The following is a 258,932-nucleotide window of genomic DNA, read 5'->3' as shown; positions in this document are numbered from 1 at the left end:
GACAGGGTATTTGTTTGTTTGTTTCCCTTCTTTTTCCACAGCAAAGTGGGACAGCCAGCCGGGCGCTGCCTGCGTCTGTCCATTTCTCATTCTTGGGAACATCAGTCCTCACCGGAAACCCAGAAAGCAGCTGTGGGAGGCGGAAAGGTTTCTGTAGGAGCTTTAATTACCTTCATCTCACTCTCTTCTTTCGGTCCACACTTTCAAAAAAGCCAATTTGACAAGAAAGGGACATGTAGAAAACAATGGTGCCTCACGTCGTGGGTTGGCACATACCACACACCTCACTCTCTCCTCCTGCCGCACGTAGAACTAGCAGGATGACTTTGGGTACCTATTAACTCCATTGAACATTTCTTTTCCAATTAAATCCTGTAAATGTTACATGGGTGGTAACGCAGGCGCGTTTTTGATCCCAAGGACTCCAGAGGCTGAAGCAAGAGGACCACATGGCCAGCCTGGACAATTTAGCAAGGCCCTCAACAATTTAGGTAGACTCTGTCTTAAAAAATAAAAAGGGCTGGGGATGTAGCTGGGTGGTTAAGTGCACCTGGGCTCAATCCCCAGTACAAGTCCCCTGCCCCCAAATCTAGTAAATATTTACTGAGCTTCCACTGAATGTGTCAGCCTCTGTCTTTGGCGCTGGGCCTCCGTTTTCTCAGCTGTAATGTGGAATGGCACACTGCTTTCTCAGAAGACTCTGGTGAAAATATAGTGAAATGTGTGACTTGAAGCCACTTCTTTAAATCTGAATTAATGAAATATTCAGATCTCCAAAAAGGGGAAACTTTGAGGAAATTCAAAACAGCAGAGTTCCCTGCACCAGCAGCGTTTTTCTGAATAGTGTGTAGGCTGCGATATCTGTTAAGCATTAGTTTCTGCATCGAGCATTGGTAACAGTGAATCATTGCTATTTGTATAGAATATAAGTCTCCCAGTTCCCTAGATCTAAAATTAACTACCTTCTGCCACTGCACCTTTGTTTCTACTTCACCCTCTCCTGCCCTGTTTCTTGGGTCCTAGCCAAGAGTATTCTTTTTCCTTTCCCCCAATGATCTCAGACTCTCAGGAAATCAGCTAGGGATTTTTCTTAGTAGGGAGATCTTAGTCTCACTCTGCCAGTCTGCTTACTCATTCAACAGAAAGATGAGGAGGTGAGGGAGCTAGCCAAGCAGACACCTGGGGGAAGAGTATTACACATAGAAGGGAAAACCAGTGAAAAGTTGCTGAGGCAGGAGAGTGCCTGTGTCCCTAAGGCAAGGATTCTGGTAAAGGAAATTGGCAGAAGTAAGAGGAGGAATTTTTCCCCCTTGGTACTAACTATTGAACCCAGAGGTGCTTTACCACTGAGCCACGTCCTCATCCCTTTTTATTTATTTATTTATTCTAAATTATTTTTTAGTTTAGGTGGACACAGTATCTTTATTATTATTTTTTTAATGTGGTGCTGAGAATCGAACCCATGTGCCTCACGCATGCTAGGCGAGCACGCTACCACTTGAGCCACATCCCCAGCCCCCCTTTTATTTTTTGAGAAGGGGTCTTGATAAATTGCCCAGGCTGGTTTGGAATTAGCAATCCTCCTGCCTCAGCCCCCTGAGTAGCTGAGATTATAGGTGAACACTACCATGGTAAAAGAAGGATTTTTTCCTACTGTAAGAAGTTGGTTTTTTTTTTTTTTTTCCCTGTACCAGGAATTGAACCTAGGGGTATTTAACTACTGGGCCACATCTCCAGCCTTTTTGTTTGTTTGTTTTTTATTTTGAGAGAGAGTCTTGGTAAACTTCTTTAGGGCCTTGCTAAGCTGCTAAAGCTGGTCTGGCACTTACCATCCTTCTGCCTCAGCCTCTGGAGTCCCTGCACTACAGACTGCACCACCATGCCTGGTAGGATTGTGGCCTTCAGTCTAGTAAAATGAGGAGGCAGTGCAGGATTTTTACTAGAGGACTAACATAATCTGAGCTTTGTTCTTGTGGTCCTGGGCATTGACCCCAGGAGTACCCTCCCACTGAACTACATTCCCAGCCCATTTTATTTTTTATTTTGAATCAGGGCTGACTAAAGTTGCCCAGATTGGTCTTGAACTTTCAATTCTCCTGCCTCAGCTTTCCAGTTGCTGGAATTCCAGGCACAAATCACTGTTCCTGGCGTATAACCTTTTTTTTTTTTTTTGGTAACAGCTTTATTGAAATAAAATTCACATCATACCATTTTCCCATTTAAAGGATTTATTTGGTTCAGAGTTGTGCAACAAGCACTACAATCATTCCTCCCCACCAAAAGAAGTCCCTGCCCTTTACCAGTGGGCCTCACTTTCCCTTTTCCATCCCCCTTCCCCAGGCCTAGGTCACCACTAATCAACTTTCTGTCTCTAAAACATTGCCTATTCCTGGTGTTTCATACAAACAGACCATGCAATATGTGGCCTTTTGTGCCTTGCTTCTTTCACTTAGAATAATGTTTTCAAGGTTCATCTATGTTATAGCACCATCAGTACTTCTTTCCTTTCTATCGCCAAATAATATTCCATGGCATGATTTTAGCACATTCTATTTTCCATTTATTTGCTGATAGGCATTTAGCCATTTTAATTAATTAATTTATTTATTTATTGGTACCAGGGTTTGAACCCAGAGATGCTCAACCACTGACCCACATCCCCAGCTCCCCCCCTTTTAAAAATATTTATTTTTTAGTTGTAGTTGGACACAATACCTTTATTTTGTTTTTATGTGGTGCTGAGAATTGAACCCAGGGCTGTGCTAGGTGAGCGATCTACTGCTGAGCCACAACCCCAGCCCGCCCAGGCCTTTTTAAAATATTTTAGACACAGGGTCTTGCTGAGTTGCTTAGGGCCTCGCTAAGTTGCTGAGGCGGACATTGAACTCCCAGTCCTCTTGCCTCCACCTCCCCATCTGCTGGGATCACAGGCATGTGCCACTGCATCCAGCTAGCCACTTATTTTTAAAATCAAACAATTTATTGTTATTTTTGTGGTGCTGGGGCCTTGAACATGCTAAGCAAATGCTCTACCACTGAGCAATATCCCCAATCCTAAAAGAAATATTTTTAGAGCTGGGGTTGTGGCTTAGTGGTAGAGTGCTCACCTAGCATGCATGAGGCACTGGGTTCAATCCTCAGCACCACATAAAAATGAAATAAATATATTATGTGCCCACCTACAATTAAAAAATAAATATTTAAAAAATATTTTTAATTGTGGTTAAATACACTTCACATAAATTTAATACTTTAACCTTTTTATTGGCACTGGGGATTAAACCGAGGGGCACTCTGCCACTGAGCCACATCCCCAGTCCTTTTTATTTTTTATATTATGACAGGGTTTCACTAAAATGCTGAGGGTCTGGCTAAGTTGCTGAGAATGGCCTCAAACTTACAATCCTCCTACCTCAGTCTCCCCAGTCACTGGGATTACAGGTGTGGGCTACTGCACCTGGCTCACTTTACCATTTTTAAGTGTATAGTTCAGTAGTATGTTCACATTGTTTCAGCCAATCTCCAGAACTCAGTTCATTTTTGCAGAACTGAAACTCATTACACAACACCCCATTTCTTTCCCTCCCCAGACACACAAAAAAAACCCATTATCCTACTGTGTCTAAGAATTTTCCTATTCTAGGTACCTCTGATAAATGGGATTCTTTTGTGACAGGCTAACTTAGTATACTATTCTTAAGGTTCATCTATATTGTAGCATATATCAGAATTTTACTCCTTTTTAAGATTGAGTAATATTCCATTGTATGGATACACCACATGTTATCCTTCAAAGGATAATGGATTGTTTCCATCTTGTGTCTACTGTGAATAGTGCTGCTATGAACGTGAATGTATAAATATCTCATCTGGAACCTGCTATCAATCCTTTGGAATGTATACCCAGAGTGGACTTGCCAGAGCATATGGCAATTCTACTTTTAACTCGTGCAGAGCCTCCACACTGTATTTCACAGTGGCTGTACCATTCTATTAGTTTTTATCATTATTGTTGGTGCTGGGGATTGAACCAAGGGGTGTTTTAGCACTGAGCTCCATCCTCAGACCTTTTTATTTTTTATTTTATTATGGTTAAATACACAATTTAGGGTCTCACTAAATTGCCTAAATTGGCCTTAAATTTCCTATCCTTCTGCCTCAGCCTCCCCCAGTTTCTGGGATTACAGGTGTGCACCAGTGCACATGGCAGAGAAGAGGCTTACTTTGAAAAGTCAATTTAACTTATTTATTTATTTAGGGATGCTGGGGATTGAACCCTCTGGGGCTTTACCACTGAGCTACATTCTTTTTTGAGACAGGGTCTCGCTGAGTTGCTGAGGCTGGTCTCGAACTTGCAATCCTCCTGTCTCAGCCTCCAAAGTTGCTAGGATTACAGGCGTATGCCACCACATCCAGTGTCAATTTTATTTATTTATTTATTTATTTGAGACAGGGTCTCACTTTACTACCCAAGCTGGCCTCTAACTTCTGAGCTCAAGCAACACACCTGCCTCAGCCTCCGAATTAACTGGGGCTACCAGCAGGCACCACCGCATCTGGCCATTTTAATTTTTAAAACATCCGTTTTAATGGATTATCCTCCTTTCATCAATTTAGAGGGAGATTAAATCACTTGCCTAATATTTCCCAAGCAGAAATGATGCAGCAGGGATGGGAGTCTTCAGATTTAGACTCCAGAAACTGCAGTGCCCTACTGTAGAGCAGATTCTTATCCTCCCACGTCTCAACACTCTCGGTCCCTGGATTCATCGCCCCACAATCCAGAGAATGCCACAGGTCCAAGCCGCCTGAGAAAGTCCCCACCGGGGCACAGACTGCTGAGTGCGCGACCTTCCTCCAGCCATTGCTCTCACCGTTCGCCCAGGAGAAAAGCCCAGAAGCGGTCCCTTACTATCGGGTTGCTTCGGAACAAGGAACCCCTATCTCCTAAATTCCCATTTAGGCAGAGCGCTCGGAATCAAAAATTCTTAGTCCCGCGCTTTCTGATGTGCGGGACGTGGAGTCCGATCCCCCTTGCAGAAATGCAGGAAGTGGTCATCCATCGACGTTCTTCCCATCCCTGGTGGACCAGAGGTGGGACTGCCCTGGAAAAAACCTCAGCTGCCAGGGTGCCGCAGAGGTTGCGAACCTCCAACCTCTCCCGCCACGACTCAGGAGCCCGGGAAAGCCCAACCACGCGCAGGCGCGCCCCAACAAGCGCACGAAGGGGCGTCCGCGGCGGAGTCCGCCCAAATCCCATCAGCCCGACCGGCCAGGTGCCGCTCTCTCCCGCTGGGTCGTCTCGCCTCCCCTATCCCGTCCTGCTCTGCGGCGCAGGGGCAAGATGGCGGCTGAGAAGCAAGTCCCGGGTGGCGGCAGCGGCGGCGGTGGTAGCACCGGTAGCAGCGGTGGACGCGGAGGAGAGGAAAATAAAGAAAACGAACGCCCTTCAGCTGGATCGAAGGCAAACAAGGAGTTCGGGGATAGCCTGAGTTTGGAGAGTATCCTAGAATAATGGCCTAACTCGTAATGACTACGTGTCGATCTGTTGGGCTGGGGGCGGGAGAGGCAGCAGGTCCTGGCACGTCTTGGGCCCGAGAGGCTGGGGGTTGTGATTTCGGTTGCTCCTACTTTTTGACCCTTAAAGGTTCAGGGTCTTTTTCTCGACCAGTCTTTCTTCGCATCCCCTTTGCCTTCCAGGTCGGGGGATATCCTTTCCTTCCAGGTGGCACATAGATATTGGGCAGGTTTCTCTTGCTGGCCCGCAGTTGTCCATTTGGAGGGCAAGTCCCAGGTTTGATGCTTCTGGCCACGCTGCTGTGCTCTTGCCTTCTTACCTTGAGCCACTGAACTGGGCAGAGGAAACTGACGTTTGAACTTAATGCTCTTGTCTGACAGCTGTCACAAACTGCTGATTTCCAAGCTTGATGCTTTGGAAGTGGAGGTAAAGATTGACAGCTGAGGAAAAGCTTCTGGCCCGTTTTGAATGTAAATTATCATAGCTTGTTAATCATTTGTGTAGTTTTCTCATAAGTCCATAGGCATTTTAATCTTGTTGGGAGTCTTCAGAAGAGCTGGATTTGTAGTTTTCATTATTGTATATGTCAATGTGTGGTGCTGGAGTTTGAACTCAGGTCCTCACACAATCTAGGCAAGCACTCCACTACTGAGCTACATCCCCCAGTTGACATTTTGAAATGAATAGCAAAGAAAATGTGGGCAAATTTCTGAAATAACACATTCAGCTTAATATCTTAATGTGGTTGTTTTCAGGAGTTTGGATTTGGTGGTATTGTTCCAGATGGATGTTAGAATGCTCTGATCATACTATGGGCTCCATATGTCATTATCACCTTTTCTCCCTACTGGGAACTGGATCCAGGGTCTAGGTGTGCTAGGCAAGCAATCTATTATTGAGCTACATCTCCAGCCCTTCTTTCTTTTAAATTTTATTTCAAATTGGTAAGTTGTCCAGACTAGTCTCCAACTTACCATTCTCCTGCCTCCTGAGTTGCTGGGATTATAGGTGTGTACCACCTTGTCTGACTCATTGACCCTTGTTAATTATTGAAAGAATCACCACTTAAAAATAATAACTAAAAAACAATTAATTATTTTATTATTATTTAATGAATGAATAATGGAGAGGGGTTGAGGGAAAGTTAAAAGAAAACTAAAATTGTACATAAAGATCTTTGGGCTTCCTAAAGTTTGGTACATCTTAAATATTTAAAGATTTCCAGTTGGACTTGCTGGTACATGCCTTTAATCCCAACAACCCAGGAGTCTGAGGTAGGAGGATTACAAATTCAAGGGCATCTTAGCAGACCCTGACTTAAAAATAAAAAGAGCTGGGGATATAGTTCAGTGGTAGAGCACTCTTGGTTAAGTCCCCCGTACTGCAAGACAAACAAAACTTAAAAAGGAGAGTTTGGTTAGGGATTCTTCTTTTACAAGAAAAACTTTAATGTTTTTATGGACTCTATGGTCTAGCTTTGTTAACGAGCTAAACATAGGCTCTGGAAGCATCTCAGCTGTTAAGGAAAGTTATATTTGGTAGATGTTGAGGCAAATAGAAGTACATGTCATTTACAACCTAGATATGTTTGAATGAATAAAATGTGGTGTTTAGGTATAAATCAGTGGGAACCACCTCAGTTATAGTTAGCATTTAGAATCCAGCAATTTATTTAAGCTATTGGGTTTTGGCAATCTCCAGTGGCTAGTAATGCCTTCCTTTTTTAGTTTGAAAATTGTAACAGTTCAGACAATCAACTTTTCTGCAAACTTAACCCTATTCTGTGACAAGTCAGTTGTTTAAAATTTGTTACAGAATATTTCACTAGTTAATGTACCAAGAATTTCACAAATACTTAATGTGCTGTTGTTTGACACACAGAGTGGTATGGGCTTTGATTTATTTGGATTCTTGCCATTATAAGCTTTTCCTTAATCTTGACTCTAGTTCTTCAGATTATTAAGGAATCCCAGCAGCAGCATGGTTTACGACATGGAGATTTTCAGAGGTACAGGTTAGTATCGTGTATAAGATATGGGGAGATCATTGTGGGATTTTTAAACTTGGTTTGCTTTTGTTAATATCAGTATATTACATGCCACTAAATCTGCTATATCAGAAAGTATACCTACAAAATTTAAAATTTTATAATAAGCTGAGCACTGTGGTGCATGCCTGTAATCCCAGCGGCTCAGAGGCTGAGGCAGGAGGATTGCAAGTTCAAAGCCAGCCTCAGCAACTTAGTGAGGCCCTAAGTAACTCAATGAGACCTTGTCTCTAAATAAAATATGAAAAAGGGCTGGGAATGTGACTTAGGGTTAAATGCTCCTGGATTCAATCCCCAGTACCAAAAAAAAAAAAAAAAAAGATTTTATAATGAATAAAAGGAGCCAACATCATTTTTATTCATTTTGCCTCACAATTTTTCAGATACATTTGAAGGCTTCTGAAAAATAACAGGTAGTTATAGTAATCATTTTTTATCTTAACCATATATCTCTATCTAATTTTGGGTAAATTCAGTGTTTAGCTGTACTTTTTATTTTTTAAAATTTTTAATTTTTTAAAAATATTTGTTTTGTAGTTGTAGTTGGCCACAATATCTTTAATTAATTAATTTATTTTTATGTGGTGCTGAGGATCAAAACCCAGGGCCTTGCCTATGTTTGCGAGCACTCTACCACTGAGCCACAACCCCAGCCCTAGCAGTACTTTTTAATATAAGGAAGTCAAACCTCATAATACCTGCAATCTAGAAATAGGTATCTCTGCTTTCAAATAATGAATATTACACAGTCATTTTTTTAAGTCAAATTAAATTCAACTTGAAGTTTGTTATAGCATAGAAATTCCCCTTAATGTTTAAAATGAAAACACTCAATATCTCATTTTCTTTTTCTTTCTTGGTTCTGGTGATTGAATACATCTTAGATTCTTGTTCATCTACTCATTCATTCAAAAACATTTAGTGAGCACCTATCAAAAGCACAACACTGTTCTAGGCACCAGAGAGTACTAAATAACAGAGGCAAAGTTCTTCCTCTTGGGAAATTTATAAGCAAAACAAATTACACAAACACAATTGTCAGACTATGGTGAAAATTAAAGAAAGGAACTCTTATGAAGGGGTATTAGACTGGGGGTGAGTCAGGAAAGGCCTGACCAGGGACGTGTTATCACAAGCCACATCCCCCCAGGGTTTTGCTAAGTTGCTTAGGGCCTTGCTTTTTGCTGAGGCTGGCTTTGAACTTGTCCACCTGCCTTAGCCTCCTGAGTTGCTAGGATTACCAGCTTGTGTCATTGTGCCTGGGTCAGACAAAAGGCCTTTCTGAGATGAAGCATTTAACAGGAACCTGAAGGCTGAGGAGTCAGCCATTTGGTGATGGGTGAACAGGACTGGGCAGAGTGAGCAAGATGGTGTGAGATGAAGTGGGAGAAATTGACAGGGCTGGAATAATGAGTTCAAATATTAATGTAGGTGTCGCAGGAAGCCATTAGAGAGTCTTAAGCAGGGAACTATTTATTTATTTATTTTTTATTATTAAGGAAATTTCCAAACACATGTAGAGCTAATAGTCCTTTGAACCCTATGAATCTGTCTCTTCATCGCAATGATCAACTTTCTGTCCTGTTTCATCTACTTTTGAAGGATCTTTAAATTTTATTTAAGTATAATTTTTTGGGGTGGATACCAGGGATCGAACTCAGGGGCACTTGACCACTGAGCCACATCCCAGCTTTGTTTATATTTTATTTAGAGACAGGGTCCCACTGAGTTGCTTAGCACCTTGCTGTTGCTGGGATGGCTTTGAACTTTCAATCCTCGTATCTGAGCCTCCTTAGCCACTAGGATTATAGATGTGAACCACCATGCCAGTTATTTAGTATAATTTATAAACAGAAAAGTATATAGATCCTGCATCTAAAAGTATATAACCAGCATCCAGGTTATCAGATAAAACATTATCAATATCCCAGAAATCCTCATTTGTCCCTTCAAATCACAAACTCTTTCCATGGGTCACCACTATCATGACCTTAGATTAGGTTTGCTTTTTTTAAAAAATATGTGTGCATAGCATCACATAGTACCATACTCCTTCTTTTAGTACTGGGGATTGATCTCAGGTAATGAATGCCACTGGTAAAGCTATACCCCCAGCCCTTTTTATTTGTTATTTTGAGACAGGGACTCACTAAATTTCCCAGGCTAACCTTGAACTTGCAATCCTCTTGCCTCAGCCTCCGGAGCTTCTGGGTTTATAGGTGTGCACCATTACACCTGGCCCCAGCCCTTTTTAAGATTTTTTTTTTTTTTTTGTATGTATGTTTTATATGGTACTGGGAATTAAATCCAGGGGTGCTCTACCACACAGCTACATCTTTTGCCCTTTTTTATTTTTTGAGACAGAGTCTGTCTTGCTAAATAGCTTAGGCTGTCCTTGAACTTGTGATCCTTCTGCCTCAGCCTCCTGAGTTGTTGGGATTACAGGCTACATTGCACCTGGCTTCTTTTTTAAAAATCTAATTTGAGGCAGGATCTTACAAGGTTGCCTCAAACTTGCCTCAAACTTTCAGTCTTTCTGCCTTAGCTTCCTGAGTAGCTTGGATTACAGGCATTTGCCACCATAACCAGCCAAATAAAGCTTTTGAAAAAAATAACCAAAAATACAGTTATCCCACCTAACTGAATTAACCTTAATTTCTTACTATCATCTCATACAGTATTGAGAATAATGTAAAAATAGTCTTTATTGTTTATCCTAATTTCTTTAAAATGTATTTTTTTAAACACTGAGACTTGTAGAAAAGTTGTAATTACCCTGCAAATAACAGGCCTTTTCAGAATCACTGAAAGTAAATTGCATTTGTGTTGTCAGTTACCTCTGAATACTGTACATTTTTAGCAAAGAAGGACATTTTACCATATAACGGCTGCAGAGCAATCAAAATCAGGGAACTGATGATAAATTACTATCTTTTTTTTTTTTTTAAAGAGAGAGAGAGAGAGAGAATTTTAATATTTATTTTTTAGTTATTGGCGGACACAACATCTTTGTTTTGTATGTGGTGCTGAGGATTGAACCCGGGCCGCATGCATGCCAGGCAAGCGCGCTACCGCTTGAGCCACATCCCCAGCTCCTAAATTACTATCTTCTCATCTTCAAATCCCATTCAAGATTCCCTAGTTGTTCTAGTAGTTTCCTTTATAGCTAAAGGATCCAATTCAGAATTGTGCATTGTATATAGTGGTCATGTTCTCTTTAATCTTAACTCTAGCTCAGATCCTCAGTCTTTTCATGGTCTTGACTCTTTTTTTTTGTTGTTGTTGTTACCCAGTATCAAACCCAGGGGTACTTAGCCACTGATCTACATCCCCAATCCTTTTATTATTATTTTATTATTATTATTTATTTTGCTGAGTTTCTTAGGGTCTTGCTGAGTTGCTGAGGCTGGCCTTGAACTTGCAATCCTACTGCCTCAGCCTCCTGAATTACTGGGATTGCAGGCATGCACCAGTGCACCTGGCAAGATCTTGACTTTGAACAAGATGACAGGCCAGTTATTTTGTGGAACATTACTCAGCTGGGTTTATTTGATGTCTCTTTATGATGAGATTTACCTTATATGTCTTTGGCAAGAATATCACAGAAGTGATGTTGAGTTCCTATCCTGCCCATCCAGAGGCACATGATTTCAGTTTGTCCAGTTTCATTTGATAAGGGTGGGTTGGGGCAGGCTTCTCCACTGGAAAGTTACCCATTTTCCTTTTGTAATTAGGAAGTATTTTATGAGGAGATATTTTGAAACTGTGTAAATATTGTATTCTTTTTAAAAATATTTATTTTTTTGTTGTAGATGGACACAATATCTTTATTTTATTTATTTACTTTGATGTGGTGCTGAGGATGGAACCCAGGGCCTCTCAGGAGCTAGGCGAGTGCTCTACCACTGAGCCACAACCCCAGCCCTAAATATCCTATTCTTTGGGTTATGTTTTTGGTTCTAGGGATTGAACTCAGGGCACTCAACCACTGACCCACATCCCTGCCCTGTTTTGTATTTTATTAGAGACAGGGTCTCACTGAATTGATTCACTCAGCGCCTTCCTTTTGTTTGCTGAGGCTGGTTTTGAACTCAAGAACCTCCTGCTTCAGCCTTCTGAGCTGCTGGATTACAGAGCCTCTGGGATTATAGGCCTGCTGTGGAGGGTTCTAAATATACTATTCTTAAGGTTACAATGTATTAATTTGTATCTGTATGTACTCATAATATCCTATTTTATTTTGACATGTAATCTGTTTAATTTTGATGCTTAAATTGACCCATAGTATAACCTTTCTGGTGGCTACTGTGACCTTTGACACATCCTTATTTATTTTTTTTATAAAGTCAGTTTTATTTAACTATTGTTTATATATAGTAGGTATACAGTTTGAGTTTTGACAGGTGTATGTAGTTAGGTGGTCACTACAAATTGAGATATATAGAGTGATTTCATCATCTCAAAAAGTTCCCCTGTGCACCAGAGTTTGCTTTTATTTTTTATTTTTTATTTTTTTGAGAATTTTTTAATATTTATTTTTCAGTTCTTGGCGGACACAACATCTTTGTTTGTATGTGGTGCTGAGGATCGAACCCGGGCCGCACGCATGCCAGGCGAGCGCGCTACCGCTTGAGCCACATCCCCAGCCCCAGAGTTTGCTTTTAAATTATTTTCTTTTTCATATCTCTGGCTTCTTGATAGCTCTGTTGACCTCATAGCCTTTTTTTTTTTTTTTTTTTGACCTCATAGTCTTTTAAATATTTTTTTAGTTGTTGATAGACCTTTATCTTATTTATTTATATGCAGTGCTGAGAATCGAATCCAGTGTCTCACACATGCCAGGCAAGTGTGCTACTGTTGCGCCCCATCCCCAGCCCCACATAGTCTTTGAGGCTGAGCTGGCTTCCCAGCCTCAGGTCTGCATGTGTGTTATCTTAATTCCATAACTTTGAAGTCTGGCCCACTTCTTAATTCCCATTATTCTGGCATGTCTGCCAACCCTATAAGAGGGAAAGCTAGCTTGGCTGTCTAGATAGGAATGGCACTAAAGATGCATATCAATTTGGGTATAATTGACATTTTTTACTATGTTGAATCTTTTAATCCATGAACACCCATGTTTTTTCATTTAGTTGGATCTTTAATTTTTTTTTTTTAAATACTTTTATTTGTTTACTTTTACGTGGTGCTGAGGATCAAATCCAGGGCCTCACACATGCTAGACGAGCGCTCTACCGCTGAGCCACAACTCCAGCCCCTAGATTTTTAACTTTTTCTATTACCATTTTGTGGTTTTTCAGCATGCAAGTCCTGTATATTTCATTACATTTGTAACGTAACATTTCTTTCTTTTTCTGATTGTGAGTGGTGCCATGTTTTAAAGTTTAGCATCATTGGTGACATTTGAGAAGGTTTAGAGAAGTAATAGAGATGGAAGCCTGAGTTACTCTATTGGAGAATATGAGGTGAGGAAGTAGAGAACAACTATAGATGATGAGTTAAAGAAGTTTTACCCTCAGGGAAACAGCAAAGTGGGAAGATTTTACCTGAGTCTGTGCATGGTGCACACATGTGTCTATGTGTTTAAAGAAAGTGGCTCCACTATACAGACTCCTTGGTAACTTGAGCTTTCTTTTTCTTCATCTTATTATAAAGTTTGTGATGATGGGGATGGGACCCATGGCCTTGCTCAAGCTACATCAGTACTGTGCTTAAGTCAAATTATTTGGGGATAGTTTTTATTATTTATTTATTTAAATAGAAATGGGCTATTAATCTGTTGATTGTTGAGGGAGCAATTCTATTTCAGGTTTCTTTTTAAAATATTTTTCTAGTTGTAGATGGACACAATACCTTTACTTTATTTTTATGTGGTGCTGAGGATTGAACCCAGTGCCTCACATGTGCTAGGCAGGTGGTCTACCACTGAGCTATAACCCCAGCCCACTTTTTTTTTTTTTTTTTTGGTCAGTGGACCTTTATTTTATTTATTTATTTATATGTGATGCTGAGACTTGAACCCAGTATCTCTCACATACCAGGCAAGTGCTCTACCACTGAGCCACAACTCCTGCCCCCAGGTTTTTCCTTTACACAACAGATTCTTCATGGAAAATGGCACTCTCTAGGCCGACAGTTGCTTGTAGACATATACTTATTTATTGCTACCTTATTTAAGTAGTCCTGAACTTGTCTAGCATAGCAGCTGCTGCAGCTAGCTCAGCAGTTGTGTGTTGTTATTATTTTTAATATTTTTTTTAGATGTCAATGGACCTTTTTTTAAAATTCATTTATTTATATGCAGTGCTGAGAATCGAACCCAGTGCTTCATACCTACTAGGAAAGCTCTCTTCCACTGAGCCACAACTCTAGCTCAGCAGTTGTGTTCAATCTAGATGATGCTCCCCTCTGAGATGCTGGGTCAGATAGGACTTGATACTATCTTCTTAGCTTTCCATCTACTGGAAATCTCTTAAGTAACTCTTTGGGTAAATATTATTATAACAGAGAATTGGAAGTTGTTTTTGCTAAGAGATCTAAATCTTCATTTGGGCCTACAGATTCCCAGTGAATGAATAAATTTCTGCTCTCATTTTATCTGTTTTCAGATTTCTGCTCAGCTCTATAGGTAATACAGGTTTATTAGCCCTAAATTTACCTAACCTATTTCATCTGCCTTCAAGACTGAGAACACCAAGAATCATTAAGGCATTTTCAAGATTTACAGGGACATTCAACTTCCAGCTTGTATAAAGTTGCTCCAGGACCCCGGAATAGAGCCCAGAATTCTTCAGTCATTGCCCTACACCTTCCTGGAAGAGCAGAGCCATGCACAAAGATCACCCCACGATGAGACTGCCCCCTTAAGCAGAAACAGGTCCTGGAAATCATGGGAACTGAATTGCTCCCTTCCCAGTACAGGCCTGATAGTTAAACACCCTGAGTAGCAAGTGGAGATTGCCCCTCAAATGATAAGGACTTCTCCTGAGCACCTTGCAGAATAGGACAGAAGGATCAACCAGGCCACAGTTTGACCAAAACTGTTGTGCAGACCTCTTGCCCCCTGCCCAGAATTCTTCCTCTATTTAAACCTAAATCTCTTGTTAGTATCCCAAAGATAGGTTTGAGACACTTGATCTCACTTTGCCTTCCCAATATGGCCACATTGATTGAAGTTCCTTTCTTGCTTTTCATAGTTTTTTGTTTGTTTGTTTGTGTTTATGATCAAGTAGCTGGAACTGATTTGTTGGGACCCAGAGTCAAGCCTCAGTAACATTATTAGTTATATATTCCTCATTTGATCTCCTCCTATCAAGGTTGGGGAACTGCTTTTTTCTTTTTCTTTTTTAGTTTCTTACAACTGTAAGAAGTTCAGAAATTGTTGCAAACAACAAAATTACAGAAAAGAATCCACTTGTTATTTCAGACCTTCAGAGATTATCAAGCATCATTAGCATTTCTGATTTTTGTTTTATTTTTTGTACTGATATTGAACCATGGGGTGCTTTACCACTGAGTTACATCCATGGTCCTATTTTTTCCTCCCTCAGAAGGGGTCACATTAAGTTGTTGAGGTTGCCCTGGAACTTTCACTTCTCACCTCAACCTCCCAATTGGGTGTAGGTGTGGGCCACTGTATCTGGCTGCATCTTCAGCATTTCAACCTCCTAAGTGACTCTTTTTTCCTTCCTGTCTCTACTAGAGATTGAATCCAAGGTTGCTCTACCACTGAGCTACATTCCCAGCTCTTTTTGTTGTTGTTTAAATATTTTTTGTAGTTGTAGATGGATACAATACCTTTATTTTATTTATTTGTCTTTATGTGGTGCTGAGGATTGAACACAGGGCCTCATACATATGTGCTAGGCAAGCACTCTACCACTGAGCTACAATCCAAGCCCCTCTTTTTTTTTAATATTTATTTTTTAGTTGTAGTTGAACACAATACCTTTATTTTATTTATTTATATATCGTGCTGTGAATTGAACCCAGGGCCTCGCACGTGCTAGCCGAACGCTCTACTGCTGAGCCACAACCCCAGCCTCTCTCTTTTTGTTTTTATTTTGAGACAGAATCTTACTAAGTTGCCCAGGTTGGCCTTGAATTTGTGATTCTCTTGCCTCAGCCTCCTGAGTAGCTGGGATTTCAGGTGTGTACCACTGTATCTAGCTAGACTTTATTTTTTAAAAAGTTAGATTTTTGAATCCAGGCGTGGTGGCACATGCCCGTAATTCCAGTGGCTAGATTTTGTGTGCGTGTGTGGTACTAAGGATTAGATTCAGGGTTTTATGCATGCTGGACTTTAAATGGTTTTTATTGCTTTAAAAGGTTTTTATTTGCATTTATTTCATCATGAATGCAGTTGTTCATTGTGTGCTTAAAAGCCACGTATGTTTCTGGGTTGTGGATGTAGCTCTCTGGTAGAATGTTTGCCTAACTTGCTTGAGGTCCTGTGATTGCCCAGCACTGGGAGGAAAAAGTAATTTATTTAGTTTTTTAAAAATTTATTTTTAGGGGCTGGGGATGTGGCTCAAGCGGTAGCGCGCTCGCCTGGCATGCGTGCGGCCCGGGTTCGATCCTCAGCACCACATACAAACAATGTTGTGTCTGCCGAAAACTAAAAAATAAATATTAAAAAATTCTCTCTCTCTCTCACTTTCTCTTTAAAAAAAATTATTTTTAGTTGTAGATGGGTACATACCTCTACCATTTATTTATTTATTTATTTTAATATGGTGCTGGGGATTGAACCCAATGCCTCACTTTTGAGGCAAGCGCCCTACCCCTGAGCCAAAGCCCCAGCCTCCCTCATGTATTTCTTTTTCTTTTTTTAATATTTATTTTTTAGTTGTAGTTGGACACAATATCTTTATTTCACTTATTTATTTTTTATGTGGTGCTGAGGATCGAACTCAGGATCTCGCACATGCAAGGTGGTGAGCTCTCTATCACTGAGCCGCAACCCCAGCCCCTGTATTTCTTTGCTGTATATTAGAAATAGAAATACAGAGAAGTATTGGGCTGGGGACGTGGCTCAAGCGGTAGCGTGCTCGCCTGGCATGCATGAGGCACTGGGTTTGATCCTCAGCACCACATAAAAATAAAATAAAGATGTTGTGTCCACCGAAAACTAAAAAATAAATATTAAAAATAAATCTCTCTCTCTCTCTCAAAAAATTTTTTTTGTTCCCATGAATTTCTGTTCATAGCTCTTTGTTTTGTGTTTTCATTATTTCTTTTTTAAAAAAATATTTCAGTTATAAATGAACACAATACCTTTATTTTATTTATTTTTATGTGGTGTTGGGGATCAACCCCAGTCCCTCACACATCCTAAGCAAGTGCTTTACCACTGAGCCACAGCCCCAGCCTCTTGATTATTTCTTAAGTGTAGCACGGTATAGAAGCAGACTGGAGGTTCAGAGTATGACATTTTTAAGGATCTTGAAAATGCATTCATATTGCCAAAAATATTTACCAATATATATTTCCACCCATAACGTGTAAGTGTTCAATTTGATGTTTGTGTAAATGAGTAAATAATTAAACTGATATTAGGAATTGAGTGGGAAAGTCCAGTTCATAGATTTAACTCAGATTATCATCATCATCATCATCATCATCATCATTTTGTGTGTGTGGTGCTGGGGCTCAAAACCAGGGGCTTATGCTTCCTAGGCAAGCACTTTACCACTGAGCCACATCCCCAACCCTATTTCTTTCTTTTTTTTTTTTTTTTTTTTAATAATCTGTGTTCTAGTAAGATTTTTTTGTTCTTTTTTGTTTTTGTTTTGGGTATTGGCAATTGAATCCAGGGTCACTTTACTGCTGTGCTAATCCCTAGCCCTTTAATTTTTTTAATTTTGTGATAGGACTTTTTTTTTTTTTAAAGAGAGAGAATTTCTTTTTTAATATTTATTTTTCAGTTTTCGGCGGACACAACATCTTTGTTTTTTGTATGTGGTGCTGAGGATCGAACCCAGGCCACCCGCATGCCAGGCAAGCTCTCTACCGCTTGAGCCACAACCCCAGCCCTGATAGGACTTTTTTATTTTACTTAAGGCCTTGCTAAATTGCTGAGGCTGGCCTCAAACTTGTGATCCTCCCAGGTTGTTGGGATTATAGGTGTATGCCACCATGCCCTGGCTGCTGCTTTTTTTTGGCGGGGGGGGGGTACTGGAATTGAACTCAGGGGTGCTCTACCACTGAGCTACATCCCCAGTCCTCAGTCCTTTTATTTTTTATTTTGAGACAGGGTCTCATAAAGTTGCTTGGGGCCTCACTTAGTTGCTGAGTGAGGCTGGCCTTGAACTTGAAATCCTCCTGCTTAGCCTCCTAAGTCACTGGGATTACAGGCATACACCACCTTCCAGCTTGCCTTCTTATTGTTATTCATGATTGCAGTTCTTTTTCCATGTTCTTTCTTTCTTCATTCTCTTTCTGATGCCTCTTCTCCTCCTTTACAGCCATCAAAATCCTACTGATTCTTTCAAGGCCCACCATTCATCCATTCTAGCCAAGAGTTTTAATAAGAACAGAATGATTACACATGTTCATTGAATTTGACAGTTACTTAGTTTTCCTGGTTGCCTTTTTAGCTGCATGATCCTCTTATACTGGAGGGTGGGTTCCTGAGAATGGGCATTGTGTCCTCTCTCTTTTGTGTTTTTACAGTTCCAGTCATACTGCCTTACTTGTTTTTAAGTTTTTCAGTAATTGCCAGCTGATTGTCACATCTGTAGTCGCTTTAAGTGGAATATCCTAAACCTCCAACCTTAATATAGAATATCTTATCCAAAGCACCACCAGCTTGGCTGAAAGAGTTTTGCTTATATTTTCTTACAGGGGCTACTGTTCCCGCAGACAAAGACGTCTCCGGAAAACACTCAATTTTAAGATGGGCAACAGACACAAATTCACAGGGAAAAAAGTAACTGAAGATCTTCTGACTGATAATAGGTATTGACTGCTGAGTGCAAGGCACTCAGTACATCTTGCTAATAGATCTATTGAATAGTTACAGTGTGCCAGACATTATCTCAAACCTTTTAATTATCTCATGTGACTCAGCAGCTCTGTGGGATGTGCATTTTATACTATTCCTGTATTCTAAAGTGAAGAAACTGAGGCTCAGAGATTCAGTAGCTTGTTCAGGAACTGTGTTAGGATGGTAAATGTTAAAGTTAGTCATTAGAATCCAGTCAGTTATTTTCGGGCTGAGGGTGCGGCTTAGTGGTAGAGTGCATGCTTAGTATGTGTAAGGACCTGGGTCAATCCCCATTGTTTCAGGGGAAAAAAAGGAATCAATTATTAGATAAGATTGTAGAATGCATATTTCAATGTCTAACACTTAAATCAATATATCTTAAATTTAGCTGTGTGTAAATTATCACAGAATCACTTCAGTAATGTCTGTTTCCACACTGAGTACACTGATACTTCACATTTGGTGAAAAATCGGTCTGTCAAGCAACGTGTATTGAATGTCTCCACGTCAGTTCCTCAAACTTCAGTTAGGGCTATATCATTTTCTTGCTACTTGTTTGTGTAAATAAAGTTTTACTGGAACACAGGCATACCAAATCATTTTATTGTTTATAGCTTACTTTTGTGTTACAACAGCAGAGTAGTAGTGACAGGGATCATGGCCTGCAAATCCTAAAGTATGTACTGTGGGGGCATTTACAAAAAAACCCATGTGCTCGCCAGTGGTCTGGTATAAGCTAGATGCCTTGTTGTGTATAGAAGAGGGAAAGGAGGGAAAGCTCAGACAGATGTTAGTTCCTACTCTAACAGTGCAGAGTCTAGGAGTCTTGTGTAGAGGGCATAGTCAGAAAGTTGGAGTGTAGAGAGAGTGATGGGTTGTGCAGGACTGAATGATTAGATCTCATGAGGTCCATTTAGAGTCAGAAATTAGGTAATGAAATATGACTCTCTTAGGATAGCAGGATTCTTTATTTTGGAGAGACTTAGTTTTTCTAAGTTTAAAGAAGATTAAGACAGTAATTTGAAGAAAGATTCACCCAGGATAGTAATAAAGGAGTTAGCTTATTGAGCACTTAAGAAGTGCTCTCTGGTCTAAGGGTCTTGTGTATATGACTACATGGGAAAGTGAGACACAGAATAATTAGTACTTTACTCAAGTCACACAGCTAGTGAAGGCACTGGGATTCCAATCTGTTCTCAGGAGCCTTCATTCATCACCACTTCAGTACTGCCTCTTGAGGACTTAGTTTCTAACTGGACTGGGATGAAGGAGGTATTGATTCAAAGATGAAGCCAGATCAGATGCCTGGACTACCACTGTTTGACAGAATTTAGGAGGGAGAGGTCAGGAGTTCCAATTAGATGTGCCTAGCAGGTGATTAGAAATCTGAGGTGGAGCCTGAGTTGAGGTAAATCCTGATTTGGGAGTCAAGGCTGATATTGTGAGAGGAGGAAGGAAATGAGATTCTGAGTAGAGAAGAACCCCGAAGTGGGAAGCTGTGCCCCAGGGACTGTACTAAGTCTAAATGTCCTGGCCTTCGTTATTCAGCTTTCTCACCTCTCTCTGGTCTAGATATTTGCTTCTGGTTCTGATGGATGCTGAAAGAGCCTGGAGCTATGCCATGCAGCTCAAACAGGAAGCCAACACTGAACCTCGAAAACGGTTTCACTTGCTATCTCGCCTTCGCAAAGCCGTGAAACATGCAGAGGAATTGGAACGCCTGTGCGAGAGCAATCGTGTGGATGCCAAGACCAAGTTAGAGGCTCAGGTTAATGTCTTAACAATCCAGTGTTGTTTTACTGTGGAGATTAGAGATGTGGCCTTAAAAAAATAATCTGTAGCTAAACAGAAGAGAGTTTGTTACCTTATGAATTGATAGAAGAGGAAAAATCCTTTCTGAAACTTGGCCTGGAGTTAGGACATGCTTAGCATGTGTAAGGTCTTGGGTTCAGTCTCCAGTATCAAGAAAAATAATAGTAAATAATAAAAAATGAAATTATACCTCTGTTTTCAAGCTCTTGGGTTTTTATAATTAGCTTTAACTTTAGAAGAAAGGTCATGGTGCTTTTGGTGTGTAGATGGAAAGCTCACATCTTCTACCTGGGAAAGTTCACAAAATAAGTTGTTTTGGTAATGAAAATTTTTTAAAAACATGACAGAAATTGTAAGGTTATATTTAACGTGTTGTTTTGTTTTGTTTTACTGGGGATAAAACCCAGAGCCTCAGGCTTGTTAGGCAAACACTCTACTGAGCAATATCCCCAGCCCTTTTTATTTTGAGACAGGATCTTGATAAATTGCCAAGGCTGGACTTGGATTTGTGATCCTCCTGCCTCTGCCTCCTGAGTTGCTGGGACTACAGGCATGAGTCACCACTCTCACCTTGGCCTCCCCACAATTTTCTTTTTTGGTACTGGGGATTGAACCCAGGGGCTCTTAATCACTAAGCCACGTCCCTAGCCCTTTTTATTTTTTATTTTGAGCAGGGCCTCGCTAAGTTGCTTAGGGCCTCGCTAAGTTGCTGAGGTTAACCTTGAACTTGAGATCCTCCTGCCTTAACTTCCCAAGTTGCTGGGTGTATAGGCATGAACCACTGCACTCAACATTGACCTCCACACTCTTGATATCAGAGTTAGGCTAAAGTGCCAGTTCTTTGGTATTGAAGCAGTTCATCTTTCTCCATTCGTCTGCAGGCTTACACGGCTTACCTTTCAGGAATGTTGCGCTTTGAACATCAGGAATGGAAAGCCGCCATTGAGGCTTTTAACAAATGCAAGTGAGTCTTCTGGTCCAAAGACTGTTGAAGTTTTGATTAAAGGTCAAATTCAAGCTGTGTGGAAATGTTGATTATTTTCTTTTATCCTTAGAACACACTAGTTCTGGCAGTTGGAAAAAGAGTTTCTAAGGACCATTTTTTTGGTCTTAGACACCTTTTTCTTTATTTTCTTAAAATAATGCTGCTGTAAATCTGGCCTTTTTTTTTTTTTTTTGCTTGCAGAACTATCTATGAGAAGCTCGCCAGCGCTTTCACAGAGGAGCAGGCTGTGCTGTATAACCAACGTGTGGAAGAGATCTCCCCCAACATCCGCTACTGTGCATACAATATTGGTGAGCAGGGAATGAGGCAGTGCATCTAACATTGGTAGGGGACTTGCTGGGAGTTCTTTTGAGAGCCTGGAGTGTTTATTTAACTTTTTACCCCTTCCCTTGCTTCCATGCTTGGCCTGAGCTTTGATCCATGACAAAAGTTGAGATGTCAAAATCGGCCCTGCTCAGCATTACAGAAGGCAGTTCCTTGGCTTCTCTTACCATCCTGCCACCTTCTTTAACTCCCTAAGAGCAAGCTTAATTCTCTAGCCAAGGTTTTTTTTTTTTTTTAAACATTTTTAGAGCAATTTTAGGTTCATAGCAATATTGAGAGAAAGGTACAGAAATTTTCATTTATCCCCTCACCCCATACTTGCATGACCTCCCCTCTTATCATTGTCCCCCACCAGAGTGGTATATTTGTTACAATTGATGAACCTACATTGATACATCATAATCTCTGATAATCCATAGTTTACATTAAGGTTCATTTGTGATATTGTACACTGTGGATTTGGATAGATTTTTAAAGTTAAGGTACATGGATCTGCCAGAGTGTTTTCGCTGCTCCAGTTAAGTTCATTCTTTGCAAAAGGCCTTATCTTCAGAAAATAGATCATACTGTGGACTTGCTACCATGTGCTTGTGGAGTGGAAAGAGCTCTGTAAATGTGAGCTGCACTGAGTGGTTCTTAAGAAAACAGACCAGACCCTTAAGGATTTTCTCCTTTCTCTGATTCTCTCTCAGGGGACCAGTCAGCCATCAATGAACTCATGCAGATGAGATTGAGGTCTGGGGGCACTGAGGGTCTCCTGGCTGAAAAACTGGAGGTAATCTAGTATGTACATTTTTTTTGAAAAACTTTGGTTTGAAAGAAATTCATAATTCCATCCCCCAGGGATAGTTGCTATTAATATATGCATGTTTATATCTATTTTTTTTTTTTAATTTTGTTTTTTGTGGTACTGGGTAGGGAACCCAGTGGTGCTGCACAACTGAGCTATATCCGCAGCCCTTTTTTTATTTTGAGACAGGATCTCACTGAGTTTCTGGACTGGCCTTAAACTTGTGATCCTCCGGGGCTGGGGTTATGGCTCAGTGGCAGAGCACTTGCCTAGCATGTGTGAGGCACTTAGTTTGATCCTTAGCACCATATATAAATAAATAAATAATAAAGGTACATCAACAACTAACAAATATTAAACAAAAACAAAAACTTGTGATCCTCCTGCTTCATCCTCTGGAGTAGTCAGGATTACAGGTTGATGCTGCTACCACACCTAAATTGTATCTGTCTGTCTATCTATCTATCTATTTTTTTGGTTCTGGGGATTGAACCCAGGGCTTTGTACATGTGAAGTAAGCACTCTACCAACTGAGCTATATCCCCAGCCCCCTATATATTTAAAAAAAAATTTTTTTTGGTTAGAGATGGACATGACTTTATTTTATTTATTTTTATGTGGTTCTCAGGATTGAACCCAGTGCCTCACATGTTCTAGGCAAGTGTCCTACCACTGAGCGACAACCCCAGCCCTGTCTACATTTTTTTTTTTAATATTTATTTTTTAGGTGTAGATGGACACAACACAAATGCCTTTATTTTTATGTGGTGCTGAGGATCGAACCTGGGTCCCGCCTGTGCTAAGCAAGCACTCTACCGCTAAGCCACAATCCCAGCCCCTGTCTACATTTTTAACAAAAAAGTTCTTTACTTAAATACTGTATTTCATTTTATTTATTTTCTAAGCAAGCAATGTAGATTCATAGAAAAAGTAAGAAATGTCAAAGATTAGAAAAAATATATTTGACTTTTTATAAGCTAATTATATATGATATTAGAAAGGAATCTAAGCAAAAATTTTATGTACTCTACTATATAAGGAGTATGATATGTTGATTATAGAAAGAGACAGTAGATTTCTTTTTTTCGCTGTCAAAGCTTTTAACTATTTACTGTTTTCCAGGCATTGATCACGCAGACTCGAGCCAAGCAGGCAGCTACCATGAGTGAAGTGGAATGGAGAGGGAGGACGGTTCCCGTGAAGATCGACAAAGTGAGGATCTTTTTGTTGGGATTGGCAGATAATGAAGCAGCCATTGCCCAGGTAAGGAGGGAGTCCTTACTCAGTTATGCTTTCTTCTGTGCATGTGGGAGGTTGTCCTCAAGTGTTCAAGACATGGTGGTTTGTTGGTGCTCATTTCTCACAAAACAAAAATTTACCTTAATGCCTTTGGGTATTTAATGTCTTTGGGTATTTAATGCCTTTGGGTATTTAATGCCTTTGGGTATTTGGTAAGACAGGAGATGCACCCTCTTGAATAAAATTATTTTGAAAACACAACTTTATAGGGCCGTTATGGTTAGAAAGCAAAGAGATTGCGATGACAGTCATCCACATAAAAATGGGAGTTTTAGAAGGCTGCTTGAAGAAAGGGGCCTAGCAGGTGGTGCAGCAGTGTAAGACTGAATCCCTGCCTTCCCTCTGACCTGTTGATCTCGACTCCCTGCCCCAAGGTTCATCTCTCATTCTGGGGCTTTTTCAGGAGCACCTTATTAAATCTGAATGTCCTGTCTCGTGTGGGGAATACATGTAAGATTCATGCAGAACTGTGCTTAAGCTGCATGCCTGACGTATTTGCATGTGTGTGGCTGTGAGCAACCAGATGCGTCCTACAGATAAAGAGACTCTGGTGGTCCTGGTGACAGGAGGTGGACAGTGACTGAGGCACATTTTAGAGTTCCTTCTCCATGTGAGGTGAAGGACATCCTTAAAAACAATAGCTGCTGACTGGCCTTTCCAGGGACCAGTGGCATTTCTAAGACTTCTCAGTTCCACTGGGTGTAGGGTATAGAGGGGTGTTTTGCTAATTGTGTTGACAAGTTGTGTTATACATTCAAACTTTTTGACTTACTCCAAAATGGCTACTTTGGGTTGGAACAACATTGAGCAGTTGAAGAATTTGTACTGGTCATTGCCTCTCCCATTTCCCTTTCATTTGCTTAAAGGACACTAGAACGTTACTAGAAAGTTAATTTTTTCTTAAACTAAAAGATTAAGGAGGGCTTGGGATATAGTTCAGTCGGAAGAGTGCTTGCCTCGTATGCATAAGGCCCTGGGTTCCATCCCCAGCACTACACATACACGTATACAAAAAGACTAAAGAGGGTCTGGGGTTGTAGCTCAGTGGTAGAGTGCTTGCTTAACACTTGTAAGGCACTGGGTTGGATCCTCAGAACCATATAAAAGTAAATAAAATAAAGATATTTTATTTTTACTTATTTTTTTTTTAGAGAGAGAGAGAATTCCAATATTTATTTTTTAGTTTTTGGCGGACACAACATCCCCGTTAGTATGTGGTGCTGAGGGTCGAACCCGGGCCGCATGCATGCCAGGCAAGCGCGCCACCGCCCGAGCCACATCCCCAGCCCAAAATAAAGATATTTTAAAAAGAAGGGGGGCTGGGTTGTGGCTCAGCGGTAGAGCACTCACCTAGCACGTGCAAGGCCCTGGGTTTGATCCTCAGCACCACATAAATAAAATAAAGATATTGTGTCCAACTACTACTGAAAAATAAATATTAAAAAAAAAAAAAGACTAAGGGACTTTTTTTGAGAGCATTTTATGGGCATTTTACCTGCTCTGGTGGTGGTGGTACCTGCTCTGGACTAGGGCTCTGGTAGCAATAGTTTTAATTGTGTAAATGAATTAATTAGGTACAGTTTCAAATGCTGGGAGAAGACAGACAGTTCTGTACCAGGCAACAGGGCACTCAGGAATTCTGGCTGGGAGTTTGAGGTAGAGGTCCATAGAGGCACATTATATGGAGGCAGAACCTTAGAAATGTATTGAATAAAGGATAAGAAAAACTAACATTTAAGTAATTTTCTTTCTTTTATTTTTGTAGTACTGGGGGTTGAACCCAGGGACACTTTATCACTGAACTCATCCCAATCCTTTATTTTATTTTTGAGACAGGGTCTCGCTAAGTTGCTGAGGCTGTCCTTGAACTTGAAATCTTCCTGCCATAGCCTCCTGGGTAGCTGGGATCACAGGTGTGCACCATCTCACCCAGCTCTGTTTTATGTTTTATCTATATGGAAGAGTTTTATTTAAAAAAGAAAAGGGAATTTATTAATTTAATGGAAATAGTTAAATTTGTTGGCGTAAAGATTTTTTTATGCCTTTTTTTTTAGTTGTAGGTGGATACAATACCTACTTTTATTTTATTTATTTATTTTTATGTGGTGCTGAGGATTGATCCCAGTGCCTCACAAGTGCTAGGCAATGCTTGGCAAGTGCTCTACCATTGACCACTGAGCCACAGCCCCAGCCCTGGCATAAAGTTCATAATATAGTATTCTCTTGTCATTTAAATGTGTTTAGTGACAGAATGGTTGTCTCCTATTAGGTGCCTGGTTGATGTGCTAGTTATGGTGTATAAAATTATCTCTGGTTTTTAAGGATTTTACAAAAGCTTAGAGTCACTTCTAAGTATTGGAGACCTTTAAATAGTGTAGATCTAAAAAACATAGATGAAGAAAAGTGTGTACTAACTCCAGGGCATTCTAGTAAGATTCTAACATTAAAAACAGTTAAATACCTAATGCCCTGTATTACACATATGCCAAATCAAGCCAGTAAGTAAAATAATTTAAGTAAAAATAAAATAAAATAAAGTCCTGCTAAATCTTTACATGTCCAGCTCCTTGGCTGGTTGACTGTTGAATGATCTGTGGGTTATTAATATGGGAAAGCCCTCTTTGGGCAATCGAGGGTAATCTCAGGAAGAACTATTTGCCCTCTTGGTGCCGCTGTCAGATTATTTGGCTGAATGTAACGGGTGCCTGGCCAGTTCTCAATTTTGTGTTGAGTTTTTCTCTATACTGGGAACCAAGAGCTACCCCTTAGGGATACATGTTGTTTAACTTCAATGTCTCTTATCCCAGCTCATATTGATATATGTCTGCCACTTACTAGGAATTGGAATGCAAGAGTTTAGAAGCCCTAAATTGAATACTGTAACTACCAATTTATTGAAAAGCATGGAAGGAAAAAATAATTCAGATAGGTAAAATATTAGACTGAAAAGACTTGGGCAGAGAGTTAACCAGAAGCGCTCAGTGGTAGAGCACTTGCCGAGAGTTAAGTTAGCTGTCAGAATCCAGTTTCAAATCCTTAATCTCTTTAGCCGAGCATTAAGTCTTCATCCTTAATATTGTCAAACTTTGTACTTATTTCTATATTGCACTTATTTCTTAATACTTGGTCTCTCCTGAATGGTCACTGGTGGTTACATTGTGAGGTTATTCTTAGTCAACTCTTTTGGGGGAGAGAGCAGTTTTAAGTACTGGTATGTTTAATAATTCTTTAAGTTCTGGCTAATTTTTGATGTTTTAGTGGAAGGGAGACTATTTGTCCTTTTCTTTAAAAAAGAAAATCCATTCTCTGGTGAGATTTGTCCCCTTCTTTAATAGATTTCCAGATTTTTTATTTCCTCCCTGGGCTGGATGAAGCCTGGTTCCTGTCCCCACAGTTCTCCTAGGGGTGTGGTGGGAATGTGGCCAGACTTGCCCTGAATGCCTTAGTCACACCATCATCTTCCAGCAATTTCTATAGACAAGTGAAAACAATCTGGAAAGCTGTCGTTAATAGCAGGGCACATAGCAGCAGTTTGCTCCATGCCTATCAGCCTGAAGACACTGCCTTAGACGTGAACCTGAGGCTGTAGACAGCTCATCCTGGATGTTTCACACTTTATAAAAATGGAGCTAGAGTGTTTTAATTTTTTGAACTAGTAAGTAACACATTACTTCTGGACTTAAGATGTCTCCATTTCATAGGCGCCCCCTGGGGAAAAGGTCCAGCCTTTTCCCAAATTCTAATGCAGGGAGTTTGCCACTTGTGTTTAAGAACATGTCCTTGTTGGTTGGGCTTACCACATGACAAGCTGGTGTGTAGGTGGGGCATCCTGCCCCTGCATGTTGAGAGGTGTGTCTTGTTTCATTGTCCTTTCAGGAGTGATCTTGGCCTCAAGTATAAATTCTATAATAAAGTGTAAGCAGCTAGATAGATATATTAAAGACTTCCTTTTGGAGACATTTTACTCTGGCCAGGAAGAATCATGACAAGTTCTACTCAGAGATTAGTGGTCTCTGAGTCACTGAGCTGTGGGTGTCAAAAGGAAAACGTAACTTAGATATTCCCCTTTATTTTTTTAAATGTTTATTTTTTAGCTATAGGTGGACACAATATCTTTATTTTATTTTTATGTGGTGCTAAGGATTGAACGCAGTGCCTCATGCATGCCAGGCAAAAGCTCTACCTCTAAGCCACAACCCCAGCCCCATTAGTCTTCCCCTGTAGATGTGCTTTATTATTATTATTATTTTCATTATAGACGAATGTGATATCTTTATTTTGTTTATTCATTTTTATGTGGTGCTGAGGATTGAACCCAGTGCCTCACAAGTGTGAGGCAAGCGCTCTGCCACTGAGCCACAACCCCAGCCCCATGTAGATGTGCTTTATCCTTCATTATTGTTAAGACTTTTGTAAAATTTCTAGTGGGGCTTCGAATTTTGTGAAGTGTTGGGGAGGTTCGTGTTCAACTCCTTGCTACATAGATTTACTGTCCTAGCAAATAAGGGCAATACATGGCAGTGAAGAGGTTTAACATCCTAGCTTTTTCTTTTGTACTGGGGATTGAACTCAGGGGCACTTTACCACTGAGCCATCTCCCCTCCCATTTTTTTAGACAGGATCTCCCTAAGTTGTTCAGAACCTCACAGAATTGCTGAGGCTGGCCTTAAACTTGTGATCCTTTTATTTCAGTCTCCTGTGTTGCTGGGTTTATAGGCATGTGCCACAGTGCCTAGCTTTTATTTTCAAGCTTAAGCTGTACCCTACCAGAGGGATTGGAGACAGATCTTATGTAGCTGGAAAAATGAAATTTGTTCTTTTGCCTATGCACCCATTGCCTGAATTGCTGATCTATACCCATCTGAAAATGAGTGTTGGTGGCATATTTGTTAGAGTGCATTTTATTCAAACTAGTGCAGAGGTTCATTCTCCCTGCTGATAATGTGGCTCTGGCTCCTGTGTGGTTGGCTGTTTGGATTCTGACGCCCATCAAGGTGCTCACAATATCTTATCCTATTTGTTAAGTACTAGACAGCACCACTATTCCATAGGATTTGTACTTTTACAAGTTTTGGCCAGCAAATTAAAGAATCTTGCCAACTTGTTGGATAAAGTGTATTTCTCTAGAGCAGCACCATCTAGTACAGTGGCCACTCAACATATATGGCTAGTTCCACTTGTTTATTTATTTATACTGGGGTTGAACCCAGTGGCGCTTTACCACTAGACTTTTTTATTTTGTTTTTAAATCTGAGAAAGGGTCTCACTAAGATGCTGAGACTGGCCTCGAACTTGTGATCCTCCTGCCTCAGCCTCCCAAGTCATTGGGAGATATACACCACCACACCCGGCATCTAGTTCCATTCAAACTAATAAAAATCTCAAGTGCTCAGAAGCAACATGTAAGGATGCCACTGCATTGGATGGTTCAGAGAAAGCACTTCATTGTTGCTGAGAGTCCTGTTGTAGTGAACATGGACCCATGTCTGCTTAGAGTTACAGGCCTGTGCCCCTAGTTTGTTCCCCTTAGTGAAGAGTGGGAAACCCAAGTAACCCATAGGTGGAAAAGAATGTTTGCTTTAGATTGGGTAATTTACAGGGGAGACTTTTTTTTTTTCACACTGGAAACTAGGAAAATCATAAGAGTTCTTAAGAGAAGAAAAGAAAATTTTCTTTAAGTTCCTTCCAACCAGCCTTTCTTTGTGCTTCCTTAGAGGTCACTTAAATGTTAAGACATTTTTTCAGATGGAAAGTCAAGTACAATAATGGAATGTTGATGTTTTAATTTCACAGCAGGTCTGCCAGTAACACAAGTTCAGCTCCTTTCTGCCTTCCGTCCATTCCCACCCGCTCAGTCAGATTCTTTAGGACGATAATGTGGTTTGGCAGATGTTCAGTTAGTGAATCATTTTTTTCACTTCTCCCAGCTGTGAAGCAGAAGGTGACACCCAGTACTTGTTAAAGACTGTCATCTCATTCTTTTCCACCTTGTCTGCTCAAAAAGTTGTTCTCAAAATAGACCACATGCAATATCAGAGTACAGAATGTCTGTGGGAAAGAGAACTCATTATGATATTTAGGAGAAATGCTTTTGATTAGATATTGATTAGTAATGTTTATCACTTGCTTGGATCTAAAAGAAAGTCAGAATTTACACATTGGATTACTTTTGTAAAGGGTAGTTCTATTGTCGTCCAATAGAGCTTGCCATTTTTTTCTGGAAGGAGATTTCTGGTGTGCTGTGCCTTGGTGTGAGTAAGCCATAGCTTCTCTAGAGGTTCCAGGTGCCGATCCTGAACAAGGTAGAAGCATTGGAGGACAGCAGAGGAAAGTTCTGTGACTGAGGAAATGTGTAGACCTGCTGCTTGGCAGATCCAGATCAGCCATACAGATGGCTTTCTCATTACCTTCACTTTGAAAATATGATTCCCATTTCTATGTGAATAATGGACAAGGCTGGGATGAAACCCTGGGAGAGGGACAATTAACAGCATCTCTGATTTGGACAGATGTGTGGGGGGGGGGGTGCAGGGTCAAAGCACCGTGATGCCCTCCTCCCCATGGAATACTGAAGTTCATTCAGAACAGTCTCTCGATCCTCTCTGCCTCTGTTCAGGCTGAAAGCGAAGGAACCAAGGAACGGCTGTTTGAATCCATGCTCAGCGAGTGTCGTGACGCCATCCAGGCCGTGAGGGAAGAGCTCAAGCCAGATCAGGTAGGACCATCAGCTGACCTGCCGCTGGGGTCCTCTCAATCTGTCTTGTCCTTAGGGGGTTCCCAGAGATCTCAGCGTATACTGCCTCAGCCACTGGGCTTTTTTAGGCAAAGTGGTCAGCTGACAAACATCAAGGGCCTCTGGGCTCTATCAGGTTGAAAAAATTCATTTCTTTTTATAATTTTCTTCCTAATGGTTTCATCCTGTGATCTCAATTTTTTTTTCCATTTTAATTCTAGGTTTATTCAATGAATTTTCTTCATTCTACAGAACAAAGTACAAACACAACTTTATCTATAATGCTACAAAATTACAAAACCAGGGGCTGGGGTTGTAGCTCAGTGGTGGAGAATTTGCCTAGCATGTGTGAGGTCCTGGGTTCGATCCCCAGCACCACATAAAACTAAATAAACAAAATAAAGGTATTGTGTCCATCTACAAATAAAATTATTTAAAAAAAAGTTAACAAAACCAAAGCAAATTTTATAATACTGACAGTACAATAAACCCCCACCCCCCAAAAAAAAAGCAATGTACATGTGTACATGTTGCCAAGGTTGATCTCAAAATTCTTACCTCCAGGCATACTTCTCTGTGTTCCCTTTTCCTAATAATGTCACTGTGATGCATTCAGCTTTCTGGGTAGAAACCTCCCTGTCACCAAGCCCACTTGCTATCCCTATGTAGTGCCTCTCACCTGTTGTTGCTTCCACCTGTTTTTGTTTTGGTCTTGCAGTGCTGGGGATCGAACCTTGGGCTTTAAGTATGCTATGTGAGTACCTTACCACTGAGCTACATCTTCAGCCTTTTGATTTTTTATTTTAAGACAGGGTCTCACTAAGTTGCTAAGGCTGGCCCCAAACTTCTGATCCTCTTGCCTCAGCTTCTCAGGTAGCAGGGATTACTAGCATGGGCCACTGTACCCAGCTTTTAATTATAGCCTTTCATTGTATACCTATACTATAAAGATCTCTTAATTGCTTGAATCTTTCTAAAGCTCATTCCACTGTCTAATTATAAAATAGTCCGATGATTTTTCCCTAGGTCTTTTTTGTTTTTTTAAGAGAGAAGAGAGAGAGAGAGAGAATTTTTTAATATTTATTTTTCAGTTTTCAGTGGACACAACATTTTTTATTTTATCTTTATGTGGTGCTGAGGATCGAACCCTGTGTCCCGAGCATGCCAGGCGACTGCATTACCGCTTGAGCCACATCCCCAGCCCTTCCCTAGGTCTTGATCAGTGGTCTCCAAACTTATTTTTATGATAATGTGCCCTGTAATTGAACATGTACCTCTGATGTGTTTATTTATAAATTATATACCTTTTTATTCTTCTGATTTGTAATATACAAAATTCATTAAAGTAACATTTCAAAACAGAGATAAACGTAACTAGAAGTTCTTATTTCCTCTGTACCTACGCTTCTTGGTCTTGAGTACCCACCCACTTTCAAGACTACCGTGTGGCACACCTAGGGCAGGTTCCTTAAGCTGCTCCCCCAGCCTGCTTCTGTCTTGCGCTCTGCTGTCTCCAGCTGCTGCACTTGGTCTTATTGTGCCACTCCCAGCTGAGTGCTTTCCATACTCTTGAGTCTCCTTTTACTTCTCACTCCTGGATGCTCTTACCTCTCCCTTTCTACCTATCCAAATGCCACCTATTTCTTGAGGTTCACCTCATAGCCTACCGTCTCAGAAGTATGCCTCTACCATTCTAACCCACAAAAATCTCTGCATTTTCTATATTTCTTTTATTTTTTTAGATGTTGGTGGACCTTTATTGTATTCATTTCTTTATATTCGGTGCTGAGAATCAAACCCAGTGCCTCACATATGCTAGGCAAGTATTCTACCACTGAGCCACAACTTTAGCCCACATTTTCTATATTTGTAATTATTCCAGCTGTAATTTCTCTATGGTAGTCAATCAAATATTGCCTATTTCGTTTTTATTATTTTATTTACTTATTTATTTTGGTGGTAGGTATTGAACCCAGGGCCTTATGCATGCTCAGCACATGTTCTACCACTGAGCTACACCCCCACCCCTTTATTTTTACTTTTTTTTTTTTTTTTAATATTTATTTTTTCTTAGGTGTAGATGGACACAACACAATGCCTTTTATTTTTATGTAGTTCTGAGGATCAAACCCAGGTCCCGCCCATGCTAGGCAAGCGCTCTACCACTGAGCCACAATCCCAGCCCCTATTTTTACTTTTTTTATTTTTCTGTGGTACTGGGGATTGAGCCCAGGATCTTACACATACCAGGCAAGCACTGAGCTACATCCCCAGCTCATTTTATTTTATTTTGAGATGGGGTCTTACTAGGTTGCCTAAACTGACCTTGAACTTGCAGCCTCCCTTCCTCAGTCTCCCAAGTAGCTGGGATTATGGGTGTGTACCCCACACCTAGCTAACATTACCTCTTTCTCAAAATGTATTGGATTTCTATTGTGGGAAAAGATAACAAATTTGCCATCCTTTTTTTTGGTTCTGGGGATGGTTCTGGAGCTGTGGCTCAGCGGTGGGGTGCTTGCCTTGCGTGTGAGGCACTGGGTTCAATCCTCAGCACCACATAAAAATTGTGTTCATCTACCATTAAATAAATATTTTAAAAAATGGTTTTTGAGTTGCTTGGTTTGCTCAATTAAATCACTGCTTACTCCAAGTAGTCATTTGCTTCCTTCTGCCATTAAGCTGTCATTACAGTACGTTTCCCTTCACCCTCAAGTAGTCCTCAGGTAGGCTGGACTCCATAGGACCTCAACAGAGGGTCCTATGGAGTCCAGCCTACCTCACTCACAGGGGTTGAATGCACAGGGGTTGGGGGGATACCTCATAGAATGGAACAAATGTGGCAAAACAAAGCTGCATTTGTGGTAATATTACCACATTCAGTGGCTTAAAATAACGTATTTATTATCTTACACTTTGGGAGGTAAGAATCTGAAGTGGCTTTTCAGTGCTGCTTTCCTGTTGGAAACTATAGAGGAATCTGGGGAGAATCCATTCCCAGTATTCCAGAGAATGCATTTCCTGGCTTCTAGAAGCCATCTGCATTCCTCCATCTTCAAAGCTATCAGCTGAACATCTTCTTTCCTCTTCCCTCTTCTTCAGTTCCTATACCTTCTCTAACTCTGACCCTTCTGGAGCTGCTTCTTCTAAGGATTCTGTGGTTAGGTTGGGCTTATTTGAATGATCCAGGATAAGCCCAGAAGCCCTTAATTTAATCACATCCGCAGTGTCTCTTCTACTTTATGAGGTGACATCGTCACAAATTCTGGAGGTTAGGATACAGGTCTTAAGGGGGCCATTATTCAGCCATCCAGAAAATGCAAGCTCTAAAGAGCACACAGCACAGGATTAAAGCTTGGGTATGAGGCACAAACCCTAAAGGGAAATCGCAGACTGTCTTTTTTTAATACTTGGGGTAAGATTCTGGGAGAATGGGGCAGGGAGCCTCAACTGGTCAGTATTCTGAATTCTGTTAGTCAAGGCCCAGTTTTAGATGACAGTGGTATGCTATAATATGTTACCAAATCTTTTAATAGTTGAGGACCCCCCAAACACTAGTCTGTGTATTCAGGGGATTTTGAGAACCACACCTCTGAAGGAGGTGTTCAGACCCACAGATAGGAGTTTTACTTTTTTACCTTTTTCACCTTCTGCAGAAACAGAGAGATTACACCCTTGATGGGGAGTCAGGAAAGGTATCTAACCTCCAGTACCTGCACAGGTAAGGGTTATTTTACTTTTTCTAATTTTCAAATATGTGTGTGAGTTTATTTTTTGCAGTGGATATGATCAAACTCTGGGCCTTGTTCATGTGAAGCAAGCACTCTATAAGCATTGAACTATACTGTGAATTTTTCTACTATTATTGTTGTAAAATATATCTATTCGAACAAAAGAGTATAAATGTTTGTGCACATTTTATTTTATTTTGTTTTTGTTTTTGCAATACTGGAGATTAAACCTAGGTGTGCTTTAACACTGAGCTACATCCCTGGTGCTTTTTATTTTGAGACAGGGTCTTGCTTAGTTACTCAGGCTGGCCTCAAACTTGTGATCTTCCTGCCTCAACCTCTCAAATTGCTGGGATTACAGGCATGCGCCACTCTGCCCAGCATACATTTTAATTTTTAATTTCTTGGTAGCATGATGGCACACATTTGTAATCCCAGCTACTTGAGAGGCTTAGACAAGTTGCAAGTTTGGGCAACTTAGACCCTATCTTAAAATAAAAATTGAAAAGGGGAAGAAGTTGGGCACAGTGGTGCACATCTGTAATTGCAGTGGCTCAAGAGGCTGAAGCAGAGGGATCAAGAGTTCAAAACCAGCCTCAGCAACTTAGCAAGGCCCTAAGCAACTCAGTGCGACCCTGTCTCTAAATAAAATATTAAAAGGCCTGCTGGTGTGACTCAGTGGTTGAATCTCTAGTGATGCAAAAAAAAAAAAAGTTGTGTGTGTGTGTGTGTGTGTGTGTAAAATGTATATGTATATATAATTTATTAATATGTAACAAGTAACATTACTGCATATAAGTACATTTTATCATATAATAGTATACGTACTGCAGTTGGGTACAGTGACACACACCTATAATCCCAGTGACTTGGGAGGCTGAGGCAGGAGGATCACAAATTCAAGTTCAGCCTCAGCAACTCTAAGCATGACCCTGTCTCTAAATAAAAACTTTTTTTTAAAAAAAAAGGTCTTGGCATGGGCTAGGGTTGTGACAAAGCATGTGTGAGGCATTGGGTTTGGTTCTCAGCACCATATAAATAAAAATAAGTAAGTAAACAAATAAAGGTCTATCAACAACTAAAAAAAAAAAAAAATTCTGAGCATATCACTCAGTGGTAGAGTACCCCCTGGGTTCAGTCCCCAGAACTAAAAAAAAAAAAAAAATGGTTTGTATTCTGCTTTGTATTATATAATGTAAGCTTAGAAGGTAGAGCACGATTCATAATTTCAAAGCTCCCTGTGTCCCCCCCAGCTTATTCCTCCCCTTCTTCTAGAGCTAACCACTCTCCTTCCTAGTGCCAAGCTCTGATTTTTATTCACCTTTGTGTTCTGAATATTTTGAAGTTGTCCCTTTCATGTTTAATTTCTCCTCAAGTTTTATTCCATCTGTAGTTATTTTTGTGTAAGGTAGGAGTCTGCTTCACTTTTTTGCATCAGGATAATGGGTTATTCTAGTACAGCTTACTGAGCACTCCACCCTTTCTTCATGCTCTGCGGTACATTTTCCTCTTGTGGACACCCTCCACTGCCTTCCGCTTCATTGACCTACTGGTCTTTACTTCATTGGTGCAGTGAATTACTGTAACTTCACATTAAGTCCTGAAAGCTAGTAGAGGAAGTTCCCATCACCAGGTATTTCCCTGGGCGTGTCTTGACCATTTTCTTTGTGATTTTAAAATCACTTTTGTCAGTTTGGTGTGTGTGTGTGTGGGGGGGTGTGGTATAGGGGATGAACCTAGGGCTCCACCCACATTAGGCAAGTGCTTTACCTGGGAGCTACACCTCCATTCCTGGTTTTCATTTTTTTTTAAATATGGGGTAGGGCTGCAGGTATAGCTCAGTGGCAGAGCACATGAGGTCATTCAAAAAGAATAAACATAGGTTATAGGTTATTTTGTTTTACAGAGGAAAGAAGAGTGACCTTTTTTTTTTTTCCGCTAACATTCTGGGGAGAAATATTAACCTCTGAAAACTACTTCTCATCAGACTTTTCCATTTGACCTTGAAAGTTTATTTCTTAGCCACTGCTTATAACTTAGATGATAAACCTACCATTTCCCTTGCCCATCTTCTTCTTTTTTTAATCCTTGTGTTTGTTGCTGTAACCCTGGGCCTCGCACACACTAGGCAGGCACTCTGTTACTGAGCCACATACCTAGTCCCTTGTGATTTTGTTTTTATTTTAAAAGAAAAAAAAAAGGGCTGTGGATGTAGCACAGCAATAGAGCACTTGGCTAGCACACACAGGACCCTGAAGTCCATCCTCAGTGCTGCAAAAAAAAAAAAAACAGAAAACAAAAATCAGTATACTTTACACTCGGTATCCATTTTTAGGTATTTGGTATTATGTGAATGTCATATTGACTGCCAGATGACTCAGATACATAGAATACTAAGTGAGAGAGGCCCTGAGATGTTATCTGTTTCAACAGCCTGAGGAGAAAGATGTGGCTCCTTGAGTCTTGGTGACCACTTATAGTCACTGAAGAGGCATCCAGAGTTGCTCTGACCTTCTGACCTTGAAAAGACTCTCCAAAACCTTTACCAGTGCTGAGGAAGTTTGGAAACCTTGGGTCCATTCTTTCACCTTCAGATTAGCTAGTTTCAGTGTCATGGATTTCCATGATGGGAAGGCCAGATTTGAGGAAAAACAGATGAACCAGAAATCAGGTGGCTTGTATCATTTTGTGTATAATAGTGTTTGGCAGTCTGAGTTTTCTGCAAAGCTTTTTAGGAAATTTATCTCATGACCTTCTCAACCATTTCTTGGAAGCAGCTGTTCTTAATTTTGTTCATGAAATAAAGTCTTTTGGTATTCACCTCCTTATCTCTCTAAATGACATGTGTACTTGCTACTTCTTGATGAGTCATTTTTCAACCTTCCAGTGTAGCCCTAGTCTTGCCTGCTTTGTGTGCACACCACCACTAACTACATCCCCAGCATGGCTTTCCCAGTTTTTATGCCATCTAAAAGCTTATTTGTATTCTTTTATCTTTGTTGTTGTTGAATAGTTTATGAGATTTTTGTTCCCAGCAAAATCTGGTTCTTCCAGGTTGCTTGATTTCCCTTTGGAGTTTGGCCTCCTCTTTCTTATTAGAGGTTTTTCTTAATGTCTACTGATCTTGCTCCCCACTCCAGTGGAAGGAGGGGGCTTCTCAGGTGGGGTTGCTGTGTGTGTGCACGGGGCTGCTTGGGCATGGTCCTTACTTAGGTGTTTGGCTCTTCTTTTCTATGGAAAAAACCCCCTAAGAATCTTACAGGGTTTTCTCTTGGGCTGGTCTGATCCCTGGAATATATCTGGCCGTTCTTGTTCCGGAAGCTGAGTAGAGAGGGCCTGGGATTCACACTTGTACTTTATAGTCTCTTAGTCCTCATGGACATTATGAAGTTCTTGACCTCCACTGGCCTATGTCCCTGACCTCAGGCCTCTTTTGCATCCTCTCAAGAAATGGCCTCTAGCCGAGTAAGGTAAGGTTTGAGAGTGCTGAATTCTTAAACACTCACCATGTTTTTACTCCAACCTAAAATAAGTATTACATGTCTTCTTATATCCACGTGGCTAGTGAGCACAACCATCTAGAGAGACTGTCTCGAAGAAGGTCATTGAGGAATGGGGGCAGTTGTGCATGCACACACCTGCATAGGCAAGTCTTTGTTCCAGAAACTGGCTTCCACCCATGGACCTTCTTAGAGATTAGTAACAGCCTCTGAAGCCAAGAGCTGTGTGACTCAAAAAATATACAGAGGACCTAATTTAATCTGAAATAAAATTTTGTGATAAGATCTCATTCAGGTTCCCTACAAATTTGCCACTGAATAGCTGCTCAATTAAGAGGCCCTGTGAGCCTGAAGCCCAGATCAGATAGCCCTGATGTGTGACACACCCTTACTTCACATGTCCCCTAGGTCAGTCCTAACTTATAGTCCCAACTCATAGAGCTTCTCTAAGTATGACCTGAGCTGACACATGGTCCATTCCAGCTACCTAACTTACATCAAGCTGTCGACGGCAATCAGGCGTAATGAGAACATGGCCAAAGGCCTGCAGAAGGCTCTGTTGCAGCAGCAGCCAGAAGACGACAGCAAGCGCTCTCCCCGGCCCCAAGACCTGATCCGGCTCTACGACATCATTCTCCAGGTGACCCTTGGGGACCAGGAAGGCAAGGACTGCCTTCTGCCTGTGTTGGACACCAGTGACTTAAGTTTGCATACAGAAGGGCCATGGCACCAAGGAACATTTAGTAAATGGATGAAAGACAAAGATCTTGGCTCATTTTAGTGGTCTGTGAGCCCCCATACTTCAGTGTGTTGAAGTGGAGAGACTCATAAGCCCACAGGTATTAACTTCCCTATGTAAGATATTCTCTCTGCAGCAGTGGTACACCTGTAGTCCCAGCTGCTTGGGAGGCTGAGGCTGGAGGATCACTTGAGCCCATGGGTTTGAGACCAGCCTGGACAGCATAGTGAGACTGTCTCAAAAAATAAGTAAATAAAAAGATATTCTACCAGACGCTCTGGAGACCTGAGTTCCTACTGTCTCAGCCCACTGGGAGTTTGTTAGCTAGTAAGATTGCTATACATGCATACACACACACAAGGTATCTGTATAGCTGCCAAATGCGTGGGTCACTCCGAAATAAAAGTTCAGAGCTGGAAGATCCCTTCCAGTCCAAGAAGTCTCTGAAGGTGGGTGAGATATGAATTGATTGGTAAACTTGGTGTCTTAGAGGGGGCCAGGGGACACCAGATGCAACTATTGCCCTCACAGACTTTGCTCATCATTTTGATCACAGACTTTTTTTCTGCCCTTATCTCTTCTTATAAGGTCTCTGACAAGAACTTGTTCTGAGGTCTTCTCATTTTCTTCTTTCATCTGTTATACAGAATCTGGTGGAATTATTACAGCTTCCTGGCTTGGAGGAAGACAGAGCCTTCCAGAAAGAGATAGGCCTGAAGACCCTGGTGTTCAAGGCATATAGGTAACATCCTGAGAAGGACAGCAGGGCTGTCTTATGCCTCACAGTGGTTCTATAAGTTTTTGGCCATGGCCTACCCCATAGTAGATGGGGTTGTTACCTACTAGGGTTTTTGAAAAAAAAAAAAACAGATGAAACAGGTGGCACACACCTCTAATCCCAGCAACTCGAGGGACTGGGAGGCAGGTGAATGGCAAATTTGAGGCTAGCCTCAGCAATTTAGCAAGTCCGTGTCTTAGAATACAACTTTTTTTTTTTTTTTTTAGATGTTGGGTGGGCCTTTATTTTGTTCACTTATTTATATGTGGTGCTGAGAATCCAACCCAGTGCCTCGCACAAGCCAGGCAAGTGCTCTATTACTGAGCCACAACCCCAGCTCCCATGAATACACTTTTTAAAAAGACTGCAGATGTAGCTCAGTGTTAGAGTACCTCTGGATTCAATCTCCAGAATCACAAAAAAAGGAAAATATGAACAGAGATGAGTCATTGCAGAGAGTGGCAAGTGCGATTTTTGGGGGGAGATGGGGTACCAGGGATTGAACTAGGGGGCACTCACCTGCTGAGCTGCATCCCCAGCCCTATTTTGTAATTTATTTAGAGACAGTGTCTCACTGAGTTGCTTAGCACCTCTCTGAGGCTGCTTTGAACTCACAATCCTCCTATCTCAGCCTTCCAAGCTGCTGGGATTACAGGTGTGTGCCACGGGGCCCAGCTGGCCAGTGGGATTTATATTTCTGCCAGACAAGTGTTTCCTCCTGCCTATCCGAGGCTGCCACCATCCTCTTTTGGGGAGCTGTCCTGTGTTTGCAGAGTGCACTAGTAAGCGAAAGACGGGCTATGTATTGAACCTAGGTGGTCATCTCTGATTGCTGGGAAGGACCTGTACCTTAGCCAAGCAAACCTGACCATTGTTGTGGGGGGTTCCAAGGTGGTGATCCTGAATTCTGTTTCCAAGTTTGAAGTAAGCCTAAACTGCATGGAAAGCTTTGCTCTTGGGCAACTATTGCTTTAGAATACTGTGGCTCTTTTCCCCTCCCCAACAGGTGTTTTTTCATTGCTCAGTCCTACGTGTTGGTGAAGAAGTGGAGCGAAGCCCTTGTTCTATACGATAGAGTCCTGAAATATGCAAATGAAGTGAATTCAGATGCTGGAACCTTCAGGAACAGCTTAAAGGTGAGCTATCAACTGCTCCTTGTCTCCCAAGTCCAGGAGGTCAGGTGGTGAGATGGTGCAGGGGCCCCTCTGGGGGCATGCCTGCAGGGTGCTTCCCAGGCTGGATTCCTGGTCCCCCTTGAGCTGTAGGCTGAGTAAAAGATGGGTGTCTGGGTCCCTGTCCTTGACCACCAGAGAGTGAACATGTGCTTTCGAAAGCCTCTCAGTGATTCTAATGTGCAGTGAAGTTGAGAACCACTGGCAAGGCCTTCTTGTACAGAGTATGTCCAAGCCCAGTAGCATGGGGAGCTGGTTAGAATTACAGACTCATGGGCCCCAGCCCTGACCTTAAGAGTCAAGAGTCTGTGTTTTAACTGGACCCTAGGCAATGTGGGTGTCCAGTCATGCTTAGAAAGTACCCATCTGAAATACAGCCTGAAAGACTCCACAGCTTGCTTGATCTCACTGATTGGCGAGTACCACCTAGCTATGTAATCTTGTAGACTGCTGTGAGGAGACATAGCTTTTTAAACATTGGCTGGGCCAAGGAATCTATGTGTGTTTTAGAGTAGAGACTGTTGAAAAGAAAATTAGTTTTACTGTCATTCATGGAGTCACAGTCAGCATTTGAGAGCTGCTGCTTTGTGCCTGGGACACCAGGCCCCAGGAGGAAAAATGTCCTCCTGGTTTTGGCCTTTAGAGAGCATGTGGCTTTATAGTAGCCTGAAGACCCATATGTGGGAATCTTGCAAAGACAGAGGGTTGGGACTAGGACTCAAGGGCAGAGCACATGTTGAGCATGTATGAGACCCTGGCTTTGATCCCCAGCACCACAAAAGAGAGGCATGGTGTACAGACAAGGGAATAGGAAGGAGGGATGGAGGTGGGGCAGAAGAGGGGTATGGATAGTGGCAGCATCACTACAGTGGGATGTCATTTGGGGACAAAGCCACAAAGCAGTATGGATCATTCATCTCTGGAGAAAAGAATGAGCTGTTGTATAAATATCCACCTGACCTTATATGCTGAATGGTTTGGGGGAAGTGTCAGAGAATGGAGGCAGGAAGGATTATGTAGTGGCCAGACCTTGTCAGATCATTACCACTATGCCAAGTAATTCTGAGGCCAAGAGCAAGGTATCACTGTCCTAAAAGTGGGGAGATGTAGTGGCTTTGATTCTGAGCACCTGCTCTGCTCCCCAGGCTGCGGCTGCCACAGTCTTCGACATCTCCACACTGCAGGATTTTCACCTGCCAAGTGGAGGTACAAATGATCCTAATTGATCCAGAACATTGAATCAACACCTAGGTGGACGGTTTAGAACAGTGCTGGCACATGGGACATTTTATGCATGGTCACTTTATTAATATTACCATTACTATTTCAGGCATCATTACTGAAGCAATGGCATAGCTTTTCCCTCTTGAAACAGGCCAGTTTTGTTTTTGTTTTTGTTTTAAATAGAACCATTTTAAAAGCCCCAATCCTATGAGAATCCCAGTGGGATCGCATAACCCAGGTTAGTGTGGTGTGCCGCTCCGGCCCGGCCCACTCCTGAGCGCGCCTTCTCGGAATCATTGCAGGACCTGCCTGACGTGCAAGAGCTCATCACCCAAGTGCGGTCAGAGAAGTGCTCCCTGCAGGCTGCAGCCATCCTGGGTGAGCCACTTGCCTTGTCTGGGCTACTCTGTCCCCAGAGTTCCCTTTCCTGTCCCTCCTCTTCTCCCCCACACCCTCCCTGCACTAGCCACTATTTTAAGCCTAATGTGGAAAAGGGTTGTTGCATTAGTTCGTTTAAGCATTTATTTTTCCCAGGCTTTCCTTCCTTTTTTGTTTGTGGTACTGGAGATTGAACCCAGGGGCATGCTATACCCTTGCCCCTTTGTATACTTGAGACAGGTCTTACTACATTGCTCAGGCTGTCCTTGAATTTGGGGTAAATCTTCTGCCTCAGCCTCATAATTAGCTGGGATTATGGATGTGTACCACCCTGCCTGACTGGGGTCTTTTCTTTTGCCACATTAGGCACTGAACTATACAAAGGGACTTAGAGGAACACTGTCATACTGTCCTTTCTCCCCCTCACCATCTTGCATCCAGCTGTGGCAAGGCCAACCACAATAGATCTAGGAATAATCATTCCTTTATATCAATTCTTGGCAGAATTTGGACCCAGAAGGGAGATGGCTAACTCCCTACATGCTGTCTACCCTTGCTCTTGGATTTAGAAGTCCCGCTTGAAAAGACTTCTCTTTTCTTATTGAATCTCTGTGATACTTTCAGATGCAAATGACTCCCATCAAACAGAGACTTCCTCCCAAGTCAGGGACAATAAGGTAAGCTGGCTGTGGTTCCTGAGGAACTGGAGGATTAATAACTCCCTTGGAATGAGTAAATGTATAGCAGAAGGCCCTTCCTTTCTAGAGAAATCCTCTATTTATTCTCCCCCACCCCACCCCACCATTCTCTTGTTCTGAGGCCTGTGAGTTGCCTGGGTAGTTGGGTGTCTGAATTGCCCTAGGGGAGAACACAGAGGAAGTTGTTGCTGTGCAGCTTTGGAGAGCTTTGACCTGAACTTCAGTAGACCTGTAACCCGTTGGTGTCATTGACTGACCTAGAGTATAGGGCTGTGGTAATGCTCCATCCGGAGATTGTGGGAATGGAAAGAGAGAATGACCATGGGAATGGAAAGTAGTGAACTGGGTGCCCAGAGCATAGTGAAGTCCCGCAGGGGGCTCTTCTGTGATTAACACCTTTGATTTGACCTCCAGCCTCTGGTTGAACGGTTTGAGACCTTCTGCCTGGACCCTTCCCTCGTCACCAAGCAAGCCAACCTTGTGCACTTTCCACCGGGATTCCAGCCCATTCCTTGCAAGCCTTTGTTCTTTGACCTGGCCCTCAACCACGTGGCCTTCCCACCCCTTGAGGACAAGTTGGAGCAGAAGACCAAGAGTGGCCTCACTGGATACATCAAGGGCATCTTTGGATTCAGGAGCTAACCAGGCTCTTCTTTGGAGGCAGGGGAGATTCTGACTCTAAATCTGTTGTGAGAAAGTCCCAGCAAGTTCCATGGTATTAAATCCAGGTCTATATTGGCCCAGGGTGGAGCTCAGCATGCTCAGCCCTGCCTTCCTATGTCTTGTGTGTTTGTGCACTTACGTTCTTAACCCATGTTGCAAGGGCACCCTTCCCTCTTTGGCCATGTGTCAGGGTTGCTCTGTCTCTGTACCTCCTAGGGGACCTCTGTTGTCTGGTCCCCTGTGAGCCATGATTGGTTACCTTTGGTCAGTAATACAGTCAGGGTTCCACACAAGGATGGGTGGGGCCTTGAAATGTTAGGTCATGTTTCTTCAGTACCATGGATCTGAAATGAACTCATCCTTGCTGTGAGCATCCAGAATCCTTGAGGTTTGTTGATGACTGTGAAGCATTGGCAGTGTCACCCCAGAGTTATGGTCAGCCTTATCCCCTTCACCTCCAAGTAAACATAAAGTTTCAGAACAAGCAGAGAGCTCTATTTTTAGAAGAAATACGTTACATTCAGAAATGACGAAACCAAATCTTATATTAAAAGGCAAATATGATGGCGACTGTGCCCATTTTTTACATGCCCTCCCTCACATCCAGCCCAGCTCTCCTCGGGGCCCTGGTTGAATGAGCCTGTGAGGTTGAGTGCGTCCTGGCTTCTGGCAGCTGGGTATATAGTCCATGCCAGATTCGGACCTGTTAGAAGCACCATTTTTAAGAAGAGTTCCCAGTCTGTAATTTCAAATGCCATCACATTTTAAATCAGTCTCCTTCTTTACCCTTTTACTTCTCTCCTTAGTCATCCTTTTTTATTTTTACTGTGGCATCAATAATAGACACCAAAAAAGCAATGTAAGAAAGAAGGAATAAAAGTGATTTAAACATGAGCTATATCTGACACCTCTGAGTCCCTTTGGAAGTCGAATCTCACTTGTCTCACAGCAAAGAAAACCCACCCAAGAAATAGCAGCTCATGTGTGGTGCAGACATTGAGCAGACAGGGCTGCTTGAAGGGAAGGCTGGAGACAGAGGGTCTGAGACTGTTACTTCAAGGTGGATCCCTGCAGTAGGCACAGCCAGGCTCCCTGTTTCCCAGCCATGGTAGGAAGGGGTAACCTGGAGCTGGACAAGGTAGGAGACCTATGAGGCTTCTCCTTAGAACTACATGTTGTCGAGGGCTCTGGAGATGCTGGGGGAGAGGGGTCTGTTTTCCCCTAAGACTTGTTTGGGGTCAGAGAACCTCAAAAAGCTGTTTTGTTCATTCATGTGTTCAGTTTTATTCTGGTGCTAGGGGTCAAACCCAGGCCCTTGTGCCTGCCAGGCAGATATCCTGCCAGTAAACTGGGCCTCCAGCCTCTTGGGTTTTTTTTTCATTTGAAAGTTTTACCATCTACTTCACACAATTTAGGCATATTTTTTCTTCCTGCATCCCTTTGAAGGTACAACCCAGTCCCTGCCCGACTCTCTGAGTAGCATTGACTGCTGTTAGCCCCTCACTGACGTAGACCATCGTGTTTAGTATTAAAATTGTGTTTACCGAAGAAGACAGACTTGGCAGGGCCCAGGTCTCTTTTTAGCCCACGCAACCTCACATGGGGTCCCGGGACACTAAGCAGTCGGTGTCGTGCGGAACAGAGTGCCAAAAGCAGGGCTTGTCCTGTCCTCGGCTCCCCAGATAGCTCTGCCTCTGATAGGACCAGGTCCTGAGTCAGGCCTTGCTGCCCCTCAGCTGGCACAATTTGCTAGAGGGTGTCCCTGAATGAGGTGGGTCCTGTTCATTTCCCTCCTTCCAGATGGACTCTGGTACCAGCAGAGGTTCTGATGCTGTCCATCTCTTCCTCTTTATCAAGACAGGAGGAGCTCCACAGAGAAGCTACTCAGTCTATTTTAAACCCACCCCCCCACTCCCCACCCCCCGGTCTGCTGCAGTAACAGTTTCTGTTTTCCTTTCTGCGATTGCGATGGTCTCCATCTGAAGGGACATTGGAGGCCAGCCCAGGGTTCTGTTTGGAGCAGTAAAAGGAGGCGCGAGAAACCCTGAGCATCTCTGGGTTTTTCCACTCTCCATGCACTGGTTTGATGTACTGTCTCCTCTCTGGTTTTACAGTAAGTCAGTATAAATTATTGGACACATTGATGAAGTGAAACACTGCTGGGCTTGGTTCCCAACTCCTTCCTCTGGGGCCACCTGAGCATCTCACCATGGCTGCACGGTGATAGCCTGTGATGACAGCATGCCCCTTGTCCCACAATGGCCCTGCACCACAGCTGGATTTTTCCTGGTGGCCTCTGCTCCTCCAGGAGAGGAAGGCTGATGCCTGGGGTTTGGAGTATGAGGAGTGTGCTCTGTTCTCTGTCATCACTGTTGCAATGTGAATTTCTCACATGCAAGGCATCATTAATTACACACACATAAAATCAGTCACGGTTCCGGACAGCACATTGCTGTCTGCAGCCTTGAAACACTTGGAACATTCAGAGGTCTAGGAAAATATCCAAAGATAGCAAAAATATGTGTGTGTTCTATTTTTTTTTTAAAGACACTTGTTGCTACAAAGGAGATGGAAAGCAGATTTAGCTGTAAAATTTATTGATGTTCAAGCAAAAAGAATAGATTGGAAGCAGCCTGCACCCTGACACCACCAGCGAGTCTGTTGATGTTAAAGACGCTTATGCAGCGGGTGCTGCTGGGCTGCCAGGTGTGGGAAGGGGCAGTGGTTGGGGCCCTCTCTGGGGCAGGCTGGCAGGCAGTCCTTTTCAAACTGTTAAAGAGACTGGTCTCAACTTGTAGCCTGGTGTTTTGTGTGGGCCTGGCTTTGCAGGCAGGATTCTCATTTCTGCTTAACAGCCCTATCTGAGACCATCTGTGTGCTGAGCAGCTGAGACCTGTAGAGATCTTCAAGGAACTCAGGACCACTTTATTTTCTCAGCCATCCCTTTGCAAGCCAATGTTCACTGTTGGAAGAGTTTCTGCAAGGTGCCTGTTTGCAGCGGGTGATTGTGTTCAACCCCATTTACTGTGACGATGTTCTCATGCTCGTCTATACTTGAATGAATGCTCGCTGCTTGGCAGAGAACCACAGCCTTGCCAGTAGGCTGAACTGTTCCCAGGCATCTTGTGACAAGAAGCAATCTAGTGACAATAGATTCCATGAGAGTCGAGCACTGGTAGCTCTATCCATTTGGGAATGGAAAATGGTTGCTTGGCCACCAGCAACTTCTCCAAAGCCCCCAGAAGAGCAATAGCAGAGAGAGCAGAATCCCACTGGGCACCACCATCCCAGGCCTGTTGGCCCTACCCAACTTGCTCAGCTTCTGAGCAGACTCCTCGCACCTACAGGGCAGGGGCATCTGTTTCTTACTCTGGGAGGAAGATGCATAGACATTTCCTCACTGTAAACTGATAGCAAGGACAGGCCCCCAGATGGTCCAGGCCCAGGATCCAAAGTGAGTTGGTGAGCAATGCACTAAGAGGCCCTCGAACTCGGACCCACCCTTCCCCCTCTGCCACCTTTTCTTTTCCTGTTTTGGTTTTTTTTTTTTTTTTTTTAAGTACTAGGGCTTAAACCCAGAGAGCTCTACCACTGAGCTACATTCCTCGCCCATCTTTTGAAACAGGGTCTCACTAATTTGCTGAGACTAGTCTCAAATTTGCAATCCTCCTGCCTCAGCCTTCTGAGTGGCTGGGATTGCAGGTGTGTGCTACCACACCCGGCTCCCCTTCTGGCTTCTGAGCAGAGTCCTGCTAAGTCTAAACAAAGCTGTTAGGACAACAGGTAGATAGACTTAGGCCTTTCCAATTTCCTGGTGATGAAGACAGGTTAAGCAAACCTCCCCTCAGCCATGAAGACTGATGTTGGGTTTGAATGTCTGTTTTATGAACACTTTCTCGCAGAGCAGTGCACCCAGCAGGTGTGCCAGCACCCTGCTACTGTGGCTCAGCTGGCAGGGCTATCAGCTTCGGAGCCCACAGGCCCCAGACCTATTGATTAAGATCTGCCATAAAGGTACCAGAGGCCCTGAGCCCAAGGGTAACTTGAGGAGGCCCAGAGATCCAGCAGTTCCTGAGCAAGCCTGGGAGGGCCATGCCCCTGGGGTGGGCAGTGGGGTGTGTTACACATTGTGGGAGGGAGATGTGTGCTGTACCTGCACTGGTCCTACAGGTGATCGCAGGCTGGCCTCTAGGGCTCAAGGCCTGTGAAGGGGATCATTCATGGGGAGCAACAGATATGCCAGGCAGCTTTGGATTTGGGGACTTTCAGTGTTCCCGTTGTGTTCTCTGGCCATTAGTATGAGTCCTATTCTCAACACAGGCAGGTTTGTGTTTGGGGGTTTGGTTTTTAGATGCTGCTTCTAGGTCCTCCCTGTAAAAGTTTCCAAAGGAACAGCCAGCACTTTCCCTCCTGGCTGCTCTGGTTAGGAGAGCCACATAGCCTTTGCTTCTCTCCAGCGGACCTTCAGCATTTCTTTTTATCAGACTGTTGGTCAAATTCACATCCAGAAGAGCCTCCTCCAGACAACCCTGCAGATTCCTGGGGCCTCGGCCTCTACCCCAGCCTTGAGACTGTGCAAGTGGAAGGTGGCCCAGCCCTCATATTTCCCTGCCACTTGCCTGTCCTCTCTAGGCCCAGCTGGTGCAGGCACTCTGCTCCTCAGAGGGTCAAGGGGCATAAGGAAGGGAAGGCTATTTAGCCTGGGTCCAAGGGTCTGTTGGCAGAGTACAAATAGCAATTTCCTGAAAAAGCAGAGCCTGTCCTCATCAGGGAGCAGCCTAATGATCCCAGGACAAGAGAACTGCCACCATCTGCTTCATCAGGGCCCCCTGAACTGGAGGAGAAAGTGGACAGCTAAGGACTTAAGCCCAGGCACGCTCACCAAGTGCCACCCTGTGGCCTGGCTGTGTGGCCTAGCTGCCTGTGTGCCTAGCTGCCTGTGTGCCTAGCTGTGCGTGGCAGCCTCAGGTGCTGGGAGCTATGCTGCTTTCAGTCTGCTCAGACCGCAGGCCCATGAGCTGTGTGGAGCTCCAGGCTAGCGATGTAAGCCAGCTGCAACTAAAAGTAGGGAATCCTGATCTCAAATCTCAGTCCATGGAAGAGAAAGCCATGAAAAAGCAAGGGCAGGACAAGAAGCCAGATGAGAGGAGATGCGCCAGGGCCAAGACCTGAGGAAGCTGGAAGGAGTCACCCTGTCTAGCTGCCAGGTCAGAGTCTCAGAATTCTATCATGAACGACAAAGGCAGGTCTTCCCTGTATTTCTTTAATTTCCTAATAGCCATATTTATTTATTTATTCTTGTGGTACTGGGATTGAATCCAGGGTTTCTACCACTGAGCCCCAGCCCTTTAGTTTTTATATTTTGAGCCAGAGTCTTGCTAAGTTTCTAAGGCCAACCTCAAGCTTACAATCCTCCTGCCTCAGGCTTTGGAGTGGCTAGGATTAAAGGTCTGTGCCACCACGCCTGGCAAGTGGCTACATCCCCCCACCCCACCCCATGGTGCTAGGGATTGAACCCAGGGCCTCATGCACAACAGGCAAGTGCTCTACCCCCGAGCCACATTCACCAGACCAAGAAACCACATTTTAAAAAGAAAAAACAACAGGTCAAATTAAGAATGCATTTCATTTAACTGAATATACCCAAAATATTACAACATGTAATCAGTATAAAAATTAATAATGAGGGGCTGGGGTTGTGGTTCAGAGGAAGAGCACTTGCCTAGTATGCATGAGGCACTGGATTTGACCCTCAGCATCGTGTAAAAATAAATGTATTGTGTACACTGATAACTAAAAAATAAATATTTAAAAACAGTGAGACATTTATGTTCTTTTCTCATAGTAAGTTTGAAATTCTGTGTGAATTTTACATGTATATTACATATCAGTTTGGGCCAGGCACCTTCAGATGCCCAACAGACACACAACAGGGCTTGTGGTGACTGTGGGACATTAAGAATCTTGGTGAAGGCAATTCCATGCTGGCCTTCTAAATGTAACGAGGGTGATAGGCCAGAGATGAAGCATAAATACAGCTATGCCTCTGTGTGTGTGTGTGTGTGTGTGTGTCCATATTCTTTCTCCTGTGATTTATTCTTGGGGTCAGGGTCACTGCCATTTGAGCAGGAGAATCCCATAGTGATGAGTCACCTCAGTGTCCGGGTGTTCCTGCCCCGAAGCCCTCATCTGGGGAGCCAGTCTGATTTGATCTGCCAGGAGACAGTCATGCCAGGAAGTCAGCTCTTGTTTTTCCAGCAGTGAATCAGTTAGTGCTTGATCCCTGGGCAGGTGAGGGCCCCTGTAGTGCTCATTTATCACCAGGAGAGCTTCTGCAGAGAGTGGCGAAGCTCAGACAGTCCTGACTTCGGCTGAAGTCTAGACATCCCCCCACAGAACCCCTATAGCCACCACCTCCCAGGAAGGGCCTAATGTCAAGGGTGGAACGGGTTGGCCTCTGCACCCTGCTGTCATTTAGACGAATGAATGGCCCCTTCTGAGAAAGTGGATTGCAGGTATGCCACTAATGGTTATAAGGAAGATGCTCAGGCTGGGGATACAGCTCAGTTGGTAGAGTGTTGCCTCTCATGCACAAGGCCCTGGGGGTTCAATCCCCAGCAACACACACACACACACACACAGGAAGATGCTCTCCAAGACTAAAGAAAGTGGGGCTGGGGTGGGGGCTAGGGTGCAAGCTGAGTGACGTGCCATCTCTGGCACTATCTCGCTAATCACACTTTGCCAGGAGCATAAGCCACCTTGGTTCCTGTTGCTACTTGTTCTGGCAGGCCTCCTAGGCCCTCCCATCCTGCTCACTGCCAACCCTCTCCTCAGGAACTGGGGACTCCTTGGTTCCCTCTCCAGGGCCAAGTTCAGTGGCTTGTCCATGAGACACTGAGCTAAATGAGACAAGCTGAGGATGTAGCTCAGTTGTAGAGCACTTTCCTAGGATGGGCCAGGCCCTGACTTCATTCTCCAGTACCAAAAAATCAGTAAGTTGGACCTCATCAAAAGAGACTCAGGCCTCTTCTGTCCCACTGGAGCATCTAACCTGGATCAGCTTTCATCCCTGGTCTCCTCAGTCTGCCCTTCCTCTCCTGACAGGATGTCCCAGCTCCCAAACCAGCATGACTGTGTACCTGACCCTTGCTCTTCCTCCAGCCCTCCTTCCAAACCCAAACTCTGTGGTTCTTAGAATGAAAATGACCAGGGCTGGGGCTGTAGCTCAGTGACAGAGCACTTGCCTATCATGCCTGCGGCACTTAGCACCACATATAAACAAACAAAATAAAGGCATGTTGTTCATCTACAACTACAAAAGATTAAAAAAATAAAAAGAAAGAAAGAAAGAAAAGAAAATGACCACGTCTGTAGGAGGGTCTTGGAGCTGGGCCAGTAACAAGAGTGCCTGACCAGCGGTGTGGGGGAGGAATGGGATGGGAGACTACAAAGCAGCCTCACTGTTGGCCACTCAGCTGACATGGTAGAAGACACCAGGACCACTTCCAGGGAGGGGACAAGGAAGGAGGTCCAGGAGGAAGCCCAAGCCTAGTGGGTCAGCTTGTCTTGGGGTTGGGCCTAGCACCACAGCTGGCCAACTGTGGTGGCGCTTGGGAGAGTGTCCAGAGGCCTCAGGGCCTTTCTGGAGCTAACTTGAGACTCTTATGTGGGGTCAGCCATGCCTATGACTCTGCAGCCATGGACAGATGGGCCCCAACCCAGCCACAACAATGGGGCAGCAGGACTCAAGGGCGTGTCCTGGTGATAAGAACTTTAAAAAAATGTTCCTTGTGCCATTTTGTGGGGCGGATGATACCCCTCTGCCCCATTCGAGGACAGAGCGCCAAGCCCTGGGCTGGCGGGCGGCGCGGTGCCTGGGGCCCGGGTGATAGCGGGGCCTCTGCGCTGGCGGGGGAGTTGGTTCACCCAGCTCTGGGGCCGGGGCTCGCCGCTGGGCCCGCGCCTGCATGAGTGCCGTCTCTGCGCCGCGCCGCCCGCCCGGCTGTTTCCCCATCTGGGTGTGTCGCCGCGCACTCCCCCGGGGCGCGTGGGTGTAACAGGTCCCGGCCTCCGTGGGAGTCGGCTCTGGCCGCCCCGCCCCGCCCCCTGGGCCTCGCCCTTTCCTCCCGGACTGGTCGTGCGGGAGCGCAGCGGCCGCGGCGGGGCATGCGCGGCGGCAGGGCAGGGCAGGGCGCTCCTGCTCACCTGCGGGGCGGGGCCTCCCAGAAACTGCCTGCCCCGGCGGGCCCGCCTCGCCACAGCCCGGCCAGAAGCCAGCCAGGACGCGCGCCGCCGCCCGCTCTCCTCCCGCGTCGGCGAGCCCAGCCCGAGCCGGCACCTGCCTTTACGACCATGTTCAAGGGACTGAGCAAAGGCTCCCATGGAAAGTGGTCCCCCAAGGGGTCCCCAGCCAAGGGGTCCCCCAAAGGATCGCCAGCCAAGGGATCGCCCAAGGGATCCCCCAGCAAGCACAGCCGGTGAGCAGGGCGCGGGTTGATGTGGGGTTGGGCGGTGCGAACCCCAGGTGTTCCCAGCCACCTGGCGAGCAGCTTGGAGTGCAGAAGCCCAGCGCTGGTATTTGGCGTCCGGAGGCCTGGGGGCTTTTCCTGCCTCAGGAGCTTCTGGCCAACTGCAGCCCTCGCAGGAAGCAGCGGGTGGCCTGGGGCTCCCCACCATCTCCAGGGAGGCCTGAGGGAGAGTGCTGGACAGGGGCCGGACAAGCCGCTTTCTTCTGCTGGGAGGCATGAGAGCCTGGCTTCAGCCCAGGGCTCGGACCCCAGGGTTCCATTTGGCTGGGATGACCCTTGGGACCTGGGTGCTGGTGGACAGAGGGCATCTCTCCCTCTTAGGTGAGAGGGCAGGATATCTGCACCTAAGCTGCACCTCGCTGGGGCCTTGAAAGCAGATAAAGAGTTGGGGGTTCCCTTCCATGTGGATGTGGGGAGGGGGTGCTGTGCCTCCCTCAGGTCACCCAGCTCTCTTCAGACAGGCTTGGCTGTGTTTTTCCTGCTTTCTGGCCTCAGCCCCTCTGCAGATGGAGGTGGCACCCTCCCACACATTCCAGGTGTCAGGGTGCCATGGCATCAAGATAAGAGCAGAGATGAAAGACTGGGGTGAGGATGCCCATTACCCTGATTGGGATCATGGAGCTGACATGGAGGCCGGGCGTCTGGGTGGACCAGGAAAGACAGCCGTTAAGGCTCTTACTGGAGTGACCTGTCCTCCCTGGGGCACCTGAGTCCAGCCCAGGGTGGAGTGAGCAACTTCTTGTGGGAACAGCCCTCCCATGAGACTAGACCTGAGGACAGGACTCTCTTGGACAGTGTGTTGCTGCCCTGGGCAGCTCCATCCACAGGGTCCTACTGGCTCTGGCTGCAGACCCGAAAGTGGGCTCCTCATTCCACTCATGTGCAGTCTGTTAATGCAGCACCCACGATGTGCCAGGACACTTGTAGGGTCTTGGAGTGCTGCTATAAACAGAGCTGAGGGTCCCTGCCTTCAAAGTGCTTACATTCTTGTGCAATAAAATTAACATGTACTGGGTGCTGACTGCACTAGGCTCTGTACTGGTGTTTCTGTTGGGTTGATTCTTTTAACACAGTAACCCTGTGTGAAAGATATTATTAAAATCTCACTTTCCAAGTAAGAATCTCAGGCAGAGAGCTTGAATAACTTTTTTTTTTTTTTTGATGGTACTGGGGATCAAAAACCCAGACCTTCTTGCTTGATCATAGATTTCTTTCTTTCTTTCTTTCCTTTCTTTTTTGGTGGTGCTAGGGATCGAACCCAGGGCCTTATGCATGTGAGGCAAGCACTCTACTTCCTGAGCTATATATCCCGGGCTTCCTTGACCCTAGATTTCTTTTGAACTGCTTTGTCTTCACTGGCACTGCCCTTCTGTCTGAAGCCCCCTTTCCTTTGGCCTTTGATTCAAGTCCCAGCTCAGTGAAGACTACAGGACACCACGTTCATAAAGCTTGGACCACTTGGCCTTTTCTTAGGTCTATTTGACTCTCTGACCCTCTGACCCTCAGAGTGAGTGAAGCATACACTAAGAGCTCTATAGAGTCTTCTGAATAAATGTATGCAGCGGGAGCTCTGTAGAGACTGCTAAATTAAAGCATGGAAAAGAACCCTGGGACCTAAGCAGCAGAGTTACCGTCTGTTTCTGACTTTGTGACCCACAGCAAGTCAGGTCCCAATTCTGACTTGGAACTTCTGAGTCTGGAGAGTATTGGGGTGCCTCAGCCATGTCTTGGCCTCCTGCCTCAGCATTGTGTGGCTCCTCCAGGTGGTTACTAAAACCTTGACCCTGGCAAAGCCCCTTGAAGGGCAGGATGGGGTGGAGGGAGACAGGTGGAGTGGAGGGGTTGGGGTGGAGGGTGTGCACTGCTCCTTTACCCCAGCCAGCCCACTGCTCCTCCATGGGCCCAGCCAAGCCATCTCAGGTATTAACGGGCCACCCACCCAGCAACCTGGCAGGCAGCTGGGCGTGGTGGGAACCTCACTGCCAGGCCAGCTGGAAGAAGCTGGTCCAACCTCTCCACAGCACCACACACCCCTGGGACTGTCACTTTCTGAATCCTCATGGGGAACAGTGTCCTTACCCTGTCCCCAGATCTATCTCAGAGTCCCCCAGGCAAAGACTCCTCCATTCAGGCCACACAGCCTGACTGTGGAAGGGTAGGGACTGTACCTGGTGAGGCACACAGGAACCTTCCCCCCATGCTACGCTCTGTCCCCCCATCCACCAGGGCTGCCACCCAGGAACTGGCTATGCTCATCTCCCGCATGCAAGCCAATGCTGACCAGGTGGAAAGGGACATCCTAGAGACCCAGAAGAAGCTGCAGCAGGTGAGGCGCATGCAGCAGCCAGCAGATCGGGTGGCATGGGGAGCCCAATGTCTTGCCTGGCAGTCCCTTGGGTGCCCTCTGTGATGGTGAAGGTGGGACAGACACCCTAGTCTTCACTGCCTGCTCCCCAACACTGCTGGAAACAGGACTCAACCTTCTTCTCTTCTGTGTTCCCTACTTTGGGGACAAAGGGAGGCGACGAACCTCCCCTGCCCCACATCCCTGGCCTGCTGCGCCAGTGTAGGTTGGGTCCCAGAGCTGAGGCTCAAGCTGGCAATGAGGTCAGCAGGGACAAGTGGGGAGGACGTGGTGAGCCTGTTTGCTGTTCCCAGGACCGGCTGAGGAGTGAGCAGAACCAGGCCCTGCAGCACCAGCAGGAGACTGGCTGCAACCTGAAGGAAGCAGAGGTGCTGCTTAAAGACCTCTTCCTGGACGTGGACAAGGCCTGGCGGCTCAAGCACCCACAGGCCGAGGAAATGGAGCAGGAGTGAGTGGGGCTCATGGACGGAGGTGGGAGCACTGGGGAAGGCCAGCCCAGCCTGACCTGCCGGCCGATTCTTGGCAGCATCAAGCAACTGCATGAGCGTGTGACCCAGGAGTGTGCCGAGTACCGCGCCCTGTACGAGAAGATAGTGCTGCCCACCGATGTGGGGCCCAGGGTCGACTGGGCACGGGTGCTGGAGGAGAAACAGGTCAGGGGGTCCCCAATGTTTGAGATGTCCTTGAAGAGCTCAAAATCACACCTTGGCTCAGTCAGAGAGCAAGACAGAATGACATTTGTCCTGGGCCTGACTTTGGACTTAGAGATGGCTCAGGATCTAGGAGGAGCCAGCAGAGCAGACAGTGCAGTCAGGGTTGTCTTCCTGCAGAACAGGGCGCAAGAGCTGTGAGAGAATTAGCTGGGTCAGTGGTGAGGATATTCCAGAAGGAAGGAAAAAAGGCTCCTGCTAGGAGGTGCCCTGGATGTAATGGAAAGTGGGCTTTTCTGGGCAGATGGGCACCACCAGGTCATAGGACACCCTGATCTCCAATCTCCAGGTGAGGAGTTGTGCTTTGAGGCTGTAGCAGGGGTGTCATGATGACAATGAAGGGACGCGAGGAAAGCACCTGGGTGATCAGGGTGTGCTGAGGGTCCCAGAGTTTGGCTGGGGGTATCTAAGCAGTAGGCATTGAGACTGGGACTACAGAAGAGGCAGGGCAGAGTAGGGAGACTTCAGAGGCTGAGCCTGGAACCAGGGGGATTCAGGGACTGTGGTCATGGTGGCACTAGAGAATGGCATGTCCCCTTGCCCATTTATCCAGGCTGCTCACCTGGCTGTCCACCTTCTGCCCAAATGTTCCACACCATATCTCCCAATAAGGATTCAGGGAGGGTGGGAGGTGCTGTGTGTGAGGGTTCTTTGGACTCCCCCTCCAACAGGGCCCTGCTGGCAGTACTATGCCACCAGCACTGAGTGGCTGTCTCTTCTGCAGAAGCAGGTCTGCGAGGGCCAGTACGGGCCAGGCATGGGGGAGCTGGAGCAGCAGGTTGCAGAGCACAACATTCTGCAGAGGGAGATCGAGGCTTATGGGCAGCAGCTACGGACACTGGTGGGGCCGGTGGGTGAGCTGCGCCAGGCGGGAATCCCAGTCCAGCCCCAGCTCCAGCCCTGCTTTCTCCTGTCAGAGCAGGGCTAGATCTGCTGGCCCTCTGGGGGGGTGGCAGAGGGGGCAGGGATGGCTGGCCCAGATGTAGGGTACTACCTTTTGCACCTGCCTCTTATTGGCCCTGTATTTCTCTTTCTGGTTGAGTCAGGACGCAGCCAACATCAGGAACCAATACCAAGACCTACTGGTGAGCAGGAGGAAGGGCCAGGGGCAGGGTGCAGGGGTGAGCAGGGTCTGGTCCCCTGAACCCTTGAAAGGGTCAGTGTTTCTGGGCACCTGATGGCTTCCGTTGCCACCCCTTTCTCTCCCTTCTCGCGGCTGCTGGTCCTGAGCACAGAAGGCGGCCTCGTGGCGCGGGCAGAGCCTGGGCAGCCTGTACACGCACCTGCAGGGCTGCACGAGGCAGCTGAGCGCCCTGGCGGAGCAGCAGCGCCACATCCTGCAGCAGGACTGGAGCGACCTCATGGCTGACCCAGCGGGCGTGCGACGGGAGTACGAGGTCGGCAGGGAGAGGCCAGGGCGGTGGGGGTGGCCAGGGCCGACCTGGTGCTCACCGCCTGCGACCCCGCCTGCCCCCAGCACTTCAAGCAACACAAGCTGCTAGAGCAGGAGATGAGCGTGAACCAGCTGGAGGACGACGGCGAACGCATGGTGGAGCTCGGGCACCCGGCGGTGGGGCCCATCCAGGTAAGGAGGCCCCGCCCACGGCCCGGTGCTCCCCCCATCAGCGGGATGGAGGGCTGGGGTGGGGCGTGGTCGAGCACTTGGTGGTGCGGTCTTGTAGGTCCACCAGGAGGCCCTGAAGGTGGAGTGGCAGAACTTCTTGAACCTGTGCATCTGCCAGGAGAGTCAGCTGCAGCACGTGGAAGACTACCGCAAGGTGAGTCTGCAGCCAGGGCATCAGGAGCTGCAGGCCCCAGGTGCCTGGAGGGCACCAAGATCACCTGCCTCCGGAGAGGCCGGGCACCGCCAAAAAGAACCGTGTCATTGTGCCTAGGTCCCAGAGGCGAAATAATGTCCTTCCTGACAGGGTAATATTGCCTTGGGACAGGGGTTGGGGGTGGGTAGGGGAGTGTCAAAATTGATTCTTAAAGGTGAAAAATATTTGAACTCTCTCAATGCCAATGCAAAAAGCACAGATCCTACATACAGCAGTGCACAGACGGGCAGCGAATCCGAAATATTAAAAGTTCAGGGAATGTGGGGGAATTTTAAAAAATGACTAAAAAAGCCCTTTACTGGGATAATAATGAAAAAGGACTGAGACACTGATAATAGACAACTGAGATTTTCTTTGTTATTATAATTTCCACCCAAAATATTTCATACACTTTGTGTGTGTGTGGTGCTGGGGCTGGAACCCAGAGCCTCAAGCTTACTAGGCAAGCACTCTACCTCTGAGCTACTTCCCCAACCCTTTCATGCATTTTTTTTTTTTTACCATAAAAGAATAGGATTTGGGGCTGGGGTTGTGGCTCAGTGGTAGAGTGCTTGCCTACCATGTGTGAGGCACTGGGTTCAATCTTCAGCACCACATAAAAGTAAAATAAAGATATTGTGTCCACCTATAACTACCAAAAATAAATATTAAAAAAAAAACAGGATTTATTCAAGTGAGAAGAAAAAAGACACAGCTCCTTCAGGGTGAGAGGGGACCCAGTATGGGTTGCCCCCTTTCATGGACTTTTGACAGAGACAAACCCCAGGAGTTTTCTTGTTTCCTTTGTGTTGAAAGACATTTTCCTATGTAACTACAATACCAGTATGACAATACCCATTGACAGTAATTCCCTGGTGTCATCTGACCATGGGTGTTTTTTTAAATACACTCCAGCTTATTGGGATAAGCCCAATCCAAATACCCCATTCCAGCCATAAGGACCACAGGTATCAGAGGATGGCAGGTGAGGAGGCCCTCACCTGTGCAGGAAACACAAAACCAAGTGTTTAATGACATGCTTTAAAAAATTAAATTCAGTGAACAAAAAGTGCCCATTTGCACACTCTCCAGGTCCTGCTGCTGGGTGTAGTAGTGCATGTCTGTAATTCCAACAGTTTGGGAGGCTGAGGCAGGAGGATAGAAACTTCGAGGCCAGCCTGGGCCACATAGTATGACACTGTCTCAAAATAAAAAGGACTGGGGCTGTAGCTCAGTAGTAGAGTATCCATGGGTTCAATCCCCAGTACCAATGATAATTAATAATAATGATAAAATAAAAATAAGTAAAAAGGTTCCATTGCCTGGGTAGATGGAGTGGTTTTTTGGGGGGCCAGTTGGGAGTTAGTCTGGTTTGTTTAGCTGGTTTGAGAGAAGCTGGTCTGGGTTTAGCCTGGTTTTCTTTTAGCTCTGTTACACTGAGATGGCTTGCAGGGTCACTGGGCAGCCAGTTGCTCCTGGCTCTGCCCTTGACAACTCAATGACCTCAGTTCCAGGAAGAGGCCGACTCTGTCAGCCAGACCCTGGTGAAGCTCAACTCCAACTTGGACACAAAGTACAGCCCTGCCTCTGGCCCCTCTGGGTCCCCCATAGAGCTGGTGCGACAGCTGGAGGTGAGACAGCCCACCAGGCCATAGTACCCTACTCTGCAAATTGTCCTGCTTGTCTTTTTGGGCCCCACTTCTCTCCACCCAGGTTCCTAGTCATGCCCCAAACCCTGAGAAAGCTCTCTAGCCTCCACTCTGAAGGCCTGGGTAGCCTAGCACTTCCCGCACCCGCAACCAACAGATCCCACACCGGAGCCCCTGGTGGGGCTCCTTTTACTCCAGTATGATAGGACCCTATGATGATGAAGGCCAGGCCCCGATCCTCTTGGGGGGCAGCTATGGGGTAGGTGGTCTCTAGTTCAATCTGGCTTGAGCCCCCACTGCCTGGTCCCCTGGCAGGCAGAAGAGAAGCAGCTGGCCATGGCCGAGAGGGCCATTGGGAACCTGCAGCAGAAGAGCCAAGAGGTCGCCCCTCTGCCAAAACGCAGGACCCCATCCAAGCAGCCCCTGCACGTGGACAGCATCTGCGACTGGGACTCAGGAGAAGTACGAGCTCTGCCTACCCTGGCTGGACTGACTTCTGCCTCTGCCACTACCCACCCCACCCTGCACGGCCCTCTGCCTCCCAACTCCCCAGGCCAAGGCCCACCTCCGATCTGTCCCTGTCCCACCCCGCATCGCATCTCCTTCTCCTGTTCCAGCTGCTCTCCCTGTCCTTTGCCCCTGTCTATTTTGACTTTGGTCACTCGACAGCCCTTGCCTCTGAGCTTGCATGAGCCCCTCCCAACCTGTCCCCCCAGGTGCAGCTTCTGCGAGGAGACAGGTACATGCTGATGGACAACACTGACCCACACACCTGGGTTGTGCAGGGCCCTGGTGGGGACACCAAGAGCGCCCCAGCCGCCTGCTTCTACATCCCGGCACCAGACCCTGAAGCTGTGGCCAGGGCCTCCAGGTGGGTCTGCCCAGGGATACTTGGGAGAAGGAGTCCCAGACCAGGCCCTGTGTTCCCAAGGTCACTGCCCACAGACCCCTGCCCAAGTGTGCCTTTCCCTGAAGCACTGAATGCCAGGTGGGGAAGGCAAGAGCCATGACGGTCGTCGTTTTCTGATCTCCTCTTCCTTCCAGCCTGGCTTTGGAGCTGCAGGCCCTGAAGCAGAAGCTTGCCACATTGCAGAGCAGCCTGAAGGCCAGTGCTGAGGAGCCGTCAGGGCCCGGCCAACAGGGTACTAGGGGCCGGCCAGGGGGTGGGGTTGTTGGGAAAGTAATTCCTATTTTGGTCTGTGATGGGTGGTGGGTGGCCCTGGGTTCAGAACATCTGCTCTAGGGACTCCATCTCCTCTCTGTCACATCTTTGGGGCTGTCCTTCCCTTAATTAGGCTGTTCCTAGACACTCCATGGACATCCAGGGAGGGCCTCTCACAGGGAGACATGAGGTAGGCCCCAGACCCTTACCAGCACCTCTGCCCACAGCTCCAGAGGCCCAGAAGCTCCTGACCCAGATGACCCAGCTAGATAAGAACCTGGGGCAGATAGAGAAGCAGGTGCTGGTCTGGGCCCGAACCCCGCTGAAGCGTACTGCTCCGCTGGAGGACCTAGGGGGCCGTATCCACAGCCACAAGGTGGGTGAGCAGCCAGCAGGGCTGCTGGGATCTGAAGTAGCCCTGCCCTGGGGTGCACACACTTTAGGGTGAAAAGGCAAGTACAGAACAGCTACTGGGGTCCAAGGTGGGAGAGGAAAGTACAAAGGCCAGAGCTCAGACAAGAGGGTTCCATCCTGGCTCCTCCACCAGTGTGCGCTGTCACCTTGAGCAAGTCACTTAACCTCTTTGGGCCTTCATTTCCTCATCCCTGGGATAAGCACAGTACTGCCCATTTCATCTGGTTGTCCTAGGATGAAGGGTAGTAATGCCCAGGAAGTTTCTAGCAGGGGCCAGAACAGAGGCCCTGCCCCCAGGAGGTCCTCAGGTTAAGGTCCCGAGAGCAGCAAGACAGCCTGGGCATCTCAGGGGGCGGTTTCTCCTGGAGAGGCAGCAGCGTTGGGTAAACATCATTACCAGAGAAGACCGTGTTCTCTACCGGTGAACTCAACATCCCCAAAGTACCTCGAGTAGAAGCTGCCCCTCCCCATGCCCAAGGGCCATGGTCTGGTTATCCTTCCAAACCGGTTTCTGTTCAAATATATTGTATCATTTGTATTTGGTTTTAAAAAATGTGAACCATGCTGTTCACGTTGTTGTGCAACCTGTTGTTTCCCTTCGATGACACAGCGTGGGTGTTTGAAGGCTGCAGTTCAGCAGGGGGTGGAGGGGTGGGCAGGAGGGGCTTCCCGAGGGGGCAGGCATGGGGCTCAGTGCTGCAGGTTGGGCTAGGAGACCACTCTGGATGGAGAAATGAGTTGGTGTCCACTGGGATCTTCTGGGTAAGGCACCTGTGAAGAGGGGAAGGACACAGGATGGCAGGGGGCTCACTGGATGCCTCCTGGGCATGGCTGTCCTCAATGTTTCTGATAGCTGAAGCTGTCACCAAAATAGGTCATTGGGTTTTGAAGTCCTTGCACCTGCCACTTCAACAGTGTTGGGGGTGAAAAGAAGTTTTGTTGGATTAAACTGTCAAGTTGGCGCTGAGTCACGATTTATGGAACTAGTTGAGTGACTAACTGGTGACCCCAAGTGGAGAGAGCCAGGGCTTTGGTGGCCTGATCCTGGAGCAACAGGGTGAGGACCTGCATGTTCTGGGAGCAGGACAGAGACATGAAGATGGCAAGAGGCAACTGTGTCCTTGCTGTTGCTGTGGAGTGCCCATTTCATTCTCCCGTCAGTCATTCCATAGATAAAGAAACCGAGTGTCAGAGAGGTTGGCCTGCAATCAGCCATCCCCAAGGGGCCTAGTGGGGCCCGCCTGAGCCCAGGCTTGTACCCACCACATTCTCCTGCCCCCATGGGCGCAGAGATCACTGAGCCTGCCCTCCCCTCCAGGACATGGTACAGCGCCTGCAGAGCCTGGGAGCCGAGAAGGAGGCCGCCCAGCAGGAGTGTGAGGCGCTTCTGTCTGCACAACCTGTGGGCTCAGCTGCCCTGCAGCTGCCTGTGGTCCTCAACAACGTCAAGAACAAGTACAGGGATGTGCAGGCTCTGTGCACCCTCTACGGGGAGAAGTGAGTGCGCAGGGAAAGATGCTTGGTGGGCAGCAGGGCGTGGCCAAGAAGGCATCTGACCCTCCCCTCTCCTGTGGCAGAGCCGAGGCCGCCCAGGGTCTGGAGCAGCAGATCCAAGATGCAGACAGGATTATCAGAGGGTTTGAGTCCACCCTGGTTCAGGAGGGCCCCATCCCCGATGGGCCCCGGGCTCTGCAGGAGAGGATCAGCGAGCTGCAGGTAGGGACTGATGGGCAGCATCCTGACTGGAGAGGGGGCACAGCCTGACCAAGCATTTGGAAGTCAGTGAAGGTGGACACGCGGCTCACTAATCTTGAGGGTGTGTGGTGCCATGACCCCCCTACAGCGCCAGAGGAGGGAGCTGCTGGAGCAGCAGGCCTGCGTGCTGGGGTTGCACCGCCAGCTGAAGGCCGCCACGCACACGTGCAGCGCGCTGCAGAACCACTTCCAGGAGTTCTGCCAAGACCTGCCCCACCAGCAGCGCCAGGTGCGGGCACTCACCGACCGCTACTACGCTGTGGGGGACCAGGTGGACCTGCGGTGAGTGGCTGGGTCCTCAGGGCACAGGCGTGACACGTTCCCATGATACACAGGCTGTTGCAGAACCCAGGCACAAGGCGTTTCCCCATCTTTAACTTGGGATAATAATAGCACTTAACACCCTGAGAGGTGCCAGCAGAGACCATCCATTTCATCTCAATTCCCAGCCCCAGCACAGGGGACAGAGAGTAGGGGATCTTGCTGGCAGCTCACACACACAGCTGACCTGTCCCAGGGAGGAACACCAACAGCCTCCCCAGAGGACAACTCTCACCTCTGCCCTGGGCCTTGTCCTGCAGGGAGAAGACGTTGCAGGATGCCAGCCTTACCTACCAGCAGTTCAAGAACTGCAGGGACAACCTGAGCTCCTGGCTGGAGCACCTGCCCCACAACCAGGTGTCGCCCAATGATGGGCCCAGCCAGATCACCTACAAGCTTCAAGCACAGAAGGTGGGGCTGGGGCTGGGGCCGGGGCCAGGGCAGTGGGTGGCCTGCCCAGAGCTATTGAATGTCTCAAGCCACCTCCACCTCCCTGGCCACCACTGCCGGTGCATGTGTTGCCCCCTAGTGGCCAACGGTCAAAAGCACACCAAGGCCTCAAAGCTGAGCAAAGGCCTTGGCCCTCCCCCAACCCCAGCTGGTGCAGCCCAAGTCAGAGTGCTATGGGAGCCCCCTGGCGGACATTCATGGGGGTGTGAACAAGCAGTGCAGAAGGAACCAGTTCCTGAGACCTGAGGAATAAGTAGGGGAGAACTGTCCCTCACAGAGGTCACAGCATGCGGGCGAAAGGAGGGGGCTCATGGGCAGAGGAAGAGCAGACTATCCAGGCCTTTCCAGGCTTGGGAAGGAGGCTGGATTCTGCTCTGTAGCATCTGGGGGCCCTAGGAGGGGCGCCCTTGGATGGGCATTTGTGAGTTGTCTGTGGCTCCAAGTGAAGAATGGCAAAGAGGGAATGGGAACAGCGACAGAGAGGCCCTGAGGGGCCAGGGCAGAAGTGCAGTTGAGAGTGAGTGGGACCAGGACAATTTAGTTGAATTGTTGGGGCCAGAGATTCAGTATCTTTGTTTTTAAGTTCCCAGGTGAATAAAGGGGGCAGCCAGGGTTAAGAGTGATTGTGGCAGAGCAGGGCTCTCAAAGGGAGGTCCCCAGCCTGTAGCAGCAGTGTCACCCAAAAGCTTGTCAGGTACACCTTCTCAGGTACACCCAGAGCTGCTGAGTAACTGGGCACGCAGGCAGGTTAGTTCTGCCGCACGCTGTGGCCACGCTACTAGAGCCACTGAGCCACGACAGAATTCTGAGGGATGCTAGGCAGGAAAAAGAAATACTGCCCAGGAGAGGAAGGGAGGAAGGTCAGAGAGAAGAATGTCAAGGGAAGGAGCAACTTCTCAGGTCTCCCAGCCGCTCTCCCTGTCCCCTTTTCCCTGGCTGCACTGGCTACCTGTGGCCCTGGAGGCCTGGACTGGTGGAAAAGCAAGGTGAGAGAGTTTTCTAGCCTCCCTGACTCTCACCTCCTCCCTGGCAGAGGCTGATGCAAGAGATCCAGGGCCGCGAGCGGGACAGGGCCACAGTAGCCCGCCTTTCCCAGGACTTGCAGGCGGCTCTCCAGGTAAGCACGTTAGCTCGTCCCTTATTCCCCCCTGCCTCCCTCCCACTTCCCATCCTGCTCCCCCATGCCCGGCCTCCCTACTGACTTTCCTCCCTGCTCAGGACTATGAGCTGCAGGCAGACACCTACCATTGCTCCCTGGAGCCCACCCTGGCAGTGTCTGCCCCCAAGAGACCCAGAGTGACCCCCCTGCAGAAAAGCATCGAGGCCCAGGTGAGATTGGACTTGGTGGGTTCCCTAGCACCAGCTGTGCAGCCTCTGAGGCAGGAGCTAACTCCTGCCTTCCCTCTCTCTTTTTGCTCTGTCCAGGAGAAGAGCCTGGCCAAGGCCTATACTGAGGTCACAGCTGCACACCAGCAGCAGCTGCACCAGCTGGAGTTTGCCAGAAAGATGCTAGAGAAGGTACAGAGATGAAGGCCCCTCTATCCTCACAACAGAGAGAGACAGTGACCCCGCTGTCTTCCCTTCCTCTTTCCCTGCAGCCTGTAGCCCCTGGCAGGCTCAGCAGCCAGCTTCCCTCGAGCGGCTCTAACAGGCTAGTATCCTTTCGGTTTAGGTTCTGCAGATGTCCTTCGATGCAGTCACAACTTAGCCACCGGGCAGTTCTCTGATAGGGACAGGACCTCTAACCCCAGAGAGCAGAGAAAATCCTCACAGACTCTTTATCGTGGGACCCAGACACAATGGCAGCAGGCCACCTAGGTCTCCATCCCTGGTAAAGCAGGAGCCAGGCACTCTCTGTGGCTCCTGGTGGCCTGCTAGTCTTCTGCTCCCTGATCTGTACACCAGTGGGAGCTAGAGGAGGAAGGGCCCCTTCTGGGAGCCTGATGGAAGAGGCAGGGGAAAGGTTCAGAAGGGAGTACCAGTCACACTTGGCCTGACCCTGCTTGCTTCCTAACATCATGGCATTGACTAGGTCTCAAAATCTTGCACCAAGCATCTCAGGACTTCAGTCCCACCTCAGGAGCTAACGGAAGTCTCAGGAAGTGTGTGGGGGGGACTGTGTGTCTCTGATCTCGAGGACGGGGTGTAGAAAAATGGGATGCCTATTTCTTTCTCCCAGTATTCTCCCTTCTTCTTCTCCCTCTGCAGAAGGAGCTCAGTGAGGATATCCAGGTGGCAGGTGATGCGCAGCAGGGGTCTGAGTGCTCAGCCCAAGCAGGGAGGGAGTCAGAGGCCCTGAAGTCCCAGCTGGAGGAGGAGAGGAAGCGGGTGGCTCAGTTGCAGCATGAGTTGGAGCGGCAGAGGCAGCAGCTGCTGCAGCTGAAGACCCAGAGGCCCGTGGAGAGGCTGGAGGAGAAGGAACTGGTGGAGTTCTACCGGGACCCCCAGATGGAGAGCAGCCTGTCCAGGGTGAAGGCCCAGGTGGAGGAGGAGAGCAAGAGGAGGGCTGGGCTGCAGGCAAACCTGGAGGCAGTGGCCCAGAAAGTGGTCCAGCTAGAGAGCAAAAGGAGGACCATACAGCCTCCTCACCTGCTGACCAAGGAGGTCACCCAAATTGAGAGAGACCCCAGCCTGGACAGCCAGGCGGTTCAACTGGGCAGAGAGATCCAGCATCTGCGGGGGGAGAACACTGTCATCTCAGCCCAGCTGGAGGAGCTTCAGAAGGAGCTGCTGGCCCTTGAGCAGAAGGAGGTGAGTGTGAAAGAGAAGGTGGTGGTGAAAGAAGTGGTCAAGGTGGAGAAGGATCTGGACATGGTCAAGGCAGCCGAGGCTCTGAGGCTGCAGACTGAGGATGCCGCTGCACAGAGGAAGCTGGCACAGGAGGCCACGGCCAAGCTACAGGCTCGCATAGCAGACCTGGAGCGGATGATCAGCTCGGCGGAGCCCAAGGTCATCGTGAAGGAGGTGAAGAAGGTGGAGCCGGATCCAGCCCTTCTCAAAGAGTCCACCAGGCTGAGAAGCCTCCTGGAGGAGGAGAGGAACAAGAATGCCATGTTGGCCGGGGAACTGAGGGACCTGCGGGGCAAGTACAGTGTGGTAGAGAAGCAGAAGCCCAAGGTGCAGCTCCAGGAACGGGTCAGTGAGATCTTCCAGGTGGACCCAGACACGGAGCAGCAGATCACACGGCTCAGAGCCGAGCTGCAGGAGGTGGCCGGCAAGAGGAGCAGCGTGGAGAAGGAGGTGGAGAGGCTGCTGCCTGACCTGGAGGTCCTGCGGGCCCAGAAGCCCATGGTAGAGTACAAGGAGGTGACCCAGGAGGTGGTGAGGCACGAGAGGAGCCCGGAAGTGCTGCGTGAGATCGACCGCCTCAAGGCTCAGCTCAACGAGCTGGTCAATGCCAGTGGGCGCTGCCAGGAGCAGCTCATCCGGCTGCGGGGGGAGCGGGACGAGTGGAAGCGGGAGCGGTCCAAGGTGGAGACCAAGATGGTGAACAAGGAGGTGGTGCGCCACGAGAAGGACCCAGTGCTGGAGAAGGAGGCCCAGAGACTCCGCCAGGAGGTGCGGGAAGCAGCCCAGAAGAGACGGGCCACGGAGGCCGTGGTCTATGAGCTGCAGAACAAGTACCTGCTGCTGGAGAGGAGGCGGCCCGAGGAGAAGGTGGTGGTGCAGGAGGTGGTGGTCACCCAGAAGGACCCGAAGCTGCATGAGGACCACAGCCGGCTGAGCCGCAGCCTGGATGAGGAGGTGGGCCGCCGGCGGCAGCTGGAGCGGGAGGTGCAGCAGCTGCGTGCCAGCGTGGAGGAGAAGGAGGGTCTGCTCAGCTTCCAGGAGGAGCGCAGCAAGAAGCTGGCTGCCGAGAAGGAGCTGCGGCAGCTGACCCTGAGGACCCAGGAGCTGGAGAAGCGGCCTCCTGCAGTGCAGGAGAAGATCGTCATGGAGGAAGTGGTCAAGCTGGAGAAGGACCCAGATCTGGAGAGGTCCACAGAAGCCCTGCGGCGGGACCTGGACCAGGAGAAGATGCGGGCGACAGAGCTGAATCGGGAGTGCAAGAGCCTGCAGGTCCAGATCGATGTCCTTCAGCAGACAAAGTCACAGGAGAAGACCATTTATAAGGAAGTGATCAGGGTGGAGAAGGACCGGGTGCTGGAGGGTGAGCGGGCCCTGGTGTGGGAGAAGCTCAACCGAGAGCGTGCAGCCCGCCAGGGCCGGGAGGACGAGGTACGGCGCTTGCGCGAGCGGATTGACAAGGCTGAGGCCCTGAGGAGGACCTGGTCCCAGGAGGAGGCCCAGCTGCAGAAGGCCCGGGACCAGGCTGGCCAGGAATGTGGGCGGTTGCAGCAGCAGCTGCGGGAGCTGGAGCGACAGAAGCAGCAGAAGGTGCTGCAACTGCAGGAGGAGGCCCAGCTGCTCAGCCAGAAGACAGAGGGCGAGCGGCAGAAGGCAGCCCAGAGAGGCCAGGCACTGGCGCAGCTGGAGGCAGCCATCCTCCAGGAGAAGGACCAGATCTATGAGAAGGAGAGGGCCCTCCGGGACCTGCACGCCAAGGTCACTCGGGAGGAGCTCAGCCAGGAGACCCAGACGCGAGAGACCAACCTTTCCACCAAGATCTGCATCTTGGAACCTGAGACAGGAAATGACATGTCCCCGTACGAGGCCTACAAGAGGGGCATCATTGACCGGGGCCAGTACCTCCAGCTGCAGGAGCTGGAGTGTGACTGGGAGGAGGTCACCACCGTGGGCCCCTGTGGGGAGGAGTCTGTGCTCCTGGACCAAAAGAGCGGGAAGCAGTACTCCATCGAGGCCGCCCTGCGCTGTCGCCGCATCTCCAAGGAGGAGTACCATCTGTACAAGGACGGCCGCCTCCCCATTTCCGAGTTCGCCCTGCTCGTGGCAGGGGAGACCAAGCCCTGCTACTCACTCTCCATTGGCTCCATCATCTCCAAGTCCCCACTCGGCTCCCCAGCTCCCCAAAGCTCTGGTTTCTTCTCCCCCAGTTTCTCTTTTGGGCTCACGGATGACAGCTTTCCCATCGCTGGGGTCTACGACACAACCACAGATAACAAATGCAGCATCAAGACAGCTGTGGCCAAGAACATGCTGGACCCCATCACTGGGCAGAAGCTGCTGGAGGCCCAGGCGGCCACAGGGGGCATCGTGGATCTCCTTAGCCGCGAGCGCTACTCTGTGCACAAGGCCTTGGAGAGGGGGCTGATTGAGAACACCTCCACACAGCGGCTGCTCAATGCCCAGAAGGCCTTCACCGGCATTGAAGATCCTGTCACCAAGAAGAGGCTGTCGGTGGGTGAGGCCATCCAGAAGGGCTGGATGCCCCAGGAGAGTGTGCTTCTGCACCTGCGGGTACAACACCTGACTGGGGGGCTCATTGACCCCAAGAGGACGGGCCGCATCCCTGTCCCACAGGCTGTGGTCTGTGGAATGATCACTGGAGACCTGGCCCAACTCCTACAGGACGAGTCCAGCTATGAGAAGGATTTGACAGACCCCATCTCTAAGGAGCGGCTGAGCTACAAGGAGGCCATGGGGCGCTGCCGTAAAGATCCACTGAGTGGCCTGCTGCTGCTCCCAGCTATGCTGGAGGGGTACCGCTGCTACCGCACGCCCTCCCCCAGCCTGCCACACTCCTGCGTGCGCTGATGGCCTCCCAGCAGCCAGGGGCGGGTGCCTGCCCCTTCCCCACAGCAGCCTAATCCCAGGCAGCAGCTCTTCCCCGCCCACAGACGGCTTATTACTCAAAGGTTCCTGGTATTCAGTCCCCCCCAACCTCGGTGTCCATCCATCCTCCCCCAGACCAGATTAGCAGCTCAGCTCTTCCCTCCTCCTCCCCTGCCTGGTGCTTCCAATAAATGAACTCTCCCAGGGCCCTGTGTGCTCACATTTGGGGATGTAAATCGACGTGTCTGGGTTTGCATGCAGGGCAGACTTTGCTTAGGTCCTTCCCTGGGTCAGGGCATGGACGTGCCCAGCTTGCTTGCCTGCTGGTCAACAGGATGTTCATGGAGTGGGGTGGCTCCTTGGATTCTGGGCAGGGGTGCAGTGGGAGACCATAGAAAGAGATTGCAGGAGAACACTCTCCCCTTGCCAGCAAGCCCAGGTGTCCCCAGAGCAGAACAGTGCCAGAAAACTTAGGAATGTGTCACATTTATTTCACATTTGTCAAATAAAAGAAAACCAACTTCAGTATCTTCAGTGGCATGACAGCTACTTAGAACAGCCACAAGTGTCCAGACCTCTTTGGGGGTCAGGAAACTGTCCCTCTCCCCTACTCACCCCTCCTGTTTAACTTGGGATTCCCAAATGGAACTTTAACTCCTCCTGCAAACACTTTAAATCCAAAAACACCAGCAGGGGGCTCCCTTTCATCCATTTGGGGTGGGGGGTTCTGGTTCTGCCGCTGCAGCTAGGTCAGGTGAAGGGCCTGGGGACCCCTGGAGCTCACTGCCTGCAGCTCCGGGCAGGCTTCCTGCGCTCCACTTGGCACTTGTTGTTCCAGTGCCAGGGGCACCATGCATGGAACATCTGCTCTTCTATTTTGAAAAGGACCGTCGAACCCAACAAACAACACAGACTTGCTAACCTGCTAGCAGGACTAACCCAAACTCAGCCCTCTGATGGCTGATCAAAATTCCTTAGAGCTTTACCCTCTCCCCAGGTTTGTTCTCTTGGGAGGTGGGTGGGAGGCAGACAGATTGAGGTGGTGGGCCTCAATGTTCTCAGCGGCAGAAACCCTCCGGCACACACTGGGAGGCCGGGGAGGGCTCGGGGGATGAGAAGTATGGGTGGGCAAGAGCGGCCTTGGCCGAGATCCTCCGGCTGGGGTCATACTGCAGGAGTTGCTGGGAGGAGAGAAGAGGCGTAAAGGGGTTGAGTCTGGGTGCGGCCAGACCGGGGAGAGAAATTCCCCTCCCAGGCCCCAGCTAGAGGGCCCAGGCCCAGAACCACATGAAGCCACTTGCCTCCTAGCTCTGGAGCCAGTTCTGGATACTCCCAGAATCTAGGGACAAAGGGTTAGTTCTGCTCCAGCCTTATGAGTCAACAGTCTCCTTCAGGCAACTGAATCCCAGTCATGCCCCTTCCTTGCTGAGAGTTCCAGGTCCCAGCCTGCTTCTGGCTGAGAACACTGGCGTGTCCCGTGTGTGGGTAAGCAGGCCCCAAACCTCAGGTTTGGGCATACTTGAGGTGGAGCAGGAATACAAAGAGCAGAAGGAGAGGGAAGGAGGAGGCAACAAGACAAGGGACCGTGGAGTCATGTGGAAGCCAGGGTGGAGGAAGCCAGTGCTGTCCTGGTTGGATAATATGCACAGACTTCTGGAGAGCTGGACACGCAGCCTGAAGATGAACTGCCTTCCTCTAGACTCCACCAGAGTAGACAGAAAAGCAGCTCGAGGCTGGGACCAGTGGTGTGTGCCTATAGCGGCTTTGGGGGCTGAGGCAGGATTCAAGTCCAAGGTTATTCTGGGCAACTTAGTAAGACTCTGTCTCAAAATAAATAAGAAAGGGCTGGGGATGTAACGTGGTGGTAGAATGTTGGCCTAGCATGTATGAGGCCCTGGTTTGACCCCAGCACCGAAAAACAACAACAAAAAAAGTGGCTCAGAGGCTTTGTGGTCAAGCAGGGATGGCTTTGGCTGAGGAGGCCTCTGGGCACTCTGGCCAGTCCAAGGGTCAAGGTGGTGCTATAAGAAGGATAAGCGAGGACAGTGGCAGGGTCCCAGGCAGCAGGGAACAGTCTGTTCCGAACAACCTGTGTGAGGGCACTGGGGGAATACCACGGCAGGAGGAGGGGTGGCCCCTACCTGAGGTAGCAGGCAACTGACATTAGCAGTGAGGTCCGCAGGGGGAGTGATCCAAAACGCCAGGCAGGGCTGGGATGTGGCTCAGTGTAGAGTGCTCGCCTAGCCTGAGCAGGCTCTGGGCTCAATCCCCAGGACCCCCAGAACAAAAAAACACACAAGCCAACTAGGGGAAGCAACAAGTGCTGTGGCCTAAGAAAAAAGCTCAACTAGAGGAGAGAAGGTTTAAACGGGAAGGTGAACCTTGGACTTATCACAAAGAGGCCTCTAGATGGGACAATCAATACGGCCTGGGACAAGCCAGGTGAGTACAAGGGCCAGGAAGGAGACCAGCCTGGACTCAGAAAGAGTGAGGGTTGCTGGGCACAGTAGCACACACTTAAAATCCGAGCTGAGGCAGGAGGACCGGAAGTTTGAGACAAGCCTAGGCAACTTCTCAAAAAAATGGAAAGAGGGCTAGGACTGTAGCTCAAGGGCTGAGCGCTTGCCTAGCATGTGTAAGATACTGGGTTTGATTGTCAGCACCACATAAAAATAAACAAAATAAAGGCATGCTGTCCATCTACAAAAAATTTTAAAAATTTAAAAAAAAATAGAAAGGGGGCTGGGGTTGTGGCTCAGTGGTAGAGTGCTTGCCTAGCATGCGTGAGGCCCTGGGTTCAATCCCCGGAACCACATAAAAATAAACAAATAAAATAAAGGTATTGTGTCCACCCACAACTAAAAATAAATAAATAAAATAGAAAGGACTGGGAATATAGCTCAATGGTAAAATGCCCCTGGGTTCAGTCCTCCATACTGCCACCACCTCACCCCAAAAAAGGAAGAATGAGGGTTATCCCAGCTACTTGGAAGGCTGGCAGGAGGACTACAAGTTTGAGGCCAGCCTCTTAGTGAGGCCCTGTCTCAAAAAAAGGGCTAGGAATACATTTCAGTGGCAGAGCGCTTGCCTAGCATGTATGCAAGGTCCTGGGTTCAATTCCCAGTAACACACACACACCCCATAAAAGAAGAGGGTTACATAAGAGGCTGGTTACCAAAAGGGACAGTCTGGTTGGAGAGATGCTGGGGCTAGGAGGCGTTTCTTGCCCACCAGGACCTACCATGAGCAGATCCTTGCCCTTGGGCTCCAGATTAGGCACAATTTCCTCCAACCCCTTCCTGGTCCACTTGGGGAAGCTGCCCTTATAGTCAGGCAGCTGGGTGACCCCTGGCCATGTGGCTTCACTGGGTGTCCCCAGGGTGCGAAAGATACGAAATAGTTGGTCAATTTCAGAGTCACCGGGAAACAGTGCTTTATGAGTCATCTGGAAAAGGGAAGAAGAGAAGGCGTGTGTTTGACAAAGTGTCACAATGAATCCAACGCCAGAGAAGTGGCCAGAACCAGGGAGCTACCTTTAGGAGGTCATTCCCAGGGCTGTGCTAACCGTTCCAGCCTTTTCTGAATAAAGCTGGGTTCCTGGTCCTGTAGCCAGTCCTAGCCACCCCTCAATCCACCTCTAACAGAGGTATCAGTGAGCCCCACCACCACCCCATAGGACACTGCCTATGCCTCCTTGGGACCAGGCTCATCTCTCTCTCTCTCTACCATCTCTGCAAAGATGCAACCAATGCTCCAGATATCCACAGCTGTGGAATAAAACTTGCTGCCCAAGAGGATCTCCGGGGCTCGATACCACAGTGTCACCACCTGTGGAGTCAAGAAAGAAATAGCATAATTCAGGGTGGCTGAGACCACAGGTGCCATCCTGTCGTTCCCTCCCCCTTGTCCCTCACTCTACCTCATGGGTGTAGGTGCGCAGGGGCACCCCGAAGGCTCGAGCCAGGCCAAAGTCGGCCAGCTTGAGGGCTCCAAACTCATTGATGAGCAGATTCTGGGGCTTCAGGTCTCTGTGGATGACCCGATGAGAGTGGCAGAAATTCACTCCCTGCAGTAGCTGGAAGAGGTAGCTCTGCAGAAAGGAGTAGGAGGAGCCCCTTGAGCCTAGGTGGCTGGTGCGGGGCCGGGGCGGGGTGTGTGTGTGTGTGTGTGTGTGTGTGTATGTGTGGCCGCCTTGCCCTTCTGTCTGTTCCTTGGCACCTTAACTAAGTGCAGGGGGAGCTCTGAGACTGGCATGGAGTCCATGTACTTCTTCAGGTCCTGGCTGAGGAACTCGAACACCAGGTACAGCTTCTTCTCGCTGTGCATCACATCCAGCAGCCTGGCAGGGAGATGGAAGTCAGGACGCCATCTTCTTGGTACCACCTTCCCTGGCTCCTTCCCCAGCTCACCTGACAATGTTGGGGTGCTTCAGTTCTTTGAGCAGGGAGATCTCCCTGATGGCAGTGCTGGGGACCCCCTCCGTTTCCCTGCCGGAAAGGAGGGCACAGCCAATGGGTAAGAGCAGGAGTCACTTCTAGCCAGAGGGATCCACTTCTGTGGTCCTCACTCCCATAAGGATGACCTGTCCTGAGATGGGCACCCTGAACACCTCAAGCTTCACACAGCAGTGCCAGGGCAAAGACTGACCAGGGGACAGGGAGTAGGGACGAGGACAAGGGCTGCACCATGGTGGCAGTATGACTGGACAACACCTGGAAAAGGGGTTGAGCCTGAACCCTTGAATTGAGGACATGGAAGGGGAGCTCCCAGGCGGTGGGTTGCTGGGGCACGGGGCAGGGGTTCCCATCATCCCAGCACTCACAAATCCAGCCTGATCTTCTTGAGTGCCACAAGCTGCCCAGTCTCCTTGTTCTTGGCCTTATAAACCACCCCATAGGTGCCCTCTCCAATCTTCTCTACCTTCTGGAACACATCCATGTCCGCAAAGCTGTCCAGGAAGAGAGACGATACCCCGGCATTCACACCCTGTGCACGGCACCCCCGCTGCCCGCCTCCCGCCTCCATGTAACACCCTGCCCAGCCCCAGCCTGTGTCCCTGCCCCCCCTGCACACTGCCCATTCTGCTTGGGAACCTGTCCTAGGGATGGCGCTGCCCCTCGCTGGGACGCTGCGCAGCCCCAGACCTTTTGCCCAGTGCCTGGCTACGGAATGCAGGAGGGCCCAAACTTCTTCTGCCTAAGCCCCTGTGTCAGCCCAGCCAAGCCCAGGTTCTGGGAGCACAAGACTGCCCAGAAGGGCTGCCAGGGATGAAGGACAGTGGGAGGCAGAGGTCACAGGTTAGGGAGGGCTTCTGAAGCCATAGTCCTACTCTAGGCCACATGGTCAAGGGCCAGGGCCTAGGCTGGGCCTGTTTGGCCATGTTTAGCCTCCTTTGAGGGCAGAACCTTGGCAGGGGCAATCCCTGTGAGTTCTGGGCCCCCCACCTGGCTCCTGGTCCCCCAAACCCTTCCCTCAGACACCCAGCCCAGAATTCACCAGAAGCCTGAGCGGCTGCAGCCTCACTACCAAGTGGGTTGCCTGCTCCACAGCTCCCCCTCCTGGTCCCTTCCAGCACAACACCACATGCACACACGGAGAGGTCATGCCCACTGGGCCTTTATTCAGGAGGATCTTCTGGAACCTTCTGTGACCCCACAGGAGGCATAGCCCCAGGGCCTTGGAGCTCCACTGTCTGGAGCCTCCTAGAGGGTAGGGGTGTCAGACCTTGACACCTGCTCCTAGGCTCTCATTTCTGGAACAATCCCAACATAGAGGAAGAGGCTGGATTGGCCACCCTGCCCCTCTACTCTCTGGCTCCAGTCAGACGCTGTCATTCAGGGAAGCGTCTACACTTCTGCAGTGGCTCTAGCAGCTCAAAGGTTTGGCCTCAGGAGTAGGTGAGGGGCTGCTGGCGTCCTCACTTCCTATTGGCTGCTGCCTCTCTCTTGCTGGTACAGCCGCTGCTCCAGGATGGCTTGTTCTAAGGAAGGCAGATTTATCCCTTCCACACAGGTCAGCAGCCGGGCCTTCACCACGTAACCGCCATCTGAAAGAAACACCAGGGCACTGGCAGTGACTAGGATACACCCAACCTATGCTTCTGGGGATTTCCACTTGCTGGGTCCTGAGTTTTGACAGCTAGAGGTGGAGGCAAGACAGATGGCATGTGCAACGCTGGCAATTTGTCCTCTTGGGCCTCGGAACTGTGGGCCCACATGCACACAGCACATGCCTGGAACTTAGCCAGCATCCTGAACGTTCCATATTTGGGGAGGTGGGTTCTGGAAGATGGACCCTCGACTTCCCACCTTTGCCACATAATTCCTTGGCCTCCTTTGTTCCCAAGTGCCCAGGGTCAAGGAGGGGTCCCATCACCATCCTAGCTCTCCATGTGTCCCAAGGAAAAGGCCTCCTTGGTACCTGGCAACTGGAGACCAGGCAAAGAGAAACTCATGTTTAGTAAATACAAGGGACTGAGTTCAAGGCAAGTTGGTCCTGAGAGGGGCAAGTCACCCAACCCAGAATGAGACTTGGAGCTACTAACACATGCAGTGGTGATCTGATACTTACTATCAATGTTCAGGTGACAGCACACAGGAAGGGCATTGGGGTTTACACTAACAGATGCCCATCTATTTTCAGGTGGACCAGTAGCTTACACCTGTAATCCCAGAGACTTGGGAGGCTAAGACAGAAGGATCCCAAGTTCAAGGCCAGCCTCAGCAATTTAGAGAGGGCCTCCGCATTTTAGTGAAATCATCTCAAAATAAAAAATAAAAAGGGTTGGGGATATACCTCAGCGGTAAAGTACCCCTGCATTCAACCCCTTAATACCAAAAAAAAAAAAAAAACAACACTTGTGTTCTCTCTGCTCTTTGGACACTTTAATAAATATGTTCAATGTTCCGGGACATTATCCTGTCTTCTTTTGATGCACAGAAACTCTCTGATTATTAGATAAAGACAAGCCTACTCTTCTTTCCAGTTCAGGCCACTTATCCACTTAACACTGCCTGGGGGAGAATTCAGTGTCCACTGTCTAAGAGGGGCTTGTGAGGTTGCCTGTGTCAGCTTCCATCACCCCAGCGCTGGGCTGCAGACACAGCACAGTCAAGGAAGGCATGGGTGCAGAGTTTGGGGATGTATCTCAGGGTAGAGCAATCACCTGAGGCCCTGGTTTCTATCCCCAGCATGCACATGCGCGCGCGCACACACACACCACACAGGAGTGGGTGCGTTACAAAATCTGGGTCTACTGATGGGTGTAGGTCGTTGATTCTCACCACGCAGGCCTCTTCAGTCTGGTATCTACCCTGATCAATCAAACAGTATTATTTTCCTATTTCCTCTGTTTTTTGTTTTGTTTTGTTTTGTTTTGTTTTTTTGGTGGAACTGGGGGTTGAACTCAGGGGCACTCTACCACTGGGCTACATCCCCAGCTCTTTTTATTTTGTTTATGTATTTATTTAAATTTTGGGGGCTGGGGATGTGGCTCAACCGGTAGCGCGCTCGCCTGGCATGCGTGCGGCCCGGGTTCGATCCTCAGCACCACATACAAACAAAGATATTGTGTCTGCCGAGAACTAAAATAAATATTTTTTTAAAATAAATAAATAAATAAATAAATTTTGGGTCAGGGTCTCACTAAGTTGCTGAGCCTGGTTTCAAGCTTGTGATCCTCCTGCCTCAGCCTCCAAAGTTGCTGAAATTACAGGTCAGTGTCTAGCCTGCCTAATCTTTACTAGACAATGAGAGCCTGGCCCTCTTAGGACACACACAGCCCATAAGGCAGCTGCAGGTGTTTAGGACAACCGGGCAGAACAAGAACAAAATCAGAGCACTTTAATTCACAGTTGGCATTGTTAAAATTTTCAAAATAAGGGCGAGGGGTATATTCAGTGGCAGAGTGCTTGACTGGTGTGCGTTCAGGCCCTGGATTCTATCTCATCACTGAAAAACAAAACTCAAAATAGGATCCTATATCAAATATTTTCATACTTCCTGTATGAAGATTTTCTTAGGAATCTGCCTAAATTTCACAGAATTTTCCATAGCGTATGCCTAGCAGCTATTTCCTCCTTGGGAAACCCAGACTTCTGTATCTATATTGCAAAATATGTTGCTTCTCCTATGAATGAGAAAAGGTATTAACTTGTGGGGGTGTAGGGGTCACACCTGTAATCCCAGCAACCCACGAGGCTAAGGCAAGAGGAGCCAGCCTCTGCAATTGAGTAAGACCCTGTCTCAAAATTAAGAAATAAAAAATGAGCTGTTTGCATAGCTCCGTGGTAAAGCACCTCTGGTTTCAATCCTCAATACCATTAAAAAAAAAAGCATTAACTAAGGAAGTGAGCTTTATGATAGTCACAGGGACAAACTGGGCAAAATGTTATCCATCTGCAAAAGCCCAGAGTAAACAGAATGAAAAGAAGGGTGCTTGCAGAAGCCTGTGATGTGGGAGAAGGGAAGAGCTCATGACTCACATAGCTGAAGAAATGGTCACTCAGGGGAATTTCTCCTTGCAAAGATAAAGAACTGAGAACAAAGAAGGTTGCAAAATACAGAAGGCAGTGGGCTGGGATGTGGGAGGGGGACAGGGAAATAGGTGTCACTGAGGAAGTGAATCTGAAGGGAAGGAAGGTGGCTAGGCTAGGAGATGCCTCTTTGTTTTAAGTTTGATGATCTTTGTCCCTGGGTTCAATCTCCAGTACCAAAAAAAAAAAAAAAAAGTTTAATGATCTTAACTGACTTTAGGGTAGGTCCCGGAGCCCAGCCCAATGGCGCCCTGGTAAGGAGGAACCCCTCTTCTGCTCAGCCTGGAGGGAAGGGGCTACGGAGGGGTGTGTATAATTTGAGGAGGGGGCTGCTGCTGTGGCCTCCATCAGCTGGGGTGTCAAAGGAGAGGTAACTGGAGAGATGGGAAGGGAGGGGTAGCTGGGGAGGAGGCGGACCAGGAGACCTGGAGGGACTTCCAGGCAGTGTGGAGGGGGCCCAGAGAGAGAATGGGTGCTGAAAGCAGGGCGCTCTCGTCCACGGGGGCCTTGATCTGCGCTCATCATCAGGGAGGGTGGGTGTCATCGGGCTGGAATGGCAGAAGGCAAGGGCTGAAACCTCTGCAGAAAAGTGGGGAGAAAGGCGGGAGCACACCCCAGAGTCCCGGGTCCATGGGTCCTGGCCGGCCAAAGAGCAAAGCTGTGGAAGGGAGTGAAGGGCAGGAAGGCACGGAGAGCAAAGTTTCGGTGGCAGAGGTGGAGCCACCCGCGAAGACCAGGTCCAAGGTGCAGGAGGGGGTGGGCGTGCCAGGCGGATCTGGAGCAGAGGTGAAGGGTGGCGCAACTGGCTGGCAGCAGGAGAGGGACAGGGGTGGTTCCACGGACCTGCCGAGCCTGCAGGATCTGGCCTCACCTCTGGGTTCTGTGGGGTGTGTGTCCTGGGAGCCTGAACAGGCCCCAGAGCAAGGGCTGTGGGCCTGGGGAAAAGCCAGGTTTCAGCAAAGGCAAGAGCATAATAAGTGGTCGGAAAAGGAAGGCTTCGGAGGGCACAATAGGAAGTTTCCCAGTGCAGGGAGGAGGGCCAAGGGAAGAACAAGAACAGTGGGATTCAAATAAGTAAGCACGTGTGGGGTCCAGGCTGAGAGCTCCCGGTGCACCTGGCTCAGAGGGACAGCTCCTAGAGCTTCATGGCGTCACTATGGCTGATGACATCTGTATGTTTCAGCATAGGTGGCAGAGAGGATTTTGAATATCCCACATCAAAGAAAGGTTAAACGCTTGAGGTGAGGAGTATGTCAACTACCCTGGTCTGACCATTACACATTGATACCTATACTGAAATGTGTCAGTGCACCTCATAAATTCATATAATTACCATGCGTCAATTAAAAATACTTAAAACAAAAACACGGGTGTGGTGGCACACACCTGTGATTCCAGCTTCTCTGGAGGCGGGAGGATCACAAGTTCAAGGCCAGACCCATCAAGTTAGCAAACCCTTGTCTAATTTAAAAAGTAAAAAGGGGGGCTGGGGATGTGGCTCAAGCGGTAGCGCGCTCGCCTGGCATGCATGCGGCCCGGGTTCGATCCTCAACACCACATGCAAACAAAGATGTTGTGTCCGCCGAAAAACTAAAAAACAAATATTAAAAAAAATTAAAAAAAAAAAAAAGTAAAAAGGACTAGGATGTAGCCCAGTGGTAAAGCACTCCTGGATTCAATCGCCAGTATTGAAAAAAACAATAATAATTAAAAACAAAATAAACCTGGATTTTGAGCACAGTGGCAATATAATCCCAATGACTCAGGAGGCTGAGGCACAAGTTTAAGGCCAGCCTGGGCAGTTTACCAAGACCCTGTCTCAAATAAAAAATAAAAAGGGCTGGGGTGTGGTGGTGTATGCCTATAATCCCAGCAGCTTGGGAGGCTGAGGCAGGAGGATGGCCAATTCAAAGCCAGCCTCAGCAACTTAAGCAAGGTCCTAAGCAACTCAGTGAGACCCCGCCTCTAAATAAAATATAAAAAAGGGCTGAGCATGTGGTTCAGTGGTTGAGTGCCCCTGGATTCAATGACCAGTGCTGCAATAAAATAAAAAACAAAGTAAAAATAAATTTTAAAAGAGGGCTGGGGGTGAAGCTCAGTGGGACAGAGTATACTTAGCATGTGGGAGGGCCTTGGTTTGATCCCCAGCAGTGCACGCAAATAATAATAAATAAATAAACATAGTTGGCTTTATTTGTTAAAGGTCCCACCCCATTTGACATCCACAAAAAATCCCAACTCTGCTCCAAACTCTGCCCGCCTCCTGGCCTACTGTCTCATCTTGTTTCAACCCCCACCTATATTTGCAATTGGGTTTTAGGTTTCCAGACATGGACCCCGGGGTCCAGAGAGCTCTCAGGATTAACAGCAGGGGTGGAGATCTTTTATGCAAAGCCTCTTTGTGCTCACCCCTGCTCCTCCCATAACTCTCCTCAATCAATTATGAGGGCAGGAACCCTGTGAGCTCAAAGGCTTAAGTCTAATAATGATTAACTTTTATTAAGTCAAATATAATTAAATTAAGTACCATTTGATTACTTTTTTCTCTGATGTATTTAATCCAGAGTTAAAACACTATTGTGACTTTCAGGAAGTATAAATCAAGAAAATATTTGTATCTTTTAAACTATAAGTTCTACTTGAGGAAACTGCACTGAAGAAAAAGTCAGAAAAGAGACAAAGATTAGTTGGTTGTGGTGACATAGGATACATCCTGTACTCTCAGTTACTCAGGAGGCTGAGGCAGGAGGATTGCCGAGTTCAAGGCCAGCCTGGAAATTTACCCAGATGCTGTCTCAAAGTAAAACGAAAAGGGCTGAGGATGTGGCTCAGTGGTCAAGTGCCCCTGGGTTCAATCCTCAGTACTACTACAGCAACAAAACCCTTAAAGATAGTGCAGGAGAATGTTATCTGCAGCATTCTTTCTTACTCTTTTTTCTTTTGTTCTCTCTGTTACACTGACGTCCTAGCCGATTATTACATCCCTATTATTTCCAAGCCTTGGTTTCTTGTTTATGAAATAGCAATAAGACTCAAATTAGGGGCTGGTGGGCAGAGTCAAAAAGACAGAATCCACCTCAAACTAGGCCTGGGCACGTTGTAGCCTTCAGAAATTTGTGGCTTCTCCTATAATCCCAGTGGTTCCAGAGGCTGAGGCAGGAGGATCACAAGTTTAAAGCCAGCCTCAACAACTTAGCGAGGCCCTAAGAAACTCAGTGAGACCCTGACTCTAATAAAATACAAAAAAGGGGCTGGGGATGTAGCTCAGTTGTTAAGCGCCCCTGGGTTTAATCCCTGGTACCAAAAAATAATAATAATAATAATAAATAATAATAATAATAATAGTGGCTTCTCTCTCCTCTTTCTCACTTCTCCACAGTCCCTCTCTTTGACTTGGCACCACATGGCAGGTCCACTCTGAGTCTCCTATTCTGTCTGTCTCCCAAGAGTCCTTGACTTTGTGGAATGATTTGGAAGGAATGCTGACCCTAATGAGGCACCCCATCACAAGCCTACCTCCTACTTCCTGACTCACCCCAAAGTGCCCCAACTCAGAACCCAGAGCAGAATGCAGTGTGAGGCGGAAGCTCACCGTCCTCTTGCTCGAGCTCCCCAAGGACCACGTACAAGGAGCCCACCTGGGCCTGGAACGGCTCCACCAACTTGGTACAGACAAGAACCTGGTGCTGATCAGATCCGTGCTGAGCCCTCAGGGTCACCCTGGACTGGGTCACGTCATAGAGGCACAACCTGGAGAAGGGAGGAAGCGAGATCATTTCTATCCATAGAGCCACCACAGAACTCAAAAGGTTTTAGGAGGCCAATAAACCTGGGGAAATCCACAGCCACCTTCAATGCACCCAAGAAAAAACTAGAAACAACAAGTGTTTCAGTCTACGTTATAGACCAGGGGATGACTTTCATTTAAGTTCCTTCCCCTTGTCTTAACTTTTCTTAATGGTATTTTGTAATTTAATCTTGTTGCTATCCAATGTAGTTGTTTTTTTTTTTTTTTCTTGTATGTTTTTCACTTTCTGTGTCTTAGCTGAGATTTCTGCTGATCACAAGGACATTGTGAAGATGTGTTCTTGATTATTTCTGGACATTTCATGATTTCAGCTTGTATTTCTGTGATACAGTGCAAATTATTATTCTTTTGTATGTTGTGAGGTAGGGATCAAATTGTTTTTCTGAGAAGTGAGTTGCTGGGCAATTTTATCACTATGCAATCAGCATAGGGCACACTCATACAAACCCAGGTGGCTGCCTACCACACTATTTTGAACAGATTATTGCTCCTGGGCTACAAACCTGTACCACATATTACTGTGTGGAACATGTAGGCAATTGTAACCCAAGAGTAAGTATTTGTGGACCTAAACATATCTAGACATAGAAAAGGTACAGTAAAAATATGAGGTGAGAGGCTGGGGTACTGGCTCAGTGGCAGAGCGCTTGCCTAGCATGCGTGAGGCCCTGGGTTCAATCCCCAGCACCACATAAAAATAAACAAATAAAATAAAGATATTATGTTCATCTGCAACTAAAAATATTTTTAAAAATATGAGGTAATCATAATTTTTTGGCTCCATTACTCCAATATAATCTTTTTTTTTTTTTTTTTTTTTGAATGTGTATGTGTGTATGTGGTTCTGGGGACTGAGCCCAGGGGTGCTTTACCATTGGGCTACATCCTTAATCCTTTTTTTGTTTTATTTTGTTTTTAGAATCAGGGTCTTGCTAAATTATTGTAGCTGGCCTTGGATTTCTGATCCTCCTGCCTCAGCCTCCCAAGTAGCTGGGATTACAGGCATGTGCCACTCACTATACCCAGCTCCATTTTAATCTTATGGGACCATTGTCATATAAAATCTCTTGTTGACCTGTATGTTATGCCATGCGTGATGGTATATTTAGATGAGGTAGATTTATACACGTGACATGAAAGCACGTCTAGCACATGCAGCTGTGTAAGTGCATAAACGGTACAATATAGAAACACCACAGAACCTCATCTAGGCTAAAATATGTCCTCAGATGTGTACACACATATCCCGGGATGGGCCCCATTGAATTGCATTTCCTGGGACCCACGTCCTCATGCAGTGCCCTGCCATGCTGAATAGGGCTGATCTGGGTAACCAGCGGATTCTGCAGGAATGAGGGAGAGTGACTTCTGACTCTGTCATAAATACATGGTGGCCTCCACCTTGCTTTGTCTCTTGGATCGCTCATTCTGGGAGAGACAGCTGTTAGAGAGAGCCTCACACAGCCCTACGGAGAAAGCCACATTGTCCTGGGCTGAGTGTTCCTGCCAGGAGCCAGCAATAATTTGCCAGCCAAGTGAATGAGTCACCTTGGAAGTGGATCCTCTAGTCCATCAAGGGACAAATGGCACCCATGGCCATTATCTGGGCTGCAATCTCATGAGAGACCTGAGCCAGACCCACCCAGTTAAGCCACCCTTGAATTTCTGACCCACACTAACTGTGAGATAATAAACATCTGTGGTTTTTTGGCGTGGGGGTTACTGGAGATTTAACCCAGGGGTGCTTTACCACCGAGCTACAACCACGAGCCTTTAATTTTTTTTTTTTTTTTTTAATTTTGAAACAGGATCTCATTAAGTTGTCTAGGGCCTTGCTAAATTGCTGAGGCTGGCCTTGAACTTGGGATCCTCCTGCTTCAGCCTCCCGAGCTGCTGGGATGACAGCATGCACCACTGTGCCCAGCTAAGGCACTATATTTGAGAGTGATTTATTATACAGAATATGCAACCAACAGAGTATACATGTACATACATATATTGGCCACCCAGATGTATGTATATACATACATATGAACATGAAAAAGTGTAGAAAGATGATCACAAAATGTTAGCAGTAGTTATCTGGACAATGGGATTGTAAGTGATTTTGCTTTCTTTACTGGACTCCCTATATTTTTACAACGAATACATATTCATTTTTAGCATTTTTCATAATTAGACAAAACTATATAAAACTACTCTAATTGCTTTATTTTTCAGGGGGGAACCATTTAAACATTCCCCCTCCCACCATGTGACAAGACCACCTTTCTCACCTGCCAAATGTTCTCAGGGTGCCCCCATCAGGAACCTGGCCAGCACTGACCTCCCAGGGGAAGTAATAGATCCCAGGTTTGGGCAGCATTGTTGGTTCCTGAAACCAAATAGGATGGATTTTTGAAGTTTCCTGATAAACCAAGCAAAACACAAAACAGATCCAGAGATGCACAAGACCGACAATAACACCTGGAAGACTAGTTCTAGTCGGGAGAGAGATACAATTGAAAACAGTTTTGAGCTCGGCATGGTGGTGCACACCAGTAATCCCAGCAACTTGAGAGGAGGAGCAGGAGGACCACAAGTTCAAAGTCAGCATCAGCAACTTAGCAAGACCCTGTTTCAAAATAAAAAAGGCTGGGGAAGCTAGGCGTGGTGGCGCACATCCGTAATCCCAGTGGCTCTGGAGGTTGAGGCAGGAGGATTGCAAGTTCAAAGCCAGCCTCAGCAAAAGCAAGGCACTGAACAACTCTGTGAGACCCTGACTCTAAATAAAATACAAGATAGGGCTGGGGATGTGGCTCAGTGGTTGATTGGTGCTGAGTTCAATCCCCGTGTATCCCCCAAAATAAATAAATATCAATTTCATTAAAAGGGAGGGGGCTGGGGATGTGGTTCAGTGATTAAGCACCCCTGGATTCATTCCCTGTCACTAAAAACAAAAATTCTTTTGATAGGTTATTAATGCACATAAAACACACACCCACCCACAGACCATATGGAGAAGTACTGCTTCTTACTCCAATCTCAATGCAACCCATTCCCAGCAATACCCAAAAGCATGGGTCTGTAAAGGAACAGACAGCACTTCCAGCTTCACGGGCTAGACGATGTCTGTTGTAGCTATAACAATTTTCCTTATACTAGGTTTCCTCTCAAATATTCAAGAACGGGCTGGGCCTGGTGGCACATGCCTGTAATCCCAGCAACTTGGGAGGCTGAGGCAGGAGGATCGAAAGTCCAAGGCCAGCTTCAGCAATTTAGCAAGATCTTGTCTCAAAATTAAAAAAAAAAAAAAAAAATAGAGAGCTGGGGATGGGCTCAGTGATAGAGCGCCCCTGGGTTCAATCCCCAGTACCATAAAATAAAATGTTAGAGAACTAGGGATTCAGGGATAATTAATTGTTCAATGACAAAAGAGTCCTGAAAGCAAGAGGTTTCAACTGTTCCTTGTCAGGACAAGCACATAGAGATGGAAATGAAGATAGATGATAATGAAATAACCCTAAAAGCCCCGTAGAAAACAGATGACACAGCCTCAGTCCAGAAGTTAAATATAACCTAGAATCTTGCACAGTTGGTATTGTTACAAGGAGGTCATTGGGCAGTGCTGCAAGTCAATGTGCAACGGACATTTTGAGAAGCTGCCAAGAGCAGGCTTGGTTTGTACAGATCAGGAGCGACGGGCTGAGTCTCAGCTGGCCCCATCCCCTTAAATGTGCATGTCGTGAATTGCCGTGGCCAGTGAGCGGAACTGTCGGTCACTAGACATGAAACAGCCCCCTAATCACCTCTGGCATGACCAAGAAGCAAAAATCGAAAGAAAACAAAAAAATAACCAAGGAGAGAAAAAAACAGAGTAGTGGTCCGTTAGGGGTCATGGGGGACAATCCCCTTCAGTCCAGCAAAAAGATGACACATGGTGGCTGTGGTGGCACATACCTATAATTCCATCCACTTGGGAGAACAGGCGGGAGAGTCTTAGCCTGGCAGCTTACTGAGAGCCTGGATCAAAAGAAAAACTAAAAAATAAAATAAAATTTAAAAAGGGCTGGGTATATAGCTCAGTGATAGAGACCCTCTGGGTTCAGTCCCCAGTCCTGGGGGAAAAAAAAAAGTGGAATAGGTTATAGCTCAGGGGTAAAATCTCCTGGGTTCAAACCCCAGTACTGTTAAATTTTTTTTTTTTTTTGTAGATAGACATAATATCTTTATTTTATTTATTTATTTTTATGTTGTGCTGAAGTTTGAACCCAAGGCGTCACACATGCTCTATCACTGAGCCCCAGCCCCAGCACACACAGAGTTTGATTTAGGAAAGTAGATACATATTCAAAGAATTGGGGCAATCTTGAGAGACACCTTTGGGATAAAGTATAAAGAATACACATTCAAGGGAGAATGTGGACTATCTGCAGAAGGAGAGAGTGCCCTGTGTCTGCATTTATTTGTTTGTTTGTTTATATTTTTGGCACTGGGATCTTTTTTTGTTTTCTTTTCTTTTCTGTTTTGGAACTGGGGATCAAATCTAGGGCTTCGAGTATGCGAGGCAAGCACTTTGACATCCCAGCCCTGTTTTTGGTACTGGGATTGATCCCAGGTGCTTTACCACTGAGTTACATCCCCAGTCTTTCTTGATTTTTTTAAAAAAATATTAATTCTTTTAGTTTTAGGTGGACACTATATTTTATTTTTATGTGGTGCTGAGGATCGAACCCAGTGCCGCATGCGTGCTAGGCAAGCACTCTACCATTGAGCCACAACCCAGACCCCTTAATTTTTATTTCGAGACAGGGTCTCACTAAGTTGCCCAGCCTGGCCTCAAACCTATAATCCCCGTACCTCAGCCTCCCAAGTAGCTGGGATTATACATGTGCACCATCATGCCCAGCTTTTAAAAATTTTGTAATGGGCTGGGGTTGTGGCTCAGAAGTAGAGCGCTCTCCTAGAATGCATGAGATTCTGCGTTTGATCCTCAGCACCATATAAAAATAAAATAAAGACACTGTGTCTATTTATAACTAAAAAATAAATATTAAAAAAATTTGTAATCACTACAGTAAAGACAGATTTGGGACAAATTGTCAATAGATGCTAAAAATACTACAAAAGTCTGATAAGAAATAGGTCTCGATATGTCTCCCTGCAGACTCCTTATTAATTACAAAGGGAAAAGGGATGCACTTCACAGTGGAGAACCTTAGCAAATACAGCTGTTATGGACCTCCTGATAAATACTGAGAAGGCATGGCACTTCTGTTGTATTCCTGCCTATGTGTCACCTGACTGTAAGGAATAACAGCCATGACTGAATTGAGGACACTGTGGGAAACAAGCTTATTGTAATTCTGAAGCGCAACAGTCACAGCAGACAGAGCGCTCAGGTAAGAGATGACAACAACATGACGACCATTGTGGACTGCACTGTGTCCTCCCAAAAAGACCCAGTGGAGAACTCTCAGGACCTCCGAATGTGCCCTTCATGTGAGACAGGTCTTTGCTGAGGTCCTCAGGATGGTCCTAACCCAACATGAGTGGTGTCATAAAAAAGGGAAAATCTGGATATAGAAACAGACACAATTTAAGGAGAAGGTCAATTGAAAATCAAGGCAGAGAGGGTGATGCGAATACAGGCCAAGGGATGCCAAGGATTGCCCACAAATCACCAGACACTGGGGCTGAGGATGTAGCGCAGTTGTAAAGTGATTGCCTGGCCTGCCTTAGGCCCTGGGTTCAAATCCTAGCCCCCCACACATACACACACACACACACACACACAAAATCACATCATTGGAAGCCTTTTAAAGGTGAGGCCTGGAACAGATTCTCCCTCACAGCCTCAGGGGAACCCACTCTGGACAGCTGGATTCCAGACTCCTGGCCTCTAGAACTGAGACAGTGACTTCTGCTGTTTAATCCCCCCAGTCTGTAGCACTTTGTTACAATATCCCTAGGAAATGAAGACCACTGAATATCATTTATGATGCTGCATTGGACCTTAGGCTGGAGAAAAAAAATCGTGGTAAAGATCATTACTGGACAATTGTAAAACCATTTCTAAGATTGCAGATTAGGTAACAGTATTGTATTAATGTTAAATTATCTTGGCAACTGTTCTGTGGGTGACCTTGCCCTTAGGAAATAAACATGGGTTCTTACAAGTAAGGATCAGGATTTCCATCTTGTTTTCTCAGATGGTTCAGAAAACAAAAAGCAAGTCAACAAGAGGTGACCTAGCAGCTGTGGCAAAAAGTTAACTAGTAGATCTGGGTGAAAGGTATGTTGATTAACTTTATTCTCCAATTCTCGTATAAGTTCAAAAATATTTCGCAATAAAAAGACAAAGCTCACCAGGATCCAGCTCTCCAACGAAGCTACTCTACTAAATGCTGTGTAACTGTCATCGTTACATCCAGAGTGGCGAAGGGCAAAACTAGTACAGTGTGAAGATGTCAACCGGCTTTATTTTCCATTCTAGAACCAGGCAATGCTGCATTCCATGGCACAGAATAAGTGTTCCAAGGGGCTGGGCAGCAGAGGTGGGCAGTAGAGGTGGGCTGCAGAGAGAGAGAAGCAGAGAAGGGCTGGCAAAAGAGACGAAGAGCAGAAAGGACTGGTCATTCCAAAGTCGCCTTCCTCCTAAGGCAGGGACAGGGAGACAGAACAAAATAGCTGACAGGTCAACTTCAAGGTTATTTTTTTGTAAGGATTAAATGATTAAGGGACCTAAGGATTAAGGCAGAGGGAATCTCAGTGTCATGCTATTGGCCTGTTTCGGAAATTTGGCTGTTGACTTTATTCTCCTGATTTCAGATGGTCAAGTAACATGGGTGACCCTATCTTAATATTTGGTCTGGCCTGCTGGGTCCCAGTGCAAGAGTCAGAATTGTGGCCTCCTGTAATTTTTATTTAACAAGAACAATTGGCTTTCTAGAATATTAGGACTGGAAGTCTTTTGTTGAGCACCTTCTGTAGGATGGGGGCCTTTGCACTCACTCATTTTCTTTTTGTTTTAATTTTGATGTTGTTTTCTTTGTTTTATTTTATTGTACACTGACCATTTATTTTCTTCCTTCTTCTTCATTTTTTTTTTCCTTTGCAATACCAGGATTGAACCCAGGGGTGCTCTGCCACTGAACTACATCTTTGCACCTTTTTGTTTTGAGGCAGGGTCTTGCAGAGTTGCCCATTCTGGCCTCAAATCTGTGATCCTCCTGCCTTAGCCTCCCAAGTCACTGGGATCACACTGACCCGTTTTCTTAACATGAACAGTCATGGATCACCAGACATCTGGGGAAAATTGCAATGTGAAAGAAAAACACTGATGAAATGAATAGCAAAACTGATCTAGGAGGAAACCCAAACAGCACAGGGAATAGAAAAAAAAATCATTTTTAAATTTTTTTGTGGTACTGGGGATTGAACCCAGAGGTATTCTACCACAGGGCTACATCCCTGGTCTTTTATTTTTCAGTTTAAGACAGGGTCTCATTAAGTTGTAGAGGCCAGCTTCAAACTGAGGCTCCCCTGGAGTCTCAGGAGTATGCCTCCAGAGCCACAGGGATCATAAGTACCACCTCCAAGTTTGTCCCTCACAGTCCCTGAAATTGTCACCTATCCCTCACAGTCCCTGAAAAATGTCACCACACTCCATCGGCTTAAACTTAGGATCATTCTAGATGCGTCCTTTCCTCTCAAGGCCTCATCCAATCCCCACCCTGTCAGCTCTATCCAAGCTGGAGGGTGAGGGTCTCCCTGTCTCCATGGTCATCACCCCGTCCACCCCTTTACCAGGCCTCTAACTGGCCTCTTTCTACTTTTTCCTGCTACAGTTCATTCTCTTCACGGCAACCACGCGATGTTTTCAACGGGGAAAAAATGCTGCAGGGAGTATTTTTGGCCAAGACCTCAAGTCTGAGTCTAGCAGAGCCTCCAGATGTTAACCAACAAAGTACAGAAAGCTCAAAAACAGAGGAATATGTCAAAGATGCCACAGAGAAGGGAAAAATACGGATTGTGGGAAATTCCACAGGAAAAAAGATCCAGTTTCTTAAATAGAAACAAATTGAAGGGAAAAAAACATACAGGAGAAAATCATATATTGTCAAGATTTATACCCACCCACGGCAACTTGTGGACCTTGTGTGGACCCAGATTTGAACAAAGCAACCGTCTTTTGATGGAGGAAACTTGATTATATTTCGGGTCTGTGACATTAAGGAACTTGAGTTAAGATTTCCAAATGTGGGCTGGGGATGTGGCTCAAGCGGTAGCGCGCTCGCCTAGCATGCATGTGGCCGGGGTTCGATCCTCAGCACCACATACAAAGATGTTGTGTCCGCCGAAAACTAAAAATAAACATACTAAATCTATTCATGGACAACATGTAGAACTTGCTTAAAATTAATGTGGTAGCAACTGGTTGGAGGTGTAGTTGATCGCGGTGGAACCCGGGTACAGAAGTACATATGGAGTTCTCTATAGGACTCCCCCTACCTCTGTACCAGTTTTCAAATATCAATCAGACCACATGACTCCTTGTTGAAAATCTATGAAAGGTGCCCGATGACAACCACTAGAATTGAGAGCCTTTACTTGGCTGTAATAGCATGTGGGGTCCACTCCTGCCCCACCTTTCTGCCCTTCCCCTTCCTCGGCTCACATCTCAGGACCTGGACCTGCACATTCCCTTGGTTGGTTTCCTTTCTTTCAGGTCCCAGTTCAAATGCCTCTTCCTCTGTGAGGCCTTCCTGGTCCACCCATCTAAACTAGTATTCTCCCCATACCCAATTCTATCCATAACCTGATTCATTTTCATTATTTTGTTTACTAAACAATCAGATGTCAGATGGCACGGTCTTTTTATTTGTTTAAAGCCTGGATCTAGACTGCAGAGGAGAATTTGAAAGCCTTATTCCCTGCTGTGTCCCCTGGGTCTGGGACATTATTAAATATTCATGGAATGGGTGAAGAGATTCATCAAGAGAAAAGCGAAAACCAAAACCACCTGTCTCCACACACAGTCTGGACACTGAGAACCAAAGCTACACTACAGGACTCTGCCAGAACTCTATATTCCTTGGCATTTCTTTACTTTTCTGAACTGTCTACCCAGCAAATGGCTGGAGCTCAACAGCCATTCTGTGCACTGAGATTCATTCAATTTCCTTGACTTGCTGTTTCCAATCATTTTAGACTATGGTTATTTTTTTTTTTTTGGATCAGAGATTGAACTCAGGGGTACTCAACTACTGAGCCATATCCCCAGCTTTGTTTTGTATTTTATTTAGAGGCAGGATCTCACTAAGTTGCTTAGCACCTCACTTTTGCTAAGGCTGGCTTTGAACTTGCAATCCTCCTGCCTCAGCCTCCTGAGCCACTGGGATTACAGGTGTGCACCACTTTCCCCAGCTTAGACTATGGTTCTTGCCTACTCATAATCAAGACCCAAAATTGAAATTCTCAATAAATTTTGACCTTACCATCCCCTCTGAGACACTGCCAAAGTCTTGCCAGATAGTGATTCCCTTTTACCCAGTAAGCAATAAACTCAGCTTTATCTTATCAACAGCTTGTTTTAGTTATATTTGTAGTGCCAGCTTTTTCTTTTCTTTTTTTATTTTTTTGTACTGGGGATTGATCCCATGGATACTCTACCACTGAGCTACAGCCCCAGCCCCCTTTTTTTGTTTTTTATTTTGAGACAGGGTCTCACGAAGCTACTCGGGGGGTTCAGTAAAATGGCTGAGGTTGGCCTCTAAGCTGTGATCTTCCTGCTTCAGCCTTCCGAGTTGCCACCATAACCAGTAACAGAGTACCAACTTTTGGCAGGAGTAATAAAATCCGCAGTAACTTGGCGAAATAATGTTTAGTGGAGAAAGAGGTGCATTACACCCGTTAACCTCAGTTAACAGTGCCTTGCCCAGGTATACTGGGCCCGGAGAAAAAGAAACCATCAGCAACAATTATCTTATCTTCATTCAGCATTTTGATATTTTGTTCATGGTGGGGGTTTTCTTCATTTTGATTGTGGGGCTGGGAATATAGCTGGGAATATATGGTAGAGCACTTGCTTAGTATGCTGGAGGCCCTGGGTTCCATATTGCCGGCAAACACATAAACAAACTGCATTAAAATATTATTCATCTTTAGTATTGGCTCTAGAGCCTCCTTATAATTTGTATCCAAGGTGAATGCCAGTACTGTACTGCAAAAACTTAAGTATGTCGAAATTTACAAAAACAAATTAGGGAGAGGTAAAGGATTTGTGTAGTGTGCTACATCTTATCATGGCACGACCTCAAAAGGTAACTAAAATAAATGCAGAAATAATTTTTTTTTGGTTGGGGTACCAGGGATTGAACTCAGAGGCACTTGACCACTGACCCACATCCCCAGCCCTATTTTGTATTTTACTTGAAGACAGGGTCTCACTGAGTTGCTTAGTGCTTCACTAAGTTGCTGGGGTTGGCTTTGAACTTGCAATCCTCCTGCCTCAGCCTCCCAAGCTGCGCCTGGCCAGAAATAATTTAAGTATTTAATTTAGCAATCTTTTGAGCAATATTAACTAAAAGTGAAAAGTGGTTGCTTCTGAGGATGGGGAAGTCTTGCTTTTTATTATGAATCCTATGATTTTTTGCGCGCGCGGGGGGGGGGGGGGGCGGTTTGCGGGGTATTGAACCCAGGGCTTTGTGCATTCAAGGCAAGCACTCTACCAACTGAGCTATATCCCCAGCCTGAATCCTGTGATTTTTAGGCACATGTGCAGTTACCACTTTTTGACGATGATAACACAAATAAAAAAGTCTGGATGCCAAGATCTCTAAGAACCGCCCTTCAGTTTAGGGAAACAACAACAAAAACTCTGGCCTGACGGGTGATGCAGACATGTAATCCCAGAGACTGGGGAGGCTGAGGCAGGAGGGTCACAAGTACAAGACCAGCCTCTGAAAGACCCGGTCTCAAAATAAATAAAGGCTGGGGATGTAGCTCAGTTGTAAGAGCGCTCCTGGGTTCACTCTCCAGTGCGACACAGGCGCACACATACACGTAAAATCTATCCTCAAAGGCAGGTCTCAAGAGAAGCATGCCTATCTCATAGGGAACCTCTGTAAATCTGCACCCAGACCTCTACAGCCCACGCTGGCCCAAGCACACCTTTATTTTAATAGAACTTTGTCCCCAATCCTTTTTCTCCAGTCTGGGAAGATTCTGGGAAAACCTAGGTCTTCCCCCTACAATTACGCAAAGACCTCCCACACTCTCTCCGCCCATAGGCCCCTGAGTCCCATCCTTCCACTGTTTCCGGGGACGGTTTAGCAAAAGGATCCGGAAGTGCGGGGCAGACGAGTGCCAGAGCGCAGGCGCAGACCTCTGTCGTGTTGTCCCGCCCTCTCCCAAATCCCCAGCCAACCTGTTCACGGTGTCCCCGGGCCTCAGGTCCCTATTTCCGCTCCGCGCGATCACGAGACGCGAGAGAGGCGCGATACCGAAAGCACCTGGCTCCCCCTTCACGCCCCGGGCAATCTGCTGACCTTCCACCTGGGTCCTCTTGGCCAGGGGTCGGGAGCAGGGGATTCGTCCGCTTTGCGGGCGGTCCCGGCGCGGGTGCCCGGGGTCACGCGCAGAGGGCGGTGAGGAAGAAGGGGCGGGCCGGGGCCAGCGGGGCGGGGACTCGCGACGTCCTGGGACTGCTCTTAGGGCCCAGCCGGCGCTAGAGCTGCGGACACTGTCGCTTCTGCCAGCACTGCCGCTGCCTCGTCTCCGACACCGGCCGATACCATGAACCCGGACCTGCGCAGGGAGCGGGCCGCCGCCACCTTCAACCCCGAGCTGATCACACACATCCTGGACGGCAGCCCCGAGAAAACCCGGCGCCGTCGAGAGATCGGTGAGGGCGGCGGGCCGGCCTCCGTTCTCTCGCAAGCAAGGCTGAGACCCCCCTCGAAGAGGAGTCGGTGGCGCTGTGGGGCTTCGGGAGAGCTGAGACTCCCACTTGGAGGGACGGCCCATGACAGGGGTTGGGGGTCTCGCCCTTCCGGAGCTGTGCTCGCGATTCAGACCTGCAGTCAATAAAGGAGGGTCGATTTCGCTGGGGGCGCGGTGGCGCACGTCTGTAATCCCAGCTACCCGGGAGGCTCAGGCAGGAGGATCGCAAGTTCGAGGGCAGCCTCAGCAATTTAGCAAGACCCGGTCTCAATTTTTTCTTTAAAAAGGGCCGTGGTGCTGCTCAGTGTCAGACCGACCTTGGGTTCAATCCCCTGTACCGGGGGCGGGGCTTGGGGAATGTCTATCTTCCTCTTGATGTCCTTTAACTCCCTTGTAGAGAACCTGATTATGAACGACCCAGACTTCCAGCATGAAGACTATAACTTCCTCACTCGCAGCCAGCGTTACGAGGTGGCTGTCAAGAAGAGTGCTAGCATGGTGAAGAAGCTGAGGGAGTTTGGCATCGCAGATCCTGACGAAATCATGTGGTTTAAAAAGTAGGTATACCTTACCACAGGGCAAGTATTGTTAGCCCAGACTTCACAGCTGCGGACTCTTTAAGCCTTTTATCATCATTCTTGGCATGTGAAGGCCCACACAAGCATAGTTTCGTGCCTATTGAAAGTTGTACCTGTGGAAAATAATGTGGTTACTTTTGTATCTAAGCTTTTTAGTGAGATGACATGTTTGTAGAATGCTGGTAATAAAAAGAGAGTTTTCATTCTCAAGAATTCAATCTCAGGAATCTTTTATTTTTCAAATTCTTTCACTAGCATCTGAATTTGGAGTGATTTTAAATGCAGGAAGAGGTTGCTCTTTCTAAGAAGGAGACCTACTAAATTTCTGAGTTTGGAAAGGTTTTCAGTTGTGAAACCAAATGTTGAAGTATTTTGTAGTAATAGCATTTTATTTTTATAAGATAGTGTAGTTCTTGAGTTTAAAATAATGGGAACTATGAGGATGGAAGAAGAACATTAGTCTAACCTCAGAATGAATTTGAAGTATTCTAAGAACCTAGCATTGTTGAATCTAGTGACAGGTTTAAATGGTTGTCTTGTGCAGGAAATCTGCCTTGGTCCTAGTGCTGGAAGAGAGTCTATCTTTTTCTCAGACCACCTGTTTTCATTGCACTTGCTTTGGTTTTTTAATTAGATAAAAAAATATGGGGCTGGGGTTGTAGCTCAGTGGTAGAGCACTTGCTTTGCATGTATGAGGGTCTGGGTTCCATCCTCAGCACCACATAAAAATAAATAAATTAAAATAAAGATTGTGTCCATCTACAACTAAAAAATATATTAAAAAAAAAAAAAGAAATATGGAGTTTCTGGCTTAACCTAAATTAACACTCCAGTATCAGATTGTTTTGGTCTATAGCATCTCTTACAAGTCTCATTTATTTCTGGGCATCTCCTTTTTTTAAGTTTCTGTGTTTTAGAGGAACTCCAATATTTTCATCAGTAAAGATTAAATTTGGGACTGGGAGTGTAGCTCATGGTAGAGACTTGCCTAGCATATGCACAAGACCCTGGGTTCAATCCACAGCACTGCATAAAAATAAGTGAAAAAGCTGAGTGCAGTGGTGCATACCTGTAATCCCAGTGACTTGGGAGACTGAGGCAGGAGGATTGCAAGTTCAAAGCCAGCCTCCATAATTTGGAGAGGTCATAAGTAGTTTAGTGAAACCTTGTCTCAAAAAAATAACTAGGGGTGCAGCTTAGTAGTTAAGTACCCCTCGGATCAGTCCCTGGTACCAAAAAATAAATAAGTAAGTTAAATTTTGTGAATGTTGTATTTTCAAGAATGAAGATATACCATCCCCCGAAACCAAAATCCTAACATTTTCTCTGATAAGCAGATGCTGATTCATAATGGAGTGGGGGTAAGGAAGAATACAATTACTTTAGATTTCATAATGGGGTGAGGGAAGAGGAGGGGTTATGGGGGATGAATTATAGTAGAATGAATCAAGACATAATTATCCTATGTACATATATAACTATATGATCAGTGGGATTCTACATCATGTATAACCAGAAGAATGAGAAGTTATACCCTGCTATATATGATGTATCAAAGTGCATTCTGTCATGAATAACTAATTAAAACAAAAAAATGATTATATATAAAAACATGAAGATATATGAAACATGTTACAAATTCTACCTTTGTGTAGTAATGCTCCCCTATACTACTTTCTCTAAGGCATTTAGCATCGATTTTCAACTTGGCTTAGTTATTATGAAGACGAAATGACCTACTCTGGCCCTTAACACTTTGCCCAGAACTCCATTCAATTTGTTTTTCAAAATTTTTTATTTTTGGTAACACAAATTGGAGTATTCTCCAATTGCCAATTATTCATTTTTGTTTCTGAGGTTTGTGACTCATGGCTGTGAGGATATTGAGGGAGAGTAAATTCTAAATTGTTACCAAATGACCTGAGTTGAGTTTGTAAACTTTTAAAAATTAGTTAAGATTGTGCACCTCTGTAATCCCAGCTCATGCCTATAATCCCAGAGGCTCAAGAGACTGAGGCAGGAGGACTGCTAGTTTGAGGCCACCCTCAGACTCTGTCTCAAAATAAAAAGGGCAGGAAATGGAGTTCAGTGGTAAAATGCTCCTGGGTTCAATCCCCAGAACCAAAAAAAGAATAGAAATTTGGGGTAGTTTTAGTTTTTTAAGTGGTTGATGCAGCCACTTTCAGAATTGGTGTACATTATAACTTGGTAGTTTGTGGTGTGTAACCAAACATAAGTGAAGTCACAGGAACTAGAATAAAGTTTTTGTGTTGGCTAAAGAGCCTGTGGACTCCAGTCAGCTTTTTTTTGTGTATCACTTTTCACCTGAAATATTAAAGTATCAACTTTAACAACCCTTTGGTATCCTCCCAGTGTCCCTAGGCTATGACAGGGAGATCATAAATTAGATTGGAAATTAGTTTTGGCAGTTACTGCCTGAGATCAGATAAGCCAGAGCATATAATCCCATCAATATGATAAACTCATCAGTTGTGACCAATGTTTTGGTTTGCCACTAAAAAAAAATGTGAGTGGGGGCTGTGTAGCTCAGTGGCAAAGTGCTTGCCTAGTATGTGTGAAACACTGGGTTTGATCCTTAACACCACATAAAAACAAAATAAGGGCGTTCTGTCCATGTTGCCAGTTAACTATGACATACCATTAGTTGTGAGATATATTGGATTTCTTAAATGCTAAAATGAGGGGGAGGGCACTAGAATTAATGAAATACAGTAATATTTCTGGGGAGGACTTGGGGCACTTATTTGTCTCTTTTACATCCATTTCTCCTATCACAAAATAAAACTTAAAGAGCCTGTTTTGAAGCTGACTTAATATTGGTAAAATACTTTTTTAAGATTTTCCAATTTCAACAAAGAACTGTTTCTTCTAGGCTTTGCTGCTTGGAGAAATGTTTTACTAATCTTTCCTGTAACTTTGTCTTTATGCTGTTTGCTATGAAAAGAAAACTGTAAAATATTCTTTTTTTTTTTTTGGTTTTCTGATTTTGTAATGAGACTCATATCTCATTCCTCATTCTTTTCTCCTCTTTAAACAACATCAAAATGTAAAATATTCTTAAGAGTTATTTGAAATTCTAATGAGGATCAGTCGAGTTTTTTGTTAACCTTCCTAGGTTTTCAAAGCTGGTTTCCAGTGGCTATGGGTGCAGCCCAGGGGTAGAGTACGTGCTCAGCATCTGTGAAGGCCTGAGTTCACCCTAGCACCCCAGAAATAAAAATAAAAAATTAATTAAAGCTGGCTCCTTAAAAACCATTGTCAGATGGAATTAAACATCATTTAACACACTCAGTTTTTAAGTTGTTTTTCAGTACTGAGAATTGAACTCAGGGGTGCTCTAATATTCCCTAGCCCCACCCCCTTTTTTTTTTCTATTGTGCTGGGGATGCGACTCAGGGCCTTGTGCACGCTGGGCAGGTGCTCTACCACTATGCTATATCCCCAGCCCCACATTTTGTTCTTGAGTTGAATTTTAAATGCCTAGAAACAAAAACATATTTATTAAGAATGAAAATATTTCATAGTTTTATTTTGTATCCCATATTTTCTATTATTTTCTCAAATTATTTTGCATTAATGTCATTTTAAAATTTTTTAATATTTATTTTTTAGTTGTGTCTTTATTTTATTTATCTTTATTAATTTATTTACCTTTATTTATCTTTATTAAATAATATCTTTATTTATTTATTTTAATGTGGTGCTGAGGATCGAACCCAGGACCTCACATGTGCTAGGCAAGCACTCTACTGCTGAGCCACCACCCCAGCCCCCATTAGTATCATTTTCAGAGTACTTTACTAAATTATTTGGCCTTTTAGGTTCTCTCATGGAATGTGAGTGCCTTAATAGTTTTACCCAAATAACCATGCCACTTTTTTGTCTTCTCTTTCCTTTGTTTTTTTTTTTTGGAACTGAGGATTCAATTCAGGGACATTTTACCATTGAGCCACATCCCCAATCTTTTTATTTGATTTTTTTGGGGGGAGGGGGTGGTGCTGGGGATCTAGCCCAGGGCCTTGTGCATGCAAGGCAAGCACTCTACCAACTGAGCTATAGCCCCAGCCCTATTTTTTTAAATTTTGAGACAAGGTCTTGCTAAGTGCTGAGGCTGGCTTCCCTAGTTGCTGGGATTACAGATGTGTGCTATGGGTGCCTGGCTCTTCTCTCTTTTTTTCTTATGGTACTGGGATGGAACCCAGGGCCTTTCAAGTGCTAAGCATGCATTCTACCATTAAGCTACATCCCCTGCACTTTTTAAATTTTATTTTAAGCTGGGCTTAGTAGATTGTTCAGGCTGACTTTGAATTTGTTGTAATCCTGTATTGGCTTCCTAAGTAGGTAGAATCTCAGGCATGTACCACCATGTCCAGCTACTGCTTTTATTTCTCAGACATTCTATATGTTTGTTTCTTTATATATTTATGAAAGGAAATGGGAAGGGTATAACTACTGGTTGGTTTAGTGAGAGGTAGAATGCTTGAGATGTGGTATATTTTCCGAATTATGGAACTTGCATAATAAAGGAGTAAACTGCTGCTTAACTAGAGTACTTAGAAATAAACTTCCCTGTTCTGCATATTCTTAATCCTCCTATTTTCCTCCAATGTTTGGGCTAAAAGGCATTTTACTATTTTGGGGCTTTGTTGTTGTTTATTTCTCTATTTGCTTATTAAGACGTTGGCTAGCCAGTCATTTCTTGGATATTTGGCAGTGTTTTATCCCTAGCATTCCTGAAATGTGATTTTCTACCCTAAGCTTATGACTGAAACCATTGGCACAGAGAAAACATTTTTTACTGATGCTAACCAGCAACCTCTATTCACTTTTACACAACTTTGGGTACATTCCTTCTAGTGGGATCTGTAAGAATTATAACAAATCACTGGTTAAATAGAAGTATTAGTATCTAGTCAGGTGAGGTAGCACATTTTTGTAATCCCAGTGACTTGGGAGGCTGAGGCAGGAAAATTGCAGCCTCAGCAACTTAGCAAGGCCCTAGCATCTTAGTGAGACCCTGCCTCAAAATATAAAAAGGAATGGGTATGTGACTCAGCAGCAGAGCACTCTAGGGTTTAATTGCCAGTACCTAAAAGTAATAATAATAATAATATCTAAGAGCATCTATCCAGAGAGTGGTTGATTTCTAATTGGTTTATGATTTGAATAAGATAGAAAACAATGAGATAGTTTGAACAGTATTTACTTAGAAAATAGAAAAATAAGAGGGTGCCTTGTATTTGCGGTTGCTTCTGTTAAGGAAGTAGGATGGCTTCAGGGCTTCCCTAGAGTGGACCGGCAGCTTACTCTTCCATGCCTTGTTCATACTCTGTTCCTGGACAGGCTGAGATATACTGCCTTCCTAGTCATTCATTGAGAACACATGAAGATCAGTAAGATAATATGTATTTTGTATTTTAAGCTCTTAGGATGTGTCAAAGTACAAAATACACCCCTAGAAAATCTACAAGACATCATAACCAAAACATACTAGTATGTGTAATTTGTATTTTGACTATTTCATGGATTTGTATTATGAGAAGATAGATGAGGGCTGAATTCAGTGTGATGTAGAGTTCCCTTAATCTGGGGTAATATTCATTGGCCTTTGGGTAAGTTTTTAACCTGTACACATGACCTATTGCCCATCTATGAACCCTGGGGACTTTTAGACATCTTTAATTCTGTTCTGGAATACACATTTACTCTTTGGTATATTTGCTTAGATCATTTTGGGAAAGATAGTTTAAATTATTCTTAAGAACTTTTGTTAACAGTTCTGCAAATCAGTGTTCTATGGAGTTTCTTTTGATGTTCAAAACAAACTAGTAAAACCTGAAAGTAATGCAAAAACAAATAAAACTTAAAAAAAAATTCAACCCACCAAACCAGCAAATAACACCAACAAAACCAATTGTTTGAGATTGAGAGTAGAATTTAAAAAGGAATTCTGGGGTCTGGGGGTGTGCGTGGCTCTGGTTAAGTCTTTGCTTAGCATAGTGAGGCCCTAGTTTCAATCCCTACCACCAGAATTATGACCCTGAAATTACCAGAGGGAGAGAGAGATACCACCAGATCCTTATGTTGACTTTTTAGGTAATAAAATAGTAAAATTGACATTTAATTTAATAAGAAAGGGATTTCAGTTTTCCTGACCTTCATCCTAAGGGATAAGGTTGTTAGGATTGGGTGATAGGGATGCAGTTTCTAGAGTAAGGCTGAGATCCTTTTCTTTTCTCTCCTGTAGACTACAATTGGTCAATTTTGTGGAACCTGTGGGCCTCAATTACTCCATGTTTATTCCTACCTTGCTGAATCAGGGCACCACTGCTCAGCAAGAGAAATGGCTGCACTCATCTAAAGGACTCCAGATAATTGGCACCTACGCCCAGACGGAAATGGGTCACGGTTAGTCCACATCTGAGGGTCCGCGGGTAATCCACCTCAGGACTTCACTTAAAAGTGACTCCTGCCATTTTATTTTTATTTTTTTCTGCTGCTAGATGTTTTGGATTTTATTTTTAAATTGTTACTTAAAAATTTGGCTTCTCTTTTTCTCCTAGGTTATTTATTTTCCCCTAAATTGGCCCAAAACTCTGGCCTGTTTACATCCTTCAGTGTTATTTCTTAAAACCTTTTATCATTGTCCTGTGAACAAGTGCTAAGCAGTTTGGAAAGCTGTGGTTTAAAGATATCAAAGCACACTGTTATGTTGGTGCATTTATTAAAAACTTTGGAAATTCTTCAGAGGGTTAGTAATATTTGGAATATGTCTCTGCTTTAAGAAAATTAGATGTGGATTTTAATGGATACAGGGTGATGGCAGGTAAACGTCTTACTCTTCCGTTGATCAGTAGCAACCCTGAAGTTAGGAGAAAAATTGCATGGTTCTCTTCATCTGACTCCAACAGTCTTTACATATATTTTTCCATACATATCTGTGGACCCTGTGTTGCCAGTAATTCTTAAATTGTTCCTAAATGCCTGACTACTTTCAGTAATCTGAAAAGTAGTCATCTTAATGTGAAATAGGTTCATTTCATAGATAAAGCCATTGGCAGGTTTGAGTGTTTTGAATTTGAGCCTGCTCAGTCTCATCTCACTGTGAAAATGGAAGGGAAGGTGGAAGGGCTGAAAGAATCAGGAAAACTTAATTTTTAATTGGCTATTCTTTGATTTATGAATTGGTTTAAGGAAAGTGTTAGTTATCAAAATACCTCCATGGGGACTGCAGATTCTGTTCATATTACAAGCTCCTTACTAAAAACTCAAGACGTTGGTGTCAGGATACCAATCCTGAAATTAGAATCAAAGATTTCCTGAGGAAAGAAAGATAACATTCTTTATACAGTCTTCCTCTCTCTGAGAGAGTGTGTGTGTGTGTGTGTGTGTGAGTGTGAGTGTGTCCGTGCATGCATGAATGCTTGTAATCTTGAAGTAGCTTTGTGGTACAAACCCTTTTTTTTTTTTTTGATGTTTTCATATATATCACTTTAGCATTTAATTGACTTAATAGCATCCTTCATAAGTGACAAAAGATGTGAAATATCCTGAGGCTAATGGGTCTCTCTTTCTCTAATTGGTTTACTACTTCTGCCTCTACAAAGTACATTGCAAATGTGTATTTGCCCTAAATTTCAAAGAGAGGGAGAAAGAAATGAAGACTTGAACTTCACTGATTTGAGAACAGAAATTGGGCTAAGATTCTACGTTGTTCTATTTACATTTACTAAATTTTCTTTCCTATATTGCTTCCAAATAAGTATTTTCTTATGTTTAAACAGATTTTGTATTAATCTCTGTAGTTTACTTTAGAATAGTGTTGTGAGATTAAGTTTTGTTTCTTGCTGGGATGTTATTAATTTATATTGATGTTTTATGTTGACTTCTATTCTTTTCTAAGTAAACCAGTTACTTTGTTGGTTAATTTGTATCACAGGACAGTATTACCTCATATAGAATAGGTAAGCCTAGCATGGTGATTCACACCCGTGTCTTGGAGGTTGAGCTCAATCCCCACTATCAAAAAACAAGCAAGCAATAAAAAGTTTGTCAGCATCAGACAAACAGTCTAGGTGGCAGTCTAGTTACCTGCAGAAAGAGTTCATTACCACTTTCTCTCTCCTCCCACAGCATGTCCTCCCTCTTCTAAAAACATGCCAGAAAACTCACTTGCTCTGTGGGATTGTGAGTCTTAATTAAAGGCTGAGGCCAGAACCAAGGGGGCTGTCTTACCTGGGGTTCTGGGATTGAAGGGACAGCCTGTGGAAGCTGGTCCAGCATTACCATCCTGACCACACATATATCTTTAGACCACAAGTGGGTAGTATGTTCAACATGGCTGTAGGATGCATTTTGACATAAATGGAATATAACTTATCATTCTTCTGGTTGTGCATGGTATAGAATTACGCCTCGTGTCATATATGCATGTAGGGTAATAATGTCTGATTCATTCTACTAGTATATTAGTTCTTCATTGATCTCTTCATGGGGATTCTTTTTGCCTTGTTTTCTTTTCTTTTTTTTTTTAAAGAGAGAGAATTTTAATATTTATTCTTTAGTTTACGGCAGACACAACATCTTTGTTTGTATGTGGTGCTGAGGATTGAACCCAGGCCGCACGCATGCCAGGCGAGCGCACTACCGCTTGAGCCACATCCCCAGCCCTGTTAATGCTTTTTTCATGACTTTTTTTTTTCCTATAGTATTGGGGGGATTGAATTCAGGGCCTTGTACATGGTAGGCAAGCACTGCCACTGAGGTACATCCCCAGCTCTTTTAATTTCATTTGGGGATAGGGTCTTGCTAGGTTGCCTAAGTTGTCTTGCTAAATTGGCCTCTAGCTTGCAATCCTTCTTAATCCTCCTGAGTAGCTGAGATTACAGGTGCATGTCATCATGCCTGGCTTATTGATACTTAAATATTAAATAAAGCACCTTTTTTCCTTTGAAAGTAAAGACCAGTAGTGAACTTGATTTTTGTAAGTCACTACTCTTTCCTTGCCTTTTCACTACTTTCTCTCCACATGCTAGATAGTCTTCTGTTCTCTTTTTCCCAAATGATTCTCTTTTTGTTGATTCTCCTATGAGATTTTTTCTCTGGATATTTAGGTCATTCCAATTTCCCCACCATTATTGATAATAATATAAACTTTATAAAGATCTATATTCTATGCTGGGGATATAATTCAGTGGTAGAGTGCCTGCCCAACATTTGTGAGGTCCTGGGTTTGATTGCCAGCACCACACATGCAAAACAGTATTCTTTGGGGTTTTATCTTTGGAATATCTTTTTCAGAAATGAATTACTGCTTTGAAGGGAATGAACATTTTCTAGTTTTTATTGCATGCATAGTTTGAGACTTTTCCTAAAACAACAGAACAATGTACAATGTATATTTTTTTAAATATTTGTTTTTTAGTTGTAGGTGGACACAATGTCTTTATTTTACTTATGTGATGCTGAGGATCAAACCCAGTGCCTCATGCGTGGTAGGCAAGTGCCCTACCTCTGAGCCACAACCCCAGCCCGATTTACCATATCTTTAGCAACTTCTTTTTAAAAATTTTTTAGTTATAGATGGACACAATATCTTTATTTTATTTATTTTTATGTGGTGCTGAGGATTGAACCCAGGTCCCACCCGTGTGAGGCAAGTGCTCTACCACTGAGCCACAATCCCAGCCCTCATTGCTGTTTTTTAATATAGTTTTAAATCTGATAGGATAAGGCTCCTATTTTTACCTCAAAATACATGTTTGAGTAAAAAAGAAATAACATTTATTTGGTGTTTTGTTATTGTTGTTGTTGTTGTTTGGTACTGGAGATTGAACACAGGTGCACTTAATCACTGAGCCATATCTCCAGCCCTTTTTATTTTTTATTTTGAGACAGATTCTCACTAAATTTGTTAGGGCCTTGTTAAATTGCTGAGACTGGCTTTGAACTTTCGATCTCCTGCCTCAGTCTTCCAAGCCACTGGGACTACAGGTGTGTGCTACTGCACCTGGCAAGTATTGTTTTTTTCTTAAATATAAATCTTATAATATCCTGAGTTAAGTTGCTTAACAAATTTTCCTTATTTTGTTATTTTAAAAAAAAAAATTTATTAGTTGTAGTTGGACACACTACCTTTATTTTATTTATTTATTTATTTATTTTTATGGGAGTGCTGAGGATTGAACCCAGTGCCACATACATGCCAGGCACTCTACTGCTGAGCCACAACCTGTATTTTGTTATTTTTTATAAATTGTCTTTCTCTTTTCTGGGGTTTCCATATGAATGAACCTAATGAATAAGAATTCAGTAGATTTTTTTTTTCCCACTCTGTTTGTAGCCTTAAAGATTTTCTTAGTGGATTATTTGCTGTATTTTGTTGTTTTTGTTGATTTCAGAATTATAATCATGCTATCCATAGAGATGCTATTTTTATTTATCTATTTATTTATTTATTTGTGTGTGTGTGTGTATTAAGCTATTTTCCTCTTAGTATTGGTTTCCATCCTGGTAGCTTGTAGGAGAGACCTGGAAAGGCCGTTTGGTGTATGGTGTAAAAAGAACTGACTCTAGTGCTTCTTTCAGTATAATCTTGGTACTTTGTTGTTTTTTGTTTTCTCATTTCTTGTATTATTGGAGATTGAATCCAGGCCTCATGCATGAGCACTGTACCACTGAGCTATACTTCCTTCGAACTCTTTTAAAATTTTGTTTTGAGACAGTGTCTCGCTAATAAGTTGCCCACACTGGCCTTGGACTTGTTATCCTCCTGCTTTAGCTTCTTGAATAGCTGGGATTACAGCGGTGTTCCACCAACCTCAGCTGGTGTTTTTTAATTTTATGATAAATTAGTTAAAAGAAATATGTAATCATACCAAATCAACTTTTTACAACAAATCTTGGTTTGAGTCAAAAAAAAAATCACTTTCTCCTTGTAGCATTTCTAAATTTTATCTACTTCTGAATCATATTTTAATGAGAAACATTTTTTAACCAAAAGTGTTCTTCAGTTTCTGATTGTAGTAGTTGTACCCGCTGCCTTACATGTATTCCATGGTGCCTCTCGGTGCTCAGTGTTACTCCATAGCACACCACACAGGTGCACCCCTTGAGTCTGATGAGGGCTCCCTTGTGGCCTTGCCTTCAACCAAGAATCACTGATTTCTAGTAACACAAAATAGCCTCCCATGACAATACTGAAAGGCTGCTCCCAGGTTTCAGTGCCAGTGGAAGGAGCTAAGTTGCTTAATAAAATTTCAGTATTTTGTTACTTTTGTACAAAATAGTTTTCTCTTTTTTGGGGTTTCATATGAATGATCCTAATAGATAAGAATTCAATTGATTGTCCCCTCACCCCACTTATAGCCCTTCTCCCATACTGGGGATTGAACCCAGGGATGCTTTAGCATTGAGCTATATCCAGGCTTTTTTTATTTTTTGAGACAGGGTCTCACCTAAGTTGCTGAGGCTTGCCTCAAACTTACAGTCTTCCTGCCTCACCCTCCCAAGTCTCTGGGATATTTATTGGTGTGTGCCACACATTCTTTGATTTTTATGTGGTTGGTTAGCTAAAAGCCCACCTACTTGATTGCAAGTCATTGATCAGCCTTTGTCTGAGCAATAGGACCTCATTATTTTCCTACTTACCTTAGAACAAACTGAGAAATTTGAAACCTGAAACATTGTGTAAGCTCATTTCTAAGATAATTAAGTAGAATAATAGCTACAATATATAGTTGATTAATTGGGAGCTGGAGGTGAAACAGAATGCTAGTGACTTGAAGCACACAGAGGCATATAGAACTGTTCCTATTCTTAGAAAGAAATCTGAGACACAAACTTTTAAGTGGAACAAAATGACCACAGAAGTAACTATCTGTTGGTACAGCGAATTGTGGTAGTGCTGGAGTATTTTTGCTGATGGTGTCACCGGTGGTACAATTTTTCAAAGGAGCCCTCAATTGGCTTAATGTCATGGCATTTTGCATCCTCCTCTACTAGTGATGGTCTAAAATTTGGGGGCCAACAGAGGTGAGGCAAAGAACCTCACCCCCCCACAGGTGCAAAGGCCTATCCACAAGTATGGCTGTATGCTGGACCGGTAGTCAGTGACGGGTATGATCCAATTGCAGTGGTACCAACCTAAGACAGGAGGCTGACGCCTAGAGGTCAGTTCATCCGATGACGGGTAAGGACCATATGTTGAATTGGACTGCCTAACAGGCACGGTCCCTAAGCCACATGCTTGTTGTTTAAACAGAGAGGGGGAGATGTTGAGAGCCACAGCCAAAGGGGCCCCAGCAAACTTCCAGCTGCCAGCAAACTTCCAGCTGCTGGCTGATGATTGGCTCACAGCGGCCCCAGCAACATCTAGCTGATTGGCTCCTCGGCCCCAGCAACATCTAGCTGATTGGCTCCTCTGCGGTGATGCTCATTGGGCTGTTTCCCTGCCCTTTCAGACCACGGAGCTGCTCATTGGGGGACTTTTTTGGCTCCGCCCACGTGACCCAGCCAATCGGCCTCAAGAGCAGGAGGATTGTGGGAGGTGGGGAGAAGCTTGTGTGGGAGAGAGAGGCTTGTGGAAAGCCGGTGGTGGCAGTTCAGGCTCTGAGGGTTTTTCCTGAGAGGCTGTTTTGTTTGGTGTGTGTGGTTCTAAAAATAAAGTTAGTTTCTTTTGACAAGTGGCTCCTGATTGTGCCCAGCCAGACTGTGGCAATTTAAGACTAAAACCAAGATATTTATAATCATTGGTGATAATTCCTGAATAATCATAATGGAATGCTTGTTATGCATGGATCTGTAATTTGGGATTATTGTAGTCTGCACTAGAAATTGCATGTCTTTTTGATTATTTAAATTATTGGGATGAAGAGCACTGTCAATTTTTGTATTAATTTGTTTCAGCGGAGCATGGCCAAAATATCCCAACCTAGAAGCATTATTGAAATTGCATCTAGGAAAAACTTGAGTGGGGAGGTATCATATTGTTACTCTGAGGGAATTGCAGTTTTCTCCTGTTTCTCTTCCATCAGAGTAGTCTCATTCTACTTAAATTCTCCATTCCATACAGCCTTTTCAAATTTTTTGTTAATTTTGATTTAATTGCTGGACTGGAGTGGTACCTTGTACATGTGGCTTTGTGCTGCATGGACTTGGGGATTGGCAGCTGTCCCTACTATACTCCTTGCCAACTTAAGAAAGGTGGTGATTGCGAAGTAATACAGAAAGCAGCAGTGCTCCCATCCTTGTGAAGTGCACATGACTAATTCATACTTACCCAAGGTTTTTTTTTTTTTTTCCCCCCCTCTTTCCCTCACTCTATCTGTTCAAATTGATGGTTCTTTCACACCTGATGATGCTTCTTTCAAATGCCCGTCCTTGTTATTTCTCCGAAGCTTTGTGCACCGAGGGCGACCTGAGCCTTTGGATCTTCACTTGGGCATGTTCCTACCCACCTTGCTTCACCAGGCCACTGCGGAACAGCAGGAGCGTTTCTTCATGCCCGCCTGGAATTTGGAGATCACTGGCACTTATGCCCAGACAGAGATGGGTCATGGTACAGTGTGTTCAGTCTACCTTCTGGGTGGGGTGTGCTCCTGCCAGCTGGGCAGGTATGGAGTGCCCATCTCCTGTTAGGAATGGCACATCAGCCAACTACGAGCTATTTAAAAGAGCTTCTTCTGCAGAGTCCAGGTTTGGACATAGATAATGATTTGGTCATGGAAATTAAGTTATCATAGTGATTTTTCTGATTAATTTTTTATGGTTCCCATTTAAAAGGTCAAGAATGACAAATTAAGCCTTATTTACCAAATGATTTTTCAAGTTCATTCATGTTGTATAGAATCTACACATAGAATTTGAACCCATATATTTTCTTTGCTACTGTCTGATTACTGCTGATACCCTAATGCACCTTTGCAGATCCCAGAAGTACATATTTAATTGTATGTATGTTCTTTGGCTTGCTTGAGGGAAATGAGTAGCTTAGTATAATGAAAATTTGCAACATTTTATGCCTTGAAGTTATTTATATTTTGATTCAGTAAATTCAGAAAAGTTCTGAAGGTGGCTTGACCAGAAAAATTAAAAGATAAGCTGTACTTTCAGGCTGTTGGCTTCAGACTTGGTATACAGCACCTTTCTTTATTTTCCACCCTCATCTGCCCTGCTTCATGAACCTAAATGGGGTTGAAGGTAGTAGCTGTTCCTCTTATTTGTTCTGAATTGGTGTCTCTTTTGCCATTTACTTAGTTCTTCCTACTTTTTTCCTGCTCTGAGATTTCAGGAAACCTACTATATTGCCTCTTAATTCCTTAATTCTGTAGAGTTGCCTTTTACTACTCAGTGCTGAATAGTAGTTTACAGGATTTTATAAGAGGCACAGCAAAATAATTCAGTTCCTTGTGCATTTGAAAACATTTTGTCTTTATCTGTTCTGTTTAGTATATTTTTGTTTTTTTCTGTTAAAGTTTCTTTGGTGAATGGAATATAAGTGCCTGGGTTCTTGACTCCCCTACAGGGGAAGAATGAATTGCACGTAAACTAGCCATTTCTCTTACTCGTCTTGAAAATTTTGAAATATTTTATAGTTTAAGCATTCAGTGAGATCTGGCATTATCCAAGTAGTTTGGTAGAAGGTCCTCAGTATTTGCTTAGTAGAGTTTAATTAGAGTGTCACCAGGGACATTTTTCTATGGTTCTTTTCAAAGAATTTTAGCTTTTTTTTTTTTTTTTTTTTGTGGTGCTGGGGATCGAACCCAGGGTCTTGTGCATGTGAAGCAAGCACTCTATCAACTAAGCTATATCCACAGTCCACAATTTTAGCATATTTGTATTAGACTTTAAAACACAAGTCCCCATCATATCTTTAGTAAAACATGAAACTAAGAACCCTTCCCCTGTCGTACTTGTGGCCCAGCTAGGATTTTAAAAGTCCCTCTTTAAGGCCTTTTTCTTCAATGAATATACCTTTTTAAGTTCTTATTTTCCATCCTAGCAATCATTCTGAAATAAATTATCAATTTACAAAAAAAAAAAAAAACAACTTTAGCTGAAGTCTGTTCCTGTCACTTATTATCTCATTTTCAGTAATAAGTAGCTCCAGAATGTTGAAGTGGTGTGGTAAACACAGTACACATCATGGAAATTTTCACAATTGAAATTCAGAGATGAGTTTAAAAGGACAGTAAACTTCCCTGGTAGGATCATACATTACAATCTTAGGAAAATACGGTTCCAAGCTTCCTTTGCATTTTCTTTTGGTAGGTCTAAAGAAATGTTACAAATTAACTAAATCAGATGTAAAAATGGAACATGCGTGGAAAACTGTCTGATAGAATGGGAAATTAATTATCTTGCTTATCAACCATTTGTACTCATCTACAAATGTAGTGTTGTTAGGTTTTGCTTTTCTCTGAGATACTAGAGCTATGAACTGGGCAGGAAGTTTTACCCTGCACCACTATTTTTACACATGTTTATCCAAAGGAAATGTAATTTATTTCCATAGGAACTCATCTTCGAGGCTTGGAAACCACTGCCACGTATGACCCCAAAACCCAAGAGTTCATTCTCAACAGTCCTACGGTGACCTCCATTAAGTGGTGGCCTGGTGGGCGTAAGTGAATTTTTTAGCATTTATTGGATATTTTGAAGATTTGTAATGAGATTATATGTGCAATGTAGACCTTACGTGAGAATATCATTTTGAAATGCAGAAAAAAAACTTTTAAGTCTTTAAACTATTCATAACTTCCTTTCGTGTTACATATTATATATATTTATACATCTTAGCACAGAAATGACTATTATGCTATTTTTCTTAGTTTTTCATCAAATGTTCCCACATATTACCATACTTTGCATCATCATCATTTAAAGTAACTTAATATTGGGCTGGGGTTGTAGCTCAGCGGTAGAGTGCTCACCTAGCTCATGTCAGGCCCTGGGTTCAATCCTCAGCACCACATAAAAATAAATAAATATATATATCGTATCTTTATGTAAAACATGAAACTAATGTCCAGCTACAACTAAAAAATATATATATTAAAAAAATAAATAAAGTAACTTAACATTATCTTACCAAACAGTTGAGTATTTTTAAAATTTTGATTATACATATATTTTTTTTATTTTTTATTTTTTTTAAGTACTGGAAGTTGAACCCAGGGATGCTTCATGAAGCCACATCCCCAGTTCTTTTTATTTCTTTAAATTTTGAAACAGGGTCTTGCTAAGTTGCTGAGGTTGGCTTTAAACTTGGGATCCTCCTGCTTCAGCCCCTTAAACGCTGTTTTTAGTATTTTTCATTCTGAATTATTGTCTTGGGATGTATAGGTCAGATGGCATCAATGGTTGAAGGATTTTACTATCACATTATTTTTGCTGTGTGACATTATATTTTGATATGAAGAAAACTAGAATGCAAAAGAATGAATATTATCTCTGGAAGTGCTAGCCAGAGGCCGCCCTGCCCCACAGGAGATTGTACAGTGGTGGGAGGGTTTTTTTAAAATCTCTGCTTCTCAGTGTGGTAGCCACCTACCACATATGGTTCTTGGGCAGTTGAAATAAGGGTAACTAGGGAACTGAAACTTTTATTTAATTAGAATTAGTTAATTAATTAATTTTACATTTGTAGTTGTAAATGGACACAATACCCTTACTTTATCATGTGGTACTGAGGATTGAACCCAGCAGCTCACATGTGCTAAGCAAGCCCTCTACCACTGAGCTACAAACCCAGAAAAGAAGTAATTTAAATTAACATTATGATGGTTATCCTAAAATTTTCTTTATGTAAATACGTGAGAAATAAGTAAAATAAAGCTATTTTTATTTATTTTTTTTTTTTTGGAGAGAATTTTTTAATATTTATTTTTTCGGTGGACACAACATCTTTATTTTTACGTGGTGCTGAGGATCAAACCCAGTGCCCTACGCATGCCAGGTGAGCGCGCTACCGCTTGAGCCACGTCCCCAGCCCCATAAAGCTGTTTTTAAATGAAGAATTGCTTTGCCAAAATTTAATAAATTTTAAAAACTGAACTTAAGTGACTTCTTTCTGAAAACTAGGTGGAAGACTGTCTTAAAAAAGGCTGTCTAGGGCTGGGGCTAGGGCTCAGTGGTAGAGCAATTGCTTAGCATGTGTGAGGCACTGAGTTTGATCCTCAGCAGCACATACAAATAAATAAAATAAAGGTCCATCAACAACTAAAAAATATTTTTAAAAATGGGGTCTGTCTAGACAACTTGCTCTGGCTTATGTTAATTTAACACACTGTTGTCCACTCTTCTGTTTGCACCTTTTAAAAATATAAGAGCATCTGCCTGCTCACTGTCTCCTGTTCTCTTTGATATTGCAGTCGGGAAGACTTCAAATCATGCTATAGTTCTTGCCCAACTCTTCACTCAGGGGAAGTGCTATGGATTACATGCCTTCATCGTACCTATTCGTGAAATTGGGACCCACAAGCCCTTGCCAGGTAAGGAATGTTCATTGGATATCAAGGTGAAAATTAAACTGAGCACTTGCCTTGCAAAAAGTGTAAGGCACAACTAAACAGGAGGCAGGAAGTTGCATTAGGGATTCAAGAATCTCATGTCTTTCTGTCATCTGCTGTAGGTATTACTGTTGGAGACATTGGCCCCAAATTTGGTTATGAAGAGATGGACAATGGCTACCTAAAGATGGACAACTATCGTATTCCCAGAGAAAATATGCTGATGAAATATGCCCAGGTATATTTAGCTAGAAAACAGGGCCCAGGATGCCCAGCATGGGGGTGTAGTGGCTACTGATAACCATTGGTAACCATGGGCTAGAATAATATGTTTTTATAAGGTGATGATGTTTTTATTTTTGATGCTTCATTTATTGTGGCGGTGAAATCAGGAGCAGTTGACAGGGGTGAAGCAGTTGACCTAGTTTTTAAACTCTGGTTCTCAAACTTTTACATGCTTTAGAATGATTCAGAGGACTGGTTAAAACGCAGGCCTTGCCCCCAGAATTTCTGGTTTAGTGAGTCGGTGTAGGCACTGAGGTGTACTATTTCAGACAAGTTTCCTGGTCATTGCTGATGCTGCTGTTCCAGGAACGTCACTTGGAGAACCACTGAACTACCACTGGGCTCACAGAAGGAAGCATCAGTTCTATATTGTTCTTCCAGGTGAAACCTGATGGCACATATGTGAAACCTCTGAGTGACAAGCTGACCTATGGGACCATGGTGTTCGTCAGGTCCTTCCTTGTGGGAGAAGCAGCTCGGTCTCTGTCCAAGGCCTGCACCATTGCCATCCGCTACAGCGCTGTGAGGCATCAGTCTGAAATCAAGCCAGGGTGAGGATAGCATCTGAGATGGTGTAGTACTGATATTGAGATATCAGAATTAAATATGAGTAGAGAAGATTCATTAGTTGTGAAAAATTAGCTAGGGTGGCTGGGCACAATGGCCCATAGCTATATTCGCAATTACTCAGGAGGATTGCAAGTTTAAGGCCAGCCTGGGCAACTTAGTGTCTTACTGCATGAGACCTTGGACTCAGTCCCCAGTACAAACAAACAACAACAAAAATATAGAGTGGCAGTGTACTAGGCCTTTTACTTAGTATCTAGACTTCCTTGTTTTGAGAGGAAAGATGAGAATAACCATCTTAACTGCTGCCCCCCACCTTAGGGCTGGGTATCTGACCCAAGGTGTCAAGCGTTTTAAACCAGAACTATATCTTGAGCCCGCCTTATTATTTTTTAGCCTTCCAAGTAAATAGAAATGATGTTATTTGAAGTATTATAAAGGATATGTTCAAAACACTGAAATCGGTATGAAAGTTAAAATTACTGATAATGGTTACAAGTTGTATATAATGGAAGTAGCATTAAACTTGATTCCCTTAAGAATAAAGAAACTGAAGCTGGAGAGTATAGCTCAGTGGTAGAGCACTTGCCCAGCATGTATGAGACCCTGGGTTTGAACCCCAGGGCTACAGAAAGAGTCCAATGAGAGCTGGGCGTGGTGGCACACGCCAATAATCTCAGCAGCTCAGGATGCTAAGGCAGGAGGATCATGAATTCAAAATCAGCCTCAGCAACTTAGTGAGACCCTAAGCAACTCAGTGGGACCCTGTCTCTAAATAAAATACTAAAAAGGGCTGGGGATGTGGCTCAGTGGTCGACTGCCCCTGAGTTGGTTCTTCAGTACAAAAAAAAAAAAAAAAGGCCAATAAGAGCAGACCTTGGGGCTGGGGTTGTGGCTCAGTGGTAGAGCGCTTGCCTTGCACATGTGAGGCCCTGGGTTCAATCCTCAGCACCACATAAAAATAAATAACGAAAGATATCAGAAAATTTAAAAAAAAGAGAGCAGACTTTTATTAATTCTTAACACTTCAGAATATTTATCTCTATGTATTTGGTCTTCTCCAAGATTGTGGTCAAAATAGCTGATTCACCATATGGAATGCTGGACCTTGTTGGCATCCCGTTCCTTTTATGAGGTTATCTAGCTTTGGTTTTGTGTGTTGCCCAAGAAGCGTGGTTTCCTTAGTCATACTAGAAAGACTAGGATGGATGGGGCTTTTGCACCTAAAAGATTTTGTCCATCTGTGGTGGTACAGAAAAGAAGCTAAGGGCATGGTCTTACAGAACCAAAGAAACTAGATTTAAGTTGAGGATCTGCCACTCATTAGCTGTGTGACTTCTGATTCTTAACCTGTTTCTTATGTGTAAAATGAAGATAATGACAGCTATTTTGCAGGGTCTTTATGAGGATAAATAAGTGATTCAAGAGTGCTTAGACCAGAACCTGGCACATGGCAATTTCTGATTAAGCATTTATTTATTACTTTTTTTCTTTGTCTATGTAATTTAGTGAACCAGAACCACAGATTTTGGATTTTCAAACCCAGCAGTATAAACTCTTTCCACTTCTGGCCACTGCCTATGCCTTCCAGTTTGTAGGCGCATACATGAAGGAAACCTACCATCGGATTAACGAGGGCATCGGCCAGGGAGATCTGAGTGAGCTGCCTGAGGTACATGTTGAGTCTCATTTACTAGTGGGTGCCCTTCTGTTTCACATTTTTTTTTTAAAACAACTGTGTTTATTTGTTTGTTTGTTTGTTTGTTTCGTGGTGCTGGAGATTGAACCCAGGGCCTTGTACATGCAAGGCAAGCACTCTACCAACTGAGCTATATCCCCAGCCCCTGTTTCACATTTGCCTGTTGGGAAATGTCCAGAAGAAACTACACGGGGTGATTTCCTGAAAAGAATGACGTATTCTTGGTACTTTAACTGATTGAAAGTGGGTCAGATACAAAGACATGATTTTAACTTTGTGGGTTTTGTTTTTAAGTATCATAAGTGTTGAACCACAGTGGTCATTTGTCAGTCAAGGGAACATGAAAAGGGCTGACTTTTGCTAAGTCAAAAGTTCAGAAGTGAGGGCTGGGGATGTGGCTCAAGCGGTAGCGCGCTCGCCTGGCATGCGTGCGGCCCGGGTTCGATTCTCAGCACCACATACAAACAAAGATGTTGTGTCCACCAAAAACTAAAAAATAAATATTAAAATTCTAAAAAAAAAAAAAAGTTCAGAAGTGAGTGTGAGAGTATTATTAATTCAGGCCGGTCAACTGATTGCTGCTTCACTTAATTTGAAGAGCAACTGACGGGTTAGAGAAAGGTGTGTGTTTTCTCATTGGAACACAGACACTGAGCACCATAGGTGTTCTTACGGACTGTGCTTGTCCCCCAGCTTCATGCCCTCACAGCTGGGCTTAAAGCTTTCACCACCTGGACGGCAAACGCTGCTATTGAAGAGTGTCGGATGGCTTGTGGTGGTCATGGCTATTCTCATAGCAGTGGTATTCCAAATATTTATGTCACTTTCACCCCAGCCTGTACCTTCGAAGGAGAAAACACTGTCATGATGCTACAGACAGCCAGGTGAGAACTGAATTCACGATGTCTCCTATTAGTTTGAGTCCTTTCCATGGGTTCCTGTTGCCATGCTTTCTCACGCATGTGCATGTATATTTGTTTGCAAAAGACATAGTTTGGCACCTGTCTTGACTCACTGTTTTTATCTGTGGTCAGTCTAGCAGGTCTGAAACACCTGTCACGTGGTGCAGTCTGTTTCAGGAGTGGGGTTACTAAAAGTACGTGTACTGGTGATTGTAGGTTCTTGATGAAAAGCTATGACCACGTGCACTCAGGAGAGCTGGTGTGTGGCATGGTGTCCTACTTGAATGACCTGCCCAGTCAGCGTATCCAGCCACAGCATGTGGCAGTCCGGCCAACTGTGGTGGATATCAGCAGTCCAGACAGCCTGACAGAAGCATATAAGCTTCGTGCAGCCAGGTGAGCTCACCCTTGGAAGCTCAAAGACCCAGCTGTGGGGGCTTCTGGGCAGGGTAGATTAGAGAAGGCATGAGTACTGTGGATCATTTCCTCAGCTCTCCACTTTTCCTTCATTTCCTTAATAGACTAGTGGACATTGCTGCGAAAAATCTTCGAAATGAAATGAGTCACAGGAAAAGCAAGGAGGTAGCATGGAACCTAACTTCTGTTGACCTTGTTCGAGCAAGTGAGGTCAGTAGTAGTTCTCTACCCTCCCTCTGCCCACCCCACTTTTCTTTATTGGCCTGGTTGCTGTGTATTGGGGTCTTCCCCAAGGTCCCCACACACTGTTTTCTTTTTTATCTAGGCACATTGCCACTATGTGGTAGTTAAGCTCTTTTCTGAAAAACTCCTCAAAATTCAAGATAAATCCATCCAAGCTGTTTTAAGGAACTTGTGTCTTTTGTATTGTCTGTATGGAATAAGTCAGAAGGCAGGGGATTTCCTTCAGGTAAGAATTCTTTAAGTAGAAAAATAATTATTATCTATTATAGTTTTGTGTATATAAACCTCTGTCCACATACATATTTTTATGTATTTATTTTGGTTTACTTTAGGGGAACATCATGACAGGGTCTCAGATTACCCAAGTGAATCAGCGTATAATGGAGTTGCTCACTATAATTCGCCCCAATGCTGTTGCTTTGGTTGATGCATTTGATTTTAAGGATGTGACGCTGGGCTCTGTTCTTGGCCGTTACGATGGGAATGTGTATGAAAACTTGTTTGAGTGGGCCAAGAAATCCCCACTGAACCAAACAGAGGTAAGAAACACATTCTTTCTGCCTTCTGAAGTTCTTCATTTATTTTTTTGTAGGGCTAGAGATGGAACCCAGGGTCTCATGCATGCTAGCAAGGCAAGCACTAGGTCACTGAGACACACTCCCAGCCCACTGAAGTTCTTTTTTTCAGTATGAGGTAGAAAAGGCCTCTGGAAAGCCCAAAGGCACTGTGGCCACTTTATTTGAGCAACAGATTCAGAAAGGAACTGGTTTATTCCCACAATAAGCAGGGTTTTAATTTCTTTGAATATTTAATAACTAATTGAACACTTTATTTTGAGACAGAATCTTGCTAAATTGCCAAGAACTTGCAATCCTTCTGTCTTGGCCTTCTGAGTCCATATCTGCTCAATTTGACTCAGGGTTTTTTTTTTTTTTTTTTTTCCTTCCTAATTTGAATCTGAATCCAAATGAAGCCCAGATAACTTCTCATTAAAAGTAGGCTATTTACATGGCAATATGGCAAGGTTGTAACAGTATTTCTGCCCTCTCCTTTCTCTACAGGTCCATGAATCTTATCACAAGCACCTGAAGCCGCTGCAGTCCAAGCTCTGACGTGTGAGAAGGACAAGTTACGGTGGCTCCAGAAAGCAGCTGTGTGCATCTCTCTCTCCTACCCAAGGCACACATCTTTGCAGAATCTTTATTACATTCATATAGCTGTAGAACAAATGATAAATTGGCCCTTTTTCTCTTTTTATAAATGAAGAAAAAAATGAACAGATTTCAGAGATTAAATTGAAAAAAGGATACGTTCTAAGTGCAATTAACACTGAAAGAGACTTCTCAAGCATTCAGAAAAAAACTAAAGAAATGGCAGTGTGACTTCCATTTGTAATGCTGCTGATCCCCGTTAGGTCATGACTTTTGATAATTAGCAGAATTTATCTACTAAGTACTTAATTATTTTTTGAATTTTAATTGCTAATCACTGGAATCATGGGCTATTTAAGTGTGTTTAAGCAAAAGTACTTTTTAAGTGGGGCAAAACCCTTCCAAGCTTTCCTGCTAGATGACCTGTTGCTCCTACTAGGACTGGCTAAAAAGTAGGACTGAAGAAGTGGGATGGAGAAAGAAAGGAAAGTAATAAGAAACCTAATGTGAGTGAATGTGTGCTTGGCACATTTCCTGTGTGCTTCTTTCCTTTGCTGATGTGTTGCTCCCTTCTGACCCACATTAGCATTTCCAAGAGGCCTCTTTGAGAGAGGTCCTCTGCAGGCCCTTTGTCTTACTAGTTAGAGATTCATCACCACTGTAGGGATTTCTAATTGTCATTCTAGGATTATGACTCTTTTTGTCCTCAGCTTCTGGGAAGGAATAGATAGTAAAGTTATCTCTCTATATGACATTTGGGCATTGCTGGGGCCTCAGTGTGTTCATCTTCTCCCTCCCTCCCTCTTGCATTCCTCTGAAAGAGGTACTGAAGAAGGGAGGAAAACATTCCTTAGTAGAGTACATGTAGGCAGAATCTGCATGCAGCTGTGGCACTGCTGTAGTTTTGGTGACCTTATCAACTAGATTTCCTGGGACAATCCAGATTTTGTGTTCTGTCATTTAGGCATAAGCCATTAAAATACTTGGAGGCTACTAAGTGTTTGGCATTAGAAAAATAAATGAAAATTTCACTTAGGTCACCACTTATACCCAGAAAAACCCTTTGATACAAACCATGTGTTCTGATTTTTGTTTAGAAAATATAATTGAAAGGACTAAAGGGTAAATGGAAATTCCATAGATTGTTTCCTATTATCTGGTTTTGTTGTATGTATCAAGGAGCTTTATATGAGTTGCTAAATTGTTCTTCCAGTTGAAATCTAATTTGCACAATCATTCTGTATTTAAAGGTTAAACATATACCTTTTAATGAATTTTTTTTTAATCAATGTTAAAAAATATCACTTGATTTTTTTTTTTTTTTCTTTTCTTTTTTCAATACTGGGTATTGAACACAGGGGCTCTCTACACTGAGCTACATTCCCAGCTCTTTTCATTTTTTATTTTATTTTTAGGCAGTATCTTGCTAAATTGCTGAGGTTGGCCTCACTTGAAACCTCCAACCTCAGCCTCCCAAGTAACTGGAATTATAGGCATGGGCACTATGCCAACCACTTAATCTTTTTTTTTTTTTTTTTTAAGCCTTTTTGTGATCCCTTACTCATGAAAAAGTTTCTAGGACAGTTTCTGAGAATAAATTCGATGGAAACAATTTCCTTGTATGAACCTGACATAAAATTTGTCCCATGGGAGCTGGTAATATGAGTGAGACTTTTAGGTTACAACAGAAATACTGTCTGTTGACACAGCCTTAATTTTTTCTCTCTGAGAACTGATAATTGTGTTATTATTGAAGAGTTGCACTGTCACTCATTGGCTGTATATTGACAATTCAGATTCTGGAAAATTAAGAAATGAATTATATGACTCCATATTGACCTGTTAAATGTAGAATTGCCAGGCATGTTGCATGCCTGTAATCCCAGCTTTTGGGAAGGCTGAGGCAGGAAAATTGCAAGTTCATTTGCCTGAGAAACTTAGCAAGTTCCTGTCTTGCTAAGTTTTTAAAAAATATTTTAAAAAATAATAAAATGAAAAGGGCTGGGGATATAGCTCAGTGGAAGCACTTGCTTAGCGTGTGCAAGGCCCTAGGTTCAGTTCCTAGCAAACACAAAAAAGGAGTTAATTTCAAAATTAGTGTTACAATGCTGTATTCACAGATGAACATTTATAGGCAGCAATATATGGTGTCTGAACTGACCCACCTAATCCAGCTACATAGAGCTGGGATCAGTCTTAGCAGATTTCAGAGATTGTGGGCCCACAAAGTCATCTTCATTCAGCACCTTGAGTTTTATTTTAAAACTAAATATGACATTTGATACTAGTATTTTTCTTAATATTGGAATGTTTTTGTCTTGAACTTTGTGCAATGTAATCAAAGATTAAAAATGTAGTAAAATTTCTGATTTGTACTATTGAGGAAAAGCATGCCACACAAATATGTTTAACTTATGAAGAAATTTTAAATGTAGGTTTGTAAGGTCTTGGTAACGCTAAGAATGAGCAAGAAAGGAACAATGACTGAACAAGTAGCAGATGTAAATGAATATTATTAATGAGATTTTTCTACTAGATAATACTGAACCTTTTTTAAAAATGAAATTTTGACGCTAACTAGATATTTGTTATTTTAAATGGATAGAAATTGAACTTCTTCCTCATTTATTGCCCCAATAGATGAATGCCAAGGTATTTCAATGTTTGGACATTAGTGACCTCCAAGCACAGTTGAGTCCTTGCTTTGGCAGCACATATACTAAAATTGTAACTGTATAAGTTAGTATGGCCCCTATGCAAGGACGACACAAACTTGTGAAGTGTTCCATATTAAAAAAAAAAAAAAGTTGGTCCCAAGCCTTTGTGGCCTTTAATCTTAAGGATATTTGCTTAAATATGATATTAATTATGTTCACATGCTTTCTTATGATTTCAGATTCCACATATCTGCAGGCATTTTATAGTTCCTAAAGCTAACATGTTAGGTCTTAATTCTTCATTATAATGCTTTGGAGAAATACAACTCTCCATCATCCTGGAATTCTCTGGGATCAGTAAGTCTTTGGACAATTGCTGCTCAGTTTCTCCCCCCCCCCCCTTTTTCTGAGTTCTTCCCATCCATCTTATTAGGAAGGAAGTGAATTAGTTGCACATGGTCTGTAACACCAGTCAACTTTTATATATGTGGAGGGTACACCTGGAATTACAGATTGTCTTCAAGCAGTAACTATGCTTGGAAATTGAGCCCGAGACCAAGACTTGTTGATTCTTTTTAGATAAGTTTTGATGGTTTTCATGAAATGATGCAGTTGTAAATCAGCTAGCATTCAGTACTGTGTTCTTATATGATTAAAACAAATGAATTTAATGAAGTAATTGTAATTAAATTACTTCATTAAATTAAAATAGTGGTGGTAGGGTTCTGCTTACAATTGTCCACACAAAATTTTTCAGTGCCTAGTCATGTGATCTATGATAGATAGTATGAATATATAATGAGTTTTGCTTTAGGGTTACAAACCACTTACTGGTTGCAAATCCTAAGATTCAGGATGTTTTGTCTAATTTTTTTCTAGTGCTAGGGACGGAACCCAGGACCTCACACATGTTGAACAAGTGCTCCACCACTGAGCTACTGCATCATCCCTTGTTTTGCCTTAAATTTAAGTGAGCCATTGATTGTCTTGGGACTGTAAGGACAATTAGGAGTAATTTCAAGAATTCTCAGTTAAAAAAAATGTTTTGGTACAATAGTGTTGACTGTTTCATAAGATGATTTCTAGGTAGCACATGTGTGATCTTTAACATAATATTCCGACTGCTGACTCGTTGGTAAACATCTAATTTCCAGTAGCTATGGATTCAACTAAATGACTGGTTTAAGCTTGGTTCCTACTTAATCTGCATTTAGCTGGAATTCGTACTCAACCCTGGCTTGACCATCCTGTGGGGGTGGGAGTGGGAATCATGGGATAGCAATGACCCTCCAGTATTGCTTGATCTGGGAGTAAGCCAAACCACTACTCCTATTTTGCTTTGTGAAACTGAATAACCCTTAATAAAAAGCACAGACAAGAAAAAGTTTTTGTCTTTTTTGTTGGGTAATGGTGTTGGGTTTCACCCTGGCTGCGCAACTTTGATCAATGAACAGGAAAGTCACAGTCACTTCCCTTCAAGCTTTGGGCGTGGGATAAGTACAAAATTTACTTAAGGATTCACCCGCCAACACGTTTCTCAGGTCCCTACCCCGCCATTAGTGAGTCCTCCGCCGAGCGCAGGACAAAGAATGCTCTGCCTCCCAGCGCCGAGAGCGGGCGTGTCCCTCCCCCAAGTGGCGGCCTGGCAGCGCCTGGCAGCGCCTAGCAACGCGCGGAGTCCCGGAGGGCTCGCCGCGGTGCACGCTGGGAAGCGTGACTGTGGGCGCCTCCGTCCTCGGGTGAACGGGCGAGGACTACAACTCCCAGGATGCCTCGCGCTGCCTGAAGCCCCTTGGCGACGGCGCGGCCGGGAGCGGGAGGCCAGGCTGCGTCGGTCGGGCTGAGTGAGACCGTAATCAGCGGCTCTGGCCCAACCAGGTCCCCACGGCCGGGCCTGCGAGCGGACGGCGTGTAACAGGGACCTTAGGGGCTTGGGGGTTGCAGGCTGTGCTCGGGTCGGGACGGGCTGGGCGCGCCGTGGCGACGCTTTGAGCACGCAGTGTCACGGACGAGGGACCCTGAGAAGAGCTCTGGCTTGGGTGGGCTCGGGGCTTAAAAAAATGCCTGACGTGGACCTGGCCGAGTAAACGCGTTGACGCGACGCTGCTCTGGAGCCCTTGGGCCTTTACAAACCTCTCCTAGAAAATTCCCGCCGCCTGGGAAGCTGGGACAGAAGTCTCCCTCTGCCCCTGTTATGAGCAAAACGCGTTTGGACCTGTGGGTCGCTGAAGTTGCCACTGCAAAGGAACAAAAACACAAGCATTCCAAGTGGCCTTTGTCCCAAACCCCTATATATAAACGTGACATTCTAAAACCAGGACAGGCCAACACCCTGGAAACAGACATGACCGCCTCTGACTCCTTTCTAACCTGGCGTGGCGAAGGTGGGTTTCCGTAAAGAGGAGCTGGAGGGAGACAGGTAATTCTGAGGAAGACTTCCAGGTACAGCTAAGGTGAGGGGAAATCTTCCACCATCAGTGAAAATCGAGTCAAGGGGTAACCAGAGAACACAGCCTGCGCTTTGTGCCCAATGCTGTCTAGAAAGTAATCTTGAATGTTGTCTGGGAAGGGAGTTGGCCACCTTTCCAGACACCCACCTTTCTGAAGTGGGTCCCTGTCATTTTCCACATCCTTTTTTAGTGTAAGGACACTGACCACTGCACTTTGTTCAATTATTCAGAACACGTATTATCCAGAATACTTTGCTTCTCATCTGAATCACTTTCCCATAAGGAAATTTTTTTGGGGGGTTGGGGGGGTTACTGGGTATTGAACCCAGAGGCACTTTACCACTGAACCACATCCCTGGCCCTATTTATTTATTTAATTTTGATGCAGGTTCTCACCAAGTTGCTTAAGCCCTCTCTAAATTGCAGAGGCTGGCCTCAAACTTGGAATCCTCTTGCCTCAGTCTCCCAAATTGCTGGGATTACAGGCACCATTCCCAGCCTCCCATAAGAATCTTTTAATGTATGGAAGTAGATTTTGTCCCCTTGAATGAATAAAGTGGAAGAAACCTTGATAACCCTAGGAGTCAAGCTCTGTTAAAGCTACGTTGTTTTTAAGCAACCACTTCAATTTTGTTCATCAGGGAGGATGAACCTGATGTGGGCAGAATTCAGATGAGCTGGACAGTGCTGTGAAGGACCTTCAAGCAGCCCCCAAGATCCCTGATATGGTAAGCAAAAGGCATAGGAAGATGTGTAGGAATGCGAACGCCATCCCTTCACCCCACTCTGGGCCCCCCAAATCTTGACTGTATAGAATGCTTTGGGAGATGCATGGCAAGGACCAGGATGTGATCCCCAGAGAAGAGTGATAAGAAAAAGCATTGATATCAAGTTCTCAGACTTAAACTATAGCAGGTTTTCTCCTGAGCTTCTGAATGTACAGCTGGAAGCATTTTTGGTTTTGTGATACTAGGAATTGAATCCAGGACCTCACATACCCAAGATTAGAGCTCTAGCACTGAGCTACATCCCTAGCCCAACTGGGAGCTCTTTTTTTTTTTTTTTTTTGGTCCTGGGGATTTAGCCCAGGTGCACTTTACCACTGACAACATCCCCTGTCTTATCTATGTATCTATTTATTTATTTTGAGACAAGGTTTTGCCAAGTTGCTTAGGGCCTCACTAAATTGCTGAGGCTGGAGTCAAACTTGTGATCCTCCTATCTCAGTTTCTCAGGTCTCTGGGATTATAGGCATGCACCACCACACTCAGCAGCTGGGAGCATTTTTTAAGTAACCATCAGTAGTACTGAGGATTCAGGCTCATGGAATAGAAAGAAACATTTTCAGTCATATTGTATCCCAGCTGTGAGGGTTTGCATGTGGTATTTGGAAATCAGGGAAAAGAAGAAATTTCTGCTGCTTATGGGTGCCACTGCTGCTTAGTGGCGGGTCTTGCTATGTTCTGAATAAGTCCATTGTCAGACACAAGAAAACATAAAGGAAATTCTGTCTGAAAATGCCATTGGTGTTTCTTCCTAAAGCAAAACTATTCTTCTTTTCTAGCTTCAACACAAGTTCACCATTTGATTTTTGTATTTGTTTGTTTGTTTGTTTGTTTTTCCCATTTTTAGGCATCCAAAACCAAGAAGGGACTGAAAGGTCAGTAGAGATGGAACATTACCCTTAAGCCAGTGTGTCTCTTTTTTTCCCTTTGGTACCAACACAACGTAGACATGTCTGTTTAAATGTTCTTGGCGAGAGTCTTGTTTCTCCCTTAAGACCTCAGGCAGCCTGTGTGCTCCTAGGGACTCAGTATTCTGCCTCTTGGGCTCTTAAGAGAAATTCAGAAATAAATAAGAAATGAGGTTTTGGGGGCTGGGGGTTAGCTTGGTGGTAAAGCACTTGCCTTGTGTGTTGGTTCCATCTCCCACACCACCAAAAAAAAAAAGAAGAAGAAGAAGAAGAAGAAGAAAAGAAATGAGATTTTGGAAGAAATTCTTCTCATTGGCTCCTGTATTCAGGCGACCTGATTGGGGTTAAGTGTGGTAAAGGCACTTTCGCCAAGTGGGAGAACTGATTCAGTGTTCTGACCTGGGTTTCCCCAACATGCTCACTCAGGAAGTGGCCAGGGAAGGTGTGTCCAGACCACTGAGGGGGGTGTGTCAAGGAAGCTGTTGGCATGAAAGAAGCTTGCATGTGCCTAGAAATTTGGATGCTTTTCCCAAAGACTCATACTGGACTTTTCAGAGTCCAGAACACTGAATGTTGGCCAGTGTGTTGTGGGGGAGGCAAGTTGAAAGGAGGTTCTACTGAAAAGCTTCACCAGCATCCTTTGAGAAAGTTATTTTAATTGAAGTTTTTTTTCTTATTTTATGTGTTTGTTTATATGCGGTGCTGAGGATCAAATCCAATGCCTCACACATGCCAGGCAAGTGTGCTACCACTAAGCCCCAGCGCCAGCCCGAGAAAGTTATTTTAAATTTATATTTGAGGTATTTCAACAAAGTGTGGTGACTTTGCCAGAGGGTTAGAAAATACCCCAAGGCCAGTGAAGGCAGAGCCACACATGACCCAGCATTGAGAGACCAGGGTCTTGGGGGAGTCCCAAGACTCGAGGTTTGTAAACACTATCCTTCTTTCCTTCCTAAGTCATGCTAGCCCTTTTCTGTTCCAGGCTCCATTGATGAAGTCCTTGGTGACCTCCTGGGAGATGATAGTAAGTGCCCTTTAATTCACAGGCCAGACCATAAAATTTACTTTTTTTTTTTTTTTTAATCTGGTATGGGATTGAACCCAGGGGCACTTTACCACTGAGCCATATCCTCAGCCACCCTCTGCCTTTTTTTCAAGACAGAGTCTCACAGAGTTGCCAAGGCTGGTCTCAGACTTTCAATCCTCAGCCTCCAAAGTTGCTGGAATTACAAGCATGCACCACTGCACCTAGCTTCAAATTTACTCTTTAAAAGTGTACAGTTCAGTGGCATTTAAAATATTAGAACATCACCACTATCTAATTCCAGAACATTTCATCACCCTATAAATAAATTCTATGCCCATTAGTAGTCAGTCCTCACTCTCCTTACCCAATCTTAGGCCACCATTTATTTCTTCTGTCTCTATAGATTTTCCTGTTCTGAACGTTTGTATAAAATGGAACCATACAGAATCTGGCCTTTGCGTCAGACTTCTTTCACTTAGCATGATGTTATGAAAGTTCATTCACATTTCAGCATGTATCAGTACCTCATTCTTATTTACTTATTCATTTATTTTTTGAGGTACTGGGATTGAATCTGGGACCTCCAGTTTGCTAAGGATGCTCTACCTCTGAGCTACATCTCCAGTTTTTTTTGTTGTTGTTGTTTGTTTGTTTTAAGTACCAGGAATTGAACTTAAGGGCACTCAACCACTGAGCCACATCCCCAGCCCTATTTTGTATTTTATTTCGAGACAGGGTCTCACTGAGTTGCTTAGTGCCTCACTTTTGCTGAGGCTGGCTTTAAACTCAAGATCCTCCTGTCTCAGCATCTAGAGCCACTGGGATTACAGGTGTGCACCATCACACCTGGATGAATGTTCTTCTTCTTCTTTTTTTTTAGTTATAAATGGACACAATACTTTTATTTTGTTTATTTTTATATGATGCTAAGGATCAAACCCAGTGCCTCACACATGCCAGGCAAGTGCTCTACCACTGAGCTACAACCCCAGCCCACGTTCTCAACTTTTTTTTTTAAATATATTTTTTAGTTGTAGTTGGACACAATATCTTTATTTTGTTTTTATGTGGTGCTGAGGATTTAACTCAGGGCCTTGCACATGCTAGGTGAGCACTCTACCACTGAGCCACATCCCTAGCCCAACATCCTCAGCTTTTTAAGTTTTTATTTTTATTTTTTTTTAATATTTATTTTTTAGTTTTAGGTGGACATAATATCTTTATTTTATCTTTATGTGGTGTTGAGTTTTGAACCCAGTGCCTTGCGCATGCCAGGCAAGTGCACTACCACTTGAGCCACATCCCCAGCCCTTTAAGTTTTTATTTTAAGACAGGTTCTCCCTATGTTACCCAGGCTGGCAATTAAATTTGGAATCCTCCTACCTCAGCCTCCCACCAAGCCTCCTTCTCGTTTCTTTTTTTGGCTAGAGAATAGTCCATAGGGCAGGTATACCACATTCATCAGGTGAAAGACATTTGGTTATTCTATTTCTGGCTACTATGAATAATGCTGCTGTGCACAGCTGTGGATAGGTTTTTGTGTGTACTTACAGTTCTTTCAAGTATAACCTGGGAGTGGACTTGCTGGGCCTTATGGTAACTCTGTGTTTTGCTCTTTGAGAAACCACCAGTTGCTTTCCGTTGCAGCTGTCTTTGTGTCTTCCCCGCAGCAGCGTGAGGGGGTTCTGGTTTCCCCATGTCCTTGCCAGTGCTTCCCACCCTTTTGCTCATAACATCCTTGGGAGTGTAGAGTGTGTATCTCACTGTGGCCTTGACGTGCATGTCACCAGTGACTCATGATGGCAAGCATCTTTTCAGGTGTTTATTGGCTATTTGTTTACCTTTTCTGGAGAAGTGTCTGTTCAGATCTTTGCCCATTTTTAGCTGGGTTCTTTGGCTTTTCCTTGTTGAGTTGTAGCAGTTCCTGATATATTCTGAAGACTGGCCCCTTACCCTTTGTGTCTGTGTTGCTGTGCTGAGGAGCAGGGCTTTGGGTTGGGCAAAGTTCACTGGGGACAGTGAGGCTTAGCCTCCCCCACTTGGCAAGGAGAACTCACAAAGTCAGGTGCCCTCTGCCAACCTGGGGGTGCAGTTGGCTTGGCTTGGGTTGAGCTCTTCATGTGACACACACTGATGTCTAGGGTTGACTTCTTCCTTGGAAATGTACCACTCCTTTCCCCAAGGTAAGCACTGAGACCTGCCTCTGGCACCAGTTTCCTTCCTCCAAACTGCCCTTCTTTCCTTGGGAAGGTCATGGAGACAGCTGGATGCAGGCACTTGACATCCTTTTCATCTCAACTCGGTTCTCTGTAACCGAACAACTTCTTTTCCGTCATCCCTTGTTCCAGTGGCACTACCTGAGAAGCCTGTTGAACTAGCTTCACATGCCAGAGGCTCCACACGTGCACCTCAGGGGCTCCCTTCTTCAAAGACCAGAGCAAGGTGAGCACTGGGGCGGCCTAGGGATCGTGGCCCATCCAGCCCACTTCCCACTGGTGCATGCCTGCTGCTGAGGTCGGGAACTTCTACTCTCTTTCCTTAACTTCCAGTTATTGAAGGGCCCTAGAGGAGTGAAGGAGAACTGACTTGGAAGTCAGAAGCCAAGCCTTCTGGTCCCTTATCTGTTAATTGAGCAGTTCCTGAACCTGTCTGAGCTTAAATTTTCTTAATAAGGGGATTGGCCCAGATCAGTGATTTTCAAGTTGTGTTCACTCTTCTGACAGATGAGCAATAAGGGAGGAACCTTGTTGTGCTCCACCCTCTACCTTCATTTTAGCTACAGCAGTTGTCTTCCTCTTTCCTTTTTTTTTTTTTTAATATTTTAGTTATAGGTGTTGATGGTCTTTTATTCATTTTGATGTGGTGCTGAGGATTAAATCCAGTGCCTCACACATGCTAGGCAAGTGCTCTATCTCCGAGCTACATCCCCAGCCTCCTTTTGTTTCTAACAGTTTGGTTTTAAAAGGTCTCTATCACTTAAAAAAAAGAAAGAAAGAAAATCACTGCACTAGGTGCTCATGAATTCCTTTTTGCATATTTGTCCTCTTGGAGAAATCTCTCCAAGTTCTCTAAGCCCCTCTTTTTTTTTTTTTTTTTTTTTTTTTGGTGGTGCTGGGATTGAACTGAGGGCCTCATATGTGCCAACCATATGCTCTACCACTAAGCTCTCCCCTCTCCATTTTTTAGAATAACCTGACCAGGTAGAGGGGTTAGTGCTGATTGCAGCAATCTCTTTGCAGGTCCCTCCTGGATGACAATATTTTTGATACCCTGGTAGAAGCTGATGCTGAGGTGAGCCTGGCCCAGTCCCCAGTCCTTAGCCTCTCTGCTTATCCCTGAGAACAGTGAGATTGGTATGGTGGCCAAGGAGCCTCTCACAGAAGTGTGTAGAAGTCCTGGCAAAGTCACTTTGTTCTTAAAGCAAAACAATGCCCAAGGGCTGCCACATGGACCAACCAGAACCATGAGCTAGAAGGTAGGCCTCTTGCAACTGTGGGAGCTGGATGTTGCCCTTCCTGTAAGAAGCTCCACATGGTCTGGTCACATGATTGGGAAGCAGTAAAGCTCGGGTCCTGTGATGGAAGTGACTTCTCCACTGGGAGGAACAGAAAGTGGCAGCACTTTACGGGGCTCCACAGCTGGGCAAGTTTAACTTCACTACAGCTGAGCCCCAAGGGTAGAGGGCAAGGGACCCTTCTGTTTATGCCTATTGTCCAAGCTGTACCGCTGCTAAGCCACCTACTCCCAAAGAAGCAAGGTAACAGGGGCTAGATCCCTTAGTGCTACTGGGCCTTGACTAATGTGCCTCTCATCTGCATCCTTGCCTCCTGTGGCCTTAGATTTCCGATGTGTCAGAGGCAGACCCGCAGGCCTTGCTGCAGACCATGAAGGTAGGGAAGCAGTTCCCAGGCCCCAGGGGTGGGCTGGGATAGGGCACTGATGCCTTATACCATGGCTGTGTTCTCCCTCTAATGTCTCCTTTGGTACCGGGGATTGAACCCAGGTGCACTTAACCACTGAACCACATCCCCAGCCCTATTTTGTATTTTACTTAGAGACAGGGTCTCACTGAAATGCTTAGGGTCTCACTAAGTTGCTGAGGCTGGCTTTGAACTCATGATCCTCCTGCCTCGGCCTCCTGAGCAGCTGGGATTACAGGCGTGCACCACTGCATTTGGCTCCACCTATATTTCTGACCCTCTCCTAGTGCAAGAACAGAGGAACCCCTGAGCTATTACCCTTCTTTTAAATTAATTTTTATTGATGCATTATACATATAATATACATATAATAGTATGATTCTTTGTTACAGGTTCATACATGTATGTAACACACTTTGGTCAATTCTATTCCCAGTACCTTCTCCTCCGAACTGTTGCCCTTTTGCTCCCCTGCGTATAATGAGTTTTCTTGCTATCTGGAGACTGGAAAGTCTATACCACAGGCCTCTGATTAAATGGGGCTGGCCTCCACCTGGAGACTCACCTGGAGATCACGTCCCCTCTAAAGCCTATTCTTGACCTGTCCTTAACTTTTTCTCTTAACCTTTTCTGTCCACGTCCCTGCTAACTAGTATCCCCTTTTCATCACATCCAGCCCAGAGCTGATCTTTTTACACTGGAATCTTAAGACATAAATTCTGAACCATGTGTAAGAATATGATCACACAGTGCTCAGGGGCTTGGTTGTCCCTCACCTACAGCCAGCAGCAGCCTGCCCTCTGACTCCAGGCTTCATGGCCCAGCCATTTACCCCATTTTGTCACAGTCTCTGGGTGAAGGCTGAGCTCTTGGCTCCATCCCTGTAGAGCTCGAAAGAATTGGCATCCATTCCCTTCTTGGCTCTAGATTCAGCTTCTTTAACCTCAGTCTGAAATCTTTCTCCCCCAGGCCAGCTGGCCATAGTCCCAGGCATGACCCTCAGGTTCTCTGATTCTGTTTTTGGTGGAGATTTTGAATCTCGTATTCCCAGACCATGAGCCTGGCCCCTGACTCCACTCTGCTCACCTTCAGTTCCGTTTTCTTTCCTAACTCACTATTTTTCTCAACAGGGTTTTATTTTCCTCTGTTCTCTCATAGTTCGTCCCCAGGTGCCTGCCCCCTCCTTAGCTAGAACCCCTCCTCCCATTCTGACTACCAACTTTACATTACTGCAACAAAGTACCCAAGACGGCTCACTTATAAAGAGAGGAGGATTATTTAGCTCACAGTTTTGGAAGCTCAGCGTCCAATATGAGGTGGAGGCGGGGATTGGTTTGGTTTCACCTCACCAATGAGGTGAGGTGAGGGTGCCAGATGGTGACACATCATGGCAGGAACATGTGTGGGAGCAAATGGTCACATTTGGAACTGGAGCAAAGAAAGAGAATGGCGGTCCCACAGTCCCTTTCAAGGTCCGCAGTTACTTATGGACTTTGCACAAGGCCCCACCTTCTAAGACCACCACTCTGGGGCCAAGCCTTTCACACAGACTTAGGGGGACACTGAGCACACACCACAGCATCTCCCTAGGCATTGTGCCCCACCGTCCTATTGTCTAGGATCTAGATGACATGGACGCCGATATCCTGGGTTTGAAGAAGTCTCATCCAGCCTCTGGCAAAACAGCTACCAAGGGTTCTGGGAAAGAGGAGCTGCCTAGCAATCCCAGACCTGCCAGCAGGCTCGCAGCTGGTGAGAAGGGTGAGTGGAGGACAGTACCTCAGAGGTGCTTAGAAGGACGCACATGTCCTGTGGGTTTTTTCAGCTTGGGACAGAGAGGCCAAGGCTAATTGTGCCTCTGTGTGTGTGTGTTAGGTGGGTAGGGGGTGGTTCCATTTCCTCTAAGTTCAACATGTGCAGCTCCTCAAGGAGCTTTTCCAGTTAAAATGGAAAGTGGGGTCTGGGTGTAGCTTAATGGTAGAGCACTTGCCTGACCACATGAGGTCCTAGGTTTGATTCCCAGCACCTTTGAGAATAATAATTTCTTTTTAAAAAGGAAAGTTGCACGGTAGCTTCTGCCTCTCCCTGCTCCCCCATCCCTGCTCCCTGTTTGGAGTGATGCATGACAAGGGGCTGACAGCAGGCCTCTTACCACATTTCCCTGCCAGAAGCCTGGGTGAAAATGGGTATGGACGCTTCCATGGCTGTGCCTGTGCCCACGGGCTCAGGCTTCCTAGGATGAAGTATCCCCCACCCAGGTCGCTAGTCCAAGGTGTGGAGGAGGACCTCAGCCAGGAAAGACCTAGTCCCACAATTTCTCTCTCTCTCTCTTCTTCCTTTAGGGGACACAGTTGCCACCAAGCAGCCAACCACCTCTCCCAGCAGCTTTGGGCATCAGTACAGGAAGCTTTCCTTTGGAGGTACCAGAGACCCTAGCTCTGCTCCTAGACACTCGGTTTTGGGAGTAGCCAGGGTAATGCTTGCTGCTTGCCTGAGGTCAAGTCTGTGTATCAGAGGAGGAGCAGAGAGCTGGTATCCTGATGTCAGTCCTAGAGGAGGGGTGAGCTGGGTTGTATTGGCCAGGGCATCTGGGGAACTTACTTGCAAGGACTTGGAAACCAGGTATCAAAGTGCAGACTTTCTGAAGTGTAGGAAAATCTACACAGTGCTCTACTTCTCTTCTGATCCCTTTGGGACATTTCCAGGAGCCCCTGCAGCTAGCTAGTAGAGTCAGAGTTGCCCACCGCCCCCTGTGCGAGCTTTGTCTCTGTGTCATAGCCTCCTGCAGTGGGCTGTTCCCTGCAGTGCTAAAGAGCTTGTTCGTGTTCTGGGGGTAGCTGCCCCAGCCCCAGGTCTGTTTTTCTTGGACAAAGTGCTACAGTCTAACTTCTGCTTTCCCTTTTGGCTCTGAGACTTGGAAGACCCATTGGCAGGACTTCTCTCTGATGAGGAAGAAGACATTGCCAAGAAGCCACCTGTGACAGAGAGTAAAACAGCTTCCAACAGAAGTCCCATCCCAGTCAGAGAGCAAGGTGATTTGGAGGAGCTTGTTCCTCATCCTGGGGGCAGAGTCTGTTGAAAACAGACCATTTTACTGGACTTTCTGGTGTGGAATCTCAGCAGGGTGGGACCACAGGTCTCAAGTCCAGAAAAGGTTATCAGTCTCCAGAAGCAGGGAGCGGGAAGCATGGGCCTAGGAGTGTGGGGGAGTCAGGTCCTATAGGCCAACCAGACAGGTAAACCTGTTACCTGCCTCCTGGCCCATCAGTCATGATAGAGAGCAAGAAGTCTATGAGGCCTGGATCCTGGTTCTGTCTCCTAGGTCCCTGTATTCCTCTAACTCCTGGGGACACTCCCATCCGAAAGAAGGAGTTGCTGTTTGATGATGGGGACGACATCATGGCCACCCTGGGGTTCGGAGACAGCCCCAAGGGAGAGAAGAGACAGATGGGTAACCAGTAAGGATGATTATGAGTGGAGGATCCTGGCTGTGGTGCCACCTCAAGAAAAGCTCAAGAGAGGGGACAGTGTGGTCCCCCTGGGAGCCTCCTTGCCATAAATTCCTTCCCCACATCCCATCCTGCAGGGAAGGGCCCCGCCCTGCTCGCTCCAAGCTGGATGAACTGCTGGGTCGAAGCACAGCCTCAAAACTCCTAGCTCATCCGAGTCCCGGACAACACAGAGAGTTCAAACTAGACAAAAAATATCAGAAACCACAGGGTGAGGAAGCCAAGGGGCAGGATGGGACAGGAGGGAAGGGGAAGGCACCTCTAAACCTGGTCTCTACCACACTGGCACCATGACATGTCGTCATGACACATACACATGATCAACACGTCTGTAACGGAGACAGAAGTGTCAAGAGATAACTCTTACCCTTGTCCCGTTGCTTTATATACACGCTATCTGATTATGAATTACTGTTTAAGTTGGTTTCTCTACCCTCTTTTTTCTTTCTTTCTTTTTTTTTTTTAGGGTACTGGGGATTGAACTCAAGGGGCACTCAACCACTGAGCCACATTCCAGCCCTATTTTTTATATTATTTGGAGACAGGGTCTCACCAAGTTGCTTAGCACCTCGATTTTGCTGAGGTTGGCCTTGTACTCTCAATCCTCCTGCCTCAGCCTCCTGAGCCACTGGGATTACAGGCGTGTGCCACCATACTTGGCTCCGCCTTCTTGATAGGCAGCAGCTCATGTCTTAAAAATTTCTCAGGACCAGTGTTTCTCAAAGCATCATCCCACCAGCCATCTGTTGAGATTTGTTCTTGTGAAACACAGCATTCTGGGCCTGACCTTAAGGGAGGTGGGCAGGGCTTGGCCATGTGTCTCCACAGTCCCCGGATGTTCTCATGCGTCCGAAGGGCTTCCTCTCGAGCAACCCCACTCTGCTTCTCTTATATGTAGGGCTGCCATTTCCCCTGCTCTAGATCATGGTCACAAGCCCCTTATTTTACAGACAAAGAAGAAGATAGCTGGGACAATGAGGACCTCATCTTTGGGGCCTACCAGCCCACTGTGGGCTCCTCCGAGGGTCCACAGTCTCGGCGACAGTCTGTCAGGTAAGCAGGGCCTGGGGAGGCCAGCCTCTGGAAAGGCAGGTCCCTGCAGCTCTCCCCATCCTACCTGACAGCCCTGTGGGGGGCGGCAGGGTGTAAGGCTCTGTGGGTGCTGAAGGGAGAGAAGGCTGCCTGGTCCCAGCAGTTCAAGCAGAAGGGTGGAGACAAGCTCGATCCTGGATTTGGCCCTGACCATCAGCCTCCTGATTTTTAACAGAAGATTAAATCAGTGATGGAATTGTCTGAATTTGTTTTCTGTCAGTATATATGTTAAACTGTATTTTGAAGTAATTCCACACTTCTAGAAAAGTTGTAAGAACAGTACAGAGAATTTCGTCCTGCCCTTCACCAGGCTCAACACGATCAGCTCTGCTGCCCTGGCCTTGTGGCCTCTCTTTCCAGCTACATAACTACTCCACGTGGATTTTTCTTCCCAATCCCAGAATGTTTTTTCCCCCGCTTGGTGCTGGGAATGGAATTCAGGGCCTCACGTATGCTATGCGCATGCTCTACTACTGAGCTTCATTGTCCCCAGCCCCTCAGTCCCAGAATATTTATTTTTATTTTTATTTTTTTGCCACTCTAGGATTCAAACCTAGAGTTTCATGAATGCTAGGCAAGCACGTCACCCAGAGCCACATCCTTAAATAGCATAGAGCATGCCACTGCCCTGCCCCTGGAGCTCATTGGGCCTCATGTTGGTTGTGCAGAGTTGCTGAGCATCTCTGACTCCTTGCTGTGGACCTCATAGTCCACCCTCCCACCTCCCCTACTCCCGACAACAGAGGGAAAGACTGGCAAGGGGCTGTTGGGACAGGGTGCCTCCCCTGCCTGATGCTGTCCTTTCTGTCTTGCAACAGGGTCTTAGAAGGTGGCCCAGACCCCAAGGGAGAACCAGGCACCAAACAAAGTCCTCCAGCAGCTTCCAGCCCAATCTCCCCCAGGAAGGGAGGAGCTGACTGGTTGGGCCTCAAGGATGACGACTTGGACCTGCTTCCTCCCTCTCCCACCCGAGAGTCCTGTCGGGGAGGCTTGGCAATCTCCACACCTTCTGTACCTGGTCCTGTGAGCCAGCACTCAGCCCTAGACCCAAACTCTGCCCCATTTGGGCTGCCCTCCTCAGGGTCAAAGCCACCAGCAGAGAATACAGGGCCATCTGCCCAAGCCAGCCAGTCCTCCAAGCTGCGAGAGTCTGAGGCGGGAGAGGAGGAGGATTGGCTGAGCCATGTCTTGTCTCGGAAGAAGTCCCAGGGTGTGGCCAGAGAGGAGCATGCTGAGGCTTATAAGGGTCCGAACTCAGTGGGGACAGCCAGGTATGGGCCTGGGCTGCTGTATCTGTGAGAAGGCCCAGGCAGGGTCTCCAGGGCCAGCTTTCCCATCTCGCCTGCCACATTCTCTGTGGGAGATGTCAGCAGTATGCCATGGGCCACTCTCAGCTCTGCTTCTCTTCCTGTTGGGCACAGCAGAGAGGGCTGCTCATCTACCCAGGCATGGATGCTAGAGGGCTCAGGGCTGTGGACAGGCACGCCCTGCCTTGGCAGCAGGGACTTACTGGATCAGGCAGGAGAAGACCTGCCCTGAGGTGGCAGGTTCTGCCGTCCTCTGCTCCTGAGCAAGGGCCCTGTCCACAGCATTCTCGGCTGGGAAGGGAAGCCCAGTGTGTGACTGTCAGTGTTTCTGTCAGCCCAGCTGAAGTGACTGAAGTGCATGTGGGTAGAGATGGTCGCGGCTCTGGGGCATGTCTGAGAAGACGTGGTGGCCAAGACACAGATCCTAGGGAGCCACAGAGTAGCCAGCTGGTGGGGCAGGGTATGAGTGACCTCTGAGGGCAGGAAGGTGAAAGGGCCTGGCAGGGCTGAGTCCAGAAGAAGCAGGGAGATGCTCTGGAGAGCCGTGTGAGAGCACAGGGACATCACCACACCCTGGGCTGAATGTGATGATGGCAACAACTTTGACTTTGACCTGAAGCCAAGGGCAGAGCTGTGACCCAAACAGGAAAGACCCTTGCTGCCCTGCAAGCCCAGGGAGGGGTGCAAATAACATGAAAGTAGCTGACGGCAGCTGTCCTAGGGGTGACTGGGCAGAGCTGTGGTTTAAGGCTGAATGGAGCTAGTGGACTGAGACAGGCTTGAACTTGAACTTAACTGTGGTGTGTGTGACGTGCCATTGTCAGTCCATGGACAGTCACTGCCTTAATGGCCACCAAGGTGGGGAGGTGGTTCTGGAAGGGAAGGGCAGCCCACACATTCCCGGAGCTCAGTCTTGGGAGAATCCCCAAGATGAGGGTGGGAACAGAAGGCCAAGGAGAAGCAGGAAGAGGAGAGGGGTGCCACAAGTGTCACACTGGGAGCTCATCCACGGCCATGGTCATCCAGTCTAACCTGGGCCTTCTGTCACCTTCACCTTTAACATGCGCTGTCCTCAGCCAACCTGTCACCAGCACTCAGGGGCTTGATCAGGCAGCTGTGGGAAGGACCTCAGGAGCAACAGAACAAGAAATACCAGCTGCCAGGCCCCTCCTCACAGGGTATGTCCACAGCCAGGGCTGGGAAGGAGTGAGGCAGTAGGGCCTGCCCAGGCCTCCTTCCCCATAGACAGACGGCAGGTGGCCGTGCTGGGACTCCAGGTGGCCACTGGCTGTAGTGTTCAGTGTCTCTGTCAGGCCCACCCATGGCAGATCTGCTGCAGGCTGTGTCCTCATCTCCTTTACCTGCCACCAGCACAGCCAGGTCCTGCTCTCCTAATAAAAAGTTACTTACCTGAAGTTCGCCTTGACTCCTGCTGCCACCCTTTCCCTTCTCTCCCTGTTTCCTGCACAGAGTTCTATTTACCTTGCCTTGTCCCTGTGTCTGCAGGTCCCCCGAGAGTTGGAGCCACTCTCCCTTGGCCCTCCCTGCAGGTGACCCAAAGAGAAGAACAGCCTCTGGAGACCCCTATGGCACCGGTTTGTTTCTGCTTTACTTGGGCTTTAGTCCTGGGTGAGGAAGAGGAGCCTCCTTTGAGGCCCCTGGAAGCCAAGTAACAAGGGACTCTCAGAACAGAGCAAGGCAGAAACCCCTGGGCTCCTCTGGGCCTCCTGATAATTTCTCTGTGGTTTATTTTTCAGAGCCTGCGGTTTGTTTCCCCAAATCTCAGGAACCCACAGGGCTCTCTGCACCTGTCAAGGTAGGGAGCATGGACAAACAGGTACAGGTCTTAGGCCTGGGGAGTTCATCCACGTTCAAAGGCAACTCCAGGAGTTGGCTGTGACAACCTTCTGGGAAAGCAGTGTCAGATATGCCCAGCGTGGTACCAGCCAGAACACTCTGGCACACCTCACCAGTGCTCTCTTGAACTTTTAGCCTCAGGACGCCCAGGTGGTGTTGGGGGTGAATCTGCCAGCATCGATAGGGAATTTCAGGTGGCAGCCAGGCTGGGACAGCCAGGAATGCTGCATTCAGAAAGCAGGGCCGCATCCATCTAGAAAGCCTCCTCTATCCCTGCCATCCTCCCACCACACCTCCAGCTCTGTTCCCCAGGTGTGGCAGTCACCTCTGACACCTGGGCCTGGGAGGTGTGGCACCCAGGATAGTGCTCCTGGAAGACAGTGGGTGAGGGGCGGTTTATAGAAAGCAGATTAGTGGCTGGTCCAACAGTAAGGGCCAGTGTCATAGGTGGGCCACCTGGGTTTCTGGCCCAACAGAGAGGGCCACTGTCATAGCTAAGACTGATTCTTGTCTCAGAAGCTAGAGACGCCAAGGGGAGAATGTCATTTGGGGGGACAGAGGGACACTTACTTGCCTGACCAGAGCTGGATGGGGAGATGCTGCTGAAAGCTCAGTGGCAGGGCCTGGGGCTCTCCAAGACCTTGTCCTGGTCTTGTCCCTGTCTGCAGCCACCCATGAGGGGAAAGCCAGGAAGTCCAGTGAGCAGAGGGCCGGGAGGTAGCCAAGCTCAGCTCCTGACGTGGGACAGCTCTCATCCTCCCCTGCAGTCCCTGTTCCCAGAGTCCCTGGAGCAGAGCCTGCTGCCAGATGTGGGATACCAGAAGCAGCTCCTGGCAGCCCAGGCGCAGCTTCAGAGTGGCACTGCCCAGCTCCAAGCAGAGCTGCTGCAGAGCCACGCACGGCTGGCAGAGCTGGAGGTTCAGGTAAGGGACATTGGGCATCTGTGGGGGGAGTCCAGGGCTAATGGGCTAGAGGCTTTGCCAGAGGGGAAGAGGACTGCAGGCACAAAGTGGTATGGGGCATAGACGCCTGGCAGTATGCTGGCTTACCACTGTCTCCTAGGTTCGGAAGCTGGAACTAGAGCGGACCCAGCACCAGCTGCTGCTGGAAAGTTTACAGCAGCGGCACCAGGCAGACCTGGAGCTCATTGAGAATGCACACAGGTACCTAGCAGCTCCTTCCTGTGGTCTGCCTCGGTCTTCCCAGGCTGATGTCCTGCCCCAGCGCTACTTGCATCTCTTCACTGAACCCCAAGACCATGCTGATATGCTCAGAAAGGCCCTTTGGTGGGTATTCTCTTGGCAGAAGCCGCATTAAGATGCTAGAGACATCATACCAGCAACGGGAAGAGCGGCTCCGCAGAGAGAATGAGGAGCTGTCAGCTCAGTATCTCTCTCATTGCCACGAGGCTGAGCAGGCCCGAGCCGAGCTCACAGCCCAGCACCAGCGGCGCTTGGCAGCAGCGGCACAAGAAAAAGACCAGGAGATGGAGCGGCTTCGGGAGCTACAGCGGTGAGGGCAAGACACAAGGGCAGAGAAGAGCAATAATCGAGAGACCCCAGGCTGTGGCTCTGCAGCCTTTGCATGGGGTTTGAGTCCTTCCCTTTGGCCCACTGAGGTGAAGACCAATGCTAAGCACACCAGCCTATTGGCCCACCTGAGTGGGGTGCCACTTCTTCTGCTGAGGCAAGGAGGGGCAAAAGCCAAAGGAGTGTAGCCTTCCAGGAGGCAGGGCAGAGCAGCAGCAAGCACCAGAGGACCCAGCCAAGCTAGGTTACTCCACTCACCTCTCCCATGGAGACTAGTGACTAGCTCCACCGTGGGAAAGCTGTGCTTATCATTGCTGGTGTGTTCATCTGGTTGCCTTTCTGGATGAGAATGAACCAAGAAAAGGTGCCTGAGCAGGCTTGTTAAGACTGGCCCTTGGGGCTGGGGATGTGGCTCAAGCGGTAGCGCGCTCGCCTGGCATGCGTGCGGCCCGGGTTCGATCCTCAGCACCACATACAAACAAAGATGTATCCACTGAAAACTACAAAATAAATATTAAAAAATTAAAAAAAAAAAAAAAAAAAAAAAAGACTGGCCCTATGGACCAGACACAGGGGTTAGGCACACAGCTTTTACTCTGTGAAAAGTGGACTTTGCTTAATAATAGGAGGAATCTTTTGGTGCACATGGCCTTGAGGCACCAGGACAGATGAGATAGAAGAGTCAGGAAGCTGGGTGCAGTGGCTCAGGAGGCTGAGGCAGGAGAATTGTAAGTTCAAAGCCAGCCTTGGTAACTTAGCAAGGCCCTGTCTCTAAATAAAATATAAGTTAAATTAAAAGGGGCTTGGGGATGTGGCTCATCTGAACCTAGGTTAAAAATGCCTAGGTTCAGTCCCTGGTATGAAAAGGAAAAAGGAAAGTCATGGAGACTGAGTGTCTGGGGGAGGAGGAGGCAGAGGGACTGCGCAGAGGCGGCTGCTTCCATGAAGAGCTGCCAGGGTGTTCTCCCCACATCCCGTCTGTGTGGTTCTGCTAGAGTGGCCCTGGGCCAACCGCCTCTGCCACCCTCTCCTCAGGGCATCTATCCTGGAAATGCGCAAGGACCATGAGGAGCAGCTGCAGCGACTGAAGTTGCTGAAGGACCGAGAGATCGATGCAGTTACCAGTGCCACCTCCCACACACGGTGTGTGTCCCACCCAGCACTGCCCACCCAAGGGGCCGGGCCTGGGCCTCCACAGGCTGAGGTTCCCTGATGGATCACCCTCCAGGTCCCTGAATGGCATCATCGAGCAGATGGAAAAGTTCTCCAGCAGCCTGAATGAGCTGTCCTCCCGCGTGGAGGCCTCACACCTCACCACCTCGCAGGAGCGGGAGCTGGGAATCCGGCATCAGGACGAGCAGCTGCGAGGTACCCTACCCCCACCTCAGTAGCCCAGGCTCCCCTCAGGAGGAAGGAGGGCAGGTAGTGAGCGCCCTGTGGGCCACCCAGCACTGCAGGAGCGGCTGGGCCGGCAGCAGCAGGACATGGAGGAGGAGCGTGCTCGGCTGCAAGAGGTCATCGGGAAGATGGAGGCCCGGCTAAGTGAGCAGAGCCGGCTGCTGGAGAAGGTGAGCCTCCTCCTACCAGAGCCCTGGGAGGTCGGCCCTCTGATCTGCTTCCTGAGTCCTGCAATCGCCCAGGCCCAGAGCTCCTCTCAGTGTCCCTCCTGCCCTTCCTGCCTGTGTCTTCCAGCTCTGCCCTACCCTGAGCACTGCCCACCTGAGCACACACGATCTCCCTGGCTGGGCCACCTATCACTTAATTCCTTGGCCACTGGCCCTGGGGCCTCTCCACGTCTTCCCCCACCAACTGTGCTTCTTTCCTCCTGTCACCCAGATCTGTCATGTCACATGACGCCTGTGGCACTGGGACAGATGCTCTTGCCCACTCAATGTCACTAAATGTCATTTAACCTCTTTAGCTGTGACAGATTCATTTGCACACCTAATGTACGTTCAAATACAAGAGCAAGCTCTGTTCTTTAAAAAGGACCGACATTTTCTATCTTTGTGCTGGATCATAACAGGAACGCTGGCGTGTGAATGCCGAGCAGTCCAAGGCAGAGTCCACGCAGCGTGCTCTGGAGGAGCAGAGGAAGGTCTTGGCCCAGCAGATCGCCATAGAGAGGGAAGAGCTGGAGAGGGCCAAGGTGAGTCCAGCACCAGGCTCAGCTGCTGACCCACCATTACACCCAGACAAGACGCTCACCACGCCCCCACCCCCAAATCTAGAGCGCCTTGCTGGAGGAGCAGAAGTCGGTCATGCAGAAGTGTGGGGAGGAGAGGCGGCGCCTGGCAGCCGAGTGGGCTGAGTTCTTCACGCAGCAGAAGCTGAGTAAGGAGCGGGCTGAGCGCGAGGCCGAGCGAGCACTGCAGGTGGACACCCGCCGGGAGGGCACCCTCATCAGCCTGGCCAAGGTAGGGTGGCTGGAGAAGGTGAGCCTCCTCCTAACAGACCCCTGGGAGGTCGGCCCTCTGGGCAAGAGCATCTGTCCCAGTGCCACAGGCGTGAGTGAGGCAGCCTCCAGAGCAGCCGTGGCCTTCCTCCTAGGTGCGTCAGCTTCGGGCTTACGAAATAAGAGCACAGTGATGACATACTTAGAGTGCAGTGGTTAAACAAGTATTGTCACCACAGTAACTCCCTTGCGTCCCCAGAGGCATTTTATACACTTTTTTCCTCATTTAATTCTCATTAGAACCTGGCATGGTCGTGTAGGACTGTGATCCCAGCTACTCAGGAGGCTGAGGTGGAAGGATTTCAAGTTCAAGGCCAGCCTGGGCAACTTCCTGAGACCCTCTCAAAATAAAAAGGGCTAAGGCCACACATGGTGTGCATGCCTGTAATACCCATGATTCTGGATGCTAAGGCAGGAAGATCACAAATTCAGGGGCAGCCTCAGCAAGTTAGTGAGGTTCTAACCAACTTAGACCATGTCTTAAAAAACAAAAAGGAGCAGGGTGGGCTGGTGCACACCTGTAATCCCAGTAACTCAGGAGGCTGAGACAGGAGGATCCGGAATTCAGAGCTAGCCTCAGCTAAAGTGAGGTACCAAGAAACTTGGTGAGACCCTGTCACTAAATAAAATACAAAATAGGGCTGGGGATATGGCTCAGTGGCCCAGTGTCCATAAGTTCAATCCCTGATACTACCCCCAAAAAACAAACAAGAAGCAAACAAAAGGAGCTGGCTATGTGGCTCAGTGATACAGTGACAAAGTACCTCTTTTCAATCCCCAGTACCAAAAAATAATAAATAAAAATAAATAAAAAGGGCTGAGGATGTGTAGTGGTGCTTGCCTAGCAGGCAGAAGGACTTGGGTTTGATTCTCATTAGCTCCTATGACTTCAGTAGTCTAGAAATGAGGAAACTAAGGTTCAGAGGTGAACCTGCTGCAGTTATACAGCTTGTTGGGGAGCACCCCAGCTTGGTCTCATGCCTCTCTGGTCCATCCTGGAAGCTCCAGAAGCAGGGTAGGCAGAGGGGACCCTCGGGTGCTGCACAGCTTGCTATAGCTCCTAAGAGGTGGATGCAGAGAAGATTCTGCCTTCTCCAGGAACAGGGAGAGCTAAGGGTCAGGGCCAGCGAGCTCCGGGCCAAGGAGGAGCAGCTGGCAACTGAGAGGGAGGCTGTGGAGCGGGAGCGGCAGGAGCTACAGCAGGAGAAGGAGAGGGTCAGAGCCGCCAGCCTGCGTCTCCAGCGCCGTGCTGAGGAGGTGGAGCACATGAGCCAGGTGAGGCTGGAAGGTGTGTGGGTTTGGGACATCTTCTGACCCTGGCCTTGACCCTGAAACCTCCTTGCAGGTGGCCTCTAAGAAGTACCAGGAGGGTGAGCAAGCGCTGCAGGAGGCCCGGCAGTTGCAGTCTGAGCAACAGGCCCGGCTGCAGGCTGTTAGGCAGCAGCAGGAGCGGCTGCAGCAGCAGGAGCAGCATGTACATCAGGCAAGGCTCCCCCTTTCCCCTCCTCCTGTCTGCATGCCCAGCCGCCTGCTCGCCCCACTGAGTTCTCCTGTCTCGGGCTGGGGCAGGAACACCTGAGCTTGGCACAGCAGAGGCTACAGCTGGACCGTGCTCGACAAGACCTGCCCTCCAGCCTCCCAGGGCTGTTCTCAACAGGCCAGGGCCCAGCAGCCTCCAACCTGGGTGGTAAGTGGCTCCACAAGGAAGGGATGGGGCTCCGCCAGCCCAGAGCAGGGGCAGAGGAGAAGCTGGCTAACCTCCAGCTGCTCAAGTGAGGGAGCAATGGGTTGTTTTTTTTTTTTTTTTTTTTTTGTACTGGGGATTGAACCCAGGGTTGCTTAACCACTGAGCCACATTTCCAGCCCTTTTTATTTTTTATTTTAAGATAAGGTCTTGTGGGGCTGGGGATGTGGCTCAAGCGGTAGCGCGCTTGCCTGGCATGCGTGCAGCCCGGGTTCGATCCTCAGCACCACATACAAACAAAGATGTTGTGTCCGCCGAGAACTAAAAAAAATAAATATTAAAAAAAAAAAAATTCTCTCTCTCTCTCTCTCCCTCTCTCTCTCTCTCTCTCTCTAAAAAAAAAAAAAAAAAAAAAAAAAAAAAAAAAAAATAAGGTCTTGTGGGCTGGGGTTATGGCTCAGCGGTAGAATGCTCACGTAGCATGTGCGAAGCCCTGGGTTTGATCCTCAGCAGCACATAAAAATACATAAATAAAGGTATTGTGTCCAGCTATAACTGAAAAATACATATTAAAAAAAAATAAGAAGGTCTAACTAAGTTGCTGAGGCTGGCCTCAAACCTGTAATCCTCCTACCTCAGCCTCCAGAGTTACTGGGATTACAGGCATGCACCACCATGCTGAGGGTCTTGCTGACTTGCTGAGGCTGACCTCAAACTTCGAATCCTCCTGCTTCAGCCTCTCAAATCACTGGGATTATGGGTGTACACCACTGTGCCTAGTACTAGTTTTTTTCTGGGGTTTTGTTTGTTTTGATTTGAGACAGAGTTTTACTAAGTTGCTGAGGCTGGCCTCGAACTTGCAATCCTCCTGCCTCAGTCTCCCAAGATGCTAGGATTACAAATGTGTGCCAGCGTGCTGCCTGAGTCTTAAAGTCATCTTGTTATTTATTTTTTTAAACAATTAATGCATGTTAACTTTAGAGAAATAAGTCAGAAATAGAGGGGGAAACTTTTTACAATATCACACTCAATCTAAGTCTCCAGTCCAGGGGAACCACTTGAACATTTTGGTGCCTGACGTTCCAGACTGATGGATGTTTTCAAACAAAATTGGGAATATGTTTTATAAGCTGGCTTTTACACTCAGCAATACACGTCTGGAATGTGTCTTCCTGTCGGTGATTTAACATTCTTGATCAGTGTCACTTTCCACTCTGAGGCTGTTCCACACTGAAGGTTTTTGTCACTAGGATGAGCAGTGCCTCCCTGGAAACCTCTCTGTACATCTTAGCTCCTTTGTCTGACTGATTCCCTTGAATAAATTCTTAGAAGCAGATTTGTCAGACAGGAGCACATGAGTGTTTTTCAGAGGCTTTTGAGAGTTGGAGCCATGTGAACATCAGTCCAGTCCCACTAGTGGGCAGCACGTGAGCAAGCCTTGCGGTACAGCCGTGTGGTCCTGTTTTCCTTCCAACACTTTGGCCCTGACTTCCTCCTCAGCCTTCTCAGCTCTCGTGACTCCCGCTCCCACCACCCTTCAGGGCAGCCAGCTGCTGGCCAGCCCGGGCCCCGCGAAGCTCCTTGCCAAGTTGGTGCTGCTGAAGCACACAGCCGAGCAGGTGAGTGTCCACTGGGCCTGGGTCCTCTTGTTCACTGTGGTGACATGCAGAGTCCCTCCAGCTCGGGGCAGAGGCATCAGGGAGCATGTCACAGCTCTGGGGAGCGCTGACCCCAGCTCCTGGAGGAGACTCAGAAGGCAGACTACTCGGCATGCAACTTGGAGGCTTCTGCTCTAGGCCAGGTTCTGTACGCAACAGCTGGCAAATGTCATCTCAGTTAAACCTCCCGACAGCCTGTGAATGCAGTGGCCACTCAGGGAGCATGTCCTGTGTGCTGGGCTTAACACTCAGGCTTTATGTAGATCAGCAACTTCACCCACACTCAGCTCTACATGGGAGAGATTCTTATCTCCAGATTAGAACAGGAAAGTGAGGCTCAGAGACAAGAGGTCATGTGCTGGAAATCAGTTCCACTGCTAACAAGTGGCCTTCCAGGACTGAGACCAAAGTCTGCCTCACTCTACGCCTGGGCTCTTTCATGCCCCCACCCTGCCTCCCAGAGCTGACCGATAACTGGGAGAGGGAGCCCCCAAGTGAGGGCTGTTTGGCCCCCCTCTCAGTGCATGGAAGTGTGAGCTCTTTTCCGAATCTGCCTGGCAGGACCGGGACTTCTTGGAGAATGAGCAGTTCTTCTTGAACGCCCTGAAGAATGCGTCCTACAACATGACGTCCCATTCCACTTAACATGGACAGCTGCCCCTCGGCGAGCACCTGGACCCTGGACTCTCCCTTGCCATGCTGCCGGGCCCTACCAGAGCCCTCCATCCGGACAGCCTGCCTGTATGCTCTTGCCAGGCCCTGCACCTTTGGCGCTCTGACGTGCAACAGCCCCCAGGAGCTGAGGGTGTCTCATCACAGACTTCTGGCTCCAGTCTGACGGTCTGAGGAGGCAGCAAACTCCACCAGCTTCAACCATAGGCAGCCGGTTCGGGTCTATGTGCCTGGGCCTTTTCAGAGGCAGGGGTTTTCTTGGGGGGGGGGGGGGGTACCATGAACAGCCTTCTACCTTCTTTGCCTGAGAGGTCCCCTCCCTAATGGGGACATGGACAAAGGCCTCCTGGGCAAGTGAGTGGGAGGTCTGGTGCGGGCAGGGAGGGCACCATGCCAGATTCTTCTCACGGTTCCATGAGCTCCTGGGATTCAGCCAGCCACTCCACCCCCACTCATTCTCAGCTCTGCCCAAGTGGCTGACCAGCTCAACATGAACTTTGGCCTCCAGCTTCTTCCTCCTCAATTAGGCCCTCACCAGAAGCAGGAGTAGGGAACTGTGGGTGATGTTGGGGGTGTGGAAATGGACAGGGAAGGAAGACAGCCAGAGCCTCTGTCCCTGGAGGGGAGAAAGGTGACCTATGGGTCCCCATGCACTGCTACTGCCACCTGCGCCTTTGCTGGCCTCCACGTACGTACAGGCCGTGTGCCAAGGTCAGCTGGAGGGATGCCAGGATGGGGCTGGAGGGGTACTCATTGTACCCAGCAGACCCAGGACAAATCAACTCGACTAATAAAATTGCAGTTGCTGCTAAAACTGCTTCTGTGCAGGAGCGATTCCTCACCTTGCATCCCAGAGGAAGCCATCCCAGTAAGCAGGAGGGCAGAGGAGGAGAACACGAGGGAGAAGTGGCACCATCTGTAGCTCTCTGCTCTTTGGAACAGCTTTCAGAGGGACCTAATTTATTTGCCAACAGTTTGTAGCTTTGGTCTTGAACACATTAAACTATGCTCTGCTTACTTACTCACTTACTTATGGTACTGGGGATTAAATTCAGGGGTGCTCTGCCACTGAGCTATATCCCCAGCCCTTTTATTTATTTTATTTTGAGACAGAGTCTTACTAAGTTACCAAAGCTGAACTTGAATTTGTAATCCTCCTGCTTCAGCCTCCCAAGTAATTGTATTTTTCATTTTTAATTTGGGGGGAGGGCTGAGATAAACCCAGGGCCTCTTAAATGCTAGGCAGGTGCTCTATCACCGAGCTTCACCCCAGCCTATAAACTGTCATATTCTTAATGATTAAATTCTTTTTTTTTTTTAATGTTTATTTTTTAATTATCGGCAGACACAACATCTTTCTTTGTACGTGGTGCTGAGGGTCGAACCCGGGCCGCACGCATGCCAGGCGAGCGCGCTACCGCTTAAGCCACATCCCCAGCCCCTTAATGATTAAATTCTTAGAATTTGCTGAGGCCCGTCAGGATTTGTACTTACTTTTTAGAACATTTTTGTTCTGTATCCCTTGTCTTTGTTGGAAAACAAGCCTCACAGAGCAGTCAAACATTCCTATAAAAAGCCAATTTGTCATGCTCCTCTGGCCAAGTCCTTCCCCTCCAGGTGCAGTCTGTCAGGACAGAGAGCTCAAGTGGGTAGTATTACCATCCCTGCTTCAAAATGAGGAAACTGGAACTGAGGTTGTAGCTCAGTAATAGAGAGCCTGCCTAGCATGTGTGAGGCACTGGGTTCGATTCTACCATATATAAACAAATAAAATAAAGGTCCATCAACAAAAAATATATATATTTTTTTTTAAAAATGAAACTACCTGGGTGCAATGGCACACACATATAATTCCAGCAACTTGGGAAATTGAGGTGGAGGATCACAAGATCAGTTCAGCCTCAGAAACTTAGCAAAACACTGTTTCAAAAGAAAAAGAAAAAAGATGAAGAACCTGAGACTCAGGGAGACAACATACCTTGTCCAAAGTAACAGCAAATAGTAATAGAGCCTGGATTTGAGTTCTGCTCAGGCAGATTCCCAAACCCCAGACTCTCAGCCACATCCTTCCTGCCACCCCCTAGAGAAGCATACCACACAGTGCACTGTAAGGACAAGATGTTTATTTACCTCCACTTATCGAGTTGGTGTCCGCCTGAGGAGGGAAGCATCATGTGCCCGCCAATCGCTTGTAAAAGCCTAGGATTCAGTTCTCACAACACTCCTAACCAGGTCTGAGCCAGATGTGGCAAAGAGACAGGAGTCAAGGTTGGGTATATCCATGGGCAGTTATGGGGACAGCTGTTGCTTCTGTTTTGGTTTGTTTTGTTTTTTTGGTACTGGGGATTGAATTCAGGGGCACTTGACCACTGAGCCACATCCCTAGCCCTATTTTGTATTTTATTTAGAGACAGGGTCTCACTGAGTTGCTTAGCACCTGCCTTGCCGTTGCTGAGGCTGGCTTTGAACTCGAAATTCTCCTGTCTCAGCCTCCTGAGCAGATAGGAGTACAGGAGTGCACCTGGCAGCTGGTGCTCTGTAGTCAACTGGAAGATTTCTCCCAGACCACAGACATTGTAGCACACAGGGTGTGTGGTGCAGGGCAACCCAGGACCCTGGCCTTCAGGACACAGTAACAAGAGTTAGGGAGCAGGTAGAGGTAATGGCTTTTTATCTTGTTTTGGTAATATGGTTGAATCCAGAGTCACTTAACCACTAAGCCACTCCCCCCTTTTTTTTTTTTTTTTTTTGAGACAGGGTCTCTAAGTTGCTTAGGGCCTTGCTTGATTGCTTGTCTTAAATTTACAATTCCCCTGCTTCAGCCTCTGGAGTTGCTGGTATTATAGGCATGTGCCACCACACCCAGCAGCTTTATATATCTTGTTAAAGTATTTGAACTTTTATCTTCAGGGAAATGAGTATTCACTGAAGAGCTTTATTTGCATTTTAGAGAACCCATTGTGGCTGTGGGGTGGACACTAGGGCAAAGTGGGGACAGAGAAAGTGTTAGAATACTGCAAGGATGTGGGGGAGGGAAAAGAGGGCAAGATCACCCTGTATGTCCATGAGGAGTCACAGAAGTGCCCCTCTGGAATATAGTGCCTGGGTATGGGTCACGTGTCAAGGAGAACCTGAGATCCCTGACTTGGGTGACCGTAGTGTCACTCATGATGAGAGAGTGCTCTTGTGATGGCCAAATAGAGACATCCCACAGGCACTTGACTAACACTTTCCTTGGTGCTGGGAACTGCTCAGTGTTGCTGTAAACACCATTTAGCTGTTTGCTATGTAAGTAGCCTAACTAATACATTTCTTTCTCCCAGGCCACAGACATTGTAGAGGGCTGCATACAGGAGTGAGTATTCAGTATCTATTGATCAGTCTTACCCTATTAACAACTATAGCAATTCCTTTTGGGTACAGTGGTACATACCTGTAATCTCAGCTACTTGGGAGGCTAAGGCAGAAGGTCACAAGTTTGAAGCCAGCCTGGGCAATTTAGCAAGACCCTGTCTCATAATTTTTAAAAATGGCTGGGGTGTAGCTCAGTAGTAGAATGCCCCTGGGTTCAATCCCCAGCACCAGAGGAAAATATTGTAACATTTCCTTCAAGGTCATAATCCAAATGCTTAATTCCTGTTAGAGAAATATTGGTGGACCCATTGCTTCGAGTTTCAAGAGTTGTTCACATGTATTATATGCTTCAAATTGTCATGTGATAATCCATGCTAGTCCCCTCAAATAATTGGATTCTAAGTAAGTCCCATTCTTTAGGGCCTTCCATGCTGGAAGAGAATAAGAAAGGAAGTACAAGCCACCTGGTTGAGCAGCAAGCCTCAGTGCTGCTGGAGACCCTGCATAGGACCCGGGTGGCTTTACAGGCACATAGAAGAGGATTCAGAAACAAAAGGAAAAGGTAAAACAGCCAAGGAGGCCACAATGACCATGCACAATCCAGTTGGGCCAACACTGTTTGGTTCCACTGTGTATTAGTGGGAATTTCACAGCAGCCACTCCTTAACAGCAGGTCTGGGTGTTACTGGCCTATGAATCGCCCTCACAGCTTAGCAGACAGCAGGTACAGGCTGTTATGAAGTAGAAGTGATGGTGACAGGTTTAGCTGTTTGCTATGTATGGAAATGAGAGACCCCAGCCCAATAACTTTAGGCCCAGTTACAAAATCATCAGGGCATGCTACAAACCTGCGCAGGCACCAGATGTGTTTTTCAGATAACCAGTTAACAGGCACCAGATGTGTTTTTCATATAACCAGTTAAATGTAACCGATTAGGAAAGAACAGGATGGTTGGGAAAGAACCGGGTAATTGTGTCCCAGGACACGATCGGGAAAACCGGAACAGATAAGCAGGAACAGAAAGAATGGAATGTAAAACCGTGGGTTTTCCAGGAACATACAGTGAAAAACGACCTTGCTCTTTAGGTGACCTATATGCTAGGTTCAAAATGACCAATAAGAAACCTGTTGCTTGCTGTGCGCACGAAACCTGCTCCTTTACCCCATAAAAGATCTGTGCCCCAAAGCCCGGTGTGCCAGTTCACCGAAGCTCCGGCTGAGGTTCTGCTGCGCACCCGCAGGCGCCTGTGTACCAATAAACTGCCTCTTGCTTTTGCAGCCAGTGTCTCGTGCGTTCTTCCTTGGACAGGGAGTCGGAGGGTCTTTCATTTGGAGGTTCCACCGAGATCCCCCTGCGCCCCCGTCCGGATCCCTGCCCAAGGAACACCCGGCAACCACTGGGAGGTAAGCTGGCCAGCTCGTGTCATTTTGTGTCTCTTTTTTGTTCTATGTTTGCAGTCTTCAGTCGTTATCTGTCTGTGCGCGGCGTCTGTACGATTACGCATAGTCACTCTGTTTTCTGGGCAGCTTGAGAAGGAGTTGACGAACTCGGACTTCTCCCCTGCCACCCTGGGAGACGTCCCAGGGATTCAGGAGGCCCATTTTTTGGGGGCCTCTAGTGTTTCCGAAGAGTACACTGTTCTTGTGGGTGACGGAGTCCCTCCTCCCCCTAATCCATCAGATACTTTCAGTTTGTGCCGAGGCCGTGCAGCGTTCTTTGTGTCCAGCCTGATTTTTGTATCTGTCTCCTTGTCTCTGTACTTTCTCATACCATCTAAGGCTAACATGGGACAATCTATAACAACTCCCTTGAGTCTTACTCTTGATCACTGGCAGGACGTCCGGAACCGGGCTAACAACCGGTCAGTAGAAATCAAAAAGAAAAGATGGATAACACTCTGCACCACGGAGTGGCCAACATTCGATGTTGGCTGGCCAAAAGAAGGGACATTTAACCTTGATCTTATTTCACAGATGAAGTCTCGGGTTTTCACCCAAGGTCCTCAAGGACACCCCGATCAAGTGCCCTACATTGTTACCTGGGAAGATCTGGCCTCCGACCCGCCTCCTTGGGTCGCCCCTTTCTCTCCACCTAAGCTTCCTCCCCATTCTCCCCTTGAAGCCCCACCCCCACCTTCTGCTCCACTTATCCTGATACCCGCACCCCCTCCTCAAACCTCTAGGCTTTACCCTGTTCTAGATAAACCCGAAAACGTGACCCTAGCAGGGACAAAACCCAAGAAGGTCTTACCACCAGAGGATTCAACTCTTATAGACCTAATGACTGAAGAACCCCCACCTTACCATCCCCAACCTTTACCAGTTCCAGATCCCATCCAGGTTTCTTCAGGAGAAGAAGAACAAGAGGGTCCAACTACCAATGCCCCTCCGGGCCCATCCCCCATGGTGGGAAGACTTCGTGGGCGCTGAGAACCTGCCGCCCCAGGGGATACTTCAAGGGCCTTCCCCTTGCGGCAGACGGGAGGTCCTAACGGCCAATATCAGTATTGGCCTTTCTCCGCCTCTGATCTTTATAACTGGAAAACCCACAATCCCTCCTTTACCAATGACCCTGTAGCCCTAACTTCCCTGATTGAATCTATTCTAGTGACTCATCAACCAACATGGGACGACTGTCAGCAGCTTTTGCAGACTCTTCTCACTTCAGAGGAGAGACAAAAAGTTCTCTTAGAGGCCCGTAAAAATGTGCCGGGAGATGATGGGCGCCCTACCCAACTCCCAAATTTGATCAATGAAGCTTTTCCCTTAATTCGACCGGATTGGGATTATAATACTGATGCAGGTAGGAACCACCTACGTCTCTGTCGCCAGTTACTCATAGCGGGTCTCCATGGAGCAGGGTGACGGCCCACCAATTTGGCTCAGGTAAGACAAACCACCCAGGGCTCAGAGGAAACTCCGACCGCATTCCTAGAGAGACTAAAAGAAGCCTATCGGAGATACACTCCTTTCGACCCCGATAGTGAGGATCAGAAGGGAAACGTATCCATGGCTTTCATTTGGCAATCCGCTCCAGACATTAGGACCAAGTTGCAAAGATTAGATAACCTACAAGATTTCACTTTAACGGACTTATTGAAGGAAGCAGAAAAGATTTTTAATAAGAGAGAAACCCCAGAGGAAAAGGAAGAAAGGATCAGAAAAATGCAGGAAGAAAGAGATCTTAAATTTAGAGAAGAGTTAGATAAGAGAGAAAGAGAAAAAGATCGAAAGCGTAATAAAGAATTAAGTAAGATATTGGCCACTGTAACTCAGGCAGGGCAACGAGGAGATAGAACAGGTAGGGAAAGGGAACGAGGCAGACCCCGTATAGACCGAGACCAATGTGCCTACTGCAAGGAGAAAGGACATTGGGTTAAGGACTGTCCAAAGAAACCCCCCAATACCCGAAGAGGTACTAACCGGACCCCTCAATTACTAGCCCTGGATGAAGATTAGGGGAGTCAGGGCCAGGAGCTCCCCCCTGAGCCCCGGGTAACTTTGCAAGTAGGGGGGCAACCTGTAACCTTCCTAGTAGATACTGGAGCCCAACATTCGGTGTTAACACGAACGCCAGGACCCATGAGCCACAAAACGACGTGGGTCCAAGGCGCCACTGGAAGCAAGCCGTACCGATGGACCACCAAGAGGGAAGTACACCTTGCTACAGGTAAAGTTTCCCATTCGTTTCTGCATGTGCCTGATTGTCCGTATCCACTACTAGGAAGAGACTTATTAACCAAGTTGAGAGCTCAAATCTATTTTAAAAATGGGAGTGCCTCCGTTACGGGGCCAGATCAGGCCCCCTTACATGTACTAACTTTCAAATTAGAAGATGAATATAAACTTTTTGATAAACCTCCTGTATCTGATAAGGACATAAATTATTGGCTTGAATCCTACCCGGAGGCCTGGGCTGAAACCGGTGGAATGGGAATGGCTAAACAACAACCTCCAATAGTCATTCACCTAAAAACCACTGCTACTCCCGTGAATAACAGTATCCCATGTCAAGAGAAGCTTACCAAGGCATCAGGCCACATATCAAACGCCTCCTAGACCAAGGCATTCTAACCCCTTGCCGATTGCCCTGGAACACCCCATTGCTACCAGTTAAGAAGCCGGGGACAAATGATTATAGGCCTGTCCAGGACTTAAGAGAGGTAAACAAAAGGGTAGAGGACATCCACCCCACGGTGCCTAACCCCTACAATCTCCTCAGCACCTTGCCTCCCACCCATACTTGGTACACCGTTCTAGACGTAAAAGATGCCTTTTTCTGTTTGAGACTGTGCCCTCAAAGCCAGGCTCTCTTTGCATTTGAATGGAAAGATCCCGACAAAGGGGTCTCCGGTCAATTGACCTGGACCAGACTGCCACAAGGGTTCAAGAATAGCCCGACGCTCTTCGATGAAGCCTTACATCAGGACCTGGCCGATTTCCGCGTAAGACACCCCTCCTTAATTATGCTCCAATATGTAGATGACATCCTGTTGGCTGCTACTACCGAGGAGGATTGCCTTACAGGTACGGAGGCATTATTGCGAACTTTGGGACAGTTGGGGTACAGGGCATCGGCTAAAAAGGCACAAATCTGTCAGACAAAAGTTACTTACCTTGGCTATGAACTTCATAATGGCCAACGATGGCTAACCACAGCCAGGAAAGAAACTATCTCGAGCATACCAACTCCCCAGAACCCTAAACAACTACGGCAATTTCTGGGCACAGCAGGTTTCTGCAGACTTTGGATTCCTGGGTTTGCCGAGATAGCGGCCCCCTTATACCTGCTAACCAAACAAAGCAACCCCTTTACCTGGACTGAGGAGCACCAATTGGCATTTGATCGTATCAAATTGGCCCTTCTGTCAGCCCCCGCCTTAGGCCTACCAGACGTTACCAAGCCTTTTGACTTGTTTGTGGATGAAAAACAGGGCTATGCTAAAGGAGTCCTAACCCCAAAACTGGGACCCTGGAGGCGTCCTATAGCCTATCTGTCCAAGAAATTGGATCCAGTGGCGTCAGGATGGCCACCATGTCTTCGAATGATAGCAGCAGTGGCTATCCTAATTAAGGATGCCACTAAGCTGACTCTGGGACAGCCATTAACTTTGTTAACCCCTCATGCCATCGAGGCAATAATTCGCCAACCACCTGACCGCTGGGTGTCCAACGCCCGACTCACCCATTACCAGTCCTTGCTGCTGGACACGGACCGGATTCAGTTCGGCCCCATGGTCACACTGAACCCAGCAACCCTCCTGCCGCTTCCTGGAAAAGCAAATCCCCACAACTGCCAGCAGATTCTTGCAGAAACACAAGGAACCCGACCAGACCTCACGGACCAACCTATGAAAGATGCAGAACTGGTCTGGTACACCGACGGGAGCAGTTATTTGCTCAATGGGGAACGGCGAGCAGGAGCAGCCATCACCACCGAATCTGAGGTAATCTGGACGAGTGCATTGCCGGGTGGAACCTCAGCTCAGCGGGCAGAACTAATAGCTCTGACACAAGCCTAAAGTTGGCTGAGGGAAAGAAGCTAAATGTGTATACGGACAGTAGATATGCCTTTGCCACTGCTCATATACACGGGGAAATTTACAGACGGCGAGGGCTACTAACTTCAGATGGGAAAGAAATCAAAAATAAGACTGAAATATTGGCCTTACTTAAAGCTCTATTTCTGCCTAAAAAGTTAAGTATCATGCTTTGCCCTGGCCATCAAAGAGGAGATACTCCGGAGGCCAGGGGAAACAGATTGGCGGATGAGACAGCCAGAAAAGCAGCCCAGGGGCCTCAACTCTTGGTAATGACTTTGTTGCCCCAACGGGCTAACCCACAACATGATGACTATGAGGATAAATGGGTCTATGAGGACCAAGATCTGGATATCATACAGAAGCTAGACGCCTCTTACAACCCAGAGGACCATACCTGGGAATATCAGGGAAAAACCATAATGCCCCTTAAAAATGTTAAAGAATTAGTAAAATCATTACACAAACTGACACATCTTGGGGCTAAAAAGATGAAAGAACTCTTAGACCGTGGAGAGGGTACTCTATATCTTCCAAATAGGGATCGACTCCTCCAGCGGGTTGCAGAAAATTGTCAGGCATGTGCCCAGGTAAATGCTGGTAAAGTTAAACTTGGAACAGGAGTCCGGGTTCGAGGACATAAACCCGGGACACATTGGGAAATAGACTTCACTGAAGTCAAACCTGGTATGTATGGATATAAATATCTTCTAGTCTTTGTTGATACTTTTTCCGGATGGGTAGAGGCATTCCCCACCCGGCATGAAACTGCCAAAACCGTTGCTAAGAAGCTATTGGAAGAAATTTTCCCAAGGTATGGGGTACCCGGAACAATTGGGTCGGATAACGGGCCTGCCTTCGTCTCCCAGGTAAGTCAGGCGGTGGCCAATTCGCTGGGGATTAATTGGAAGTTACATTGTGCATATAGACCCCAAAGCTCAGGGCAAGTAGAAAGAATGAATAGAACAATCAAGGAGACTTTAACTAAATTAACGTTTGAAACTGGCACTAGAGACTGGGTACAACTCCTACCCTCAGCTTTATATCGGGCCAGAAATACTCCTAGCCCTCAGGGACTAACCCCATTTGAAATCCTATATGGTGCCCCACCACCTGCTGTTAATTTCTATGAAACTGAAATTTCTGCCTCCCTCACCCCATCTGTGCAGACTCATTTACGCGCACTACAATTGGTCCAGAACGAGGTCTGGAAGCCATTAGCAGCGGCATATAAAGAAGAACTCAAAACCCCTTCGGTGCCACATCCCTTCAAAATCGGGGACACCGTCTGGGTACGCAGACATCAGAGCAAGAACCTCGAACCTCGGTGGAAAGGACCCTACACTGTCCTGCTGACCACCCCCACCGCCATCAAGGTGGACGGCATTGCTGCTTGAATCCACGCTTCCCACGTGAAGACTGCTCAGCCGTTAGAATCAGCCGACACCCATCAAGATTCGGGATGGAAGTTACAACGTACTCAAAACCCGCTAAAGATAAGACTTACGCGCTGTTAACTGTCTTTGCTCTTTGTTTTGCTCCCCTTGTCTTAGGTAATAACCCCCATGTTCCCATGAAGTTGATTTGGCAGGTATACTCTCAAACGGGGGAAATAATTTGGTCAATTACAGCAACCCATACCCCTGGCACCTGGTGGCCCACCCTGACCCTTCCTGACTCTTGTAAGCTGATAGAGCCCTACCAACAAGGCCACCACAAGCTCCAGGATGGCTGCTCTGCTGGGTGCCAGCTAGCTCAAACTGATTTTTATGTCTGCCCCCGGGACGGACGAGACAGATCCCGAGTATTCAAATGTGGGGGCACTGAAGCATACTACTGCTCCTCCTGGGGCTGCGAAACCACCGGAGATGCATACTGGAACCCCACCTCGAGTTGGGACCTGATACAGGTGTCCAAAAATTACACCGGGCCCCCTTCCTCCTGCCAATTGCCCCTTAAGATACAATTCACGGACAAAGGCAAGGAGACTATCGATCCCTGGCTTACTGGTAGAACATGGGGACTCAGATGGTATATGACTGGGTACGATCCAGGTGTAATTTTCACCATCAGACTGTCCCAAACCCCAGCTATAATTAGCTCGATAGGACCTAATTCCGTACTCGGAGACCAAAAGATCCCCTCACTACCAAGCAGCCGAAGGTTCCCTCCAGTAAGCCACCCATGCCTCAAACTGTAACTATGGATTATCAAACCTCTAGTTATTCCCCTGAGCCCATTCACCCTGGGACTGGAGACCGATTGTTAAATTTGATTCAAGGAGCATTTTATGCCCTCAACGCCACCAGCCCAAATCGCACCCAAGATTGTTGGCTGTGTCTCACCTCTGGCCCACCTTACTATGAAGGGATAGCAATTATGTCTGACTGGAACAGTAGCACAAACCCTGACCCTAAGTGTGTTTCCCTACCAAGCTATAAACTTACCATCACTGAAGTAACAGGACAAGGGGTCTGTATGGGGAACGTACCCCTATCACACCAACATCTCTGTAATACTACCCTCCCAGTGACAGGCTCACAAAATAACTATTTGTGGGGTCCCCACGGAACTTACTGGGCCTGCAATACCGGACTGACCCCTTGTATTTCTACGGCAGTCCTCAATGCAACCACTGATTTTTGCGTATTAATACAATTATGGCCTAAGATATCATATCTAGGGTCAGACTATGTCCTAGAACACCTTGAGGGACGGAAGAGGTACCCTAGAGAGCCCATAAGCATGACCATAGCTCTACTACTGGGAATTGGAGGAATAGCAGCCGGAATAGGAACAGGAACTGTTGCGCTAGTGCAAGGTAACCAATTATTGCAACTACAGGCAGCAATGAACGAGGATTTAACTGCAATGGCCAAGTCTATCACAGCCCTAGAAAAATCTCTCTCCTCCCTCTCGGAAGTAGTGCTGCAGAATAGGAGAGGATTAGATCTGTTGTTCCTCAGAGAAGGTGGTCTTTGTGTAGCCCTTCAAGAACAGTGCTGTTTCTATGCTGACCATACTGGAGTAGTCAGAGAAACTATGGAAAAGGTCACTGAAAGGTTGGCCAAGAGACAAAAAGAATTTGAGTCTCAACAAGGATGGTTTGAACACTGGTTTAGTAAATCCCCATGGTTAACTACTCTGCTATCTACCATAGCAGGACCTTTGGTTATTTTGCTGTTACTCCTGACATTTGGACCTTGTATACTTAATAGACTAGTGCAGTTCATGAAAGAAAGACTTTCCATAATCCAGACTATGGTTCTAACTCAACAATACCAGTTGCTTAAGCAACAAACAGGGTCGCAGACGAGCCTGGTTCAAGACCCCGAACAAGCAGACAGATGGATATAAGATTCTATCCATGTTCAAGAAAAAGGGGGGAATGAGAGACCCCAGCCCAATAACTTTAGGCCCAGGTACAAAATCATCAGGGCATGCTACAAACCTGCGCAGGCACCAGATGTGTTTTTCAGATAACCAGTTAACAGGCACCAGATGTGTTTTTCATATAACCAGTTAAATGTAACCGATTAGAAAAGAACAGGATGGTTGGGAAAGAACCGGGTAATTGTGTCCCAGGACACGATCGGGCAAACCGGAACAGATAAGCAGGAACAGAACCGGGTAATTGTGTCCCAGGACACGATTGGGAAAACCGGAACAGATAAGCAGGAACAGAAAGAATGGAATGTAAAACCGTGGGTTTTCCAGGAACATACAGTGAAAAACGACCTTGCTCTTTAGGTGACCTATATGCTAGGTTCAAAATGACCAATAAGAAACCTGTTCCTTGCCGCGCGCACGAAACCTGCTCCTTTACCCCATAAAAGATCTGTGCCCCAAAGCCCGGTGTGCCAGTTCACCGAAGCTCCGGCTGAGGTTCTGCTGCGCACCCGCAGGTGCCTGTGTACCAATAAACTGCCTCTTGCTTTTGCAGCCAGTGTCTCGTGCGTTCTTCCTTGGACAGGGAGTCGGAGGGTCTTTCAGAAACAGGTATGGCCACTTCCTACTGGATGGAGAGACCCCGGCGTCCACTTCAGTCTGAGTGTGAGGGTCAAGCTTCTGCTGGTGTCAGAGCAACTGACCCTGCCACCAGCCCTCATTTGAGATGTCAGGGTAGACTTCCCAGAGGGACCATTCTACTGGTGCTGCAAGGCAGTCAGGCCACAGAGGGAAACGTGAGGAGGTAAAAACAGAAGTGATAGCCTGTGGAAAAGCTTTGTGGCCTGCAGAGCAAACTGTGGAAGAACAGAAGGTGTGCTGTGCTGGAAACCTGTGTTGTTCTAGGACAGAGGGACTGGGGCAGGGGCAGACAAGGGTCCATATCACCTGGGCTACCAAGTTTTACCTTGTTAGAACTGGATCCCAGAGCAATGCTGAGCCCTGATCACGTGTGTGGGTGAACAGGTCCCTCATGCTGCTGCGTGGATAATGGCAAGCTGGAGATGATCCAGGGCACGTATTCTGTTAGATGTTAATTCATTTCCTCCCCCTAGCAGCTCTATGAGGTGAGCACTATTATAACCTGCTTCTTGGCACAAGTGAGGGAACTACAAGGGCGACGCGAAGGTTTCCATCGGGAACTTCAGCCCGAGCGCTCTGCGGAAGCCATGCGCGCACTGTCCCCGCGCCCGCCAGCGCCCCACAGCGCAAGACGCGCTGCAGAGGCTGGCTGAGCGCCCGGTTCGCGGTTCAAGGCCAGGCTGCGTCGCCCCCTGGTGGCCGCTCCCGCTCCACCGCAGGCCGGTCCCGGACACTTCCGGAGGCGGCCCCGGAGGGGGAGGAGTCGGGCGCCGGGGCGGGGCCTCAGGGGCGGGCGCTGGGCGGGTTCCGAAGGGCCGTGTCGGCCTGCGGGAAGATGGCGGCGCCCTGGTGGCGAGCCGCGCTGTGCGGGAGGCGGGCCTGGCGAGGCTTCAGCACCTCGGGTAAGGGTCCTGGGGCCGGGAGCTCTTGACGACTTGGGGCTTGGCCTGGCTGGAGTCCCCGTGACGCCCCGCTCTCCGCCCGCAGCCGCCCTGAGCCGCCGGACGCCCCCGCTGGGGCCGATGCCCAACGCGGACATCGACGTGAGCAACCTGGAGCGGCTGGAGAAGTACCGGAGCTTCGACCGCTACCGACGCCGGGCGGAGCAGGAGGCGCGGGCCCCGCACTGGTGGCGGACCTATTGGGAGTACTTCGGGGACCAGACAGGTGCGGTCCCTGGCCCTCCGGGGAGGAGCCGCCGGCGTGCTCCGGGCCATCCTGGACTGGCCTTTCAGCCCCCTGATGGGCACCCCAACAAGGGTCAGAGTTCCAGCTTCTAGAATAGCCACTCCTAAAATCCTTTCCTGATCGTTCCTGATCGTTCCGGGTTGGGACTCCTCTCCGTGCTCCTAAAGTGCTCCACGTAGCCCTGACAACTGGGTGCTCTCCGCAGTTAGCAAGCGCGCTGCAGATCATGCCTGACTTGCCCACCTTTGGATCCTTGCACCCGCACGGTTCCTAGCACGAGGTGTGCGGTGCCTTGCTAAATTAAAGCCCCGGACCGGATAACAGGAATCCAGCCTTTAAAGAACTCATTCTTACTGAGCACATCCTTTTTTGGAAGCATTTATAGAGGCAGTTTTTATGATGCTTACAGGCATACTAGATAGCCTGATTTAAACCGCAGCCCAACTTCTTTCCGATGATGTCCCTAAGCTTCCAGTAAAATGAAATAATTGTGGCTTTGTCACCAAATTTCTATGAGGATTAAAGGATGCAGAAATTTTTACACTAATACCATTCCGAATGAGGGCTCAATAAATACATGGTTGCCTCTCATGTAAATAGATAATGGTGATAGATTGAAAGTTCTCCAGGGCTTTACTACTTAAACTGTGTTCTGGGACCAGAACCGCAGGCAAAGTGTGCTGGTGTGGTGGTTCAGGCCTGTAATACCAGCTACTTGGAAGGTTGGGGCAGGAAGATGGGAAGTTGGAGACCAGCCTCCATAATTTAATGAGACCCTGTCTCAAAATTGAAGGAAAAAAATATTAAAGGATCAGGATGTGTTAGACTACTTAGGTTCAATACCCAGTCCTCCACCCCCACCCAGAAAAAGAAAGAAATGCAGGGCCTGAATCAAAATCTGAATTTTAACAAAATTCTGAGGCTGTTCGATTTATCTCCCCATTAAAGGTGAGAAGTGCTTCTTTGATCCTTCTGACTTCAGCTGTTCATTCCACTAAGGACACAGGTGCATGTCCATAGCCCACTGTGAATCCTAACTGTAATTATGACATCTGCCTTAATTTTCCATGACCCATATGATTCAGTGAGACCTAGTTTAGACATCAGAAAACACAACCTCACCTTATATCTTATTTGTTTAGCGGGGCCCTGTTCAGATCTGGGAAGCAGACCGCACAATGTGTTTTAGTTTTGTGAACCAAAGAGAAGGACAACAGCAGAGGCTGGAACTACAGAGCAATAGAACTAGGTAGGGGCAGCAGCTTAGCCTAGAGATGTAATCCTGCTTCCTCCAACACACTCCTCCCCAGATCCCAAAGACAAAGTTGACATTGGACTGCCTCCACCCAAGGTCTGCCGTACCCAACAGTTACACCAACGGAAGCAGGTTCTAAGGGAGCTTCGGGCCAATGTGGAAGAAGAGCGGGCTGCTCGCCTCCGCACAGGTAATCCCTGACGGGAAGGGTCCTAGGTGGGTCCCTGTCCCCACCTTGCATCCAACTGGCCTCACTCCTTCCCAGCCAGCATCCCCCTGGAGGCTGTGCGAGCTGAGTGGGAGAGGACCTGCGGCCCCTACCACAAGCAGCGCCTGGCTGAGTATTACGGCCTCTACCGAGACCTGTTCCACAGTGCCACTTTCGTGCCCTGGGTTCCCCTGCATGTGGCCTATGCTGTGGGCGAGGAGGACCTGATGCCTGTGTACCATGGCAATGAAGTGACTCCAACTGAGGTACCACGCAGCGTGCCCTTCTCCCTGTCCTGTGTGCACACAGACACATCCCATTGCACCATCACAGCTCCCAGGTGTGGGGTTCTGTGGTTCTCTCTGTCTTTTTGATTTTCTGGGAAACACAAGACAGTTACAAAGACAATAATACAAAACAGGAAAAAGAAGCTCCATCTTTGCACATTCCTGGGACTAGCTACTGTCTGGAGTTTAGTCCCAGGCCTTGTCTCTTGGCACATGGTCCCTTTTGCATTTAGATCTCACGACAGGCAACTCTTCAGGGCTCCTTCTGTAAGCATCTCTGTCTACATGCCTCTGAGCAGATGTCAAGAGGCCTGATTTAGGCCAGAATGGACACTGCCTTCTGCAAGACCCCCCTCAGGCTACAGCCCTCCAGAAAGAAATTGTTTGTAACAGCTTATCCTTGGTTGGAGTGGCAGCTCTCCTGTTCTCTCCCTGCCAGGCTGCCCAGTCCCCAGAGGTGACCTATGAAGCAGACGAGGGTTCCATGTGGACACTGCTGCTTACCAATCTGGGTAGGTGTCCGCGGTTTACTGAGCCTCCTTCCTCCCCTTTCTTCCTCCCCTTTCTTCCTCCCCTGGGTCAGGGCACTGGGCCAGGACCAGATGGAGAGCTCCAGTATCACCTCCTTCCAGGGGAGGAGAATCAGGACCCTGGTTAGTGAGGTGTGTTTCTATGCAGATGGACACCTGCTGGAGCCAGATGCAGAATACGTCCACTGGCTGCTGTGAGTATCTGGTCGGGAGTGGGAGCGGGTCAGGGGATTGCAGAGAGGCCCTGGGAGCCTGGAAAGAACAGCCCCTGGATTTCAGAATTGGCTTCACCATAGGTTAACCATAGGATTTTGAATTAACCTCCCACCTCTCACCAGTGCCTCCTGAAAGCACAGGGGCCCTTGAAGATGAGTAAGGAAGGAAACAGCAGTGGCCCTCGGCTGGCTCCCACGGCCTCTTCATCTCAGAACCCACAGCCTTTCCTGTAAAACTGGGATGTTGCCACCATGTTTCTTACCTACTCTGAGGGGCACTGTGACTAAGGGGGAAAGAACTGGGAGAGGCCTCTGGCAGTTGTGACATCTCCAAACAGTCTTGAGCCGCTGGGCATTCCTTCCCCAGGCAATTCAGACTGGGGTGCCCTTCGTTTTCTTGGTGGGTCTTGGCTCTGAACACTAGGCCAGGGGGAGGTCAGGCAGACGACCCCAGCTTTGAGACTTCTGGGTAATTAAAGCCAGTTAAGTGGGAGGCTGGTTTGTCATTTTCATTCAACTGTAGTTACCAGCCTGTGGAGCAGGACCCTCTGGAGAGTTGTACCTGGGCAGGTAAAGTTGCCACCCCAGTGCCAGGCCAGGCCAGCTCTTCCGTGACCAGACCCTCAGGCCTCAGAGAGTCAGCCCAAAGGTGGTGGAGCTTTCCAGCCCGAATGACTAGGGCAGACCCCCTGGCTCCCAGGTCCTGGTAAATGGGCTGCTCGGCCTTGCTGTCATCCATGTGGTCTCTGGAAGCCTTGTCCTCAACCTCTGGGCCCCTCTTGCTCCCTCTACCTATTTGCATTATGTTTGAGGGGGTCACAGAGCTCTGCTAGAGATTGGTCAGGGTCTGTACCCACAGGGAATGACATCAGCCTCTAAGGTTTACATTCTAAGGGTGTTCTTGCCATCTCCTAGTGGCAGTTAATTACTACTTCCCTCCAACCAGAACCAACATCCCGGGCAACAGAGTGACTGAAGGACAGGAGACTTGTCCTTATCTCCCCCCCTTCCCTGCCCAAGGCACCGGCTTCCACCGCTTCGCCTTTCTGCTCTTCAAGCAGGACAAGCCAATCGACTTCTCTGAGGACACCCGCCCTTCACCCTGGTAATTTGTACCCCACACACGTCTGTCCCAGACCTCAGAGCAGCTTCCCCAAGATGGTGGTTCTTGCTTTGGCTCATTTGACCTACACCTTGAGACTGGTAGAACTGTATACCAGGCCAACCCTAGGAAGCCTGCCAGATTGCCTGTGAGGGGGCAGGGCTCTGGTGCCCCCTCCCACTCTCAGATGTTCCCCATCTTACAGCTACCAGCTGGCCCAGAGGACCTTCCACACTTTTGATTTCTACAAGAAACACCAGGAAGCCATGACTCCAGCTGGCTTGGCCTTCTTTCAGTGCCGCTGGGATGACTCAGTCACCCAAACCTTCCACCAGCTTCTGGGTAAGGGGGAGTGGGATGGGCCTGAGCACATGAACCTTTCCTGTGTGCCTTGGTTGGAGATGGCTCCTGGCAGGCCTGCTGCCCCTCAGGTGGGCAGTCCCTGGCAGGAGTCCACCCCTGGGTCCTTCACTTTTCTTGCAGACATGCGGGAGCCCGTGTTTGAGTTTGTGAGGCCGCCCCCTTACCACCCCAAGCAGAAACGCTTCCCGCACCGACAGCCCCTGCGCTACCTGGACCGGTATAGGGACAGTCATGAGCCTACCTATGGCATCTACTGAGGGGTCATAGTGTACCCACTTTGGAGGGTCTGCTGGACTGTCAGGAACAGGAAAGACAGCTCCTGTGGTCTGAGCTCTGGGGTTCTGGTCCCTGCCTGAGGCAGCCCCTCTATAGGCCTGTCCCATCAGGCCCAAGGCTGGGAGCAAAGGAGGTTGTCAGGTGGGAATGGAAGGGTGTGAATAAAGATGACTTCTGCTCTTGCTGGTCTGGGTCTGTATTCTAGGAGAAGCCAGAGCCCCCTGGTGGAGCTGTACTGCTTCATGGGTGGAAGAGGGTTTCTTCTCACCTCCACCTTCAGATAGGGCCAGAGCACTATGATCCAGTGGCTTCAGAAGACACAGAAGAAGATATGGGCAGTGGGCCTTGGTTAGTCCCATAAGCTCTTCCCCACCACCCCGACTTTTTTTTTTTTTTTCAATGCTGGGGATTGAACCTAGGGCTTTGTGCATGCAAGGCAAGCTCTCTACTAACTGAGCTATATATCCCCAGCCCCTATTTATTTTATTTTATTTTTTTACTTTTTTAAATTCTTTTTAGTTATGGAGTATGACTTCCCCTTCTTATGGTTGTACATGATATAGAGTTACACTGGTCATGTATTCATATACCCATAAGCTCTTGAGCTACGCCAGCCCTGAGCATCGCTGCCTCTGCATGGTGGCAAACTCCTGCCCCCATACCTGGGATGTAATACCTGGCCAGGCAAGGCAGCAACTCATTGCAGAGACCTCTGACCCAATCTCCACTCCAGACCAAGACCCTGGATGGCTCACTGGATGGCTAGGTGTTTCCCCCTCCCTAAAGGTCTTCTTGCAGAAGGTCAAGGGGGGAATCTATCACCTTTTCCAGAAAGATAACAGTATCACTGTAGAGGGCATGGTGCTGCATCTCAGGCATGTCAGGCTTGCTTGGTAAAAGGAAGTGTGGCTGCCCCCTTACCACCCTATTGACTTGACCACACAATTGCCCAGGGTGGCCATGGGCAAGTACTCAGGCCCCTTCTACTCTGCTCAGCCACAGGGGAAATGTTTGGGTTACCCAATAAAAATGGGGTTCAGGGGCTGGGGTTGTGGCTCGGTGGTAGAGTGCTTGCCTAGCATGTGTGTGAGGCACTGGGTTCAATTCTCAGCATCACATAAAAATAAATAAGTTAAAGGTCCACTGACAACTAAAAAAGGGGGGAGGGTGGCGTCCAGGAACAGCTTGAAGTTCCAGACCAGGAACTCACCCTAACAGGAGGTCATATGAAGCCCAGCAGCTAGAGGGTGACTGGGTGTCCTCTAAAGGGGCCCTTGGAGAAGAAAACAACAACAACAACTTTACTGGTTTCTTGGTTATCAGAAATTTCCATCTGTTTACTTAAAAAAAAAAAAAATTACTCATAACCCAGAGAAGGGAGACGCCCCAGTCTGGCAAGTGCCTGGGAACACAGTTCCAGGAAAAAGTGCAACAGCGTCTCCGCTCTGGAGGGAGCATTTATTGAGCTGTAGCTGTGCCCTGGGGTTCTTATCAGGTCCCACAGGTCTAATTTATTTAACTGCCCAAACTTGCCGGGGGTGAAGGAGGGTCTACTCAGATGAGGTTCCTTGATGGCCCCTGGCCCAGAACCTCCAACCCTGGCTACGCCTAGGGAAGCGGGAGGCTGTCGGTCGGAGAAGGACCACGCAAGAGTCCGACCCGCGGTGCCCAGCACCTGCCCTAGTGGGTGCGTTGTCTTCCTGGGCAGGGTGCTGGCTCCTCCCGCGGTAGCCACGCCTGCAGCAGTCTCGGTCCCTTTAAGAGACGCCGGCCGGCCTTCCTGCTGCCTCCGCCATGGCCGCGCTGCAGCTGGAGGACAAGCTGACCTGCGCCATCTGCCTGGGGCTCTACCGGGACCCGGCGACTCTGCCCTGCGGCCACAACTTCTGTAGGGCCTGCATCCAGGACTGTTGGCGCCGCTGTCAGAAAGAGTGCCCCGAGTGCCGCCAGCCCTTCCCCGATGGCGCGGAGCTGTGCCGCAACGTGGCGCTCAGCGACCTGCTGGAGTTGCTGCGCCCCGGCGCCGGCGCGGACCCCCGTGCGGACCCCGGCGCTAGGGCGCGCTGCCCGCGCCACGGGCGTCCGCTCGAGCTCTTCTGCCGCACTGAGGGCCGCTGCGTGTGCAGCGCCTGCACCGTGCTGGACTGTGACCTCCACGAGCGGGCGCTGCTGGACGCTGAGCGCCGCGAGCGCGAGGTGACGCCGCGGCGACCGGGCGGGAGGGGCAGGGCCTCGAAACCTCGCAGACGCTTGGCGCTGCGCTCGCGGGCTGAAGCAGAAGGCTGCAGGCCCAGACTTAGTTATGGGGTAACCAGCCCCCGCCAGGGCTCACCAGGTCTGCGGAGCTGCTCAGTGCAGCCCTCCGGTTGGTTGAATGCAAAGCCAGGGGCTTTGGAGTGGACCCCTACTCCATTCTCGGTCCCTGGTTAAATGTTGTGTGCAGCAGTAAATGCGCAGAACCCCTGCAGTATGAGGGGAGGGGGAGCATACTGATCAATAAGTCATCTGTGGTCTGTGCCCTGGAGAGGCTTAGGATCCACTAAAGGGGTCAAGGTCCCATTAAAACCTAAATATATTGTCGAACACCAGGGCTCACACCTGTAATTCCAGCAACTTAGGAGACTTATGCAGGAGGATCGCAAGTTCTGCAACTTTGTGAGACCCTCCACAATTTAGTGAGACCCTTTCTCAGAAATAAAAAGGATAGGGATGTAGCTTAGTGCTAAAGTGCCTCTGCTTCCATCCCTCCATACAAAAACAAAACAAAAACCCAGTGACACCCTGAACAGCAAGCTGTGTTACAGAGAGCGTGTCCTTGCAATAGACAACAAGGCAACCCTGCTTAAGGGGGCCATAAGGAGAGAGGGGAAGTGGCCTTTAGGTGACCCTTGAGGGCTGAAGGAGTGCCAGCCAGGAGGAGAAGGATCTGGAGAAGAGCATCCAGGTGACCAGGCAGCCTGGGCCACAGTCAGAGGGTGGGAAAGAACCGGCACTCCTGGAGGCCTTCCAGGTCAGCAGGGGCCAGACCATGAGAGGCAGTGGGGCCTGGTGAGGAGCCCACTCTCTGTAGAAACCCAGGGGTGGGGAACCCTTGCAGGCTTGGAACAGGATATCAATGAGATCCCACTTCAGCTTTGTGAAGATTGATCCCTATTGAGGTGTGGAGCGGGCAGGAGGTGAGACCCAAGTAGGTAGGTCCACAACAGGAATTTAGGGACAAGGAGAAGCTGAAGTCAGGGGAGGAAAATCCATGAGTAAAAGTCATAGTCCCTTGTGGAGGTCGGCCGCTAGGGACTTGGTTTCTGTCTTGAGCAAGTGCTGGGGCTAAAGTGTGCTGAGAAGTGTGAGTAGAGAGCAGAGTTTGGGACTGGGGACACCAGTGGGACAAACCAGGAGAGGGATCATAGGCATCTGTTGCGATCTCAAGGACAGCTGAACAAGAAGGAGAAAGATGGTCCCGGAAAGGAGTGGGGTCTTCTGCTGAGCCCAGGATAGAGGAAGCCCTGCCTGCGATCAAACCAAGTAGGAGCTACCTGGGAGAGTGCTTGGCATGGTGGCAGGGGACAGTAGATTGCAGGAAGGAGAATGTGATCTGGGGTGCTCCATGCTGCTAGGAGGTAAGATGAAAATGGCTTTCGGATTGACACCATTAGTGTCTGGTGCCCTTGCCCGTAGCCATTTCAGCAGGGAGGATGTTGGAATGAATTCTCTGGGGATGGGGCAGACAGGGTGTTCTAAGGAGCGGCAGGGTGCTGGTGCATGGTAGCCAGGAGACCCATTGGACAGGGAGGCAGAGGGTTGCCTACTTGGGGCATGCCAAGGTGGGAAGATGGGGGGACAAATGGGCTGGAACAAGTAAGGGACAGGAGGTGGTGGTCAGAAAATGAATGCCTGGAATAGAGAGTTTGGATCTGGGGCTAGGGTTATCATGAGGTCACAGGAGTGAGTGGCTAAGATGGAAAGAAGGCTGTTGGAGGGTGATCCCTGTGGCTGCTGAAGCCACCGAGAATGAGGTTGAGATGTTTCTGCTCATGGCAGCCGCAGGAGACTGAGCTAGGCCCCCGAGTCTGCAGCAGAGACCATGAGACCACTGCTACAAGGAGCAGGGCCAGGGCAGGAGATTCTGCCAAATGGCACATGGTCCAGAGGAGCAGAGTTTTACTGGAAAGGGGAGTGCCATGGGGTGGCTGGAGAGAATACCCAAGGGGTAAGGGGACAGAGGCTTGTCCTTCAGGGAGGGTTGAGTGAGCCAAGAGGGGCTGTCCCCTCACTTTGGACATCCCCAGCGGGTTGTAATGCTGGAGGCAGAAGGTCTGGGCAGAAGCCACAAGTATTAGACTTAGAAAGCTCTGAGAACTGACCAAATTGTCAGCCTCTCTCAGCCCGTTTCCTATCAGTGGATACTGGTCCCACCTCAGAACAGTACTGGGAGGAGCAGAATCGAGTAGTAAGGTTCTTGACCAGGTACAAGGAACCAGTCCTAGCAGTGGCCGGGGAACAGGGACTCCTGGCATCAGCATGGTCTCCTGTTCCCATGAGAACACATTTTGTTCCTCAAGGGAATCAGCGCAACCAAATAGAGGTCCCCGTCCCACTTGGGCCCATATGCACCAGAGCACCCACTTGTCAGACAGCTCTGGTACGTTGTCAGATGGCCTTTCCCCACAGTTTTCCTGCACCAGCATGATTGCTCCCATCTGTTGCTTGCGGGTGGAGAAGAGGCTATTGCCCACAGAGGTAGAGGCTCTGCCCCAGTTTGCTCACACTTCAAGAGGCATAAGTGAAGCAGGAACTGGAAGTTGGGTCTTTAACCCAAGGCTTCTGTGCTGCCCATGCACCATCTGCAACAGTGGAAGCTGAGGCCTTGTCCAGGCCTCCCTGGAGTTTGACCTTGCTCTCCTAGGCTTATGCTGAGGCTGCTGCTGTGTGCTAACCCTCTGGTCACCCCAGATTTGGGCAGCATGCAGAGGGTGCCCAGCTTCTGCTAGTGGTGGTGGTGGTAGTCTCAGGGAGATTTCACAGCCAATTCTGGCCCTCTCTTGTTCGTCCCCTGGATGGGCACCACAGGTCCAGCTGAGAGCCAAGCTGGAGATCACCCAGCAGCAGGCCACTCAGGCCAAGACCCAGCTCCAGGAGCTGCAGCAACAAAGCAGCCAGATCCAGGTAGGAGGCCTGCCAGTGGTCATCCCACTACATCCTCACACTGTCCTGTGGACAGCCACCAGATGGTCCCTGGATATGTGAGCCATCTTGAAAACACCTACTGGCAGCAGGGAGTGAGGGCCTAGGCAGGATTCTGCCCCAGGGGGAAGAGGTTCTCCGCATCCTACACCTGAACCCAGGTCTGCCTTGGCGTGGCTCAGGCCCTGGCCACCCTGATGCTCCTCCTGTGCCCACACAGAACTCAGCCTGCAATCTGATCTCAGTGGTCTCTGGCAAGTTCAGCTGCCTGCTGCAGGCCCTGGAGATACGGAGGGCCGTGGCGCTGAAAGGCATCGAGACTGCCAAGACACAGGCACTAACACAGGCCCAGGATGAGGAGCGGCGGCTGCACAGCCACCTGGAGGCCCTGGCTCAATATAGCCGCAGGGTACAGGCTCTCCTGGAGCAAGTGGATGACCACACCTTCTTGCAGGTACCAGCCTGAGGGCAGTGGACCGGGGCCAGGCTTCCCTGCCCTTGTACCTGGGTTCACTGTGGTTTTCGCTGGGGCTCTCAGGAGTCACAGCAGCTCTTTGAGCCCCCAGAACCCCTTGGGCCGCTGACCCCTCCACAGTGGGATGAAGACCAGCAGCTGGGTGACCTAAAGGAGTTGCTGAGCCTGCTTTGTGGCCTTCTCCTGGAAGAGGGGCACCCCTCCAGAGTGCCAGCCAAGACTGCTGACTCGGGCCCTCTGGGTAAGGCTGACCCCAGACCTCCCCCTACCTGTCTGGGCCCAGCTGTTCCTCCCACTAAGAGGCAGAAAAGGTCAGGGGTCTGCCTTGCTGGCCTCCACATCCATTCCCCTAATACTGCTTTGTTCCCTAGAGGCCCCGCGTTCCCTGGCACAGGTCCCAAGCACACGCATGCTGTGTCCGCTGAGGAGGGAACTCTGGCAGAGTAAGGAGGCCCAAGGCCTGTCTGTGTGTACTGTGCATGCATGTCTGTGCATACGTGTGAGCGTGTCAGCAGGCGCCTGCTGTGACTGTCCTGTGTAGGTCATCTGTCCTCCGGTCCTTCCCGTGCGTACCTATTGCAGGATACACACCGCGTCCACATCCACCCTGCACCAGGTGCAACCAGCATAGTGTTAAAGGACAGATTCTGATCACATAGACATTAATCTATCATGATTCGTCTCTCACTTGATACCCAGTTAGCTTATCTGTGAGCCGTGAGCCTCAGTTTTCTCACTTATGAAATGGAGCTCATAGACGATTCCACCTCTGAAGAAGCAGTAAGGATTAAATGCTGCAAAGACACCCAGTGCTCAGCCTGGCAGACATTTGGTGGTTGCTCACCCCCCGCCCCTGGGGATAGGATGGCACCTTTACCTACTTCTGTCCATCTCTCCCCAACAGATTATCGCAATCTCACCTTTGACCCAGATAGTGCCAATCGCCACTTCCTCCTGTCCCACCAGAACCAGCAGGTGAAGCACCATCGCCAGCCCCAGGGCCCAGCCCAGCCAGGGAACTTTGAGCTCTGGCAGGTGCAGTGTTCCCAGAGCTTCCAGGCTGGACGGCACTACTGGGAGGTGCGTACTTCTGGCCACTCAGTGACCCTGGGTGTCGCCTACCCAGAACTGATGCGACGCAAGCAGGGAACCCACACAGACAACATCGGCCGTGGACCCTCGTCCTGGGGCCTTTGCGTACAGGAAGACAGCGTCCAGGCCTGGCACAAGGGAGAGGTCCAGCGCCTCCCCAGCTTGTCTGGGCGGCTGGTGGGCATGGATTTGGACCTGACCTCAGGCTGCCTTGCTTTCTACAGCCTGGAGCCGCAGACTAAGCTCCTGCACACCTTCCATGCCCTCTTCAACCGGCCCCTTTGCCCCGTTTTCTGGCTCCTGGAGGGGAGGACCCTCACCCTGTGCCATCAGCCTGGAGCCGAGCTCCCTCCAGGGTCCCAGGAAAAGAGCTCAGGTCTCAGCTGAGGAAGGCACAGGGTGGAACTCTTGGCTATGGACAGGTACCACTGTGCCTCGTATGCCTAGGTGCAGGCCAGCCTCTGACCTGGGGACCTGAGGCCAGAGTCTAAAACAACAAGGTATTGGCCTCTGTTGAGTCAGAGGGAGGCAATGGGGAGCCCCAACCGAGTTTCCTTTCTAGCTACTTTGAAGGGAACAGGGGCCAGAAGGGGATGAAATAGGAGACCCTATCCCCGAGCAGAACCTAGTTCTTAGCATTACCTGGGCCTGGCACACTAGAGCAGCGCGCGTGTAGCCTTCCAGGAGAGCATGTGGGACCAAATAAGATCTATCAGCCCTAGTTTACCTGCCAGGAGACCATGCAGATGGAAGGATCGGTCAGCACGTGGGCAAGTGAGCCACAAACGACTCCAAGAAACATTCTAATGACTCAAATTTATTTTCCCATTATTGAACATTTAAATTGTTTTATTTTTGGCTATAAAAGTATTGCTGATGAATACTTTTAGCAGGAATTTTTGGCCATATTTATGGTTAGGCTAAATTCCTAAAGTAAACTTATTTGTCATTAACACAATGAGTATTTATTTATTTATTTATTTATTTATTGTTCCCAGGGTCACTTTAACCACTGGGTCATATCCCCAGCCCTTTTTATTTTGAGAGTCCCACTAAATTGCTTAGGGACTCACTAAGTTGCTGAGACTGGCTCTGAAACTTGTGTTCCTCCTGCCTCAGCCTCCTGAACTGCTGGGATTACAGGTGTGTACCACTGCGCCCAGCTCAGGTAATGAGCATTTGAATTTTTTTTATAGGTAAGGCTGCAGTGAAGCAGCCTTGAGCCACATGACTGCCCCCCACCGTCACTGACCAGCCAGGTGACTTAGGCAAGTTGGCATGACAGGTACTCCAACTCTCATTAACCCAACCTGTGGGTTATGGGAATCAGATGTATGGTGGGTGTAGGTGTTGGCAAGTGTGAACTCCTTTTGTTTCAGTGTGGATTTTGCTATTCCAGAACATGTTTCCATGAAGATGTTTGTTATTTGTGCTCATTTCCAAAAAGGGGATGCTAGACTGTTGGCAGTTTTTGCTTTGTTTCTCTGGGCTGGGGATGGATGGAACCCCAGACCTTGTGCATGCTAGGCAAATGCTCTACCACTGAGCCACATACTCAGCCCAATGTAATTTTTTTTTTTTTTACTTGAAATGTTCTACTTTCATGGTCTGGGTGGTGTTTACAAGGGTGTTTGCTTTTTTAATTTTTTTAAACCCTTTGCTGTGTTTTATATACTCATAAATAAACATTTCACAATAAATGTTTTAGGTTTTTTGGGGGGTGCATAATGGGGATTGAACCCAGGGACACTTTACCACTGACAGCCACATCCCCAGTCCTTTAATTTTTTTTTTTTTTAATTTTGAGACAGGGTCTTGTTAAGTTGCTAAGGCTGGCCTTGAATTTATAATTCTCCTGCTTCAGCCTCCTGAGTTGCTGAGATTACATGAGATTACAGGTGTATGCCTGGCACAATAAAGATTTATTTTGGGTACTGAGGATGAAACCTAGAGGCACTTAACCACTGAGCCACACAAGCCACCTTTCGTATGCAAGGTGGACCTGAAACAGAATTGAATTTCAAATAAGCCAGTCCCAAGAAACCAAAGGCCAAATGTTCTGATATGTGGATGCTAACACATAATAAGAGGTCTTATGGTTTTGATATTAGGTGTCCACCAAAAGCTCGTGTGTGAGACAATGTAAGAAGGTTTAGAGGAGAAATGATTGGATTGTGGGAGTTTTAACTCAGTCAGTTAATTAATCTGGATGGGACTAGCCGAGTGGCAACTGAAGGTGAGTAGGGTGCGGACAGAAGAGGTGGATCCCTGGGAGAGTCCCTTTGAGAGTCTCTCTCTGCTCCTGATCACCAAGTGAGTGGCTTCCCTCTACCAGACCTTGAGCCCCAAGGAATGGCACCTGCTGTCTATGGATTGAGACCTCTGAAACCTTGAGCCCTCTAATGAACTTTTTCTCTACAATTGTGCCAGTTGGGTCTTTTAGTCACAGCCGTGGAAGAGCTGACTGAAATAGCAGGGGAGGAAGACGAAGTGGATTAGACGAAAGGGAATGAAGGGAAGGGAAGGGAGGGGAATGGTTCAGTCAGGAGAAGGAATCAGACGTCACTTTCCCATGTTCATGTATGAATCAATACACGACCAGTGAAACTCCACGTCACGTACGGCCACAAGAACGGGAAGCTCTACTCCATGAATGTGAGGTATGTCAAATACCCCTACTGTCACGTGTAACTAGGAAGAACAACAACAAAAAAAGAAATGAATTTCATATTTACACTTGGGCCCTCTTCCCAAAATATCTCGTATACATGAGAATATTCTAAAATCTGAAACACTTTATTTGCATCTCTTTCAAATAAGAGATACTCAACTTGTGTTTGGAAAAAAAAAGAAAAGAAAAAGGTCTGGGGTTGTGGCTCAGTGGTAGAGCGCTTACCCAGCATGTGTGAGGCACTGGGTTTGATGCTCAGCGCCGCACATAAATAAATAAAATAAAGGTCTATGGACAACTAAAAATATATATATTAAAAAAAGAAAGAAAGAAAAGAAAATCTTCCTCCCGCATCATGACCATTCCCTAGCGACTGCAAACTCCACCCTGGTATCCCTGCTCCCCACCTTGTGGCCGGCTAGATGTCCAAGAGCAGGGCTGGGCCTCTGATGACTGCCACCTGCGAAGGACCTTCCAACAAGAATCATAAGGTGGGGAGCTCTCAAACATGGGGAGGGGGTCCTGACACCAAGCAGCCAGCAGAAGACCCAGCAGGCCCTTGCTTAACAGCTATGGACTCCTGCAGGAATGAAAGGCCCAGGGAGGTGCAAGCAGGGTCAGTGAGGCCAGTGGGTCATCAAAAGCTGCAGCAGAAATGGCCAGTTTGCTAAGCCCACTGAGGGGACAGAGGAAGGAAGAATGGCCCCCTTTCTGCTTCCAAAATGGGAGATATTTTCGGTCACCTATTCTTCTATGGATGTCCCTTCTGATCATCTTGTTAGTCCTTTCTGGTCAGTCCTGTGGGCATGACTATGTTGCAAATATTAACCTATTTTTCTGAGCGTGGTGGCACACGCCTGTAATCCCAGTAGCTCGGGAGACTGAGGCAGGAGGTTCTGTAGTTCAAAGCCAGCCTCAGCAAAAGCAAGGCACTAAGCAACTCAGTGAGACCCTGTCTCTAAATAAAATGCAAAATAGAGCTGGGGATGTGGCTCAGTGGTTGAGTGCCCCTGAGTTCAATCCCTGGTACCATATATATTAACCTCTTTCTTTATTTGCATATGACAAGATTTTTATGCCACTTTAATAAAGGGTCATATATAGCAGTGCTTCACCCCCGTCCCCTGCTAGCCTGGTAGTGGGAATTGATCAAGGGCCACACACTCTAGCCCTTTTTTACTTTTATTCTGAGTCAGGGTATAGTTAAGCTGCTGAGTCTGGCCTTGAATTTGGGAGACTCCTACCTCAGCCTCCTGTTGTAGCTAGGATTATAAGTAAGTGCCACCACACCTGGTTTAGAACAGAGCTTCTTAACTAGGTGTAGGGGTGAGCCCTTAATTTCCCAGAAAACTTCCAACCAAATTCACTCCACCTTCTGATTCCAATGGAACCTTCCAACTCCTCTGGGCCGAATGCCCTGTTGCAGGTGAAAAAGCAGGACAGACTTTGGAGTATATTTTTTGCACTAGGGATACATTTGACGATTTCTGGTTCCTGGTTTCCCTGCCCCATCCACAAGAGCCCCATCCTGGGCTTCTGGGAGGCAGAATTAGGGTGATGGACACCTGAGGCAGGACAAGAGCAGGAGAGGCTCTGAAAACCTCACGGGGTTGGCGGGAGTTGGACCCGAGACCAGAGAGGCAAAGGGTAAAAGAGGATAAGGGCTGCTCTTTTCTGGGCAGGATGGGCACCGAGTGGCAACTGGGCAATGTGGCTTCTAGTGGCTCAGACAGGCAGTAAGGAGACAGTGGAGCTGCCCTTGAGATTCTGAGGGGAAAGGATCCCACCCTGGAACCCCAGGCGGGGCCCAACTGGCAACCAGGCAGGAAGCCTGAACAGAGACACTGGCAGGTCTTCTGAGGAAGCTCCATTAGACAGACTTCAAAAATGCACAAGTAAGGGGCTGGGCTGGGGCTGGGGCTGGGGCTGGGGCTCAGCAGTAGAGAGCTCGCCTCGCACGTGCGGGACCCTGGGTTTGATCCTCAGCACCACATAAAAATAAATAAGTGAAATAAAGGTATTGTGTCCAACTACAACTAAAAAATAAATATTTTTTAAAAATGAACAAGTGAATTAACAAATGGAAGGAAGAGTTGGGTGCCAGGAAATGGGGAATTTTTTTAAAAAAATTTATTTGTTTTAATTAGTTACACATGACAGTACAATGACCTTGACATTTCATACATTTGAATCAGATGAGGTATAATTTCTCATTTTTCTGAGTGTACAGGTTGCAGAATCACATTGGTCATGCAGTCACATATATACCCACAGCAATAATAAAGTCTATTTCATTCTGCTGTCCTTCCCTTCCCCCCTTCCCCTCCCCTCCCCTCCCATCACTTCTATCTACCCAATCTAATGTGACCCATTTCTTTTTTTTTTCCCCCTCACATCGTCATACCTGTATTCTGTATAAGGATGAGGGTCTCCTTCCCTCTTCCATGCAATTCCCCTTCTCCCTCCCTTTCCCTCCCACCCCTCTTCCCTATCTAGAGGTAGTCTTCTTCCCATGCTCTTCCTCCCTACCCCATTTTGAGTCACCCCCCCCTTATATCAGAGAAGACATTTGGCATTTGTGTTTTTTGGGACTGGCTAACTTCAGTTAGCATAATCTGCTCTAATGCCATCCAGGAATGGGGAATTTGACACCAAAGAGAAGTGACGACACATCTAAAACAGGAGCACCAACAACTACGTGGGAGAAGAACGTTACAAGGAGAAGCTGTCCGTGCCAAGCAGGGCCCTGCAGCAGGTCAGCCAGGTCTGCTGATTTCTGTCATGGCTTCAGCAAACTGTTTACTCTTTGAATAACCTAAGATACCGAATAAATATGTGTATAAGTCAAAAGAAATTTTTTTTCTGACATTGGGGATGGAACCCAGAGCTTCAATATTAGGTTCCAAATTTCTTCAGGGGCACTTTACCCTAAGCTATATAGTCAGTCCTTTTATTTTATTTTATTTTTTAATATACTTTTTTAGATGTTCATGAACCTTTACTTTATTCATCTGTTTTTATGTGGTGCTGAGAATCGGACCCAGGGCTTCACATATTCCAGGCAAGTGCTCTACCACTGAGCCACCACCCCAGACCAGTCCTTTTATTTTTAATTTGAGACAGTCTCTGCCGCAGTCTGGCTGGGCACAAACTAACCGAGCCGCCACAAAGCCTTGAAGGTTCAAACAGCAACTCTTTATTCCTGAACTCTCACCGGCACTCTACACACACTCCCTCCACCAGGCTCCCCGCGCCAATTCTCCTAGAACGACCCCCCCCCAGAACTCAACGGGAACTCCAAAGTAGCGGGGCGCCTGAGGCAGCAGGATCTGCCCTAATCCCAGCAGGATCCCCCTAATCCTGGAGCAGGGTCACCCTTCAACCATTCCCTCTAGCAAAATGCCAGGCGTCATTCCGACTAAACTGTGGCTCTCAACAAGTCTCACTAAGTTGCTGAGGATCTCTGTAAGTGGCAGAGGCTGGGCTGGAAGTTGCCATTCTCCTATGTCAGCCTCCCAAATCACAGGGATTAAGGTGTGCCAATTTTTTTTTTTAAAGAGAGAGAGAGAGAGAGAGAGAGAATTTTAATATTTATTTTTTAGTTTTCGGCGGACACAACATCTTTGTTTGTATGTGGTACTGAGGATGGAACCCAGGCCGCACGCATGCCAGGTGAGCACGCTACCGCTTGAGCCACATCCCCAGCCCGGTCAGGTGTGCCAAAATTTTAAAGTGTATGAAAAGCATAAAGGAGGGCTGGGGCTGAAGGTCAGCGGTAACACACTTGCCCAGCATGCATGGGGCCTGGGATGGATCCTTAGGATTGAAAAAAAAAATCAGAAAGAAAACCAGGTACAGTGCCACTCTCAGGTGGTCCCAGCTACTCAGGGAGGCTGAAGCAGAGGATCTCAAGTTCAAGGCTTACCTCTGCAACTTGGTGAGACCTTGTCTCAAAATAAAATATTTTTTAAGAAGGAGTTGGGGGGGGGGCTGGGGTTGTGGCTCAGAGGTAGAGCACTTGCCTGGCATGCGTGAGGCACTGGGTTCAATCCTCAGCACCAATACAAATAAAAAAATAAAGGTATTATGTCCACTTACAACTAAAAAATAAATATTTTTAAAAAAGGGGGGGGGTTTGGGGGCCAGGATCGGTGGCACATACGTAATCCCAGTGGCTTGGAAGGCTGAGGCAGGAGGATCATGAGTTCAAAGCCAAACTTAGCAAGGCACTAAGCACTCATTGAGACTCTGTCTGAACATAAAATACAAAAGAGGGTTGGAGATGTGGCTCAGTGGCTGAGTGTCCCTGAGTTCAATCCCTGGTACCAAAAGAAAATAGTGGTTGGGGGTGTGTCTCAGTGGTAGAACACCCCTGGGTTCATCCCCAGCATAGGGAGAAAAAAGAAAAAGCATAGAAGTGGGGCAGTCTGGATCCCCTTCAAAGGAGGTGCAGTAAAGCCGGGAATGGCTTTCTAATTATTCTCATCGGCTGAATTGTTTCTGGCTTGTTATTGTTTCTCTTTGTGGGTTTGTTTTTGAGCAATACTGCAGCCAGACTGTCCTGCACAGTTTAGAGTTATTCAGGACCAGCTGTGGCAGGAGGTGTAACCTGTCAGACTTTCATTTGCCACCCTTTAGGATAGAGTCCGCATAAGGATGGTGCCAGAGGCATGTGTGAACAAGTTCCTGCTGAGCCCAAAAGTGTCAGTTACTCTTGCCCCTAATAGCCAACTATTTCAAAAAGATGCCAGACACTGGCCAACAACTTTGAAACTCAGATAATGGAAATGTGCTATTGTGATGCCACCACTGTTCCAGAAGCGTGGCACAGCCTGTAGTCCCAGCTACTCCAGAGGTTTAGGTCAAGGATGGCATGAGCCCACAAGTTCAAAACCAGCCTGGGTAGTTCTTTAAAAAAAAGAAAGCCATCATCCTGGAAAAGCAGATCTTCTCAAGTGGCAGCCCCTTCCCTTCCAGAACTACACAGGTCTGTGGTCTCAGCAAGTCCAAAATCCACACAGCCAAGTTCTGATCAGGGTAGTGCTGATGCCTGGGCCTCCCAGCCACCCCTGGGTCTTGGCAAACAAGGGACAGCCAGGATCCAGTGCTCCTGGTCTAAACCAACAACCAACGTATGGAACTCATTATCGGCCTTCCTGCCAAGCTGGGCACACCCAGGCTTCCCCCATCCACTACAAATTCTATCCAGAAGATCTTTTCCCAGCACCCTCCCGCCTGCCTGAGCCATAGCAACCAGTGGCAGCCCAGTTCAAAGGCCATTTCCACCATCCCCCAGCCTCCACCATGAATCCCAGGCATGGACTGTACCTCTTTTGGCATTTGTTCTCTACCTGAAAGGGGTTCGCAATCATCGGAAAGTATCTGTCCCCCCAGAGTTCACCTGTTGAAATCCTAACCCCCAAGGAGGAGGACCTTTGCCAGGTGATTAGTTCTTGAGAAGGGAGTCCCTGTGGGGGAAGCTAGTGTCTCTGTCAAAGCAGCCCCAGCTCTCTGTCCCTCTTCCTCACCATGTGGGGACTAAACAAGATGCCAGCAATCTGCAACCTGGGAGAGAGCCCTCACCAGAGCCTGACCCTGCTGGTTCCCTTCCAGGCTCCTCAAACAAATGTCTCTTGTTTACAAGCCACTTGTCCCTGTCCTCTGTTAGTCCTAACTAAGGCAGGGCTCTTTGCACACAGGACTCCTTTCCACAGTAGACTGCCCCCCCCCCCCCCCGCATTTCTTCACTCCTACAGACCGTCCCCACCCCATACCCTCCACAAAGCCTTGGATGACAGCCCAGGGGAGGCGCCCATGAAGAGCTTGACGGACAAAGCCTTGATGGCTACACAGGGAGGTGGGGGTCAGGAGACAATCCCTGCCTTTCTGTGGGACCAGAGAAATAACAGCTTCCTGCTCAGTGGGAGGGAAGCCTGAACACTTTGGATAAAACAGGAGGCCCCCCGCTGAGAGTTTGGTCCCTTCAGAGACACTGGGCAATATCTGGAGACAAATTTGATTGTCAAGACTAAGGTAGTGCTCCTGGTACCTGTGGTTGGAGGCCGGATATGCTGCTCACCTTCCTGCATTGCCAAGACAGCCCACAACAAAGATTCTGTGAACACCAGAAAAAACCAATGCATTGCACACTTAAAATGCTCAGATTGTACAGTTTGTGAATTAACTTTAATAAAGCTGCTTTTAAAAAGAACAAAACTTCAGGCCTGTGGGTGCAGTTCAATGGTACAGTGCTTGCCTGTCATGCATGAAGCCCTGGGTTCGCCCCCAGCAACAAAAGCAAAACAAAACAAAAATGGGTGCAGGTCAAAAGGGCCTGCTCAGAGGGTCAGATGGGGACATCTGCATGACGAACTTCTACTCTGACACAGATGTAGTCAAGCCAGCTCCTTGACTAGATCATTTGGAAGACGGGAGGTCTGGAGGGGCAGCCTATACTGGCAGGGAGAAGAGGAAGGGGAGTAGTTGTGGAGGGTGGCACTCAGCACCATTTGTATGACAAGAATGGACTTCCTGGGGGCCCAGAGAATGCTACAGAGACAGATGGGCTTGGGTGTTATTCATTCAAGAAGAATGGCCTGTTGGCAGATTTGTACTCTTCTACTTCAGTTTTCTGTTTGGTTCTTAATTCGTTAAATGCCTTCTAAAAATTTCCAACCTAGTCCTAGTGCAACGGTACACACTTATGAACCCAGCAACTTGGGAGGCTGAGGAAGGAGGATTCCAAGTACAAGACCAGTCCCGATAATTTAGCAAGATCTTGTCTTGAGAAAATTAAATGCAGCTGGGGACCTAACTAAGGGTAGAGGATCCCTTAAAATTAAAATACACAGAGATTCCATCTCGCTTGAATCAGAATGGCAATTATAACTGCAGCCCCTGGTTCAATCCCCAGTTTCAAGCAAATGAAAACAAAAAAACTTGGTCTCAGGGATTTAAGATTATCCCACTTCTAAACCTGGAGAGCCAGAGGCAGCCATGAATGCCCGGCAGGAGGGATTGCGGTGGTGGCAGCAGTGTGTGCTGAAGCATGAGGAAGGGCCAGGGTCCTAAAGTACAGAGAGAGATAGGAACTTAAGGACATTCATGACCCCTGGCACTGCTGATCTGGGTGTTCCCTAAGTTCCTCCTGACTTGTGCACTGTTCTGGGTTGAATTGTGTGCTCCCTTCAAAGTATTCAGGTCTTAACCCCCATACCCATGACTCTGACTTTATTTGAAAATAGGGTATTGCAGAACATAGACAAGTTAAAATGAGGACAACTGGAGCCAGGTGTAGTGGCGTGGCTTGGGAGCCTGAAGCAGAAGGATCACAAGTTCAAAGCCAGCCTCAGAAACTTAGCAAGGCCCTAAGCAACTTAGCAAGACCCTGTCTCTCAATAAACTGTAAAAAGGGCTGGATGCCGATTGGTGGTTAAGTGCTCCTGGGTTCAATTCCTGGTACAAAAAAAAGGGGGGGGGCACGTCACATAGAAACCAATATCAGAGTGATACACAGACAAGCAAGAACACCAAGGATGGCCAGCTAAACAAAAAGCTGGAGACAGGGGCTGGGGCTGTGGCTCAGTGGTAGAGCGCTTGTGTAGCAAGTGTGAGGCACTGGGTTCGATCCCCAGCACCACATAAAAAATAAATGAATAAAAAATAAAATAAAGATATTGTGTCCATCTACAACTAAAACAAACAAACAAAAAGCTGCAGACAGGAGTGGGACAGGTTTGTCCTTGGATTCTCTGAAAAGAAATGGCCTGTTGGCATCTTGGTTTCCGATTCTGGCTTACTGAATAGTGAGAGGAACAACTGAGGGCGCATGCACGTGCACGCATGTGTGTGTGTGGGGGGGCAGTACTGGGGACTAAACCAGAGCCTCGTGCATGAGGGACAAGTGCTCCAACACTGAGCAACGCCTCTGCTGTTTTTAAACTATCCAGCTTCCAGACACTCTGACCCTAGACCTTTCTTGTGGCAGGTCCTGAGGTTAACAGGCCCTGGCCCCTCCTGGGGATGTAGTATCAGTGGGAGAGCACTTGCCTAGAATGTTGGGGGCCAGGGGGAGAGTGCAGGGGTGCGGGGGTGCGGGGGGGGGAATTCTTTTTTTTTTTCTGCTGGTATCGAGATTGAAGGGGCACTCTACCACTGAACTGCAGCCCCCAAGCCTTTTTTTGTTTGAGACAGGATCTCACTAAGTTGCCCTGGCTGGTCTTGAATTTGTTACGTTCCTGCCTCGGCCTCCTGAGTAAATGGGATTACAGACCTGGGCCACCACGCCCAGCAACATAGCATCTTTCTAAAGTAGGCACTCTGCCAGGCCCGTTGGAGCACACCTGTAATCCCAATGACTCAAGAAACTGAGGAAGGAGGATTGCAAGTTCAAAGTCAGCCTCAGCAATTTAGTGAGACCCTAAGCAACTCAGCAAGACTCTGTCACAAAAAAGGTGAAGGGGTGCTGGGGATGATGTTATCTCCGTGGTAGAGCACTTGCCTAGAATGTTGAAGGGTCTGATTTCAATTCCCAGTCCTGGAGGGACTAAAACGGGAGAAAGTGTCAGTCCATGCTAATTTTTTTTAATATATATTTTTAGTTGTAGTTGAACACAATACCTTTATTTTATTTATTTTATTTTTATGTGGTGCTGAGGATAGAACCCAGGGCCTCGCACATGCTGCGCAAGCGCTCTACCGCTGAGCCACAACCCCAGCCCCTCCATGCTAACTTTTGATGTTGACCTTGATCACCTGGTTAAAATGGGGTTCAGCAGGATTCTCCACTGTGCAACTACTCTTTTGCTTCTTTTACAAGAAAGTCTCTCTTCACAATCACACATAAGAAGTGGGAAACTATGCTCCACCTTGGAGAACCTACAAAGATTATTTGGAAGTCTCCTGAATGAGGAATGTGCCTACTCTTCCCCATTATTCATTTACCCAGTTACTCATTAGTATTAACATGAACTCATGGATTTGTTTTTTATACTTTGGGTTCATGTGAATCTTAACCCATGCCTCCTCTTGGGGAATTCCCAATCCTGGCCCTGACGCACCATAGGTGCCTGCAAGAGTCTATTGACCAGACTAAATTCCTTAGACCAGGGACTTTGGGGGTGACGTCAACTTCCCATTCCAAGTCTAGAAAAGTCCAACTTCCCTACTGGGGGTAAATAAAGTCGCTAAGGGGCAAAAACATACCCACATCAGCAGTTACTTTCTCTGCAGTCAGCAGCTCACCACCTTTGCTAACAGTGCCAAGGAGGTCTGGAGTTGAGAGTAAAGGTGCGGGTGTGCCAGATCTGGGCCCGCCCACTCCCCATGCGTCCCGGGCTGGGCAAGGGTGGGTGGGAACTCTTTCCCAGACTCCTTCCTATGTCCCCCCTCAATTCCCTGCCCTCGTTTCTTTGACACTCTTTCAGCAGCGCTTCCCTCAAAGCGCGCGGGGTGGAGGACCCAGGCAGGGTGGGCGCGCAGAAGCCTCTTCAAGTCAGGCGGGCCCGATGTCAGAGGACCCACGAGCGGGCTGCGCTGAGGCGGGCCGAGCCTAGGGAGGGACGTGGGGGGCGGGACCCTTGGCCTTTGTCCCAAAGGGCGGAGCCAGGGCGCGAACGGTCCGAGTCCCTCCCAGGCGGGAGCAGAACAGGCGGCGCCAGGCGGCCGCGGAGCCATGGACGGCAGCGGGCCCTTCAGCTGCCCCATCTGCCTCGAGCCGCTTCGGGAGCCGGTGACGCTGCCCTGCGGCCACAACTTCTGCCTCGCCTGCCTGGGCGCTCTCTGGCCGCACCGCAGCGCAGGAGGCACGGGAGGTTCCGGAGGCGCAGCCCGCTGCCCTCTGTGCCAGGAACCTTTCCCCGACGGCCTGCAGCTCCGCAAGAACCACACACTGTCCGAGCTGCTGCAGCTACGCCAGGGCTCGGGCCCAGCCATGCCCTCCCCGGCCCCAGCCCCTGCACGGCGCCCGACGCCGGAGCCCTCAGCGCCCAGCGCTCCGCCAAGCGCTCCGGAACCGTCTGCTCCGTGCGAACAGGAGCCCTGGCCCGCCGGGGAAGAGCCCGTGCGCTGTGACGCGTGCCCCGAGGGCGCGGCCCTGCCTGCGGCGCTCTCCTGCCTCTCCTGCCTTGCCTCCTTCTGCCCCGCGCACCTGGGCCCGCACGAGCGCAGCCCCGCACTGCGCGGGCACCGCCTTGTGCCACCTCTGCGCCGGCTGGAGGAGAGCCTGTGTCCGCGCCACCTGCGGCCGCTGGAGCGCTACTGCCGCGTCGAGCGCGCGTGCCTGTGCGAGGCCTGCGCCGCCCAGGAGCACCGCGGCCACGAGCTCGTGACGCTGGAGCAAGAGCGCGCGCTCCAGGAGGTGAGGTGTGGGCACCTTAGGTGGCCGGCGGGGGGTGACTGCCTGTGCGCGAGCAGGCCGAGGGCCGTGGACCCTACACTCTTCTTGGGTTGTGTCTTAATCTCCTCTGAGGGTCTTTACACTCCCGGCTTGACAATGTTTGTCGCTCGCGGTGGTGGAGATGGGAAGGTGGGAAGGAGGGACTAGTGAGATTGCTAAAAAGGACGCGAAGGGCGAGCAGGCGCAGGAGATCTGAAGGCAGGTTAGTGTCCTGGGGATGTGAGGCGGCTGGAAGCCGGGTTAGCCCCCAGAGCCTGGTAGGGGCGGGAGCTGCTGGTTCCTGCAAAGGCAGCAGAGCTGATGACGCTTGTCTCGAGCCAGTCCCAGCTCAGATTGCCCTAGGATGAGGCAGCCACTTTGAATGGGTGTGGCAGGCGACAGGAGTGCGACAGAGGGTGGGCTGGACACACAGATCCTCTGTCTAGCTGTTCTGGGCCGGGCAGTGGTGGGAACATGTGCACAGCGTCCCGTCCCGCTACCTCCCGCCCCCAGTTTCCTTTGGCCTCTTGCCGGGTCCAGACGCCTCTGGCCTTGGGATTTTCCGTCTCTCCTGCCTGGAGCAGTGACTCATAAGACCCAGGGGATTTGCCCGGAATCCCCTTTATTCAGGCCTGGATTGGGGGTGCGGGCTCTTTGGGGACAGTGATCCCCACGGATTATGCCCTCTTGTGTGGTCACAGTCTCACCTCACTCTCTTCCCCGCTGGAGGAAATTCTCAAATTAATTTCAGCAACATTGAGATGGGTGGATAGCTGATGGCCCTGTCTTGGGGGCTGATGAGAGGAGAAGCAGACACCCACAGTCAGCCTGCCCCTCACCAGGAATTTGGTAATGGACCATCCTGGGCTGAAGGCACCCCTGGCATATTATGGGATATGATGGCCACTCTGATCCCACTGATCCACAGATATCTTTCCCTGGTCACCATTCCCCTCTCCCCTGGCAAGTCCTGGGACCTTTGTAGGGCTGGGGCCTCTGCCAGACCTGGTACTCAAAGAGGTGTCATCCACAGGCTGAGCAGCCCAAAGTCCTGAGTGCTGTGGAGGACCGCATGGATGAGCTGGGTGCATGCATTGCACAGTCCCGGCGCACAGTGGCCCTCATCAAGGTCAGACCCTCCCTAACCCCCATCCTGTGCACTGGCAGCAAGACCTTTCAACATAGTACAATCACTCCAAACAAGACCATGCTCAGGGCACTATCAGTCCCCATTAAGCATGAGCATCTCCCCTGACCTGTCACAGATCCAGCTCCTGCATTCCCCCAAGAGGGCAGGGTGGGCATGTGGAGTCAAAGGCCAGGCCTGTTCCCTGCCCTCATTGCTGCCTCCACTGCTGTCCTTGCAGAGCGCCGCTGTAGCAGAGCGGGAGAGGGTGAGCCAGCTATTTGCCGAGGCTGCTGCCACCCTGCAGGGCTTCCAGACAGAGGTGCTAGGCTTCATCGAGGAGGGGGAGGCTGCCATGCTGGGCCGCTCCCAGGGCGACCTTCGGCGACAGGAGGAACAACGCAGCCGCCTAAGCCAGGCCCGCCACAACCTGGGTCAGGTCCCTGAAGCAGACTCAGTCAGCTTCCTGCAGGTGAGGGCCACCGTGGTGGGAGGTGGAGGTGGAGTCAGGGAGTGCTTGGCTTTCTGGGGCTGTGCCAGCCTCCTGGTGGGGCTGCCCCGCCCCGGCCTGGAGGAACTGTGTCCAGTGGAGACTTAACCAGCACCTGTCTGGCACAGGAGCTCCTGGCACTACGGCTGGCCCTGGAAGAGGGGTGCGGCCCTGGACCTGGTCCCCCCAGGGAGCTCAGCTTCACCAAGTCCTCCCAAGCTGTCCGGGCAGTGAGAGATGTGCTGGCCTCGGCCTGTGCCAGCCAGTGGGAGCAGCTGCGGGGGCTGGGCAGCGACGACGGGCTACAGAAGCTGGGCTCAGAAGGTGAGTGTCCCACAGATGACTCACTGTTCCCTGGGCTCCTCACACAGGCCTCTGGGCCTGGTCCCCATTCAGGATAGAGGAGGGAAACTGTGCCTGGCACAGGGAGGGACCCCAAACCCGCCAGGGACTGGAGCTACCATCCCCTGATGACCAGTCAGCTCTTTGGCTACAGCCCAGCTTCTAGCCTCAGAGGGGCTGAGACCCAAGGAGCAAGTGGAGTACAATTCAGGCACAGACCTGTACGAGCCCACCAGGTGGCATGTGTGGATGTATATCTGTCCCCAGGTGGCTTTGAGAGGAAGGCAGGCAGAGGGAGTTGCAGTCACAGGTCCTGGGATGGGCACTGTGCTCGGCCTAGCCTTTGGAGTCTGGGGGATATGCTTGCCACTGTCTCTTCTTCTGCAGCTGACAGCGAGTCCCAGGACCCTGATAGCACGAACCACCTGGAGAGTGACATTCCCAGGGACTATTTCCTCAAGTGTAAGTAGACACTGCCTTCCTGTTCCCATGGGGGTCTCATAAACAGGCCCCAGCATGGTCCTGACACCAGGAGGTTGGACTCCCCTCCATAGTTCCTGGGGTGAATGAAGTCAGCTTGGTGTTGAGTTATGCTGGTTGCAATAGAGGGGTGAGGCTGTGTTTAAGGGGGGTGGGCACCTGTGGGGGGACCATCTTATCTGAGTCTGGCCCTGAGCCCTGCATCTCTCTTCCATCTGTGCGTTCAGTCGCCTACATCGTGGACTTGGATAGCGACACGGCAGATAAGTTCCTGCAACTATTTGGAACCAAAGGTGTCAAGAGAGTGCTGTGTCCCATCAATTACCCTGAGTCGCCCACCCGCTTCACCCACTGCGAACAGGTGCTGGGGGAAGGCGCCCTGGACCGTGGCACCTACTACTGGGAGGTAGAGATCATTGAGGGCTGGGTTAGCGTGGGGGTCATGGCCGAAGGCTTCTCCACACAAGAGCCCTATGACCGGGGCCGGCTGGGCCGCAACGCATACTCCTGCTGCCTGCAGTGGAATGGACGCAACTTCTCTGTCTGGTTCCACGGGCTGGAGGCGGCTCTCCCCCAGCCCTTCTCACCCACGGTCGGAATCTGCCTGGAGTACGCCGACCGGGCCTTGACTTTCTATGCCGTACGCGATGGCAAGATGAGCCTTCTGAGGAGGTTGAAGGCCTCCCGGCCACGCCGGAGTGGTGTTCTGGCCTCTCCTGCCGACCCCTTCCAGAGCCGCCTGGACAGCCACTTTGCAGGGCTCTTCGCTCACAGGCTCAAGCCTGCCTTCTTCCTGGAGAGTGTGGATGCCCATCTGCAGATCGGGCCCCTCAAGAAGTCCTGCATATCCGTGCTAAAACGGAGGTGATGTGGGGCCAGCCTCCTGCAGCAGCTCAGCCCTTAGGGGCTTGAATCTTGAGGTCCATCTTGCCCCCAGGGAGCCTTCGAGGCCTCATCCAGCCTCTCACTTCTAGAGGCTTCCACTTTCTATAATTGGGCCTTCCACCCCTCAGGGAGGAGGACCCCTATCCTTGTTTCTGGAAGAGAAAGCTTCAGCTGGGATGGATCCAGTCTGCCCCAACCCCTCCTTTTCCAGGTTTTTAGACCAGTGCCAGACACACAGTAGGTGCTCAATAAACGTTTGCTGAATGGATGACTCCCTTTTTAGTCGCTCTCTTTAAGAATCCACAGGACTTCTCAGCTTTCAACAGCTGGCGTAATGTGGGCAGGTGAGAGACGGAACAGAGCACCCCCACTCCCTAGTTCTCTGCAGGGGCAGCCAGAGGTGGCTTCTTCACAGGCTCCAGCCCCACAGTCACCCTGGCGTCTCCCAGCTCTTACCAGCTCTTTTCATCCTTGAAGCCAGGTCTGGACCTGCACTTTGCCGGCCAGAATAAAACACAGAGGTCACCCTCGCCCCCCAAAGAGCAGAGCAGGACACCTGGGGAAGGACAAGAGTAGAGACCTGGGCTTCTTTCACATACACACCTCAGCCAGAGAGCTGTGTGACTCAGACCACTCCAGGGTGTGGCTGGAGCAGGGAACATTGACAAATTAGGTCCCACATCCTCTCCTGGAGACAGCCTGGGCCTCAGGTCTCCACCGGCAGCTGTGTATCTGCACCACAACACTGGTCCTCCAGTCTGGGGACCCCAGGGCCCGGCGCAGCAGGAGAGCCTCTGGCTGTCTTCGAGGAGGGCTCAGGACCCTCTGCACCGCACCCTGCCTGGCCCCCTGCCTGGCCTGGGTCTCCCCAGCCCACCAGGCACCTGGGTTTCCAGGCCAGCTCCCTCTCTGTTCTCCAAGGCCCAGTGCACCCTAGAATGGGCCTGGAGGGCAAGGGGCAGACAGAGAGGCCTCCCAGGCATCAGGTGAGGTCAGGCAGGACAATGGGTGAGTTATACAGCCAGACAGCAAGGCCATACAAGTCCTGCCCCAGGCCTCAGCAGCTAAAAATAGGCCTCCCTTGCAGTCTGGGGGTGGTGGCCAGGATGTTGTTTTTCCAGGCGGGGCCTCTCTGCTCCTGGTGCTGTGTATATTCAACCCTGTTCCCATGGCAGCCAGGGTCCCACAGGTCCCAGCTCACCCAGCAAGGGGCCACTCCACTGCTCCAGTGTAGCTGTTGGGGACTTCCTAGAGCCTCTCCCCACCTGCTGCTAGCCTCCACCTTCCAAGGCCTTGCCTGCCCCTCGGCTACCTGCTCTGGCTCATCTCCTCCCTCAGCTTGGCACATCCACCATCTCTTACTGGAGAACCCTCTGCTCCCAGACCCTGCAGGAAGCCCTGACATGTCCTGGAATGTGAGTTTGGCAAACAGGCCTGGAGCTTCTTTGGTGGAATTTTGAAGCCAGATTTAAAATTAGGTAGTCAGTGTAGTTAGGTAAATCTAAAATGGAGGCCATGTTGAGAATGAATTTCCGGAAAAGTTGAGCAACTCTTGGAATGTTAATGAAGCCCGGGGAAACAGCCCCCAACAGATTTGAAGATAGCCCATCCCAAAGAAATGTTAATGAACAGCAAACTTGACTTGGAAGTGCCCAGATTATTTCTTTGGCCCACCTGTGTCCCAACCCTTCCTACCTATATCCCATCACCAAAAACTATAAAAAGGAGAGAACACATTCGCCCTTCAATGGATTCCACCTCTTGGGTCCCCTTCTTCCTCCCAGAGAAGTCTTTTCTGCTGTCCTTCAATAAACTTCTAATTTCCACTCTGACCTTGCCTCGGCGTGCTTCTCTGCTGTTATTCTTCAACACTGGGGAAGCAAGGACTCGGTAACAATTTGACCTGACTGCTCACATCCCTGGCCACAACCACTCACAAGTGTGCCACTTGCAACTTTCAAAGATTGGTGTGGAGCCTGTGAGACAAGCTTCTCAATCCCCAATCCCCGCACCACAGTTTTACAATTTAGAGTGGGGGATTGGTACGCCCATGGCTGCATAGCTAGCAAGAGGCTGGGGCTGGGGCTGGGCTGGGGCTGGGGCCCGGGCTTTGGAAGCTCCGGTTTGGAGTGTGATCCACAACCCTGCTCTTCACCTGTGACCCTAGGAGAGTGCTAGAGAGGGAATGTCTGGGAGAGGGGTGCCTTTGTGTGTCTGCGTGTGTGTGTGTGTGTGTGTGTGTGTGATGTGTGCATTAGTGTCTGCCTCAGTGTCTGCTTGTATGGTGTGAGAGTGTGGATGCAGTCCAGGGTCTCGCAACAGCACTCTGAGAAGACCCAGGAGGCTGGGCTAGGTGGGCTACGAGGGGGAGGAAACAGGGTGGGAGCTGTCCCCCCCACCCCCTGCCAACACTTTAGTCAGAGATGATTTTACTTAATAAAACCTGAACCACAGATCTAGTCCCACTACCATTTATAGATGAATCCGAGGCTCAGAGGCAGCAAGAAGCTGCCCAAGGCTGCCCCATCCAGGCCATTCTCTCCGCATTCCACATCTTAGGTGTGTCCTGTGCTTAGAAATGTCTAAACACACACACACACACACACACACACACACACACACACAGAGCCCCGCCTCCCAGCCTAGTGGCCTGTGTAAGGGTTGCTCTCTGCCAGGCCCTAATTCCCACGGTCCCCAGAGTCTTGGCAGAGCTGCCCGAGGGTCTGTGGTCTCAGAAGCTCCTGCCAGAGGCCCTGCCAGTCTAGACAATGGTGGAGGGTGAAGGTTTGGAGCTGTGGTGCTGTGAGCCGAACATGGCTCTTCTGGGCCAGGCACAGAGCCAACCTCTACTTGAGCCTTGTTTCTATGGGAAATATGCCCCAGAGAAAGGAGAAAGGGCCTCTGCATCACTCCCCTCTGGGCAGCTGGAGACGGCCAGTTCCTGTAGCCCTCCCGGAGCGCAGGGAGGCCCACAGTCCTCTTCTGGCTCTTCTCTGTCCCCTCCCAAGGCCCAAGGAACACTCCCCTCCCCTCCTCGGAGGCACAGAGGGTGAGGCTGGAGGGAGACTGTGGCTAAACTGAGGGCCTGGCCAGGAAGATGGGGCTGACCTGGGCGGGGTTGAGGTTTGCAGACAGCTCGGTTGGGCTGTAGCTTGTTTTTGCCCCAGGGAGAAAAAGAGCACTGAGCTGCAGAGTCTGTGTCCCATTGAGCCCCACACCCAGTAATGTCCCCCTGCAAGGCTGACTTCAGAATCTAGAACACAGGCCCATTCATTCACTTTCTGCACAGTCACACCTTCTGGAAGATGCATAAGAACTGCAGGGTGACTGGGCTTGGAAACACGCCTGTAATCCCAGGGATTCAGGAGGCTGAGGCAAGTGGATCACAAGTTCAAGACCAACCTGGGCCACTTAGCAAGACTCTGTCTCAAAAACAAAAAGGGCCAGAGATGGAACTCACTGGTAGAACACCCCCGGGTTCAGTCCCCCATACCTGGGGGTCAGGGGAAGAAGTGCAGGACTGTGGCTGGGGGTGTAGACTCCTTGCCTAGCATGGAAGAGGTCTTGAGTTCAATTCCCAGCACCGCAAAAAAGCCAAAAGCAAATGAACCAAACCCCAAAGAGAACAGCAGATGGCCCTGGGTCGTCTTCAGGGGCTCAGGATGGAGAACCTCCATGTCCTTTGCAAGTGCATTTAGAGAAGGGGTTGCAGAGGGAGCCCGCACCACAGAGGACACGGGCCAGAGGAATACCAAGCCTGCACTGAGGCAGGAAGGCACTAGTCTTCACTAGGCTGTCTACTTTATCTCTCTTTTTTAAGGTTCTTTTTTACACAATACCTTTATTTATTTATCTATTTTTATTTGTTACTGAGGATCAAACCCAGCGCTTCACATGTGCTAGGCAAGCACTCTTCCACTGAGCTACTGTGCCAGTCCCTGGAGACCTCATCTTTAAATGACATTCAAATTTTGAATTTTACTGTAGAATACCTCAGATCTTGCTTTAATATACAAACAATGTTTTGGTTTTTTTTGATCCAGCATCAGAAAATTGTTTTGTGTGTGAGTTCTGGAAATCAGAAATTTGGACAGCGGGTGTACTTAATGCTACAAGTGGCCCAGCACGTGCTTAGTGTGCATGGGCCCTGGATTCAAGCCCCAGCCTCACGAAAGGAAATCAAACCAACCAACAAAACAAGATGAAGGGGCTGGAGCTGGGGCTCAGTGGTTGCGCACTTGCCTGGGTTCAATTCTCAGCACCACATATAAATAAATAAAAATAAAGGTCTAGGGGCTGGGGTTGTGGCTCAGTGGTAGAGCGCTCACCTAGCATGTGTGAGGTCCTGGGTTCGATCCTCAGCACCACATGAAAATAAATAAATAAAATAAGGTATTGTGTCCAACTACAACTAAAAATTAAATTAAAAAAAGGACTATCGGGCTGGAGATGTGGCTCAAGCGGTAGCGCGCTCGCCTGGCATGCGTGCAGCCCGGGTTCGAACCTCAGCACCACATACAAACAAAGATGTTGTGTCTGCCGAAAAAACTAAAAAATAAATAAAATTCTCTCTCTCTCTCTCTTTAAAAAATAATTGTTTAAAAAAAAGTACTATCAACAACTAAATATATATATATATATATATAATATATATATATAATATATATATATATATATATATATATTTATAATATATATTAAAAACAACAACAAAGAGAATCAGAAAATCTTGGCTAAACATTCTACTTCAGTCATTTTCCTGTGTGCCTTCAAGCAAGGCACTCAGCTTCTCTGTGTCTCAGCCTCCCCTATCGCTCCTGTCCTTGAGCTCCCTGTTATAGAGGCGTCCTTCCAGCCCTTGCTCCTCAGTGTAGGGGTGCAGCACCTTCAGATGTGACCCCACCTCTCTCCAGCTTTCTGGGATCTGGGAGGCAGAGAAGTGGGAAGGAACAGCAGAGGTTTTTATAAACACCCCTCCAGCAGGAATCGCTCAGAACAGACCTGGCAGCTGTATCTGGGGAAGCTGAACTTGACAGAGCCAGGAGGTCCGGGCTGGGAGCCTCAGGGTGGGGCCCATCTCCACAGCAACCAGAAACAGCCCCAGATGAGCAGATGAGTGCTGGCCCTGCCTCCTGATGTAGGAGCAGGGACTTGTGTTCCCATAATACCCACAGCCAAAAAAGGACCTACCCTGAAATAACTCACGTCCACATCACCAGCATGTCCCTTGGAATCTGCCACTCCATCACAGCTCGGCTAGCACAAATGGCAGAAAGCTGAGAGCCACCAAGAGCTTTCTTTTTTCTCTCTGACTTATTTGGAAGACTACAACTGGCTGGGTGAAAAAGAAACCTCAGTGTATTAAGCATCTGTTCCATAACACTCAGATGCAAGAAATGTCCACTTTGATATTTATCCTAGTAAATCTAATAAAACTTGAAACTGGGCATGGTGGTGCATGTCTGTAATCTCAGCAGTTCTGGAGGCTGAGGCAGGAGGATTGCAAGTTCCAGGCAGGCCAGCCTCAGCAATTTAGTGGGGCCTAAGCATCTTAAGACCCTGTCTCAAAATAAAATATTAACAAAGGGCTGTGGGTGGATGTGCCTCAGTGGTTAAGTGCCCCTGGGTTCAATCCCCAGTACCAAATAAATAAATTAAATAAAAATAAATAAATAAAACAAAACAACAAAAAACCAAAGAGCTACTCTTTGCTAAGGGGGTGGAAAGTTCAACCTCAGGCAGGTTTGGAGACCTCCGCCTTTGGCGGAATTGTAATCTGGGGTTTACAGGGTACCTGGAGGATGGGGGAGCTTCCTATCTCCTGCCCACCAAGGCTGCTGCTGGAAGGCTCACTGTCACAGCCCGAAGTGCTCTGTGCTGTGGCCTCTCTCCTGGGCCAAGGTTTGGGGATTGTGCCACACCACTGTGCCTCACTCCAAACCCACGGTAACAAAGTATGACAAACCAGGTGGCCCAGGCAATCCAAATGCTTTGCACAGTGCTGAAGGCCAAGCATCCCAAATCAAGGTGTCCGCAGGCTTTGTTCTTTCTGGAGGCCGTGAGAGGACAGGTCCCATGCTATTCTCTCAGCTCCTGGCGGTTGGCTGGCGGACAACATGGGCTACCATCCTTGACTTGTAGACCTCTACCTTTGTCCCTGCACAGCAATCTCCCTGGGCAGGTCTGTGTCTTGAGTTTTCCCTTCTTCTGCAGGCCCCTGTCGTATTGAACCTAGGTCCCAAAGACCACACCTTAACTATGTCTTCAACAACCCGTTTCCCAGTAAGGCCGCATTCTGAGGGACTTGGGGTTGGGAGGAAGGAACACAATTCAGCACATGCTCTGTGACACTGCAACCGGAGTTCCACCAGCCCCACATCAGCCCCATTTCTCCCTGGGTTGCTGCTTCCTGCCTGGCCCTGTCCAGGGGGCGGGGCTCTAGGAAGGCCTGTGTTGGGCCCCGCCTTCCCCTGCACACTGCTCACCCAGCTTCCCCCAGACACCTGCCATTCCAGTGGAATCCAGTTCCTCTGTTTTCTGACCCTTGCAGAACCCACTCCTGAGCCCAAAGAGACACCAGCACCAGCCAGCAGGTGCCCTCTCCTCAGCCCCCTGGGCTTTTCATCCAAGTTTATTTGTTTTAATGAAATTCCAGCATTTGCTTTGGTCTCCTGGCCCTGGGCTAGTGACCGCTTCTTGTCTTTGTTATCTTTATGACACCTTAGAATGCTTTGTTCTACATTTTCAGTTATCTAGTTCCTTCTAGCAATATGACATGTCTAACTTTATACCTAGCTAATTCTTTTTTCCCCCTAGTACTGCAGATTGAATTTAGGGATACTATTAACCACTGAGCTACATCCCTAACACCTTGTAATTAATTGATCAGTTAATTTGGTACTGAGGATTGAAACCAGGGGAGCTAACTTCTGAGTGAAATGCCTAACCTTTTAATTTTTTAAAAAAAAATTTAACTATTTAATTTATTTATTTACTTATTTGGTACTGAGGATTAAACCCAAGCGCGCTTAACCACACTGAGCCACAACGTCAGCCCTTTTTTTTAAAATGTTGTCTTGAGACAGGACCTCACTCAATTGCTTAGGGTCTCACTCAATTGCTGAGGCTGGCTTTGAACTCACAATCCTCCTGTTGTTGTTTTTGGCTGTCAAAATTTGCAGTCTCAGGCTGGGGTTGTAGCTCAGTGGCAGAGCACTTGCCCAGCATGTGTGAGGCCCTAAGTTGGATCCACAGCACCACATAAAAATAAATAAATAAAATAAAGGTATTGTGTCCATCTACAACTAAAAATATATATTTTTTAAATTCACAGTCTCCTACTGGTGGAAAAATAGCATTGTGATAAAATGTCCAAATGATTTTCAGATAAACTTGAATGAGATTAAAATTGTTCTGGGAAATCAGTTACCCAACCACTCAACCAGCTGCTGTTGGTCAGAAGCCCAGTGACTTCTGGCCTAACGGTGGCTCTCTAACAGTTTTCTTTTGCTGTAAAATATCTCTTCCAAAAGCAATCTTAGAAATGGCCCACCAGGGGCCTTCTTTGCATGCAAGATTACAATAAGACTTCCACGTGCTCAGAACTAAACAAACAGCAGTGGTTCCTCAAGTAGCAGGCAGTAAGTGCAGGTATTCTTTCAAGAAACTCATTTTGCTGAAGCCTACTCACAAGGAGCAGAAGGCATAGACCTCCAGGGGAATCACAGCATGCCCTCTCATCCATGAGACAGAGAGGTGAGAAACAGATTGGTCAGCTTGTGTGTTGAAGGATTCCATGAGAAGCAAGAATCAGTTGTGCAGTGGCTGTTGTTTCTGGGATTGCCAAGTACCGTGGGGCACACCCAGAGCTCGGGAGGCCGAGGCAGGAGGATCGCAAGTTCAGGGCCAGCCTCAGCAATTTAGCAAGGCCCTCAGCAATTTAGTGAGACCCTGTCTCAAAATTAAAAAATAAAAAAAAGGAACCAAGGATGTAGCTTTGTTATGCTCGAATTCGGGACCCCAAAAGACCACCAGAGACCAAGAACGATGTAAACAGCAAAGAGGTGTTTATTGCGAGCTAGCTCCGTCCTCCGCTCACACACAGCAACTGGTGACGCTGAGAGGCCCCGAGCCCGCCCAGGGTTTGCAGCAGTTCTGTACACTCTTTGTGGAAGGAAGGTATCCCACATACATCACAGCATCTCTTAGCAAATCATTACACACCGCGGGAAAATCAAATAACAACTCTAAAACATGATTAGCACATTCACTGGCGGGAACAAGTTGGGTAGGGGTGATTGGTTAGTACAAGAGGGGTAGTAACCGATTTGAACTGATTGGCTTAAGCCAAGAGGGGTGTACGTGCTGAACTACATGGTTTCCCAACACATTATCAACCACCATAAACTACTGGGAGGGTCATCTGGCATCCCAGGTATTTCCTTGTCTCATGTCTTCTCTGATATAAGGGGGGTGACTCAAAATGGGGTTGGGAGGGAGAGCAAGGGAGGAAGATTACCTCTAGATAGGGAATAGGGGTGGGAGGGAAAGGGAGGGAGAAGGGGAATAGCATGGATGGTGAAAGGAGACCCTCATCACTATACAAAATACATGTATGAAGATGTGGATTTGGTATCAACATACCTTATATATAATCAGATATGATAAATTATAGTATAATAGTGTATTAAGAATTGTAATGCAAAAACAAACAAACAAATAAATAAAAGATATATCCACAGAGTTCAAAACTTAGCATTTTTTTTTTTTTGGTACTGGAGGTTGAACCCTGTGCCAAGTTACCACTGAGCCATATCCCCAGACTTTTTTTATTTTTATTTTAAGACAGAGTCTTGCTAAGTTTTTGAGAGTCTTGCCAAATTTCTGGGGCTAGCCCCAAACTTGTGATCTTCTTGCTTTAGGTTCCTGAGTCACTGGAATTACAGGCATGTGCTACTGTTCCAGGAAAATATTGGGACTTAATGGTTTAATATAAATTGTTTGTGTGCTGTACTATGAATTGAACCCAGGGATGCCCTACTACTGAGCTGTCCCCATCCCTTTTTAAAAATTATTTGTTTTCAAGATAGGGTCTCATTAAATTGCCCAGGCTAGCTTTGAATTTGAATCCTCAGCTGCGTCAGTCTTTCAGGTCACTGGGACTATAGGTTTGTGCCACCACACCTGGCTAAAAAATGTATTTCTTATTATAAGTCAAAGCTTTTAAAAAATTGAAAACCACAACCTGGTAAACTGTTTACAAATCTTTTAGATGGTACACATAACAAATAATTAATTGTTCAGTAAAGTTGATAATGATGTGGCCAGGTACAGTGGCACACACCTGTAATCTCAGCAACTTGGGAGGCTGAGGCAGGAGAATCACGGGTTCAGGACCAGTCTCAGTAACTCATTGAGGCCCTAAGCAACTTAGTGAGACCCTGTCTCAAAATAAAAACGGCTGGGGATGTGATTTAGTGGCTAAGCACCCCTGGGTTCAATCCCTGGTACCAAAAACAAACAAACAAAAAATAACAACAATAAAAATGATGTTGGTTTGGCTCACTGGACAACCAGATGAAGCTTCTTGGGAGTCAAAAGGGGGGCCTGTTCAGGGGCTCAGGCACCCTAGGCCCTGTCTGGTTGGGATCTGGGAATGCCAGCACCCCTCCTCAGCACACATTCAGAGGCTCCAGTCTGGAAAACAGAAGCACTTATAGCACAGTGAGAAAAGATGATTTTGCTACTTGAATGAAACAAGCTCTGTGGGGTAGAAGGCAGCACAGAAGTCCAGCTCTGAGGCCTGGACCCAACTGCTTCTTGCTGCTGACTTGGTTCAGCAATGAAGTGTCATTGTGGACCTCTGCATACTGGAAATGACCAGCCCTGACAATGTGTTCACATGATCATGTTTTTATAAAACTTGCAAAGGTTGGGCTTTTTAGCCGGAATTGGTCAAGCCTGCTATCTTTCTGCACTGTGACTTCCTCTTCATGACATTTTCCCTCCTGTCAGGGCCTCAGTGTAGCCTTATGAATATATATATATATATATATATATATATATATATATATATATTTTTTTTTTTTTTTTCTTAAAGAGAGTTGGCAAAATTGTATAAGCTTCAGACCCCACAAAACTCAGATCGGCCTCTACCTCCATGTTTGGCAAGAGGGTCGGAGTTGGGGTGGGGCTGGACAGTTGACCTCAACAGTCGTCAACTTCCAATACATGGTTCTCAGAGCAGTCATTACTGAATGCCGGTGGGTACATCTTCTCTTTCTTTTTGAAATTTACTATTATTATTTTAAGTTGTAAACCAAAAAAATGTAAATGAGGTTGAAATTTAAAAGTCAAAGACAATTTTATTCAGGTGGAGAATAGATTTGCAAATCAGGAAAATGCAGGCTCAGTTAGACCAAACCAGTGTCTACAGAAGAACAGATGGCTTGGGCTTTTATCAAGTCCAGCAGTTGGAAACTGATGCAAATAAGGATGGTGTTTCTCAAACCTTGCAAGGTATTGTTAGATTCTGGAAAATATTTCACTCTGGCTGACTCAGGTCCTGACACAATGTCTGCATGGCAGACAGTCTTCCTCCTGCCAGAAAAATCTCCAAGGCACAGGAAAGGGTTTTGCTCTCTCTTAAAAAACAAAAAAACAAAACAACAACAACAACAAAAACCTGCAGTCATTTGACTTTTATCAAAGTGAACATAGGAAAAAAATAAAACAGAACAATGAATACAATGCACCCTGAGTCACCAACCCACTCTAAAATTTCAGACCCTTGTCTCAAAAGAATAATACTACAATTTCTGGTAGGTCTTTCCAGAAATTATATACCTATATTCCATATTCAAATGGAAACATATATCCTTCTGTATTTAATAGACTTGGACAATCTTTCAATATCAACATGCAGAGTTTGTCTTATTATTATTATTCTGAGGGGGGGCACTAGGTACTGAATTCAGGGTGCTTCACCACTGAGCCACATCCCCAGCCCTTTTTTAAAAATATTATATTTGTTGTTGAGGGACCTTTATTTATTTATATGTGGTGCTGAGAATGGAACCCAACGCCTCCCACATGCTAGGCAAGCGTTCTACCACTGAGCCACAACCCCATCCCCTGTTCTTTAAAAAAAAAATTTTTTTTAAATTGTGAGACAGGGTCTTACTTAATTGCTTAGTGCCTCACTAAGTTGTGGAGGCTGGTTTTGAACTTGTGATTCTCCTGACTCAGTCTCCAAAGTCGCTGTGATTACAGGTGTGCACCACCACTCCCAGCTTGACTTCCTATTTTTAAGTACTGCATAGATTGCATGTTCCCAGATTAATCTAACCACTTGGGGTGATTTCACCATGACCATCCTTAATTCACCACACTGTCCTGCAAGGCCCAACCTGGTCTTCTTGTGCAGGACTTCACCATGATCTTTGTTAATGCGACAGTTTTTATTCCTTTCTGTGGAACTGTGAAGAGCGGGTGGTGCCTTGCTCTGTTGTAGACTTCAAGAGTGCATAGCCCTTTGTTACTCTATGTTACAAAGCAACAGTTTGCCATGAGCTACCCCATTTTGAGTACAAGTACCAAAGGAAAATGGCTGGGTAACTTGTCTGGGCAAGATAGCCACCAGATATTGAATATACTGAAGTCATTGAAAGAATAACCCCCAGCTGCCCAGCACAATCAGAAGACATAAATTAGCTGGGTGCAGTGGTGCACACTTGCAATCCCTGTGACTTTGGGAGGTTGAAGCAGAAGGATTGCAAATTCAAGCCAACCTCAGAAACTTAGCAAGAACCTGTCTCAAAATAAAAATTAAAAGCACTGGGGATGTAACCCAGTGGTAAAGTGCTCCTGGGCTACATGCCTAATACAAAAAAAAAAAAAAAAAAATCCTAAACTGAAGCTGGAAGTGGTGACACATGCCTGTAATCCCAGCAACTTGAGAGGCTGAGGCAGGAGGATCTCTAGTTCAAAGCCAGCCTTAGCAAAAACGAAGTGGTAACTTCATTCAACTTAGTGAGACCCTGTCTCTAATAAAATACAAAATAGGGCTGGGGATGTGGCTCAGAGGTTGAGCTCCCATGAGTTCAGTCCCAGGTACCCCGGCCCCCCAAAGGGCCTAAACTTATCAATCTTGCCAATAAAAAAAATTGCTCACCTGAAAACTTATCAAATTAAATCAGAAGGACATGGATGCTTGGAGTTTCCAAATCCACCTCAGATAAATCAGGCCCACAAACTCACCAGTCTCCCAAGAGGTAACCCCCTCACCTGAATCAGGTGAAAGAAGCAGCACCTATTACAGTGGGATACCACACATCCACCGGTCATCAGACCATTTGGTGAATGGTCACCAGACCTACAGTCAACCTCCCTGTACTGCTCCTTCTCCCTCATCCATGTGGCCATACTTGCAAACAGCCTGCTGTCTGGACCCTAGTCTAAACTCTGGGCCTTCAGAACTCTGTGCTCTGAACAAGTTCGGTGGGTTCCCATCCCCTGCAGGGGCTGTTTTGCGTTTGCATCTGTTCTCTGACTTTGTTCTTGGTGGGCCTCTTGTAACCCCATGGCAGCCTTAACCTTTCTTAGCTTTTCTGTACTCTTATCATGGTGATATTTTGTTTCTAGTTCAGTGGTTCTAGAACTCTTTTTTTCTTAAATATTTTTTTTAGTTATTGATGGACCTTTATTTTATTCATTTACTTTTATGTGGTGCTGAGAATTGAACCCAGTGCCTCACACATGCTAGGCAAGTGCTCTACCACTGAGCCACAACTCCAGCCCTCTAGAACTCTTTTTAAAAAAATATTTTTATTAAATATTTATGTTTTTTAGGTGTAGATTGTCACAACACAATGCCTTTATTTTTATGTGGTGCTGAGGATCCAACCCGGGTCCCGCCCGTGCTAGGCGAGCGCTCTAGGAGCCACAATTCCAGCCCTAGAACTTTTTAATGGGACTTCTCACTTGAGCAGAAGGGAGACACAAGGCTGACCAAGAAGGCTGAGCTGAGTAAAAGAGAAAATTCGTTTTTTCTTTTTCTTTCTTTCTTTCTTTTTTTTGTTGTTGTTGGTACTATTTAGTGACAAGGTCTCACTGAGTTGCTTAGCACCTCGCTTTTGCTGCGGCTGGCTTTGAACTCGAAATCTTCCTGCCTCAGCCTGGGATTACAGCGAGCACCCACCACCATGCCCAACCAAGAGAGTTTTCTTTAAGTGAAAAGGCTATTTATAATGGGGACTAAGGTTTAGGAATGTTAATTGGAACATTTCAAAAAAGGTTTTCTTTACCTGGTGAGCACTTCAACCCTGATGGAGGGGTAGGTAACTGATCATCCAGGGGCCAAATATTTACATCTAATATAGATGTTACATGTCACATCTTGTATAAATGTTTCTTTTTTGGGGGGTGGGGGGTGGGGGGATACTAGGGACTGAATCCAGGGGCATTTTATCCCTAAACTACATCCGGGTTCCATTCAGTCTTATTTTTTGAGCCAGAGTCTCTAAGTTGCTCAAGTTGGCCTTGGACTTATGGATCCCTCAACCTCCGGAATAGCGAGTAGCGGGGTTACACATGTGTACCATTATGCCTGGCTTTGAATTTGATATTCAATAAATTTTGACTTCGTGGAACAAACCCAACGGGACTATGTTAATGACTTGCTGACAGTATCTCCCTTAAAAGCTAAGTCTCGCAGATGCTGCCACATGTTGGGAAATCAGTTCACTTAAAAATCAAACCCTGGGGGCTGGGGATGTGGCTCAAGTGGTAGCGCGCTCGCCTGGCATGCGTGCGGCCCGGGTTCGATCCTCAGCACCACATACAAACAAAGATGTTGTGTCCGGCGAAACCTAAAAAATAAAATATTAAAAAAAAAAAAATCAAACCCTGGGGGCTCGGTGGTAGAGCACTCTTGCCTAGCGTTTAGGAGGCACTGGGTTCGATTCTCAGCACCACATATAAATAAATAAATTAAAGGTCCACTGACAACCAAAAAAAAATTTAAAAAATCAAACTCTGATCCTTTGATACACTAGAACAGCCACTAGTGGACCTGAAGACCCTCATAATCTCCCCCCAAAGACTGACCAAAGACTGACTTGGAGGTGGAGGGAGTTTGGAGAACTACAGAGGCAGTGGAAGCGCCCAGTGCTGAATCATGAGCTAATATGAGTCAGCTCAATTTTGAAAGTCATATTATCTGGCTCCGGTCTAGCAGGGTGCCAGGTTCCATTCAGTCTTGTAAATCTTGCAGGGCTGCCAGGCAGCAAAGCTGGAACATTCTAAAGCCAGCAGCGCCACTGCGAGGCCAGCTGCAATGGAGGCGGAGGTAGGTGGGCACCCGCTCTACGCGGCAGGCCGGGCCTCGGGTGCAGCCTCCGCTCCCCAAGAAATTCTCACACCTCGAAGAGTCTGGATTTGGGTGGATTAAGGGGTGGCAGTTTGTGCTGACTCCATTAGCCCAATATGCCCTGGAAGGGGCTGGGTCTTCCGTTTATCTGTAGGGCTGCATCCACTAGCCATGTCCTGGGGCAGAGCCGCACACAAAGTGCCCCCAAAACGTCCGTGAGTGAACGAAGGCGCCTCACTGAGTGACTGTTCAGGGTTGCAAACACCACATGGCACATTCTGCCGGTGTAGGCTTCATGAACGCGAGCCCAGTCTTTAGAATTAAGACCAATGCAAGGAGACAAACTACTGACAGCCACCCTTCTGAGGAGGCGGGGTAGGGAGCACAGCGGCTGATGGTTATGCAAATAATGGAGTCCAGCCGGGCCTCAGGTCTCGAAGACTACAAGTTCCAGAATGCCTCTCCGGCCCCAGCGTAGGGAGAGATCGAGGCTGGGAGAGCATTGCCTGCTGGGAATCGTAGTGTTGGGCTTGTTTGTGATGCAGGAGTTACTAGTGGGGAGGGGGAAAGGTAGTACACTGTTACCACGTGACAGTCGGGCTCATGTGGTTGGTCCAGCCTCCGCTCGGGAGCTGTGATTGGCTGGATCTAATACGAACGACGCCACTAGGGGCGGGCCACAGAGGGGCGCAGGCGCATTGCGTTGCGAGTCTCGGGACCCCTCTCGGAGAGACTATGGCGCTCAACAAGAACCACTCGGAGGGCGGCGGAGTGATCGTCAACAACACTGAGAGGTGAGAACACTGCGGAAGGATCCTGGAGAACTGAAGGACGGGGGTCCAGGCGGTGGGAGGTGGGCGGTGGGCGGTGAGGAATAAATCCTGGAGGAGAGAAATTGATGGAGCGCGGTGGGGGGATAACGGCCGGGGGCGGGGCTGCTGCTATCAGCTGGGGGCCGGGGGCGGGGGTAGGGCGGCGGGATGGGGACGGGGTTTGGGGCAAACAGTGGGGCCTAGAGGCGCTGCTTGAGCCTTTTGCTGAGAGGCGCCTTAAAAAAATAATTGCTGTTTATCAGGCGTTTACTACGTTGCTACTACGCGGCAGCCACTTCGCCTCTTCTGAAATACATAAATCTTGTGCGGTAGGTACTATTATACACACGTTACAGGTAGGAAAATACAGACCCAGGGAGATTAAATAACTTGACCTAGATTTGAAGTCTGAATAACAGATGGGAATTCCAAAAAAGAGGTCTTGACCCCGGTGTCAGTAGGCTTAACAGTAAACACCCTTTGAGTGTATGCCAAGACAGCTCAGGTTTCAAGTGAAAAATCTCAGACCCCACAGGTAAAATTAAACAGGTAACGTTTGTCAACTGCCTAACAGTTGCTGGTGTGAGTCTGAGCCCTTGTAAGGGTTAGTCTCTTTTTTAAAAATATAGTTGATACTTTTTTTTTTTTTAAGAGAGAGTGAGAGAATTTTAATATTTATTTTTTAGTATTTGTAGGACACAACATCTTTGTATGTAGTGCTGAGGATCGAAACCGGGCCGCACGCATGCCAAGCGAGCGCGCTACCGCTTGAGCCACATCCCCAGCCCAATATAGTTGATACTTTTAATCTCATTTTATTATTAGTTACTGGTTCTGTCTCTTTTATTTATTTTTAAATTTTATTTATTTTTTATTTTATTTATTTTTTATATGTGGCACTGAGAATTGAACCCGGTGCCTGCTGAACACGATGCCTCACATATGGTAGGCAAGCCTCACATATGGTAGGCAAGCGCTCTACCGCTGAGCTACGACCCCACCCCAGGCTCTTTCCTCTTGAATGCTTTTGGCTAATATCACTCCACAGAGCAGAGGTTCTCTAAACTTCAGGGTTCTTTCTGATCTACCCTCCTCACCACTTCCCGATGCATTCTCTCTCTCTTCTAATTCCTGGGCTGCTGCTTGAAGGTAGAAGAGCTTAGGAGGAAAAGCTGAGTCTACAAGGGAAACAGGCTGGAGCCAGAGCCTTCACCCCAGCTAAGGCCATTGCCTATACTGGGACCTGTCACTTAGGAAGACTTGATGAGTCAGATGAGAAGGCTCAGGGTGACCTCAGACCTCAGAATGCAGACTTTCTCTCCATGTTACCCTCTTTAGGGTCTGATGTTCTTGGTGAATACTTCTCTTATTGTGCCAGTTCTCTTCCCATTTACTCCTTTCTGGTCAAGAAAGTTCTGATATTTGGGAGAAGGAAGACAATGGAATGGGTGAACTTGGACCTTTTGATCATGTAATCTGAGAAACCTCACAGTGCTCACTGGTTTATTGTGATTCTGAATGTGAACCAGTTCCTGGGCCTGCACACTTTTGATTCCATTTAGTAACATCTACCAAACCTGTTTTTCTTAGTGTGACTTCTTTTTTTTTTTTTTTTTTTTTTTTGGTGGTACTGAAGAGTGAACCCAGGGGCACTTTCCACTGAACTATCCCAGCCCTTTTTTTTTTTTTTTTTTTTTAATACAGGTTCTCCCTAAGTTGCCCAGGCTAACCTCCAACTTGTGATCCTTATGCCTCAACCTCCCCAGCAGAGGGGTTTCTGGCATGTGTCACCCTTCACAGCTTAGTGGATGTTCCTTGTTTTGGAAAGCACTTCAGCATCATTTCTGGAAAAAAAAAAAAAGCAGCATCTACTGAGGGTGCTGACACACATCTGTAATTCCAGCAATCCAGGACTAGGGATGAGCTCAGTGGTAGAATGCCCATAGATTCAATCCCTAGTATCAAATAAATAAGTCTATAATAATTGAAGTTTAAATACAGTGTTTAAAATTTAATATTTAAAATGGCAAACTTTGCCTGGTGCAGTGGTGCATACCTGTAGTCCCAGCTACATGGTAGGCTGAGGCAGGAGGATCACAAGTCCAAGATCAGCCTGGGCAACTTAGCAAGACCCTATTTCAAAATAAAAAATAGAAAGGGCTGGGGTGTAACTCAGTGGTAAAGCCTCCCTGAGTTCACTCCCCAATATCCCCCCCTACACACACACACACAATGGTGAACTTCATTTTTTTGTGATGCTGCAGATTGAACCCAGGACTTCATGGTAAATTTTATTTTTTAATTCATGAACCGAAAGCTGTGAAATGTCCTAGAAAAATGCACACACACCATCTTTTCAAGAACTCATGGACCAGCATCCCTGCTGACCTAGCTTAAGAAGCCCCTATGTATGGGAGCCCTGGAGAAAGCAATGTATGGAGTCATGTCTTAGAGTCTTAAATGTGTTCATTTATTAGGCTTAAAAAGCCAACAAAGCTGGGCATGGTAGTGCATACCTGTAATCCCAGCTGCTTGGGAGGCTGAGGCAGGAGGATCGTGAGTTCAAAGCCAGCCTCATTAATGGCAAGGCGCTAAGCAATTCAAATGAGACCCTGACTCTAAGTAAAATAAGAAATAGGGCTGGGGATGTGGCTCAGTGGTTGAGTGTCCCTGAGTTCAATCCCCAATACCCCCCAAACAAACAAAATAATAAAAATAGAACATCTATCACAGGACTTAAAACAGCACCTTGAAGGATGAGCCCTGCAGTTCTGCTATTGTGCTGGTCACTTGGGTTCTGTATGAGTGGGGTTTGGGAAAATTCTGTGGACCCAAACTTGCTCAACTCTTCCACGGCTGTCTTATGATTTCTTTGCAGCCATGTTGGAATGTGCTGGGCAACCTCACCCAGTGTCTGGGGGTAACAGATGACATCTCCAACTATCTCATTAGAGCCTCTCTTCTTTTCTTATCACAGCATCCTAATGTCCTATGATCATGTGGAACTTACATTTAATGACATGAAGAATGTTCCAGAGGCTTTCAAAGGGACCAAGAAGGGCACTGTTTACCTTACCCCTTACCGGGTGAGTTGCACAGCAGGACGGTTGGATTGGAGGCTGATTGCATTTGGAGGGTGACATGTGTCTTAGCCTCTGCCTTGTGAGTCAGCTGACCTCTGAACCCTGATGAACATTGGTGCCTTGTTCCTCCTGTTTCTCTTGTCACATGCTCCTGGATTCTAGAATCACCTGACTCTGTGCAGCTGAACTACTGGGCTGTGAATTCATGCAGATTCCAGAGCCACTGTCAGAAAAATCTATCTAGGGTTGGATGCAGCTGCTGGGATGACTTGGGCCTAGAGTAGCCTGAGGCCTGTGTGTGTATCCAGAGGGATAGATGTGGTAAACAGGATACAGTAGCATGGCCACAACTTTCCAGACTGGGCACTGAGCCCAGCAGAACCCTGCAGAGAGAAATGCCAGACAGCAGAATGGGCCCAGCCTGCATTCACCATACAGACTCCGAGGGTAACACAAAACGTGTAGTCTCAGAAAAAAGTCACTGCCTGTAGCTAGCTACTAGTGAGACTTCAAGAAGGCTGGAGGAAGGGGAACACATCTTTAGGTGTCTGTCACCATAATTTACATAGGTAGGGACTCAAAACCCCATCTCTGGAAACTCAATTGATACCTTCAGTTAAATTGAACATACCTGGTGGTTTTGAAACCCAAGGGGTTCTTCAGGCACAGGACAGGAGAGCTCTTGTTGCCATTGGGCAGAGTGTCATCTGCAGGAAGGTCACAAAGGCCCTTTCTCCAGAGCTCTGATGCCCTGCCATTCCATCGTTCTCTAAAAGGCCAGGCCAAGCCTCCCCTGTCCAGGCCCCTGCCTTCCTGTCCCTGCCTATGCTTCCCCAGCTTTGGAGGTCCTTTCACGTCTGCACCATGTCTGCCATCTTTTCTCTTACTTAACTGAAGCAGTTTGTCCAGTTCACATATTCTGTCTGTGACTGGGACATTGTTCTTGTGACTTCCATGTCTGGCCTCTCCAGGGTGCATGTGACTCTGTCCAGAAGCGTCTGGTGCAAAGAGAGCCCTGAGCCTGCTGGGCCTGGCATGGGCACCAGCTCCCAACTAGGAATAGACTCCACACACAGGAAGCAGGTGGGAAACAATGGCCTAGCAGGCTGCAGTTCCAGCACTAATGGCCCTTGTCCTTTCCCACCACAGGTCATCTTTCTGTCCAAGGGGAAGGATGCCATGCAGTCCTTCATGATGCCATTTTATCTCATGAAGGACTGTGAGATCAAACAGCCTGTGTTTGGTGCAAACTACATCAAGGGGATGGTGAAGGCTGAAGCAGGAGGTGGGTGACAAGGATGCTCAGGGACATCAGTGCTGCCTTGGGAACATCCTCTTCAAACTCTTACTGCCCCAGCCTTGTCCCCTTCCATGCTCCAGATTACCTTCAAAAGGAATATCTGGGCTGCCAGCTGACCAGCCTGCATGGGTTTTTAGTTGCCAAGAGCTGGGAAAGGCTGGCATAAGAGTTAGCAGTTCAGATTACCTCTTCAGGGAATAAAATCAGCAAAAAGACCAAAAACTAAGTAAGATGCCTATTGTGCCCTGGGGAGCATGTGCAGATTTTAGATGGGGGAAGGAGCTGTGTCCTGTTTTTGGAGGGACCTTCTCCTGAGAACAAGCAGAGGCAGCTGCCCTCTGGGAAGCTGGAGAAGCCCTGCCCTGTGGCTGACACTTGTACAGACACTGGAGACCTCCTCATGGACCCTGCCTTCCCCTCACACCCACCTAGGCCCAAGCTTTCTCTTGGTTCCCCTTTGGACAGACGCCAAGCTAGAGGGACCAGGGTTCATGCTTAGGCCCCCTCAGAATGAGAGGTCTGCTCTGAACTTGAATGGCAGTTAATGCTGAGTGCTCTTGCTCTTGGAAGCTGCCTGGTACTTCATTGGGGGTCAAAAGAAACCCCTTAGTATTAGCTCTAAAGCTAAACCATGTGGACTTTGTGCCTGTTACCTCAGGGACTGGGCTGGAAGGTCAAGCTTGTTTCAAGAAGAAACCTCTGTTCCAAAGGGGGAGGCCGTGATAGCAGGAGCCAGGCCAGTCTGCAGCACCAGGGGCATAGGCTTGGGAAGCAGCCCTGTCTATGAGGAGGAGGCAAGAGAAAGCCTGGCTTTTTCCTGCAGGCTTTGGGGGCATTAGGTGGGACCCTGAAGAATGCAAAGAGCCATCTCTTTCAGTGTACCTGTTTTCTTTTCCTTCACTGTTCATTTGCTGTCTTCCCCCCTTCATAGGTGGCTGGGAAGGCTCCGCTTCATACAAGTTGACCTTCACAGCAGGGGGTGCCATCGAGTTTGGTCAGCGCATGCTCCAGGTGGCATCTCAAGGTATTCAGGCTGTAGAAATTAGGGGCCAAGGACACATTGGACATGTGGGTTTTTTGTTTGATCGTGTTTCCTTTTGTTTTGTAAGCATCAGAAGATATATCTGACCCTGCTGACCAGGGCTGGGAGTTGGGGACAAAGCCTGTAATTTCTGCTCAGTCCTGTACCTCAAAGCCTGGGCCTCTTCTGCCTGGAGCAGGTGTACTACACTCTGACAGATCTATTTGGACTTGACATTTGACTGTGGCCTCACAAAAACAAACAAAAAACCCAACCATTAAACCATTAAGCAACCATTTTTAGTTACCAAGTACTGTGTTCAGCAGACAGCCTCACCTGGCTCCTCCTCTACCCCTCCCGAGCCTCCTTCCTTCCCTCCATTCACCTCCATCCCTGTCCCCTCTCTTGCCTTGCCTCATCCCTGACAGAGCCAGACCCAAGTATGGGTGGAGAGTGGAACAGAGGGTAGGCCTGTCTGCTGGCCCGTTCCTGGGTGCCAGCAGCTCCCCAGCAGGCAGTGGGGCCGCCCTCTGCCAGCCCTGAGGCAGGTGGCACTCATCTCTCTCTCCCCTTGTGCTTATAGCCTCCAGAGGTGAAGCCCCCAATGGAGCCTATGGGTACCCTTACATGCCCAGCGGGGCCTATGTCTTTCCCCCGCCAGTCGCCAATGGAATGTATCCCTGCCCTCCTGGCTACCCCTATCCACCGCCCCCACCTGGTGAGTGTGTCCTTTGCTGCCCACCCTCAACCCACCCACCCACTCAACCACTAAATGCTTCTCCCAGGCCAGGGGGTGCAGAGGGGAGACCTGTAACTAACAGATGCTGGAGAGGAACAGAGGCTGCCCCTGAGGAGCTATATGGGGCAGCTCCCAGGAGGCAGCCTTCTGAGGGAGCCAGGCCTGACTAGTCATTGGGCCCCTGTTGCTCTCTTGCCAAGCAGAGTTCTATCCAGGAGCTCCTGTAATGGATGGGGCCATGGGATATGTGCAGCCACCACCACCACCCTATCCTGGACCCATGGAGCCTCCAGTCAGTGGCCCTGATGTCCCCTCCACTCCTGCAGGTAAGGTCCCTGGGCTGCTAGCAGTCCTTTGAAACCAACCCTCTCTTCTCTAGGACCTAGGACCTTGCAGGAGCCCCTGGCCTAGGAACCAGCAGGGAAGGTGGCCTGGTGGTGAAAAGCTAGATGCTAGTTCTCTCTGTCCCTTAGGTAGCTGAGTGACCTACCTATTCGGTTCAGGCTCCTCCATGTATAAACAGATGGTCATGGGGCCACTAGTGGGCTTGTGTCAGGGGTTAAGACATGTAAGGGACTGGAAAAAAGTGCCAGCATGTGGCAGTTGCTTAGAAAACTCAACTGCCGCTTTTTTATTGGCAGTCTCAGTCACCAGCATTACTGCCCTGAGCCTCAGGGGCTGGGAGGAGAGGGCTTGCCACCAAAGCTTACTTTGTGTTTGCTCTCCAGCTGAGGCCAAGGCCGCAGAAGCAGCTGCCAGCGCCTATTACAACCCAGGCAACCCACACAACGTCTACATGCCCACGGTGAGTGAGAGTGGCCGTCCCCTCAGCCATAAAGACAGGGAGTTGGGTGGGAAGATGGTCCTCCCCTTATTCTAAGAACCTTCTAACATGATCTTTCCTTCCTTCTTTAGAGCCAGCCTCCACCACCTCCCTACTACCCTCCAGAAGATAAGAAGACCCAGTAGACCCCGCCTACTTCCCTGTCCCCACCTCATGGGCCTTCCCTACCCCTCCTTGTGGGACTGCATCTGGCTGGGGGAGGCCAGGGAGGACCTTATTCTTCCCCAGGTCTGATTATAAAGAGTTACCAGGAACTAGTGTTGCAGGAAGGCAGGGCTCTGGCCTCTGGAGAGGTGTTCCCCCAGCTTCCCACACTAGCTCAGCCCACAGCGCCCCTCGTACCATTTCTGGGGCTGTCCTTGGGAGCACGGGGTGTTCCCCTTGTTCCTGTTTCACTCTAGTAGTTCCTTCCCACAGAGGGACTCTCTGGCCACCTCCTCTATTGCAGTCCAGCCCCTTGGTCTGGTAGCCATTCTGCACTCAGCCTTGTGAGCCCCCCCAGACCAGCTACATGTCTTCCCTGTGGGCCAAGAAGGTCCTACCAGGCCCAACTCACATTCCTTCCCCTGTCTGTGCTTAGCTCTGGAAGGCCACTGTCCCACCTGACCATCAGTCCACATTCCATTCAGCCAGGCCTGCCTTCCCTGTCCGTGGTCATTCTGTTGCCACTTCTGATTGCAGGAGCTTTACAACAAGCCTCCAGGGTTTAGTGGCTTCAGGGGAAGGCCACTGCGGCTGGGGATGAGGCTCCTCTGTTCTCTTGCTAGTGTTTCTGGAATTTGTTTTCCCTCTAGTCTCTTCCCTCTACGAGGGGCTTCTCAACTGGAGCTGAAGAGTGCATGTCCATCCCATCATGCCATTTGGGGGCTGCGGGGTGGGCTCAGAACAAAGGGCCCCCAACCCTACATGCTGATCATAGCCTGCTGCCGGCCCCTCCCTTTAAGCATCATGCCCCCTGGATACACGGAGATTTGCTCCTTTGTTCCTGGACCGGCCACGAAGTGAGGAGAGATGGTTATTTAAAGAGAATTCCCTATTTATTTGACAAAAAAAAAAAAAAAAAATCCAGTTAATATATTAATGTGAAATAAACCCTGTTTGCACCTTGCTTTGTTTGCTAAAACTGTGAAATAGTAAAAATGAAATAACTGGACCTTTCTGGCTGTGTGTGCTGACCAAGGGGAACCTTTTGAAGAAGAGCTGTCGAGCTGCTGAGGAGACTCTTCCTTCCTGGAGCGAGAACCCCTTGTTCTGGGCCACTCCCCACTGAGGCTCATGCACCTGGCTGGGGTGGCCAGTGGTGCCGCCCAGCACCTGGGTAGAAGAGGCAGGCAGGGCCAGCTTTTGTCCCACCTGCTGACTCTCTGTAGAGTTGCATTTCCAGCCCCAGGCTCAGAGCAGGAATCTGAGAGGAGGTGGTTTAGGGTCCCTGGAGCATGCTGGACGCCTCTTTGAAGCCTGGCTAGGACAGCTGGGTGGGTCACTGCAGTGTGTGACCTGGTACTGCCTTCCTGAATACCTGAGTGTTGGGGAGGGTGGGAAACATTCTGTGCTCCACTCCAGCCCAGGCAGTGGGCACAGGGTCAGTGGGTTGGGGAGCTCTGGGATCCTGGTGCTAAAGTCTGTTTTCCTGTCCCCAGTAGACCAGATCTGCCCTCTTGGAGAGATTGGCAGGAGGGCTTCTCCCACTTCTTCTAATGCCAGCCCTACCCAGGAGCTCTCAGGATTTGGCTAAGCCCCCCTACAAGGGAATTTGACCATCATAGTGGAGTTGAGGCTACAAGGAAGTCCCAGGCTGGTACAGCTTGGCCCCGTCGTCACCTCCATGGAATGTCACCTGTGGGGTGGAGCAGGCTGAGCAGTTGGCTGCCAGCTGGGGAACTGTGTCTCAGTTTGAGCCTGCCCCACCCCTGCCCAGGTCTGGGACCCATTCTGTCTGGGTAGCCTGGGGTGAGAACCCCTAGGACCAAGGTTAGCTTCCCTGGGTGCAGTACAGTTGATGGGGGAGGGTGCCCCTGCTGGGAGCACGGGACCATCCCTAAAGCCTCTGTGGGAGGGTGGGGTGGGGCTTACCAGCCTACAGCGTCCACTTTCTGCTCCAGGATAGACAGGCTCTTGCAAAGATCTGGTCTGGAGGAAGGTGCAGGGGACCTGGGAGACAGCCTCTCGAAGGCAGTGACACCCTGACCCTTCTGTCCCCCCCACTGCGCTCCCTCCACCCTTCCCAGGCAGAGGGTGGCAGCCTTGGGGCTCTTTGCATCATCCTGTGGCTTCACCGTCTTCACTCAGCAGCAGCAGGGCGGCAGAGGGAAGGGCAGAACCAGCCATCATGGCGACAAGCCTCTCCCACCCACAGCGGCGCCCTCCCCTCTTGCGCCAGGCCATCAAGATAAGGCGCCGCAGGGTCAGAGACCTACAGGATGCCCTGCCTCCAACAACCCAGGAGGTAGGAGTGACCTCAGTGGGGAGAACAGCTGGCCTTGGGGACTCAGCAGGCATGGGTGCCTGGCCCCACCTACCCGTCCACCCTGCCCCTGGGCAGAGCCTTCTGGGTCAGCAGAGTGGGTTTGCCACATGTCCTCTGAGCCACCATGAGTCTCTCAGGTTGGGGGCCCGAGCTTCTCTAGCCCCCTTTCCACAGTGGGCCTGCCCTCCCTCTCCTGCTCCCCTAGTTCCAAAGGAACTTTGCTCTGTGAGGCAGGTGTCCCTGATGTGGGGTAGGCTGCCTAGGGACCCCTCTGAGCTACCTCAGGCTTGCTCAGCATCCCCCCAAGTCTCCCACCTCAGCTGCAGGGCCTCACTTCCGCCACAGGGCTGAGCAGGCGGCTGCCTGATAAGCAGAGCTGTTTCCTCTGGGGAAGGAAGAGAGTGTGGGGGCAGGTGGCAGAGGGCTGTGCTGCTGGGCCAGCTGAACGCCCATGGACCTCAGCCTCAGCAGGCCAGGGGACGAGCAAGGTGGCCCAAGGGCCAGACCCCAAGGAGGCCTGTTGTGGGAACAGGTGTGGGGCTTCAGCGGGTTTGGAGGGTGTGCTAGGGACCCACTGCACTAGGCCTGGGCCTTCCTGTCCCTCCAAGCAGGCCTCCAAGGACACCTTGTCTTTCCACCTTGCTCCCCAGATTGAGCCTCCATCCCACCACTTCTCCCCTGAGGAGGTAAGAGTCCGAGTGATGGGGGGGTGCGGAAGAGTCGGAGATGGGGGTCGCAGAGAGGTGCGGGAGCAGCCCTACATCCTCCTGACAGCCCCTCAATCACTGGCCAAGGCTGATGGCGGCAACCTGGGAGGGACTTCTGAGCCTCAACCCCCTTCACTGCACATGGGCTGCCTGTCTCTGCTCTGGGCTTGAGGTGTTGCTGTAAGGGGTTCCTTGGGCGGGGGAGTTCCTGATATGACCCTGCTGGGCCTCAGCGGGACCTGCTCTATGAGGAAGCACTCTACACTGTCCTGCACCGCCTGGGTCAGCCGGAGCCCAACCATGTGACTAAGGCCTCGGAGCTGCTGGGATATCTACAGGAGGTGAGCCCAGCCCCAACCCCTCCACCTTCCTGCAGCCTGGACCCCCGGGGGCTCTGCCTTCTCGCCTGACCCCTGCCCTCAAACTCCCACACACTATCTGCCTCCCCACCAGGCCTTCCAGCTGCAGCCTGAGGAGCACCAGCAGATGCTGCAGCGGGTCAGGGAGCTTGAGGTAACTTGGGCCAGGGCATCCCAGGCAAGGAAGGGCCTGGGAAGCCCAACCCTCTCAGGGACTCAGGCTACTCCCTCCCATCCTCTAGAGGCCAGTATTTTGTCTGAAGGCAACAGTGAAACAGGCCAAGGGCATCCTGGGCAAGGATGTCAGTGGTGAGTGCAGGGTGGTGAGCCCTGAGGGCTGCTTCCTAACTCCTTTCTGTCCCATCACAGTCTGACCCAGAACACCTGGCAGGAGCTCCTGTCTCCCAAATGTCTCCAGGACTGGCCTCCATCTAGCTGGTCCCTTGCACTTGGCATCTGGGCTAGGGAGGTGGTGCTCTGTCCAACTTTCCCTGTCCCTCTCTCAGGAGAAGCTCCTCAGGTGGGCTGAAGAGGGAGCCTCCCAGGGAGCCCAGACAACTCTGTGGTACCTCATCCTCTCTCCTCCCCAGGGTTCAGTGACCCCTACTGCCTGCTGGGCATCGAGCAGGGGGTGGGTGTGCCAGGGGGCAGCCCTGGGTCCCGACGTAGGCAGAAGGCTGTGGTGAGGCATACCATTCCTGAGGAGCAGACCCACCGCACCCAGGTTGTCAACCAGACACTCAACCCTGTCTGGGATGAGACCTTTATCCTGTACGTGGCCCTGCCCCAGCCCCCCTCCCCATACTCTCAGGACTCCTCAGTCAGTCAGATGAGTGGCTCTGGAGAAGGGGCTTGGCCCTGGGTGGGGGAGACAGAGTAGGCCAGACAGGACAGTCCTGGTGTTGATGGGGCTGGGTGGAGTCCCTCCAGGTGCATTGGGGATAGCCTGAGGCCCTACCTTGCAGGGAGGAGGGATGGGGAAAGGATTGTGTAAGGGGAGTAGCAGCTTGCAGGAAGGTGCCAAGTGGGAGTGGGCATATTGTGGGGATAGCAGCTGTGAAGGACAGGATCTGGAGTCCTTGTGGTCTGGTCTGATGAGGGTCCTACGCTTCCAAGGCCCTCAACTACACCCTTTTCTCCCTATAGGGAGTTTGAGGACATAACCAATGCGAGCTTTCGCCTGGACATGTGGTGACTGATATGGCCTGCTCCTGGGGATGGGAAGAGAAGGGCTGAGGATGGAAAAGTCTCCTCCCTGAAAGGGTGATGGGCACCCTGTCTGTCTCTTATTCAAACCTCTGCCCCACCAGGGACCTGGACACTGTGGAGTCTGTCAGACAGAAGCTTGGGGAGCTCACAGATCTGCATGGGCTCCGGAGGTGGGTGCCGGACTCATGGGAAAGAAGGGGACTCCCTCTGCCCTCCTGCCACGTACTCCATCATTGGGTTCACGCGGGCTACTGGTGGGGGGCAGATTCTAGCCTGATCCCTTCAGGTACTTGATCCATCTCCCTCATGGATCCTGCCTGAAACAGGATCTTTAAGGAGGCTCGAAAGGACAAAGGCCAAGACGACTTTCTGGGGAACGTGGTTCTGAGGCTGCAGGTGAGGGGGAGGAGGAATAGGGCCTGGGTAGAGGTGAAGGGGGCATGTGTGAAGTCTCTGGAGAGGGGCTCCAGGTGCCTGGGGTCTGCCCCACTGCCTCCGGCCCCAGGCTCCAGGTATCTCCTGCCCACCAGGACCTTCACTGCCGAGAGGACCAGTGGTACCCCCTGGAGCCCTGCACTGAGACCTACCCAGACCGTGGACAGTGCCACCTCCAATTCCAGCTCATTCACAAGAGGGTAGGTCTGGGGCCTGGGCCAGGAACTGAGCCCCGCAGCCTCAGTGGCCCTGCTGTGTTGGGTCTTCTCTGCTCACAGACATCCTTGCCTCATTGCAGAGAGCCACGGCAGCTAGCCGCTCCCAGCCCAGCTACACTGTGCACCGCCACCTGCTGCAGCAGCTTGTGTCCCATGAAGTCACCCAGCACCAGGTACTGCCTTCCCATGGCTGGGTGCTGCCAGGGTTGCCAATCAGGTCCTAATACCTCTCCACTATTCCCCTCAGGCGGGCAGTACCTCCTGGGATGGGTCACTGAGTCCCCAGGCCACCACCATCCTCTTTCTCCATGCCACGCAGAAGGACCTATCTGACTTCCACCAGTCCATGGCGTGAGTGCATAGCCCTGGTGGGACCCTAGGGGGCTGTTGGCGGCTGGCAGGCTCCTGTATTCTGCTGGAAGCTCAAAGCCTCACACTTAGGAGAGTTCTCTTTGCCCCAAACTGCATGTTTTAAATCAGTGGCCAACTTTTTAAAAAATCTGGAGGGCTGGGGATGTGGCTCAAGAGGTAGCGCGCTCGCTTGGCATGCGTGCGGCCCGGGTTCGATCCTCAGCACCACATACAAACAAAGATGTTGTGTCCGCCGAAAACTAAAAAATAAATATTAAAAAATTCTCTCTCTCTCTCTCTCTCTCTCTCTTAAAAAAAAATCTGGAGATTTCACATATAATCCAGATCTCCAGCTGCTCATGGGACAGAAGTATTTAAATGGCAGGACTAGTCAGAGCAGAGCAGTGTGTCCTCTATCCGGCGTGGTGGCCATTAGGGGGAAGGTAGTTGAGGGCCAGGGACAGTGTATATCCAGAACCTTAGGCAGGTGAGTATTTCGGAAGATAAGGGTAGGATGGAGGTGAAGCTGGTACAGCCACCAGACAGTGAGGGGCCTGGTTTGCTTACAGGGCCCAAGCACATAGTGCAGGTGGCAGCTGTGTCCAGCAGGAACCTTGGCCTGTCCTTGGATTGCTCTTCTTCCCTACTTCTGCCCTTCCACTGGACCCTTGTCCAGCTCAGTCATTTCCTCCATCATGTCCCCTTGAACCATCCCAAGTTCCAGCTGATGGTTGCTATGTGTGCATGCAGGCTTAAATCCTTAAATCCCACTTTTCATAAGAAGCAAAAATTCTCAAGTTTTATGATCACGTAGCCCTATTTAAGAGATGGACAATTTGAAAAGCATCCATGGAAATAAACCATGCGAGTCACCTTCAGTCACTGGTTTTCAGCCTCTGCTAGTAGATGGTTTCCATAGGCGGCTTTGGAGCAGGGAAGGTGCCATCCCTCCCCCTGGGCCTGGCTGAGGCCTTCCTGTCCCTGCAGACAGTGGCTGGCCTACAGTCGCCTCTACCAGAGCCTTGAGTTCCCCAGCAGTTGCCTCTTGCACCCCATCACCAGCATGGAGTACCAGTGGATCCAGGGCCGGCTCAAAGCAGAACAGGTGGGATGTGGGAATTGGGTGGGCAAGGGCTGTTGAGCAGGGAGGGCTGTGGGGGAGGTCGGGGGAGCACAGGAGGCCATGGACCCATAAGCAGCTCCCAAATCCTGACATCTTCCTGGCTTTGCAGCTGGAGGAACTGGCCACCTCATTCACCTCCCTGCTGGCCTACGGCCTCTCCCTCATCCGGAGGTTCCGCTCTGTCTTCCCTCTTTCTGTCTCTGACTCCCCATCCCGGCTGCAGTCTCTCCTCAGGTTGGTGGCTCTGCTTCTGCTTCTTCAGGGGTGAGGGTATAGTGGGGCAGCTGTAGGGAGAGGCCTGCTACAGGAGTGGGTATGGGGCAGTGGGCCTGTTGGACACAGCCCTCTCTCTGTCTCCCAGGGTCCTGGTGCAAATGTGCAAGATGAAGGCCTTTGGAGAACTGTGCTCAGACAGTGCCCCACTGCCCCAGCTGGTGATGGAGGCTTTGAGGGTATGACACCTTCCCTAGGGTGGATGAGGGCTTGTGCCTGGACCCAGCAACTCCTCCCTGCTCATTGCCTCTCTTTTGGCAGACTGGTACAGTGGAATGGTTCCACCTGAAGCAGCAGCACCATCAGCCCATGGTGCAGGTAGGTGTTGGACGGGGCAGGGCGGATTGGGACACTTGCCTCTGCAGCCCTGCTTAGCCCACCTTGTCCCTTCCAGGGCATGCTAGTGGCAGGCAAAGCCTTGCTGAACCTGGTACAGGATGTCATGGGCGACCTGCACCAGTGCCAGCGCACATGGAACAAGATCTTCCAAAAGTGAGCAGACCCAGGTTGGGAGGTGGTGGGCCTGTGGGATCCTGATGTGTACCACAGGGTCACACTGCTGTCTCCTCCAGTGTCCTCAAGATCGACCTCTTCTCCATGGCTTTCTTGGAGCTACAGTGGCTGGTGAGGCCCTCCACTGACCCTAGGTTGTATCCCTCAGCCCAGTTCCACCACCCTGCCTGCTAGGCCTTTCTTTGCAGGTGGCCAAGCGGGCACAGGACCACACATCGGCAGTGGGCAGCCCTGTGTCTCCAGAGATGGGCGAGAGTCTGTTCCAGCTCTACATCAGTCTAAAAGAGCTCTGCCGGCTGGGCCCAGTCCCTCTAGACAGGTAGGCAGCAAGCAGGTGGCTTGTGGCAAGCTGTACGTACTTCAGAAAAGAGGTGGGTCTACAAGGGCTGTAGGCTAGAGCTGGTCGCAGCCTTCCACAGCTGAACTCTAGCTCTCCCCAGGGACAGAGTCCTGGCTCTGGATAGTTTTCACCACTGGTTCCAGCCAGCCATTCCCTCCTGGCTGCAGAAGACCTACAGTGTGGCACTGGAGCGGGTGCAGCGTGCTGTGCAGATGGACAAGGTGTGGGCGGGGGCCTTGAGTTCAGAGATGGCCCAGTGCTCTGGGTGTGGTAGAAGCTGGTAACCTGCTGGGACACCCCCTCCCCGCCCACTCCAGGCCAGTTGTGTGCAAAATGCGGCTGCCTCCTGATACCCTGGAGTTAACTGTGACCTGTGACTTCCCTTTGCCATGTATCCTACAGGCTGGGGCTCTGGACAGAGCCTAGCTTGTCCCCCCTGTAGCTCCCTGCTCAGCTCTGTGCTTGTTAGTGGGAGAATGGATTTGTCCCTGTTCTGAGCCCTCCTTTCTAAGTGCTCTCCCTTTTCCCCAGCTGGTGCCCCTGGGTGAACTGACCAAACATAGCACGTCAGCTGTGGACCTGTCCACCTGCTTTGCTCAGATCAGTCACACTGCCCGGCAGCTGGACTGGCCAGACCCAGAGGAGGCCTTCATGATCACTGTCAAGTTTGTGGAGGTGCAGCATGTCTTTCTGTGTCCTTCATCTTTCTAGGACAACCTTCCTATCACCTACCCCACTTCTTCCAGGCTCATCCACCAGACTTCCCAAGGCCTATGTCTGAAATTCTCCCAACATCCTGAGATTCACATGCCCTGCCCTCTACCCTGCATGGCAGCTTTACCCACTGATCACTTTCCTCTCCCTGACACCTCAGGACACCTGCAGGCTGGCCCTGGTGTATTGCAGCCTTATAAAGGCCCGGGCCCGAGAGCTCTCTGCAGGCCAGAAGGATCAGGGCCAGGCAGCCAACATGGTAACAGAGCCCAGGCTGGGGGCTGGTCAGGGTGAGGTGGGGCCTGGCAATGCTGGCCCTGTTTTAGGAAGCCCTGCATCCTTCTGTCTGTGCCTGTCCCCAGCTGTGTGTGGTAGTGAATGACATGGAGCAGCTGCGGCTGGTGATCGGCAAGCTGCCCGCTCAGCTGGCATGGGAAGCCCTGGAGCAGCGGGTGGGGGCCTTGCTGGAGCACGGTCAGCTGCAGAACACACTACATGCCCAGCTGCAGGGTGCACTGGCTGGACTGGGCCACGAGATCTGCACTGGTGTCCGCACTCTGGCTGAGCAGGTAAGTTGTTGTCTGACTCCACAGTGACCCCACCCTGGCCCCCAGCAGGACCTGGGTTGATGTCCAGCCCTCTCTTCCTAAGCCTAAACTCAGGTCCCAAGTGAACTCCCAATCCCCCACTCATTCCCTGGCCTCCCTCCATCTACCATTTTGTGTCCCCAGCTGGAGGTGGGCATTGCCAAGCATATCCAGAGACTTGTGGGTGTCAAGGAGTCCGTTCTGCCTGAGGATGTGAGTGACTCTCCTGCTCACTGACCTTTGCTGCCCTGCCAGCTCTTTGTGACTGGGGCTATAAAGGGGACCCAGGTTGTTTTGGGGGCTGAAGGCCTTAGGGGTATCAGAGATCAGCCCAGGTATGTTGTTTCCCTGGGCTGGTTTTCCTCTTTGAACACTCAGGGGTACAAATCGGGTCCCTGTATGGGCTCTCCCAGCACTGACAATCAGCGTGGGAAGGGTGAAAAGCCCCACAGGCCTGGGCACACAGCCTCCTTGGTGCCTCTTAGCTCCGCTGTAATGTTTATGCGAGCCAGCTCACTTCAGTCTCCCTGTCTGTAAGCTGGGAGAGTTGATACACACCCCTGATTGTTTTGGGGGAAGGCTACTCATTAATTCATCAGCTGTTTAGTAAGTGCCCACATTGTCCTGACATTGATTCAAGCCTGGGGACAGATCAGTGAAAAATTTCTGCTTTCCTAGAGCTTACATTCTAGCCAGGAAAGTGAAAGAAGAGCCGAGTACGGAAGTACGATAACTTTAGTTACTAAGTACTGTAAGCTTAGTTATGACTATAACTATAAATATACTTACAGAAGCGTATGTGTGTGCACACACACTTATATAGTGTGTTAGATGATGATAAGTGCTAGAGAGAAAAATAAAACAGAAGGAAGGGTGGGAAGTGTCAGAGGGTTGTATTTTTAGATAGTAAGGGGAAGACCTCATTCAGAGGGCAACAGCTGAGTCAAGACCGCCAGGAAGCAAGGGAAGAAGCCATGAGAATTTCTAGAGGAAGAGCATTCCAGGCAGAGGGAACAGCAAAGGCTGTGAGGTAGCACCACGCCTGGCCATAGAGGAGGCTGGTGTGGCTGGAGCGATAGCAACCAGGAGAGGAAGGCAGAGAGGTGGGCAGGGGCAGAGCCTGCAGACATTACAAACCCATGCACAGAAACTCCTGGCCCTGTTTCCTCCCCAGGGCAAGGAAATGGGGGTGGGATTGAAATGGGCCTGAGCCACCTCCTCCTATTCCTCAGGCCATTCTGCCCCTGATGAAGTTCCTGGAGGTGGAGCTTTGCTACATGAATACCAACCTGGTGCAGGAGAATTTTAACAGGTCTGCCACAGTCCCTGCCCTGCAGTGCCCTCACCCTTTCTCCACCTGCCCTGCCTCCAGGGCCTCAGCATCTTAATTAATTAAGGGGACCTGTTGTAAATCCCTTTGGTGAAGTCCCTTAGAGGGTATGACCAGCCTCTGCTCAAATGTTTGCTTCCAGGGATAAGGAACTCACTCACTACCTTATAAACCTGTCCATTTCATGCTGTTCAGTACTGAGAATTACCAGTTCTTCCTTAGTCTGAGCTGAGATCTCCCTATCCATTCTCCCTTAGTCCTGAGACCATCTTCTGGAACCCTTGACTGCTTTTCCTCTTTTTTTTTTTGAGTCCCCAGGATTGAACTCAGGGGCACTTAACCACTGAGCCACATCCCCAGCCCTATTCTGTATTTTATTTAGAGACAAGGCCTCACTGAGTTGCTTAGCATCTTACTAAGTTGCTGAAGCTGGCTTTGAACCTCCTGTCTCAGCCTCCTGAGCTGCTGGGATTACAGCCACTGGGATTATAGGCATGCACCACCATGTCCAGCTTTTTCCTTCTTTTTAATGTTTTTGGCATCCAGTGTTATTGGCCATGATCCAGGGAAACTTCTAGTTAGGGTCTCTTAAAGCATTGGATGGAGGCACAGGGTGTGGACTCTGGATGGCCTGACTTTAGATTCCAGACTCAGTACTCCTTGGTGGCTTTGAGCAGTTACTAAAATGCCAATGACTATAGGTTTCTACTGAGGACTAAAAGGGTCATGTGATATGCTGAGAGTAGGGTTGTGGTCAATGACTACACAGGAAGTGGCCAGTGACTGTTAATTGTAGAGACGCCCAGGAGGATCCACCTCCAGGTGGAACTGGGGCCCTGAGCAGGCTGCTGACCCTTCTCTCCTAGAATTCTTCTCTTCCTCCTGGACAGCCAGGACCCCTACAGCCAGACCCTTATGTCTTAGGCCATTTCATACCATTTGTTCAGCTCTCCCCACCTCCACGTAAACCACAATTACCTCTCTACTAAGACAGGAACTTTGCTTAGAAGCCTTTAGAACAGTGCTTGGTGTATAATGAGCACTTACATGTGTTGAATAAATACACAGCCCTCCTCCATTCTTCTCTTTTTTTTTTTCCTGGAGCCAGGAATTAAACCCAGGACCACATGCCTCCTAGGCAGGGGCTCTACCAATGAGCTTTGCCCCAGCCCAGATCTCATCACCATTTTTTAAAAATATTTTTTTAGTTGTAGATGGATATAATACCTTTATTTATTTATCTTTATGTGGTGCTGAGGATTGAACCCAGGGCCTGACACATGCTAGGTGAGTGCTCTGCCACTGAGCCACAACCCTAGCCCCTTTCCTCACCAATTTTAATCACACAATAATTTTTTTTTTTGTATGTAACTGCCAGACTCTACTTTGACGCATGTTAAACTCAGGGTGTTATAAGGTTGGTGTCCCTGTCACTATTTTATTCCCCCTGCAATGTAGTAGATGCTTTATCCCTGTCATGTGTTGTAATTCTATCTATTTTGGCTACTCCATCTTGAATCATGTTTCTGACATTGGGATCCAGCTTCCCTGCCCATCTTTTGTGGTTTATTGGGGTTTCATGATCCTACTGAAGATTCTTCACTGAACTTGAGATGTGTCAGATAGGACTTACCCTGCTGCCCCTTGTTTGTTCCCTTCCCTCAGGAGACACCAGCCCCCCCCCCCCACTGCCTGCCAGCTCTGGCCTCACCTGTGGAGCAAGTGTGGGGGAAGGTTGGGGTAGATCTGGGTCCTTGAGGCCTCCCCTTTCTCAAGAACATCTTTGCTTCCTCCTCCTCCACTGTATCCTATGTCTGGCATCCTCTGCCCTTGGCCAGCCTTCTGACCCTGCTGTGGACCCACACACTCACCGTGCTAGCAGAGGCATCGGCCTCCCAGCGCAGCTCATCCCTAGCCTCTAGCAGGCTGAAGGTTGCCTTGCAGGTAAAAATGCCAGCCATAGGACAGTAATCCTGGGGGAGGGTTCCTGGGGCCACCTCTGATGTCTCCCCCAGAACCTGGAGATCTGCTTCCATGCTGAGGGCTGCGGCTTGCCTCCGGAGGCTCTGCACACGGCCACCTTCCAGGTAGGAATCTTTTGGTGAGCTCCCAGGTAGGAGGTCAGGGAATCTGTCTTTCTGCACTCACCTGTGTCCAGGACCAGCTACTTAATTTATTGGGCCCAGTACAAAATGAGAAGGTACGCACGCACCTTACTCAAAATTATTACCAGGGCTGGGGATGTAGCTCAGTGGTAGAATGCTTGTCTAGCATGTGTAAGATCCTGGATTCAATACTCAGCACTGCAAAAAAAAAAAAAAAAAAAAGGAAAGAAATCTAAGATGGTGACAACAGAGTATTAACCCAGGTGTGGAATCCTTCAAAGCACAGGGGCCCAGTGCTCCTGCGTAGGATGGGGGCATGCCCAAGGAGCCCACTGTCTGTGCCTCTGTCCCAAAACCTTAGGCATTGCTGAAGGTGCATTTTTACTCATGGTCTTATAGCCCCAGAGCTTCCTTTTTGAAGTCATGTCTCAGCCTCAGTTGTGAGCCTGGTGACGGCTGACTGACATTCAGGTGGTACTCAGATGTGTCCTTCTAGGCTCTACAGAGGGACCTGGAACTGCAGGCAGCCTCCAGCCGGGAGCTCATTCAGAAGTACTTCTGCAGTCGCATCCAGCAGCAGGTGAGGCTCCCCTCCCCCACCCCTACACCCACCAGGTTGGAGTTGGCCTCATCCTGCTTTGCCCAGGTGACCCTACGTATGCAACCCGCACCAGGTGGAAACCACCTCTGAGGAGCTGGGCGCCGTCACCGTCAAGGCCTCTTACCGCGCCTCTGAGCAGAAGCTGCATGTGGAGCTGCTCAGTGCCTCCGGCCTGCGGCCCTTGGACTCCAATGGTGAGTGGAAGCTGGTTATTGGCCACTAACTGCTTCCTCTATGGCCCTCCCTGCCAGTGTCCCTGGGGCTGCGGCAGGAGTTCTGGGTGCATTTCTCATGAGGCGCAGGGCTGTTGAGTGGCACAGCTGCAGGGGAGGACTAGAAGAACCCTGGCAGCACCCTTCCCCTAGGCTCCAGCGACCCCTTTGTCCAGCTGACCCTGGAACCCAGGCATGAGTTCCCCGAGTTGGCACCCAGGGAGACCCAGAAACACAAGAAGGACCTTCACCCGCTGTTTGATGAGACCTTTGAATTGTGAGTGGGTCCCTACTCTTCTAGTTCCTCCCCTTGCTTCCCTTCCCTGAGCCTCCTTCAAGGGACCCCTGAGATGACCACATTGGACTTAAGGAAAGGGCACTTGGGACAAAGGTTTCTTCCACTGAGGGGAAGGTAAAATTTGAAGCCTTCCAGGGAAGGGTCCTGACTTTGAGGTCCTCAGGGATCTGCTCTCTGTTGCCCAAGACAGGTGGACCTGGGTCCACAGGACCCCTGATTTAAAGCATCAGCCCATGGTCAGAGCAGGTGTCATGTCACATGGCTGAGAGGAGCCAGGCAGAGCTGCCTTTGTAATGTGCTTGTGCTCAATGAGGGGGTGATCCATGTGTTGGAGCAGGGGTAAGGTGATGATAGTCTCGGGCAAGCAGCTGAGCCTGATTATGTCCTTGCCAGCCTGGTGCCTGCTGAGCCATGCCAGAAGGATGGGTCGTGCCTCCTGCTCACGGTGCTGGACCATGACACACTGGGGGCTGATGACCTGGAAGGGGAGGCCTTCCTGCCACTGCGTGGGGTGCCTGGGCTGACCAGCTCTGAGGAGCCCAGTGAGGCGCCCCAGATGCGCCTGCCTCTCACATATCCTGCGCCCAATGGTAGGCCTGAGTCCCAGGATAGGGCAGGGTAGAGACGGGACACCTGGAAAACTCAGGAAGGGACCCTAGAGAAATGTTTCCTTGGGAGATGGAAGCCAATGGAATAAGTGCTTGGGCTTGCATTGCTGTCTGGCCAATCTCTTGATTTGAGACCAATGAGATTCAAGCTCAGTGAAGTTTTGGGTGACTCTTCTCTCTGGTGGGTAAGGTCACCAATGAGTTTCCTTTGGGAGAGGAAGAAGCCTGGATCTGAGGGGCACATCCCTACAAAGAATTCTCCCAGCATGATAACAGGAATAGTTCATCTTTGTGCACATATCGTGAGTCAGTTCTGAGTACTTGGTGTACATGAACTCTTTCAATTCTTACAATCCATCAGTGAGGCAGGTGTTATCATCAGCTGTTTTAGAGACCAGAAAACTAAGGCACAAAGAGTTAACTAGCTTCAGGTTCTCTTCAGGAAGGTAGTAGTCACCACTTCAGGCAGTCGAAGCACTCTCATCTTCCAGCTGTGTCTTGAAGTTTGGCTAGTGTGTCAGTCACTGGTTTTCTTTCAGCTTGGTGATGATGGGTGGGGCAGTGCTGTGTCCCCCCCCCCGCCCCCACCATCTCCCAGACATGGCCTCTGGCTTCTTTCCACAGGAGATCCAATCCTGCAGCTGTTGGAGAGCCGGAAGGGTGATCGAGAGGCCCAGGCTTTTGTGAGGCTGAGGAGGCAGAGAGCCAAGCAGGCCTCCCAGCATGCCCTAAGGCCAGGGCAATAGAGGAGGAGTTGGGGGATGGGGCTGGTCCCTGGTGGAGTCTTCCCCACCATGGTTCATTCCCCTAGCCTGGCCTAATATTTGGAGAGCCATAGCAAGTGTAACGGTCAGAATGCAGCCTCTCTAGACTCTCCCATGGCCACAGTGATGGGTGCATCATTAACAGTATTTAAACTCCCTCCATTCTTCCCTCCAGCCCTGGCCTCAGCATTCTCTGACACATCCCAGCACAGAGGAATAACTCCAGCCCCTGCAAAAACTGCTCTGGTGGGCCAGGGTCTAGAGCCCTCTGTCTCCTGGCCTTCCTCCTTCAGCTTTGCTAGGGTGTGGTGGGCCCAGACTGTCAGGACCCAGGCTGTGAGCAGAGCCTCCCTGGGGCTCCAGCTGCCCTAGGGGAAGGGTGGTGGTGGCCATTATTGGAGAGACCCAAGGACTTTGGCTCTGGAATGAGAGCTGGCAGGCAGCAGGGCTGGCACCAATGGACAGCAGAAAAGACAATGTGACTGCGTCTGCTGAGGGTTCTTCCTTCAGGAGGTATCTATCACCTAGAAACTTTCTTAGAAAAAAATAAAAATTAAAAAATTATCCACAGCCCTCTTAGGATTATCTGTTGGCATCCAGAGGGTCACCAAAGACTCAGGCCAGCTGGCCTCCTCATCCCTCAGGAGCCTCAAAGCAGGCAAGAGGGTATGGGCACAGCAGCCACAAGCAGGTGCTGAGGTGGCTAAAACACATGTTTTGACTGTGGGCTTTGGCAGATTTTATCAGGCCCATCAGTTATGGTGGTCACTGCCCAAGAGAGGGGCAGGTGTACCATGAGGCTGAGTGGCTGTTCTGGACAGCATAAGGGGCAGCCCTGCTGAGGGGAAGGGGGCCCCTTGCACACTGGGAGTCCAGTGGTCATTTTAGCTGTGACCCAGATGAAGTCCCTTAACATCCAAATCAGTACAAGCTGATGGAAGAGCTGGAGCTGGGCAGTTCTGAGGTCATGTGAAGCCTGCTCTATTTTCTTTACCCCAGCCCACAACCTGATGGGGAGCAGGGCAGAAAGACTTGGCGCCTAGAGCATGGGCCCCTCTGAAGGCAAGAGGCAGGGTACTTCCTCAGTGCCATTCCCTACTTATGCTGTTATGCAAACCATTCCAAAGGGACAGTATTGTCTACTGCCTTTTGGCAGTAGACAATAAAGAAACCATTCATAGCTGAGGAAAGACCTACACAGAACAGTTGCATGGCCTGGGAGCTATCAGTATTCAAGGCTAAAAGGTCACCTTCATGGTGGTCCCTGCAGGCCTGTCACAGGGCACTCAAGCTGTGGTGGACTCTGCGCCTGGACATGTCCTAGGCCTTGGCAGCTTTGCCACACCTAAGGATGTGGGAGGAAGCCATTCCATGCCTGAGGCAGGGGTCCTGCCTGTCTCGAAGTTTGGAGGCCTGTGTTTGGGGACCCACACCCCCATGTAAATAAGTACCACTGCAAGTTCATATTTTATTTCCAATAGATCTGCTTTGTTGATTTTTGCATTTTTGTAAAAAAGGAGAAAAGTTTTCACTTAATTCATTGAAAGCCCTTTCGTGCTGAGCCCAAGGGGGGCCTGGGCCAGGGCAGACCCTTTGCAACCCTCTTGAGCCCACCCAACACCCAGAGCTGGGAGCAAGGTCACTTCCCTCTGCCCACTCTGCCCTCCCACCCCCGCTGCATCTCTTTCTGTACAGAACGACTTTTAAAATCGAAGCTAAGACACAATATACACTGGACAGCACACACACACATGCACACGGGCGTCTGCCTAGAATGGGCAGGACGTCAGCTGCACTCGGAGAGCACCAAGGAATGCATACGGAGCCCCTCTTGCCAGGAGGGCAGGGCCTGCGCCCCCTTGGTCCTCAGGCCGCACTCCTCCCCAACAATTGCCCTGCTAGCTGCCAGAGGGAGGGGGCGAACTGCACAGAGGCCACGCCAGAGAGGGGCCAGGGCAGGGACAGCTGAGGGCAGTGCCAGCCTGGCAGGTGGCCCTGGGGCCAGGAAGGCTGTTCCGGGGAGCCCAAGAGGGAAGAACTGAGGGGGACATAACTGGGCCTTGCCCCTCAAGGGGCTTCAAGGGCCCAACTTGGGAGGGGGCTGGCCCTGTAGCTTTGGCCTGCCAGCCCTCGCCATGGTCCCCAGGACTAAATACACATTTGGTAAACCTAGGAGCTTGACTGGCGTCAACCCCCAGCACACCCTCAGGCCTCCCTGAGGCCCTCACATCTGGGAACCAGGTCCACCCACCCAGGGGGGCCTGGAGAGACAGGGTGAGCAGGGCCTGCCCTGAAGGCTTCTCCCCTCCCCTTTTCCCCTTCCAGCTTCCCACCCTTCCCCACTTAGGCCCCAAGAAGAAGTTAAAAATAGTTAGTTCCTACATAAAAAATACAGAAACAGATTCTCTGCCAAAAGGCCAGTGGGAGAAGAAGGAACTTTGTCTCTGAGCAGAAAGGGTGGGGAGCGGGCAGGGGAGGACTGCAAAATAGTCTTTTCTTTTAAAAAGTGCTTGGTAAGTCTGTTTTAAAGTGTGTGTCTATATCTATGTACAGATATACACACAGACACTGCATACGCTGGCCACCACGCATACCGGCACACACACAAATGTATACATGTACATAATCATATACATATACATACATACATACATACATACATATATATATATATATATATATACTTTAAAGAGTTCTAGGTGAGAGATCTGGGTCCGGCCAGGCCAGGCCAGGCCTGCAAGGTCACGACTGGAGGGTATGGGCCCTGCCGGGTTGGCAGACAGGGCATTCACTGCCCTCAGCACACAGCTCGCACAGCACGGCGTGTTGGCACGGTAGCACCGCCCGAGTCTGCTCCTGACACTTAAGGCATTTCACCGACTGCATGTGGAACACAGCCTGCAGGGAAAGTGAGGTTGTGGTCACCAGCCTGGTCCCAAGTCAAGCAAGGAGTTCCCTTGACTCTCACTTGCCCTGTGGGAGAGGAAACTGAGGCCCAGAGCCCAACAGTGTGCTTATAGGACGCTGCTGGCAAGCAGGAGCAGGTGAGAGCTTGGGCTGCTCAGCTCAGGCTCTGCCCACCACTCTGAGTGGATCTGACTGGGGCCAGGGAGCAGGCTGGGGCTGCAGCCTCTGTGCCTTAGGCCTTCTCCTGACAGACATTAACGCCTCTTGACTCACTTTATCTCTTAGTGACTCTAGGCCCCCTAAGTGAGAAAAATGAAGCCTATAGAGGATTGTGACATGCCAAGGGGCCTGGTTGCTGAAACCTACTGCCAGCTCTTTCCACAAGGGCACATGGCTGATGGGGACCCAACAGGGCATCTAGCAATGCAGACAGGAAAGCCCTCACTGCTGATATGCGGAGAGCTACAAGAGGATGCCACCCAGGGCCCAGGCACACGAATGCAGCTTAGGTCAAGAATACTAGGAACGGGCACTGCTGCCCATGCTGGCTTAGTGCTGGGCAGAGGCTCTCAGAAGATTGGCTGTCCCTGGAGCAGCTCTACTGGATCAAGGGTCCCACACTGGCTGAAGCCATGGTGTGCACTCAGTGCTCCCTAACCTCCAAGGCTGACCTTGTCCACTTGTTCCAGATGGGCCCGCAGCTGCTTCTGGAGGGAGTAGAGAGTAGAGAGCGAGAGTGCCTCCAGGTCAGGGAAGGTGGGCAGGGCCTGGGGGTCAGGCCCTGCATGCAGCCGCTCTAGCTCTTCCTGGAGCTTCTTCACCTGCACCTCCAGCGCATCCCGCTGTTCCCGAGCCAGCTCACATTCAGCACCTGCCGCACTGGCCCGCTCGCCGGCCTCCTCTGCCTCCTTCTTCCAGGCATCACAAGCCTGTGGGCCCAACACGCAGCGCCTCATCACGATGGCCCCCTGCCCCTGCCCCCCTGCCCCCCCAGAGAGCATCTCTGGGAGCCTGTGTGGGCCACTCTGGCTGTAGGGCCTGCTGGGAAGCTGGGCCTGCTGTCTGGGGAGGGGGCAGGGAGGAGGCTGATGCTGCCTGCAGAGGAGAGAGGTTTCAGGACCTGCAGGAGACCCTCCTTCCACGGGCAGGGCCTAGCATGGCAGGGCTCACACCCTGCCAGAACTCCCAAGGGCAGTTAGGCCCTCTGTCCAGCCATAGCCTATCTCAGAACCTAGGACCCTGGAGCCCTGGGAGTTGGGTCTTCCAGGAAAGAGCAGGTGGCTCTGCGGCTAGATGACACAAAGAGCTCTCAAAGGGAAATCCAGGCTTGTGGCACTAGCCACCCCAGTGACCCAACTGGCAGGGTCAGTCCTCCACAGGGAGAGAGGGCCAACAAGTTTCTGTTCTCTTCTTTGGGTCCCAGGTTCCCCCCACCCCCATGCCTGCTCTGGGTAGGCTGGGCTTAGGATGGATGACACCAGGCATTAGGGATGGCAGGTAGTGTGGGGCTAGTACCTGCTTGGCCTGCTTCCAGGACTCTTCCCACTGCTTGATGGTCCCGTTGGCTTCATCTAGCTCTTGCCGAAGCCGGGCCAGCTCAGCAGCCCCTGGCCCTGATACGAAGGCAGGGGAAGTCCCTGGGGAGAAGCTTCCAGAGGCAAAGTGCTCCCAGATGCTGCTGTTCATTCCATTCAGACCTGCCCCAGGAAGGGGAGGAACATCAGCTGTGGAGGACTTGGGCCTGGCCACCCCTGCCTGGGAGTTTCTAGGGCTGGTTGGACACTGGGTGGGCATGTGAGACTCTAGTCATGTCAGGCCAGGGTGTTTTGCAAACACGGGTCAGTAGGCTGTAAAGGTGCCCTGAGCTGAGTTACAGACCTAGACCTCAGTGCTTCCTGCTCCTTAATGGCTCTTCTTATGAGTCTTAGTGTTTTCATCTGTACCTTGGGTCCCATCACTAGCCTGACTAGGGGCTCAGGAAGTATTACAAGGGAGGGCATTGTGAAGGCCCCTACTGGTGACAACTGGTAGTGATGACATCACTAGAAATCTAAAGGGCTAGAGCTCAGAGAGCTTTCTTGTACCTAGTGTGAGGCCTGAGAGGGTCCTGGATGACAAGATTAGGAGGAAGAGATAGGGGAGAAGAGCCACTGGACAGCACCTTATGTGATAAAAGGGCTGGAGCAGGAGAAGCCAGGGAGCCTTGGCCTCCTTGTTTTACAGAGGACAATGAGACAGGATGTGCTATAAGAATCTCAGAAATCTGGGTGTAGTGGTGCACACCTGTAGTCCCAGCTACTTGGGAGACTGAGGTAGGAGTATCACAAGTTTAAGATCATCCTCAGCTACTTAGCGAGACCCTGCCTCAACATAAAAAGAGAAAAATGGAGCCAGGTGTGGTGGCACATGCCTGTAATCCCAGCAGCTTGGGAAGCTGAAGCAGGAGGATCTCCAGTCCAAAGCCAGCCTCAGCAATTTAGCCAGACCCTAAGAAACTCAGTAAGACCCTGTCTCTAAATAAAATACAAAAAAAAAAAAAAAAAAAAAGGGATTTGGCTCAGTGGTTAAGTGCCCCTGGGTTCAATCCCCGATACCCATAAATAAATGAATGAATAAATAAAATGTGCTGGGGATATTGCTGTTCAGTGGTAGAGCACTCTTAGGTTCAATCACCAGTTTAAAAAAAAAAAAAATCATACAAATGGTGAGTGGTGTCTGCTCTTCCCAGTAGGCAAAGCTGCCACCCACCTGCCCACTCATTCAATTAACAGTAGGGCAGTAATACCTCCTGCCCTGCTCTTTGGCCCCCAGGGCACCCCTTGCTTCCTGGCAGACTCATCTTCATCTCTAGCTTTCTTTAGCCCTCACATATTATCCTTCCCCACTAATCTAGCCAAGATGTTCCAGAACCAGATTTCAAACATTCTGTCCTCAGAGCAATACAAATGATTGATACAAGAAGATGTTTTCCTGTGGAGCTTCTGCAGTGTGCACTGTCTGTCTGTGAACCTGGGTCCTCTGGATGAGTGCACTGACATGACTGGCCCAGCCTGCCCGCACCTCTCGGGTAGGTGGCATTTACTCTGTTGGAGAGGAGCCACTTCTTTAGAAAGTGTACTCAACTGCTCTGTCCACATAAGGTCCTTTTGGGATCCCAATGTCTGCACTTCTGCCTCCTGCCCTGGTGCCAGAGACCACTAGGTTGACTGCTCAGTATGACTAAACTGGTGAAAACACATGTGGGCCAGTAGGCAGGGCTCCATCAAGATGCCTCTGCAACATGGGCAAATCAGAAACATGACCCGGTGGTGGACAAAATCCACCCCAGAGAACCTCTTCCAAACTGGGAAGGTACTAGGAAAATCCCTGGAATGAGAGGAAGTCCCCACAGCTGATCAGAATTTTTTTTCCTCTTTTTGTGGTTTTGGGAATGGAACCCAGGGCCTTGTAAATACGAGGCAAATGTTTTTTATATTCCTGAGCTACAAATTAGAACTTCAAAGGGCTCTCTGACTGATAGAAGGTCCTGACCCTCAGAGGAGGGCAGTCCTGGCCAAGGAATACCTGCTGGGGAAGTGGCTGTGGGAGAGGCTACTGCTGCTCATTGAGAGGCACCCAAGCTGGGGATTAAGTGTTTTATGCCCATTACCTCAGTGAACATTCCTATAGCCCCACAGGAGACCAGACCCTGGCCACTGGACCTGGAGGGTCTTTGAGGGGCCCAGTGCCCAATATTTTAATAATGCTGGGCTGGGCAAATAGCCCACTGGGCTAGCTCTGGGGCTCCCTGTACCTTTGCCTAGAAGAGCACCCTGACTTTGGGGTGGGTCTGTGCCACATTCTCCCTTGGTCTCCTGTGACCCTGGTGTGAATGTCTTCTGGGAGCTCTGGGTGACTAGGGGAAAAAAACTGATTAATTTATTTCTCTGTGACACTGGGGATCAAAGCCAGAACTCATCAGTACTAGGCAAGCATTCCACCACTAAGCTAAACCACTCGTCCTTATTTGTTTTTCACCAGGCAAAACCACACTGAAAGCTAGACGTTGGCTGTGGTGATTCCAAGACCACTACTGTTTGCTGCACTAGCCTGTCCTGGTACTTCTTTAAGGCAGAGGCTGAATCACTTGCCCAGGATCATAGAGTGGTAGAGCCTTACAGTCTAGACCCTGCTCTGGGACTGGGGGTTGTAGCTCAGTGGTAGAGTACTTGCTTATTAGCACATGTAAAGCACTAGGGGGTTCAATCCTCAGTGCTACATAAAAATAAATAAATACGGCTGGGGATGTGGTTCAAGCAGTAGCGCGCTTGCCTGGCATGCGCAGGGCGCTGGGTTCGATCCTCAACACCACATAAAAATAAAATAAAAATATGTGCCCACCTAAAAAATAAATAAACAAATAAAAATAAATAAATAAATAAATAAATAAAAGGGAGCTGGGTGCAGTGGTGCATGCCTGCAATCCCAGCAGCTTGGGAGGCTGAGACAGGAGAATGGTCAATGCCAGCCTCAGCAAAAGCAAGCCACTAAGCAACTCAGTGAGACACTTAAAATACAATATAGGGGGCCGGCGTTATGGTTCAGTGGTAGAGCACTTGCCTAGCAAACATGAGGCACTGGGTTCAATCCCCAGAACCACATAAAAAAATACTAAATAAAGATATTGTGTCCATCTACAACTAAAAAATGTTAAAAAAAAAAATAATACAATATAGGGCCGGGATGTGGCTCAGTGGTTGAGAGCCCCTGAGTTCAATCCCCAGTACCCCAAAAAGAGGTCTAAAAAAGTAAAACAAATAAAAAAACACTTCTCTGACCTCTAGCCTGGGTGATGTGCCAAGCAAAGAGTGGCCAAAAGCACATTCTAAAAATTCTTGCCCTAGTCCCCTCTTACCTAAAGATCCATGTGATGCCGAGGTCCCCAAAAATGTGTTTTCTGACTGGCTCAGGTGACCCTGGGGCTGCTGTAGAAAATGTGAAGAGAGGCTGACAGGAGGAGAGGGGGACGCAGAGTGGAAGGAGGTAGAGCTGCCCAGGGAGCCAGGGATATTCACAGGTGCAGAACTCTGCAGCAAACTGCCACCTATAAGAGGAGCCCCGAAGGGCAGGCTGGGTGAGGGCCAGGCAAGCCATATGGGCCACACAGAGCAGGTGGCCTGGGCTAGCTGGGACCGAGGCATCCTCCAGGCCACCCTGCCCACCCAGTGCCCAGTACCGATTGTGATGCTGCTGGGGTGGGGCACTGTGCTATTATCGAAAGTCTTCTCCAGGGCAGCCACCCCAAACTCGTTCAGGTCCAGATCATCCAAGGCAGATTCTAGGGACAGAGAGACCAGGATGTGGGCCTCTCAGGGGCCACAGTCCAGGCTCTAATCCCTACCTGACCCAGACCTCCTCATATCCTGCCCGCCATGTGCCTTTGCTCAGGATCTCCTGGAACACTGACCCTTGATGCCTGCCCTGTCCAGCCCCAGTGTCCTCCTTTCTGAAGTCTTCTTTGACATTTCATGGAGGAATCAAGTCCCAATCCAGGGTCCCTGCCTCTGATGGAGAATGTCTTATGATGTTTCAGGATGTGTGTCTCACCCTGAGCTCAGAGGTCTCTGGACTCTCTGTGGCCAGTACATAGTAGGTGATCAACAAATGCCAACACCCACTACTGAAGTGGCCTGGGAGGGAGGATGGGGACAGTTTCCCTCCTAGAGGCAGAGAACAGCACATCATCATCTCTGTCTCCTCAGTGTTTGCCATGGTACCTGGCAAAAAGTGGGCACCCGTAAATGAGTGATGAAGGAAAGGAGCACAGATGGATGACTGCTTGCTGCTGGGGATGAAACCCAGGATCTGTGTATGCTGAGTGACACCCCAGTCCAGGGTGTCACTCTAAGGACAGTTGTGCTCATAGTTTACTTCATAGGATACCCAGTAAAAGAATAATTAGGATAGCATGATCCATGTCTTGGGATAAGCCTATCTCTAGCTGCATGAAAAAGCTCCAAGAGCTAAGTCTTGGGCATATACTTGGAACTCATTTTCCCTTCAGCTTGAAGGGCTCAAGTGTCCTTCTGACTCTGCCAAGCCAGATATCTAAGGTAACTAGTGTGCTGATCTGAACTCACTTCAGAGACCTTATGTCTCTGACTCCAGGCCTAGAACTGGGCTTGCAAACAGACCCAGCCTAATTACCTATGACCGATTCTACCGTGTCACTGGTGGGATAGAAGGGCAGAGCGTTTGCATTCATGCCAGGGGCGCTGCTGGTGCCTGCAGGGCTGGGGGGTGTGGCTGCCAGGCTGGAGGTGATACTGGAAGAGATGCTTGAGGTCAGAGGGCTGCCCACAGGGAGGATGCCCAGCACGTCCTGCAACGAGAGTGAGGAGAGGCAATGGGATGCCTGCTTGTGGAGGCAATAGCCAGGGGCTAGGACAGGCCAGCAGGAGCACAGGGAAGTGGCTCCTCCCAGCTCTTAGCTGGCCTCCCCAGGCTCAGGCAAGTTGTATCCCCCAGCTTATTAGGAGGCTGGAAGTAGAAGAATGTGGCCTGGAGGCTGCAAGCCCCCAGTCAGGGGAGGAGTAGGTGCCATGCATAGTAAGGTTTACACTCCCTTAAAATTCCACCTGATGGATGGATCTGTCTAGAAGGGGAGGGACTCCAGACCTGAGCCTCATCTTCTCTGAATTTGGGGCTGGGTCTAATTCCTACCCTAGCTTGTGGGGACAGTGGTGTTCTCACTCCCAGCAGCCTGCTAGGGTTCTGGGCCTGTTCTGTCCATGGCAGGTACCAGAAGGGAAAATGGAGGTTGAGAATTCTGTACCTGTTTGGGCTGAAGCAGAGGCTGCTCTTGACTCCTGGGCTCTAGTGAATGGGGTTTCAGTTTGGTCTGAGAGAGAAAAGTCAGGGAACAGGAGGTAAATGTGGTGGGAGCTCAGAGTCCAGGAGTACACCTGACCCCACTATGACCACCAGGGGCAAGTGGCGGTGGCAGATTCCTGTTACTTGCCATGCATCCCTTTAACACCCCCCCCCCCCCCCCCCGCCCCAATACACACATTCCTTCCATTATTCTAAGCTGGGAGCTGCCCCTCTCCACCTAGATAAGCCCAGGTTTCTCTCTAGGTCCAGTCAGAGACCCACCCCTGTCCCACCCTCAGGCCCTGCCATAGCAGGAAAAGGACTGAGCTCTGATGGAATTCCTACTCCTTTACTGACTAGCTCTGTGGCCCTAGAGAAGCTGCACAGCCTTTAAAGCCTTCCTGTCCTTGGTTGGGAATCGACATTACTCACTCTTCTTGGTTCTGAAAAGGCTGAGGTCAGAGAATCCTACCTCCCAAGCATCCTTCCCAGAGTGTGGCCAGGCCTCTCCTCCAAGTTTCCCTCAACTCAGGCAGGAGAAGGCCAAGCTCACTGGGCTTAAGTATCCTGTCACCCTGCTTATCCCTTACCTGGCATTTGAAAGTTTTCAGGTACTCGGCTCCCACCTGGTCTTCCCTCTCGAAGCCAGGAGCTTTCTTGTAGCTTCCAGGGGCTAGGCCAGCCTCCCCAGGAAAGACGAGACCCTCCAGGTTTGGTGGCTTCCTACCAGGGCCCGGTGGGGAGCCACACAGGTTGGATGGGCTGCCCAGGCTGCTGCTCCTGCAGAGGAGCTGCAGAGGATGGGGAGCTGGTGGGCATGATGGCTGGGGACATGGTCCACCCTTCATCCCCACCTCAAAGTCAGTCTTCAGCAAGGGGCTCAGTTCCATTTCCATCTGCCAACGGGCAGCAATAAGTACTCAAAAACCCTGAGCCTCATGGGGGACTTGGAGGGGAGGAGTGACAGAAGGCTCTGTCTCAGCCCTATCCAAGCTAATCAGCACCAAGGCTGTGCTGCCCCACTTTGACAGGACCCTGGGACAGAAAAGGCAGAACCATTTGTCCAGAGGACAAATGTCAGGGTCTCCTCCCAAGCACAGGCTTAGGGAGCATGAGAGGCAGGAATAGCTCCTGGGCAGGCACAGTGCCCACCCATTCCCCAGGACAGGCACGTACAGTGCTGAGGTCGGGGGCATGTGGGCTGGAGGGGCTCACAGGCACCGAGTCTCCAGCAGCAGATGGCATGTACAAGATGGGACCTGGCTGGGTGGGGCTGGACACAGCTGAGGAAGGCTGCAGGTCGTCACTTAGGGGTGGCTCTGTAAAAGAAGGACAGGGGTCAGCAGGCTACTGAGCTAGCTCAGTCCCATGCTATCTTCTTCTTCTTCTTTTTTTAGTTGTCAATGGACTTTACTTTTTTATATGCTATGATGAGAATTGAACCCAGTGGCTCACACATGCTAGGCACTCCACCACTGAACCTTAACCCCAGCCCGCATGCTATCTTCTGCATCTCCCTGCACCTAAGAAGAAGGTTCCTATATCATTTCCATCGAGACTGAGTCTTCTGCACTTACTGTGTGCCAGATGTGGGTGCCAGCACTTTGCATTAACTGTGAAGCTCTATAGTGACCACAAAACACAGGATTATTAATGTCTCCACTTTATAGATAAGGAAACTGGGTTAAATCTACCAAGGTGACAGAGCTAAGAACTGAGATGTGATCCTTCCTATTCAGCACTTCTCTTTGGTATAGATCAGCAGGCACTCTATCACTGAAAAAACTTATTATTTTTTTTAAGTCCTGGGGATGGAACCCAGAGTCTCATGCATGCTCAGCAGGCACTCTACCACTGAGCTATACATCCCCAGCCCCTCTCTGTGGTATCTCAATTGCAGTCTCAATAGGGACCATCTCTGTACTCCAAATATGCCTCTCTCTTCCAAGGGCCCTGGTTTATTCTTCACTCTTAATATTTTTAGGTGTAGATAGACACAACACAATGCCTTTATTTTTATGTGGTGTTGAGGATCGAACCCGGGTCCCGCCCGTGCTAGGAGTGCTCTACCGCTGAGCCACAATCCCAGCCCAATATTCTTCACTGTTAACAGGGCTGTCACGCCTTGCTTCCTCTTTGAGACTGGAGTGGTGGCCTGGTGTAAAACGTATCTGTGCTGTCCCACACACAGCCACAAGGCACCTGTAGCTACAGCTACTGAGCACTTGAAATGGGTTGGTCGGATCTGAAATGTACTGCAAGTATTAAAATATATATCGGGTGCTAGTTGGGAGGCTGAGGCAGGAAAGACCAGCCTGGACAACTCAGAGAGACCCTGTCTCAAAATAAAAAATAGAAAGAGGGCTGGGGTTGTAGTTCGGTGGTGGAGCGCTTGCCTCAAACATGTGGGGCCCTGGGTTCCATCCTCAGCACCACATAAAAATAAAGACATTGTGACAATCTACAACAACAAAACAAACAAACAAACAAATAAATAAATAAAAATGGGTGCAGATATATCTCAGTGGTAAAATATCTCTGGGTTCAATTCCCAGTTAGAAAAAAAAAAGAGCAGGAGATGGTGATAGAGCACCCCTGGGTTTAATCTCTAATATGGCCAAAACATAAATAAATAGGGGCTGGGGTTATGGCTCAGTAGCAGAGTGCTTGCCTCAAATGTGAGGCACCGGGCTCGATCCTTAGCACCACATACAAATAAATAAACAAAATAAAGATATTGTGGCCATTCCATCTATAACTAAACAATAATTTTAAAAAGATTAAAAAGAGGGACTGGGATTGTGGCTCAGTGGTAGAATGCTTGCCTCATGTGTGAGGCACTGGGTTCAATTCTCAGCACCACATATAAACAAATGAATAAAATAATTTATTTTATCAACACTAAAATAAATATTAAAAAAAAAAAAATATTAAGGGCTGGGGATGTGGCTCAAGCGGTAGCGCACTCGCCTGGCATGCATGCGGCCCGGGATCGATCCTCAGCACCACATACAAATAAAGACGTTGTGTCCGCTGAAAACTAAAAAACAAATATTAAAAAATTCCTCTTTAAAATAAATAAATAAACAAACAAATAAATAAAAAGGCGCTAGGGTTGTGGCTTAGCGGTAGAGCACTCACCTAGCACATGTACGAGGCGCTGGGTTTAATCCTCAGCACCATATAAAAATAAATAAAGGTATTGTGTCCAACTGCAACTAAAAAAAAAAATATTAAATAAAAATAAAATAAAATAAATAGAATAAAAATCAGAAGTCCAAGACTTAGTAAAAAAAAAAAATTTTTTTATTTCTTGATTCAACCCACCAGGGGTGCTTTACCACTGAGGTACATCCCCAGTCCTTTTAAACTTTTATTTTAAGACAGGGTCTTTCTGGGGCTGGAGATATGGCTCAAGCGGTGGCGCGCTCGCCTGGCATGCGTGCGGCCCGGGTTCGATCCTCAGCACCACATACAAACAAAGATGTTGTGTCCGCCAAATACTAAAAAATAAATATTAAAAAATTCTCTCTCTCTCTCTCTCTCTCAAAAAAAAAAAAAAAAAATCTTCTTCTTAAAAAAAAAAAAAAAAAAAAGACAGGGTCTTTCTAAGTTGCTGAGGCTGGCCTTGAATTTATAATTCTCCTGTCTCAGCCTCCAGAGTGGCTGGGATTACACATATATACCACCACACTTGGCAAAAAGTAAAATATCTTGATTCATTTTTTTATATTGATTACCTATTAAAAAGGCAACATTTTGTGTCAGGCTACCTAAAAATGTTAAAATCAAGTTAACCTGTTTTCTTTGCTTATCTTAGTATGTTACTCAGAACTTTAAAATGACATACAGGGCCACATTATATTCAGACTGGGTAGCTTTGTTCTACAGGACTGAGCACAGCTCGGTAGAGAAGAGGTCCAAGTTCCATTAATGATGTCTGTCATGGGTGACATGGGGTGGCTGGTGAAATCTGCCAACTTGGATACAGGGAAACATAGTACCTTATTTTTCCTAGGACTGCTAGGACCAACCAAGGGGGTGGTTCCTATAGTCTCTGTCTCATGACCTTGGAAGTTCCAGGTTTTAAGGCCAGTTCCAGAAGGGCAAGCTAATGGGACTTTCGGTGGGAACAGGGCCTGCTGCTGGCAGATAAGGACTCCTGTGCATGGCCTGCTGCCAGGTGCTGGTCCTCTGCCTGAGCCTGAGCAGAGGGTTAGAGGAGGGGAGGAAGGAGAGGGTACTGTCCAGGGCAATGGGAACAGCATACGTTCTACATGAGCAAAGGCGCAGAAAGGTCCTCGGGGACAGCTCCCTGACTGCTGCATGTCATTGCACTTGGTGGATTTGTAGATCTGGAAGAGACAAAGCAGAGCAGAGACCAGTCAGACTCAGCCAAGAGTAAAAGTCAGGCTCCCCCTCCTTGAATAGGATAGACTAGCTTGGGCCTCTCTCCACCAATCTCTTATTCAAACTCCTGCACCTAGAAAGTACAGCCCTCTGTCACCCCCACTGCCACCAATGTCCTCCTTGGTCCATCCAGCCTCATGAAGGCACTGGCTCCACTCCTGATCTTGACCAGGGCTATGCTTTTAAGTATGCCAACACCTGAAGCAGCACACAGCCACTCCCAATGTGCCCTCTGCCTGGGTACCCTGGGTTGTGGTCTGTACTAGCTCTAACCTCCCATTCTGCTGTCTACAGCAACATGAGGTCATCTCTGTCTCAGTGTCTCTCTCAAGGTGTCCTGGCTTCCATGGACCCAATGGCAGAGACAGCATGTGCCTCTTTGTTGCACAAGACATAGGAACAGGGCTGGGTTGTGGCTCAGCGATAGAGCACTGGCCTCTCACATGTGAGACCCTGGATTCGATCCTCAGCACCATATAAAAATAAATAACAATATAAAGATATTGTGCCCATATATAACTAAAAAATATTAAAAAAAAAAAAGACAAAGGAACAGGGCTGGTGTAGCACAGTGGCAGAGCACTTGCCTGGCATGTGCAAGGCGCTGGGTTCGATCCTTAGCACCATCTACACATAAAATAAAGGCATTCTGTTCATCTATAACTACAAAAAAATTAAAAAAAAATAAAGTAAATCTAAAAAAAACCAAAACAAACAAACAAACAAAAAAACATAGGAACACTGACAAGGCCCAGGTGGGCAGGGGAACTGTGTTAGGGAGTTGCTGTCTCCTATTCTCTGATCTGGGGCAAGACAGCTAGAAGGGGCTTTTTCATTTTTTAAATCCTAGTATCACTGGATTATAATCACAATGAGTGGCATAAAGCCCAGAATGGCTAGGCCATCATACTTAGCCCATATCCCCCATGTCAAGCAACCTCAGAAACAAACTAAAGTAGGAATCTGTAACAGGTGGATGGGCTCAGAACAAGAGAAGCAGCATGCTCAGGAGTCAGGCTTTTGCAGACTCTGCCTGAGGATCCCTCTATCAGGTTGGTACCAGCAGCTGCCTTCACCCTCTTTTGTCTCTTTCCTGGCTTCTGAAGGGATATGCTAACAATCCATGGTCCCTCAAAAGACTTCAGTCCCCAACCTAAGGACGCACCTCCGGGTGGAACTGCTGCTCTGTGCGGGTATGGCAATACTGGCAGGCATCTCCGTTCTCACACTTGCCGGGATCTCCCCACTCGTCCCCATGTTTGACATTTGGACAAGGAGACGACCTGGTCCAACAAAGGAAGGGTCAGATGGAGGAAAAAGACGATGAGATCAGGGCCTAGAAGGTGCCATTTGGATACCTGCTCTGGGCCCCTCTCTGGTATCCCTGCCTTACAGGGGCAGGTGCAGAAATGGAAAAGACCAACTGCAGAGTGAAGGCCTTACTAGTGCCAACAGCCAGGCTGATCCTCCAGCCCAGACCGGCTGCATCACCAAGGAGGGCCCTGTATGCTCCCCTTGGCTAGGAGCTGAGCCCACACCAGCCTGAGGAGAATTATGCCACAGCCATGACCACACTTCCCATACTGTGGCCTGGCCCTGCTCTAGCTCACACCCTGCAGGCCCAGAAATGGATGGGCCTCAAACTGATCAGGGTTTTTATTCATGCAAGAGCTGGTCTAGGCTCCCACTGTTCAGCCATTCATATTAGTCCCTCCCCTAAATCTGAGTCCTATGACCCTGTAATCCCCAGGACTGGCCTCCCCATCTTCCTGAGAGCCACAGTGGTAGCAGCCTCAGCCATGATCCCTTCCCTGCCACTCCTCCCTCCCGTGGCTGGCCTCCTGGGGCCAAAGGACCTGTATTTGTGCTTCCGGGGGCTCCGCCGCCGGTCCTTGCTGTTGTGGTAGTAGGGACAGGCATAGCCCTGGCGGCACAGCCGCGGGGGCTTCTTGCACGGCTCCGTCTTATAGTTCCCCAGCACATAAGCGGTCTCTGCACAGGGGGCCAGAGGGCAGGGGTCAGGGAGTGGAGCTGGAACACCCAAGAACAGGAGGAGTCGAGTGGAGGGAAGGAAAGGAGAAGCCACTGGAAAAGGGTAGTGGAGCTGAGGTTCCCATGAAAGGTATGAGCAGGCACCTCCTTACAGGCCATGGGCACACTGAAGAGGTCAAAGCCAAGGCTGAGAGTCCAATCAGCTAAGCAGGACACTATCCCTCACTGGAGACACTCACAACTCAAAGGGCTTAAAGGGCTCCCATTGAGTGTGGAGAACACATGCACGTGTACGTATATATGTGCATGAAAGCCTGAAGTATCTTGGGAACACGGTGTATCTGGGAAAGTCCCTATAAGTGCCTTTTGAATCGCAGGTATGAGGGATGAGAGGGCAGGGTGGTTCCCAGAAGAGGTGGTAGCTTTGGTTGGAAAAGGTAGTAGGTAATTGTGAATTGAGCTCTTAGGGCAGCTATGGGCAGCAAAGGGGAGGGGGAAGAAGTCTTGCTGGAGGGAGCATGGCCACTTGTGTGGCGCCTATACCTTGCCAGCGAGGCTCCTCACTGAGGATTTTTTCTATCATTGCATGGCTTGCAGCCCCAGAAGACTGGCCTTCTATGCTGCTCTCTACTGTGGTCTGGCCATTCTGCAAGGCTTCCATGGCCTGGAGCTCCCTGGAAGAAGAAAGGAGAGGGTTGGGAAGAAGCATGAGAGCAGAAAACAGTACCATCCATTCTTTACAGTCACCACAAGTAGCCACCAGACCCCAGACCCCAGACCAGTATCTAGCCCACCTGATGTCATAGACAGGGGAGCGGAGGTCATGGGGCCCGTGGGCAAAAGCACAGTGCAGGCCGTTCTTGGTGCAGTTGCCTTTTGAGTCGGTCTCGTGAATGCAGATTCCAGTTTTATAGTAACGAAGGTGGTACCTGCGCTCAGTGTCTCCTGTGGTCCTGTGCAGGAATGGGCACCTGGAACACAGTAATAGAAGTTACTCAGCTTTGCCCTTTGCAGCCTGGGCTGCTTTCCTCAACCCTACCCTTCCTCCAACCATTGAAATGTTGTCCCATGACTCAGAGGGGCAGTGACAGTTGCTCAAGGAGAAAGGCAACCTTGAGCTCTCCTGCTACCATGGCTCCATCACTTGAGTGCTATGGCCTGGATGGTCCAATAGACCTGGTATCCCTAAGCTGCCTGCAGAACAAACACTGCCCAGACTAGGGAATCTCAGAGAAATAATCAATCTTTGAGGCAGCCCCTCACATCCTGAGTGCTTCAACAGGCCCAGAACAGGGACAGCAAGCCTCCGACCTTTGTGAGAAAGAGAGACTGAGAGGCAGGGATGGTATGGTAGGCTGTATCCCCCTGGTGCCTCCCATCAGTCTCTGCAAGTTGACACACGACAAAGCACGGCCAGTGAATATTCCCTTTGGGGATATATTTGTCATTACTAATATCTTTCTTTTTCAATAAGGAGGATCAAACCCAAGGGTGCTCTACCAATGAACTACATCCCCAGGTCTCACTAAGTTGCTGAGGCTGGCTTCAAACTTGTGATCCTCCCGTTTTAGTTTCCTGAGTGGCTTGGAGTACAACCACGTGCCACCATGCCTGGCTAGCAGTGTACTGTTCCTTTAGAGAAATCCGTGGAATGTCTAGGGTAAACAAATCAGGGAACTAGAGAGGCTCTCTAAACTGCCAGCCCTGGTGAGAACTGTGCAAGATGTAATGGGTGGTGGAGGGATAGGGAGAAGATCTGTGAGATCTGCAGGGGAGGATGAAAGAAGACACTGGGAGCCATCTGGGTTCAAATGTGGCCCCTTAGGCCTATGGAAGATAGACCTATTTTGGATTTCTGTAAAGTAGGAAAAGAAAAACAGAAAGCTCCCCATCCCCTATACCCTCAGGATGGCAGAGTCTGAGCCCAGGTTTAAGATACAAGAAGGCAGGCTGGGTGCAGATACTTCTTCCCAAAGCAGCCTCTGACTGGTGTTACAGAATCTGCCTGGCCTAGTCTTAGGGCAGCTGACTGATGAGATCTGGAGCTCCTCTGAGGGCAGGCTGGGCACTCACTCGTCGCCCTCTGGACAGAGGCCTGTTGCCTCGTCGTACTTGGTGCAGTAGACGTCAGGACTATAGTTGAAGGTGCCGTCACGACGGCGAATGGACCGGCGGCGCCGCTGGTTCACGAAGTGCCAGTGGAAACAGGTGTAGGGCCGATGCTGCGTACATTTGTGTTGCACAAAGAGTGGGCACTGCTCCGTACGGAACTCCTTCAGGTACCTGTAGAGAGAGACTGTGTGGAACAGGCCGGAAGCAAAGAGTGCTTCCCAAAAGAAGTTAGCCGAGTCCCCTGAGGGCCCTGCTCTGGGGTGCCAGTTCACTAGCACACACCAGAAGAGGCCCAAGGCTGAGGTTGGACTTCAGCGTTTGGATCTGTTCCAACATCCAGGACCCAAGTCAGCCTGGAAAGCAGGAACCATAGGCCACAGGGCCCTTGGCAGTTAGCTGGCTGTGATCCTGAGTAGCAGCTTGGGGAGCCCTCCCCAAAGTTTCCCAGGTTGAGCCACCAATCATAGGAAAGGGCTATACAAGAGAACTGTGGCAGCCTCTTCCACACTTCCTGCAGGTCCCTGCTGCCCACACCAATTAGCCAATTCCCGGAAGCCTCCCCTGTTCCACCAGCAGGGCTGGTTTTAGACACTAAGGGGAAGAATCTGCAGAAAAGCACATAGGGAAGGGCAGCTTTGGAACTGAAAGCCCGGATCAGAAGATGTCCCTCTGGACTACTGATTACTGTCCCAGAGATGTTTACTGGCACTGGCTGGGTAGGTGTTTAGGAAAAAGCTCACAGTGGCATTCTAAAGATACCCTCTCTCTCAGTCTGGCCTGTCCCTAGTAGTCTGACAAAGGAGGACCTGCAGCAGCTGAAGTCATGTACATCCTTGAGATTTATGGGCTGTCTGTCCACCTGGGTTCCTAGCATTTCATATAATTCTCCTCTGCCCAGTGTGTAAGACACCACCAAATCTCTCCCACTACCCACCCAGTGGAAGACCCCAGACCCACTTACCCACTTACAGAAAATACTGTTCTTCTGTGTTCTTGTTCATTACCTATGATCAAGTTGGGTTTTTCTTAGACTGGGGGCCTTGCGAGGGGGTGATGAGTGTAGTTCCTGTTATTTATTCTCTCATGTCTAACAGGCCACATGTCTAAATGCCTTGAGAGAGGGTATTTGGTGCCAGTGAGGAAGATGGTTGCAGAAGACTCAGAGGTTGTGTGCAGAAGGGAGTGTGGCAGGAAGAACAGCCTCATAGGAATCTACTGCTTGGGCTCTGAGCAGAGCCTGGATCTGGAGGGCATGAAACAGCAATTCTTGTCCAGATCCTTGGGGCCTTACTATTCTTTCCAGAAGGAAGGGAAGGGTGGGCAGGTCCAGGACTGGGACTAATCAGGTAAGTTTTCTGTGCTGGGCACCATGGCATTAACCTGTAACAATCCCATGACTCAGGAGGCCGAGGCAGGAGGATCACAAGTTTGAGGCCAGCCTCAGCAATTTAGCAAGACCCTGTCTAAAAACAAAAAATAAAAAGAAGTTGGGCTGAGGATGTGGCTCAAGTGGTAGCACGCTCGCCTGACATGTGTGCGGCCCGGGTTCGATCCTCAGCACCACATACAAAGATGTTGTGTCCAACGAAAACTAAAATAAATAAATAAATATTAAAAAATTCTCTCTCTCTCTCACTCTCTCTTTAAAAATAAATAAATAAATAAAAAGAACTGAGGATGGGGCTGGGGGTATAGCTCAGTGGCAGAGTGCTTGCCTAGCATGTATGAGGCACTGGGTTTGATCCTCAGCTCTGCATATAAATAAATAAAGGTCCATCAACAACTAAAAAAATTTAAAAAGAAAAAAAAAAAACTGGGGATGTAGATCAGAAGTAAAGAGCACCTAGGTTCAATCTCCAATTAAAAAAAAAAAAAAAGTACTCCACTGAGCTACCCTAGTCCAATAGGTTTTCTTTGAAACTAATGAAAAGTACTGAAATTGGGGCTGGGGATGTGGCTCAAGCGGTAGCGCGCTCGCCTGGCATATGTGTGGCCCGGGTTCGATCCTCAGCACCACATACAAACAAAGATGTTGTGTCCGCCGAAAACTAAAAAAATAAATAAATAAATATTTAAAAAAAAAAAAAAAAGTACTGAAATTTTTCCCAGTCTTCAAGTGTGAAGTGTCTTATTTCTGTGCAAGGGGGCAGGCAGAGGGTTTGATGCTCCTGAGGAACACAGATAGCAAAGTAAGAGGTAGTGGAGACTCCAAAGCCCTGCCATTCATTCAGCACATATTTAATGGGCACTTCTTGGGTGTAGGCACAATGGTAAGCAAGGAGGACAATAAGGAGCAGGTTCTTGTCCTTTAGAAAGCTCACATTTTTATGGAACATGCACTCAAGTAAAAGGTGAAACCAATCAAGTGTGGAAAGAGTTATGAGGGCACTTTGTTCAGGGTGCTTTGGGAACTCAAAAGGAGGATCCTCGACCCAGGCTGTAATGGGAAAGAGTAAGGAAAAGAGCAGAGCTAGTGTATAAAGAATTCAGGAAAGGTGTTTTAGGCAAAGGAAACAGTACGAGCTCAGAAACTGACTGCTTTCAAGAGTTCCAAGTTCCTCTGTGGAATGTGGGTCAAGCAGAGGAACTGGAAAAGCGAAATGAGATAGAGGTGGGGTGCAGGAGGCAAACTTTAGGAATTTCAGGGGCCCTAGGTATATTCTGAGACACTGGACAGAAATCTGGAAGGTTCCCTAAGGGCCTGATGCACTCCTGGCCTCTATGGCATTTGAATGAAAGGTCTTTCTTCTGTTTCCCTGTCCTTTTGGTTAGACAGAAAAGCTGTGCCCTCATGCTGCATGTAGGTATCAAGTTCTGACCCCGAGTCAAGGCACACGTCCCCAAATTACTATTTCAATTCCTCTCCTGGCAAATACATATTCTTTTTGACTCTTTTGACCCTCTAGGAAACAAATTCAGGAGGTAACAGGTAGAAAACAGGGAAGAGAGGAACTTTCATGAGAGGAGGAAGCTGAACCCAAAGCCAGGAGCAGAGAATGAAGGGGCACTTAGGATTGGCAGATTAAGTACAGGATATCCAGTTAAACTGGAACTTCAGACAAAAGACGAATAATTTTCTAACATAAGTATGTCTCACATATTTCACAAGACATACTTAAGATATGATCTGGTAGCTCAGGAGACTGAGGCAGGAGGCCTGCAAATTCAAAGTCAGCTTCAGCAACTTAGCAAGGCCCTGTCTCAAAATAAAATATAAAAAGGGCTGAGGATGTGGCTTGATGGTTAAGTGTCCCTGGATTCAATCCCTGATGCTGTTTAAAAAAAAAAGAAATCTGGGCTGAAGACATAGATCAGTGGTAGAGTGCTTTGTCTAGCAAATGTGAGGCCCTGCTCTGGTTATAATTCCTGGCAAAATACATAACCCCCCCCACACACACACACAAAGGGTGGGGCAGGTGGGTTGGGTTGATCCATTGCTTATCTGAAATTCCAAATCTAGCCACAGTCTGGTTTTATTGTCGTTGTTTTTGAGACAGGGTCTTGCTATATTGCTCAGGCAGGCCTGAACTCCTAGGACTCAAAGCAATCCTCCTGCCTCAGCCTCCCAAGAAACTGGAACTGCAGGAACACACCACCTTGTCTGCTAACTTCCTATATTTTTACTTATTGTACCCAGTAAAGTCAGTGTCAGTGTGCCTGTTAAAGAACAGGACAAGGGAAGAATCTAAGATGTGGTCCCTGATCTTGAGCAGTTTGTCCTCCTAAAAAAGAGGTCCCTGATGAGGCTGGGGTTGTGGCTCAGTGGTGGAGGGAGCACTTGCCTAGCATGTGAGGCACTGGGTTCAATCCTCAATACCACCCAAAAATAAATAAACAAGTGTCAGGCGCAGTGACATAAGCCTGTAATCCCAGCAGTTCCAGAGATTGAGAGAGGAGGATCGCAAGTTGAAAGAGGAGGATGGCAAGTTGAAAGCCAGTCCCAGCAACGGTAAAGCACTAAGCAATTCAGTAAGGCCCTGTTCTCTAAATAAAATACAAAATGGGGCTGGGGATGTTGAGTGCCTCTGAGTTCAATCCCTGGTACCCCCAAACAAACAAACAAACAAATAAATAAATAAAAGGTGTTGTGTCCATCTACAACAAAAAAAATATTAAACAAGAGGTCCCTGAGGGCAACAGCGACACCTAGGGAGCCTGCTTACTTGCAGCATATGTCACAGTGCCACATGCAGTCAGGCTCCACAGGACTTTGTCAGGAGTACCACAGATAAGGACAGACACTGAGGCAACATATTACCTCATTGTAAGCCTCTTTATTTCCATTCCCACTGCCACTGTCCCAGGTCAGTACCTTTTAAAAAACTGGTCTCCTGGTCTCCCTTGTCCAGTGTGCACTGCACAGTGCTCATTATTCTTCCTAGAGTACAAATTTAATTCTATCATTAAAGCCTTCAGCCCCCTCCAGGATCCACTGAATACACACCAACTATTTAGCCTGAAGTTCCAGGCCCCACACGTCCAGCTCAATTCCCTTTTCCAGCATCATCTCCTTGGATTCCTCACCACCATCCAGCATGAATGGAACCTTGGTGTCTTGCAAGCAGACCTTTCATTTTCCTGCCTTTGCTCATGTCCCCTTGCTTGCCTGTAGAAACCATTCAACGCTGAATTTCGTGGTCACATATCTTCTGATGCTACCAACTCCGTGATGCCCTCCTGGACTTCTACCTAACTCCTTATCTCTAGCTAACGGCTATCACAGCACTTTTTCTTTTCTCCTTCCTTCCTTTTTATTTTTTATTTACAGACAGGGTCTTGCTAAGTTCAGAGGCTGTCCTCGAACTTGCAATTCTCCTGCCTCATCTTCACAATTACAGGCATGGGCCACCACGCAAGCTTCTTCAGACATTCTCATGGCCTCAATCCTGTTGTGAATATTAATAATGTAAACATTTTTCTTTGCAGGCTAAGCATCCTTCATCTGAAATGCATGAAACCAAAAGCATTTTAGATTTTTTGAATTTTGGAATATCTGTATATAATACATAAAGAGCTACTGAGGGATGGAAGCCAAATCTGAACACAAAATTTAGGTTTCATATACACCTTGAGATGTACACAAACTGAAGACAATTTTACAGAATATTTTCTGTGTCCCTGTATTTTGACTGGAGTCCACCATGTGAAGTTAGGTGTGAAATTTTCCACTTGTGATGTGGGGTGCTCAATGCTCAAAAAAACTTTATACTACTAGATTATATATTCCTTAATAGCAAGCTTGTATAAACCTACTGTAATGCCTTTGATAAGACAGGGTAAAGAAAGTTTGCTGAATGAATGTATCAAGGAATAAAGTCACAAAGTCACATCAACATATGATGCCACTATTAGGCATAGCATTGGAGGAAGAATACACAGTTATGAAAAGCACTACCATACAGTCAACTCATAATTTATCACACAGGGATGACTACCCTGCAGAACAGGTACTCATAAGAGGAGGGGCTACCCAGGAAGGCAAAAAAGCCCACTTTCAACCAACTACAATCAGGTGAAAGAAAATTCTAACCTTTTGCTTAAGTCACTAATGAAAATGTACCATCCACTATCTAGGAAACAAATGCTAGGCAAGTGCACCACTATGGAGCTATATCCCTAGTTCTTTTTAAAATCTTTTTACTTTGAAACAAAGTCTTACTAAGTTGCCCAGGATGGCCTGAACTTAAGATTGTCCTATCTCAGTCTCTTGAGTAGCTAGGATTACAGGTGTGCAACCACCACACCCAGCACAGCTATCTTTATTAGATGCTTTGCCAATGACTTCAGTAACAAAATAATTTGTACTTTACTGTGTTCTTCTCATTTTTTGCGGACTGGCTCTAGCTCAGCGGTTCCTTCGACAGAAAGCTTACAATCTTCTCATTTTTTTACGAGAGTTTTATGAGGATAATAAAGGATAAATAAAGTGCTATGGAACACTAACATGCATAGCACAAGGAAACAAAGCTGAGTGCACTGCCAGCTGCAGCGGGACACACATGTCAACTTGGGAGGCTGAGGCAGGAGAATCTCAAGTTCAAAGCCAGCCTCTGCAAAAGCGAGGTACTAAGCAACTCAGTGAGACTCTGTCTCTAAATAAAAATTACAAAAAAGGGCTGGGGATGTGGCTCCGTGGTTAAGCGCTCCTGAGTTCAATCCTTGATACCAAAAAAATAAGCTGAGTGCCCTGACACACCACTACTAGAGAGCCTTCCACAATCTCTGTGGTGGCTACTCAGTACAGCAGTTTAGTGTGCAACCTTAGATATGTAAATGAATGAATCTGGGTTCAAATACAGCCTTATTCATGGATTCTTTGAAGTTCACTTAATTTTCACCTCATGAAATATTGTTCTTTTCCAGCCATTAGAATAGGCCTGGGGATGTGGCTCAGTGGTTGAGTGCTCCTGAGTTCCATACCTGGTACCAAAAAAAAAAAAAAAAATTCTTAGCCCATGAACCATATAAAAGCAGGCAGCAGGCTGGATCTGACAGGCAGGCTGTAGTCTGCCAACTCTGCTCTAAGAGATGGTATTCCCCAATATGTCTCATACCTCTATACTTTTGATCTTGTTGTCTCCTGTGTCTCAATCACTCTTCTGGCTTCTTCTCTATCCTGAGGGTTCCCTGACCCTCCCTGCCCAGTGGTGTTAGTTGTACACTCCATGCTCCTAATGCATTGTGTGAACACAGTTGGTTCAGTCCCAGAGCAGTTGATTCTGACTACTCTATAGACAGCCATAGCTATTCATCTTCGCATCCCTGCACAGAACTGACCCATAGCAGGTGCTCAAGAAATGTACTGAAGGAAAAAGAAAGCAAACAGCATCCCAAATGGAACAAGTCTGGTACTCAAAAGCTCTGCATGAACCCAGCAAAACAGGGAGAAATGTCTCTCATTATTCGTGGCAATTCATTCCTTTGCAGTGCTTTCATTTCTTTGTAAAATGAATGACTAAATGGCATCTTCTTTTTTGAAATATTTATTTTGTAGTTGTAGTTTGACACAATACCTTCACTTTAATATGGTGCTGAAGATTGAACGCAGGGCCTCGCATGTGCTAGGCAAGCATTCTACCACTGAGCCACATCCCCAGGCCCACTAAATAGCATCTTCTTTGTTTAGGATTTGTAAAAGTTGACTGGGACTCAGCTATTAATTGGAATAAAGAGGCAAACAGCCTCGACAGTGGTAGCCTCTGGAGAACTAACAATAGGAAGAGATAGTGCTACAACACTGGATGTGCTCAGCACTTGAAGAATCTCAACATATAATATGCAAAAGATAGAGTCTAACAGAAGGGGCAACAGACTCAATGACATAAATTCACTCAGGATGCCTGATATCTCTCCGTCAGAGCACATGGGCCATGGGTTTTGAAGTAGGAAGAGCTAATGCTCTTAAGGAACCTACTACTCTCTTGGCCAGTGGCAGTTACCACTCAAGAACCTTTCGGGTAGAGATCTACAACTTAACAGATCTGCCTGTATCTAATAAGCTAATCTATGAAAACTGAATTTCACTTTTATCAACAAGTGTACATATAAGACACAGAAATTGGATCTTAAGACATAAGAAATGGTCCTGATCTGGGGCTGGGGTTGTGGCTCAGCAGTAGAGCGCTCGCCTAGCATGTGTGAGGCCCTGGGTTCAATTCTCAGCACCACACAAAAATAAATAAATAAAATAAAGGTATTGTGTCCAACTAATACTGAAAAATAAATATTAAAAAAAAAAAAGGTCCTGATCTTAAACATTCTTTACTGGAATCTAACCATAAAAATAGGATTCTGCAAGCAGCACCAAAGGAAAGGGAAAAAAAACAAAAAACAAAATAAAACCAAGTCATCATTGAAGATTATATTTTATATACAAAAGATGTGGTGTTTGCCTAGCATACACAAGGCCCTGGGTTCCATTGCCAGCACTGCCCCCACCACCATTTTAGCCACCACCCCCCTCCGCTTTTTTTTTCCCCTGGTACTGGGAATTGAACTCGGGGGCTCTCAAACACTGAGCCACATCCTCAGCCCTATTTTGTATTTTATTTTGAGACAGGGTCTCACTGAGTTGCTTAGTGCCTCGCTGTTCCCAAGGCTGGCTTTGAACTCAAGATCCTCATCGCTTCTTGCCTTTTGGCTAAGATCAACTGAACTCGCTATCCTCCCAAGCTGCTGGGATTACAGGGGTGTGCCACCACGCCCAGTTCCCCTTTTTTTTTTTTTAATAAAATTTATTTTATTTTTTATAAAAGTGGAATTCAGGGCTGGGGATTGTGGCTCAAGTGGTAGCGCGCTCGCCTGGCATGCGTGCAGCCCGGGTTCGATCCTCTGCACCACATACAAACAAAGATGTTGTGTCCGTCGGAAACTAAAAAATAAATATTAAAAATTCTCTCTCTCAAAAAAAAAAAAGAGACATTAAAAAAAAAAGTGGAATTCATTGTGGTATGTTGATACATGCACACAACATAATTTTGTCAAATTCACTCATTTTCAGCCCACTTTGCACTGGTGTTCACTGGAAAGATCATACCTGCAAGCTGTCCTGGCCCCAAGAACTAACAAGACCTATGAGGAGGTCAACACTGCTATGTAACCAGTGCTGCTTGTCCCTGGTTCCTTCTTTCTACAATTGTCTCCTGGCCCTAAGGATCTTGGAGCTGGAGAAATGGGGGAGACAAAATTCATGTAAGGATCAGGCACATCACTGATGTTGGAGAACACACAAGAAGAACCAGAACCCTGTTTTATTCTTCCCGAATCAGTTACTACCTTTACTTCAAGTTTTTCAGTACATAGCTGCCCTAAAAAACCTTCAATTTTATGACATTTTGGTGTACACATTTAAATAAACATTTTATATACTGTTATTCTCTGAAACAAATTATTTGGCCCTAGATCAACATAGGCAAGGCGCAGAGGTGCATGCTTGTTATCCCAGCAGTTCGGGAGACTGAGACAGGATTGCAAGTTCAACTCAGCAAGGCTCAGTCTCAAATTTTAAAAAAGGAAAAAAAAAAAGGCAGGGTTAGGGAGGTGGCTCAGTTGTTAAGTACCCCTGGGTTCAAAAGAAAAAAAAAAGAGTGGGTCAACAAAGGACACATATCTAACACATAAGATGAGTTAGGCAGTCTAATAAGGCTCTGCAAAAATAGGAGACTGAAGCGAGACTCGAGTGGATGTGTACTCCAAGAGATAAAGCTGACCCACAGGCACCCTATGAAATGACTATTTTGGTGCAGATGCAGTCAAAGAAGGCATGTGACTAAGGATGCTGAAGGAGGGAACAATGCAACTGAAAGCAGTGACTTGGGCCTGGTTCAAAAATTGGTAAAAATCATACTTCTCTATGCTAAGTGCCCAGCACTGTTTTAAGCACTTTACATGTATTAACTCACTGAATCCTCTTAAAAACCCCATGAGACAGGTACTGTTGCTATTCTCAGGAAACTGAAATATAAAGAGCTACTTGCCTAAGGTACCACAGCTAATAAGCGGCAGAGGTGAGCCTCATACCCAGGGAGCATGACCCTGGAGCCAGTCCTATTAACCACTATACTAGTTGTTAACTAAGCTTTTCTTAATGGAGCTAAAGGAAAACAATAGTAGTAGCAAATAAGTATCAGTGGCTCTACAGCATGCATTTAATATGCCAGGGAGAGTTTTTGGCAGGCCATAATTATAATACTGTAATTTACTAAAATGAAAACAGAAATATTAACTTTAACATGCTCTATTGGCTCATTAACATACACTTTATATATTCATTATAAAGTATTCTCACTTCATTATAAAGTACACTTCACTTCTCATTAAAATATGAGTCAGTTAGTTTGTTTTTACATAGGGAATACAAATAGTGGTCTCTATATTAGGTTTAGATAGGTTTGATTCATACAATACCTAAAGCATCAGGCCATCAGGTACCTAATACCTCTTAAATAAAAGTGACATCAAAAAGATATAGTAATGTTCTTAAGAAAATCCTCTCCCTTAAAAGTAGGGCAAAATTTTATAGGAAGATGGGATCTGGACCACCCCTTTATTAGAAGTCTGATGGTGGCTGTATGGTATTTCAAACACTAACAGAAAAGAAATGAGTCAAATTCTGAAAATGAAAAGCAAACTGATGTGAAGAATAAGGAAAGGGAAGAAACATTTCAATAAATTCAGCTATGACAGGATGACACTGCCAAAGTCCTTAGCATCTTCTTTATCTCCTAAAAAACTGAGCCACCAACAGGAAAAAGGTCACCTCACAGATAATGCTATGTGACTTTTAAGTCACTAGACTCCTTTCCATCTTCGCCTTCTCCTCAGCTCTTGATACTGCTGTCAAATTCTACAAACTGGCAGAGAAAAAATGGTGAAAGTTGAGGGATTTTAATGAGAATTAAAAGTTTGCTGAGATTACTAGAACTAATGTATTATAGCCACTAACATTATCTTAACTGCCTAAAACACATGACCTGAAGTTAAGAAATGCCCCTGTGAGCTTTAAAACAATCATCCCCGAAACTGAAGAAAGGGCTCTATCACTTTTTTTTTAAATTTTTTTATTGTTGGTTGTTCAAAACATTACATAGTTCTTGATATATCATATTTCACACTTTGATTCAAGTGGGTTATGAACTCCCATTCTTACCCCGTATACAAATTGCAGAATCACATCAGTTACACATCCATTGATTTACATATTGCCATACTAGTGTCTGTTGTATTCTGCTGCCTTTCCTATCCTCAACTATCCCCCCTCCCCTCCCCTCCCCTCCCCTCTTCTCTCTCTACCCCCTCTACTGTCATTCTATCACACTTTTGCAGTACACCTAACTTTCTCTTCCACCTTCCACCCACCCTGGGAAATAACCCCAGTACATTTTGTAAAAGCATTGGAAAAAAATCTGCTTGTTCCTCTAATGGCTGTCAATTTAGAGACAATTTAAAATACAACTATCAACAACTAGGAGTTTCAAATGTACTGTGAGTATACACTTATCTCAAAAGCCTCTCCATAGCCTGACAACATTAGGCCATTCATCTAGAATGTATACACAGGGATACAGCCTTTGGGAAGGCTAGGAAAAGAACATCAAGGTGCTTTTTGCAAATTGCAGGCTTTCCCACACTGAACAAATGCGATTGAGCCTTGGCAACAGGTCACATGCTTGAAGTAGTAAAAACTCATGTAATGATTTTGTTTTAAACTTTTTAAGAAAATGAAATATAATTCATACAACATAAAAACTCACCATCTTAAAGTATACATTTTGGTGATTTTCAGTATATTTACCAACCTGTGTAATCACCACCACTATCTAATTCCAGAACATTTCTATCACTCTTAAATTCCATGCCTTTGATCACATACTCGATTTTACCCAAATTCTCTACACAAATGATTCTATTGCCTAGGCAGATATTTTAAGATGACTGGCTGGGGCAATATATAGAGTATATATATGGTAAGGAAACAAGAAAGTTACAATGTTCAGAAATATACTAAACCCAATTCTTAGGATTTTTAGCAATTAGGCTAATGCAATTTTTCTAAGTTGGCTAAGAATGACACCGAAACTTACACTCAACATCCATCTTCACATAACACATTGGTGTGCCCCAAATGCATCCAAGATGTAAAAAAAGGGAAGATAATCTACTAGGATTAGTCATAACTGTCCAGAGTTGCAATTTCAAAATTTAGAAGAAGCATAAGGATAGTGGGAAAACCTCCTATAATATCAAGCACAGCTGGATTAAAAAAACAACAAAACAAAACTCTTAATCACTAAGCAAATATTGCTCAGTTTGAGAAAATAATCATAGACTAGTCCACTATTTAAAGTTGCTTTAAATAAAACCTTATTTTTCACCACTCTTCTGACCTAGCATCTCTCCTAATGAAAAAACACCTTTAGGCAAAGGTCTGGCAGGAATACCTACACGTATGTGTTACTCAGGCTGCTGCAGGGCTCTAATAACCTAGTGTGCTCTTGGCTTCTAAGACACACAGGAAGGAGACCTCACCTTCAGTCATCAGGGTGTTGGAAGCGGGAGGTAGTAGGTCCACGAGGGTGTCTTGCTTTTGTGCACCTATCTGGGGTGCTATTTCCAGAGGAGCTCCTTTATAGATTGTGCCCAAGATGGATTTCTAAGATGCTCTCAGAGTTGTCCAGCTGCCCTCACCAATAAGTCACAGTCTTTGTAGGATGATAGAAACCACCAGTCAAAGCAGATGCATATGGGTTGTGGGGAAGCCTTCTTTAGTATCTAACATAGCTGGATTAAAACAAAGAAACTTAACCATTAAGCAAATCTTGACTTTAATTATTAGTTTAGATTATAGCAAATATCAACTGGGTGGAGCTTAAGAGTCTACTCTCAGCATGGGCACTTTAATACTTATTAACAGGGATTTTGTGAGCTTGAATGAAGACTACAATGAGTCCTTAATTTTTGTTCAGCAAAAAATTAGTCTTATTTCATAAACAAGTCAATAAGATCCATAAAGATTTATTGGTAATTTAGCTCATTCTCTCTGAGGTTGCTAAGTAACACTTTTAGTGACTTATGTTGTGCAACAAGTTGTACTCCAGTATGTATTTACAATTTTACTATAATTTGCAATAATGACTTAAATACACATTCATTTCCTGGATTTTCCAAAACATAATCAGATGCAATCAAGTGAAGTTCACAACATTTATGTGTAATGTGTAAAACTAACAAAATTGCCTTAAAATAGTTTTCTGTGGAACTACTACTATGTTATCTTCATTTAATGATGCCCGGGAAACTATTCCTAACTTAAAATGAAACCTAGATAGCAAAGGCTATGAAGCACTTATCATCTGTCTCCTATGAGAAATCACCCAGTGGCTAGAAAATACTAACAAACCTTCACTAAACTAGAATTGTCTTTCCCTTTAAAATGAGAGCATTAAGAAGCCGGAATCAACTGCAGATGAAGGAATCCTGAAACAGATTTATCTTTGAGGCATACTTCCTCTTATAGGGCCAAAACAATGACAAAAGAAAATTAAATATTTTCATGAACTTTCAACCATATATATATGTGTGTGTGTGTGTGTATATATATATATATATATATGTATATATACATATATATGCATATATATGTATATATATATATATACATATATATATATATATATATATATTTTTTTTTTTTTTTGGTATCAGAAATTAACCCAGAGGCACTTAACCACTGAGCCATATCCCCAGCCTTTTTATTTTTAATTTAGAGACAGTCTTGCTAAGTTGCTTAGGGTCTTGCTAAATTGCTGAGGTGGCTTTGAACTTGTGATTTTCCTGCCTCAGCTTCCCAAGCTGCTGGGATTACAGGCATGAGCCACCAGGCCCAGACTCAATTTTAAATTGTTTTATATAAAACTCTTCTAAAGTACAAGATGGTCTTGCTGGTTTAAATTTAGTCTTTGTCAAATAAAAAGACAAATTACCCAATAAAAGAAAGTCATGTGGTTCTTATACTGAATGTTTACTAATATACATACATTATACTTTTCCTGAGTGTTAATCAAATACTTGGAACTGTTCAACAGATTAAATTCTGATGTTTTCTTTTTAAAATTTTTTTAGTTGTTGATAGACCTTTAATTTTTAAAAATTTATTTATATGCAGTACTGAAAATTGAACCCAGTGCCTCACATATGCCAGGCAGTGTATTATCACTGAGCCCCAGCCCCAGCCCCTGATATAACTATTTTCTATAAGGACTTGATTCCTCAAATCTAAACAATTGTATACTAACTATACCAATTTGCTGAAAGGATCATTTCAGTTTCCCTTAATGCAATATTATTCAAAAGTTCAGGGAAAAATTGCTAACAAATAATTATCCTTTAAATATGCTATGAATAATCCTCTTGACTTAAGGAGAGGTCAAACTCTGAGGACACAAAAATAAAGGACAAAAACCACAAGCCTACAGAAAAGCAATTTTCAGGGGAGTGGTGGGTAGGTACTGGGGATTGAACCCAGGAGTGCTTTACCACTGAGTTACAATTCCGGTCCTTTTTTATTTTGCGACAGGGTCTTGCTAAGTTGCTGTGGCTGGCCTCAGTTTCCCAAGTGGCTGGAATCATAGACCCGCACTACTACACGTGGTGGGAAGCAATTTTTGCTTTTGATAGATTCACTATTTGGCAAATTGTCATTATGATGAATGAGACTCAATTTTAGTGCAAGTTTCTCTGGATTATTATAAAACTATAGCAGTCACATAATTTCAAATATCAGAAATAAAAAATATACCAAATTAGAAGTTGAGGATGTAGCTTAGTGTTAGAGCACTTGTCTAGCAAGTGGGAGATCCTGGGTTTAATCACCAGCATGGGGGGGAGAAATCACACCAAATTAATTAATATATAAGAGTTTTAAAAGGCAACAGAATTTTGATACATTAAAAAAAATATAGCCAGGCAAAGTGGGGCACATCTGTAATCCCAGCTACTTGGGCTAAGGCAGGAAGATCCTAAGTTTGAGGCCAGCTTGGGCAACACAGTGAGAACCTGTCTCAAAATAAAATTTTAAAAAGGCTGGGGATTTCACTCAGAGGTAGAATGCTCCTGGGCTCAATTCCCAGGACAACAATAAATAAATTTTAGAAATAAATAAATAAGAGGTCTATATGTATTCAACAATTGGATCAATGTAATAGATAAAAGCCATATTGAGATTGAAACAAATGCTAGAAATTCATACTGCAAGGAAGAAATGGAAAAAAAAATGCAGGGCAGCTCAGGATTTCACAGAAAATACTGAAATAGAAATAAAAATGTTCCTGTCCCCTGTATCCCCTAAGGACAATAACTGAATTCACCTTAATAATAATAAAGTCAGAGCCAGCAATCCTGTGCCAACTCAGACCTGAATGACAGGAGATAAAATTTTCCATATCATCACAACTACTGAACATCCATAAGTCTACCATGAAAAACAACTTTTCCCCCCTTAATTTTGGAGATACAAACACAAGGAGCTGGGGATACAGCTCCGTGGTAGAATGCCTGCATAGCATGTACAAAGTCTTCAATCCCTAAACTGGCATTTAAAAAAAAAAAAAAAATCCAAAGAGAGTAATATCTACAACCTTCAACATCTTATCAAGTCAAGAAGCTTTGGCATTTCATCAACTCCTGTTGATTTACTAAGACACCTCAAAAACAAGAGTCCCATTACTCTGTACCTACCTCACAAAGAATGGAAAGACAGCTTTCAAACAAATGAAAATCAAGAGAACAAAGACTGTTATTGACATTCATACAGCTGTCAAAAACAATTTAATCTGTTAAGACCAAGTAATCAGGAAGACATTGTATATTAAAGACACAGTATATTAAATGACAACACAACATAGAAACACAAGTTGCTGAACCCAAGACCTACATTACTCAAAATGTGTTTGGTACTTTACATAAAAACATGATCTGAGCAATCAGAGATTATAAAGAAGCTCCAATTATATTAAGTTTCCAAACTGGCAAATCAAGAATTATGACCTTATTCAAATAGTAGGTATTCTCCAAGGTAAGTTCATGTGGTCAACAGCAATGGATGGAGCAAGAACTCCAGAAGAAAAGACCAACAGGGCTGGGGATGTAGCTCACTGGCAGAGCCAGGCCTTGGGTTCCATTCCCAGCACCTCCAAAAGTAAATAAAACAAAGACCAGCAAAACAATAGCCTATCAGAAAAGTTATAAACTTGGGTCACACTATAGTCAAAGAGGCTTAGATGATTTCAGGCAACACCAGAGAATCCCACAAAGAAACAGATACACTTCCTGTGACTGATCGCAGAACAGTTTCCCAAAGGGTGTTTCTTCTGTGACAAGCAAGAGCTCCTCCTGTCTACTTTTGGTTTCTCTGCTCCTAACAGATGCTTCCTTGCCCTTCCTTCACTGAACAACTTGAGGCTTGGCTGACCCCTCAAGTTCCTCCAGCAGTGGGGGCGGGGTGGTCTTCTAGACACGCACGCACATCACTCGGGAAAACAAGAGCATTTTGCGCAACAGGAGGAACCTCTTCTTATTCACCTTTTTCCCTCCCACAGCACCTAGCACTAAGTGCTTAATGTCCCTTGAAAAGAATGAATACTGGGACCTACACGTAGCCACAAGCAGATTTCCAGGGCTTTTCATCTTGCCAATCTTGCAGTGTCAACAACTGGAACTCCCTCTATTGCCACATTTGGGGGGGGGGGGCTCTATGGTCATATTTGGCAGTCATCAGCCTTGGGGTCCCAGGCTGAGGCTGGATTAGGACAGCCTGCTAGGGGTTTTGCGTGTTTTTCTCAGCCAACTGTTCTAAGTAAAATCAAGCAAGGGTGCTCCTCCTGGACAACCTAGGGGCCTTCAAGACACAAAAGGCCTCCAGTGCACGTTGCACAGAACCTCCTGACAGGACTTCACGCAAACCGTCATTCACAGGCGGTTCTAGGGCCGGCCCCTACGGAACTCGTCTGGGTGGTGTCGTGGACTTCTAGTCGCCCCGAAAGGTGCCTGGGACTGTGGTTTTATAGTCTGAGCAACAGTCAGGCCTCGAAGGCCAGGCCAGAGAAATGTGCACTCCGCATCACCAGCGCCCGCCTTCCCCACTCGGCCGCTGGGACCGAGTTTCCCGCCCCACGGCCCGACCAGAGGTTGGTGGCAGTTGGAGGCAGTTGGGACCGGCCCCAGCAGGTTGGAACCGGTCTGGGCCGGGCCGGAGGAAGAAGGGGGGAGGGAGAGGCCGCCTCGCGCTCTCCCTGCGCGCGTGACTCACGCTGGCCGCTGACGTCAGGCGTGCGCGCGCGGCGGGGGGGGCTCTACGTACGTGTAGTGCTGCGGTTTCTCGGGCTGTGCCTGCAGCACCTGAGCGGTAGCGGCCGGGGGCGCCGAGGAAGCTGCGGAGCCGCCGGGCCCGGGGCCCTTCGACATGGTCCTGTCTTCCTGCCTCTTCGCCGCTCCCCTTTTATTATTCAGTCTGCGCGGTCCGCGCCGAGGACCCAGTGCGCCTGCGCCGCGCCACGAGAACGTGAAGACCCCCCGCACAGTAGCAAGGGTTGCTGGGAGTTGTGGTCTTCCGCTCGGCCGAAATTTTACCGTCGGCAGAGGGTTGCTGCCAAAGCAAGGGACCACAATACCCAGGGGTCCATGCGGACGTGTCCCGGATGCTGAAGGCCCGCGAAGGCTTCTGGGAGTTGCAGTTCGGTCGCAGATCTCCTCTTCACCAGCGCGATTTCAGTTTAGTTGGGGATTCCTTCCTTGAAACTGAAGCCCCGAAAGTAGAGAGGGCCAAGAGACTTCTATGAAACCGTTCCAAGTGTAATTCCACTGCCAACGATGCAGTAATTACTTTGCTGCCGTACTTAGTACAGCTGGGGCATGGTTCTAATGCCGGCTTAGAGCAGTGCCCACAAGCAGGACTTAAGACTGTATTGTGGGTTCTTAGGGCTAGGCCTTTGTACTGCATCATCTGGAGTCGAGTCGGCCAGCGATTTTTTTCGTCCCTGCGGCGGGATTGACTTTAGAGGAATGAAAAGACTGCCTGCTGGAAGTCAGCTTGAGAAAATTTGCTAAGGAAGAGCTATATTATACAACACTGTGTCCGCCCGCACCTTTGCTAAGGCGCTTCATTAACATTTACCAACCCTGAAACCTGGAACTCCACCACCTACGTCCTTTCTCATCTGACACCTGGCCTGATCAGCTTATATTAAAGGCCAAGGAGGAATTCAGTCTTCGCCTAGAATAGTCTCGGGAACCCTGGCCAGTTGCACTTATGTTGAGAAGCATCAGAGTCCAGAGGAAAGGCTTGGGTTTGAGTAGGGGATGCGTCCTCTCTGGGCCACAGCCTTTTTACTTGGGAAAATATTTTTCTCTTCCCTATCTCCCACCAGTCAGGCAGAATAGTTCACTTTATAAAATAAACCAGTCTCCCCAAACCTGGGGATTGGATGTAAGGTTTAAAATGTTCTTCTAACATTTGTGATGACTTTGTTTACCATGTTGAATCTATTTCAAATCCATATTTTTAGACTAATTTACATTTTTTGATGGGATTATGCCAACTAATGATTCCTCATTAAAAAAAAATCAATATCCTGGGCAGGGCAGGAGGGTAATGATAAATAGGAAAATTGTTAGTATTAAAGAACGAATGATACAGGTCTGGCTCAGTGGTGCACGTCTATAATCCTAGCAGCTCAGGAGGCTGAGACAGGAGGATCCCAAGTTCAAAGCCAGCCTCAGCAACGGGGTAAGAAACTCAGTAAGACCCTGTCTCTAAATAAAATACAAAATAGGGCTGGGGATGTGGCTGAGTGGCCGAGTGCCCCTGAGTACAGTCCCCAGTACACCCTCCCCACACACGCGCACACACACAAAATAACAAAAAAA

The 258,932-nt window shown here is 47.8% G+C and overlaps 13 protein-coding genes, 1 long non-coding RNA gene and 1 pseudogene across 38 annotated transcripts; 11 read left to right on the top strand and 4 right to left on the bottom strand.

Annotated features, from left to right (window-relative positions):
• Window positions 1-5,327: 5,327 nt before the first annotated feature.
• On the top strand, window positions 5,328-44,290 carry Srp68 (signal recognition particle 68). Its single transcript, XM_046449496.1, has 16 exons — window positions 5,328-5,501; window positions 7,466-7,532; window positions 18,411-18,524; window positions 20,125-20,320; window positions 21,246-21,328; window positions 21,551-21,660; window positions 22,387-22,469; window positions 23,607-23,747; window positions 30,400-30,498; window positions 34,170-34,234; window positions 38,228-38,384; window positions 39,131-39,225; window positions 40,268-40,397; window positions 41,960-42,035; window positions 42,660-42,712; window positions 43,148-44,290. Exons 1-16 carry the CDS (start codon window positions 5,345-5,347, stop codon window positions 43,373-43,375), a joined length of 1,854 nt encoding a protein of 617 aa, XP_046305452.1. The 5' UTR covers window positions 5,328-5,344; the 3' UTR covers window positions 43,376-44,290.
• A 7,381-nt stretch (window positions 44,291-51,671) lies between these two features.
• On the top strand, window positions 51,672-68,479 carry Evpl (envoplakin). Its single transcript, XM_046449647.1, has 22 exons — window positions 51,672-51,876; window positions 54,154-54,253; window positions 54,586-54,740; window positions 54,819-54,945; window positions 55,727-55,852; window positions 56,049-56,087; window positions 56,238-56,399; window positions 56,480-56,587; window positions 56,685-56,780; window positions 58,328-58,450; window positions 58,784-58,930; window positions 59,185-59,339; window positions 59,513-59,610; window positions 59,858-60,006; window positions 61,363-61,541; window positions 61,622-61,760; window positions 61,888-62,081; window positions 62,381-62,531; window positions 63,604-63,687; window positions 63,789-63,899; window positions 63,996-64,088; window positions 64,779-68,479. Exons 1-22 carry the CDS (start codon window positions 51,752-51,754, stop codon window positions 68,223-68,225), a joined length of 6,108 nt encoding a protein of 2,035 aa, XP_046305603.1. The 5' UTR covers window positions 51,672-51,751; the 3' UTR covers window positions 68,226-68,479.
• Window positions 68,480-68,713: 234 nt separating this feature from the next.
• Cdk3 (cyclin dependent kinase 3) lies at window positions 68,714-73,185 on the bottom strand. Of its 2 annotated transcripts, none has more exons than XM_046449652.2 (7): window positions 73,066-73,185; window positions 72,653-72,730; window positions 72,462-72,582; window positions 72,163-72,333; window positions 71,945-72,071; window positions 71,485-71,675; window positions 68,714-69,424 (listed from the first exon to the last, which is right to left on the bottom strand). In XM_046449652.2, exons 1-7 carry the CDS (start codon window positions 73,179-73,181, stop codon window positions 69,302-69,304), a joined length of 927 nt encoding a protein of 308 aa, XP_046305608.1. In that variant the 5' UTR covers window positions 73,182-73,185; the 3' UTR covers window positions 68,714-69,301. The 2 variants fall into 2 exon arrangements, with proteins under 2 accessions (XP_046305608.1, XP_046305607.1); XM_046449651.2 differs by having other exon boundaries at window positions 71,485-71,688; window positions 71,970-72,071.
• Window positions 73,186-73,837: 652 nt separating this feature from the next.
• On the bottom strand, window positions 73,838-92,193 carry Ten1 (TEN1 subunit of CST complex). Its single transcript, XM_058581000.1, has 5 exons — window positions 91,996-92,193; window positions 86,934-87,139; window positions 82,862-82,959; window positions 80,370-80,527; window positions 73,838-74,289 (listed from the first exon to the last, which is right to left on the bottom strand). The coding sequence occupies exons 3-5, from the start codon at window positions 82,948-82,950 to the stop codon at window positions 74,168-74,170; spliced, it is 369 nt and encodes a 122-aa protein (XP_058436983.1). The 5' UTR covers window positions 82,951-82,959; window positions 86,934-87,139; window positions 91,996-92,193; the 3' UTR covers window positions 73,838-74,167.
• Window positions 92,194-92,238: 45 nt separating this feature from the next.
• On the top strand, window positions 92,239-119,924 carry Acox1 (acyl-CoA oxidase 1). 3 transcript variants are annotated; one of them, XM_046449649.2, is made up of 14 exons: window positions 92,239-92,472; window positions 92,908-93,067; window positions 106,507-106,667; window positions 108,624-108,731; window positions 110,482-110,601; window positions 110,742-110,857; window positions 111,286-111,455; window positions 112,981-113,143; window positions 113,864-114,054; window positions 114,289-114,468; window positions 114,594-114,699; window positions 114,815-114,958; window positions 115,065-115,271; window positions 115,794-119,924. In XM_046449649.2, the coding sequence occupies exons 1-14, from the start codon at window positions 92,364-92,366 to the stop codon at window positions 115,842-115,844; spliced, it is 1,986 nt and encodes a 661-aa protein (XP_046305605.1). In that variant the 5' UTR covers window positions 92,239-92,363; the 3' UTR covers window positions 115,845-119,924. The 3 variants fall into 3 exon arrangements, with proteins under 3 accessions (XP_046305605.1, XP_046305604.1, XP_046305606.1); XM_046449648.2 differs by lacking the exon at window positions 106,507-106,667 and adding an exon at window positions 99,357-99,517 and having other exon boundaries at window positions 92,240-92,472; XM_046449650.2 differs by lacking the exons at window positions 92,239-92,472; window positions 92,908-93,067 and adding an exon at window positions 99,389-99,517.
• Window positions 118,583-118,678, top strand: LOC124096105 (U6 spliceosomal RNA; annotated as a pseudogene).
• A 372-nt stretch (window positions 119,925-120,296) lies between the features above and the next one.
• Fbf1 (Fas binding factor 1) lies at window positions 120,297-148,026 on the top strand. 13 transcript variants are annotated; one of them, XM_046449638.2, is made up of 30 exons: window positions 120,297-120,924; window positions 121,632-121,718; window positions 122,623-122,650; window positions 123,666-123,707; window positions 126,059-126,152; window positions 126,950-127,001; window positions 127,550-127,600; window positions 129,250-129,391; window positions 129,973-130,050; window positions 130,543-130,662; window positions 130,953-131,088; window positions 131,217-131,350; window positions 132,090-132,192; window positions 133,050-133,502; window positions 134,615-134,716; window positions 135,045-135,133; window positions 135,296-135,354; window positions 136,064-136,318; window positions 136,458-136,558; window positions 136,701-136,907; window positions 137,960-138,067; window positions 138,153-138,292; window positions 138,374-138,492; window positions 138,951-139,073; window positions 139,156-139,341; window positions 140,478-140,654; window positions 140,725-140,862; window positions 140,949-141,066; window positions 142,564-142,682; window positions 143,283-148,026. In XM_046449638.2, exons 2-30 carry the CDS (start codon window positions 121,716-121,718, stop codon window positions 143,364-143,366), a joined length of 3,561 nt encoding a protein of 1,186 aa, XP_046305594.1. In that variant the 5' UTR covers window positions 120,297-120,924; window positions 121,632-121,715; the 3' UTR covers window positions 143,367-148,026. The 13 variants fall into 13 exon arrangements, with proteins under 13 accessions (XP_046305594.1, XP_046305595.1, XP_046305592.1 ...); XM_046449639.2 differs by having other exon boundaries at window positions 120,297-120,959; window positions 136,163-136,318; XM_046449636.2 differs by having other exon boundaries at window positions 120,297-120,959.
• A 4,169-nt stretch (window positions 148,027-152,195) lies between these two features.
• LOC131424379 (uncharacterized protein K02A2.6-like) lies at window positions 152,196-156,234 on the top strand. Its single transcript, XM_058580998.1, is given in 1 exon segment — window positions 152,196-156,234. A coding segment is annotated over 1 exon segment (1,350 nt). The 5' UTR covers window positions 152,196-152,455; the 3' UTR covers window positions 153,806-156,234.
• An 887-nt stretch (window positions 156,235-157,121) lies between these two features.
• Window positions 157,122-161,923, top strand: Mrpl38 (mitochondrial ribosomal protein L38). Its single transcript, XM_046449635.2, has 9 exons — window positions 157,122-157,219; window positions 157,305-157,484; window positions 158,816-158,950; window positions 159,026-159,234; window positions 159,695-159,767; window positions 159,934-159,979; window positions 160,947-161,105; window positions 161,308-161,444; window positions 161,586-161,923. The coding sequence occupies exons 1-9, from the start codon at window positions 157,153-157,155 to the stop codon at window positions 161,720-161,722; spliced, it is 1,143 nt and encodes a 380-aa protein (XP_046305591.1). The 5' UTR covers window positions 157,122-157,152; the 3' UTR covers window positions 161,723-161,923.
• A 1,197-nt stretch (window positions 161,924-163,120) lies between these two features.
• Window positions 163,121-170,189, top strand: Trim65 (tripartite motif containing 65). 3 transcript variants are annotated; one of them, XM_046449633.2, is made up of 6 exons: window positions 163,121-163,937; window positions 166,809-166,904; window positions 167,143-167,376; window positions 167,482-167,638; window positions 167,769-167,840; window positions 168,302-170,189. In XM_046449633.2, the coding sequence occupies exons 1-6, from the start codon at window positions 163,536-163,538 to the stop codon at window positions 168,874-168,876; spliced, it is 1,536 nt and encodes a 511-aa protein (XP_046305589.1). In that variant the 5' UTR covers window positions 163,121-163,535; the 3' UTR covers window positions 168,877-170,189. The 3 variants fall into 3 exon arrangements, with proteins under 3 accessions (XP_046305589.1, XP_046305590.1, XP_046305588.1); XM_046449632.2 differs by having other exon boundaries at window positions 163,129-163,937; window positions 167,461-167,638; XM_046449634.2 differs by lacking the exon at window positions 167,769-167,840 and having other exon boundaries at window positions 163,122-163,937; window positions 167,461-167,638.
• Window positions 170,190-173,676: 3,487 nt separating this feature from the next.
• LOC124096089 (uncharacterized) lies at window positions 173,677-180,677 on the bottom strand. The gene is made up of 3 exons (XR_006852778.2): window positions 180,365-180,677; window positions 177,210-177,275; window positions 173,677-173,975 (listed from the first exon to the last, which is right to left on the bottom strand). It is a non-coding gene; the product is annotated as an uncharacterized LOC124096089 (long non-coding RNA).
• A 100-nt stretch (window positions 180,678-180,777) lies between these two features.
• Window positions 180,778-185,126, top strand: Trim47 (tripartite motif containing 47). Its single transcript, XM_046449631.2, has 6 exons — window positions 180,778-181,517; window positions 182,569-182,664; window positions 182,903-183,133; window positions 183,280-183,475; window positions 183,881-183,955; window positions 184,201-185,126. Exons 1-6 carry the CDS (start codon window positions 180,834-180,836, stop codon window positions 184,839-184,841), a joined length of 1,923 nt encoding a protein of 640 aa, XP_046305587.1. The 5' UTR covers window positions 180,778-180,833; the 3' UTR covers window positions 184,842-185,126.
• Window positions 185,127-199,876: 14,750 nt separating this feature from the next.
• On the top strand, window positions 199,877-208,178 carry Wbp2 (WW domain binding protein 2). 2 transcript variants are annotated; one of them, XM_046449663.2, is made up of 8 exons: window positions 199,877-200,020; window positions 203,016-203,124; window positions 204,271-204,406; window positions 205,353-205,445; window positions 206,026-206,160; window positions 206,385-206,507; window positions 206,910-206,986; window positions 207,097-208,178. In XM_046449663.2, the coding sequence occupies exons 1-8, from the start codon at window positions 199,962-199,964 to the stop codon at window positions 207,148-207,150; spliced, it is 786 nt and encodes a 261-aa protein (XP_046305619.1). In that variant the 5' UTR covers window positions 199,877-199,961; the 3' UTR covers window positions 207,151-208,178. The 2 variants fall into 2 exon arrangements, with proteins under 2 accessions (XP_046305619.1, XP_058436976.1); XM_058580993.1 differs by lacking the exon at window positions 206,026-206,160.
• Window positions 208,179-208,890: 712 nt separating this feature from the next.
• On the top strand, window positions 208,891-222,803 carry Unc13d (unc-13 homolog D). Of its 4 annotated transcripts, XM_046449656.2 has the most exons (33): window positions 208,891-208,996; window positions 209,254-209,471; window positions 210,104-210,178; window positions 210,433-210,540; window positions 210,653-210,712; window positions 210,801-210,867; window positions 211,149-211,329; window positions 211,705-211,749; window positions 211,869-211,937; window positions 212,094-212,163; window positions 212,298-212,402; window positions 212,501-212,593; window positions 212,668-212,771; window positions 213,759-213,876; window positions 214,004-214,128; window positions 214,256-214,346; window positions 214,429-214,485; window positions 214,562-214,659; window positions 214,740-214,791; window positions 214,869-214,999; window positions 215,121-215,241; window positions 215,552-215,695; window positions 215,895-215,993; window positions 216,097-216,303; window positions 216,466-216,534; window positions 217,554-217,633; window positions 219,490-219,595; window positions 219,667-219,738; window positions 220,253-220,336; window positions 220,431-220,551; window positions 220,723-220,846; window positions 221,261-221,457; window positions 222,100-222,803. In XM_046449656.2, exons 2-33 carry the CDS (start codon window positions 209,355-209,357, stop codon window positions 222,219-222,221), a joined length of 3,312 nt encoding a protein of 1,103 aa, XP_046305612.1. In that variant the 5' UTR covers window positions 208,891-208,996; window positions 209,254-209,354; the 3' UTR covers window positions 222,222-222,803. The 4 variants fall into 4 exon arrangements, with proteins under 4 accessions (XP_046305612.1, XP_046305611.1, XP_046305613.1 ...); XM_046449655.2 differs by lacking the exon at window positions 208,891-208,996 and having other exon boundaries at window positions 209,113-209,471; XM_046449657.2 differs by lacking the exon at window positions 208,891-208,996 and having other exon boundaries at window positions 209,114-209,471; window positions 210,143-210,178.
• Window positions 222,804-223,693: 890 nt separating this feature from the next.
• On the bottom strand, window positions 223,694-257,534 carry Unk (unk zinc finger). Of its 4 annotated transcripts, none has more exons than XM_046449662.2 (16): window positions 257,368-257,534; window positions 240,474-240,683; window positions 239,195-239,371; window positions 238,944-239,074; window positions 238,265-238,400; window positions 237,574-237,691; window positions 236,269-236,353; window positions 233,175-233,317; window positions 232,589-232,789; window positions 231,961-232,026; window positions 231,333-231,507; window positions 230,362-230,463; window positions 230,041-230,229; window positions 226,662-226,843; window positions 225,818-226,075; window positions 223,694-225,137 (listed from the first exon to the last, which is right to left on the bottom strand). In XM_046449662.2, exons 1-16 carry the CDS (start codon window positions 257,469-257,471, stop codon window positions 224,982-224,984), a joined length of 2,433 nt encoding a protein of 810 aa, XP_046305618.1. In that variant the 5' UTR covers window positions 257,472-257,534; the 3' UTR covers window positions 223,694-224,981. The 4 variants fall into 4 exon arrangements, with proteins under 4 accessions (XP_046305618.1, XP_046305617.1, XP_046305616.1 ...); XM_046449661.2 differs by having other exon boundaries at window positions 226,662-226,759; window positions 257,368-257,528; XM_046449660.2 differs by having other exon boundaries at window positions 233,214-233,317; window positions 257,368-257,528.
• Between the last annotated feature and the right edge of the window lie 1,398 nt (window positions 257,535-258,932).

This window comes from Marmota monax, unplaced genomic scaffold (assembly GCF_021218885.2).
Source record: "Marmota monax isolate L192 unplaced genomic scaffold, Marmota_monax_Labrador192_F-V1.1 WCK01_AAM20220418_F8-fsc00292, whole genome shotgun sequence".
NCBI classification, from domain to species: Eukaryota; Metazoa; Chordata; class Mammalia; order Rodentia; family Sciuridae; genus Marmota; species Marmota monax.
Note: the sequence above shows the minus strand (reverse complement) of the source record. Positions and strands in the feature narration are given on the sequence as shown.

What these genes read in the sequence shown, in the direction of transcription:
- Unc13d (XM_046449656.2), top strand. Translation starts at nt 209,355, where the DNA reads ATGGCGACAAGCCTCTCCCACCCACAGCGGCGCCCTCCCCTCTTGCGC. An exon ending in TGGTGATGGAGGCTTTGAGG is followed by an intron (nt 214,347 to 214,428) that starts GTATGACACCTT and finishes CTCTTTTGGCAG; the next exon opens with ACTGGTACAGTGGAATGGTT. An exon ending in AGTCCGTTCTGCCTGAGGAT is followed by an intron (nt 216,535 to 217,553) that starts GTGAGTGACTCT and finishes CCTATTCCTCAG; the next exon opens with GCCATTCTGCCCCTGATGAA.
- Cdk3 (XM_046449652.2), bottom strand. Translation starts at nt 73,181, where the DNA reads ATGGATGTGTTCCAGAAGGTAGAGAAGATTGGAGAGGGCACCTATGGG. An exon ending in TCCCCCTGCACTTAGTTAAG is followed by an intron (nt 72,334 to 72,461) that starts GTGCCAAGGAAC and finishes TCCTTTCTGCAG; the next exon opens with AGCTACCTCTTCCAGCTACT. An exon ending in TGCGCACCTACACCCATGAG is followed by an intron (nt 72,072 to 72,162) that starts GTAGAGTGAGGG and finishes TTGACTCCACAG; the next exon opens with GTGGTGACACTGTGGTATCG.
- Evpl (XM_046449647.1), top strand. Translation starts at nt 51,752, where the DNA reads ATGTTCAAGGGACTGAGCAAAGGCTCCCATGGAAAGTGGTCCCCCAAG. An exon ending in GGGTGCTGGAGGAGAAACAG is followed by an intron (nt 54,946 to 55,726) that starts GTCAGGGGGTCC and finishes TCTCTTCTGCAG; the next exon opens with AAGCAGGTCTGCGAGGGCCA. An exon ending in TACGGACACTGGTGGGGCCG is followed by an intron (nt 55,853 to 56,048) that starts GTGGGTGAGCTG and finishes TGGTTGAGTCAG; the next exon opens with GACGCAGCCAACATCAGGAA.
- Trim65 (XM_046449632.2), top strand. Translation starts at nt 163,536, where the DNA reads ATGGCCGCGCTGCAGCTGGAGGACAAGCTGACCTGCGCCATCTGCCTG. An exon ending in AACAAAGCAGCCAGATCCAG is followed by an intron (nt 166,905 to 167,142) that starts GTAGGAGGCCTG and finishes GTGCCCACACAG; the next exon opens with AACTCAGCCTGCAATCTGAT. An exon ending in GAGGAGGGAACTCTGGCAGA is followed by an intron (nt 167,841 to 168,301) that starts GTAAGGAGGCCC and finishes TCTCCCCAACAG; the next exon opens with ATTATCGCAATCTCACCTTT.
- Unk (XM_046449662.2), bottom strand. Translation starts at nt 257,471, where the DNA reads ATGTCGAAGGGCCCCGGGCCCGGCGGCTCCGCAGCTTCCTCGGCGCCC. An exon ending in TGAGGAGCCTCGCTGGCAAG is followed by an intron (nt 238,401 to 238,943) that starts GTATAGGCGCCA and finishes CCCCCTGTGCAG; the next exon opens with AGACCGCTTATGTGCTGGGG. An exon ending in ATGCCCCCGACCTCAGCACT is followed by an intron (nt 232,790 to 233,174) that starts GTACGTGCCTGT and finishes CATCCTCTGCAG; the next exon opens with CTCCTCTGCAGGAGCAGCAG.
- Mrpl38 (XM_046449635.2), top strand. Translation starts at nt 157,153, where the DNA reads ATGGCGGCGCCCTGGTGGCGAGCCGCGCTGTGCGGGAGGCGGGCCTGG. An exon ending in GGCTGCTCGCCTCCGCACAG is followed by an intron (nt 158,951 to 159,025) that starts GTAATCCCTGAC and finishes ACTCCTTCCCAG; the next exon opens with CCAGCATCCCCCTGGAGGCT. An exon ending in ATGAAGTGACTCCAACTGAG is followed by an intron (nt 159,235 to 159,694) that starts GTACCACGCAGC and finishes TCTCCCTGCCAG; the next exon opens with GCTGCCCAGTCCCCAGAGGT.
- Wbp2 (XM_046449663.2), top strand. Translation starts at nt 199,962, where the DNA reads ATGGCGCTCAACAAGAACCACTCGGAGGGCGGCGGAGTGATCGTCAAC. An exon ending in GGTGAAGGCTGAAGCAGGAG is followed by an intron (nt 204,407 to 205,352) that starts GTGGGTGACAAG and finishes CCCCCTTCATAG; the next exon opens with GTGGCTGGGAAGGCTCCGCT. An exon ending in TGTCCCCTCCACTCCTGCAG is followed by an intron (nt 206,508 to 206,909) that starts GTAAGGTCCCTG and finishes TTTGCTCTCCAG; the next exon opens with CTGAGGCCAAGGCCGCAGAA.
- Fbf1 (XM_046449638.2), top strand. An exon ending in AACCAAGAAGGGACTGAAAG is followed by an intron (nt 122,651 to 123,665) that starts GTCAGTAGAGAT and finishes TTTCTGTTCCAG; the next exon opens with GCTCCATTGATGAAGTCCTT. An exon ending in AGGAGCAGCATGTACATCAG is followed by an intron (nt 140,863 to 140,948) that starts GCAAGGCTCCCC and finishes GGGCTGGGGCAG; the next exon opens with GAACACCTGAGCTTGGCACA.
- Trim47 (XM_046449631.2), top strand. Translation starts at nt 180,834, where the DNA reads ATGGACGGCAGCGGGCCCTTCAGCTGCCCCATCTGCCTCGAGCCGCTT. An exon ending in AAGAGCGCGCGCTCCAGGAG is followed by an intron (nt 181,518 to 182,568) that starts GTGAGGTGTGGG and finishes TGTCATCCACAG; the next exon opens with GCTGAGCAGCCCAAAGTCCT. An exon ending in CAGGGACTATTTCCTCAAGT is followed by an intron (nt 183,956 to 184,200) that starts GTAAGTAGACAC and finishes CTGTGCGTTCAG; the next exon opens with TCGCCTACATCGTGGACTTG.
- Srp68 (XM_046449496.1), top strand. Translation starts at nt 5,345, where the DNA reads ATGGCGGCTGAGAAGCAAGTCCCGGGTGGCGGCAGCGGCGGCGGTGGT. An exon ending in CTACTGTGCATACAATATTG is followed by an intron (nt 21,661 to 22,386) that starts GTGAGCAGGGAA and finishes ATTCTCTCTCAG; the next exon opens with GGGACCAGTCAGCCATCAAT. An exon ending in TCTACGACATCATTCTCCAG is followed by an intron (nt 38,385 to 39,130) that starts GTGACCCTTGGG and finishes TCTGTTATACAG; the next exon opens with AATCTGGTGGAATTATTACA.
- Ten1 (XM_058581000.1), bottom strand. Translation starts at nt 82,950, where the DNA reads ATGCTGCCCAAACCTGGGATCTATTACTTCCCCTGGGAGGTCAGTGCT. An exon ending in ACCCTGAGAACATTTGGCAG is followed by an intron (nt 80,528 to 82,861) that starts GTGAGAAAGGTG and finishes TCCCTTCTCCAG; the next exon opens with GTTGTGCCTCTATGACGTGA. An exon ending in GGAGCTCGAGCAAGAGGACG is followed by an intron (nt 74,290 to 80,369) that starts GTGAGCTTCCGC and finishes TGTTTCTTTCAG; the next exon opens with ATGGCGGTTACGTGGTGAAG.
- Acox1 (XM_046449649.2), top strand. Translation starts at nt 92,364, where the DNA reads ATGAACCCGGACCTGCGCAGGGAGCGGGCCGCCGCCACCTTCAACCCC. An exon ending in TGCTGATGAAATATGCCCAG is followed by an intron (nt 110,858 to 111,285) that starts GTATATTTAGCT and finishes TTGTTCTTCCAG; the next exon opens with GTGAAACCTGATGGCACATA. An exon ending in ATGATGCTACAGACAGCCAG is followed by an intron (nt 114,055 to 114,288) that starts GTGAGAACTGAA and finishes TGGTGATTGTAG; the next exon opens with GTTCTTGATGAAAAGCTATG.